Genomic DNA, 281,685 nt, shown 5'->3' with positions numbered 1-281,685 from the left:
TGTGTGTGTGTGTGTGTATTAGTAGTTGGAGGTAAACGATAGCAAACATATGGAGAAAGAGAGAAAGACAATTTGTATTGTTTATTATCTATTTCACTTGCTTTGGCTATGTAAACATATGTTTCCCATGCCAATAAAGCTCCTTAAATTGAAACTGAATTGAAATTGAATTGTGAGAGAGAGGAGGAGTGAGAGGATAGGCAACAGGAAAAACGAGAGACAGATAGTGGTGAAACAGGCTAATAAAACTAGGATGGACTCTAGCATAGTAAATCATCAGTAAAACATTTGAGTTGGGCCACCACACATAAACACACAGCATTGAGGCCAACTCACAGTGGAACATCAGAGTACACACAAAGATAGTGAATTTAGAGATAAACCATCCTAAATTAATTTGAGTGGAACAGAATTTCAATTTGTCTATGGAAAATGCATATTCCTGTTCAAAACTTTGGAAGCAGTGTTTGAAACAAAACCACTCCATATAGGCCTTCTCGAGTGGCGTCAATACAACTTGGGGTTTGATCCCAGACTGTGTCATTAACGGCCGTGACCGGGAGTCCCATAGGGCGACGCACAATCGTCCAGGTTAGGGGAGGGCTTGGCCCGGGGAAGCTTTACTTGGCTCATCACGCTCTAGCAACTCCTCCTGGCTGACTTCGGTCGTCAGCTGAACAGTTTTTCCTCCAACACATTGGTGCAGGTGTTAAGAAGGTTCGGGGGTTTCGATGACTCGACCTTCGCCTCTCCCGAGCCCGTTGGGGAGTTGCAGCGATGAGACAAGATTGTAATCACGAAATTGGGGTAAAAATAAAAAAACATTTTAAAAAACACTCCACATGCACACTAGGTTAGTAGAACATCAGTCTAGTTCATTCACACACTAGGTTAGTAGAACATCAGTCTAGTTCATTCACACACTAGGTTAGTAGAACATCAGTCTAGTTCATTCACACACTAGGTTAGTAGAACATCAGTCTAGTTCATTCACACACTAGGTTAGTAGAACATCAGTCTAGTTCATTCAGTAATGGTAAGTCTAAGGAGGAACAACAGAGTTGACTGTGTTTATTACCGTTACTGAGGTAATATAGTTATCTCTGTAAAGTATCATGGTCTCCCACAGTTAGAAAAGCCTGACCGCAGGGCAGGGAGCAGGGAAAACGTTTATCAAAGCAAGTGAGAAATAGACCAACTATCCGTGGTCAGGGGGTAAGCAGCCGCCACACTGTGAGAGACAGCTAGTGATTAGATTCTACTAGAGATCAGGGAGCGTTGCGGGAACGTTCCCCCGGCCATGTCAAAAATCATTTACTGAGGGAGTGGTGAGGAAACAAACGTCTCTTGTGTAAAAACAGGAACTGTCTTTATGATGTTAACTGCATTTTATTTATTTATTTAAAATGTTGTATTTGATATGGAGAAATACATTTTATTAATAGATCACATATACACTGTGCTGCCTCAGAATGATCCAATTTCCGGGGCCTCTCGGACACTAAATGTAAATACTGAGCGACCCAGAGCAAGAAAAGAGTCGGCTTGTCCCCACGACAACCGTCTGTTTCCGCTCCCCCCATTCCACATATCCAACCCCCCCTCCCTCCACCCCTTCTCTGTGTGTGTGTGTGTGTGGTTGTGGAATGAGAGAGCAGAACCAAGCCCACATAAACAGGGGCAGCAGTGTTTTGACTGCTGTCTGACCCTGGGAGAAGAGGTCAGCCCCACTTCATTCCAGTGATACGCAACTCTGGGGTCAGCGGTCCTTCCTGTCGATGTCACATTAGCCATAGTTCATTTTATACAGAGAAACCCCTGAGGAGAGGACAAGACATAACTGTATCAGAACACTGCTAATACATCACCATCTGTAGTCTGTACTGGAAACACTGAACAAATACAACAGTGACGCTCTGGAGGTGACAGTACAGTATGAAGGCCTGTGTACTGGAACGGGATGGTTACGCATATTATAATGAGCGTGGGCTGTGTGCTGGTGCGTGTGCGTGGGTGGGTGGGTGTGCGTGTGTGAAAGCTGATGTGGAGAGACAGCTGGAACAGAGGCTGTCATGTGTAAAGGCAGTCTTCAGCCTGACGGACTGACACTCTCTCTAACCAGCACAGACTTCCTGTCTGCCTGGGACAGTCTCCTCTCTACCCCCCACAAACCCTGTTTATCCTCAGTTCACCAGCACTGGGTCCTATTCATTAGGCACCAAAGGGAAGAAAACAGGATGAAACAGGGAGGGAATACCTGAACTTGTCCAATAAGAAATGCAAATGTTCATTTTGCGTAAAAAAAATGCTCTCTCCTCCACTGTCACTATGCTAACTACTGCCTGTAGCACCACCATCCATCACATAGCATCACTCTCTCACCCATCATTGTGTAACTAAACATTGTTTCTCCTCAATCCCGATCATATATCATAACACCGTCACACTTATCTACAGTACCTTTCCAGCCCTCTCTCTTTCCCTGTCTCTCTCTTCCCTGTCTCTCTCTTTCCCTGTCTCTCTCTCTTTCCCTGTCTCTCTCTTCCCTGTCTCTCTCTTTCCCTGTCTCTCTCTCTTTCCCTGTCTCTCTCTCCTTCCCTGTCTCTCTCCCCATCCCTGTCTCTCTCTCCATCCCTGTCTCTCTCTCCATCCCTGTCTCTCTCTTTCCCTGTCTCTCTCTCCATCCCTGTCTCTCTCTCCATCCCTGTCTCTCTCTCTTTCCCTGTCTCTCTCTCTTTCACTGTCTCGCTCTCTTTCACTGTCTCGCTCTCTTTCACTGTCTCTCTCTCTCTTTCACTGTCTCTCTCCCTTTCCCTGTCTCTCTCTCCATCCCTGTCTCTCTCTCTTTCACTGTCTCGCTCTCTTTCACTGTCTCTCTCTCTCTTTCACTGTCTCTCTCCCTTTCCCTGTCTCTCTCTCCATCCCTGTCTCTCTCTCCATCCCTGTCTCTCTCTTTCCCTGTCTCCCTCTCCATCCCTGTCTCTCTCTCCATCCCTGTCTCTCTCTCTTTCCCTGTCTCTCTCCATCCCTGTCTCTCTCTCCTTCCCTCTCTCTCTCTCCATCCCTGTCTCTCTCTCCATCCCTGTCTCTCTCTCCATCCCTGTCTCTCTCTTTCCCTGTCTCCCTCTCCATCCCTGTCTCTCTCTCATCCCTGTCTCTCTCTCTTTCCCTGTCTCTCTCCATCCCTGTCTCGCTCTCTTTCACTGTCTCTCTCTCTCTTTCACTGTCTCTCTCCCTTTCCCTGTCTCTCTCTCCATCCCTGTCTCTCTCTCCATCCCTGTCTCTCTCTCCATCCCTGTCTCTCTCTTTCCCTGTCTCTCTCTCCATCCCTGTCTCCCTCTCTTTCCCTGTCTCTCTCTCCATCCCTGTCTCTCTCTCCATCCCTGTCTCTCTCCATCCCTGTCTCTCTCTCCATCCATGTCTCTCTCTCCATCCCTGTCTCTCTCTCCATCCCTGTCTCTCTCTCCATCCATGTCTCTCTCTCTCTTTCCCTGTCTCTCTCCATCCCTGTCTCTCTCCATCCCTGTCTCTCTCCATCCCTGTCTCTCTCTCTTTCACTGTCTCTCTTTCACTGTCTCTCTGTCTTTCCCTGTCTCTCTCTCCATCCCTGTCTCTCTCTCCATCCCTGTCTCTCTCCCCATTCCCTCTCATACTTCATCCAGCAGACACTCTCTGTCATTCCACATCTACATTCATGTCAATTAGGCCATGCCGTAATTCAATCACCCTCCAACACAGTAACATGGACCATGCATGCCTTGTGTAGGCTGTGATGACAGTGTGAGCGACAGCCAGGACTGTGGACTCTGATGTAAGGTAGATTATACAGATATATAACCTCTGACACAACACAAACACATCACACGCAGCGCATGTGCGCACACGCACGCACACACACTCACACACACACACACACAATCTTACCCCCACCCACACTTCCAAACAGCGATGACCCGGATGACCCACAGTGGTGGAAAAAGTACCCAATTTTCATACTTGAGTAAAAGTAAAGAAACCTTAATAGAAAATGACCCAAGTAAAAGTGAAAGTCACTCAGTAAAATACTACTGGAGTAAAAGTCTAAAAGTATTTGGTTTTAAATATACTTAAGTATCAAAAGTAAATGTAATTGCTAAAATGTATATAAGAATAAATCATTTCAAATTCCCTATATTAAACAATCAAGATGGCACCATTATCTTGTTTTTGAAATGTACGGACAGCCAGGGGTACACTACAACACTCAGACATAATTTACGAATTAAGCATTTGTGTTTAGTGAATCCGCAAGATCAGAGGCAGTAGGGATGACCTGGGATTTTCCCTTGATAAGTGCCTGAATTGGACCACTTTCCTGTCCTGCGAGCCATGCCAAATGTAACGACTACTTTTGGGTGTCAGGGAAAATGTATGGAGTAAAAAGCACATTCTTTTCTTTAGAAAAGTAGTGAAGTAAAAGTAAAAGTTGTCAAAAATATAAATAGTAAAGCAAAGTACAAATACCACAAAAAACTCCTTAAGTAGTACTTTAAATGATTTTTACTGAACTACTTTACACCTCTGATGATCCGGATGGGTGTGGGGTTCAGAACAGACAGGGCATCTGTTATTGTGGTCAGATAGTTGATGTACCTCAGCATGGCAACAGACATAATTATCTTTAAACAGGCTACGACACTAACACTCAATCAGTCCTTCCTGTGGCCCTAATGCAATTAGGAAGAAGAAGCCACAGGCCGAGGGGCTTCTGAGAAGACCACTGCTGAGAAGGTCCAAGGCCCAAACTCAATTAGACTGAACCACAGGCTGGTCAGAGAGTAAGTCAGTTAATATAATGAGAGGGATGCCCTGCCCTGGTCTCAGACTGCCTGTCACTCACACTGCTCTGCTCTGCTGATCTCTGGGATTCCGCAGCATATAAAGTACATGAATAGGGTGCATCACCATGACAACAGGTGTGGTGGTGGGACTCTCTGGAAGTAGTTCCACAAACCCACTAATAGAACACCATATTAGAACTGAACACGCCTAACAACGCAGTCATGGGAATATCTTTAAAGTTGTCACGTTATTTATTATTTATGGCCGTGGAGACACATTTCAAGCGCAAACAGCTAGTGTGAGGGAGGGCGCAAAAAAACAAACAAATATTAAATGCATTAAGTCATAACGCTAAAAGGCATTAAATGGGTTTGTCTATTTGTCTTGTTTCTGCAGAGGCAGCATTTTTCTCTCCAGAAGATTAGTAACATTTACAGCTCCTTCCTGAATCCCATTGTAATGTATGGCACAGTAAACAATGTCTTGCTATTCTGCGCGAACGTTGCAAAAATAAATGTACACATACATGTTATTCAATCATTGCACCCACACTGCTCACACGTGTCTGCGTGGCCAGTCTCTAAAATAGAAATGGGTTCTATTTTTTACACTTTAGGGGCTGCAAGTCCTGCCTCTGCCATCTCCTCATTGGTTTTTAGGGGGAGCATATACCCACGGGGGGATTGAAAGATGAACTCAGGTCCACACTCCAGTCGGTTGCGGTAATGCACCTAAAGTTGTTTGCCAACCGGCATATTAAGTCCAAAATAATAATAACAATAAGAAGCCTGAAGGAAGGAGGAGAGATGACAAGACACGAATTCATTTGACCGTTTTATCTGTGGATTAATTGTCAGAGTTGAGGACCTAAAATAACAACCCAATGTTTATATCCCAGGACAAATGAACTAGCAACAGCAAGCTAACTAGCTAAATTGCCATAAACATTTCATGCTTTTTGACCTGTCCCCAAATTAATATATTTGGTTCTGAGTTTGTTTTGATATTTCAACCTGCGTGTCGTGATCGCATCTGGTGTGGGTGGACAAAATCAACGTGTGCAGTCTGGTCAGCATGTAAGGCTACAGGTCAAAATAACCGTCTGCATGTGTATGTGGATGGTGTCGAGCTTCAGTGTGTGTGTGTGTGTGTGTGTGTGTGTGTGTGTGTGTGTGTGTGTGTGTGTGTGTGTGTGTGTGTGTGTGTGTGTGTGTGTGTGTGTGTGTGTGTGTGGGGACTTCTGCTCTCTGTTTCCATTATATATACACATCATCGAAGAAGGGGTCGAGTGAGTGTGCCAACTGCCAAGGCCGAGTTGGAATTTCCATAAAGATTCCATAGCAGTGACTTTCCAGTTCTCTAACATACACTCACCCAGACCAGTACTACCAAGCATACATACTGCTAACTAGGAGAGAGCAGATTGACTTCCTATTTCGGTCATTACTATTTAGTGCCAATTTATCAAAGCATCTATCAGAATGCATTTACAGTAAAGCCACAGCAGCAGAGTCTAAGGAGTGTTATGTGTTTACAGTAAAGATAGAGCAGCAGTATCTAAGGAGTGTCATGTGTTTACAGTAAAGATAGAGCAGCAGTGTCTAAGGAGTGTCATGTGTTTACAGTAAAGATAGAGCAGCAGTGTCTAAGGAGTGTCATGTGTTTACAGTAAAGATAGAGCAGCAGTGTCTAAGGAGTGTCATGTGTTTACAGTAAAGATAGAGCAGCAGTGTCTAAGGAGTGTCATGTGTTTACAGTAAAGATAGAGCAGCAGTGTCTAAGGAGTGTCATGTGTTTACAGTAAAGATAGAGCAGCAGTGTCTAAGGAGTGTCATGTGTTTACAGTAAAGATAGAGCAGCAGTGTCTAAGGAGTGTCATGTGTTTACAGTAAAGATACAGCAGCAGTGTCTAAGGAGTGTCATGTGTTTACAGTAAAGATACAGCAGTAGTGTCTAAGGAGTGTCATGTGTTTACATTAAAGATACAGCAGCAGTGTCTAAGGAGTGTCATGTGTTTACAGTAAAGATAGAGCAGCAGTGTCTAAGGAGTGTCATGTGTTTACAGTAAAGATACAGCAGCAGTGTCTATTTCATTTTCTGGCAACAAATCAACCTGCCTTCCCAACCTGCATCTCTGCCAAGTGATCTCAAAATGATGACTAATCAAGGACATCAATATCAAACAGGACAGGAGCAACTTGAGACCAACAATGATCCAGTATTGTCTCTGTCTTTCGGATATGATCACTGAGAGAGACACGTGGACATGTCCCAAATGCCACCCTATTCCCTGTGTAGTGCACTACTTTTGATCAGGTCCCAAATAGTGCACTACATAGGGCACTGGTTCTCAATCCTGGTCCCAGGGACCCAATGGGGTGCACATTTTTGTTTTTGCCCTAGCACTACACAGCTGATTCAAATCATCAACTCATCAAAAGGCTTTGATGATTTTAATCAGCTGTGTCATGCTAGGACAAAAACAAAAATGTGCACCCCATTGGGTCCCCGGGACCAGGATTGAGAACCAATGACATAGTGAATAGGGTGGTGATTTGGGATACAACCACAGTGAGACCTGTTAGGGAGCATTGAGGCTTGGGAATAACAAGCTAAAGGGGAGCAGTAATATGGTAATATGTTTGCGATGTGAAGGGAAGACGTTCTATGCCACAGAGCCATATGGTGCAAGTAGAACCTATGTGCCATGTCAGCTTTTCTCATCTCATAGACCTGCTACAAAATCAGAACATTTTGACTTATCATCTGTGTGGGTGGAGTAAATCCTACCACAAGATTGTCTGATGTCCCTCCCTCTTCCCAGTGTTAGGGGGGGGGGCAGGTAGCCTAGTGGTTAGAGCGGAACAGTAACCCAAAGGTTGCTAGATTGAATCTCGTTCTACCCCTGAACAAGGCAGTTAACCCATTGTTCCTAGGCCGTCATTGTAAATAAGAATTTGTTCTTAACTGACTTGACTAGTTAAATAAAGATAAATGTAATGTCCCTCCCAAACACACAGCTGTGCCCTCATAGCTTACTCATACTCCTCTTTCCTCGGTCCCTCCCTCCTTTCTTCACAAACACAGGCTAAGCTCTTAGCCAAGGGCCTCTGAGTGGAGATGAGATACACACGCCTGTGTGTGTGCTCCAAGACATGGAGATTAACAACAGAAACACCTAAATCCCCCTGTGCCCTTGGAGTCGGGCAGAGAGAGAGAGAGCGGGCAGAGAGAGAGAGAGAGAGAGAGAGAGAGAGAGGGCAGAGAGAGAGAGAGAGGGCGGGCAGAGAGAGAGAGAGAGAGAGAGAGAGAGAGAGAGAGAGAGAGAGAGAGAGAGAGAGAGGGCGGGCAGAGAGAGAGGGAGAGAGAGAGAGAGAGAGGGCGGGCAGAGAGAGAGAGAGAGAGAGAGAGAGAGAGAGAGAGAGGGCGGGCAGAGAGAGAGAGAGAGAGAGAGAGAGGGCGGGCAGAGAGAGAGAGAGAGAGAGAGAGAGAGAGAGAGAGAGAGAGAGGGCGGGCAGAGAGAGAGGGAGAGAGCGGGAGAGAGCAGGCGGGCGGGCAGAGAGAGAGAGCGGGCAGAGAGAGAGAGAGAGAGAGTGGGCAGAGAGAGAGCGAGAGAGAGAGAGAGAGAGCGGGCGGGCAGAGAGAGAGCGGGCATGGCTGCAGTGGGCGGTCCAGCTGGTCCAGGGTGTTCGTAGGGGCTCCCTAAACAGCAGGACTAATGTTAAAACACAGCAGCCATGTGAAGACCTCTCACATGCTCTTATCTGCCCAGGCTAGACCCAGGCTAGACCCAGGCCACAGGCTCTCTAATCCACAAGGAGTCATTCAGACAAGAGCAAGTGTGCAGACAGCACTCACATCTCACAATTCTCAAACACACACCTCAGGAAATAACGTGTGAAAAGCATTTCCCTTTTCTCAACATAAGAGAAGTGTTGCATTGCCAATCACTCAAACAAAAAGACAAAAACAGTCCCACTTTTCTCCTGTGTCTGCTTAACTTGGCTTTTGCTGCTACTTCTTCTTCTTCTACTTCTGTGGTGGTAAGATTACTAAGATTCATCCTTTTCTGCTATGAAAACATCCCTTAACATTTAATGTCGCACATGCGGCACATACACAAATTTGAGGTATTATGGGATATCAATTGAGACTCTAATCAGCTCCATATGTGCGCGGGGCTAATAGAGCTGCTAAGACTATGAGCTCCTGGAATAAGCTAGTAGACGCCCCGTCAGTTTTGACAGCTGCTGAAATGGCTATGGCCAATAATAACCGAGGCTAATGCTATCGCTAACTACAGACACGCTAGAGCTAGGCTATTGACCTGTGTTCACAGCTACTGCAACACATCAGCCTATCCTACTGTAACCCCCCCCCCCCCCCCCCCTAATCCCCCCAGCCACAAACACTCACCTTAGCTCGATGGCCTCCCCCATCTCAGCACTCAAACTCATCTCAGACTAGTGAAAGCAGAAGAAGAGGCAGAGAGCAGTAGAAGAAGAAGTGGAGAGATGATGATGATGGGCGTTCAAAAATGTGAAAAAGAGAACGCCCTGAGACTCGCAGCGGCAGCAGCAGCAGCGGAGGAAAATTCAACTAACACAACATGCGATGAAAATCTGCTTGGGGATCAGAGAGAGAGAGAGAGGGAGAGAGAGAGAGAGAGAACCACACCTCTTCTTAAGAGATTAACTTGGAGAGAAGGCAACCGACACATTCACACAGACCCCTGTCGCTGTGTGTGTGTAATGTGTACGTGTGTCTCTAACACACACACACTCCTGTCTGAATTGCCTGTGAGAGGGACGGTTCATTTTCAGCCTCTCCAAAACATGTCCGAGAGGATGGGAGGATGAAGAGGACAGACAGGGAGACACAGAGAGGATGAGAATGAGAGAGGATGAGAGAGGAAAGAGTGAGAGGGGGAGGAGCGGAGCGGAGCGTAGAGGTGATTAGGCTAGCGGTGACACAGTTTCATCCGTCCATCTGTGATGGCCAGTGAGGCTGAAGGCTGTAGGCAGGGGTCTGGGATGGGGGTCTTTTCTGTGCCTGCAGCCTGCCTGGTCACACGTTCACCTCTGCCTGGAAGCCATTCATTCACTAAGCACTATACTGCTCCAAAGACAAGGAAGCAACTCTCTCTCTCTCTCTCTCTCTCTCTCTCTCTCTCTCTCAGCTGGAGAAAAGAGAGATGAAGGGAGAGAAAGAGGGAACGAGAGATAGCTAGACCTATAAAAATAGACAGTGCATGAGAGGAGGACAAAGAAAGAGAGATAGCTTCACAAAATGGGAGACAGCCAGAAAGAAAGTGTGTCCATCTGTGTTGTGTCATACAGATAGATTAGCTTGATAATTCACTGTAGGCAAAGCATACAGCGGTGGGCTGAGCTCTCCCATAAGCCTATTAATGGTATAGTTATCGAACACGATGATGTCACAGGCTGGATGGGAACACATACTGCTCAGATTCCTCCTTACGTAACAAAAATGGCTTCCAAAGAATTCAATCAACCAGTGTTTTAACATCACCATCACACCCTAATCATTCCCATGGTAACACTAGCTCTGCTGTTCAGCACTCGCCAGAGCCCTGTTCTTGCTGTTGATTACACATAGAATTAGAATATAGTCATTACAGTGCACACCTAAACGAAACTATGAGTAATCTTCCCCTGTGGATTGCATTTAAATTAGGAATTAGAATACAGGATATTTATGGTTTTCCAACTGTGTTGTTGTTCTGTTTTCCCATGGGATCATGGAGAAGAGAAGAGCAGGCAACTGGCGCAACGCGGGCCAAACGACCTGTAAGTGATAATTTAAAAAATAAAATTATATTATAAAAAATAAAAAAAGAGACATATGTGATCGTGTCTCAATGCAATCAAGGTATATAATGATTCTTATTTTCAAATAAATCTATTTTTGGGCTTAGTTGTGGTCAATTTGCAGTCTAAAAAATATTATCATTATGTTCCGACCCCCCGACCATCCACGTCGACATAAATGGTCTTGCCGCTGAATCTAGTTGTCTACCCCTGGAGTAAAGGTTTTACCCCAACAGAAATAGCCATGCAGCCTGGTATGGTATGGTATGGGGTGGTGTGGTGTGGGGTGGTGTGGGGTGGTGTGGTGTGGTGTGGTATGGTATGGGGTGGTGTGGGGTGGTGTGGTGTGGGGTGGTGTGTTATGGTATGGTATGGCGTGGTATGGTATGGGGTGGTGTGGTATGGTATGGGGTGGTGTGGTGTGGTATGGTATGGGGTGGTGTGGTGTGGTATGGTATGGGGTGGTATGGTATGGGGTGGTGTGGTATGGTATGGGGTGGTATGGTATGGTATGGGGTGGTATGGTATGGTATGGTATGGGGTGGTGTGGTGTGGGCTGGTGTGGTATGGGGTGGTGTGGTGTGGGGTGGTGTGGTATGGTATGGGGTGGTGTGGTGTGGGGTGGGGTGGTGTGGTGTGGGGTGGTGTGGTATGGGGTGGTATGGTATGGTATGGGGTGGTGTGGTGTGGGGTGGGGTGGTGTGGGGTGGGGGTGGTGTGGTATGGGGTGGTATGGTATGGGGTGGTGTGGTGTGGGGTGGGGTGGGGTGGTGTGGTGTGGTGTGGTGTGGGGTGGTGTGGTATGGGGTGGTATGGTATGGGGTGGTGTGGGGTGGTATGGTATGGTATGGGGTGGTGTGGTATGGGGTGGTATGGTATGGGGTGGTGTGGGGTGGTATGGTATGGGGTGGTGTGGTGTGCTGAGCCCTAGGCACTGTTAACATTGATTGCTCGGTGTTGTTAATTGAATTTCTCATGACCCAAATGAGGGCCCACCAGTAGAGCTGGCTTGGTGTGTGTGTGTGTGTGTGTGTGTATGTGTGTGTGTGTGTGTGTGTGTGTACATGTTTTCCTACATTATCAAGACCACAATGTCCTGACAAGCCACCAGAACGTCCTGACAAGGTAGGAATACAACACTAATTTGAAAGGTTTAGGGTTTGGGTTTAAGGTTAGGGTTAGGTTTGAGAGTTAGGTTTAGCGTTAGAGGTCAGATTAGGGTTAAGGTTCGGTTAAGGGTTATGGAAAATAGGATTTTGAATGGAAACACATTTTTACTCCCCAAAAATTCACAAAAACAAAGCTGTGTGTGTGTGTTTACTCTGATGTTTAACTTTTGAGTTGGCCTCAATGCTACGTGTTTATGTGTGGTGGCGCAGCTTGTAAACTCCAATGTTTTACTGATGTACTATGCTCGAGTAAGCACAGGACCTGCGGTGGTAGACATATTCTTTCATGTCCATGAACAGACACACACGCGCAAGCGCTCGCATGCGAACACACACTCACGCAATTCCGATCAAATAGCCCACCTGTACAACACTGGAGGCTGCTAAAGGGAGGACGGCTCATAATAATGTCTGTTTGATGATTTGATACAATTCCACGCAGTCCGCTCCATCCATTATCATGATCCCGTCCTCCCCAATTAAGGTACCACCAACCCCCTGTGCTGTACAAACGCTCTAAACTAAATCATTTGTGCTTGTGAAAAAAACATGACAGACTCGCATGCAAACCCACAATACACATCCCACTCTGCACAAACTTGTTGAATCAACGTTGTGTTAACATAATTTGTCAAAAATAGAGACGTGGAAACTACATGGAAAATGCATTGGATTTTAAATCAATTCATCAACTGTTGTTTTGAGGGTGTCATTTTAACCACAGGATTATGTTATGGTAACCAATTGGTAACCAATTTTTAACATAGTCCAACCTTTCATAAAATATGTTGAATTTGTACCTTTGAAACAATGTCAGATCTCCAACATTATATCCATTGTCAAAACAAATAATAAATAAGCTGGGCAGCACCTCCTACTGGAGAATTGATTTATGTACAGCTCTCCATTTGACCTCCCATGCAGGGTTTTAACCAAGTCCAGTCCTACTTAACTTCCATATTTGTCACTGACTAATAGCAATGCGCTATTGTGAGAATGATAAGCAAAAGATTTCTTACTACAACTAGATTCACTGTTGCTATCAAATGCATTCCAAAGGGTAGATTTAACAGAGCAAATGCATTCCAAAGGGTAGATTTAACAGAGCAAATGCATTCCAAAGGGTAGATTTAACAGAGCAAATGCATTCCAAAGGGTAGATTTAACAGAGCAAATGAAACGGAACCATCTTTTCTACGTCATGTATCAGCAAATCCAACATCGGCCTAAATATTGATGAGTCATCAACAGCTATTGTTTCAATTTAACCCAGGGTTCAACTAAAAATAGACAAAACAGGCCTAGGGTTTCAAGCTTTGACTGATTTCAGATGTAATCTTCAATTGTTAATTAATATGTTGGATTCATGTCTCCATCTCAACCAAAAATGAATGAATCCAACATATCCATTTTTCATTTGTAGACATGGAATTAAAGCCAGACTCAGTGGCACAAAAGAGACATCTCCTCCTCAGTGCTCATCTCTCCATTCTCAAACTCTGGCAGTTATTTTCATTGTATGTACATAGTTGTCATGTTCTCTCTCCTATAGGCATCTCTTTTCCTCTCTTTCCATTTTTCTATCCATGTCAGCGATTCCTCATCTCTTCTCACAACTCTCCCCCTCCTTGTATCATCCTCTTCTTCCTACTCTCGTTCCAAATTTTAGACAAACAGTGGTTGTTATTCTATACACAGTTTATGACAACAATATAGCCCTGTGTTTTCTTTTTCTATTCATCTTTATTGCACACGATTCTTCCAATATTATGGCAAGCCCAAACAGACAGACTATTTCCATGGGTTTGGGATGGAAATTAGAAACCTGCACCAACTGTTCCTGGATGACGTCATTTCCTGAAACATACCACAAGCCGCAGGCATTTCCCAAACCTCAACAGCAAGTGTGTGTGCACACAAAGTACATCCATACTCAAATGCACTCTACTGTTAGGAGTATACGAACAGAGTACACTAAAGATACACTGGGCCACTTTGAAAGTAACTATGTATACAGTTGACTTGTGTTGCTGTCCTACTATGATTCAAACATTATGTGCATGGATGAGCTCCAGTGTAAGTGTGCTTTCAACCAGGCTCATGTCAAGTGTGTGTATCAATTGTCTGGGAATGGTTTGATCCGAAATTCCTGTTTGCCACACTGTATGAGATAGAGCTCAACTTTCCTAACGATTGTCGCAAATCAGATGCCAATCAGCTAAGCCCACAGAAGTAAATAACTTGTGACTCTCCTCCTGTCCAATCATCTTCTGAGCTTCAGGACACAGCCCCACTGTCCGTTCCAGTGCTGGCCAGAGCCAAGTCCAGACACTCATCTGAAAAGCACTGGGATCGATGTGTGGCTCTGTTCAATGCCTATCCCTCTCTCTCCCTCTCTCCCCCCCTTTAAAACCAAAAGCCTGCTCTGTTCCCCACTACAAAGACACATTGTCACCAATCTGGTAAAAAAAACTATGGAGGATAGAGAAATGTGTGAGTATGTGTGTGTACCTCCTTGCGGCATCCCAAAACATTCAGAATGCAGCCTATTTAACGGCACCAACCAACCATGAAGGAAATGCTTCAACCTTCCTTTTTTTTACAGTCTGGTAACTAAACTGTGGCTCTCGACTGTAAATTGCCTGAGAGAGAGAGGATCGATGGCTTTCCTCTCTCCAGGGTGTGTGTGTTTGTGTGTGTGTGTGCATGTATGTGTGTGTAGAGGGAGCAGGCAGACTGAATTGGGTCACATGTCTGGTGGGCTAACAAAGGGGCAGCAGTGAGCCTGAGACCTGATATGCAACACCAGTGCTCTGCGCACACACACACACACACGCACACTCACACACACACACGCACGCACGCACGCCTGCACGCGCACACATGCATGCACACACACACACACACACACACACACGCATGCACACGCACACACGCACACACACACGCGCACACACACACACACACACACACACACACACAATAGCTATTACACGTGGGCCACTCAACCTCTAATTGTGTCCACAAGGCAGGTCATTGCAGACAGCTGTAACACTGTCCATGGTACAGTTTTCAGAGTAATAGCCATGGAGGGGAGCCCTCAGCCTATGTTGAGTTCTCTGTCAGGCCTGTTTTCAGCACCTGAGGATCTGAGCATCTGTCGCCTCTTTCAGTCCCTCTCCTGTACACCTTGCCACTCGATTATCTGTAGCCTCCCTCCTTCCTGCCCTCGTTCTCCTGTGTTTTTCCTAGTCGTGCAGTGTGTGATTCTCTCTCTCGTCTCCTAATTCCTTCAGCCTTCTGGGACTTTACTCCTCTCTGATGAAGTTGGTGCTGCTTACACTTGAGATGAGACGAGAGGGAAAGAAACAGAACGCAAGCACAACCTTGTGCTGAAGAGGAAATGTGCCAGTGTTTACAGCAACAAGACCTATTCCTGAGTAGGATCAGAGCAGAGAGAGAGGAATGAGAGAAACAGAAACAGGGACTGAGAGACAGAGTAATAGGATGCTGAAAACCCTTTCCCTCCCACACACAGCGAAACACACATTTGCAAACGTTTCTAAAAACCTGTTTTTTTTGTCATTATGAGGTATTGTGTGTAGCAGTTATCCCCAAACTGGGGTAGGGGCAATGCCGTCGGGGGTACGCCTCGTTTCACTGCCAAAAATACAATTAAACCATCTAGTGCTCAGCGAAATAACAACACAATGTCAAATACAGGTAGCCTAGTCAAATAATTAACATCCAATCACATTAACCGTTACTCTCGCGGGAAACCTTCACTCTTGCGCAGACATTTAGAAACTAAACGTGACAATTTGAAAAAAAAGAGAAGAGTTTTTTGAGTGAGAACAAAGACGACTTTCGAGTAGTAAGACATGTATAAAAGCAACAGATACCGTTAATAAGAAGGGGCTAGAAGCGTCTTATATGGTGAGCTACCGAGTGACTAGGACAGGCAAGCCCCATACTATTGTGGAGGACTTAATTCTTCCTGCTGCCGTGGATATGGCTGGGACAGTGTCTTCATCAAACAACACTGTTTCACAACACAGCAGTGACACGGCAGGAGAGGTTTTGAAACAATACCTGCTTTCCATACAACCCAGTGAATTCTATGCGTTAAGGCTGGATGAGTCAACAGACGTGGCAGGTCTGGCACAGCTCCTGGTATATGTCTGTTACAGCTGGATGAGTCAACAGACGTGGCAGGTCTGGCACAGCTCCTGGTATATGTCTGTTACAGCTGGATGAGTCAACAGACGTGGCGGGTCTGGCACAGCTCCTGGTATATGTCTGTTACAGCTGGATGAGTCAACAGACGTGGCGGGTCTGGCACAGCTCCTGGTATATGTCTGTTACAGCTGGATGAGTCAACAGACGTGGCGGGCCTGGCACAGCTCCTGGTATATGTCTGTTACAGCTGGATGAGTCAACAGACGTGGCGGGTCTGGCACAGCTCCTGGTATATGTCTGTTACAGCTGGATGAGTCAACAGACGTGGCGGGTGTGGCACAGCTCCTGGTATATGTCTGTTACAGCTGGATGAGTCAACAGACGTGGCGGGTCTGGCACAGCTCCTGGTATATGTCTGTTACAGCTGGATGAGTCAACAGACGTGGCGGGCCTGGCACAGCTCCTGGTATATGTCTGTTACAGCTGGATGAGTCAACAGACGTGGCGGGTCTGGCACAGCTCCTGGTATATGTCTGTTACAGCTGGATGAGTCAACAGACGTGGCGGGTCTGGCACAGCTCCTGGTATATGTCTGTTACAGCTGGATGAGTCAACAGACGTGGCGGGTCTGGCACAGCTCCTGGTATATGTCTGTTACAGCTGGATGAGTCAACAGACGTGGCGGGCCTGGCACAGCTCCTGGTATATGTCTGTTACAGCTGGATGAGTCAACAGACGTGGCGGGCCTGGCACAGCTCCTGGTATATGTCTGTTACAGCTGGATGAGTCAACAGACGTGGCGGGTCTGGCACAGCTCCTGGTATATGTCTGTTACAGCTGGATGAGTCAACAGACGTGGCGGGCCTGGCACAGCTCCTGGTATATGTCTGTTACAGCTGGATGAGTCAACAGACGTGGCGGGCCTGGCACAGCTCCTGGTATATGTCTGTTACAGCTGGATGAGTCAACAGACGTGGCGGGTCTGGCACAGCTCCTGGTATATGTCTGTTACAGCTGGATGAGTCAACAGACATGGCAGGCCTGGCACAGCTCCTGGTATATGTCTATTACAGCTGGATGAGTCAACAGACGTGGCGGGTCTGGCACAGCTCCTGGTATATGTCTGTTACAGCTGGATGAGTCAACAGACGTGGCGGGCCTGGCACAGCTCCTGGTATATGTCTGTTACAGCTGGATGAGTCAACAGACGTGGCGGGTCTGGCACAGCTCCTGGTCTATGTCTGTTACAGCTGGATGAGTCAACAGACGTGGCGGGTCTGGCACAGCTCCTGGTATATGTCTGTTACAGCTGGATGAGTCAACAGACGTGGCGGGCCTGGCACAGCTCCTGGTATATGTCTGTTACAGCTGGATGAGTCAACAGACATGGCGGGCCTGGCACAGCTCTTGGTATATGTCTGTTACATTTATGGGGGGGGTCAATTAAGGAAGACATCCTCTTCTGCAAACCACTGGCAACCAGGACAACCTGAGAGGATATTTTTAAAGTACTGGACAGCTTTGTGACATCAAATGGACTTTGGTGGTCAAAATGTGTTGGTATTTGTACTGATGGTGCAAAAGCCATGACAGGGAGACATAGTGGAGTTGTAACACGCGTGCAAGAAGTTGCTCCCAACTTGGGTTCACTGCAGCATCCACCAAGAGGCTCTTGGGTACACTGCAGCATCCACCGAGAGGCTCTTGGGTACACTGCAGCATCCACCGAGAGGCTCTTGGGTTCACTGCAGCATCCACCGAGAGGCTCTTGGGTTCACTGCAGCATCCACCGAGAGGCTCTTGGGTTCACTGCAGCATCCACCGAGAGGCTCTTGGGTTCACTGCAGCATCCACCGAGAGGCTCTTGGGTACACTGCAGCATCCACCGAGAGGCTCTTGGGTTCACTGCAGCATCCACCGAGAGGCTCTTGGGTACACTGCAGCATCCACCGAGAGGCTCTTGGGTACACTGCAGCATCCACCGAGAGGCTCTTGGGTACACTGCAGCATCCACCGAGAGGCTCTTGGGTACACTGCAGCATCCACCGAGAGGCTCTTGGGTACACTGCAGCATCCACCGAGAGGCTCTTGGGTACACTGCAGCATCCACCGAGAGGCTCTTGGGTACACTGCAGCATCCACCGAGAGGCTCTTGGGTACACTGCAGCATCCACCGAGAGGCTCTTGGGTACACTGCAGCATCCACCGAGAGGCTCTTGGGTACACTGCAGCATCCACCGAGAGGCTCTTGGGTACACTGCAGCATCCACCGAGAGGCTCTTGGGTTCACTGCAGCATCCACCGAGAGGCTCTTGGGTACACTGCAGCATCCACCGAGAGGCTCTTGGGTTCACTGCAGCATCCACCGAGAGGCTCTTGGGTTCACTGCAGCATCCACCGAGAGGCTCTTGGGTACACTGCAGCATCCACCGAGAGGCTCTTGGGTACACTGCAGCATCCACCGAGAGGCTCTTGGGTACACTGCAGCATCCACCGAGAGGCTCTTGGGTACACTGCAGCATCCACCGAGAGGCTCTTGGGTACACTGCAGCATCCACCGAGAGTCTCTTGGGTACACTGCAGCATCCACCGAGAGGCTCTTGGGTTCACTGCAGCATCCACCGAGAGGCTCTTGGGTACACTGCAGCATCCACCGAGAGGCTCTTGGGTTCACTGCAGCATCCACCGAGAGGCTCTTGGGTTCACTGCAGCATCCACCGAGAGGCTCTTGGGTACACTGCAGCATCCAGCGAGAGGCTCTTGGGTTCACTGCAGCATCCAGCTGCCAAGGGAATGCCTGACGGCTTGAAAAACATTTTGGACACTACAGTGAAAATGTTTAACTTTGTTAAAGCAAGGCCCCTTGAACTCTCATCATGCATTTTCTGCATTATGCAAATGACATTTAACGCTTTTACAACATACAGAAGTGCGCTGCTTATCAAGGGGCAAAGTATTGACATGTTTTTTTAATTGAGAGACGAGCTTAAAGTTTTCTTTGCTGACCATAATTTTCACTTGTCTGACCGCTCGCATGATGAAGGGTTTCTCACACGACTGGCCTATCTGGGTGATGTTTTTTCTCACCTGAATGATCTGAATCTAGGATTACAGGGACTCTCCGCAACTATATTCAATGGTTGGGACAAAGCTGAGGCTATGATGAAGAATTTGGCGCTCCTTTCTTTCTCTCTAAAGGACAACACACAGGCCTTTCCATCATTCTATGATTTTTTTGTGTGCAAATGAACTCAAGCTTAAGGACAATGTCAAATGTGATATAGCGAAGCACCTGAGTGAGCTGGGTGCGCAATTATGCAGGTACTTTCCTGAAACAGACGACACAAACAACTGGATACATTATCCCTTTCATGCCCTGCCTCCAGTCCACTTACCGATATCTCAACAAGAGAGCCTCATCAAAATTGCAACAAGTGGTTCTGTGAAAATTGAATTTAATCAGAAGTCACTGCCATATTTCTGGATTGGGCTGCGCTCAGAGTTTCTTGCCTTGGCAAATCACGCTGTTAAGACACTGATGCCCTTTGCAACCACGTACCTATGTGAGAATGGATTCTCGGCCCTCACTAGCATGAACTAAATACAGGCACAGACTGTGTGGAAAATGATTTAAGACTGAGACTCTCTCCAATACAACATTGCAGAGTTATGTGCATCCTTTCAAGCACACCCATCTCATTAACCTGTGCTGAGTTATTCACCATTTTTGTAGAAACAAATAAGGTTTTATATGTAAGATGGTTAAATAAAGAGCAAGATTGTTGATTATTATTATATTATTATTTGTGTCCTGTTCCTATAAGAGCTCTTTGTCACTTCCCACGAGCCGGGTTGTGACAAAAACTCAAACTCATTCTTATGTTTAATAAATGTATCGGATAGTGTGTGTGTGTGGCAGGCTTACAATGTTGGCAAAAAGCAACATTTGAGAGTGCGCTGACCCTGATGCTGGAGAGAGTACACAGCTGGAGGTTACATGTATGGAGGGGTACGGGACTATAAAAAGTTTGGGTACCACTGATGTGTAGATTGATGAAAAACATATATATTTTAGAGTAAGGCTGTAATGTAACAAAATGTGTAAAAATTGAAGGGTTCTGAATACTTTCTGAAGGCACTGTATGTGTGTATATGCATAGCGTCAGTATGCATGTGTGTGTGTGTGTGTGTGTGTGTGTGTGTGTGTGTGTGTGTGTGTGTGTGTGTGTGTGTGTGTGTGTGTGTGTGTGTGTGTGTGTGTGAAATCAAAATGTTATTCGTCACATGCTTCGTAAACAACAAGTTAGTGCAAAAAGTGTCAATGCAGATAGCCTGCAAAATATAGATGAAAACGATTTGGTAAATAGTATGGTTTACAGCTTAACTCATTGAGGTCCTGGATAGCCGGGAGATCGGCCCCAGTGATGTACAGGGCTGTACTCACCACCCATTGTTGAGTCGAGGGCCTTGCAGTTGCCATACCAAGCGGGGATGCAGACAGTCAAGATGCTCTCAATGGTGTAGAATTTTCCAGATCTGAGTGCCCATGCCAAAGCTTTTCAGCCTCCTGAGGGGGAAGAAGCGCTGTTGTGCCCTCACAACTGTGTGAGTGTGTGTGGACCATTGGGGCGGCAGCGTAGCCTAGTGGTTAGAGCGTTTGAACAGTAACCAAAAGGTTGAACGATCGAATCCCCGAGCTGACAAGGTACAAATCTGTCGTTCTGCCCCTGAACAAGGCAGTTAATCCATTGTTCCTAGGCCGTCATTGAAAATAAGAATGTGTTCTTAACTGACTTGCCTAGTTAAATGAAGGTAAAACATTTTTTTTTTAATGTTAATTCCTTAGTGATGTGGACACAGAGAAACTTGAAGCTCTCAACCTGTTCCACTGCAGCCCCATTGATGTGGATGAGGATGTGCTTGTCCCTCCGTTTCCTGTAATCCACGATCATCTTATTTGTCTTGCTGACGTTGAAGGAGAGGTTGTTGTCCTGGCACCACACTGTCAGGTCTCTGACCTCCTACCTATAGGCTGTCTCATCGTCATCAGCTATCAGTCCTACCACTTTCGTGTCGTCATCAAACTTGATGATGGTGTTGGAGTCTTGCGCGACCACGCATTCGTGGGTGAACAGGGAGTACAGAAGGGGACTAAGCACACACCCCTGAGGGGCCCCCGTGTAGAGGGTCAGTGTTGCGGGTGTGTTGTTGCTTATCCACCAGGAGGCAGCCCGTCAGGAAGTCCAGGATCCAGTTGCAGAGGGAGGTGTTCAGTTCCAGGGTCCTGAGCTTGGTGATGAGCTTTGAGGGGACTATGGTGTTGAATGCTGAGCTGTAGTCAATGAACACCATTCTTACATAGGTATTCCTTTTGTCCAGGTGGGTGAGGGCAGTGTGGAGCGCAATAGCGATTGTGTCATCTGTGGATCTGTTGGGGCGGTATGAGAATTGGAGTGGGTCCAGGCTGTCTGGGATGATGGTGTTGATGTGAGCCATGACCAGCCTTTCAAAGCATTTAATGGCTATATATGTGAGTGCTACGGGGCAAGTTGGTATTACAGACCGGGTCAGGGAAAATATCAGTGAAGTAATCCTAGTACTCCTTTCTCTATGATTAGGGTCTCCTCAGAGAACACCGGTCACTTTTAATTAAAGCTTCGACTGCTGGCCGAACATCACATTTACATCCAGGACTGAGCACAGAGAAACAACACCGCAGGGTCAAGCACCGGTCGTGTATTACTGAGGGTGTGTGAATCTAATCCTGAGATATGATAGGCTGAACCGTCCTAGAGGCACATAGTGAGATCACCAGCGATGCATATGAGTTAGTCACCCGATGAACTAACTGCTACACGGTGCTGGGAAATAAGAGTGCATATCAATGCAACAGTGTAGAAATATATGACAAAATTCTATTTCAGCAGAGAGGAAGGTGTGTGGCTTTCAAGCCCCAGGATATTTCCTATGCATCACATTCAGTATGGAAACATCCAGAACATATATTTCAAAACATCCCCTAAAGCAGTTAACCAACCGCAAGAGACTAGCAAGAAGAAAACAAACTGCTACCAAAAGACAGTTCCTACAGTCTCCACTTTCTTCCTCAACGGGTTTCACATATGACATCACTTGATTGACTTCCTGTCCCTCCCTCTCCCTCTCAACCCCCCCTCTCTCATCCACATGCCCCTCTTCAATGGGGAAAGATGGAGAGGCAGTGGTGGCGGGGTGTTTCTAGGTCTGCCTGGGCCATATCATTACCTCATGGGGCTCTGGTTTAAAAACAACACATTCTTACATCGTCCCTCTAAGGCTGTAGTTGGAGTGACAATGTCATGTTTAACTTTGTCTCGCTCTGATTGGGTGTAATGTGAATTACCTCATGGTATTCTAGGAGGCCCCAGTGGTCTGACTGTCTGTCACACCCTGCCCTGCTCTGAGTGACTCACAGTAGGAGAGGAGAGAGTAAGAGTAGAGGCCAAACACAGATGGCCCACTGCAGGGCTGGGCTGGCCCAAATGGCCCCACCATGAAAGCTAGCAGCGTCCCTGGTGTGGAACAGAACAGCGCCACTTTGTCATGTTAATGGAGGGGGACAGCTGCCGGGTGGTGGGGGGCGGAGGTGGGGTATGGGACCAGACAGGAGGGGGACACAAAGGAGGCTGAGTGAGCCCCATACAATCACCCCCACGTGCCAAAAAATACCATAAAGCCAGGTCCCTCTTCGCCTGTGACCCTTGGCCCCAAGTGAACCCACAAATGCGATGCGAGGCAGCCAGGAATGCTTTCACCCTGGACGGGTGGGCAGTCTGTTGTAGTGACCCACTGGGAGATCAGACAGTGGAGTTGGAGAGAGTGGAGTCAGGCTAGCTCTGAGAGATCGATAAGCTTTTAAGTCAGCATGTCTCTGTGACTCTGTCTCCCTCCACTGTCTGTCTACAGGCGGGCGCTCTCACTGGAAGCCGAGAGAAAAGCTTGCAGAATTTTCTAGGGCAACGAGAACAGCGGGGCTCCCGGCAGCAGCAGCCTAAAAACAGGCAGCCAGTCACATCCCCTAGCCAATCCTACATTTAACGGAGAGTGTTCGTGCAGAAAAGCACCACTGGGCACACACTGGTTGAATCCACATTTCTATTAAACTACGTTGAACCAACGTGGAATAGACGTTGAAGTGACGTCTGTGCCCAGCGGGGCCAGACTCGTCAACGAAAAAAAAAGCCCCGTGAAAGTGTTTCGTTCAGAACTGTCACTGCACCCTATAAGAGGAGAGGTAATTGTCTTCAACAACATCGATTGCAGTTTGGTAGGCGGCGTTTTAGACTCGAGCCTTGTTCCCTGAATGACCTTGACGGGCTACAAAAACAGTATTGATCCCAAACGAATGGCCTGATTGGTGCAGATAAACAGAGATTCAAACATTTAGTGGGCTACACCAGGGCTGCCGTGTGTCAATGTCAAGGAACACTTGTAACAGGGCAGAGGAGCATGTGCCAGTCGAAGTACTTATCCAGTGAGAGAGAGAGAAAGAGAGAGATCAGACCAGTTGTTTAGTCTCGTTGCTGTGAAACAAAGCGTCAGAGTGGACAGTGGCCCAGGATCAACAAAAGACACTTTCAGCTCTTCAGGCAGAGAGGAGAAGAGAGGAGATGAGAGAGGAGGAGAGGAAGTGAGCGGAGAGAACGTCAACCTTCTCTTCCTTGCAGAATGGCCAAGGCAGAGAGGAATAACTCAGAGCCCAGGACACTTACAACACCATGTCTGTCCACTCCCAAAACCCAGTGAGAAGACAGGCTAACCACAACAATGAAAATACTCCCTAAACAAGCGTGCCAGAACAAAAGCAGGGATTTTGGGGCAGAGAGGGAGGGAGGGATCACGGGAGGAGTGTGGGTCCACAGTGTGGGCAAAGCATAGATTAGAAGCACGAATAACAGATGGCCGCCGCTTCTACCCTTTTCACTGTAGCGCCGCAAATAATTAACCGAAGTGTCCCCCTTTTCTCTTTTGTCAGCACGCGTCTATCAAATGAGAGCGTGTGTCCGACGCAATGGCTGCCCCACAAAGGCCCGCCCACCCCCCACAGTCAGCGTGAATAGAGAGGCACTTGCAACTTGTCAGGGATTGGAACAATGGGATAGGGGAGGGAGGGTGTGGCATCAGGCCAGCACGCAGCAGCCCACCCTCAAGGCCTCACAGCCAGCCACTGGATTGTAACTACAGCTCCAGGCTTCTACCAGTCCTGGAGGCCTCAGAGGCACACAGCCAATACTAAGCCACAGCCTTTGGTGTGACTGATCAAACATTTGTCTCAAGGGGGATTGCATAGGTGTGTATTTGTATTTATTATGGATCCCCATTAGCTGCTGCCGAGGCTGCAGCTACTCTTCCTGGGGTCCAGCAAAATGAATGCAGTTTATACAATTTTCAAAACATTACAATACACTTACAGATTTCACAACATATTATGTGCCCTCAGACCCCTACTCCAACACTACCACATATCTACAGTGCAAAATCCATGTGTACGTGTGTGTATAGTGCGTATGTTATTGTCTCTCTCTCTGTGTGTGTGTGTGTGTGTGTGTGTGTGTGTGTGTGTGTGTGTGTGTGTGTGTGCCTATGTTTGTGTTGCTTCACAGTCCCCACTGTTTCATAAGGTGTTTTTAAAAAATGTATCTGTCACTCAGGGATAATGAGTATGTGCATAAGTGTGTGTGCATGCACAAGTGTGTGTGCATGCATAAGTGTGTGTGTGTGCGTAACTATGTGTGTGTGTGCGCAAGTGTGTGTGTGTAGTCAGGTTTGTTCAGTCGGAGGAGAAGCAAAGTAAAAACCCTGGAACAGCTGGGTGGGGTCTGGGGGGAACACAATGAAGAGAGAGAAAGGGGTAGGAAGTGAAGAGGGGAGGGAAAGAGATGCAGATTCAGGCAGGCAGCTAGGCCACCTCTCCAAACGCTTGACAGGGGTCTTTTGTGACAGCAGCTGGTTTTGGAGGGGGTCAGACCAGCTGTGTTTTCATTGACCCTCCCTCCCCCTCCACTGCTCCCCAACCAAACACAGCCAGCTGTAGGCTGGGGAGAGGGGCGAACAGGGATTTAAGGAGAGGAGTTTTCCTCAAACCCACGGCATGTGGTCATCTATCCCCGGTTCTTAACACTGAGCCTCATGCAGTCTCCCTTGACAACCCACCTGGCTTACTCCAGGACTAGCACGTGGCTTAGAGGGAGCACTAGAGAATGATGCTGAGGATGAAGACGAGGATGACAGGCCATAGGAAGCAGAAAAGCCAACCAACCATCTGTCGGAGAGCGTGTCTGTCATGTCATGTGATTTCCCCCTATACTGACAACATTTTTGCAGCAATTTCCACCACGTCCCATTAGACGAACATCAACTGAACCAGCCACAGCCAGAGTTTCCCCCAGAAATCTCTTCTAGAATGGACTAACTGGAAAGCACCTGGACACCAGCTCCTCCTCCTCCTAGTGAGGCCCAGAGGACTATATGCCCTACAGGCTCCAGAAACACCACGGACAGCAGAAACAGACAACAACACAGCAGAGAATCTGTTTCATAGTCATACTCTGTACTAATCATAATCATACCTGTCTCTCAGTCCACATCCACTTCAGCTTGAAAACGTGTAGTTATGGAAGAAAAACGAGTGTCTATCTGACTATTCTCACATGATTCTCATAACAGGGAGCAGAAACACAGAAAGGCAGAGAGCGAGAGAGAGAGAGAGAGAGAGAGAGAGAGAGAGGGAGGGAGGGAGGGAGGGAGGGAGGAGGAGAGCGAGAGAGGGAGGAGGAGACAAGTGGGCCAAAGACCTAATTTTTCTGCCAGAGAATAAGCAGGGACGGGGTATGGATGGGGGAGTTGTTACGCAAGGCCTTGGCCCAGTCTCTCAGAGGACGAGTACAATGGTGAATGGGTGCTTAGAGAGACTGCACTGTCTGCAGAGGGATAGAAAGGAGTAACTTACTGTAAGTGTTCAAGGAATGCAAGTAGGGCTGGGTCAGTGAAGTCAGTGTTAGCAAGTAGCATTAGCATTAGCATGACTTTGGTTCAGTATTTTATTTGTATTTATCCTTTATTTAACTAGGCAAGTCAGTTAAGAACAAATTCTTATTTACAATGACGACCTACACCGGCCAAACCCGGACGGCACTGGGCCAATTGTGCGCCGCTCTATGGGACTCCCAATCACGGCCGGATGTGATACAGCCTGGATTCAAACCAGGGACTGTAGTGACGCCTCTTGCACTGAGATGCAGTGCCTTAGACCGCTGCGGCAGTATTTGAACATCCTTATAACACTAGAATAGAAATATAATTAAATATCTTGATAATGTGTAACATTCTGGGGGTGGGAGAAGTCTGATTTAGTGTTGGGCAGTCAGGCATTTAGGCCCATGTTTGGGCATAGTGTAATGCTACCTGAACATACTTGAAGTCTAAATATACGTTAGGCCTATAGTTTCTGGATATATTTTTTTCCAAAAGCACCTTAAACCCCAACCTACCTCAGACAGAATCCCACCTGGCCAATCCCCAACCAACCACCACGATGTACACTACCGGTCAAACGTTTTAGAACACCTACTCATTCGAGGGTTTTTCTTTATTTGTACTATTTTCTACATTGTAGAATAATAGTGAAGACATCAAAACTATGAAATAACACATATGGTGGTGTATGCCAACTCTACCCCCCACTCTATCCATCTACTTCCTCTGAAATGAATAGAGCTTTCTATAATAAAGTAACTCATAAATACCATCATAGCTAAATATCTTTATACGAGCAGCCCTGTATGCCCCCTACTCCTGTTAATCTAAGCTTGGTCGGCTTTCCATGGAACGGCCTGGAGAGTCTTCCAGGAAAGACTGTAGTTTACCGCCAGGCATGCACTCTCCTCTTCACTCTCCTCTTGGATCGGATCGATGTGAGGGAGGGAGGCCATGGCCATCTCCTCTCCCTGGGGGCAGCATGGCTGAATATTAGATAGACAGATTGCATTAGATAAGGGCCCGGGACCCAGATAGAAGCAGGGCCAGGCAGAGTAGCATGACTCAGGGAAGATCACACACCACCATGGAGAGAGAGGAATGGAGGACGCTCAAAAACAACCACAGACACACCTACCCAGTACAGACACAACAGGCGTGTCTGGTCCAACTCCTAGCTGCATGTTAAATTGAGACTGCCCAGAGAAAGAGACAGAGATGGTGACAAAACAGTACGTCGATCAGATCACACATTCCTGTACTTAAAAAAAAATGCACAATGCTTTTGAGAGAGATCGTATTGAGGAATGGGAAAACAACCGACATTGCATACACTCCACGTTCCATTTCCACATGACAGAATGGAAGAGAGTGGCTCTTAAGTGCCTCATAGTATGGCAGCGATGGTGTTATTTTATTAGTGAATAACATTATCAGGCCCACACAGCAAAATGAATCACTCAGCGATGGAAATGAGGTCTCCTACAGAGCCAGAGAGTCATAGTGTATTACTTTAATTTCACCAGTTCAAGGAGGGGCCTCGGGCTCCACTTTACTACTTATATATTTGGAAATGTGAGACTCCCCCCTGGATTGGGATTCCCAAAAAGCAGCAGCTCGTAGTAAATGGAGAAAAAAAACGAAAACAAAAAAGATCAGTGACCATATTCATAAAGCACAAATCTCAGAGTACGACTGCTGATCTAGGATCAGGTCCCCCCCTGTCCATATAGCCTAATCATATTCAAAACTGATCCTAGATCAGCACTCCTACTCCGTAGCGCTCTATGAATATGGGATACAGGGTGTCTAGCCTACTGGCTACAGCCTTGGGTTCTGAGCTGTTCTGTGAGATTCCTCTCTGGCCGATGAAATGTGTGTAGTTATATACCATGAAGATCACATTGTGACTTAAACACCTTGTTATTCATGTAGCTGAATTGTAAATGGGAAGCCAGACGGGAGGAGTACACAAGATCTGTCTGAGGGAGGAGAACACTCTGCTGCAATGAATCACAAGCAGGGATTTTCCTCCGAATCAGTTGGATTCATCAGCTGAACTGGAACAGCAACAATCTCCTGCCAATACTAACCACAGAGTTCAGTAAGGGCAGACACACACAAACGCACACACGCACACACACACACACATATACACAGTGTAGTAGTGGGCTAAAAAAAACGACAAGGAGACATGATAGGCATATCTCCCGACTGCCGGCTACATTCATGCCACCGACACCGTGTGTGTTTGTGCGGGTGCTGCTGCTGGGGGATTGGAACTGTGCTGCGCTGTCTGTCAAACCCTGTTTCTATGGAAATGGACACAGGCAGTGGATGGAAAGAGTACAGCATCTCAAGCATCTCCTCCACCCACCAGATCTCATACAGAGTCATAGAGCGAGACAGAACAGCTAGCCAGCTAACCACACCAAGACGAATGTCCAGTCCAACGACAGCAGCACAGCCACACAGAGACATGGACCAGAGACATGGGCCAGAGACATGGACCAGGCAGACCTGAACAGCTTCCTCTGTGACTGTGGAGAGAAGCATTGTGCGAGGCTGTTGTGAGGATGTCAACAGAACCCATTCTGAAAGGACCAGTGTGGTTGTGGCGGGGATTGAGGGTTCAAAGACATGCAGACTTGGAGGAGGAGCGGGGGGAGGGAGGGTGCCGTTTGGGGTTATGATTTTCCTCTGGGTTTCTTGGAATGCCAAGCCGCGAAGCTGGAGCAATAACAAATTCCCCATGTTGAGCAGTCGGAACTGTAACACACAGGCCCTTCCATGTCAACAACAGCACAGGAACCGGAAACATGAACTGACCGACATACAGTATGCTATTCATATTCACTTAGCTACTTAGCCCCGATTCCAGGCTTCCTGCACGAGCCTTGGGACTGGGAGTACAGTAACACGAGACTGCTATTCACTTGGCTTAGCTGGTGGAAGGCATTGTGAGATTGTGTACTACTACTATAGGCTACAAGCAGGTGGAAGGAGATCGTATGGATAGGGAGGGAGAGCAATAGGGGCTGGCTTTATGAGCGAGACTCCTCCTAGAATAACCTACTAGAATGATGGGTAGACATGTAGTATGTAGAGGAGGAATGGGAAGAATGGGAAAATCTCCCACGGCCCATATGCACTATGTATTAGCTACCTGTCTGTCTCTCGGTCTGTCTCTCTCTCTCTCTCTCACTTTCTTCCCACCATCCCACCTCTCTACAAAATCTATCATGTCCTCTCTGGGCATAGCTCAACTCTTGCTCCTTTCCTTTGTCCCTGTAAGCTTTCGTTACTCAGGATGGGTGCTGAAGATATCAGCAGACACAATCTAATGCTCCCCCAGCATTCTATCCCCTCTCCCCTCTTCAGTTCCCTCACCATGCCCCCTCCATCTCAGCCTTCTGTATCAGTGGTTCCTCAGCCTATGGGCAGAGAGAGTGCACTGGTCTGGTGTGTGAGCAGAGGTCACTTCTCTGCTGCTGCTGCTACTGTTAATTGATCCCCAGTGATGGATGCAATGCAGCCCTGGAGCCCTGGAGCCCTGTCTGACCAGAGCTCTCTCCCTGGCTCTCTCCCTCCCTCTCTCTGTGGACTGGCCTACTGACTGAAACCCTGGATGGCCCCAGTGCTCATCATGCAAGCACGACAAACAATGGCAGATCTGTTTGTCTGTGGGGACAGACTCCCTGTCTTGGAAGGACCACTTCCACCCGTTCGATAATGCTAGATGCCGAGTGATTAGGTCTATGTGAGTGACAGACAGTCACAGGGCAGGGTCAGCCAGAGGGGGGCATTGGGAGGCAGGCAGGCTTTTTAGCTGTAGTCAATGTCCTGAAAAGGCCAACTTCTGGATGGAAACCTGGATAAGAGATGATGTACAGAGATGATGTGTAGCCAGGGTGCATCTCAGACGTAACTTTGATGTTGTAACCTTTTCTCAGGGCATGAGTCATTGTCTCTGACTTTCTACACAGCTGGAGGGATCACTCACATCTGCTTTGGATCTCAATTAGCTGTCTCTTCTAAAGCAGTCTCTTCAATTTCTGCTCTCTGCCTGGCTTGAAAGGTAGAAAACATTGCTTCCAAAGCACTGTTTTCAAAGGCATAATACCCAAAGACAAAGGCATATACTAAACAATATAGAGTTCCTTTCAGACAAGTATCTTCAGTCAAGTATCTTCAGATGAGGAAAATAAGTTTGACTGGTGTCATCCAAACAACTTTTGAGTAGGTGCTGGTGTCGTGATTTTGGAAAACTGCCTCAGATCTGTGGCCTGAACTGTATTGTTCCAAATGGAGAAAGATTGAAACCTCAATGACTAATCATGTCTTGAGCTTGATTGCTAAGGTTATAGCTAGAGTCGTTTTCTCTGGAATATCAAATGAGGAACTGTGATAATGTCCTCTGGTCCTCCCAGGTGAGGGAGGACATGACGGAGCAGGGGTCAATCTTCAGTTCCGTCTCAGATGTGATTAGAGTGACAGGCCCTGATGGAGAATACCATCTCAAAAATGTTTAACCACCAACCATGTTCCAAAATTAGACGCTTGACAGAGCAGAGACGTGCTCTGAGACACACACACGGAGATATGCACACCAAGACACACACACACACAGCCCCCCCCCCCCCCCCCACTCACACAAACACAACCTAGCAGGGACCTACTGTTTCTGTTAACCTCAGAAAAAGTCCTTCCCTGCTGGCTGCTACCATCCCTTCCTCTCCGTTCAGAGTTGCTTGCCTGGATGAGTTGGGATAATTCAGCCTGTGAGGCCATCCAATTCAACCCCAACCCCATCCAAAAAGCACCTAGCCTCACCGACCCTACCCACACCCCCGCTGTCTCCCTTCTCTCCACTCTTGACGGAGCGAGATGAATAGCGTGCTCTGTGCTTGGCAGATTGTGGTTCAGAAAGTCCCGGTAAGCTCCACTTCTCTCCTGTCAGAAGACCGAGAGCTCTACCTCAAACTAAGCCCACCATGCAGCACAGAGTCAGACCTATTCAACTGTGAACCTGTGTATCACACAAGATCACGACCCAAATCATCTTTTGAGGATTGCACTTGTTTGTCACACCGATTTTTTTATTTCACCGATGGCAAAGCATTCATACACACGCCAACCACATCCTACTTGGCCTTGCTAAGAAACAGCAATTCACTTGTTATCTGCAGCCAAAATGTCACTGAAGCGGAAGAATCAAATCAAACTTTGTTTGTCACATGCGCCGAATACAACAAGTGTAGACCTTACCGTGAAATGCTTACTTACAAGCCCTTAACCAACAGAATCACTGATTACCAGGGGAAATTGGCAGACGCAAACAAAATTGTATGATTGCTCTCACGCACCAATCACTTCACTCATACACACACAAACACATACTCACACATTTCTTATATGCCTGTTGGACAGAGTTCATTCGAAAAGTATTCAGACCTCTTGATTTTTTCGACATTTTGTTATGTTACAGCCTTATTCTAAAATGTATAAAAATTATATTCCCCCTCAATCTACACACAATAGCCCATGACAAAGCGAAAACAGGTTTTGACATTTTTGCTAATTTATTAAAAATATAAAGTATTCAGACCCTTTGATATGAGACTCGAAATTGAGCTCAGGTGCATCCTGTTCCATTGATCATCCTTGAGATGTTTCTACAACTTGATTGGAGTCCATCTGTGGTAGATTCAATTGATTATACATGATTTGGAAAGGCACACACCTGTCTATATAAGGTCTCACAGTTGACAGTGCATGTCAGAGCAAAAACCAAGCCGTGAGGTCGAAGGAATTGTCCGTAGTGCTCCGAGACAGGTTTGTGTCGAGGCACAGATCTGGGGAAGTGTACCAAAAATGTCTGCAGCATTGAAAGTCCCCAGGAACACAGTGGCCTCCATCATTCTTAAATGGAAGAAGTTTGGAACCACTAAGTCTCTTCCTAGAGCTGGCCGCCTGGCCAAACTGAGAAATTGGGGGAGAAGGGCCTTGCTCAGGGAGGTGACCAAGAACCCGATGGTCACTCGGACAGAGCTCCAGAGTTCCTCTGAGGAGATGGGAGAACCTTCAAGAAGGACAACCATCTCTGCAGCACTCTACCAATCAGACTTCATGGTAGAGTGGCAAGACGGAAGCCAGTCCTCGGTAAGAGGCATGATATGACAGCCAGCTTGGGTTTTCCAAAAGAAACAAGATTCTCTGGTCTGATGAAACCAAGATTGAACTATTTGGCCTGAATGCCAAGCGTCACTTCTGGAGGAAACCTGGCACCATCCCTATAGTGAAGCATGGTGGTGGCAGCATCATGCTGTGGGAATGTTTTTCAGCGGCAGGGACTGGGAGACTAGTCAAGATCGAGGGAAAGATGAACAGAGCAAGATGCTTGATGAAAGATTGATGAAGAGAAAAAAACAATATAATCCATTTTAGAATAAGATTGCCACGTCACAAAATGTGGAAAAAGTCAAGGGGTCTGAATACTTTCCGAATGCACTGTACGTAGCCATTGAGCGCTCTAATGAAAATGACACAATAGGCTGAATGCAATTAACTAGCAAGAAAACCAATCACTCAACTTAGCATATAGACACAGAAAAGAGAAGAAAGTCCAGATATACGAATGTCTGTGTACAAAATTGTGGGCCACAGCAGATGACAGCAATACAAATCGAGGAAGACAAGAGAATCTTCGGGCTCAAAGCTATGCACATGTTGATGTAATCATTTCCAATGACCTGAGGATTTTTCTGTCGGGCATAGAGAGAAACAGGAGACAAATAGCTTTTTCCCCCCGTTGGCTATTTCCCATCTCTCTCTTTCTCTCCTCCTCTTTCTTCTGTGATTAATTCAGCCACCCAAAATAGATTGCTATAATTAATGCTAGGTTACTAGTAGAGCGTAGACCCTTTCACACAGACTCAGAGTACAAACATGAGAATTGACAAGAGGCTGACAAAAATAGCACATCCCAAAGTCACTTCCTTTAGTAACCTATATATCACTGGGCTGGTTTCAGAGACAAAAAAGGCCCCTCCCATGTTCTCGACTGGAAGTTACAAGGCCAAAACCCTAAACAGTATATTCAAACACTGCCGGTCAGAGCGGGGTGGAAGTTCAGCCCGTTGTTCAGCAGTCACACCCTGATTATCACAAAGGGAGCAACGCCCTCCACTGCTGGCTGCCGCTCAGCTCGCCACTGATTGGATTACCTTTGACCCCCTCCCTTTGTGAGCCCAGCTGGTCTGTCCCTCCGTGTGTCCGTCTGGCTAACAAAAGGGTGCCAACTTGAAATGCTGCAATCTAACTAAAAGGAAGGGGAAACAGTTTGGGGAGATGAGAGGTTGCCAGGCAATCAGTTGCTTATTCAACTGTACATACTCCTCACCCAAATCCTCATCCATTTCTTACTGACTGCATTAAAATGGTCTGATACCAGCCAAGACAATAGACCTAAGTTTAAAGTCATTGTACCACAGTGCTGCACCCAGGTTAGACCCAGCCCAGGCCTAGAGATTCCTGCCCATGCAGCTGTCTAGCTATCCAGGCAGGTGGTCCTGAATCCTGGGCTAAGCCACACTGTCCCCATGTTAATACTCGGAATGTGACACCAAGGAGTGGAAACCATAGCACTCAGAGGCCAACAGACTGACAGACCCCTGAAATAACATGACTCGCTGTGCTCAAGAATGTAAGGTATGCAATCAAGACACGTGTAAAGAATGTTCACGCACTATTGTTTATCGATACATGTTATGCATACCTACATGTCAACTCTAGCATTTAAAGCGTTTTTTACATTTGAAATTACAAATACATAGAGTACTCGAGAGATCATTCCTAGCCTGGCTTTGCACATTTGACAGTGGGAGTTTTTCCACGGGTGGGTGGCATCGATGTAAAACTTGTCTTGAGCTGTCAACACTTTGGCCTCAAGGAGGGGAGGGACCTCTGGCTTTCTCATCCAATGGGGTTTGCGAAGGAGACGAGGAGAGATTAGAGAGGACAACGCAATTGAGATCTACCCCTGTTCTCTGTCTCGGGGCGGAGAAACAGGTCAATACAGCAGATACACACCACCTGTCAATGTATTACAGTCATCGATGCCTTTCAGACGGGCTGCTGAGTCACATATTTTGCCTAATGGTGACAACACGGCCCCAATGTCAGGGCGCATAAGTATGGCCATGATGGGATGACAAGAAACTTGATGCATCCTCATCATCCTCCCCAGCCTCAACAACCATTGGTTTCTAACAAGAGGATGAGTGTATTGTGTGGGGGACATCTGGGGTCAATGTCTGGACGCTGGTCTGGACAAATATCTCAGCCATCCTACCAGAGTATCAGAACCCGCAAGTCATTGTGTCAAAGTATTGCCATAGTATTACCATAGTATTCAGCTTACAAACCAGTCATATATTCTGCATAATGTTAGTGTCGATCCCTCCATACCAGGCCTGGCCTGAGGTCTTTCTTGACCCATTCCTATATGGCCAGAAGGAAGGTCCACAGAACTGATGTGCTTTATATCATTCCATTACAATAGGATACAGTAGGAAAAATACACTTTCTTTCAGCCGCACCTATACTATCCCAGTTGACTGTTTACTTTGCCATATCAAAGGATGCTGACAGCTAGCCTACATGACAGTACAAGGTGGTTCATTGCAGGCATGCGTCGTATAAAAATGCAGGGCGCGTTTTTGAAATGTATTACTGTAGAGATGAATAGGCAAAAACTACTGCCGCACAGAACACGATTGAAGGTGGGTATATGGCTCTGCTACACCGGACACAGATATTTCATAGTTTACCTTTAAATAAAACCCAGATCATGTTTCCACACCACAAGCAGAATACAATGGTATACATCTGACTCAGAACGTAATGATTCGGCAATGCAGAGGGGGGCTTGTAAGGGTGGTCTTGATTGAACCATAGGTTACTGCAGGCACCGCAATTCATTTAATATATTACATGCATATAAATAGCCTATTTCAAAATATTATCTGCAGTTATTTTTCAATAGATCTGAATTGTTTCGTATCTTGTTCATAATAATTGATCCCATTTCTTGGATTTGAAAACGAGACTTCGGAGACATGCACGCGCGGAGATTAATTCATTATTAACCATTAACAATCAACAAAACATCAAGTCCCCATAAATAACGGTATAGGGAATATAGAGTGAACTCACCAATGAGAAGAGTGAATAATTGTGTGAGTCCGTGCCGCCTTTTGTGTAATCCAATCCCAACGAAATATGGAGGAACATGTAATTTCAGAATGTCTTCATGAACATTGGATGAAGCGATGATACCGATGCGGGCAAGTGGTCTTCTTGATGCAAATACTTGTACGAGTCAATCCGTTTATGATAAAATAAAACAAAAAAACAAGACAGAGCAGTAAAGAACGATTTCAATAAATTGTTTGTAATCTTTATGCTTTAGTTGACTGTGCACTTACTGCCGCACAGACTGGGTTCCTCTCCCAACTCCAATCGCTGGCCCTGCCTTCTGAGCGAGCCTATTGGCACAGAAGCCCGGACATGGAAATTTACTCTACCCATTGATGTTTTACAAAAACACCACGGACCCATGTTTCACACTCTATAGCGCCACCGTGTGATTGTATCTTTTTTTTTTTAAGTGACTGCGCTATTGCCACTGAAGTGACAGAACTTTTCTTTCAAGTTGGATTATATTAAACCTAAACTGATGTCGAAGACTACAATAAATGGCCTTTAAATGGACAAATGTGTTCTTGTCAGGCAGAAGATGCCATGATGTCCTGCCTTCAAGATTGTGGATGAGAATCTACTGAATGGCTGTGTTTTAAAAAGCTTCAGAGATAAATTCTGACTGTGAAGATCCTAAAAAGCCTCCAGATTTAGCTTCTATAAGAAATGTTTCATTTTTCCACAAATGACTGTGGTTTCAGTAGACATCAGCATTTAGCAAGACACAGTGAAAAGTGGTGCCTAATAAAATGTGTGTTTTAGGGCCAAAATGTCCATTTTCATGCCGATATAAACTAAAACCAGCTGGTCATTATTAGCACCATTGCAATCCAACTTTCCATTACACAAAACTACAACATCACTGAGCCTTTCCTTTCCCAGTGTATGTGCCAGTCATTACATCTTATTTGATAAATGTCCTTAGAAGCAGAGGTGGAAAAAGTACTACATCGTCATACTCTGAATTCAACCCATTTTAAACAGCTATCCCGTGACAAAACGTCTCCCTTTTAGTCAACTGTTTATTGCAAGGATAGTCACCCACAGAATAATAATTGATTATGTGTTATGGAGGTGGAGTATGGTCCCAAAGTGCATGGAACAGAACATCAACGCACACATTTATGCGGATGCTTTTTACAGACGGCGTCATCTAGCTGGACTATTTTATCATACTGTTTTCGAGGACATTAGGGTTTCCATCAAACAGTCCTTTAAAATACGTAGAACAATGCTCATCAACATGCCATGGAAATACATTTACAAGACTCATAATAATGCAACCAAAAAAAAGGCAGTGAAATAAACCTTGTATAGAAGTTGTTTCCCGGCCTTAAATATTCCCCACATATTTTGGGCTAAAAAACATACCTGTTGAAGACTGCAATCATATCTGAAAGAGCAATCTTTGTAGTGTGTTACAATAACATCCACCTCACTTTCAGTGTAAAAATGGCTTTGAGGGAAAAACACTGCCATTTTCAGAAACAAAGGCAACGTTTGTGGCATTAGCATTAAAAATTACAGTTCGATGGAAACCATTGGACCAGGGCACATCAAAAATACAATCCAACACTCAAAACATGACCTTTTCCCTTAACAGAGAGACAGCTCAAATCAATTATTTGTACATCAAGTTGGACCATACCTTTACACAATTATTATTAACACTAATCTCAAGTGATTCAAATCACACAAATGCTACAGAGTTTCTTTCTGTGTTCTTTCTGCCTCCCACTCCTTACTGCCAGACCACCTCACTGAGTTTCAGTGGCATCAAGTCACTGACAGAGTCAAAGTGCATCACCCGTATAGTGCAGTTACAATATCTTAAATAAACATAGTACACAGCCATGGGAGTTGGACAGTCAGTTCTCCCCACTAGGGTGCAGTCAGAGAGGGTGACCACTAGTAATGACCTTTGACCCTATCTAGGCCTAAATTTAGGCAGCCTTCTCCTTCTCCAGCCTCCGCTGTTGGTAGGAGTTGTAGATGTCCAGGAACATGTCCTTACAGGCGATTTTGGCACCAAGCTTGGAACAGATGAGGAAGGAGCCGGCCATCTTGCGGTGCAGGGAGTAGGTCTCCTCCGGGGGCGGGGTGAGGCGGTGACGCAGCATGACGGGGATCAGGCTCTGGATCCGCTGCGTGGTGCTCTGGGTGCCAAAGTCAAAGGGGTCAGAGTTGGTGAAGGCCTCGCCTAGAATCATCACTGCCTCCACGTGGGCATCCTGGAACGCCTGGGGAGAGAGGGCATTTCAACACAACAACTCAGTAACACTGAATCTATAACACTTTGTTACTTGTTATAACCATGCATGCACCATTATGGATTATAATATTATACACTTTAATAAGTCATGTCCCTTTATTTTTTTTACTAACTCAAAAGTATAGAACAGTACATGACAATGTATATACCCCAGTAGAAATAGAGGAGAGAGGGAACAGAGAGAGAGAGAGAGGGAAGGGATGTCATAAACCACACATCAAAAATGTATGCGCTTCATGATACCATAGTTACCACTGCACAAAACTACCCTCTTACCTTGGCCTCAAACCCTGTGAGGAACTTAAGGTCCTTGGATTTCTCCAGTACAGTCTCCCTATCTCCGATGGAGGCTGCGTGCACCACCTGGACACAGACAGACCAACTTAAGTCAACAAAAAGGTTACAGAGAACAAAATCAAAGCCATGATTAGATTCTACCTTTGGTAAATTCAACTGATTGTATACGATTTGGAAAGGCACACAGCCGTTTATACAAAGGTCCCACAGTTGACAGTGCATGTCAGAGTAAAAACCAAGCCATGAGGTTGAAGTAATTGTCAATAGAGCTCCGAGACAGGATCGTGTCGAGGCACAAGACACACCAAGACTCTTCCTAGAGCTGGCCGCCCAGCCAAACTGAGCAATCGGGGGAGAAGGGCCTTGGTCAGGGAGGTAACCAAAAGCCAGATGGTCACTCTGACAGAGCTCCACAGGGCCTCTGTGGAGATGGGAGAACCTTCCAGAAGGACAACCATCTCTGCAGCACTCCACCAATCAGGCCTTTATGGTAGTGGCCAGACGGAAGCCACTTCTCAGTAAAAGGCACAACATCCTGCTTGGAGTTTGCCAAAGGGCACCTAAAGGACTCTCAGACCATGAGAAACAAGATTCTCTGGTCTAATGAAACCAAAATTTAACCATTTGGCCTGAATGCCAAGCGTCACTTCTGGAGGAAACCTGGCACCATCCCTATGGTGAAGCATGGTGGAGGCAGCATCATGCTGTGGGAATGTTTTTCAGTGGAAGGGACTGAGAGACTAGTCAGCACCGAGGCAAAGATGAACAGAGCAGAGCAGAGCGAGATCCTTGATGAAAACCTACTCCAGGGAGCTCAAGACCTCAGACTGGGGCAAAAGTTCACCTTCCAAAAGGACAACAACCCTAAGCACACAGCCAAGGCAATGCAGGAGTGGCTTTGGGACAAGTCTCAGCCAGCCAGGCAATGAACAGGAGACCTGGCTTTGCTCCCCATCCAACCTGGAGCAGTGGATCTCAGAATGGGAGAAACTCCCCAAATACAGGTTGCAAAGAGTCACCAAGAAGACAGCCAAGAAGAGAGCCCCAAGAAGGACTTGAAGACCTGATCAAGAAGACATCTCTCATACCCAAGAAGAGACCTGTCAAAAGAAGACTGTCATACCCAAGAAGACTGTAGCGCTCCCCATCCAGACCTGACAGAGCTGGAGAGTTACCCAAGAAGACTGGATCTACCCAAGAAGAAGAATACCCAAGAAGACTGGAGAGTCTACCCAAGAAGACAAATACAGAAGTGTGCAAAAGACTGTCATACCCAAGAAGAGAGTCATACCCAAGAAGACTGTAGCGTCATACCCAAGAAGACTGTAGCGTCATACCCAAGAAGACTGTAGAGTCATACCCAAGAAGACTGTAGCGTCATACCCAAGAAGAAGACTACCCAAGAAGACTGGGCTGTGATCACTGCTTCAACAAAGTACTGAGTGAAGGGTCTTTGTGATAAATGTGATATTTCCAGTTTTTATTTTTAATACGTTAGAAAAACATTTCTAAAACCCCGTTTTTGCTTTGTCATTATGGGGTATTGTGTGTAGACTGAGGAGTATTTTTTATTTTAATCTATTTTAGAATAAGCTTGTAATGTAACAACATTTGGAAAAGGTCAAGGGGTCTAAATACTTTCTGAATGCACTGTAATTGTTAGGGCACTCATAGCAAAAAGGTGTCCAGGTAGTCTGTCCCTGTTCCAGTCCATTTTCCTCCGTTTGGTGTTGATGCAGACGACGGAGGTTAATTTACCTGTACGTAATCATCTGTGAAGGCCTCAGGGTAATCCCGGCACGCACCGAAATCCAACAGAATAATCTGGAGACACAGTGGGCAGAGGTTAAACTACATCACATCCCCACCAAAACAACAATCGCCTCCGTACATGTTCATAAACGTGGGAAATATAGTGGTATGTTCTCATGAAAATGAATGTTACATTTTTTGTACATGTATTCTGTTATAAATTCATTATGAAGCTATTTCATACAAAAACTAGCTTGAAGGTCAGAGTCATGGTATTGATGAATGATAAAGCTCGGAAACCCAAATGGCACCCTATTCCCTACATAATCTGTGCACCCTGTGGGCTCTGATCAAAAGTAGCACACTATATAGAGAATAGGGTGCCATATAGGGTCCCCAGCATCTTGTCACAGGATCACTCGCCCTCTCACCTTGTTCTGCTCAGCGTTGTAAAAGAAGTTGGCTCAGTTGGGGTCCGTCTGCATGAAGCGGAACTCAAAGAGCTCTCTCAGACACAGCTGTAGGATGTTGAAGCAGATCTGGGGGGAGACATTTGAGACCACAGGGGTCAGTTTATCACTCTTAGCCTGCATCCCAAATGGCAACCTATTCCACCTTAATAGAGAATAGGGTGACATTTTGGACACATCCCTACATAGTGAGCGATAGTGTCACCACTCAACTCGGGTTACGGCCCTCTACTGGTCAAATGAGCCATGTGCATAGTTTGGCATCAGAAATGTGGTTTTAGAGCATCCTTTTAACCTCTACAGGATCAGTGTCCTCACCGTGGGCCGGTTGAGCTAACGTGCGCTACAGTAGCTATTACAGTGAAAGAATACCATGCTATTGCTGAGGAGAGTGTACAGTTATGAACTTGAAAATGTATTAATAAACCAATTAGGGCACATTTGGGCAGACTTGATACAACATTTTGAACAGAAAAGCAATTGTTCATTGGATCAGTCTAAAACTTTGCACATGCACTGCTGCCATCTAGTGGCCAAAATCTAAATTGTGCCTAAGATGGAATAATACATTGTAGCCTTTCCCTTGCATTTCAAATATAAAAAGAATATTTTTTCTTTGTATTATCTTTTACCAGATCTAATGTGCTATATTCATTTCACATTTCCACAAACTTCAAAATGTTTCCTTTCAAATGAAATCAAGAATATACATATCCTTGCTTCAGGTCCTGAGCTACAGGTTTGGGTAAGTCATTTTTTGGGAAAATTTAAAAAAGGGTCCGATCCTTAATAATCCTCTCAGTTTTCTGTGGTTTTCATTTCATCCCAATGCCACAGGTGCTGAATCATGAGTGAAACATTGTCTGTTTACAAAGTAAGAACCTGGAACCATTTTAAACCACACTCTACAAATCACTAGAGCCATCTAATAAATATACATGATTCCTCTACTGTAGAGACAATGGCATATGTGATTCATTGCTTCAGGATTTTTGGGGAAATGCCTAATTTCTTCAAATCAATGACAACTGAGAAGAGCACATTATACAGCTGGTCTGCAGAGTCATAGTTTAGCAACCTATCTAATGGTTAAGGCAGAGTTTCCCAAACCCAGTCTTCAGGTTCCCAAGGCGTGCCCGTTTTGGTTTTTGCCCTAGCACTACCCAGCTAATTCAAATAATCAACTAATCATCAAGCTTGGATAATATGAATCAGCTGTGTAGTGTTAGGGCAAAAAAACAAAACTTGCACGCTTTGGGAAAGTTGGGTTAAGGGCAGTCATAGCTACAAAAAGTTCTCCGGTCAGTCAACCAGTCACCGAGTTAGACTAAGGGTAGGTAATGATGTGGCCACAACATCACCCCACAGCGCTACCAGGAAAAAGACCATTCACCACATTCACCCATGTTTATTCTCCTGGGTGGAGATCAGAGGTCAGCTCTTACCTGGTTCCTTGTCTCCTGGTCCAGATCTACACAGCTGTCCAGCGGTACCCCTGACACCAGCTCCATGGCCAGAACCCTCTTTCCTGACAGCTCGTCCACCACAAATGGCACGTGGAAAAATGGGTCATCTGCCAAAAGTGACCTGAGGCAGACACAAATCAAATCTGCTCAACAGGACTAAACTGGTACATTACTATGAATCACTATACAACAGGCACACAAAATGGACTACCATCAGATTCACAGTGTATTAGAGAGAGTATCATCTTGATAGTAACTAAACTAAATAAATCTAGAAAATAAAATGAGGGCCAGCATCCCCATCTGAGGAAAGTGGTATTTTAAGTGGTATTTAATTTATAGTCACTGTATAGTAACATTTGGATACACTAAGAGGACTACTATAGGCTATTCAAGTTAATGAGCAGTCCTTCTGAAGAGACTTCATGCTTTATGACAGACTCAGAGGTGTAGGGCTTACTTAAAATGCTTGGCACTCTCCGCCTCTCTCTTGTAGTCACACTCCCATGCCAGCTCTCTTTGAAGGACCTCTAGACTACTGTCTGCAAACAAGCCTGCAAGAAAATAAATGTCAACATCAGTGAGGCAGCCTCCTCATGGCATTCTCCCAAGCACTACAGAGGTGGAGCGTTGAGATCCTTTTTGTCTATAAGTTGAATAAATTCTTATTATCATCATGTTATTACAATAGGTTTAGATCTCTGAACCCTTACCCTCTGGTAGAACAAGACTCATCTTCAGCACAGACATCAGGTTGTTGATGTCACTGTGGATGCTCTCAGCTACTCCTGGGTACTGCAATGGAGAGAGAGAGAGAGAGAGAGAGAAGATCAAAGACTGTCTGAGAATATCAATAATTGAATCTTAGAGCTCCCATGACAAAACAGAGAGAATTTCTTCACCAGAACAATAAACCTTTTTTTTTTACAAGTTAATGTTTAAAAAATTTTTTTTTTTAAACACACCCAACCACTAACTAGGGGTCGGGATGTTAAGGAGATTGTTTTTTTTCATCCAAAGATTTTACAATGACAAATTAAACCTCCTATATTCATGGGTCAGTGACTGATACCATTACTATACTATTGCTACCATTACTATACTATTGCTACCATTACTATACTAAAGCTACCATTACTATACTAAAGCTACCATTACTATAGCTACTGAACCTGGCATTGGAGCCTGGTTCTCTTTGGATGTCAAAGGATATTTATGGGATCCCTCACCTGGATCTTCATGGCGACCTCCCTGCCATCTTGCAGCATCCCGTGATGAACCTGGCCAATTGATGCGGCGGCGAAGGGCTTGTCCTCAAACGACGACAGCTTCTCCCTCCAGCCCGCACCTAGCTCCTCCTCCAGAACTTTCTGCAGTCACATACCCAGCAGAGGGGACATCAGTCTAGAAGTCCAACACAATTCCAATACGACTTGCAAACAGTCAAATATATGGAATGTCTTTCTGTACTATACAATAACTGAAGATCAAGAAGATATGAGTGTACGCATGACGCACATTCATCTGCCAGGCGGGCATGAAGTCCGCGCTCTGTCGGACCCGCTCAAAGATCTTCTGTAGCTGGGGGTTTATGAAGGAGTTATCTACCGGGAAGAACACAAGTGTTAAATTGACCTAGTATACAGTGCATTCAGAAAATATTCAGACCCCTTCCCTTTTTCCACATTTTGTTACATTACAGCCTTATTCTAAAATTGATTAAATATTTATTGGTTTCCTCAATCTACACACAATACTCTAATGACAAAGTGAAAAAAAATTGGGGGGAATTTTAGCAAATGTATTCAAAATAAAAAACAGAAATGCCTTATATACCTAAGTATTCAGACCCTTTGCTATGAGACTTGGAATTGAGATCAGGTGCATCCTGTTTCATTGATCATCCTTGAGATGTTTCTACAACTTGATTGGAGTCCACCTGTGGTAAATTCAATTGACTGGACAGGATTTGGAAAGGCACACACCGGTCTATATAAGGTCCCACAGCTGACAGTGCATGTTAGAGCAAAAACCAAGGCATGAGGTTGAAGGAATTGTCCATAGCGCTCAGAGACAGGATTGTGTCGAGGCACAGATCTGGGGAAGGGTACCAAAAAAAATGTATGCAGCATTGAAGATCCACAAGAACACAGTGGCCTCCATTCTTAAATGGAAGAAGTTTGGAACCACCAAGACCGTTCCTAGAGCTGGCCGCCCTGGCCAAACTGAGCAATCAGGGGAGAAGCGCCTTGGTCAGGGAGTTGACCAATAACCAGATGGTCACTCTGACAGAGCTCCTCTGTGGAGATGGGAAAACATTCCAGAAATACAAACTTCTCTGCAGCATCAATCTGGCCTTTATGGTATAATGGCCAGACGGAAGCCATTTCTCAGTAAAAGGCACATGACAGCCCGCTTGGAGTTGGAGCCAAAAGGCACCCAAAGGGCTCTCAGACCATGAGAAATAAGAATCTCTGGTCTGATTAAACCAAGATTGAACTCTTTGGCCTGAATGTCAAGCGTCACATCTGGAGGAAACCTGGCACCACCCATACGGTGAATCACACTATTTTTTTGTTGTTGTACTGCATATGTGTTTATAGTTTTGTTTAATGTTGTGTTAGTGTATGTAAGTGGTTTTGTCTGAAACTTTGTCCCCCTGCTGCTATTGGACAAGGTCTCTCTTGGAGACCAGGTCTCTCTTTACAGGAAAAACCGGTATAAATAAAGGTCAAATTAAAAAATGGTGGTGGTAGCATCATGCTGTGGGGATGTTTTTCAGCGGCAGGGACTGGGGAGACTAGTCGGGATCGAGGAAAAGCTGAACGGAGCAAAGTACAGAGAGATCCCTGATGAAAACATGCGCACAGGACCTCAGACTGGGGAAAAGGTTCACCTTCCAACAGGACAAAGACCCTAAGCACACAGCCAAGACAACGCAGGAGTGGCTTTGGGGCAAGTCTCGAAATGTCCTTGAGTGGCCCAGCCAGAACCCAGACTTGAAACCAATCAAACATCTCTGTTAGAGACCTGAAAATAGCTGTGCAGCGATGCTCCCTAGTCCAACCTGACAGAGCTTTAGAGGATCTGCAGAGAATGGGAGAAACTCCAAGCTTGTAGTGTCATACCCAAGAAGCATCAAGGCTGTAATCGCAGCCAAAGGTGTTTCAACAATGTACTGAGTAAAGGGTCTGATTACTTATGCAGATGTGATATTTCCATTTCTAATACATTTTCAAACATTTCTAAACCTGTTTTCACATTGTCATTGTGTATAGATTCAGGGAGAGGGAAAAAAATACAATTTTAGAATAAAGTTGCAACTTAACAAAATGTGTAAAAAGTCAGATGGTCTGAATATTTAGATGCAGCATAACCATCGAACAAGTATTCCATTTCATCAAAGTTAACGTGGTGGGTGACAGAGGGGAGGGTAGATCACTATACCTTGTATACTGAGCATCTGTCCTATTTTGAGGGCTGCCCCTCTGACTTTGCACAAGGTGTTCACTATCCTCTCGGCATTGGCCTCAGACAAGAGAGGTGAGTCCAACAGGGCACCCTCTGAGAGAGACATGGTGGAGTTTATTACAGTTAATTACAAAACAAAACAAACTTCAGTCAGTCCAGCCTGGCAGCCAATCGTACAACCTCCAGAGCCAAATATCATGCAGCTTCTTCATCTCAGGGTCTGTTTCAGAGATGCATGGAGAAACCTACCTGCACGCTTGGCGCCCATAGATTGCTTCGCCACCTCTACAATGGCACCTAGTCCCAGCCCGACTGCCAGACCTGCCAAGGAGGCAGACATAAGGAACTACGGTAAGTGTGCCTACCACTATATGCATTCACTTCTGAGACACACCGATCACACAGTAACATGTACCATTTAAGATGAGTCACAGAGAGCTTGGTGTAAGTGATCGTATAGAGGTATACTTGACTCAAGGTCATAGGGACAGGGCTGTGCAATGACGTCATGACTATAATAGTTGATTTAAGAAAGTATAAGAAATATTGATTGATTGTAATATAGCTGCATGCTGGCTGGGACATGTTTCCTTAGACATCGGTTGTATGTCATTCTAGCAATAGAATCCTATAGCTGTACCTAATACAACTTCAATATCTGGGGGTGATTTACATTAATTGCAGTGAAACGCTTACCCCCGAAGTTAACCAGCCTGCTGATTCTCGTGGCAGGGACCTTCCTCTCTCTTGCACGATCACTAAGCTGTAAAAATTAGAATGTTAAAATGGTAACAATCAAATTTGCTAATTTGAGCTAATGCCAAAGGACAACACTGCACTTTAAGACATGTTATATACACACATATATATACACACACACACATACATACCACACACAGTGGGGCAAAAAGTATTTAGTTTGCCACCAATTGTGCAAGTTCTCCCACTTAAAAAGATGAGAGGCCTGTAATTTCCATCATAGGTACATTTAAACTATGACAGACAAAATGAGAAAATCACATTGTATGATTTTTTAATGAATTAATTTGCAAATTATGGTGGAAAATAAGTATTTGGTCACCTACAAACAAGCAAGATTTCTGGCTCTCACAGACCTATAACAACTTCTTTAAGAGGCTCCTCTGTCCTCCACTCGTTACCTGTATTAATGGCACCTGTTTGAACTTGTTATCAGTATAAAAGACACCTGTCCACAACCTCAAACAGTCACACTCCAAACTCCACTATGGCCAAGACCAAAGAGCTGTCAAAGGACACCAAAAACAAAATTGTAGACCTGCACCAGGCTGGGAAGACTGAATCTGCAACAGGTAAGCAGCTTGGTTTGATGAAATCAACTGTGGGAGCAATTATTAGGAAATGGAAGACATACAAGACCACTGATAATCTCCCTCGATCTGGGGCTCCACACAAGATCTCACCCCGTGGGGTCAAAATGATCACAAGAACGGTGAGCAAAAATCCCAGAACCACACAGGGGGACCTAGTGAATGACCTGCAGAGAGCTGGGGCCAAAGTAAGAAAGCCTACCATCAGTAACACTACGCCGCCAGGACTCAAATCCTGCAGTGCCAGACGTGTCCCCCTGCTTAAGCCAGGACATGTCCAGGCCCGTCTGAAGTTTGCTAGAGAGCATTTGGATGATTCAGAAGATTGGTAGAATGTCATATGGTCAGATGAAACCAAAATATAACTTTTCGGTAAAAACTCAACTCGTCGTGTTTGGAGGACAAAGAATGCTGAGTTGCATCCAAAGAACACCATACCTACTGTGAAGCCTCCTTCCATCAGCAAGGGCATAGAAGATGAAATGTGGCTGGGTCTTTCAGCATGACAATGATCCCAAACACACCGCCCGGGCAACGAAGGAGTGGCTTCGTAAGAAGCATTTCAAGGTCCTGGAGTGGCCTAGCCAGTCTCCAGATCTCAACTCCATAGAGAATCTTTGGAGGGAGTCGAAAGTCCGTGTTGCCCAGCAACAGCCCCAAAACATCACTGCTCTAGAGGAGATATGCATGGAGGAATGGGCCAAAATACCAGCAACAGTGTGTGAAAACCTTGTGAATACTTACAGAAAACGTTTGACCTCTGTCATTGCCAACAAAGGGGAAATAACAAACTATTGAGAAACTTATTTTCCACCATAATTTGCAAAGAAATTCATTAAAAATCCTACAATGTGATTTTCTGGAATTTCTCATTTTGTCTGTCATAGTTGAAGTGTACCTATGATGAATTACAGACATCTCTCATCTTTTTAAGTGGGAGAACTTGCACAATTGGTGGCTGAATAAATAAGCACTCCCTAACCCGGACTGCGCTAGGCCAATTGTGCGTCGCCCACGGACCTCCCGGTCGCAGCCGGTTGCAACGGAGCCTGGGGGCCCAGTCTCTGGTGGCACAGCTGGCGCTGCAGTACAGCGCCCTTAACCACTGCGCCACCTGGGAGGCTGGTTCTATAACATTTTGGATTGACTGAGAGAAATTGTTTGTTCAACAATAAAATTAATCCTGTGGAATACAATTGTTCTAATAATTGTGCACGCAGCGTGTGTGTGTGTGTGTATATATATCAAATTGGTTCATCAAAGATTTTTAGATTTACAATATTCATGAGAAGCAAAATACAGTAGGCCTACATATAAAAACAGCCATTGGATACTTCTTTAGACATGGGGAAATGATTTCCTAATATAGCACAGACCAACTTAAACCCCAATGTCCCAATCATGATTTACACCTACAACATAAAAACCCAGTCAGTGGAACAGCCCACACATGAGATCAAAGACAATCAGGAGGTAAGCCTACACCACTGACCTTCTGCTTAACAATAGGCCTGGCAAATGCCTGCTTGGACTCCCTGGCCTTCTTGATGTCCTCTGGGGTGAGTCTGGCCACTACTGAGTCATGGAAAAACCTGCTGTGCCATTGCGTCGAGGCAATGTGCAGGAACCGGGCACTTTGGCCGGGCCAGCCTGCTCCCCTTGAACCCCCAGCTGGGCTGAGAGGCGCTCCGCTGGGCATCTCTGTGGCCTCTAGGCCTGGCGGGAATTCGGAGCCCACCGCCCATTTAGCAGCCTCGTCTGGATCCATTTCCTCCCATCCCTCAGCATCAGGGAACACATCCTCCTTGATGGACTGTTGCTGAATATGGAAAAAGTCACATTCAGTGCCTCATTCAATGTCACTCCAGGCAATATACACCATGCTGCATGCAATTGTATTTGGCAGAGTATTATAACACTTTATGTAGCCTAAAAGCTGTAAAGGACATTGAACTGTGATTATGTCTCAAATGTCCATCTATCTATTTGATGTGTGGAGAAAGGCCCCCCTTCTCTCCCATTTGAACATACCATGGCAGCACCACCCATGACTGTGCCCATCACGCCCTCGACCACCTCCTGGGCAGCTTTGACGCCAGTGCCCAGAGTGGAGTTACAGGCCATTAGCCTCAGCATCTCCCCTTGTGTGTTGGTAAATGCATGGCCAACCTTCCCTGCTCCCCGCAGCACCTGAAACACCTCAGCTAGCATAACTGGAAAGACAAACACATGCACACTTTAAACAATCTAGCTACCAATACATTTAGTCTAAGCTTCGCTTATCATTGAAGATGATTCAGTGAGCATGACATGTAATACAAACACGTGTGACTGAGACCTGCACTCATGAGCTAAGGCTTTAACTGTTGTTCACACTAGCTACTATATTAGGCTTCACACCCAAACACCAGAGCTAATTAATCACTTAGTTGACTTTATCTAGTTAAAATATACAGAGGAATTGTCAGTCACTTACTATAGAAGAAGGGATGCTTCCTATAAACCGTGGAGTAACAGACGGCTGTCCTCTTGCCCGTGAAGTAGATAGACGCTGTTTTGCAACAACTTTCAAACCCGGAAATAGAGCTTTGACTAAATTGACAGACGTGCCTGTGGTCCAACTGCGCCCCGCGAAATATGAGAAGGCGGGCATAATATAATTAGACCAATCATACGGCACGTTTAAATTATTTAACGTATGATTAACGGATGAAAGTATGTCCACTGAACAAATCAGATAAGTGACAGGAGAAGCTACGGTAACCCGATGGCCAATAACTTTTAAAGGGCGTATCATGTTGGAGCAGGACCAAAATGCAAGTGTTTGGAATGTAGTTACAAAATCATGAGGATGGTGCTGATGCTTAGTAGCGTGTATTTGTGTTTGAAAATTTGACCAAGAAATATAAAATAATGTATCTTTCGTCTCGCTGTCTTTCATAAGACATTCAATTCACAAGAGGCTGAATGTATCTCATCAGAAAAAGCATACGAGCGAGCGATACAGCGCCCCTCTGTCTCTGTATGTGTAGCCCATCTATCGGATGCTATGTTGCAGCAGCCAGCCAGCGTCTGCTCAAAAAGAGTACCCTTCGATCACACCGACAGAGGGATTGCGTTTTAGTACAGTACACCAGGATTATATTAATTTCCAATGAAACACTGCGTTTGCCTTGCAGCGTTGCAGAGGCAGTTGCAGTGCGTTTTGTGTGGTGCATACATTGTATTTATCGAACGTAAGCGTCAAACTGTCTGGTAGACGGCTTGGCAGAAATGGTAGCAGAAGGCAAATGCTGAACTTTTGTTTGGACACATATCCAGATGATGCTGCTTACTATTTTGCGGAATGATACTACAGTGGGGCAAAATGTTATGCAGCATTTAACTAAGGTAGAGAAACAACTACATATCACAGTCATAGCAAGTAAAACGATTGTTGTTACTGTTACTTAGAATGTTGTTATAGTGAAGGCATGTACAGTGGGGCAAAAAAGTATTTAGTCAGCCACCAATTGTGCAAGTTCTCCCACTTAAAAAGATGAGAGAGGCCTGTAATTTTCATCATAGGTACACTTCAACTATGACAGAGAAAATGAGAAAAAAAATCCAGAAAATCACATTGTAGGATTTTTAATGAATTTATTTGCAAATGATGTTGGAAAATAAGTATTTGGTCAATAACAAAAGTTTATCTCAATACATTGTTATATACCCTTTGTTGGCAATGACAGAGGTCAAATGTTTTATGTAAGTCTTCACACGGTTTTCACATACTGTTGCTGGTATTTTGGCCCATTCCTCCGTGCAGATCTCCTCTAGAGCAGTGTTGTTTTGGGGCTGTTGCTGGGCAACACAGACTTTCAACTCCCTCCAAAGATTTTCTATGGGGTTGAGATCTGGAGACTGGCTAGGCCACTCCAGGACCTTGAAATGCTTCTTACGAAGCCACTCCTTCGTTGCCCGGGTGGTGTGTTTGGGATCATTGTCATGCTGAAAGACGCAGCCACGTTTCCTCTTCAATGCCCTTGCTGATGGAAGGTTTTCACTCAAAATCTCACGATACATGGCCCCATTCATTCTTTCCTTTACACGGATCAGTCGTCCTGGTCCCTTTGCAGAAAAACAGCCCCAAAGCATGATGTTTCCACCCCCATGCTTCACAGTAGGTATGGTGTTCTTTGGATGCAACTCAGCATTCTTTGTCCTCCAAACACGACGAGTTGAGTTTTTACCAAAAAGTTATATTTTGATTTCATCTGACCACATGACATTCTCCCAATCTTCTTCTGGATCATCCAAATGCTCTCTAGCAAACTTCAGACGGGCCTGGACATGTCCTGGCTTAAGCAGGGGGACATGTCTGGCACTGCAGGATTTGAGTCCCTGGCGGCGTAGTGTGTTACTGATGGTAGGTTTTGTTACTTTGGTCCCAGCTCTCTGCAGGTCATTCACTAGGTCCCCCCGTGTGGTTCTGGGATTTTTGCTCACCATTCTTGTGATCATTTTGACCCCACGGGGTGAGATCTTGCGTGGAGCCCCAGATCGAGGGAGATTATCAGTGGTCTTGTATGTCTTCCATTTCCTAATAATTGCTCCCACAGTTGATTTCTTCAAACCAAGCTGCTTACCTATTGCAGATTCAGTCTTCCCAGCCTGGTGCAGGTCTACAATTTTGTTTTTGGTGTCCTTTGACAGCTCTTTGGTCTTGGCCATAGTGGAGTTTGGAGTGTGACTGTTTGAGGTTGCGGACAGGTGTCTTTTATACTGATAACAAGTTCAAGCAGGTGCCATTAATACAGGTAACGAGTGGAGGACAGAGGAGCCTCTTAAAGAAGAAGTTACAGGTCTGTGAGAGCCAGAAATCTTGCTTGTTTGTAGGTGACCAAATACGTATTTTTCACCATAATTTGCAAATAAATTCATTAAAAATCCTACAATGTGATTTTCTGGATTTTTTTTCTAATTTTGTCTGTCATAGTTGAAGTGTACCTATGATGGAAATTACAGGCCTCTCCCATCTTTTAAGTGGGAGAAATTGCACAATTGGTGACTGACTAAAAACTTTTTTGCCCCACTGTAGTTGCAAATGTATTTTGTGTCGAAATGAGAAAATACCTCTTTATACCTGTATTTGATGTACATACTGGAATGGTATGTTTAGCTGGAATGGAATGTTCTAAATGATATGTATGTTTTACATACATATCTCATATTACTGTATTTAATTATATATATTTTTAATATTGTCACAAATGTATCATTTGTACAGTTCTTTATTAAAAATGTAGTTATGTTACATTTGACTGTGTAAAACCCCAAATCTAGCAGTACTACTTCTCTGAGAATGATGCAGATATTTAGTATGTTGCAACAAAAAAAACATGATTATTTGTCTCTCTGGAATGAAAACATCAAGTGACAAATGCATGCCTGTCATTGAACAAACCCATGCCATGATTAGATAGCTTTGACTGCCTGCTACAAGCCTGACATGCCCCACCCGCTATGCTCCTTTGATGCTTACATTGGGCCATGTTTGTACAATGAAAACACAAAACCACCGATACTTTTGTTTAGAATATGTATGCAAACTCTGTACACGGTGGTGTGGTGACCATAAAGCCATTTGAAAACTGAAAAGTATTAAAGATGCACTATGCAGAAATCACTCCACCATTTCCTGGTTACTAAAATTCTAATAGTTTGCTTAATTTCCATTTGTGACAAAACAAGCAAGTGTAGAGAATCATTGTACCATCTAAACTGCTGTGAAATATATTTATAACCCAAAATATCGTACTTTCGGTTGTTTGAACTAGTGTACAAAACCAAAAGTAAAATAAGCAAAAACAAAATAACGAGAAGCATTAGCGCACATAGAACAGATCTACCTCTTCTTAGACTTGCTTTCAATGAGTGACAGATCTATAACACACATTTCTGAGATTTTGGTCAGGTCACCCCAAAAAGTTACATATTGCAGCTTTAATGAGAATAATTTATTTTGACAGTACTGTCTGCAACTGTAACTAAATGTGGAAGGTCTTGTAGCTTGTATTTTTAATGTACACATGACACGGTAAGATGGTAATTACACAATAATAGCTAGCCATAAGAATACATTTACTACAAATAAGATAAATAAATGGTTTAAAGTTCAGTTAATGGGTGTTTACGTGCATGATTCCCAAGTGTGTGTGTGTGTGTGTGAATGAGATTGTGTGCTCATGCATGGGGCCAAACACTCAGCAGTTCCATCTGGTCATCTGCTGGACTGTATCAGCTGCTCTAAGCTCCTTATACACACAAACATGTGCTACCATTTGCATGCATGGCCATCATGCATTTGAAGAGGCAGTATAAAATCTTGGCACACAAGTTTCTTACAGTTTTTATTATAAATCACTTAAAAGCATTAGTATTTTGTCAAATCTCAAGCAATGATTAAATCCCCAAATACATTTACAGGACTTATAACAATCGTCTACTCTTTGTACACTGACAGTACGTCAACTCGACCACTTTATTGCAAAATACAAATGTCATCCGTCAATGCATTCAGTTTTGTTGAGAGAATGTTCACACATTGTTTAGATCTGTGGAAAACAAAGTTGAATAGGAAAGTTTTTTACCAGTCCTAAATCATATACGATGTAAAGCGAGACCTGCACTTTAAGGACTGTTTGGAGTTCAATGGGCTTTCTAAGAAGCTCAGAGATGCAGAAAATGTTGGGCTACCGATATACATTGGACACATTGAGGGTTCCTTTCTTTTTACTTCATTTGTATATGTAGTAATAATACTGTGAGCGAGACACTATTCTGAGCCTGACTATACTGATGCGGGAGGTAACCACCGCATATTTGGATCCCTCTCCTTGTAGAGTTGCCTTATTATAAATAATAGAAACAGTCCTGACCAAATACTGAACAGAAATCTCTGTCAGGCCTTAGGCCTGTACATGCTTAATGGTAGAATCAGAGGGGACTCTTTAGGTCAGTTTACTTACTGTCCCACTTGTCTTGGGACAAGTGTAGTCGATTATGCCATCACTGACATCGACCCCTCCATTAGTGCATTCACTGTCAGACCACAGACACCATTGCCAGATCAACGTGTTTCTAAAGAAATTAACCAGCAATACTCATAAATGTGTTTGTTTTTTAAAACAGACAACAACAAAAAACCTCTACAACATGAACCAATCGTACAGCTGGGCTCCAAACAGTGCAGAGAGATTCATTGAAACGTTGAACTCAAATTAAATTAACTCTATACAAGCTCTTCAATAACTCACGATATCAAAACAATAGAGGTGTCAATTCAGCTACTCAATACATCAATTGCATATTCCAAAATCCAGCATCAAAAGCAAATGAGAAAACCAAAGAAATGCAACATCAGAAAACAAAAGGTTTCTGAAAAATGGTTTGATAACAAATGAAAAACAATTAGAAAACACCTAACACAAGTGTCAAATGAAAAATAAGTATCAAAACAATCCAGAGCTATGCCATGAATTACTTCTGAAATTCTGAAAACCGAATAAAAACACTGAAACGCAAGAATTATACCAATAAGACACGATGAAATTTAAAACACAATTGACCAAAATCAGTTCTGGGACATTTAGAACAATTTAAGCACAACAAAGCTTAAATTGTTCAACATAGTACAAACTTATGTCTGCTTTCCTGATGTCTGGAGCCAGGGGCTCATCTCCCCTATTCACAAAAGTGGAGACAACTCAGACCCCAATAAGTACAGGGGAATTTGTGTACAGCAACTCGGGAAAGGTTCTGCAGCATTTTGAATTCAAGAATTTCTTCCCAGAAACAAAATATAATTGTAAATGTCAAATTGGCTTTCTCCCCAACCATCACACTACTGACCAAACACTAATCCAGCCCCCCCCCCCCCAGAAAAAAAGGTGTATGACTTAATGAAATGTATGTACACAGAAGTGTTCAATAAAAATAATAAATATTTTCATAACCCAGAGGTGTGAGACAAGGCTGCAGTTTGAGTCCAAACCTTTTTAACATTTATATAAGTGAATTAGACCATTCTCCAGCCCCAGGACGCACTATACTATCTGACAGAGGTAAAATACCTGCTATGTGCTAAGGATTTTGTTCTTCTATCACCAACCAAAGGTCTTCAACAGAACCTTAACATTCTAGAGCAATATTGCCATAATTGGCCCTCATAGTAAATAAAATGTAAAAAACTAAAATGATTTTCCAGAAAGAAAAATGTCAGACACAAATATAAATTCACCCTGAACACCACCATGATTGAACGCACACACAAAAAAATACTCACACCTTGTTCTGACCATATCTGCATCAGGAAACTTTAATATGGCAGTGAATGCACTCAAAGAAAAAGACTGCAGACCATGGTATGCAATAAAAGTGAAATTATTCTAAATCAACATCCCAATTAGAATTTGGACCAAAATATTTGACAGCGTAATCTTACCAATAGGCTCTTTGTGGAAGCAAGGTTGGGACCACTCAAAAAACTGGACTTTAAAATGTGGGACAAACATCCTACATGCAGAATTATGTCAGAAAAATGCTACAATTCCAAAGAAATACCAACCAATGCATGTAGGAGTCATGAAAACTCAGGGAGGAAAATGTGTAGATTCACACATGGCAGGTGATTATTTAGTCTTTGCAGGAATCATGGTCACATGCAGTGGTCATACACATGTAGGCAAACAGGCAGGGGTATCTAAACTAGGACTGAAGGCTATAACTGGATCTCACAAACAATCTAGGACAAGGCTTAGTAGAGTCAAAACAAACAATACCTCACAAAGGTACAAACAGAATGAACTGAACTAAATAAGGAGCTGATGAGACCAGGTGAGTAACTAACAGGTGAAATCAATGAACAAAGATGAAAGACAGGGCTACGTTCAAGAACACAACGAAACAGAACACAAGGTTGACTAAGAAAATACAGAACCTTACAGTAGGGCAAATTTGGCCGCTTTTCCAGTGGTAATGAAAATACACAAAATATCATAAATCTTTTGGCTACATCTAATTTCAAGTCCAAATTCAAGTCTCCAATTTAAAGCACTTCAAACCCAAGAGCTGAGCCCAGAAACGAGCCCTTTGTCAGCTGGTGTTGGACCTCACCAACCAAGCTGACACCAGTAGTGCTCCAAAAGAAAGAATTCCAATAAACTAAATCATGAACCAATCAAGGACTCACTTTACAACATTGGAAAACAATACAAAATCCCAAAGCCGTATAAATTGCTATTTGGCCCTAAACAGAGAATATGAATTGTCTGATTATCTCTACTCTGTCAGAAATACGAAGCAGAGACAGATCCTTACCAAGTACAGGCTGAGTGACCACCAATTGGCAATAGAAACCGGCAGACATAAAAAGACATGGCTACCCAAAGAGGAGTGTGTATGTAGTCACTGCACACCAGGGGAGGTAGAAACAAAGATGTACTTTCTCCTTTACTGTGATAAATATTCCTCACCAAGAGTTTCACTATTTACAGAAATTACTAAATGTATTCCAAATTTTAACTTACTAACTCCAGAGAAAAAAAACTAAAATAGAATAACACCTACATAGTAAACAATAACTTAAGTATTGGTATTACTATTATTCCCAAATAGTAGTGGTATGGGTAGTAGGGGTGATGGTAGTGATAGCAGTTTAGTGACGGTAGTAGTAGTAGTACTGATGTAACGGTGAGGATGACAGTTAGTAACAAGTTAGGCATAGTTTCATTTTCCATGTTTAGTCATTTATATATTTCTACTATTGACTGTTACCACTTTATTGTTGTTATTAACTACCATTTTGTCACGATCGTCGTATGGAGGAGACCAAGGCGCAGCATGGTAAGCGTACATACTTCTTTAATTAAACACTGAACAAAACGAACTGTGAAGCTAATATGGCTAGTGCAGACAGGAAACTAAACAGACTATGAACCCACAACCTACCCAAGGAATATGGCTACCTAAATATGGTCCTGTTACGACTTCTATAAATGGTGCGGTGGAGGAGTCAAACGCAGAGAGCAGGTAATGTCGTAAGTTAATCTATTTATTCCAACGACAGCGGAGACATGGACATGCCAACACTAGGGCGCATGAAACAACCCGTCCAAAATACACAGGACTAAAACTGTCCGGAAAATAATGAGATAACACAAATACACCAACACCAAAATAACAGAGAACAAGCCCGCACAATACCCAGCGGGCCTAGTGCCCTTAAATAGTCTACAAACAACACTAACTCAAAACAGGTGTACCCAATTAAACCCAATAAACAGAAACAAAAGGAAAGGGAATCGATGGCGGCGACGACGACCGCCGAGCGCCGCCCGAACAGGAAGAGGCACCATCTTCGGCGGGATTCGTGACAGGTCCCCAATCAGAGACAACAATAAACAGCTGCCTCTGATCGAGAACCAATCTAGGTAACCACAAACATATAAACACCTAGACTTACAAAGTCCCCATGACATACAAAAACCCCTAGACAATGGAAAACTAAACAAACCACCCTCATCACACCCTGACTTAACCAAAATAATAAAGAAAACAAAGATAACTAAGGTCAGGGTGTGACACATTTTATATTATTATTTGTTATTCATTATTATTTTATTACAATGTATATTGTATACATTGTTGCTTTGGCAATATTGACGCAATGTTTTTCATGCCAATAAAGCAGCTTGAATTTGAATTTGAGAGAGGAAAACAGGCTATGTGCACACTGGCCACAAAATGAGGTGGAAAGTGAACTGCACTTCCTAACCTCCTGCCCAATGTATGACCATATTAGAGACACATTTCCCTCAGATTACACAGACCCACAAAGAATTCCAAAACAAATCCAATTTGATAAACTCCCATATCTATTGGGTGACATACGGCTATACTCGGCCTTGTCTCAGGATGGTAAGTTGGTGGTTGAAGATGTCCCTCTAGTGGTGTGGGGGCTGCGCTTTGGCAAAGTGGTTGGGGTTATATCCTGCCTGTTTGGCCCTGTCCGGGGGTATCATCGGATGGGGCCACAGTGTCTCCTGACGTCTCCTTTCTCAGCCTCCAGTATTTATGCTGCAGTAGTTTATGTGTCGGGGGGCTAGGGTCAGTCTGTTATATCTGGAGTACTTCTCCTGTCTTTTCCGGTGTCCTGTGTGAATTTAATTCTCTCTTTCTCTCTCTCTCTCGGAGGACCTGAGCCCTAGGACCATGCCTCAGGACTACCTGACATGATGACTCCTTGCTGTCCCCAGTCCACCTGGCCGTGCTGCTGCTCCAGTTTCAACTGTTCTGCCTGCGGCTATGGAACCCTGACCTGTTCACCGGACAGCGATGTCTTTGAAAACATCCATACGGTTAGCATCTCAACCATCGACAGGGTGCTGCATAGAAACTAGATGAGTATGAAACAGCTGTACCATTCCAAAGGAATGAGGACAGAGTTAAGGAGCTATGGTACCAGTATGTACAGGTAAAACATATATCTATGTAACTACTTTACAGCAAAAATTGTTAGTGATACATAGTACAGTAAGCATAAACTGCACACATTTCCATTGCTGTGGAAGGAACATGCAATATATGTACATTTTATGTCACTCTTCCTTACCAAAACAAATTCAACTGTGTGTTCTGGGATATAGTGTATAATGGAGTTGGAATCAAGTTAACCATCTCACAACTTTGTATACGTGGATGAGGCTGGCTTCAACCTGACCAGATGCAGAAGGCGGGGTCGGAATATCATCGGTCACAGAGCTACTGTGGATTTGCAAGGCCAACGGGGAGGAAATATCCATCCATGTGTGCTGCTATTCCAGAACATGGTGTCGTAACCCATATCCCCCTTATAGGGCCATACAACACCCAGCATCTACTCAACATTTTAGAGACCCTCTACAGGGCTCTCATCCCTAATGATGAGAGGGGTCTGTTTTGAGAGGATTTGCCAAAGTATGTGGTCATTTGTGATAATGTGAGTTTCCATCGATCAAACATCATAAGGCAATGGTTTGTGACCCACCCGAGGATTCTCATAGAATTCCTCCCACCTTATTCACTATTCCTTAACCTAATTGAGGAGCATGGAGGTGGAAGGTGTACTATCGTCAGCCACACACACAGATGACCCTGCTGGCTGCAATGGATGCAGCATGTGAGGACATCACAGTAGACGCCTGCAGAGGATGGATAAGGCATTCCAAAAGATTCTTTCCACGTTGCATTGGAAGGGAAAATATCCGGTGTGATGTGGATGAGAATATGTGGGCCGACAGACAGGAACGTCTGGAGAGACAGCACAACAGTGCTGCGGGCAAAGTTGTGCCTTAGGGGTGGTTTCCTGTGTTTCTTTCTAATTTAGTTGTTTTTTCCTTTGTGCCCCTTGGGTTGTCCAGCCTCTTTCAATCAATAACCCACATACAGTAATGTGTAAATAGTACTGTTGAAATTGATATATGCCATAGATGTACAGTCTTGTGCATTTACAGTAACTGTCATCCAAACTGTAGCCTAAGTTTACATTTAGGTAATACTGTCAAAGTACACAGTTACATTGACAACATGCCTAAACATTTTGACGACCTTGTTCGTGAACAATGACTCAATGACTTATCATTCTGATGACACTGACATGATCATTGGCATGAATATTTACTTTTGAGAGATGTACTAAGGATTTTTAGTGACTGACTAGCTTTAGAAACATATCTATTGTATATTGCAGTTTGTACAAATTGTTCTGAGAAATGCACTTATTATTTTGCACATGTTAGGGATGATGTGAAAAATGCACCAAAGCGACTGAGAGAAACCGTAATAAATGGAAAGCACAATGTTCAGGGCCATACAATTTGTCCATTGTACAGTATACAGTCTACAATGCACTGTACTACAGTATCCATTCTCAGACTTTCTCCTTCCCACCTTCAACAACCTGTTTGCTCTCTGAACTGGCTTATATTGGTTGTGTCGCATCATCTCTCTCTCTCTCTCTGGTTTTATTGGCATCTTTTTAAGTGGGAGAACTTGCACAATTGGTGGCTGACTAAATACTTTTTTGCCCCACTGTAACTTCCACAAAGCTGTGAACGATCTGAGAGACAAGGCAAGAAGGGCATTCTATGTCATCAAAAGGAACATAAAATTCGACATACCAATTAGGATCTGGATAAAAATACTTGAATCAGTTATAGAATCCATTGCCCTTTATGGTTGTGAGGTCTGGGGTCTGGTCACCAACCAATAATTCACAAAATGGGACAATCACCAAATTGAGACTCTGCAAAAACATCCTCCGTGTACAATGTAGAACACCAAATAATGTACATTTTCAGCTCGGGGGTTTGAGCTTACAACCTTCCGGTTACTAGTCCAACGCTCTAACCACTAGGCTACCCTGCCGCCCCCCTAAAATGAAGTAATTCCCAAACCTTCCATAACAAAGCCATCACCTACAGAGAGATGAACCTGGAGAAGAGTCCCCTAAGCAAGCTGGTCCTGGGGCTCTGTTCACAAACACAAACAGACCCCACAGAGCCCCAGGATAGCAACACAACTAGACCCAACCAAATCATGAAAAAACAAAAAGATAATTACTTGACACATTGGAAAGAATTAACAAAAAAACAGAGCAAACTAGAATGCTATTTGGCCCTAAACGGAGAGTACACAGTGGCAGAATACCTGACCACTGTGACTGACCCAAACTTAAGGAAAGCTTTGTCTATGTACAGACTCAGTGAGCATAGCCCTGCTATTCAGAAGGCCGCCGTAGGTAGACCTGGCTCTCAAGAGAAGACAGGCTGTGTGCACACTGCCCACAAAATGAGGTGGAAACTGAGCTGCACTTCCTAACCTCCTGCCCAATGTATGACCATATTAGAGACACATATTTCCCTCAGATTACACAGATCCACAAAGAATTTGAAAACACATCTGATTTTGATAAACTCTCATATCTACCGGGGTGAAATACCACAGTGTGCCATCACAGCAGCAAGATTTGTGACCTGTTGCCACAAGAAACGACCAACAAGTGAAGAACAAACACCATTGTAAATACAACCCATATTTATGCTTGTTTATTTTCCCTTTTGTACTTTAATCATTTGTACATCGTTGCAACACTGTACATAATATTACATTTGTAATGTTTTTATTGTCTTTTTGAACTTCTGTGAGTGTAATGTTTACTGTTCATTTGATTGTTTATTTCACTTTTGTATATTATGTACTTCACTTGCTTTGGCAATGTTAACATATTGTAATGACCCTTGGTATATAAGTGCAGATATCGATTCTGCCGCGTGAGCATGCTTTTGGGGCACAGTCGATAGCACGCTGGACGTCGGGCTAGAAGGTCGAGGGTTCGAGGCCTGCTCCCTGCCTGTTTCATTACAATATGTTTCCCATGCCCAATAAAGCCCATTGAATTGAACTGAATTGAGAGAGATGCGGAGGAGTGAGACCTAAGAAGGGGGGTGAGTGGGGCCATATATGCCATATATGGGCACACCATCGACTCTGCCTTGCTATTGGCTGTGGGCCTTGTGCAGCTGCCTGTCAACAAGATGGCCTTCCTCTCCACCGATGTTCCGACTCCGATTATTTTGGTTGTTCAGAGAACATACCGTAAAGGTCAGCCTGTGTCAGCTCTGAAAAGGTAGCCAGATGAACGAGGAAGAGTGTGAAACAGGATCAGTATAGATAGGTTGTGTACAATTGAAAAACGGACAGTAGGCTTCGATATTAACATTAGGTTGATATTGGAAAGTACTCTGCAGCCAGATAGCTAGCTAATTTACGTGGACAAGTAAAAGATAACCCGAGTCACCTGCACCCCTATTCTTGCTCAATCTGATTCATCGGTCGGTTGTTGAGAGGAAAACAGGCCTACGACCGTCGGGGGGGGGCTTGTTAGTAACGTTACTGTCATCAGCACTGTTGCAGGTCAAGTGCTTGCGGATCTACAGGTAAGAAGACTGAAACATGAATTACTTCACTTTAGCGAAGCTTAGCTGTATTTAAATTCGGGTCAAAGCTAGTCAACGTCGTTAGCCAGCAACACACAATATGGGTTCCATTGCAATGTTGTTTGGCTAGTCAGCACACAACGTTACATCCCTTAATGCAGTTGACTAACTCGTTTTATTTTCGTCAAAAGACGATCTGTTGGTGCCTATCAGTTAGCCGCGCCTTGGCGAGTGTTTGTAACATCAATGTAACAACGAGATTGTTGTTGGTCTTTTGGGTTATAACGCACTAGCTAACTTAGCCTAGTTAGATAGCCAGCCAACGTTAACCTTTTAACGTTAAGCTAAACTAGCAGCTAAGAAATTAAGTTGGTTAGCTAACGTTACCTAGCTAACATGAGTGTTTAACGTTACCTCTTTGGCCTGCACATCATATAGTTGCTAGTTAGCATAAGTGATTATCAGATAACTAACCTAACGTAAGCACACATTAGTTAGCTAGTTAACCAACTTGGTTTATTAATATGGACCCCGGGGGTGAACTTAGTTAACGTTACTGTAGTTGTAAGAATAGTTCAACCACACAGGCTGGATTTCTGTTTCGTTCTATTCTTGTAAAATTATGACATTTTTGCACATTTCAGCTGACCATTTGATCAGCGTTAGACAACTGAATGAACACCAATGAGCATGCCAATAATTAGTCCTTGGCTAATCATGGTTACCCATCCTGACCACCTGTAAGTTACAACCTAATGGAAATGTGCCTTTCACTTCTGAAGGCGCTTTGTTTATAGCTAGAGTCTATGTCACCTGTACTTCCTCAGTGCAGTAAGGTTTCTCTGTCTATTTAGTTTTTTTCAGCTTCTTGATTTAGCATTGGCTAGGTGACCGTTTTCCAAATACTGTTAAATATCTACTCTGAATTAAGATTCAACAATGTCTGCAGAAACAATGAGGTGTCAGCTATGACACCTTGATATATTTTGGTTATTGAAAAATATATTTTGGTTATTAAACTACAGTATGTGAAGTTGATTTAGAATTGCGTTAACAGAATTTCATCATAGGTCCCTGATCTGTCCTACACATAAATACATGCATCTTTATGGATATTAAGGTGTTGTATCCTAAATAGGCACACAAATGTAGAAATATGCATATTTGGGTATTATTCTACACACTGGCTATTTTAATGAAACCAAATTTGGTTGGACTGGGCCAAATCTGAACCAGTCACTGATGTCTGTTTCCACATTTGCCCTCAGAACAGCCTCAATTCGTCAGGGCATGGACTCTACAAGGTGTCAAGTGTTCCACATGGATGCTGGGCAATGTTTCCCACAGTTGGCTGGATGTTCTTTGAGTGGTGGACCATTTTCAATGCACGCAGGGAACTGTTGAGTTTGAAAAACCCAGCAGCGTTGCAGTTCTTGACACATCTGTGCGCCTGGCACCTACTTCCATAGCCCTTTCAAAGGCACTTAAATATTTTAGTAGTTCAGCACAGTACATTAGTGTACTCTAGTGTGCTTTACTGTGTACTGAACTGAACTCTATTCTACTCTGCTGTACTGAAGTATACTGTACTGAACTTTTTGTGTTGTGCTCTGACTGAAAAACTTGTGAAACATAGTCTGGACCAAATCTGAACCAATCATGGATGTCTATTTGTGCTATAAAAAAAAGGTCGGTCTGGACCGGACCAAAAATGAATAATCTGTGGGCGTTAATCTTTTCTCAAAGACAAAATAAGTAATCAAACTACAAAATGAGCACCTTTGTTGTTGGTGAGCTGGTATCTGTTATTCAACTGAGAACTAGGCCTATACATCTTTATTTTGGTACTTTAGAATCAGAAGTATTGAAATGGAAAGCCTTTGGCATGAAGACGCCAAAAATATTCAATAGTTAAGTTCCAGGGAACATCCATTGATGATCCTGCTTGGTTCAGCCTAAAATCCTCTCAGAATAGCCTGTGTATCAGTTTTGTACTGACAGGGTTTGTATTCCAATGTTTACAGATAAACAACAATTCACCATTTTGGCAACCACTGTCCTGGCCCTTACAACCAACACTATTTGAGTAAGGGGGTGGATGATGAACTCTTTTGGTTGAAGCCAAATGGTGGAAAGAAAAAACAGATGAGCTATAGTTTAAAAGGAGTGCATCGGTATCCATTGCAGTTCTGTTCACTACCAGAGAAGCACAGCTGGCAGACCAAACACTTCTATAGCCAACTTGTCTGCCTGACCTTCTCTTGACGAAGGCACTCTGGGTTCATTTTATCGGGGATGGGTGGAGTCCATTGTTCTTGTAGACGAGCATCATCAGCCTCACCTGCTGCCCGGGCTACTGCTGTATTGTCCCTGCAGGCGCAGCCAAGGCGAGCACCATTTATCACCTCCCTGCATTGTCCACCATTCCCAAAGCCTCTGAGAGGGAGTATAGTGCTAGAGGTGAATGAGGGGCCTGTCTGAATTATCTGAGGACAGCCTGGAATTGGAAGAAGAAAAATGTGTTTTTTTTTTGTTTGAAAGGTCCTTCCCTGTTTACTGTGCCTAAATTGTCTTTTCAATATGACATTTTCTCTGTAATAGGAATGGTGTAGTGCTGAACATTCCTTCAATGCCTGAGACTATTCTAACAGTGGCATTTTAGTGGGCACAATGTTTTCGAATGCTCCAGATAGAAACTCAAGTTTTAGAATTGACATTTTATTCTGTGGCTGTCATGTGGCCAATTGACAACTGTTTTGTTTCTATACATTCCCTGGTTAATCTGGAGCATTGTGTTATGATGTTGAGCCTGCTGAATATCCTCCAACAGAAAGCCTCTGGATTGTTTGAGCGAGGTCATGATGGAGGAATGAATCCTCCTACATTGGTGTGTGTAGTTCAGAGGTCGGACAACTTGGGGAGCCAGTGAGAGACGAGCCTCTGCGCGGCACTCAGCGATTTCTGTACTGCTGCTGGGCATGGACAGGATTTGGTGGATTATGCAAAAAGATTAAAACCAGCCTTAATTTGCAGGAATTGTTTAAAATGAGAAACGAAAACGGCATAATCATTGCAGAGGTTTTATCATCTGTCGGAATGAATTCTTCATGGATACAGGTTGTCGGCAACATCTGGGCCATGTTTTGGCCCGTGGATATCATTCGAATACAATGACGGGACTTCTCGTCTCATGTCCTCATATTTTATGTGGACTTTCTCATAAATTCAGGCTATTCATTACCTGATATTAAGCCAGTATAGATGTCTTTAAACATCTTGTATATGATGGGTCTCCTTGCAGAGTTCAGCTTTGTTTAACACCTGGTATGGAGACAAGTGTAAAATAGCTAGCCTATAGGCTACTAGGCCAGTCATTAGTACTGCATACTTCATGCCATCTATTTCCATCGTAGCATTTTACTATCACCTGGTCATCGGCCACCTTATTTCCTAATTAAAATACAGGGTAAACCGTCAAATAGCCTATTAATTGACAATGAAGACTACAGCATGGATTAAAGCTACTGACTCCAGCCTCTGGATGACTGGTAGTGGACCCCCCCGCCCTCTTCCATCTTTCCATCTTCTGAAGTACTGTTGGCTGGCTGGCTCTGAATAATAGATACTGGTCAATGGAGGGAATCTGACTAGAGCCATTCAATCATCCACTGGCTGTCACTCACTGCCTCTCTCTCACTGCTTCAGGAAGTGCCTGTTTTAGTCACAAAGATGGACTGACGCTCACTGTCCCTGTTACGCCATCCAATATTTTTATCGGTGGGGTGGTGGCCCAGGGATGTACTTCATACAGAGAGTAATCTGCAGGCTCTTAGCTGGAGCTGTGTGATTATAAAGCCCTTAACCAGCCCAGGAGTAGTTCTGGCCTCTGACGCACACACACAAACAGCCTGGGTAGCAGACTAGTCAGACATTCCTATTCAGCTGAAGGTACACATTTCATATTATCATGCTTACAACTGGCGACAAGTATAGATAGGCTAGATATCGGCCTACGTTTTCCTGGTAAGAGTCGCCAAACTATAGTGTTATACTAGTGCTGTCTGTCTCAACTTGTTTGGGATCACAGGATGGAAAGAGTGGGGCTTGTTCAGTCTTTTTACCCCTTTTTCTTCCAAACATAACGGTGGTCATTATGGCCAAACAGTTCTATCTTTGTTTCATCAGATTAGAGGACATTTCTCCAAAAAGTACGATCTTTGTCTCCATGTGCAGTTGCAAACTGTAGTCTGGCTTTTTTATGGGGGTTTTGGCTTCTTCCTTGCTGAGCAGCCTTTCAGGTTATGTTGATATAGGACTCGTTTTACTGTGGATATAGATACTTTTGTACCTGGTTCCTCCAGCATCTTCACAAGGTCCTTTTGCTTTTGTTCTGGGATTGTTTTGCATTTTTCGCAGAAGTACGTTCATCTCTAGGAGACACAACGCGTCTCCTTCCTGAGCAGTATGGCGGCTCATTGAACAAGCATGGGAAGTAGTGTTTAAACCCTTTACAATGAAGATATGTGACGTTATTTGGATTTTTACGAATTATCTTTGAAAGACAGGGTCCTGAAAAGGGGAAGTTTCTTTTGTGCGCCTATGCAAACTCAGCAGAAGAGGCCCATTATCATCAACCATCGTTCGTGTGTTCCAATGGCACATTGTGTTAAATAATCCAATTTTTTTTAATCATTTTTAAGAAGGCAAATTGAGCATTAGAAAACCATTTTGCAATTATGTTAGCACAGCTGAAAACTGTTGTTCTGTTTTAAAGAAGCAATTAAACTGGCCTTTAGACCAGTTGAGTATCTGGAGCATCAGCATTTGTGGGTTCAATTACAGGCTCAAAATGGCCAGAAACAAAGACCTTTCTTCTGAAACTCATCAGTCTATTCTTGTTCTGAGAAATGAAGGCTATTCCATGTGAGAAATTGCTAAGAAACTGAATCTCTTACAACGCTGTGTACTACTCCCTTCACAGAACAGCGCAAACTGCCTTCATTGTCTAATTGCTGCAAAGAAATCACTACTAAAGGACACCATTTAAGAAGAAGAGACTTGCTTGGGCCAAGAAACAGGAGCAATGGACATTAGACCGGTGGAAATGTATCTTTTGGTCTGGAGTCCAAATGGAAGATTTCTGGTTCCAAACGCTGTGTCTTTGTGAGATGTGGTGTGGGTGAATGGATGATCTCTGCATGTGATGGTGTGGCGGTGCTTTACTGGTGAAACTGTTGGTGGTTTATTTCGAATTCGAGGCACACTTAACCAGCATGGCTACCACAGCATTCTGCAGCGATACGCCATCCCATCTGGTTTGCACTTAGTCCCACTATCATTTGTTTTTCAACAGGACAATGACCCAACACACCTCCAGGCGGTGTAAGGGCTATTTTACAAAGGAGAGTGATGGAGTGCAGCATCAGATGACCTGGCCTCCACAATCCCTCGACCTCAACTAAATTGAGATGGTTTAGGATGAGTGAAGAAAAGCAGCCAAGTGCTCAGCATATGTGGGAACTCCTTCAAGACTGTTGGAAAAGCATTCCAGGTGAAGCTGGTTGAGAGAATGCCAAGAGTGTGCAAAGCTGTCATCAAGGCAAAGGGTGGCTATTTGAAGAATCTCAAACGTATATAAGATTTTTGATTTGTTTAACACTTTCTTTGGTCACTACATGGTTCCATATGTGTTATTTCATAGTTTTGATGTCTTTGCTATTATTCTACAATGATGAAAATAGTAAAAATAAAGAAATCTTGTGAGTAGGTGTTCTATATAAACATTCTAAAACCTTTGACCGGTAGTCTGTGTATATAAACATTCTAAAACCTTTGACCGGTAGTCTGTGTATATAAACATTCTAAAACCTTTGACCGGTAGTCTGTGTATATAAACATTCTAAAACCTTTGACCGGTAGTCTGTGTATATAAACATTCTAAAACCTTTGACCGGTAGTCTGTGTATATAAACATTCTAAAACCTTTGACCGGTAGTCTGTGTATATAAACATTCTAAAACCTTTGACCGGTAGTCTGTGTATATAAACATTCTAAAACCTTTGACCGGTAGTCTGTATATAAACAGTACCAGTCAATTTTTATGCGCTTTCAGCACTCGGCGGTCCCGTTCTGTGAGCTTGTGTGGCCTACCACTTCGCGGCTGAGTCGTTGTTGCTCCTAGACGTTTCCACTTCCCAATAACAGCTCTAGCAAGGCAGATATTTTTTTGAAAAGGTGGCATCCTATGACGGTGCCACGTTGAAAGTCACTGAGCTCTTCATGAAGGCCCTGTGTATGTGTAGACACCTCTAACCTCTTCACATTAGTGGATTTGGCCATTTCAGCCACACCCGTTGCTGATATAGATATATATATCATGTGCACTGTGACTTGGTTTCTGAACCGCCTAGATGCTGATTTGCCTATCATTTGCTGTGCTCTTGCTGTAATGAATGGCTAGAAGGTGAAATTTGATCCAGTGAGTCTCACACCTTCCATAGCGGTTGCTTCTGAGTCAGCATGTCTCACAAATATTTTTTTCATTTTTATACGTTATCTTTTGATAGGGACATCATACGGAGACTAGGGTGTATTTTACAGATGAGCCCTACATGCATCAGACACGTAAAATATACGAAATTACAAAATCATATTAACAGACACCATCAGAGGTCTAAATGTCTTGAAACAGTCTTGCGCCACTTGTTCCTCTTAAGCCCCCAGTGCCTCATTTTTGGCATGGTAACATGTAATGGCACGGGCACCCTGCGTAAACGCTTATCCTGCAGGCCGAGGTCCTTTACTCTCTCAACATCAACTCCACTACTCTCCCCTTCTAAAAATAGGTTAGGCATATGCCTTCCTTGCTTTATATTAGGCAGGTCCTCTTTGAAGCGTCAGGATGGGGATCCATTTTCCTCCCTTCATCCCCTCCTTTATATCTCCTTTCATCTGCCCCAGACAACACAAGGCCCCGAAATGGAAGCCTTTAATTAGATTGAAAACCTTCAAGGCGAGAGAATTTATATTACAGTGAGCGTATGTAATGACTAATTGAGTTTAGCTGTTGAGGCTGTCTGAAAGCATGAGTCTTCCTGACTTGTGCACTGTGACCTTTTGTTTCTGAACCGCCAAGAGGCTAGGAGCTGATTTGCCTGTCATTTGCTGTGCTCTTGCTGTATTGAATGGCTAGGAGTTGAAATAACCTTCCATAGTGGTGGCTTCTGAATCAGCATGTCACAATTAGATGAGGTCATTTTAGGGACTTAATACTAATGCAACATGTAGAATGCATGGGAAGAAATTCTCCCTCAAATTACGTTTTTAGAAGATGTGTAAATGAATAAAATTTGATGAAATCTAGCCCCCGGCTAGATGACCTATGATGGTGAACATTGTAATACTGCTCCTGTAATAAAACTGCTCTCTCTCTCCCTTCAGATTGTATGCCCTCTTCCCGTGACGGTGCCTGCTGTCTCGCACAGAGAGAATGAGTAACGTGCACAGCAGATGCCCAGCCTAGACGCCGCCGATATGCTTCCCTCCGGCCCGTGATGGACCGAGACACCTTCTCCCACATCCGACTGTGGTGCCCACGCCCCTTTGGCACCTACTCCCAGAACAAGCCCAGAGGTACAGGGGGCAGTGGGGCAGCCCCCTTCCTCTGCAAGGCTGACACTGCGGGGCGCACGTCGCTGGAGGTCGGGGGAAGCGTGGATGGCCAGGAGGAGGAGGATGCCGGCTCTGAGAACAGTCCCCCAGACGCCGACCCGGCCTCGGCACTGCAGGCTCCCTCCACCCCTCCCGGCGCCACTCAGATGGAGGATGGGAGGGTGCTGCTGGACACCTGGTACGTCATCAAGCCGGGCAACACCAAGGAGAAGATTGCCTTCTTCGTGGCCCACCAGTTCAGTGGGGTGGGTCTGCCTCGACCCAGCGCCATAAAGGTGAAAGGGAACTGGGCCACGGACTGCACTAAGGCAAAGCGCAGGCGGCGCTGCTCCTCCTATGACCCCCCCGCCCGGGCCCAGACCAACATTATCCCCGCCACCCCGCCCCCAGAAGCCTCCACCCCAGAGGCCAACCCGGGAGTGAGCGAGACTGACCTGCTGTCCGTTGCTGAGATGGTGGCCCTGGTAGAGCAGCGTACAGCCATGGCCTTGCAGGGCATGGTGACCCAGGGACAGACTGCCACAGAACACCCCGAACACACGCTCCTGCAGGGCACAGTCTCCGACCCCAGCCCCATGGTTTTCCTGTCAGAGAGCCCTGACCCCCCACGCGGTGTCCTGGAGGAGGAGCAGCAGGAGTCGCGGCGTGTGGCTAAGGCCATAGCCCACTTTGAGTCCCAACATCAGCTCCTGGAGAACACACTGAGGCCCGTGTCGGGCCTGGACTCTCCCAGGGAGAGGGAGCGGAGCGGGGACTCTGGGCCCACCCACGGCCGAGGTGAAGTGAGGATTGCCTTCCGGGTATCCAGCCTAGATCCTGGCTCGCAGTCAGAGCCCGCAGGCCGGCCCCGCTGCATGTTCATGAGCTGTGGGGGAGGAGGGGGCCAGGCGGGGGCCCGGGCCAACGAGAAGATCACCTGTGATCTCTACCAGCTGGTCAGCCCCACGTCACGGGACCCCAGCCTCCTCCTGGCCGGCTCTCCAAAAGCTGACCCCCATGGGGTGAGCCATACAGACCGGCCAGCCTCCAGCAGCCTGGACCCCAGCCAGGAGCTCGGCTCTGGGGAGAAGAAGTCTGTGGCCCGGGAGAGGGTGACTGGCTTCCACGTGGAGGTGGTTGTCACGGGTGCTGTAGACCAATGTGTGTTCTATGGCAAGGACAGCACAGAAAATGTGCAAGAGGAGACTGTGTGTTTCGCCATGCCCAGTGGGGTCAGCCCTGCCGACGGCTCAGAGGACCCCCCTCCAGGCCAGCTGTTCTTCCTGCAGCCCCAGAGAGGGTCTGACGAGGACAGTGGCACCGGCAGCAGCAGTGGAATGTGCTCTTTGGACTGCACCAATAACAACAATCCTGCTGGGGATGCTGCTGACCGGCCGGACTCCCCCCTGGCCGGCGTGGAGGACTGCTCGGACCCCTCCCTGTGCCGTCTCTATCGCCACGTCTCTCACGACTTCCTGGAGATCCGCTTCCAGATCCAGCGGCTGCTGGAGCCTCGTCAGTACATGCTGCTACTGCCCGACCACATCATGGTCAATATCTTCAGCTACCTGCCCACCCGCTCGCTGGCCGCCCTCAAGTGCACCTGCTACGACTTCAAGGTTCTGATTGAGATGTACGGTGTGCCCGCCACCGACTCGCGCTGGAACCAGGACCCGCTGTACCGCGACGACCCCTGCAAGCAGTGTAAGCGGCAGTACGAACGGGGCGACGTGTCTCTCTGCCGCTGGCACCCCAAACCTTACCACCACGACCTGCCTTATGGACGCTCCTATTGGATGTGCTGCCGGCGCACGGACAAGGACACACCAGGCTGCCGTGTGGGGCTGCACGACAACAACTGGGTACTGCAGCCCTGCGAGCTGGTGCAGACCCGCGCTAAGAGGGAGGACGGGAGGTAAAGGGGCCCTCCCCAGCACCCCTCTTACTCCCTCTAGACCCCACTGCCCCCTGGTGCTAAACTAAAGACAAGGGTTGGGGTTCTCTCCTGTGTTGTCAGCTCTCTCTCTGCTCGTTATCACCTTGTTCTGAGTTCTTAGCAGTTGACTATCTCCCTACTCGGATGTTAGTACATGTGAAAACTGGACTCATGATGAGTGGGCCCATGCTGGTGATATGGTGCTGCATGGGGCCTGATGCTCAACGTTTCTGCCTATTGGTCAACTGACAGCCGTGTCCTAGCCATGCTGTCAATGCTAGAGCTGACCCCAACTTTACTGACCAGAGGCCCGGCCACTGAAAGTTTAAAGGTCCAATGCAGCTGTTTTTATCTCAATATCAAATCATTTCTAGGTAACAATGAAGTACCTTACTGTAATTGTGTTCAATTAAACTGGTCAAAATGAAACAAAAATATAATCTTGGTAAAGAGCAATTTCTCAAGCAACAATTTTTGATAGGATTGTATGGGACTGGTCTGCTCGGGAGGGGAAAACTAGCTGTTATTGGCAGAGAGGTTTGGAACTCTTTCTTATTGGTCTATTAACAAATTTACTACCCGTTGTCACCGGGCAGGCCAAAATCCATCCCACCAAAATGGGCTGAAATTTCAGACTGTGTTTTTAAACCGCTCTTGCACTAAAAGGGCATTTTCACAATTGCACAGTATAATTGCAACCGCATAGTGTGAAAATGTATGTAAAACACAGTCAAATCACATTTTTGACTGCACTGGGCCTTTAATGAATGAGACTAACAGTGTGGGGCAAGAGAAGGCAATTTGATGTCACTTTGTATGAGTTTTGACTGCTTGTTATCAATTATTTTAGTTTTTTGGTGTGTGAGCGAATGTTTGCTGTTATTTCCTGTTTTTTTTAGGACTGTTCTCCCTCCACCTCTTATTTTTTTAGCCCCTCCCCACTAACCCCCAGTCCCAACCTGCTAGTCGGCAGAGGGCAGTCTTTGCCAAAGCCGTCGTTTGCGTCAATGCGGGTGAAAAGAAACACGGACCATAGAGCTCTCTACACCAGCTTCCAGCCTTAACCACACTGGTCCTGCTCACAATCCCTAAATCTGCAAAACCTTGACAAATACAGTATAGAGAACTTTGTTCACTTGACCCTTCTGACTGGGTAGGGGAGACCACTGTAGGTTTCAGTTGTACAATGCTAATGGGAATGTGCTTCTCAAATAAACAGAAATGATTAAAACTGGAATTTGACCCTTGACATTTCCTTCTGCATGATGACCTGTGTTGGTGACATGTTTATTTTGATAGAGAAGTTGCTACAGGGTGGAAAATAGTCATCAGGGGCCAGATTGTTGTTCCTATTTTTCTCCATCTCTAGCAAATACAGCTGATTTAATCAAATTGCATTCTAAACTGAAGATCATGATTAGGTGATTATTGGAGTCAGGTGTGTTAGCTGGGGCAAAACTTACACCAATCAGGGGGACTGAAATTGCCCACCCCTGGTGTAGGGGTTATTGAACATGTATTGATTTACTTTTGCTTATTTATTGATTAGAAATGATTTGGAAACCATTTGTCCTCCACATGACTCTAGTTGACGCTTGATATATGCAATGGCCACTAGAGGGGAGAGATGTGTGCTAATGTCCAGGTTTAGCACAGGAGTGTGGATTATTTGTTATACCCAATTTCATAATGATGATATTACAAGAAAGGGGCTACACAGAACTACTTTATTTTTCATGAAAAGATGTGTGTGTGTGTCCATCGAATGACATACTAGATTCTGAATTAAACAAAGTGTGAGAATGACCGAAAGTGCACTTCATCAATGGTCACTAGCCCCCTCATGCATAGTAACCCCAGAGGAAGACTGCCACGGCCATCATAACCAGGGCATTAGCATCAACAACATGCTTCCAGAAGGGCTCCTCACTGATGTCAGGCAGCTCTTTGGATGCCTCGGTAACCTCCTCCTCTGTGAGCTCTGGGACCTGAGCGCCACTGACGCCACAGAACCAGCCAATGAGACGACAGATACCTGATTTGGGTTCTTCAGCATCCACTAACAAAGGAAATAAAACAAGATGATGGGCTTGTTAGACATTGCAGGTGCGTCAAGACAATCTACAAATCCCCTCGCATAATAAATAAACTAATCGTAGATCAGTCAGTCCCAATTCACCCACAACGCATCATGGCTTTGATCTGTACGACTGTAGTGGGAGTTGACACCGAAGTGGAAGTATGTTCTCTCATACCTGGGCTGTCTTCAGACTTGTCTCTGCTTTTCTCCTCTGCCTCCCTGCGTGCTATCCTCCCCTTCACTTCCTGCTTCCAGTCAAGGTCATCCCTCTCTTCCTTGGAGTGGCGGAGGCTGAACACAAGACGGTGGAGCTAGGAGAAGAGCAGTTCTATCAGAAATCACTCACAGAGCATTACATGGGTAGATGCATACTACCATAGGTTTATTCATCTCTGAGTTTATAGTACATTCCCCTTGCATTAATATCTAATGGATGCAGGCATTTGATAAAACAGAATGTTGAGGCACACTGTCTATTCTGCCTACGAGCACTCACATGTATGTCGTCTATGGCCGGTGTACAGTAGCTGACAAGCAGCACCAGGATGGAGGTGCAGAAGAAGAGCAGCACAGCGAAGTAGAGGTAATGGACCCCACACACCAGAGTGGGGCAGTCTGAGGGGAACAGGCAGCTGCCTGAGCCAAACCAAAACTCTGGCACCATACGGCACAGCCCCATAGCTAGGCCCCCCATCAGGCCCCAAAAAGCCCCCTGAAAGAAATAAAAATGTAGTACCAAAGTAAACAGAAGGAAAAGTTAATCCAGTGGTATATGTCTGTATTCACAAAGAGTCTCAGTGTAAGAGTGCTGATGTAGAATCAGTTTGGCATTTCAGATCATAATGAATAAGGTTATATGAACGGGGGGGGGCCTGATCCTAGATCGGCAGTCCTACCTTGAGATGCCTTGTGAATACGGGCCCAGATGTCTCTCTCACATTCATAGGTTACATTGCCAATGCTTTCCCTATGTCTCTCTCAACTATGTCCTCTCACAACAATGTGACTAGAACACAACACACCCTCTGACCTCACCTGCTCATTGACCCTCTTCACAAACACAGCCAGGAAGAAGACTGAGGCGATAGGCGGGGCCAGGTAGCTGGTCACTGATTGGATGTAGTCAAACAGCTGACCGCTCTGGGCCGCCTGGACCACAGGGATCCAGCAGATGCTGACGGCTACGATGACGAGGACCCACACTCTGAGAGGGAGAGACGGAGTCAGTGAGAGGCAGACATTTTATTGGAACATACGTTATATTGACCTACTCCAGCTAATGGTCTGGGAGAGCTGAACTTTTCTACCTAAACCAAGTTTTTCTATGTAAACCAAGTGAAAAAAGGCCCAGACCTGCCAACGACCATGAGCTCGCTCTCTCTGGCCTGCGGTCTGAAGCGGGTCCAAATGTCCATGGTGAACAGGGTGCTGCTGCTGTTGAAGATGGAAGCCAGGGAGCTCATCAGGGCCGCCAGCATGACCGCCAGCATCAGGCCCCTCAGACCTGGGGGAGAGGAGAGGAGACGGGGGAGAGAGACAAATTGTGTGTGTAAAAAAAAAGAAATGTAATACGGTAAAAGTGTCACCCAGATCTGAGCGACTAGTTCAGCAGAGGAAAGAGACTTCTCACCATTGGGCATGACAGAGACCACCAGTTTGGGGTAGGCGATGTTGGAGCAGCCCACCTCCGTCCCACACACCTGCTTACACACCTCTGGCACCACACAACCCACCTCATCTGTCAACAGAGAGAAGACAGGCTGTTACCATGGAGCCCATAATGACAGGAGGAAAAGAGAGGGAACACCACACACACATATTCAGGGTAAAAGAGGTGTAACAAACTGTCTTTTTCAGAGTCCTTTGCTGCGTGCTAGTTTCCCTGTTCATGAAACTCTCCACTCAACTCTGTGTCAATCCTATGATGGCATATTTTTGGGAACTCACTTGGGAAGAGCACGCGGCTGATCATTCCGGGGAACACCATAAGGAACATGGGGAGCAGTTTCAGGTATCCACACATGATGCAGCCCGCCTTTACATGGGTCAGACTGCGTGCCGCCAGGCAGCGCTGCACGATCACCTATACACACAGACATGGGGGAAGATACCAGATCAACTCAACCAACGATTTAATCTTCCCATCTGATCCATGTTGTTTCACATCCATCAAATGTAAGTATCTCTCACCATAGCAACAGAATGAGCAGAGGGGACATCAGCATTATGTCAAATTAGATCCAGTCAGCAATGTGCAGTTTTGAATGGGTCATCTACACTAAATGCACTATGAAATAAACCCACATATGAATTCCATCCACTGTGTTCCTATGAGCTTATTTACCTGGTCGGTGCACCAATACCAGCCACCCACGATGGCGATGCCAAAGAGGACCCCCGGCCAGGGCAGGTCCCCGGTCACGGGGTCCCTGAGCAGCTGGAAGGCGTCGTCTCGGGGGGTGAAGCACTGAGGGGAGATGTTGTAGCGCTGGGGCTCCAAGGACTGGTACGTGGAGGGCAGTGCTAACTTGTACTTCTCCAGCAGAGCATTGTAGCCCCCCACCTCAAAAAAGGCTGAGGACAGGATGAGAAAGGAAGAGGGACACACACACACACACACACACACACAATGTCACATAGGGAGCAGAAGTCAAGAGGAGTGGACTGGGAGGTCTATAGTGGGTCTACAGTGAGGCTGGGTCAAGGAAGTGGTTTCCTAAAGGTGGGGGTGGATGAGAGAGGGAGGTTGGATGAAGGAGTGACTGAGTGGTACACTAACAGATTCACTAGACATGGCAGCTAATTGAACATAACCAGTTGAGTCATGAGTTAGAAACATTTATTAAAGTGTCACTTCACAATGATACAATAGATGACAATACAAAATACACATTTTAAAAGTCACATTGTGGACCACTGAAATAGTGTTTTGAGACACTAAATGCAGTCATAATCAAAACATGGTATAGTATTTCATTTGTAGTGAAATCTGTATTTCATCTGTACATCATTGGTATCAGTTAGTACACGGTGCATTCAGAAAGTATTCAGAACCTTTCCCCTTTTCCACATTTTGTAAAGTTACAGCCTTATTCTAAAATTAATCAAATAAAATATTTTCCTCATCAATCTGCACACAATACCCCATAATGACAAAGCGAAAACATTTTTGCAAATGTATTAAATAAAAAACAGAAATACCTTATTTACATAAGTATTCAGACCCTTTGCTACGAGACTCGAAATTAAGCTCAGGTGCATCCTGTTTCTATTGATCATCCTTGAGATGTGTCTACAACTTGACGAGTCCACCTGTGGTAAATTCAATTGATTGGACATAATTTGGAAAGGCACACACCGGTCTATATAATGTCTCACAGTTGACAGTGCATAAACCAAGCCATGGAATTGTCCGTAGAGTTCCGAGACAGGATTGTGTCGAGGCACAGATCTGGGGAACTGTACTAAAACATTTTTGCAGCATTGAAGGTCCCCAAGAACCTGAGCCAATCCTCAGTAAAAGGCACATGACAGCTCACTGTTTGTCAAAAGGCACCTAAAGGACTCTCAGACCATGAGAAACAAGATTCTCTGGTCTGATAAAGCCAAGATTGAACTCTTTGGCCGGAATGCCAAGCATAATGTCTGGAGTAAACCTGGCACCATCCCTATGGTGAAGCATGGTGGTAACAGCATTATGCTGTGGGGATGTTTTTCAGCAGCAGGGACTGGGAGACTAGTCAGGATCGAGTGAAAGATGAACGAACAAAGTACAAACGGATCCTTGATGAAAACCTGTTCTAGAGCACTCAGGACCTCAGACTGGGGTGGAGGTTCAACTTCCAAAAAGACAACAACCCTAAGCACACAGCCAAGACAACGCAGGAGTGGCTTTGGGACAGGTCTCGGACTGTCTTTGAGTGGCCCAGCCAGAGCCCGGACTTGAACCTGATCGAACATCTCTGGAGAGACCTGAAAATAGCTGTGCAGCGACGCTCCCCATCCAACCTGACAGAGCTCGAGAGGATCTGCAGAAAAGAATGGGAGAAACTCCCCAAAATATAGGTGTGCCAAGCTTGTAGCGTCATACCCAAGAAGACTCACGGCTGTAATCGCTGTCAAATGTGCTTCAACAAAGTACTGAGGAAAGGGTCTGAATACTTATGTAAATGGGGGGGAAACTATTTAATCAATTTTTGAAAAAGGCTGTAACGTTACAAAATGTGGACAAAGTCAAGGGGTCTGATACTTTCAGAATGCTCTGTATATACACATGAATGCATGAACAAAAAGGACATTTAAGCACCGATAAAGAAACTTCTCCATTTCTTGTTACTCCGTCATGTGTTGAGTAACAAGTGGAGTCAACAAGATGGAATGTGTGGCACTCTGGACACAGGACTCTGAACTTACCGAAACCTGTGAGGCTGAAGGCGCCAGCGATGATGACAAACGTCTGGACGGTGTCTGTGTACATCAGAGCAGCTAGGCCCCCTAGCGACACAGATTAATACGTTTGAAAGTTTCAATGTCTAGTACAGGGAAATGCCTTTCTTGACAACTCAAAACACAACAATGCAATGATCAATAACAATGTATTACTAGACAAAAAAAACACAAGAAAGTAGAATAAGGAATATGAAATGCACAATAAAGTAAATAAGTAAGCATACGTTCCAATACCATCTTTACATGTACAGGGATACTGGAGTGAAAGAGGTAGATGTGTATAGAGGTAAGGTGACTAGACAACAATAACCCAGTTAATGAACAAACCACTGAGGTCATCTAGGACAGTGTTTCCCAAACTCGGAGTTGGGAAACACTCCTCTAGGATACACACACACAATACAATGATTATCTATTCACCTCTAGATGACCCTACACCCTCTTTGGGTTGAGGGTAACAGACAAAATACCTGAGGCCCTGTTTTTTCCCTATGGGTCATCTTTTCCAAACATGCCCTCTCTTTAATCGCGGACAGACTATTCTTCTCCTTTCATTCTCCACATGTCCAATTCTCCCTTGGGCGTCCATTCATGTCTATCCTGTATCAATTCACTGTCAAGTATCTTATCTACTTTAAGAGTTATCTGTGCTGCTTTGTATGTTCTTAAATGTAGATATATTTATCTATTTAAACAGTGACCCTTTTCTCTCCTTTCTTATTTCACAGACACTAGTCAATGCTACTATTTCGGTGTCACCCCTATCTTGCTTATTTCCTGGCCCCCTTCTCCTCTCTGCTCTCAAACCTTCAAGGTCTCAGCAGTGCGGGGAGGGCTCCTCTGTCTGTACTTTTTCCTATCTTTTTCCTATCTGTCTGTAGCTCTTTATTAACAAAGTGTCTCACTGTTTGGCTTTATCTGAACTCATGGATTTTTGGAAAAAAACATATCTATGGTGGCAATTTCTAAAGTCCTTACATAGGTTGATTAAGGTTATCTTGATCCTATCAATGATCCAGAATCACCACAGATGTCATATATCCCTGTCCACAAAATCTTCTAGTATTCAAATGAAGCCAAAACTAATGCTACCCATATCATCTGCTTTCTGTACTAATGAAATCTCTCCCTTCTAGAGTCCACTGTGTTTTATCTAACAATAACATGGGTTAACCTTAAAATCAGTCACATCAATCATTTAATATATGTTGCATAGTGTGGAATACATTATTTACAGTAATTTACTATCCCTAAGAACTGCAACTTGTTTCTTTTCACTAATCATTTTAATGCTTATATAATCACTATTTATCTGGGGCGGCAGGGTAGCCTAGTGATTAGAGCGTTTGACTAGTAAACTGAAAGGTTACTAGTCCAAATCCCAGAGCTGACAAGGTACAAATCTGTCGTTCTGCCCCTGAACAGGCAGTTAACCTACTGTTCCTAGGCCGTCATTGAAAATAAGAATTTGTTCTTAACTGACTTGCCTAGTTAAATAAAGGTTCTATCTCAATGTATTTTCCTGCCCTATTTGCTTAAAATATGTCCTGTCCAAACCTCAATGTACTTTAATGTAATGAAAGCATTTAGTGCATAATTTGATCAAACAGATGTTACCTGTGACTGTGTACAGAGCTGTGATGGAGAGGAGGGCTATCACAGCCACATAGATGTTCCAGCCTAGAGCCTGCTGTATGAACACAGCCCCGGAGAACATGTCCACCTGGAGAGAGAGAGATGAGGAGACAGTCAGACTGGTCCACGGGTATGTTTATACCTCAATAAAACATACACGAGTCTTAGCAATACCACAGATACAATCAATATTGAAGAAAATGTCATGATAAAGGACTGTGGGGGACGTTCATAGCATGTTACAAACAGTGCCCCATAGTGCTGTCCTAGACCAGGGCTCTCCAACCTTGTTTCTGGAGAGCCACCCTCCTTTGGGTTTTTGCTCCAACCCCAGTTGTAACTAACCTGATTCAGTTTATCAACCAGCTAATCATTAGAATCAGTTGTGCTAGATTAGGGTTGGAGCAAAAACCTACAGGACGGTAGCTCTCCACGAACAGGGTTGGGGAGCCCTGTCCTAGACTCACAGAGATTTTGGTGAAGATGTAGAGGAACAGAGAAATGACAGAGAGGTACAGACTGATCCTGGTTCCCCCAAACCTCTTCTTCAGGTACTGAGGCATTGTAATTACCTAAGCAACGGGAAATGCAGAAATTTCAGACAAATGGACACAAATCTCTGCAGTATGCCATGTTAGCTGGCATATAATGGTCTTGTGTAACTTACCCCTGCTGTGAGGTAAACGGGGACAAACAGCCAGCCCAATAGGAGCACGATAAACAAGGCCTGGGTAGAGAAAGAGGGCTCCAATTTCAGAGGAATCTCAATTTCCTGATCAGCACATATTACAAAGTATTGTCACTGTGTATTGTGCTCAAAACTCTGTAATAACATGTCATAACTTATTTTAAAGGGGCAAATTATACTTACATTCCACTCAAAACCCCCCACAGCAATTCCACTGGCTGCTCCGGTACCAGCAAGGCCCACAAAGTGACCACTACCAATATTACTGGCAAACAGTGATGCTCCAACCTAGAGAGAGAGAGAGACACACACAGGGGAGAACTGTTCAAGGAGAAACACATCCTCATGATGTGGCATGTGACACTTTGCTTCTGGAAAATCTTATATCTTGAAAACTTGACATGCAACACATATTGGGACTGTGTCAACAGTGGACTAATTAAACAAATACCAAAATAGTTTTTGAGTGGAATTGTCCTTGAACACACATACAGGCTGTAATGTATACAATGGGACTGGGCAAGACAGGAAAGGTGACTGGAAGCTAAAACTAGCAGAAGAAGAGACCCAAAGGGTTAGTTAAAATACAAGAGTTGTCAAAGGGGTTAAAGGTCAAGTTGAACTCACTGGCCACCATGTCATGGTCCGTCCTGCCAAAAAGTAGCCTCCCACAGTTCCACGGTTGGTCCGGAACATAGACTGGAGGACAGGACATTCACTGGATGTAAGCCCTAGGCAGTGGTTTAACTCATGACATACTCTACTCTATTGTACATGTCAACAAGTGGAATATGACCTATACAAATACCCAGTTTGACATAACATCATTATGATAAATTATACATGGAAAGAATCATGTATAACTTACAACTATGTAGGCTACAGACAGATATCCAGATAGGTGTAACTACTAACCCAGACGCCTACGCCAATGACCAGAATGAAGTAGCCGATTATGACCAAGATATCAGCTAGATTATTAATGGTCTTCGTCGCCGGTGTGGTCTCAGACGTGTGGTTCTCCATTTCTCAACAAAACTGAAGAACGGCGTCAACGGGCCTAATAATGTCAAACAAAAGGGTATCAGTCCAAGGATAATGATAATACGAGTGTCTATTAAGTAGAGGGCTCACTCCCTAACGTTCGATAAGAGAAATGCCAGGTGAAGGAGAGTAGAGAATAGTCAGAGTCAATGGTCAGTAAGACCTTTGGTCAACAGGAAAAGAGACTGACTCAAGGAGTTTATTAATGACAGTAATAATTAACGCAGGCCTCTTCACTTATACACATGGTTTAGTTCTAGTAAAAAAAAATTAAAGCTCCATTAGTTCAGTCCAACCTATCGTAAACATGTCGAAAAAACTTGATTTTCTCTTCCATGTGAAAATTATTATATTGGTAACTTAATTCAATTGTTACAGGTGTTAACATTTGGTTTACCGTGACGCAAAATGTGCCTAAAGCAAGAACAAAGACTACATCCGCTGTCATATTGGTCTCTGACCAAAGGATACACAACTACAAAGACCCTGCTGTAAATGTGTTGAGCGAGACTACGAGATGTCTGCATGAGTGACTACGAGACCGTCCATTCTAAATGTGACTTGGGTTAATGATTTCTTCTCTTTTTAGTAACATATACAAAATGACAGAATGACAAACGGACCGATGGACCTGTTGTCGTAGCTCAGAGAGGAACATTGTAAAACAGGAGAATAATCCCAGAAATCTTAAGCAAATATGTCCTTTAATCATTTGATAGAATAACTGTCATCAAATTATCAATTTGTCTTTCAGTTCAAAAACATAAATCAGATTACATGAGTAAGGTGATGTTTTTCTTAAAGGGTATGAGGTATTGGGGGGATCCCTTGTTGTTACATTGTTGTTTACATACCATAATCCAACGTTCACTCCCTAACACATTTGCACTCTTCACACAGCTCTATGGAGCAAAGGGACGTGCTAAACTAAAATCCAAAATAAACTTGCCCGTCTAAAAACCAAAAGGTGTCAGGTATTCTGCAGGATCTGCCTGCTCGTGGTAAGTAAGTAACCCATACATCTGGAAATTAAATCTAATTATGTGGTCTGTAATCTGAACCAAAAAAAAACAGAATTTTCAGAAATGAATTGTATTAAGACCTTAATATTTAAAATTCTAGCATGGATTACACAGTTGTTTGAGTGTGGAGACTTGGGTGCAATAGTGATTACGAAACCACGCTATCGCGTCTGATGATAACACGATCTGATTGGAGGAGTGTTAGGGTGAATAGCGATGAAGAGAAACTGACCAAAAATAACAAGTGACTAAAATCTAGGTCATGTTTATTAGAGAGAAAAAAAGAAAAAAAAATTACAAAACATGTTGCAACGCAAACCAAAAATGAATGTATAGGTCATTGGACAAGTCCAGGTAGGTAGACCTTCCCTGTTTCAGCTCATTTTATTCTGTTTGGTGCCTAATGAACATGGGACCCTGGAATCACTGAATAGTGAAAGACTAAAGTTACACGAAAGTGGGATCCTTTGGTGAATTTCAGGAAGTTTGGGATAAAAAAAAAAAAATGAAAACACCTCATCAAATTTCAATAAACAAATGTAAACCCTGCCAAACATTCACAACATAGGAATTTAACGGCTGCATAGGCCTATAAATTGGCAAAGGCTGAGGATGTGTGTTCAACAGGCAAACAATTTTCAAACCATTTAAATGCATTCAAATCATTTTTGAGAAGGACTTGAGCATTTTTGTGGCATACGGTGGTTACATTCAGACGCGAGTCCCTTCCCCCCCACTGTCTCAAGTGTTAAAAATTAATAACATTTCATTTCATTATTGAAACCCCAAGAATGCTGGTCTTAGCCACAGCTCATTAGTCCTGCTGTGGCTAGTCATCATCAGGATTGCGGTCCTCCCGAGCCAGTCTCAGTCGGGACAGGATGTGTTTCTTGGGGAACTTGAGGGTGGTACAGCCGAACTGGCTGACTCCCCCCGTGTCCCCGGGTAGTTTCTCCCGTCTCTGGACCCAGCTGCGCCAGCCAGGCTTCCAACAGTACACACTGTCATAGAAACGGGAGCCGTTCTCCCCGCCCAGCACGTATATCCTGCGTTTCCACCTGGCCACGCCCCCGGCAGCGATCCGCCTCGGCAGCCCTGGGAAAACCACCGGACTAGGGGCTCGGTCGCTCCCCCCGCTCCTCTCTGCCACCACCGCCCCAGTCACCTCCCGCTCTACCCCTGAGCCCCGGCCCTCCCTGAAGAACAGCACCCGCCCCGTGGCATCCAGAGGTTCCAGATGGGTGTAGTTTCCATCTATAAACTTTGTGGCGTCCCTCATGTAGCCTCCGATGGCACAGACCCCTCCCCGTACTGCCACCCCTCCGGCCAGGCAGGTGGCGCCAGAGTCCAGTCCCACACGGGTCCATGAGTCAGTCAGGGTGTGATAGATTAGCACGCCAGCGTGCACCACAGCCCGGTTCTGCTCCAGCGTGGTGCCGCCCAGAAGGTAAATGCGGCCGCGCAGGGCGGCACAGGCAAAGGAGCGCAGCGGCAGGGGCAGACGGGGCCCAGGGCCCCACTGAAGAGTGGCCAGGTCCAGGATCTCACAGGAGTCCAGCATGGCTCCTCTGTTGCAGCCCCCAGGGCGTAGAGTGACTCCCCACAGCCCAGCAGACCCAGCATGGCCCGGGGCTGCACCATGGGCGACCGCTCCTGCCAGCGATCCAACACAGAGTCATACTCATGGACCTCCGTGGACACCGTGCCCCCCCGCAGGATGCCCCCCGCTACGAACAGCCGCCCCCCGATGGCCGTGCAACCTGGGCACAGCAGAGAGCCCAGGGCAGCCAGCTTCTCCCATTTCCCTGTACGCGGGTCGAAGCAGTCCACAGTGAAGTCCCTCTCGTTCAGCGACTCGTCCTCCCGCGGCTTCAGGTCCACACACACAATCTTCTTCTCGAACATGCCTTCCCGGGGCCTCAGTGGGCCTCCCAGGCCCTCCCCGGCTGCCGCAGAGCCCAGCTCCTGGCTCAGCCGCCGGCTCTCCTCCAGGGACAGCAGGCCGGGGCGGAGGTGGTGGAGCAGGGCCGGCATGTGGCTGTAACGGTCCAGGGGCCGGTGCTCGGCCCAGCGGCGTGCCGCGTCGTACACCTCTGCCTCAGAGTCTACGCCCAGGCGGTCAGATCCCAGCAGGCTGCCCAGGGTGCCTGGGTCCAACAGGAGGAAGTCCTTTTGGCGGGCCACGCGGGGGAAGTGCTGGGCCACCAGCCTCAGAGAGGCCCTCAGGAGCAGCTGGTCGTGGTGGGAGCGGGCCAGAGAGTACATACCCAGGCAGTTGTCCACAGACAGGTGTTCAAACAGGAACCTACGGACACACACTGATGTTTGAGGATGGAAAACCAGACAATAAAAGATGGCCTTTAAAAATGCTATCAAAACTCTGTCAGTTACTGAACTGCACAGGCTTAAGAGTATCAGCAGCATTCTGGACCGGGGAAAAGACAACCTATCTGTGTCAGGCAGCACTGACTATATAGTTACCTAGAGCACAGGTCCTGCAGGGGCATTACTTGAAGCCGATTGGCCGCCACAAACAGGTCTTCGGCCGTGTCCAAGCAGAGTCCCGCCTCCCCAGTATAGACGAACTGGATGACAGTCTCCATGACTGACGGCGTCACCTCCTCCAATCGGATCTCAGTGAGACGGGACTCCACCAACGGGCTAGTGAACATGGCACGGAAATACGGGCTGACGGCTGCCAAGAGGACTCTGAAGAGAGGCAGAAGCACGACGTCATTCACATAAGGGTGAGATAGGGTGTAACTACAATGAACTGCAGGACACTGGAGTACTGAAACGGCAGCAGGCATCTGAGTATGTGTCACATATTCCTTTGTGTGTAGCAACATGCACTGTCTGGATGTCTATAGTACACTAGAATTGAGAGAAGATCATTGACCCTACCTGTGACACATAAACCTCTTCCCCTCCACTAACAGAGTGACATCACACAGCTGCTGAGCATCCAGTAGCTGCTTCAACCCTGACGGAGAGAAGAAGTAAAGAGTGAGGAGATAGAAAGAGACTTATATGATATAGGCAGCACATGAGTGATGCATTCATTTGGATGTTCCCATTCCACCGGACCATGTGTGACGTAGTCTCCTAAAGGAGTGGTGCTGTCGTCGGGAAAGTCCTCTTCTTCGGAGTCGCTGTCCGAGAGGGGCTCCCCGCCCCCACTGTCCCCATCCTGCCAGGGCTGTGGCCGCCAGGTATTCGTTCCTCCACGGACTGCACTCATCTGAAGATAGTCAAGCGTTGACATAATATACATGGGAATATCAGGAATCTTTAACAACAAAAAACATTATTTCTGTCTCAAGGAGCCAGATACACAAGATGGTGGTCAGTTATAATTATGATTTGATGTAGTTCGATCTTAGTAATCTATTTAAGAGTAATTAGCTCTCAAAGGCAACATTCCCAAGTCCTCTTTCTTATTGAGAATATCAACAGGGTACATTCAGGAATAGTGACACAAAATGACAACAATGTTGTTGACTTTACCTTGATTAAAGGGAGACTACCCTACTTGGTGGTCCTGTCCTGGGCTCCGATTGTGTGTATGTCACCAGGGGCCAGACAGTTAGTAGCTTCACCTTTAAGCCCGATTGTCTGTAGTCAGTCAAGAAGGGAAGCTGACAGTTGCCATCCGTGTGTCCCACCCTCCGATCCGCCTGTCCTGGTCTGAATGAGTACGGCCTCCAGTGTGGGGTGCAGCACGGCTCATGGTTCTCAGAACCAGCTGCGGCTAGCTAACGTTAGTTAGCAACTGCTGAATGCAGCCAAAGCACCCCTTTCTGTCTTATCCGGGGAATCAGTAAATCATGGCAAGAAATACAAACAACTCAAACGCATTACAGTTGTTAAAAATATGAAAAACTGGTTGTATTGTCCCAGGACCTGCCTGACTATTGTCGGCCGCACAATTCACTTTTCCCCCTGTCCCAACTGCATTACCGCAATGCAATAGTTCAGCTAGTCTCATTGGCTAGCCTTTGAACCGGTGCACGGATGTGACGTTTTGTTTTGGACTCGTTCGTGCGCCTTATTTGATAACTAAAGCAAATTTAAGCGATATTTTGTTTTCTACTTTCTAAACAATACATTTGCTACAGATTTTGCTCATTTAATTTTCAGGTCCCGTCATTTCATTGGCTATCTCATTTAGTTCCGCCTCTATTTACCAACCTACTTCCGCATTGAAACATGGCGACTTGCATTGGCATGGTTACCCGGCTTTGCACATAGAACGTCTTAAAACCGATTTCAAGACGCTTTACAAGGCAGGGAACGAAAGTATTTACCCCCAGCCGCTCCACACATGAGATGCGAAGTTGTCTGTACGAACATGTCCGCGAGGAAAGTGACAAAGTCATTGCCAATGTGGAGACTCGGAAAGGGGATCTACGGGGAGAAGATGTCAGGGAGATTGTAAGCGTTTCTGTATATCCCATCTCACCACACCATGTTGAATACTGTAGATGCAGCCTAGTTACATGCGCTTTGACCATCAAGTCATTGAAGTGTCTTTGATGTGCAAGAGAGATTGCCTCTGTGCTTTCATATGCTCTGTCTGTCATTTGCCTTGAAGTACATTCATATGAATACAGCCTCCCTGGATGTGGCAGTGTAGGCTACTGCATTTGTATCAATCACATTGCCTGGTCTCTATAGGCCTACGTCAGTGGTGTGTTTCTGATGCAAGTGTGTGTTGCAAGTGTGTGTTTGGCAGCAACTTGAGGTGGTGCTTGAGGAAATCTCACAGCTGGAGGAGCAGAAGAAAGTGATAATCACAGAGTTCGGGCTCTTGTGGTCAGTTGATATATTGACAATGATGCCAATAACTGTGCCTCGAAACATTGTTTTCATGTTATGATGAGATATTATTTTGTGGGCTTATTGTGATCAGCATTTTCCTTCTCTTCACAGGATCAGAATAACAAGAAAGCCCTAGCTAATGTACTGTATGTTCTGTCTTGCCTGCTGTGACCTTATGGTATTTTCACTTAACATCAAGGCTGAATAGAAAGAATACCCTTGTGGAGTAAGTAAACCATTATCTTCTTCAGATTCCTGAGTTCAAGGAGGCTACGAAGGACGATCGGGAGATCCGCCACCGGCTGAGCCAGCTTTACCCCCGAGAACACTATGGCTGAGCCCTGAGGCTGCCCAACACCACACACCCCAATGTGGTGAGAATACACACCTTACTAGACCTTTAACTATAGGGAGACATTTTTGAATACCAACATGCAGGACTATGTGAAATAAAATAATGAAAATGGTCATAAAAAAACAACAAATTGAAACAGCACTATATACATCATAACAACTGTAGCAGTGATGAATAAATGTCTCCCTACTTTGAAAGCAAATCTGTTTTTTTCCTTCTCTCTCAGGGGTTTATACCAATGGTTGTGCCAGACATGCTGAAGGGGGCTGTATTTGTGAGTATCTGACTCTATCCTTCATTTACACTACAGTATGCACGGCAGACATGCATGCATAACAATATTCAAACTGGAAAAAGAGAGTGAAGCATTCAGAGATGTGTGTACCTAGTTTTGAGCCAGTTTTCACAAGTAACATTTCTCCAAACTGACACGTTCTCTCTTTCTTTTTCTCTTTCCTTCTCTGGCTCTCTCTCAATCTTCCTCACTCATACATACATACAGGAGGGTTGTGAAATCCAGCCTCATGCCCACAGGTCTCAGGTGTACACTCTGGACCCCACCTGCTTCCCTGACCTCAACCTGGCTGGCACGGGGGAGATGGGCGTAGCAGGTGAGGCCATGAGTTAGGCTACGATGGGGAGGTTGTGGGGTAAGGTCACCTGTGTGGGTGGGAATGGACATGCCATGGAAAAACCAGAATGACTAGCAGCGATATACTAGTGTGCAGTTGTTGCTGTATCAACAAAGTTTCCTTTTCTCTTCTAGGTTATTTTATGGACCATGCTGTTAACTGGAAGGACCTTCCTGTCATGTGAGGCACTTTCTGTGTATTAGGTTTGATTTGCTGACAACCCAGTGTAACATACAAGTGTATATGTGTTTTTATTAGAGATGAATGGTCCGATTTTTCCATTGTAGGCCTGTGTGCAGTAGCACATGTTACAGGGCTGAGACGGACACCGGCAGAGAGACTTGGGGCCTTTACAGAGTACATCACTTCAACAAGGTAACGGGAAACAAAGCCAAATCTTTTAGAATCAACCAAGGACCAAGTCGTCCACCGTATTTGATCTGTGGTGTTAAAGTACCCTTGTGTCCTCATCCTCTGCTTGTGTCTGTCCAGGTGGAGATGTTTGGTGTGACTGCAGATGAGACTGGGGAGGAGAGCTCTCAGATGCCGGAGGAGTTCCTGTCCCTGCAGAAGGAGATCTCCTCCCTGGAGCTCCACTATAGGTCAGTGCTCATCTCTGGCTCTCTGCATACACTCAATGTTGCTGGATAGATGCATAGCTTATGCTTTGAGTTGCACTGTACAGTGTATTTTGACATTTGTACACACCATAGCCATATATTTACATATACACTACCGTTCAAAAGTTTTGGGTCATTTAGAAATGTCCTTGTTTTTGAAAGAAAAGCATTTTTTTATTTTATTTAAAATGACATCAAATTGATCAGAAATACAGTGTAGACATTGTTAATGTTGTAAATGACTGTTGTAGCTGGAAACGGCAGATTTTTCACATGTCCATTTTCAGAAAGGGACAGTGTGTGTGCCTTGTGCCTCGCAGCCCTGTCCGGGGATGGAGGTGATTTTGAAATACATCGGACCGAACCAGCCCAATCGCATGCCCCGCCCTGTCCCAAAGCCCAGATGACATCATGCACCAACACTCTTACATCAACAGAATAACTGAAGCCTTTCCATCTACAGTTGAAGTCGGAAGTTTACATACACCTTACACAAATACATTTAAACTCAGTTTTTCACAGTTCCTGACATTTAATCCTAGTAAAAATGGCCTGTTTTAGGTCAGTTAGGATCACCATTTTATTTTAAGAATGTGAAATGTCAGAATAATAGCAGAGAGAATGATTTATTTCAGCTTTTATTTATTTCATCACATTTCCAGTGGGTCAGAAGTTGACATACTCTATTAGTATTTGGTAACGTTGCCTTTAAATTGTTTAACTTGGGTCAAACGTTTCAGGTAGCCTTCCACAAGCTTCCCACAATAAGTTGGGTGAATTTTGGCCCATTTCCTCTTAACAGAGCTGGTGTCAGGTTTGTAGGCCTCCTTGCTCGCACACACTTTTTCAGTTCTGTCCACAAATGTTCTATAGGATTGAGGTCAGGGCTTTGTGATGGCCACTCCAATACCTTGACTTTGTTGTCCTTAAACTCTTTTGCCACCACTTTGGAAGAATGCTTAGGGTCATTGTCCATTTGGAAGACCCATTTGCGACCAAGCTTTAACTTCCTGACTGATGTCTTGAGATGTTGCTTCAATATAGCCACATAATTTTCTTTCCTCATGGTGCCATCTATTTTGTGAAGGGCACCAGTCCCTCCTGCAGCAAAGCACCCCCACAATATGATGCTGCCACCCCCGTGCTTCACGTTGGGATGGTGTTATTCGGCTTGCTAGTGTGAGGATTTATGTTTATGCTCTATAACCCGCTACCATATTACGTAAGATTGAATTGTTTGAACAGCAGCTGCTTTGTCTGTGTGTGTGTGTGTGTGTGTGTGTGTGTGTGTCAAGAACTGAGCAACATGGTGTGACTGCTGTATGTTGCAAAACTGTAGATAACAGCTCAACAGCTGCTTTGTCTTTGTGTTTGTGTGTGTGACAAGAACTGAGCAACGTGGTGTGACTGCTGTATGTTGCAAAACTATAGATAGGCGGGTACAGGGAGGGGAGGCTCATCACAAGGTTTAACTGACGTGGATAAATACTGAGTAACACAATGACAAGATAACAGGAACGGAGTAGTTGCAGCAACTAGAGTGTGATACCAGAACAGTAAGAATCTATACATCGATGGAGGGAGGACTCCAAGAAGCATCAAGAGGCGGGGACCAGCCTGAGCGCCTACGATAGGCTGAGCAAGTCTAAACTACGCTCAGCCTCTACTGTATATAGAACAGTATAAGAACAGCTGTATACTTACTTCTAGTTAGTTCTCTGTTAACCCTGCGTGGTGACACATTGAACCCGTATATACGAAAATTGCATTTACCATTTATTGCTTACTTACAGTTTTTTCCAACTGCTTACACACGTTTTCAAAACTGTCTCCTTTTTTTCAAATCTCTACACACAATTTTCAAAACTGCACATGCAAAATGCCTCACATCTCCTTCAAAATGTAACACTGCATTCAAAATGACATAAACACATGTCAGAATGAAGCATTTGCATCAAATGGCAAACACTACTTTCATAATAGTACATTTTTGGATATACCATGTAAACACTGTTGTTTTAAATCTGAAGCTCTTTGGTCTTTCATAGGCGTATATCTACATTTCAATACAATATTCTACAGTGAAAGTAATCTGCTGAGAGAGGTAACAAGTACACTGTAAACACCAATGCAATGTAGAAACAGAAAATATTTATTAGGCCAAACATTACTGTTGTATACAGTAGCATACAACAAAACCATATGTAAACCAAAAGTATATTCTTTAGAATACAGTAAAGAACACAATTGTGTGTGTGGGGTCCCGGGGGAGGGGGGCAGTCACCAGTGCTAAGCTACGCTTCATCTCTTCTCCGGCCTGGGTCTGGCCACAATACTTTGTCCACATCACATGATACTTCCCTCGATGTTTGGCAAGAGAAAACGTATCTCCTAGCATGGCGTATCCAACCTTGGACAGAGGCAACCTCTCTGTCCCCACATGCGTCCTCCATTGCCTGGAGAAGCGGCATGCGGGCATAGGGTTGGCGATCATACACTTTCCAGTGCCAGGCTGAGAAGAATTCCTCTATGGGATTTAGAAAAGGTGAATATGGGGGTAGGTACAAAACTATACAAAATTGTGGATGGATGGCAAACCAGTTTTGGACCAGAACAGCCTGGTGAAAACTAATATTGGCCCATAAAACCACAAATCTAGCAGGCTCCTGATCTGGATCAGGGACAAGCATTGTGTAAATTGCATGCAAAAAAGTGAGCATATTGTACGGACCCAGTGTGGCATTGTGATGGAGGACCCCGTTTTGAGTGATGGCAGCACACATAGTTATATTACCCCCACGCTGTCCAGGGACATTGGTAATTGCCCTCTGTCCTATTACATTTCTTCTGCGGCGCCTGGTTTTGGTGAGGTTGAAGCCAACCTCATCCACATAAATAAATTCATGGCGAATTTCATGGGCATCCAGCTCTAATACTCTCTGTAAAAGACAAAAGGATATACAGATGAGGAAATATGGTATGTCTGAAGTACTGGAAGTAGTGTTGCATACATACCTCTACAAAGTCATGTCGCATATTCTTGACTCTGTCAGAGTTTCTCTCAAATGGCACCTTGTAAAGTTGTTTCATCGTCACTCGGTGCCGTTGGAGGATGCGTTGTATGGTCGGCAGGCTGACAGCATTGATGTTGGTAAATATGGTGTGTGTGTGGGGGGGGGGGGGGGGGGCAGATATGCTCTCTTATCTCTCAAATCTCAATTACATTGTTGGCCAAAACCATATTTATAATTGCAGTCTCTTGTACATCTGTAAACAAGCGTCCTCGTCCTCCATGATGTCTTTGCCTTTCCACTCTGTACAGAATTCAAACACAGTATGTGTTCAGCATAGGAACTGTAAACAATGTACAACAAAATGTAGTACAGCATGATAACCAACCTCATTCATTCAATGCAGTGCAGTAAATGGATGGCTTAGAGTTACAAATGTTTATGCAATACTATGCAGTCATACGTATTTTACAGTACATTACTGTAATGCTAAAATAGTCATTAGATAGTTGCATACCTGTTCTCATTTCTGAAGGTTCGAATTATGGACGCCACTGTAAATCGACTCAAGTTGGGCTTTCAGTCCAGCCTCTCTCATGGTCAAACCGTGGTTGATCACATGATCAACAAGTGTTGCCCTAATCTCATCAGAGATGGCTCTCCTTCCTTCTCTTCTTTGCCCTCGTCCTCTTCTTCCTCTTCCTGTCCCTCCTACACCTCTTGCTCTCTGTCCATTGTTGGCATCCATTGTTCAAAACAGGTAATCTGACCTTTGACCTATTTATAGGCCTATACTACAGTAAAGCAGTGATTGGTTAGTGATCAGTTAAGCTATTAGTGTTTGCACATGTGAGGAGTGTGTGTGTGACCTGGTGAATAAGTGTAGCATTTTGATTGGTTGTGTTTGGAAAAGGAAAGCAAGTCACTTCCTGTTAGATTGTGTTCTACTTGTCCTGATACCAGATTCAATTGATGCAACACTAACACTAGCCTCCCCCTTTTTCCTCCAAACATAACGATGGTCATTATGGCCAAACAGTTCTATTTTCGTTTCATCAGACCAGAGGACATTTCTTTAAAAAGTATGATCTTTGTCCACATGTGCAGCTGCAAACTGTTGTCTGGCTTTTTTTATGACGGTTTTGGAGCAGTGGCTTCTTCCTTGCTTAGCGGCCTTTCAGGTTATGTTGATATAGGACCTGTTTTACTGTGGATATAGATACTTTTGTACCTGTTTCCTCCAGCATCTTCACAAGGTCCTTTGCTGTTGTTTTGGAATTGATTTGCACTTTTCGCACCAAAGTACGTTCATCTCTAGGAGACAGAACACGTCTCCTTCCTGAGCTGTATGACGGCTGCATGGTGTTTATACTTGCGTACTATTGTTTGTACAGATGAACGTGGTACCTTCAGGCATTTGGAAATTGCTCCCAAGGATGAACCAGACTTGTGGATGTCTACAATTTTTTTATTTTCTGAGGTCTTGGCTGATTTCTTTTGATTTTCCCATGATGTCAAGCAAAGAGGCACTGAGTTTGAAGGTGGGCCTTGAAATACATCCAAGGGTCCACCTCCAATTGACTCAGGCTAATTGACATCATTCATCAGAAGCTTCTAAAGCCATGACATAATTTTCTGGAATTTTCCAAGCTGTTTAAAGGCACAGTCAACTTAGTGGATGTAAACTTCTGACCCACTGGAATTGTTATACAGTGAATTATAAGTGAAATAATCTGTTTGTAAACAATTGTTGGAAAAATGACTTGTGTCATGTACAAAGTAGATGTCCTAACCAACTTGCCAAAACTATAGTTTGTTAACAAGACATTTGTGGAGTGGTTGAAAAACGAGTTTTAATGACTCCAACCTAACCTAAGTGTACTTCCGACTTCAACTGTACATCAAGAGAACAACTGAAACCTTTGCATCTACAAGTTGACTTATTCTGTGTAGCTCTGCCTCTGCCATGTAAATATATTAACGTCATACTGTTTGTGAATGTGTGTCACGATGACACTATCATAAACTGCCCTGTTTTGGTCCGCAAAAGATTAAAACTGCATTAAATTAAAAGATCATAATGTTTTCTCACCGCTCGTGTTGATCATTAAAGAATTCCAGACCTGCAACCACACAGTGGGCTACCTTCAGAGAACACAATTCCGCTCTAACAAATCTAGACTCTTATTATATACTCAGAAACAGCATATTACGGAAAATAAGTATTTCAGTGGTGGTTTTATTCATTGGGCCCCTGTTTATGCCCCACATAGGTGCAGTGCTGAGCCTGTGGCTGAACAGATTGCTCTATCAGGGGCTAATCATTCAGGAGCGAGATCACAGGGTCCTTCACACCCACTGCCTCGAAGTACTAGCACACTGGGATTACTGGGTGAAGAGGCTCCAAACAGAGCTGTAATGACTGTGTTCCTATCCTTAATGCTGGGAAATGGATTAGAATAGAATTGGTAATGAAGCCCAGATGTATAACGTGCCCCTCCAATAGCCAGAAAACACCGGCAAAGATGTGGACAAAATACTGTACCCATTAGACTGGGCATTACTTGTCATCAACTCTAAATGTGTAATTAATTGTGCTAGACACTCCTATAATAACACATAATGGAAATGTACACTACTTGTCAAATGACATGTTTTAATCTCCGTTCCCCCTCTTTACATAAAGCATGCATACCTACAGCATGAGGCATGAGATTCAGAGATTGAACAGCCGGGAGTTGGCGTTACCTCCGGTCAGATGTGGTCAACTCAGCTTGGAGCGAGCAAGCCTCTCGTTATCACCGCGTTAGTTGTTACGCGTTGACGGGGCATCACTCTCCCGACCTGTCCTCCTGCATTTACCTGGCCCTTTGAGCCAAGCCTACGCGCCTATCAGCTCTTTAGCGGGTCCTTGCTCGCTCGACTTGAGAATAAGGTCGCGGTATTATTCTTTCAAGGTTATTTCCTTGTCTTTAAGGCCTTTATATTCAGATCCTATGGGAGTTTTTATTTTCACGGCGTTGTTTTGGACCTTAAGTGGAGGTAAGGAAAATCAGGGTTTCATTTGTGAGGCTGCTGATCAATCAATGTATGAGCGTATCCAGTGTTAGATAACGCTTACGTTAGCCGAATTTTAGTTATAGCTTTGCTTGGGACATTAGCCAGAACGTGTGATTGTGGGCTATTGATTGCAGTTAAACGGAATGTTTATGTTATTTAGAGGATGTTTCCATTTTTTATAATATAGCTTATCAATAAAACGGAGGGGATAATGGATTGTGCGACAATTAAACCAAGAGGAGAAAAGTACAAAAAGGTCAATTGGTAGAATATATCTTAGCTTTTAAGATTTAGGATCAAGATAGACTTGTTACATAATTTGTTTAGAGCGCACCTTATCCAGTCCGTCACAAAATCTGTCCGTTAGCTATACATTTTCCCCGGGCATTGTGACTACATATTGAATGCTATTGAATACATGTGTATTGGAAATAGCCTTATGTAAGAATTACATCATAAATTAAGGGTATTTCTACATCAGCCAACCTAAAATGAAATTATGTTGTCGTGCAAGACGCGATGAAAGCAGGGCACGTACGCTCCTGTAACTGTTAAACCTATTAATAATGCGCGCGGTGTTACAACCATGTACTGTTTGAATATACAAACATTGACCCCATCACCATAGTTTGATGTGACCAGTTTTGCATCGGTGTCGGGGCCTTTCAGGGAGTGTTTTGGGAGTAAAGATGTAATGTTGTGAGAATGGGGGGGGGGGGGGGGGCTCTGTACATGTATTATATAACAGTGTTGTATGAAAATATAACTGAGTTTAAGGGTAATGGTCTGTGTATAGTGAAATGTTTAGAGGCGTTACAATCACCAATGTGCATGTGAACATACAGACAGACACCAGTCTCCTTGCCAATTGCCTTGTGAATAAAGAGGGTGAATGGAGGTCTGCCAAGCCAATCAACAGGGGATTGCAGCTTTATAGGACCTGTGTCCCAGTTTAGGAGGAAGCATAACACGCGCTCTCTCCCACGCAACCTGCAGCCCCTGTTGTTCGCGCGTACCTTTGAATTAAGGCCTACCATTGACCTCCATTCTCAATAACCTTAATGAGATATGTCAGGGGATATGACTCAGAGTCGTTTAGCACTTGTGTAAAATTCATTAGATGCCATGTGAGGCTGTTAACTAATAACATGGACATTTCCACTTCCTTGTTGAGGGAGGATTATAAGATCCTGTCCTGTTAGCTGCTTGGCATGTGACTGTCTTAGCCTTAAAAATAGACCCTGCTACTTTTAGGCCGAACAATTCAATTACTTTCCTTTTATTTCCTGGCAGTGTTCAATCACCTCACTATGTGTGTTTTTGATTTGATTTATTAGGATCCGCATTAGCCGACGCCAATGGCGACAGTTAATCATACTGGGGTCCGACACTTAACGAAAAAGACATCACAGACTTACAATACTTTACAATTTACATACATTTAAAAACATGAGCATGTAGTGTGTGTGTGAATATATTAGTTACACGTACATGTCAGTACATACACACAACAAGTAGGTCACATGGGGGAGAGGCGTTGTGCCGGGAGGTGTTGCTTTAATTGTTTGTTGAAAGCAGGTTTGCTGTTCATTTGCGCTATATGAGATGGAAGGGAGCTCCATGCACTCATGGCTCTGTATAATAAAAATCTAATCAAATCAAATGTTTTTTTTTGTCACATGCGCGGAATACAACAGGTAGACCTTACCGTGAAATGCTTACTTACAAGCCCTTAACCAACAATGCAGTTAAGAAAAATAAGAGTTAAGAAAAATTATTTACTCAAACTAAAATTTAAAAATAAGAGACACAATAAAATAACTATAATGAGGCTATATACAATGGGTATCGGTACCAAGTCAATGTGCGGGGTACAGGTTAGTCGAGGTAATTGAGGTAATATGTACATGTAGGTAGGGGTAAAGTGACTATGCATAGATAATAGATAACTGTTTTCTTGAATTTGTTCTGGACCTGGGGACAGTGAAAAGACCCCTGGTGGCTTGTGTGGTGGGGTAAGTGTGTGTGTCAGTGCTGTGTGTAAGTTGACTATGCAAACAATTTGGCATTTCCAACACATGAATGTTTCTTATAAAAAACAAGAAGTGATGCAGTCGGTCTTTCCTCAACTCTTAGACAAGCGAGACTGGCATTCATAGTATTAATATTAGCCCTCTGATTACAATGAAGAGCAAGAAGTGCCGCTCTGTTCTGGACCAGCTTAACTAGGTTTTTCTTTGCAGCACTCGACCATGTGACTGAACAATAATCAAGAAAATATAAAACTAGAGCCTGCAGGACTTGCTTTGTGGGTGTGGTGTCAAAAAAGCAGCACATTTCTTTATTATGGACCGATCTCTCCTCATCTTTACAACCATTTAAACTATATGTTTTTACCATGATCATTTACAATCTAAGGTAATGCCAAGTAATGTAGTCTCCTCAACGTGTTCAAAAGCCACACCATTTATTACCAGATTCAGCTGAGGTCTTGTAATGGGTGTGTTGGTGGGAGGGAAGTCAGGCGCAGGAGAAAGAACTTGGTATAAACGGAGTCGTTTAATAAGTGCTCACAAAACTCTGAAATCCAAAATACACTAAATAATCAAAGTGGGTACAAAACCCGTCGCACACCAAAACATAACTTGCACATAACATACAATCAAACAATCTCCTACAAGGACATGAGGGGAAACAGAGGGTTAAATACACAACATGTAATTGATGGGATTGTGGAACCAGGTGTGAAGGAAGACAAGACAAAACCAATGGAAAATGAAAATGGATCAGTGATGGCTAGAAGGTCGGGGACGTCGACCGCCAAACACCGCCCGAACAAGGGGAGGGACCGACTTCGGCGGAAGTCGTGACGGGTCTAGAATTTAGGGAATGATTTGTACAAAATACAATGCTCTTTGTTTGAGAGATGTTCAGGACCAATTTATTACGGGACACCAGGGGTCAAAGAAGATTACATTTCTTATGGTACGGGACACCCACGTGCGCGCATGCATTTTTTTTATACTACAAAAATGACAGGGCAGCCTACTCTGCTGACACTGACAAACAGATCAATGAAAACGATGTTGTCTGATCCATATAATCACCCTACAAAAAGGGGAGACACAAATACAATATGACGTTCATCTAACCTGGAGGAGGAAATTCTTCCACAAAAACAAACAAAAGTGGCACTAAAACACAGATTGGAGTCTTTTCATTCTCATCTCTTTACAGCGGTAGCCATTTGCTTTCCAAACAGGTTTTCCGCGATTATATTTTTCAATATTGCGATATGCCTGGCTGGGCCTCTCTGCTTTTCACTGATAGTCGCAACTCAACAATCATCTATTTGATATTTGCAGGGCGCACTGCCCATATTGCAGGACCTTCGGACTGTGGGCTATGTGATTTAAAACAATCCATAGCTTTCTTTTAAAGAAGCGAATGATCCTCTGTGGCCAAATGATGTTTTCTGGTGTAGTAGCCTATTTTGAATGATTTTGATTTAATTCTGCATTGCTGATAAGGATATATAATTTTGGCTATCTAATTCAATTTACTTTAGGGGAAGCTTCCCCTAGCCTTATGGACACATTGCCTATGTGTTTTAATGTGGCATAAAATCGACCATTCATGATATTTAACAAAGGCACACCCATCACTTAACAAAGGCACTCCTGTAGGCTACCCACGCACATTCAGCATCCAAACCCCAACAGTGCACTGTGCACCTGCAATTTGATGAATGGAAAGAGACTGTTACAAAACACCTATATATAGTGTAATGAAATTCTGTGATTGTCCTTAGGCCTACACTTGTAGCCTGAATTGATGCATCCACTGTTGTCCACATGCATCTCTGTCTCGGCCACTCATCTCCGCCTTGAAAAATTTGTGTTCTCCTTAAACCCCAACACAATTTGGAGCGAATGCCACCCGGTTTCCAGTCAATTCACAAAGTTTCTCATGCGGCTGACATGTAGTAATGTTAAATAATGGTGTAATAGCCTATATTTTTGGGGGGCATGTTGTATTATTTGTGATAGGCTCACGTTTTACCAGTAGGCATACCCCCACTACCATACCGGACCGTATCGCCTTACTTTTACCCCTGCTGGCCACCCATTCCAAATCTGACTTCAAGCCTCTGTTAATGGTTTCAGTGACTTCATTAGCTGTGGTTGCTGACATGTATATGGTTGAATCATCAGCCTACATTGACACACATGCTTTTTTAAATCCCAGTGGCAGGTCATTGGTCAAAATAGAAAAGAGTTGAGGGCCTACAGTGCTGCCCTGCAGTACACCACACTTTACATGTTTGACATTAGAGAAGTGTCCATTAAAGAAATCCCTTTGAGTTCTATTATATAGATAGCTCTGAATCCACAGTATGGCAGAGGTGGAAAAGCCATAACACATACATTTTTTCAACAACAGGTTATCGTCAATAATACACTATATATACAAAAGTATGTGGACACCCCTTCAAATTAGTGGATTCGGCTATTTCAGCCATGCCTGTTGCTGACAGGTGTTTAAAATCGAGCACACAGCCATGCAATCTCCATAGACAAATATTTTCAGTAGAATGGCCTTACTGAAGAGGTCAGTGATGTTCGATCTGGCGCCGTCATAGGATGCCACCTTTCCAACAATTAAATTAGTCAGATTTATGCCCTGCTAGAGCTACCCCGGTCACAGATTTATGCCCTGCTAGAGCTACCCCGGTTACCTGTAAGTGCTGTTATTGTGAAGTGGGAATTTCTAGGAGCCACAATGGCTCAGGCGTGAAGTGGTAAGCCACACAAGCTCACAGAATGGGACTACAGCGTGCTGAAGAGCGCAGCCCGTAAAAATGGTCTGTCCTTGATTGCAACACTCACTACTGAGTTCCAAAGTGCCCCAATGCATAGAGTTTGGTGGAGGAGGAATAATGGAATATTTCATGGTTAAAGCTAGGCCCCTTAGTTCCAGTGAAGGGAAATCTTAACATACAGCATGCAATGACATTCTAGACGATTCTGCAAATCCAACTTTGTGGCAACAGTTTTGGGAAAGCCCTTTCCTGTTTCAGCATGACAATGCCCCTGTGCACAAAGCAAGGTCCATACAGAAATGCTTTGTCGAGATTGGCGTGGAAGAGCTTGGTTGGCCTGCACAGAGCCCTGATCTCAACGCCATCGAACAACTTTGGGATGAATTGGAACACCGACTGCGAGCCAGGTCTAATTGCCCAACATCAGTGCCCAACCTCACTAATGCTCTTGTGGCTGAATGGAAGCAAGTGCTCGCAGCAATGTTCCAACATCTAGTGGAAAGCCTTCCCAGAAGAGTGGAGGCAGTTATAGCAACAAGGGGGTACCAACACCATATGAATGCCCATGATTTTGTAATGAGCTGTTCGGCGAGCAGGTGTCCACATACTCAAAGGCTTCACTGAAATCTAACATTACGCCTCCCACAAGCTTGGTATTATCAGTTTCTTTCAACCAATCATCAGTCATTTGTGTTAGTGCAGTACATGTTTGGTGCCCTTTCTAAGAATTCTGAAAGGCTGTTGTTAATTTCTTTACAGAGAAATAGCATTCTGTTTGGCCAAACACAATTTCTTCCAACAGTTTGCTAAGAGCTGGCAGCACAACCTGGTCTCAGAGCATTTCATATTATTCTGTATGTAAATCAGTGACACTCCATTTAGTTTGATAAGTTACAAACGTATGCTATGTATTCATTTGTGTATGTCCATCTCCCATTTCGTTTGATATGTTATGAATTACAATTTGTATTATATGTTACGAATTTGCAAAACGTACAATATGTTATGAATGATCAAAACATACAATATGTTATGACTTTGCAAAACATATGATATGTTACGAATTATAGCTAGGTGGCTAACGTTATCTAGCTGGCTAATGTTTGCTAGGTTAGGGTTCAGGTTTGGGTTACGTTTAAGTTTAAGAGTTAGGTTAAAGGCTTAGGGTAAGGGTTAGGGAAAGGGTTAGCTAAAAGGGTTAAGATTAGGGGAAGGATTAGCTAAAATGCTAAGTAGTTGCAAAGTAGCTAAAAAGTATTAGAGTATTTGCTAATTAGCTAAATTGCTAAAGTTGTAGATGATGAGATTTGAACTCAAAACCAACCACCCTACTTAAGTAATTATCTGTTTTATGTAACGTCACATATTATACTAATCTGAGTGTCCCAGATTTACGTTTACTATGTTACGTCTAGTCTAAGAGACCAGGCTGGGCAGCAAACTGATAGGTCTGGTGTTTGAACCAGTAAAGGCCGCTTTACCACTCTTGGGTAATGGAATGAATTTGGCATCCCTCCAGGCCTGAGGACAAACACTTTCCTCAAGGCTCAGATTAAAGATATGACAGATAGGAGCGGCTATAGAGTCAGCTACCATCTTTAGTAGCTTTCCATCTATATAAGTGTTCAATGCCAGGAGGGTTGTCATTATTGAATCATAACAATAATTTTTCCTCCTCTCCCACATTAACTTTACAAAATACAAACTTGCAATGATTTTCTTTCATTATTTGTATTTTTATGAATGAATACGGTGGCTCACAGTTCGCTGTAAGCATTTCCTGCATAAGTTGGCCCACTTTGCCAATTAACTAATCATTCAAATATTATAATTGGCAACATCAAATGGTTTCAGCCAGTTGGATGTGAAGCCAGACTTATTAGCCACTCCTTTTGCCCCAACTCTTTCAACCATACAGTTTTTCAATTCCTCGTCAATCCATGGAGCCTTAACAGTTCTAACAGTCAGTTTCTTAACAGGTTCATCAGTAATTGGAAAGAGCAATTTCATAAATTCATCAAGTGCAGCACCTGGATGCTCCTTATTTATCACATCAGACCAACAAATATGTTTAACATCATCCACATAAGAGTCACAGCAAAATAATATTATTAATATTGGCTTTCCTGGATATAGCCACTATACTGTGATCATTGCATCCAATGGGTACAGATACAGCTTTAGAACAAAGTTCTACAGTATTAGTAAAAATGTGATCGATACATGTGGATGATCTTGTTCATGTAGTGTTTGTAAACACCCTGGTAGGTTGATAAATAACCTGAACCAGATTACACGCACTGGTTACAGTGAGAAGCTTCCTCTTGAGAGGACAGATTAATGAAAACCAGTCAATATTCAGGTCCCCAAGAAAGTAGACCTCTCTGTTTACATCACATACACTCAAGCATTTTACACACATTATTTAGATACTGACTGTTAGCACATGGTGGCCTATAGCAACACCCCAAAATAATAAGCTTTAGATGAAACCACAACACTTAAATAACATTTGACATGAGATATTCTCTAAGCATTGCAGGGATATGGATCTGAATATATATATACAGCAACACCTCCCCCATAAGCATTCCTGTCTCTTCTATAGATGTTATATCTTTATCTTGCTACTGCTGTTTCATCAAAGGAATTATTTTATCGAGTCTCAGAAATGGCTAATGTATGATGTTATCTGATGTTAGCAAGTTATTGATTTTATGAAACTTATTTATTTTTAATGATTAATTTTTTGGAACTTTTTACCCCATTTTCTCCCCAACTGGTAGTTATAGTCTTGTCCTATCGCTGCAACTCCCGTATTGACACGGGAGAGGCGAAGGTCGAGAGCCATGCGTCCCCCGAAACACAACCCTGCCAAGCCGCACTGCTTCTTGACACACTGCTCACTTAACACGGAAGCCAGCCACACCAATGTGTCGGAGGAAACACCGTACAACTGGCGACCGTGTCAGTGGGCATGCGCACGGCCCGCCACAGGAGTCGCTAGAGCGCGATGAGACAAGGACATCCCTGCCGGCCAAACCCTCCCCTAACCCAGACAACGCTGGTCCAATTGTGCGCCGCCTCATGGGTTTCTCAGTCGCGGCTAGCTGAGACACAGAATTGAACCCGGATCTGCAGTGACGCCTCAAGCACTGCGATGCAGTGCCTTAGACCGCTGCGCCTCTTGGGAGGCCTCATGAACCTTATTTCTAAGGCTACATATGTTATCAGAGATAGACACAATGTGTAAAAGAGCAAACAAAGCAAGAGAAAAAAAACTAACATTCAGCAGACACAATATACAATTATTTGGAAAGACTACATTTGTATCTCCCTCTCTACTCTCTCTCTACTCTCACTCTCTCTCTCTCTCTCTCTAGTGGGATGCCTGCATCTATCCTCCTCTCTACAGGTTGGAAAGGTCAGAGACAAAGCGTTTGTGTTATCTCAATGATGTTTATTTTGAGTGTATTATAACACTGCTAACATATTGTGTGTAATTGATATTGACACGGTAACTGATAATTGTCTATGTGTGTGTGTGTGTGTGTGTGTGTGTGTGTGTGTGTGTGTGTGTGCGCTCGTGCCCTCAGGTTGCTGACTGTATTCAGGACTCCCTGAATAGTAATGGCGGTGTGCCACATCCTGGCTGTGACAAACTGAAAACTGGTGACAACTCCTATCTATTTCTCTTATCTGACATAACCTCCTTCAGCTGCACATATGCACTAGACCACACAGTGCACTTATTCAACTATATTCACTATAATTGTAATGCGTCAAAATTGAGATTTAGTTTATCATGGCAATGGAATCATGACACTGATTACTGTACGTGAGGAATACCCTTTATTTCATCTTGCTACATTTGACTATAATGTGGATCAATATTTAATCAATTTAGTCAATCTTCCATTACAAATAGTCATGGCAACACCTGTCACTGAGGCGGACAGGTATGATTATGTCTAGTCTGATAAGATGGACATGGTCAGTGTTGAGCAACCAGTGTTGTGTTCTGTTGTGCAGATGATGCTGTCCACAGGCACCAGGGTCTCCTGAGGGAGCTGCAGGAGCTGGCCCAGGAGGGTAAGTCTGACTACAGTTATTAGCTAATACTTTACTACTGAAGTACCCAGGGACAGACTGGGATCAGAAATTAGTCTGAGTATTTCTAACACACCTGTCAATTTTTTTATTTGAATTATAATTTGGCGCAAAACCCCCAAATTAGAAAGGCCCATTGGCCTTCAAATGGACCAGCCCATTTCTGGAAGTAGCCCTGCCAATGGTGTCATCATCACAGTAATATGGAATATCATAACATACTGACTTATTGAGAGAAACAGTCTAATTGTTGCAATAACTTTGCTATGTTATGTTGGTTTCAGAGTCAGGTAATTATACATTGAAATCAAGATAAAAATCTTCCTAAACATGTTTTGTTGAACTTGCTGTAATATGCTTTAAATTGTACAGTAACTAACCACCTCAATATATTTTATTCTTACAGAGAGGGAAAGAGAGAGAGACTATGGGAGGGAGAAAAAGCGAAATGAGGAGAACCAGGCTGAGGGAGAGAGGGACAGAGAGAGGAGGGAGGAGGAGGAGCAGAATGATGACCAGAAGGACACTGAGAAAGAAGAACTGAGAGAGAAAGAGATGAAGGCAGAAGGGGTAGAGGAGGAGAAGGTGGAGATGAAGGACAGAACGAATGAGGAGATGAGAGAAGAGCCCAGACTGGAGGAGAAAAGGGGGGATGAGGGAGAGAACGCGAAGGAGCTGGAGGAGCTCTTCTCAAAGGAGCTAATGAAGATAGGAGAGGAGGAAAAAGAGGACAGGGAGCTTGAGGAGCTGCTCAAGGAGCTGAAGAAGAAAAGGTATGAGTCTGTGAAGGAGAAAGAGCTCCATAGTGGGTCAGAAGCAGAGGAGGAGAGGAACAAGGATGAGGGGGAGGAGCAGAAAAAGGGAGAGAAAGAGCAGCTAGATATTCTTGAGATTGAAGAGAGGAAACGCAGCAAGGAGAGGAACAACAACGAGGTGGAGCTGCTGGTGGAGAAAGAGAAGGTGGAGCGGGAGCTCAAGGAGCTGTTGGAGGAACAGGACAGCAAGAAGAACGTGGAGAAGGAGAAAGAGAGGGAGGAAAAACAGGAGGAACTAGCGGAGCTCCTCAAAAAGATGAAACGTGTGCAAGAGGAGGAGGAGGAGAGAAAAGAGGAGGAGAAGAGAGAAACTGCCGGGGATGAGGCGAAAGTGGACAATGAGCGTGAGAAGGAGGGAGAGATTCGCAAGGAATTGGAGAAGGTGAAAGCGGGAGAGAGTGAGGAGGTTAAGGATCCTCAGCAGAAGAGAGTGATGGAGAAAGCAAGTGATGAGTCGACACGTCAATTTGAAAAGGAGAGGAACAGGGACGATGACGATGATGAAGAAGCAGATGAGGCAGATGAGGTTGAAAACAATGAGGATTGGGAAGAGGAAGAGGAGGATGAGGATAAAAAGGAGGATGTTGAGCAGGATGAAGGAGAAGTAAGTGGGCGAGAGTCAACAGGATTTAGCACGGCTGAGCTTGTAAAGCTGATACTGTAATTGCTAATTGACTATGTGTGTGTGTGTGTGTGTGTGTGTGTGTGTGTGTGTGTGTGTGTGTGTGTGTGTGTGTGTGTGTGAGTGTGTGTGCACCTAACACACTTTCTGATCTGTTCTGTGTGCCTACAGGAGCTTCTGGAGATTGAGGCAGAGCTGCGAAAAGTGGCTGCAGAGCTTCGGGAGCTTCACAGGGGTCGTTAAGTTCTAAATTACACACACACACACACACACACACGCACACAACACAAGACAGACAGATAACGACCCAGTGCAGCACTCTCTCTCATGCTATCACACACAGAAACACACACAACTAACATACTTAGTAACATACTTAATAATCATAATGCTTTTGATGGGATGTAGTTCTGTAAGTAGTTGCATTTGAGTAAAAACAAACAAGTACACTTCTCCCCATCCCTGCATTCAGAGATTACAAGCTCTTTAGATGTGTCTTTCTGTGTGCTGCCATTATCAAAGATTGTTTAGTAGGCAAGATGTACAACCTTGCACATGTAAAGCTATCGTTAGTCTACATCTCATGATACAAGGTCGTTAAGTGGGAAAGACATCTCCTTTACGGTATGTCTCGTGTATATATTTTGTGCAATAATTAAAAATCTATGTGTGAGATTTGTTATGGTCATTAAGACTGTTAATGTAAGCAATTAACTTACACTGTTATTACACTGTTATTACTGTTATTACAATTAACTTACACTGTTATTTATAATATTGACATATTGATTTCTGTGATTTATTTCCATGTGTATATGAACAAAATGTGAGGATTGTGCTATCTGGCTAATGCACTGTTAATATCAGACTGTTAATTAAGAACTGGGGTGACACTCAGGGACAATCTCCATTGCATACTCCTCGCGTATTCTCTCCTCACCTCCTTCTCAAAACCCATTGGAGGAGGAGGTCAGAGAGGAGAGCGTCTGTCTTTCTCATCCAATGGGTTTTGAGAAGGAGATGAGGACGTGAGGAGTATGCAATTGAGATCTTCCCTCAGAAAGAGATGGCGTGTGACCACGGAAACCTCTTTGGTATTGATGTACAGTGTGTCATAACATAATGTTCTATAATAAGAAGAGCATGATTGTTCCTGAAGTTTATTTTTTTAAATTTTTGCAGTTCGGGTCACCAAGGTGGTCAAGAGTCATAGAAATAGAATGAATGGAAATGTCCGTTCTAGTAATTATATTTCTATGGCCAGGGTGGCACCCCAGCTCTTCTCCCAACTTTGCACTCCTATCTTAACCAGCCAAGGAAGTCTAGCGAGGGGAGTGACATCACTAAGACATCTCTGGTATGTGGTCCTAATAAACAATGACAGTTCTAAAACTTTTTTTTAAGTTGGCAAGATATTGATGTTCACCGTCATCCTTTTTCATAGTTTGGGATCTCCACTGTTACGCAGCCATGTTTGAATAAGAAATATTAGGAAACATGTTAAATCAATATAAGTTGCGTGGTTAATAACATGTGGAGGAATAACAATAACTGCAATACAAGAAGAAGAGGAATATTAAGACAACTTATTCAAACCAATAAAGTTATACAAATGTACATATTAAAGCAAAATATATGATGATGATTCTCTGTAAATGTACTTTATTATGTAATTAAAATGCATCATGAATTGACTTTTAAATGTAAACACTACTTTTTTATCGAACATTGATTTACAATTATAAACTGGGTGGTTCGGGCCCTGAATGCTGATTGGCTGACAGCCGTGGTATATCAGATCGTATGCCACAGGTATGACAAAACGTTTATTTTTACTGCTGAAATTACGTTGGTAACCAGTTTATACTAGCAATAAGGCACCTTTGGGGGGTTGTGGTGTATGGCCAATATACTACGGGCTGTATCCAGGCACTTTGGGTTGCGTCGTGCATAAGAACAGCCCTTAGCCGTTGTATAATGGCCATATACCACACCCCCTCGGGCCTTATTGCTTAATTATGTAACACTGGTAACTGTTGGGACGCATATAAAACTAATATAAAACACATCAACACCATGTAAGGAATCAAACAGGCTACTCACTACATGTTGTGAGATTTACTCAAGAATGTATACCATTTCAACATTTAGAAATATATTTACCAAATGTATTTCATCAGAAAAGGGTTGTGGATTGTAAGTGGGATGTAAAGGACCAATTAGTGGAGGTCAACATTTGTAATTGTACTGGCCCAATCAGAGTCCTGCATCTGTGCCTGCTGTGTCTTAAATGCTAAATGTCAATCAATAAAATCACAGTGTATGATATTTTTCAATCATTGTTACTTCTATAAGAGTAGTGGTTGGTTGTCTTCATTGACTGATCACAGTCTCTTATCTATTCATACAAAATCCTGACACCTACGGTGCCAGTCAAAAGTTTAGACACACCTACTCATTCAAGGGTTTTTCTTTATTCTTACTATTTTCTACATTGTATAATAATAGTGAAAACATCAAAACAATGAAATAACACATATGGAATCATGTAGTAACCAAAAAAGTGTTATATTTTAGATTCTTCAAAGTAGCCACCCTTTGCCTTGATGACAGCTTTGCACACTCTTGGCATTCTCTCAACCAGCTTCACCTGGAATGCTTTTCCAACAGTCTTGAAGGAGTTCTCACATATGCTGAGCACTTGGCTGCTTTTCCTTCACTCATCCCAAACCATCTCAAATGGGTTAAGGTTGAATGATTGTGGAGGCCAGGTCATCTGGTGCAGCACTCCATCACTCTCCTTCTTGGTCAAATAGCCCTTACACAGCCTGGAGGTGTGTGCTGGGTCATTGTCCTGTTGAAAAACAAATTATAGTCCCACTAAGTGAAAACCAGATATGGTGGTGTATCGCTGCAGAATGGTGTGGTAGTCATGCCGGTTAAGTGTGCCTTGAATTCTAAATAAATCACTGACAGTGTCACCAGCAAAGCACCATCACACCTCCTCCTCCGTGCTTCACGGCGGGAACCACACATGCGGAGATAATCCGTTCACCTACTCTCCGTTCACCAAAAATCTCAAATTTGGACTAATCAGACCAACAGACAGATTTACAGCAGTCTTATGTCCATTGCTTGTGTTTCTTGGCCCAAGCAAGTCTCTTCTTATTATTGGTGTCCTTTAGTATTGGTTTCTTTTCAGCAATAAGACCATGAAGGCCTGATTCACGCAGTCTTCTCTGAACAGTTGATGTTGAGATGTGTCTGTTACTTGAACTCTGTGAAGAATTTATTTGGTCTGCAATTTCTGAGGCTGGTAACTCTAATGAACTTATCCTCTGCAGCAGAGGTTATTCTGGGTCTTACTTTTCTGTGGCGGTCCTGGTGAGAGCCAGTCTCATCATAGCGCTTGATGCTTATTGCGACTGCACTTGAAGAAACTTTCAAAGTTCTTGAAAATGTCCGTATTGACTGACCTTCATGTCTTAAAGTAATGATGGACTGTCGTTTTCTCTTTGCTTATTTGTGCTGTTCTTGCCATAATATGGACTTGGTCTTTTACCAAATAGGGGTATCTTCTGTATGCCACCCCTACCTTGTCACAACACAACTGATTGGCTCAAACGCATTAAGAAGGAAAGAAATTCCGCAAATGTACTTTTGACAAGGCACACCTGTTAATTGAAATGCATTCCACCTCATGAAGCTGGTTGAGAGAATGCCAAGAGCGTGCAAAGCTGTCATCAAGGCAAAGGGTGGCTACTTTGAAGAATATCAAATATAAAATATATTTTGATTTGTTAAACACTTTTTTGATTACTACATGATTCCATATCTGTTATTTCATATTTTTGATGTCTTCAATAAAAAAGATAGAAAGAAAGAAAAACCCTTGAATGAGTAGTTGTGTCCAAACTTTTGACTGGTACTGTATGTGTCTGCAAGGAGAGGTAACTTATACCCATATTATAAGATTTATTTAAAGGCAACCGTTGTCAATTAGGTCTCCTACTTCCAGGAGCTTTCTGTACAGTATGTATCAGAGAAGATGAGCCAGGTCAGGGTCAAGGGTCAACGGTGAACCCAGGTCAGAGGTCAGCCTGGGGAGTCGAGGGAGCAGGAGGACATGTTGCCTGGGGTTCTTCCAGTTCCTGGTTGTCCAATACTGACTCAATGTGACTGAGGAGGGAGGAGAAGAATTGAGGCACTCCCTCATAGCCTGGAAGAGAGGGACGGAAAGATATGGTTGATGAGGGAGAGAGCTAGAAAGAGAACATGAAATTGAGTAAGAGTGAAAGAGTAACATGGAAGCAAATATAGCAGAATAAAGTGAATTTGATGACTGTAAGTCATTCTGGGTAAGAGTGTCTGTTAATGACAAATGGAGATGAAGGATGGCCCAGTGACCTGGGAAGATGTTAATGTCGATGATAGTGAGGGTGTGTGTGTCGATGCTGACGATGACGTCTACCCCGAACAGAGCCATGCCCAGCTCTGCCCTCAGCTCTCTTACTAGGGCCACCATGGCCTCACCACTGGGGGGAGGCAGGCTCGACACCTTCTCATCCAGCTGAGATACAACACCACAGGACAGATGATCAGTTCATCTGTTCAGGGTCCCTATTCACAAAGTGTATCAGAGTAGGAGTGCTGTTCTAGGATCAGGTCCCCCTGTCTATGTGATCGTTATGATCAACAACAACAAAAAATCTAATTAAAGATCTTAGCTCAGCACTACTACTTTGAGACACATTATGAATACGGGCCCTGGATAGTACAAGGCCAATTGCACACAGTGGGTCAAGTAGAACAGGGTAAAGGAGATTGAATTCAATTGTACAGGAATCAGTGCCAGTGAATCAAATTGAACAGAGTTGATTGTCAGAGTGGAGGTCGTACTAACTGCAGTGAGGTGGGAGCAGGACTCTGGCTTGGACACCTCGTGGCTGTTGAAGAAGATCGTCTTCCTCTCTGGAGTCACAAGACACGCCATAGACATTAGGAAGAAGTTATATTGCAACAGATGATTAAAAACAGTATAAGCATGAGAATGAGAAATATCGAGAGAGGGAGAAGAAGAGGGAGAAAGAGGTGAGGGTGTGTCCACACTAACCATAGGGTCCAGGGGGGAAGTTCTTCAGCGAGGGCCTCTCCACAGTGAAGTGGTCCTCTCCCACCACAAACACCTTGTGCAGCACGGCACCGTGGTTGACGAAGCTCTGCAGCACACAGGGAGGGCGGGCCTCTGACAGACCAGCCATGCTGAAGATCAGAGACATCTATGGTATGGTGAGAGAACAGGGACACTAAAGTCTGAAGAACTAGAGGGAGAGCCATGGGCCACGAAACACCAATACATTTCTATAGAGAGAGTTCACAGTGTCAACAAAGCAGCAAATCACTGAGCCACACAAAAAGGCAGAACTGGTTTTATTTTATTGTTTATATATGGAATGTACGGGAAAATATGCAAAAAAAGACTCAATAGAAAGACAGGCAGTCTCTTACGTCATGGGAACAGGATCCATGAGCCACCCTGGTTTTACAGACTAAGAGGAAGAGGAATAGTGAGGTGTGAGGAGACACAATACAACACGCGATCTTATGGGACAGTTTCCCAGTCACAGGATCAGCCTAGTCCTAGACTAAAAATCACTTTCAATGGACAATCTTCATTGAACATGCTTCTTATTCCAAGACTAGGCTGAATCTGTATCCCGGGGAATCGGCCGTAAATGTCTTGTAAATTAGACCATAGAAGTTTGCCAAAAACTGAATCACCATAGTGATTCAGTGTGGAGCCTCTGTATATAATAATAAGATTAATTAGGTGTATGTTTATATGTTTGGTTGTAGACAGTCCCTCACTGACTCAGAGGGAAGCTGAGGCCCTTGCTCTCCACGTCCTGCTGGATGACTGACAGGTCACTGGTGCTGATCTCCAGGTAGGGAGGGCTGCTGATTCGCCAGTCTACATGGGGGCGGGATCAGGAAGAGTATAAGGAGAGAGAGCGCTTGGCTTGGTAGATGTCTAGAGGAAGGACGGTGAGGCTACTGTACTGTACCTCTCAGGGAGTTCTGGAGCTGGCTCATAATCCGATAGGAGACAAAGCGATCCAGTAGCTGGCTCATTGCTGGAAGGGGGTCCAGGAGAACAGTATGGGGATGGGTGGACACATAACCCTAAAACAAAAACATATACTTTAGTATGATAAAATATGATGTTGTTTTCACTGTTGAATCTAATTAAATGTGTCATTTTACCATACCTGGAAGTTGTCAAGGAGCTGTTGCGACTGGCTGTCATACTCTGCCTTGACAATGACATCAGAGAGCTTGTGTACAATGACCGCAAAAGGTCCTTGAGACTCCAATGGCTGACAGAGATCTATCTGTATCCGAAGAGAAAGGGAAGTGTGAATTAAATATCCTCTGCCTCAGGCACAACTTGATGTGTAATCATTCAAATGTAATGCTATGACATGCACTTGTGAGGCAAAAGCTATTGTTCCCCTCTGTTTGAGAGGACCTCCAAGCAGGTGACTGCAGGTGGCAGTGACAGAAACGACTGGCATGTCAGACATCTGAAACTGACAAGACAGAGACAGACAGGGAGAGAAGGAGTAGGTGAGTGTGTTGGAAAGAGAGAGAGCAAGAGAGAGAGGGGGGGTAGGGAGAGAGAGAGAGAGAGAGAGAGAGAGAGAGAGAGAGAGAGAGAGAGAGAGAGAGAGAGGGGGGTAGGGTGAGAGAGAAAGAGAGAGGGGGGTGAGGAAGAGAGAGAGCGAGGGGTGGGGGTAGGGTGAGAGCGAGAGCGAGAGAGAGAGAAAGGGAGAGAGAGAGGAGAGAGAGAGAGAGGGAGAGGGAGAGGGAGAGGGGGGGTAAGGTAATAAAAGTGCAAACAAAGGAATGACAGAAGGAACTTAGACAAACAAAGGAATGACAGAAGGAACTTAGACAAACAAAGGAATGACAGAAGGAACTTAGACAAATAAAGGAATGACAGAAGGAACTTAGATAAACAAAGGAATGACAGAAGAAACTTAGACAAACAAAGGAATGACAGAAGGAACTTAGACAAACAAAGGAATGACAGAAGGAACTTAGATAAACAAAGGAATGACAGAAGGAACTTAGACAAACAACGGAATGACAGAAGGAACTTAGATAAACAAAGGAATGACAGAAGAAACTTAGACAAACAAAGGAATGACAGAAGGAACTTAGATAAACAAAGGAATGACAGAAGGAACTTAGACAAACAAAGGAATGACAGAAGGAACTTAGACAAACAAAGGAATGACAGAAGGAACTTAGACAAATAAAGGAATGACAGAAGGAACTTAGACAAACAAAGGAATGACAGAAGGAACTTAGACAAAGGAATACACTTTATTTTATGTGTGAATGTGTGTCTATGTGACACAAATGAACATACAAACAAAACCAGAAATTGTTCAACTGGCATAACTTGTTACCCAACTACACTATAAAGCAATTACCAATGTATTACTCACATGCCTACATATTGTATTTTTACAACCTTATAATGACACTATTCTCATGTCTTCCATCACAAACCTGAGAACATAATGCAATGTAATGGAAAATGGCTTACCTCAACCACCTCAACACTGTGGCTCCTGACCAGCGGGGATTCAATGTTGAGTGAAAATGTTAGGTGACAATTTATGACAGTTACACCGAGGAGAACGCATATGAGTAAGGCTGCAGGAGAAGCTCCATTTTAGCCTACAGTAGTATTATGTTTACAATATCATAAATTCAAAGTTTAAACTTACGCACAAAGCTCAGCAAAAGCAACCAGATTAATTTGTCTCCGTTTCTTATCACTCAGACAGAAACCTACCCTGCGTCTAGACATTTGGGCAGAGGAGCAATGCCACGGCTGGTTGTGCAAAGGGTAGGCAATACTGATGACTTCGGGGCGTGTTTGTGTGTGTGTGAGAGAGAGAGAGAGAGAGAGAGAGAGAGAGAGAGACCTCTTCTTTACGAAATGGGAGTAGGCACAGGTTTTCATATACTGAAGGGCAGTGGTTCAGAAACTTTTAAGGAACTCTGTCAGCCTTCAATTTACTCTTGAAAGTTGTAATAGTATAATCCACAAGGTGCAATTTCTAAATTGGGTAGTGCACCATCAGTTTTCCTCTTGTCATGTCGTGTCAAGTCGTTGCAGATCTTAGAGCTATTTAGTAAGTAGCTCTAAGATCTGTAAGTAATTCCCAGATCAGCTAGCCCCGTGTCAGCTAACATTTTTTAGCCCATATATTTTGCTGTAATGTTTGAGTCACATGAATACACATTACACATGGCAAAATATATAGAATTGCACGAAAGTGTGCTGTATTAAAACTTCAAAGTGTTTACTTCACCCCATGACAAAACATGTAAAATGGCAAGAAATAAGCTTTAAACTTGCAAAGGATTCTCTCCATCAACAAGAGGGGTGTGAACAGTTTGTGTCATGAACAGTGGGGGTGTTCCCCAATGCTGGAAGAGGGACCTGAGTGAAAAAGTTTGGGAACCATTGCTGTAGGGGGCCCTACCATGATTTGTTTAATAAGATACATGTTTCCTCATGATTTATTTTGCCAGTAGGCCTATATCCTTCCACGGACTACTTCCTTATTGCGATCAAATTATAACCAGCCTTACCAGTGTGCTGTTAACAATATTAGCGTGAGCAACAATAGTACAATCGGTGGTCCGCCTTCAAAATAAAAGTCCCCAAATGAACCATGCAAACGGGTACAAATTGTACAATCATGCCACAACTGGACTAGATCATGCTAAACAAAGTTGAAATGTTGTTATAGAAATTCAACAAAAGATAATAATTAGTTAATTTGTTGAAATCTGTTGAAATCGCAATATGGATATATTAGACTTTATACTTGCATTGGGGGCATACTTACATTGCAATGTACAGCCTTACCTAAGGATCTTGGGTCCATGAAATGGGGTGTCAGCCTACTAAATGACACTCACAGAACATAACTATGTAGAGTGTACACAAATATTACTATCATAGCTCTTATTGGATGAATTTAAAGGAAAATCCACCAAAAAACGATATTTTGGTATTTGTTTCATTGGTCTATTGTTGATATAGTCCCAAACTGTTTTCCATGTCAGCAATCAAGTTTTTAAGATATATCACTTTCAGAATTCAGAAATACAGCCGGTATGATGCATTGTGCATCTTATGATTCTGCGTTTTGCATCATATTGACTAGCATAGCTGTTCTGTGAATGTCACGGAGTAGGCTGAGGCCCCATTTCATGGACACAAGATCCATAGGTTAGGCTGTACATTGGAATGGAAGTATGCCCCCAATGCAATTCTGAAGTCTAATATATCCACAGTGCAATTTCAACCAAATGTTACATTTTTGTCAAATTAACTCATTATTATCTTTTGTTGAATCTGTATAGCAACATTCCAACCTTGTTTAGCAATTTAGTCCAATTGTGGCATGATTCTACAATTGTTATCCGTTTGCTTTAGTTTCAATTCGGGACTTTTATTTTGAAGGCAACCCGCCGAGTCCACTATTGTTGCTCACGCTAATGTTGTTCACAACACACATATGCCAACCTTCTCATGATTAATTGAAAAAAGAAAGAGAAAGTAAAACTCCGGGAAGCTCTACAAACGTCTTTATCGTCGTCTGCTCTCTATTGTAGAGTGATCTTCTTTTTTTGTACCACAAAAATAAAAATAAACTATGAATATAGTCCTATAAGGTTATTAGGCTACTGCAGAGAAGGTAACAGGTATCTCGCCGAAAGTTCACTTCTGGTGACCATCATTTGAAGCAAAGCAATGTCCCGTGGTTCGAATGCTGGATTTGACCGACACATCACGATTTTTTCTCCTGAGGGCCGCCTCTATCAAGTCGGTGAGATATTTTGCTTCATTCCTCCGGTTTTGCTTCATGCAGCGGATGACCTAGGCTAGTCTAGCCTCTGTATAGGTATCATTCTGTAGCATCTCAAATGTAAGATATTCGCAATATGTTGCGCTGTATCCGATGTTGAGCATCTCCATAGGCCAAAAGTGTAGTATATTATGATTATAAACATAGAGTGATTGTGTATTTCACATAGAATATGGGGGTGGGACGAATGTTTTAAATGTGCTTTTTTTGTCTGTGGTATTATTTGTTCGTCAATTAAGCGATCTACCAATGTTTGAGACTTTCCCAAGAGCACCTTTAGAAGTATAGTATTCAAAGTCCCCTGTTTACCCCATGCAGCATTTTAAAAGTTAGCCTATATTTAATAAGTATAATCTCATGTTCTCATATGTTGCCCCTCAGAGTATGCCTTCAAAGCCATCGCGCAGGGTGGGTTGACATCACTGGGCGTGCGGGGGACAGACTGTGCTGTGGTGATCACACAGAAGAAAGTGCCGGTAAGATATTCCGCGTCGGTCCTTAGCTACATCTCCATGGTACCAGGAGCTTCTTTCTTGGTTGTCTTTGTCTTCATCCAAATTAGAAAAAAAGAACGCCGATATCTGGCTTGAGAGAAAGAGTCAGTCATGAACAGTGAAGCATGACCGAGTGGTGTCTCGAGGGTTCCTGCTGACAGGACACAAGCCATGGTTTTGTTAAAGCTTGTCCAAGGAAAGCTGGTATTGTGGATCAACCCAATATTCCTAACAACAATGAGGTATCATCTATTATATGTATGTATATATGTGACCCTGTCATTATAATACAGGACAAGCTGCTGGATTCTGCCACTCTGACCAACATGTACCCACTTACCCCACACATTGGATGTGTGATGACAGGACACAATGGTGTGTACAATGGCACAGACGACATCTCACATCACACACACACACACACACACACACACACACACCACACGCACACACACACACACACCACACACACACACACACACACACCACACGCACACACACACACACACACACACACACACACACACCACACGCACACACACACACACACACACACACACACACACACACACACCACACACACACACACACACACACACACACACACACACACCACACGCACACACACACACACACCACACACACACACACACACACACACCACACGCACACACACACACACACACACACACACACACACACGTTTACCCTCTCTTCCTCTCCCCCCTCAGCGGACAGTCGATCCCAGGTCCACAGGGCACGAGTGGAGGCCGCCGAATGGAAGTACAAGTTTGGCTATGACATCACAGCAGACATGTTGTGTCGGAGAATGGCGGACATCTCCCAGGTCTACACACAGAATGCTGAGATGAGACCTCTGGGATGCTGTGAGTGGTGTCGTCCCGTCACCCGGTCTCTCTTTCCTCTTCCTCTCCATTGATTCACCACACTAGAATTCCAAATGGTAGCGCATAGAGTGACTCTTTCCACTTTGTTCTATTAAGGCACACTGGCTGATGGAGAATGATTATGTAGTATTTACAGACACATCCATATATGATTTGGTTTTTACCTTGTGTCAAATTGAGACATTTCTACAAAAAAATATATAGAATTCTAGTGTTCAGCAGTTATCAAACTATATACATTAACTAGGCACTATATCATTTTAGTTCAGTAGTTATCCGTTTTGAGCAGTTTTATAAGTAGTAGTTAATTTTATTATTAACAAATTACAAAAAAATCATATCAAAAGTAAAGTGAATATTACATTTTAAAACGCAGATACTTATACTGAACAAAAATAGAAATGCAACATGCAACAATTCTACTATTTTACTGAGTTACAGTTCATATGAGAACTTGTTCTCAACTTGCCTACCTGGTTAAATAAAGGTGAAATAAATCAATTTTAAAAATGAGGAAATCAGTAAATTTAAATAAATGCATTTGGCCCTAATCTATGGATTTCAGCATGTCAATTGCACACTCCCTCAAAACTTGAGACATCTGTGGCAATGTGTAGTGTGACAAAACTGCACATTTTAGAATGGCCTTTTATTGTCTCCAGCACAAGGTGCACCTATGTAATGAGCATAATATTTAATTTGCTTCTTGATGTGTCACACCTGTCAGGTGGATGGATTATCTTGGTAAAGGAGAAATGCTCACTAACAGGGATGTAAACAAAAGTGTCCACAAAATTTTAGATAAATAAGCTTTTTGTGCATATGGAACATTTCAGGGATCTTTCATTTCAGCTCATGAAACATGGGACCAACACTTTACATGTTGCGTTTATATTTTTGTTCAATAGATCGAATATGTATCCAAATTGAAAGAGTGATTTGGTGCAGTGAACAAAAAATGTGAATTTGTTTGCTGCACTCAGTTAACTGAAAATGTGCTTAGAGTTGTGAAAATGGCATCAAAGTGATTGAAAAAAAACAGTAAGTGCAGTAGGCGAGTCCTCACTCCCACACAGAGGACACAGACCCATAACCATCTCCTCCCCGTATCTCCAGGTATGATCTTTGTGGCCATAGACCCCCAGCTGGGTCCCATGCTGTATAAGTGTGACCCAGCAGGCTACTTCTGTGGCTTTAGGGCCACTAGCGTAGGGGCCAAGCAGACAGAGGCTAACAGCTACCTGGAGAAGAAACTGAAGAAGAGGCCGGAGCTGTCATATGAGATGACTGTGGAGGTAGGCGGATGGATGCCCCTGGATACTCATGGAAACATCTGGCGAAAAGTGAAAACCGGTACAGTATTCAGTCTCTCTCTCTGTTGCTTTCCCTCTCCTATAGTTGGCCATCTCCTGTCTCTCTTCAATTCTGTCCATGGACTTCAAGCCCAGTGAAATTGAAGTGGGTGTGGTGACTAAGGAAAGCTCCAAGTTCAGGTACTATACTATCACAGTAACTGCGTTTCGTCATCACTGTGTTTTTCCATATGCTCATATGGTAATGATCAAGGTTTTAGACGAGGGAACAACAGCCAAGTGATCAATATGCAATTCATCTATCCTTCTCTCTTTCTCTCTCCCCAAGCCTGTTTCTAACATCCACTCTCATCTTCTCGTCTTCCCCCTCACAGGACACTCTCTGAGACAGAGATCGACACCCACCTGGTGGCCATTGCTGAGCGGGAGTAGAGGTGCAGCCATCCACATACAGTAGATCAGGGTGACTAACTAACCTAGTGGTTCAGTAATTGGACATTAATACTACTGCAGTAGATCTACTTCTGTTGCAGAAGGTCCCATCTTAAACAATACTAGGATATTTTTCTACTTTCCAGCTATTTACATCTGCACAGGTTGATTTTCACCTTCATTCTGCATATCTAAGCTCCTAGGACAATACAGCCAGGCTGTAACTAGACTTCGGTTGTTGTTGGAATGGTTTGATCGTGTGGATCGTTTCATCCATCCTATTTATTGTCTGTATCTCATTGAACCTCATTGTTTATGACCACCAAATGGGTTTTAGCTACCTGTGACCAGAGCATTACTCATGTCATCTATCACCTGCTACAGAAACACTGTCTAACAGAATAAAACACATCAAGTAAAACAAAAGAACACTAATATCCCTTTTTTATTCTGATATGCTTAGATGTTTTCTGTAGAATCACAAAAGACACAGTAGTGCTTAACCTTTTGTATTTATTTGATTCGACACATGTAACTGGAGTTCTGGGTCCATGTTCACAACATGTCTTAGAGTAGTGGTCCTAGGAAAGGTCCTAGGAATCCTGTTAAAACGTGTTTTAACACACACACAAAACTCCCAGCTCAGAGTAGGTTTTAGGATGATGTTATTAAGACACTGCTCAGACAATCTCTGAGCCAGGAGTAAAATCTGTTCATAAAAGTTTATCTCAGCTAGTAATCACAACAGTTTGAGGTACCACAAAGGAAAGGTAGTGATGACGCTCATTGATGTTGTTGCATATGATGGGGAATAACCGTTGGTGATGAGGCATCGCCCGCTGTGAACTCTATAGCATGTTTCAGACAACCATCAAATGTTGCAATGGTAAAACGATATATGCCGGATGCGATCACTTTGCCTACTCTTAATTCTTGCCTAATAGCATCCATCTTCTTTTTAAAAAAACACTAATTCTGATGGTTGTAAAAAGTGGAATTTTGATCATATTACCATTATATCAACACACTCGTCACTCCTGTTTAACAACTCCTAATCGCTTTGGCACAGTAGGCATTAAGTCACACTTGCCGATAATGTTGCATAAAACGTTTGAAAGGTCTTCCATTTTCATCGAACACAATCAAAAGTTAACGTAGGCCCCAGATGGCTTCAGTGGCCCAACTTATCGTCATGCCCAATTTAGGCATATTTTTAAACAATGTGATATTGCTCTTCAAGGGGATAACCTGATTTAACTTGATGTAGGTTAATTAAATAATCAAAAGAAAAACTTGATTATTGATTAGCCTAGTGGTTCTAAGTATTTAGGGATATCGTGTGAAATAGTCCTCATGTGAAGTCATTGTCAAAAGTGCAAGAGATACAGTTGTGTTTATCCATAGGTCTAGATTATTTATAGATTGATTACATAGAAATGTCAAAACATTCTAACTACTCCAAAGCAATTGCATGTGGCGCCAGAAGCACTGACTCGCTGCATTTTTCTATTATCAAGAAAAATGCTGGTAACTTTTAACTGGTATCATGAGGTGTCCTAAATATCTGTCGACTAGGTGGGACTCTTATGACGAAAGAGGCTTCATGCATAGCTTATATTTTTACTCATAAGAGTAGGTGTAAAATGTCTCTATTCTCAGCACTTACGACCAATTTTGTACTTGGAGACGCTTTGAGGATTCATGTCCTGATCTAGGATCCATTTGTCCTTTTAAATCATAATGAAAAAGAGAGGGGACCTGATCCCAGATCAACTAACCCTATTCTGGGACACTTTGTGAATATGGGCCCAGACATCAAACAATAATCCATGCACAAATGAGGGACACACACATTCTATTACAATTCTCCCACTGGCCATGACCTCACTTCTCTGTTCCACACGCTTTCCCTGAGGCTACACTTCAGTACTGGGCCAGTAGATGGTGCTATTGAGATTATGATCAGAGTTTCAGCAGGTATCAGTGAAATAGGAATTCAGTTCACATACAGTAGATAACCAGTGGATGGCGATGTTGCTTAACTTGTGATATCCTTCCCCTTGCGGCCTTGCTGCCACTTCAGCACAAGGCATGCACATGTGCCTCGTTGGTACTTCATATAGCCATGTTGATGTTTTTTTTGCCTGTTGATAATGCCATGGTACATTTATGTGTGCTTAATAATTTAGGTTTATTAATGATAGAATATGATTCCCTATGTAGTGCACTGCTTTTGACCAGAGCCCTATAGGACCTGATCAAAAGTAGTGCACCGTATAGAGAGATATGGGTAGCATTTCGACATAGACCCTGTCTGATAAAAATGATTATTCCGTACAATATAGCACTACGACCCAAACATCATCACCAATCTCCCCCACTCTGACAGTGCAAATGCCATCCTCCATTGTAGATGAGTAAACCCCTGGGATAAAGCCAGCCTGAGCCATATTCATTACAGTGAAACATACAGACACAAACAAACGTCGAATCAAAGACACAATTCTAATCCTGTTGTTTTGAATGGGCCTCACCGCCACAACACTGTCACAGCACGTGACACAACACTGGGCGCGTTCGTAAATTCGCTCTAGCTATCTACTCCGGTTTCAGAGCACTCTCGTCTGAGTGTGCCAGAGCGCAGAATGACAGATAATAACAGAATTTGTATAAAATGAAAACAGCCGAACCATCTCTGCTAGGGCGAGTAAAATGGTCAGAGTGGTGAGCTGTTCTCTCATTTGTGTCTTGAAGTAGCTAGCAAGCTAGCCAATGTTATCCAGTTAGCTTGGGTGCTTGACTGCTTTTGTGAGGCCAGAACGCTTGGATCGACCCTACTCCTCAGCCAGAGCGTCTAATGTGCGCTCTAAACGCGCTGAGCAAAACGCGCTGAATTTAGGACAGTCTGACAACAGCTCTGAATTTACGAACGCTAAGAGCACACTCGGAGAGCACTCAGGCACTCCAGATTTAATTTATTAAAACACACTCTGTCAAAACTAAAGGGGAATAGTGCAATGAGTCAGAACGCTTGGATCGACCCTACTCCTCAGCCAGAGCGTCTAGTGTGCGCTCTAAACGCGCTGAGCAAAACGCGCTGAATTTAGGACAGTCTGACAACACTCGGAGAGCACTCAGGCACTCCAGATTTAATTTATTAAAACACACTCTGTCAAAACTAAAGGGGAATAGTGCAATGAGTCAGTCAACCTAGTATCCAGGGTCAATTCCATTTAAATTCAGGCAGTTCGGTAAGTAAACCTCGTTTTTATAGAGCCCATTGGAATTGGAATTTCAGTTTACTTCCCGAATTAAATTAATTTAAATGAAAGTAAGGGCCTGTACAGTCTGAAACAATTGTACCATGCAAACTGGCTGGACTATATTGGATTGTTGTGCTAAAAAAGGACATGGGATGGTCTTTATGACGTTTTATGGGCATTTAAGGCTGCAGGGTGCCACTGTTTATATTAGGCTACTGTAATCCAAAGGGAAAATGCAACAGGTGATGCGGCTGTTGTGTGAAAATAGGTTTTGGATTCATTGGGGAAAAGAATGCATTTAACCCAACCCCTCTGAATCGGAGAGGTGCAGGGGCTGTCTTAATCGACAACCTGGGGAGCAGTGCCTTTCTCAAAGGCAGAACAGCACATTTCTCCACCTTTCCTGTTCGGGGATTCGAACCAGCAACCCTTCTGTTACAACACTCTTAACCACTTGGCCATGTGTTGCACTGTATTTATCTGGGCATGTCCAGGCAGACAGGTAGTAACTGCAGCCAGCTGTAGTACAGTAGATTACATCTACACAGATCATCATGGCTAACTCACCTGAGCACCCTCACATCAAAACCCAGATCATTTACACTACAGTACATCTAAGGCCTTTACTCAGTTTACTATAGTAACAGCACACCAACACACTACAGCCTATGTCTAAAGTAGAGTACATGAATTATACCATTCATTAAAACACTTGTGTGAAACTTTGTACGTGGCAGATTACAGTAAACTTGTAATATTCGCTCGATTATATTCTTACAGAAAAAAAGCAAACTTCATAATACTTTAGTTATAAAATCAAGCTGGAGGATTAGGGACTGTAACTTTTTTTTTTTACATTTTAGTTAATTATCTTATCCAGAGTTATTAGTGTTAAGTGCTTTGCTCTAGAGCACATCTGCAGGTTTTTCACCTAGTCGACTCATGGATTCGAACCAGTGACCTCTCATCTACTGGCCAAACGCTATTAAATTCACCAGTATCTGCAGCAGGTGTGTGCACACTGTGTGTGTGTGTCTGGCAGCAGTGTGTGGTCTCTGTCAACCTAGTGGGTCCAAAACAGGACGCTGCATGTGTGTGTTTGTGTTCACCTTCCCCAAGGTCTGCATAGTGCCGCTCCATCTGTGCCACTCTGGGGATTACAGCCCCATCCGTCTGTCTGCCTCTCAAAGTGCTGATGGACAGACCCCAGATTAGCAGAGCACTGCCTCCACCAGCAGCAGAACGGGTTGGGGGAGTGAGGGACCAGGGAGAGAGAGGAGGGGAGGAGACACAGCGAGATTATCAGAGCAGTGCCAGAGACGGTGGGGGCGGGGGGCAGATTAGAGCAGCACAAGGAGGCATGGAGAGATTAGTACGGCGTAGTGCACAAAAGAGATGAGGGGGTAGGGGGGGCAGATTAGAGCAGCACAAGGAGGCATGGAGAGATTAGTACGGCGTAGTGCACAAAGAGATGAGGGGGTAGAGGGGGGCAGATTAGAGCAGCACAAGGAGGCATGGAGAGATTAGTACGGCGTAGTGCACAAAGAGATGAGGGGGTAGAGGGGGGGCAGATTAGAGCAGCACAAGGAGGCATGGAGAGATTAGTACGGCGTAGTGCACAAAGAGATGAGGGGTAGGGGGGGGGGCAGATTAGAGCAGCACAAGGAGGCATGGAGAGATTAGTACGGCGTAGTGCACAAAGAGATGAGGGGGGTAGAGGGGGGCAGATTAGAGCAGCACAAGGAGGCATGGAGAGATTAGTACGGCGTAGTGCACAAAGAGATGAGGGGGTAGAGGGGGGGGGGGGCAGATTAGAGCAGCACAAGGAGGCATGGAGAGATTAGTACGGCGTAGTGCACAAAGAGATGAGGGGGTAGAGGGGGAGGGCAGATTAGTGCAGCACAAGGAGGCATGGAGAGATTAGTACGGCGTAGTGCACAAAGAGATGAGGGGGTAGAGGGGGGGGCAGATTAGAGCAGCACAAGGAGGCATGGAGAGATTAGTACGGCGTAGTGCACAAAGAGATGAGGGGGTAGAGGGGGGGCAGATTAGAGCAGCACAAGGAGGCATGGAGAGATTAGTACGGCGTAGTGCACAAAGAGATGAGGGGGTAGAGGGGGGGGGCAGATTAGAGCAGCACAAGGAGGCATGGAGAGATTAGTACGGCGTAGTGCACAAAGAGATGAGGGGTAGAGGGGGGCAGATTAGAGCAGCACAAGGAGGCATGGAGAGATTAGTACGGCGTAGTGCACAAAGAGATGAGGGGGTAGAGGGGGGCAGATTAGAGCAGCACAAGGAGGCATGGAGAGATTAGTACGGCGTAGTGCACAAAGAGATGAGGGGGTAGAGGGGGGGGGCAGATTAGAGCAGCACAAGGAGGCATGGAGAGATTAGTACGGCGTAGTGCACAAAGAGATGAGGGGGTAGAGGGGGGCAGATTAGAGCAGCACAAGGAGGCATGGAGAGATTAGTACGGCGTAGTGCACAAAGAGATGAGGGGGTAGAGGGGGGGGGGCAGATTAGAGCAGCACAAGGAGGCATGGAGAGATTAGTACGGCGTAGTGCACAAAGAGATGAGGGGGTAGAGGAGGGGGGCAGATTAGAGCAGCACAAGGAGGCATGGAGAGATTAGTACGGCGTAGTGCACAAAGAGATGAGGGGGTAGAGGGGGGAGGGCAGATTAGAGCAGCACAAGGAGGCATGGAGAGATTAGTACGGCGTAGTGCACAAAGAGATGAGGGGGTAGAGAGGGGGGGCAGATTAGAGCAGCACAAGGAGGCATGGAGAGATTAGTACGGCGTAGTGCACAAAGAGATGAGGGGGTAGAGGGGGGCAGATTAGAGCAGCACAAGGAGGCATGGAGAGATTAGTACGGCGTAGTGCACAAAGAGATGAGGGGGTAGAGGGGGGCAGATTAGAGCAGCACAAGGAGGCATGGAGAGATTAGTACGGCGTAGTGCACAAAGAGATGAGGGGGTAGAGGGGGGGCAGATTAGAGCAGCACAAGGAGGCATGGAGAGATTAGTACGGCGTAGTGCACAAAGAGATGAGTGGGGTAGAGGGGGGCAGATTAGAGCAGCACAAGGAGGCATGGAGAGATTAGTACGGCGTAGTGCACAAAGAGATGAGGGGGTAGAGGGGGGGCAGATTAGAGCAGCACAAGGAGGCATGGAGAGATTAGTACGGCGTAGTGCACAAAGAGATGAGGGGGTAGAGGGGGGCAGATTAGAGCAGCACAAGGAGGCATGGAGAGATTAGTACGGCGTAGTGCACAAAGAGATGAGAGGGGTAGAGGGGGGGCAGATTAGAGCAGCACAAGGAGGCATGGAGAGATTAGTACGGCGTAGTGCACAAAGAGATGAGGGGGTAGAGGGGGGAGGGCAGATTAGAGCAGCACAAGGAGGCATGGAGAAATTAGTACGGCGTAGTGCACAAAGAGATGAGGGGGTAGAGGGGGGGCAGATTAGAGCAGCACAAGGAGGCATGGAGAGATTAGTACGGCGTAGTGCACAAAGAGATGAGGGGGTAGAGGGGGGCAGATTAGAGCAGCACAAGGAGGCATGGAGAGATTAGTACGGCGTAGTGCACAAAGAGATGAGGGGGTAGGGGGGGCAGATTAGAGCAGCACAAGGAGGCATGGAGAGATTAGTACGGCGTAGTGCACAAAGAGATGAGGGGGTAGAGGGGGAGGGCAGATTAGAGCAGCACAAGGAGGCATGGAGAGATTAGTACGGCGTAGTGCACAAAGAGATGAGGGGGTAGAGGGGGGAGGGCAGATTAGAGCAGCACAAGGAGGCATGGAGAGATTAGTACGGCGTAGTGCACAAAGAGATGAGGGGGTAGAGGGGGGCAGATTAGAGCAGCACAAGGAGGCATGGAGAGATTAGTACGGCGTAGTGCACAAAGAGATGAGGGGGTAGAGGGGGCAGATTAGAGCAGCACAAGGAGGCATGGAGAGATTAGTACGGCGTAGTGCACAAAGAGATGAGGGGGTAGAGGGGGGGGCAGATTAGAGCAGCACAAGGAGGCATGGAGAGATTAGTACGGCGTAGTGCACAAAGAGATGAGGGGGTAGAGGGGGGGGCAGATTAGAGCAGCACAAGGAGGCATGGAGAGATTAGTACGGCGTAGTGCACAAAGAGATGAGGGGGTAGAGGGGGCAGATTAGAGCAGCACAAGGAGGCATGGAGAGATTAGTACGGCGTAGTGCACAAAGAGATGAGGGGGTAGAGGGGGGGGGCAGATTAGAGCAGCACAAGGAGGCATGGAGAGATTAGTACGGCGTAGTGCACAAAGAGATGAGGGGGTAGAGGGGGGGGCAGATTAGAGCAGCACAAGGAGGCATGGAGAGATTAGTACGGCGTTGTGCACAAAGAGATGAGGGGGGTAGAGGGGGGGGGGGGGGGGCAAGAGATTAACCTTGTTCAGCCACGAGCAACAGCACAACCTGGCCCCACAACAACTGTGGTCGTGTCCAAACGGCATCCTATTCCCTATATAGTGTACTACTTTTGAACAGGGTCCATAGGGCTCTGGTCAAAAGTAGTTCAATATACAGGTTGCCATTTGGGAAGCATACTGATTCTGGAGTCTACATTATACTGCATATATTACCTAGAGTCAATGATAGTATAGTTCAGAGAGTATTGACATATACACTAAAATGTCACACACTCAAGTATACTGAAATGCTACTGGTAAGGTTATACTGAAATGTAACAGGTTGAGGCTAAAGAGAAATTATCATTCAATGTATTCTGAGATTTTAGGATTCTACTGCATGCTACGATATAGACTGCAGTAAACTTAAACACAACAGTCCAGTTTATGGGAAACATGCTGACACAACAACCCTATTGACACAACAACCCTATTGACACAACAACCCTATTGACACAACAACCCTATTGACACAACAACCCTATTGACACAACAACCCTATTGACACAACAACCCTATTGACACAAAAACCCTATTGACACAACAACCCTATTGACACAACAACCCTATTGACACAACAACCCTATTGACACAACAACCCTATTGACACAACAACCCTATTGGAAGTATGTGTTATAGTCTTGTATTAGACGCCTTAGACTAATCCTACTACAACTACTACTACAACTCCTACAACTACTATCACTATCACTACTACTACTTCTATTACAACTACTACAATCACTACTATTACTACTACTACTACTATCACTACTACTACTACTACTATCACTCCTACTACAACTATTACTACTACTACTACTACTACTACTACCAATCAGGTAGGCTCCCCTCACAACTTCCAATTTAAAAATAGACGTGTGTGTATGCGCGTGTGTGTGTTAGTGCGTGTGTGTGTGTGTGCGCACAAATACACTGTCAACATTGTTATTGCGGGTTTGATTGAATATGGTCATCAGCCGTGCTGGAATATGACGACAGTAACAGAGTTATTGTTCAGGACTCTCACACTGGCCCTCACACTGGCTCCCGGACCATGTGTTCCTCAGGTCTCACTGTTTCAGTAGTAGGCCAGGCCAAAGGGGAGGGAGTGGGTTGGGCACGTGCCAGAGGATTCAGTTGTCTCCACGTCACTGTGTCATTGACTTCACGACTCTAGGCCTCCCCCAACTGACTGCTGTTGTTATAGCACCTAAATACAACATGGCCCTCATCGGTCTAATAGTATTGACAGCCCATTGTTTGTGACTAGTTTTATAACATGAGAATGTGTTTGAGGTGCAAACACCACTGTAGTCTGAATTTGCTCTATCCAATCATATTGTCTCGGCAACTGTTTTTCTCTTTTATAATGGCTTGACTAGTCAGTCATCTCATGCCATTCAAAGTGCCAATTGACCAGTAAGTCGTTACTGAACATTTCTCCATTTGTGATCGGGCATGTGGTAAAAAAGTATCAAAAGGCCTATACAGGACAAGCTTAGTATAGTTGGTAACTATCTTTGTGTATTCTGACAACATTTTCCTATAGTTGAAATTAACCCAAAAAAGGACGGGCAAACTGGTATTGGTCGGGTTATGCTTAATGAAGAGTCTGTAACATAAAGTATTATTTTTGTTGTTCTAGAGCTGTATAAATGGAGAACACTGGTTCTGAATACCGTGTCTGTACTTGTTTGTCTAACCCTGACAGTTGTCTTTATTATCGAAAATCAACAGACACAGACACAATGAGTCTCATGGAATCATTGGAGTCATCATGAATAAACATGTTGACTGGAAGTTCCAAAAGGTCCTCTCTGATATTTTGAAATTTAAGGGAAATACACCCCCCGAAACCCCCCCACCCCGCCTCGCCATCTGTGATTGGTCACCGCGTCCCGTCAGCAGAGATTAAGACATGTTTCCCCACTTCACCTCCCCTGTTCCCCACGCCAGCGTCACATGACCCATTACATCACTGGATTGAGGTCAGCGCTGGATTAGGATGCTGGGAGAGTGGTGGAATTACTGAAAGTGATGGAGAAATGGAGGGAGGGGGGTTCAGAGGGTAGAGAGAGAGAGAGAGGGGCATTAAGAAGAAAGAGAGGCATCGGGAAGAAGGGCAAAGGGGAGAGAAACAAGAGTCCAGAAAATGTACAGTAGAGAGCTTAACGTAAAATGGGGGATTGTACAAAGCAAGCAACTTAAATTCCATTTCCATACTTTTGTTGAAGTGCAGTTTGTGTTGGCATGCAGTTGACCTCTGTTAGAGTTCTAACAATAATTCATTGTCAGCGGATAGATAATGACTGAGATAATGGTGTTCTAATGGCGACATAAGTGAGGAGGAAGGATACGTGACCCACAGGAATGGGGTCACAGTCAAAGGATTTGTTGACTGTTGTGGAGATCACTCCACTGTGTCTTTATTTGTCTATTCTGTACCTCTGTTGACCACTCTCATGTATTCATTGTATAACTTTGTTTTTGTTTATCAAACCATATGGGCAGTCACCTCCGCCTGTTTGTTGCACTGTTCTCTCCCCTCCCTCTCCATTCCACCCTCCATTTCTCAGGAGATTATGTCTGGAGACTTGTTATTGATGGTCGATGATGATAACAGTCAGTGATAGCAGCTTCCTAACACCTCCTCCCAGCAGCCCACTGCACTGACACTAGGAAACACTGTCACCACTGATAAATCCACTATAATCGAGAATTTCAATAAGCATTTCTCTATGGCTGGCCATGCTTTCCACATGCTTTCCGCTTCTCCTTCACCCAAATCCAGACAGCTGATGTTCTGAAAGAGCTGCAAAATCTGGACCCCTACAAATCAGCTGGGCTAGACAATCTGGACCCTCTCTTCCTAAAAATTATCCGCCGCCATTGTTGCAACTCCTATTACTAGTCTGTTCAACCTCTCTTTTGTATCGTCTGAGATTCCTAAAGATTGGAAAGTGACCGTGGTCATCCACCTCTTCAAAGGGGGAGACACTCTAGACCCAAACTGTTACAGCCCTATATCCATCCTGCCCTGCCTTTCTAAAGTTTCCGAAAGCCAAGTGAACAAACAGATCACCGACCATTTCGAATCCCACCGTACCTTCTCCGCTATGCAATCTGGTTTCCGAGCTGGTCACGGTTGCACCTCAGCCACGCTCAAGGTCCTAAAAGATATCATAACCGCCATCGATAAAAGACAGTACTGTGCAGCCGTCTTCATCGACCTGGCCAAGGCTTTCGACTCTGTCAATCACTGTATACTTAACGGCAGACTCAACAGCCTTGGTTTCTCTAATGACTGCCTCGCCTGGTTCACTCACTACTTCTCAGATAGAGTTCAGTGTGTCAAATCTGACGGCCCTTCTTTGGACACAAACGAGCTTCAACGCCATGCAACACTCCTTCCGTGGCCTCCAACTGCTCTTAAATGCTAGTTAAACTAAATGCATGATCTTTAACCTATCGCTGCCCCCACCTGCCCGCCCGACTAGCATCACTGCTCTGGACGGTTCTGACTTAGAATATATGGACAACTATAAATACCTAGGTGTCTGGCTCGACTGTAAACTCTCCTTCCAGACTCACATTAAGCATCTCCAATCCAAAATTAAATCTAGAATCGGCTTCCTATTTCGCAACAAAGCCTCCTTCACTCATGCTGCCAAACATACCCTCATAAAACTGACTATCCTACCGATCCTTGACTTCGACAATGTCATTTACAGAACAGCCTCCAACACACTATTCAGCAAATTGGATGCAGTCTATCACAGCACCATCCGTTTTGTCACCAAAGCCCCATATACCACCCACCACTGCGACCTGTATGCTCTCGTTGGCTGGTCCTCGCTACATATTCGTTGCCAAACCCACTGGCTCCTACCTACCTACCTACCTACCTACCTACCTACCTACCTACCTACCTACCTACCTCATCCCCATATTTGTTTTTGTTTTTCTTCTCTTTTGCACACCAGTATTTCTACTTGCACATCCTCATCTGCACATATCTCTCCAGTGTAAATTGCTAAATTGTAATTACTTTGCCACTATTGGCCTATTTATTGCCTTACCTCCTTACTTCAGTTGCACACACTGTATACAGATTTTTCTATTGTGTTGTTGACTGTACGTTTGTTTATCCCATGTGTAACTGTGTTGTTTTTGTCCCACTGCTTTGCTTTATCTTGGCCAGGTCGCAGTTGTAAATGAGACCTTGTTCTCAACTGGCCTACCTGGTTAAATAAAGGTGAAATATATATGTTTTAATTCACTAGTACATACAGTACCATATCAACACGCATTGGGAGATAACAACAGCCACAGGTTCATACCATCAGTCTATAACAACTCAACACATGTTCATACCAGCAGTCTATAACAACTAGACACAGGTTCATACCATCAGTCTATAACAACTAGACACATGTTCATACCAGCAGTCTATAACAACTAGACACATGTTCATACCAGCAGTCTATAACAACTAGACACATGTTCATACCAGCAGTCTATAACAACTCGACACATGTTCATACCAGCAGTCTATAACAACTAGACACATGTTCATACCAGCAGTCTATAACAACTAGATACATGTTCATACCAGCAGTCTATAACAACTCAACACATGTTCATACCAGCAGTCTATAACAACTCGACACATGTTCATACCAGCAGTCTATAACAACTAGACACATGTTCTTACCAGCAGTCTATAACAACTCGACACATGTTCATACCAGCAGTCTATAACAACTAGACACATGTTCATACCAGCAGTCTATAACAACTAGATACATGTTCATACCAGCAGTCTATAACAACTCAACACATGTTCATACCAGCAGTCTATAACAACTAGACACAGGTTCATAACAGCAGTCTATAACAACTAGACACAGGTTCATACCAGCAGTCTATAACAACTAGACACAGGTTCATACCAGCAGTCTATAACAACTAGACACAGGTTCATACCAGCAGTCTATAACAACTAGATACATGTTCATACCAGCAGTCTATAACAACTCAACACATGTTCATACCAGCAGTCTATAACAACTAGACACAGGTTCATACCAGCAGTCTATAACAACTAGACACAGGTTCATACCAGCAGTCTATAACAACTAGACACAGGTTCATACCAGCAGTCTATAACAACTAGACACAGGTTCATACCAGCAGTCTATAACAACTCAACACATGTTCATACCAGCAGTCTATAACAACTAGACACAGGTTCATACCAGCAGTCTATAACAACTAGACACAGGTTCATACCAGCAGTCTATAACAACTAGATACATGTTCATACCAGCAGTCTATAACAACTAGATACAGGTTCATAACAGCAGTCTATAACAACTAGACACAGGTTCATACCAGCAGTCTATAACAACTAGACACAGGTTCATACCAGCAGTCTATAACAACTAGACACAGGTTCATACCAGCAGTCTATAACAACTAGACACAGGTTCATACCAGCAGTCTATAACAACTAGACACAGGTTCATAACAGCAGTCTATAACAACTAGACACAGGTTCATACCAGCAGTCTATAACAACTAGACACAGGTTCATACCAGCAGTCTATAACAACTAGACACAGGTTCATACCAGCAGTCTATAACAACTAGACACAGGTTCATACCAGCAGTCTATAACAACTAGACACATGTTCATACCAGCAGTCTATAACAACTAGATACATGTTCATAACAGCAGTCTATAACAACTAGACACAGGTTCATACCAGCAGTCTATAACAACTAGATACAGGTGCATACCAGCAGTCTATAACAACTAGACACAGGTTCATACCAGCAGTCTATAACAACTAGATACAGGTTCATAACAGCAGTCTATAACAACTAGACATAGGTTCATAACAGCAGTCTATAACAACTAGACACAGGTTCATAACAGCAGTCTATAACAACTAGACACAGGTTCATAACAGCAGTCTATAACAACTAGACACAGGTTCATACCAGCAGTCTATAACAACTAGATACAGGTTCATACCAGCAGTCTATAACAACTAGACACAGGTTCATACCAGCAGTCTATAACAACTAGACACAGGTTCATAACAGCAGTCTATAACAACTAGACACAGGTTCATACCAGCAGTCTATAACAACTAGACACAGGTTCATAACAGCAGTCTATAACAACTAGACACAGGTTCATACCAGCAGTCTATAACAACTAGACACATGTTCATACCAGCAGTCTATAACAACTAGACACAGGTTCATAACAGCAGTCTATAACAACTAGACACAGGTTCATACCAGCAGTCTATAACAACTAGATACATGTTCATACCAGCAGTCTATAACAACTAGACACAGGTTCATAACAGCAGTCTAAATCTATAACAAAGACAGGTTCATAGCAGAAGTCTAAATCTTTTTTTTTTTTTTTTTCATTATTTTACCAGGTAAGTTGACTGAGAACATGTTCTCATTTGCAGCAACGACCTGGGGAATAGTTACAGGGGAGAGGTGGGGGATTAATGAGCCAATTGTAAACTGGGGACCATTAGGTGACCATGATGGTTTGAGGGCCAAACTGGGAATTTAGCCAGGACACCGGGGTTAACACCCCTACTCTTACGATAAGTGCCATGGGATCTTTAATGACCTCAGAGAGTCAGGACACCCGTTTAACGTCCCATCCGAAAGACAGCACCCTACACAGGGTAGTGTCCCCAATCACTGCCCTGGGGCATTGGGATATTTTTTAGACCAGAGGAAAGAGTGCCTCCTACTGGCCCTCCAACACCACTTCCAGCAGCATCTGGTCTCCCATCCAGGAACTGACCAGGACCAACCCTGCTTAGCTTCAGAAGCAAGCCAGCAGTGGTATGCAGGGTGGTATGCTGCTGGCACAGAAAACACTATAACAAAGACAGTCTCATAACAGCAGTCGAAATCTATAACAAAGACAGGTTCATAGCAGCAGTCTAAATCTATAACAAAGACAGGTTGATAACAGCAGTCTAAATCTATAACAAAGACAGGTTCATAGCAGAAGTCTAAATCTATAACAAAGACACGTTCACAACAGCAGTCTAAATCTATAACAAAGACAGGTTCATAGCAGAAGTCTAAATCTATAACAAAGACAGGTTCATAACAGCAGTCTAAATCTATAACAAAGACAGGTTCATAACAGAAGTCTAAATCTATAACAAAGACAGGTTCATAACAGCAGTCTAAATCTATAACAAAGACACGTTCACAACAGCAGTCTAAATCTATAACAAAGACAGGTTCATAGCAGAAGTCTAAATCTATAACAAAGACAGGTTCACAACAGCAGTCTAAATCTATAACAAAGACACGTTCACAACAGCAGTCTAAATCTATAACAAAGACAGGTTCATAACAGCAGTCTAAATCTATAACAAAGACAGGTTCATAACAGCAGTCTAAATCTATAACAAAGACAGGTTCACAACAGCAGTCTAAATCTATAACAAAGACAGGTTCACAACAGAAGTCTAAATCTATAACAAAGACAGGTTCATAACAAACCACTAACTGCGGTATGGTGTTAGACGTACCATTTAGGTGAGGTAGAAATCCTAAATGGACTATGACTAGTTACTGTAACCCAGTGAATTCCTCTGAGGCAGACTCTCCAGATGAGTCTGTGAGAGACTGGCACAGCAGGGCCTGGCAGGACTGGGACCTGCTACTGGAAGAAGTCACACTCCAAATACTGCCAGCCTTGCCATGAAGACCCAGAAAACACTATACTGTATGAAAACATGATCGGGATGGAAAGTATTTTACTGTAGTTTTCAGATGTTCTGTCTAGTTTCCTTCATGTTTTTTTCGAAGACATTTTTTTGTCCACTCTTGTTCCTATCTGTATGTAGGCCTTGTTCTCGCCCCTCATTTATGTACTACAGGTCAAAGTTTAATTAAAGATCCTTTTTCCCAGGATGCACTGGGCTTCGAGGGCAGCTGTCATGGGTAATGGTGGAACCAATTTGTCATCTGGAGAGAGAATGACAGTAATCCTGCCAACAGAGAGAAAGATGTCAGGAGAATAATGCACATGGAGATGGAGAAGAAAGGCTGGAGAGACAGTGACACCATAGAGAAGAGAGAAAGAGATAGGAGGAGGAAGAGAGAGAGAGAGAGACTGTAATCCTGTCTAATTCACTTAGTGAAGCGCTGAAGGGGCAAGACACTAAGAGGATTGGGACATTCTCTAAATTAGATCAGTAAAAATAACTAAGTGCAAGGAGAGGTGAGAACGAGTGTGGACATGTGGGCACATGGACACAGGACAGGGGAACAGGACAGGACAGAACAGGGGGACATGAAAGGACATGGGAACAGGACGGGAGAGGGGGACTAAGGATGATAATGGACATCTTTACTGACAGACATCAGAGAATGTTGACCTAGTGCTCCTGTATGAGACTTCTCTCCAAGTCAGAGAAGGAACCAGAATCCCCTATTTAGTTCTACTTCAATTGAACCCTAATTCTGAGGCTGACCTACCCCCTTTCCCTCTCTCCTCCAACCCTGACTACGCCCGAATCAGACTTCTCTCATAAAAAAATCTAATCCTGACAATAATCTCAGTCCAAGACATGGACAATAATCTTGGATCCAAACACTGACTATTACTCTCGATAATAACTAGGTGTTAAACTTTAAGCCCCAGTATTGACTTAGTAAAATGATATAACTTGATTGTCAGTTATGTGTTGATCCAGTGATAGGCCTAACCATAATACTGATCATATTACGACACTAAATTCCACTGAGAATACTGTATTTACCCTTAAAAAGAATTATGGAGTGAGTCATTCCTGTTCCGATTCTATTTGACATAAAATCATGACAATAATAATAACAGAACATTTTCATAAAACAAGAATAACAATAACTTTATTTGTATAGCACTACTTAATACAAGTAACAAAGTGCTTCACGTCATAAAACAAAAGTACTAACAAAGAAACAAAAACAAGAGGAAGGAGAAATGAAAAAAAGAAGATGGCTAATTAAAATCGCACTGTACATTGAAACCAAACGTTAAATGCATCTTTATGAAAGTGTATCTTCACAGTGTCAAAAGAGGATGGAATGAACAGTATTCTAATGATAGAATATTCATACTGTAGTTCTATTACTACTAAGATGTTGTCAGCCTTGTCATATCAAACAACCAATATCAGAATTAGACACCATTTAAAGATTGAAATGGACATCCGTAATGTTGATTGGTTGATTGAAGAGAAGTACAGTAAATAGCACATAGAGCTCGACGGGGATAGACATAAGCTATTTGTTAAGGGTGGTAATATTTAGATGTACGTTTACAACCAATAGCATATTAGGAATAGGCTTTATGTCATAGAGAATACAGGCTTTTGGGGACTGTAAATGATCACAGATGGTATTTAAAACAAAGGCAGCCACATTTTCTATCTACAAAATAAACTTTCACTCTCAGCTTCTGTCTTCTTCCTCTTAAGTCTTATTTTGGACTTTATTTTTTATTTATTTGTTATTTCCATGATTTTTATTTCTACTTTGCACATTCTTCCACTGCAAATCTACCATTCCAGTGTTTTACTTGCTATATTGTATTTACCTTACCACCATGGCCATTGTTTTGCCTTTACCTCCCTTATCTCACCTCATTTGCTCACATCGTATATATACTTATTTTTCTACTGAATTATTGACTGTATGTTTGTTTTACTCCATGTGTAACTCTGTTGTTGTATGTGTTGAACTGCTTTGCTTTATCTTGGCCAGGTCGCAATTGTAAATGAGAACTTGTTCTCAACTTGCCTACCTGGTTAAATAAAGGTGAAATAAAAAATATTTTTTTTTATAAAACCACTATTAAAACTTCATTTTGAGATGAACAAATTCAATGGTTTCCTCCTTTCCGTAAATTAATTCTGCACTCATAGAATTGGAATTGACTTTTAATCAGCTTGATTCACAAACAAAACATGTGGTATCCAGTATCCTTTGATTGTCTCCTTTCTGTTCACATAACCTCTCAGTTGTCTCACCCAACAATACACCATCTTCTAGTTCCATCCAACATATCCCAGAGAGCAGTCTAGAACCCAGCCTAGAACCCAGTCTTGAACCAAGAGAACCCAAGCATGCCACCGCATTCTCACAAACAATGATACCCCCACCCAACACTTACGTGACGCTAATTAATCTCTGTGAAACTAGGCTTCTGACAGAACAGAGCATATAATTGGGAAATGCTATTTTAATTTCCCTTCGCTCCCACACACACCTTCTACAGTGCCTTGCGAAAGTATTCGGCCCCCTTGAACTTTGCGACCTTTTGCCACATTTCAGGCTTCAAACAAAGATATAAAACTGTATTTTCTTGTGAAGAATCAACAACAAGTGGGACACAATCATGAAGTGGAACGACATTTATTGGATATTTCAAACTTTTTTAACAAATCAAAAACTGAAAAATTGGGCGTGCAAAATTATTCAGCCCCCTTAAGTTAATACTTTGTAGCGCCACCTTTTGCTGCGATTACAGCTGTAAGTCGCTTGGGGTATGTTTCTATCAGTTTTGCACATCGAGAGACTGACATTTTTTCCCATTCCTCCTTGCAAAACAGCTCAAGCTCAGTGAGGTTGGATGGAGAGCATTTGTGAACAGCAGTTTTCAGTTCTTTCCACAGATTCTCGATTGGATTGAGGTCTGGACTTTGACTTGGCCATTCTAACACCTGGATATGTTTAATTTTGAACCATTCCATTGTAGATGTTGCTTTATGTTTTGGATCATTGTCTTGTTGGAAGACAAATCTCCGTCCCAGTCTCAGGTCTTTTGCAGACTCCATCAGGTTTTCTTCCAGAATGGTCCTTTATTTGGCTCCACCATGTTTGACAGTGGGGATGGTGTGTTCAGGTGATGAGCTGTGTTGCTTTTACGCCAAACATAACGTTTTGCATTGTTGCCAAAAAGTTCAATTTTGGTTTCATCTGACCAGAGCACCTTCTTCCACATGTTTGGTGTGTCTCCCAGGTGGCTTGTGGCAAACTTTAAACAACACTTTTTATGGATATCTTTAATAAATGGCTTTCTTCTTGCCACTCTTCCATAAAGGCCATATTTGTGCAATATACGACTGATTGTTGTCCTATGGACAGAGTGTCCCACCTCAGCTGTAGATCTCTGCAGTTCATCCAGAGTGATCATGGGCATCTTGGCTGCATCTCTGATCAGTCTTCTCCTTGTATAAGCTGAAAGTTTAGAGGGACGGCCAGGTCTTGGTAGATTTGCAGTGGTCTGATACTCCTTCCATTTCAATATTATCGCTTGCACAGTGCTCCTTGGGATGTTTAAAGCTTGGGAAATCTTTTTGTGTCCAAATCCGGCTTTAAACTTCTTCACAACAGTATCTCGGACCTGCCTGGTGTGTTCCTTGTTCTTCATGATGCTCTCTGCGCTTTTAACGGACCTCTGAGACTATCACAGTGCAGGTGCATTTATACGGAGACTTGATTACACACAGGTGGATTGTATTTATCATCATTAGTCATTTAGGTCAACATTGGATCATTCAGAGATCCTCACTGAACTTCTGGAGAGAGTTTGCTGCACTGAAAGTAAAGGGGCTGAATAATTTTGCACGCCCAATTTTTCAGTTTTTGATTTGTTAAAAAAGTTTGAAATATCCAATAAATGTCGTTCCACTTCATGATTGTGTCCCACTTGTTGTTGATTCTTCACAAAAAAATACAGTTTTATATCTTCATGTTTGAAGCCTGAAATGTGGCAAAAGGTCGCAAAGTTCAAGGGGGCCGAATATTTTCGCAAGGCACTGTAGCTCCGTCCAACCTATCCCAGAGAGCAGTCTAAAACCCAGAGCCAGCGAACCCAAGCGTCCTACATGCCATCATGTTCTCACAAACAATGGTCCACCCCAAGTAAACTCTTACGTGACACCAATTCATCTCTGTGAAGCTATGCCTCGGAAAGAACAGAATTGGGAAATGTGATTTCTTTTTCATTTAGTTTTATTCCTCACAAACCACCCACCCCCCTCGTGCAGAATGTCGGGGGGGTTTGTTGGGTTGTTGGGATTAGGAATCGATTACGAAGAAATTGGACTGTAGGGCTGGCTACGTCTCGCAGGGGCGATGGCCTGGCCGCAGGATGATTACAGTATTTACAGAACATCCCGGTGGCCAGCTTGTTTGCCAGGGATTAGAGGCAAAGAAATGAATCATATTTTTAAGTCCTAAGTGTATCTGTGTCTCCCGCTCTGTCCCACTTTGTCTCTGTGCTTTACTAGTCCATATGCTGCTCCCAGGGATTACCATGGGGGAGGTTCTGGTCCTCTCGTCTGTTTCCTCCATCGCTCTACTCCTCTTTCTCATCTCTTATCCATCTCCTTACTTTTCATCTCTCTTTCCTCTCCTGCCTCGTTTCTCATTTCTCATATCCCTTTATCCCTCTCTCTATTCCTCCCTCTCCTATTTTTCTTTATCATCTCTCTGCTCCCTGACTATAGACGCGTAAATTAATAGAGGGGCAGTGTGTACCCTAGCGGTTAAGAGTGTTGGGCCAGTAACCAAAAGGTCACTGGTTCGAATCCCCAAGCTGTTACCGTGGAAAATATTCCGTTCTGCCCTTGGGGATGGCAATTAACTCTCAACAACAACTGCTCCGGTGATGTCGACTACGGCAGCCCCACGCACCTCTCTGATTCAGAGGATGCATTCAGTTGTGCAACTGACTAGATATCTCCTTCCCTAATCTGCACTATCTTTGAGGTATCCTTACCATCTATGTCAGGGGTTCCCAAATTTTTGTCACTCAGGCCCCCCTTCCAGCATTGGGTAACATCCCACACCCTCCTCCTGCGTGCATGCGTCATGTCTATTTCTATGGGAACAAGCACTGTTCATGACACAAACTGTTCACACCCCTCTTGTCGGTGGAGAAGAACATTTGACATGTTTCAAGTTTATTTCCTGCAATTCTACACATTTTGTCATGGAGTGTAGTGAGAATGTTGCCTTTTTAAAAGATATTTTCTGCTATTCTACACATATTGCCATGGCTAATGTGTGTTCATGTGATAGCCGAGTGACACAAACATTACAACAAAATCTATTTGGCTAAAAAGCCTAGCTAAAAAAAACGTTAGCTGACACGGGCTAGTTGATCTGGATATTACTTACAAGTTATAAATAGCTCTAAGGTCTGCAATGACTGACATGACAAAAGGAAAACTGATGGTGCACTACCCAATTTAGAAATTGCACCTTGTGGATTCTATAATTACAACTTTCAAGAGTAAACTGAAGGCTGACTGAGTTCCTTAAAAAATATGATTATATATATATATATATATATATATATATATATATATACAGTACCAGTTTGGACACACCTACTCATTCAAGGGTTTTTCTTAATTTTTTACTATTTTCTAATAGTGAAGACATCAAAACTATGAAATAACACATGGAATCATGTTGTAACCAAAAACGTGTTAAACAAATCCAAATATATTTTATATTTGAGATTTTTCAAAATAGCCACCCTTTGCCTTGATGGCAGCTTTGTACACTCTTGACATTCTGGCCTTAGCAAGTCTCTTCTTGGTGTCCTTTAGTAATGGTTTCTTTGCAGCAATTCGACCAAGGGCTGATTCACGCAGATTCATGCTGATTCACGCAGATTCACGCAGATTCACGCAGATTCACGCAGTCTCCATTGAACAGTTGATGTTGAGATGAATCATTTATTTGGGCTGCAATCTGAGGTGTAGATAACTCTAAGGAATGTATCTTCTACAGCAGAGGGAACTCTGGGTCTTCCATTCCTGTGGCGGTCCTCAAGAGAGCCAGTTTCATCATAGCGCTTGATGGTTTTTGTGACTGCACTTGAAGAAACTTTCAAAGTTCTTGAAAATTTCCGGATTGACTGAACTTCATCTCTTAAAGTAATGATGGACTGTCGTTTCTCTTTGCTTATTTGAGCTGTTCTTGCCACAGTAATGAACATGGTCTTTTACCAGATAGGGCTATCTTCTGTTTATCACCCCTATCTTGTCACAACACAACTGAATGGCTCAAATGCATTAAGAAGGGGAAAAATCCACAAATGAACTTTTAACACCTGTTAATTGAAATGCATTCCAGGTGACTACCTCATGAAGCTGGATGAGAGAATGCCAAGCGTGTGCAAAGCTGTCATCAAGGCAAAGGGTGGCTATTTGTATATATAATCTATGTAACTCTGTGGACATCGTGTTGAAATGCGAAGATCTACCGAGTAAGAATATTATTCACCAAGGAGATTTTCATCTGAACAGAGACGCTGTGCCATTACAGTCCTAAAACAAACTTTGACCCAAATATGTCAATGAGCTCATATTCAGAAATAGTCTTGAGTAAGAGAGCTGATTGAGGATTGGTTTGGTCTTTTAGATAATAATGAATAAGGTTATATGGACAGGAAGGACCCTGATCCTAGATCAGCACTCCTACTATGAGATGCTTTGTGAATACGGTCCCAGATATTTGTTTAACCTGCATTGGTCTTTTTACAACCTATTGTCCAGTGCACTTTTCATAACACAGGTCTAGCTGACCTTACTGACAAAACACATGGACATATATGTCAGTCATCCAAATCCCTACCTCTCTCATGTCTCTGCTTTGGGAGGTTCAACAATTGGCCCCCACAATCTTAGGCCTACTTCTAATTAGTTTCTACTCTGTTCTTTCTCCTCTCAACATCTCCCCTGACAAGGTACAAATCTGTCGTTCTGCCCCTGAACAGGCAGTTAACCCACTGTTCCTAGGCCGTCATTGAAAATAAGAATTTGTTCTTAACTGACTTGCCTAGTAAAATAAAGGTAAAATAAATAAATAAAAACCTTTTGCATGGATCAGAATAGTGTCCCTGGACGTCACATTTCTATCCCATTCTGTGTATGTACGACAGATACTTTACCTCCTGCTCTCTTTGCAGGGATACAACATGATAACACATGTAAGAGTGGGAAAGTGATCTAGAAGAGGCCTGCAATCTTAATAGTTGCTTCATTCTTATTGGTTGGATGATTAACTTCTTATGGCTGCAGGGGCAGTATTGAGTAGCTTGGATGAAAGGTGCCCATAGTAAACGGCCTGCTCCCCAGTCTCAGTTGCTAATATATGTATGTATTAGTAGTATTGTATAGAAAACACTTTGAAGTTTCTAAAACTGTTTGAATGATGTCTGTGAGTATAACAGAACTCATGGCAGGCAAAAACCTGAGAAGAAATCCAAACAGGAAGTGAGAAATCTGAGGTTGGTCGATGTTCAACCCAGGCCCTATTGAATTCACAGTGAGATATGAATGAAGTTGCACTTCATAGGGCTTCCACTAGATGTCAAACGTCTTTAGAAACTTGAATGAGGCTTCTACTGTGTTGTGGGACTGAATAAGAGCTGAATGAGTCAGGTTACTGGCAGAGAGCCATTTCCTAGTCATGCGCATTCCACATGATATCGACCTACGTTCCATTGCTCCTCTACACACAAAGGAATTCTCCGGTTGGAACTTTATTGAAGATTTGTGATAAAAACATCCTAATGATTGATTCTCTACTTAGTTTGAAATGTTTCTTCGACCTGTAATATAACTTTTTGAAGTTTTTGTCCGAAGTAATGCTCGACCTGCACGAGCGTTTGGATATGTATACCTAACGCGCTAACAAAAGTAGCTACTTGGACATAAATAACGGACATTATTGAACAAATCGAGCATTTATTGTGGAACTAGGATTCCTGGGAGTGCATAGATCAAGTGCATTCTGATGAAGATCATCAAAGGTAAGGGAATATTTATAATGTGATTTCCTGTGTCTGTTGACTCCAACATGGCGGCTAATTTTATTATTTTTCTGAGCGCCGTCTCAGATTATTGCATGGTTTGCTTTTTCCGTAAGGTTTTTTTAAAAATCTGACACAGCGGTTGCATTAAGGAGAGGTATATCTATAATTATATATGTATAACTTGTATTATCATCTACATTTATGATGAGTATTTCTGTTGAATCGATGTGGCTATGCAAAATCACTGGTTGTTTTTGGAACTAGTGAACGTAACTCGCCAATGTAAACTCAGTTTCTAAAAATAAAAATATAAACTTCATCAAACAAAACATACATGTATGTGTAACATGAAGTCCTATGAGTGTCATCTGATGAAGATCATCGAAGGTTAGTGAATAGTTTTATCTCTATTTGTGCTTTTTGTGACTCCTATCTTTGGCTGGGAAAATGGCTGTGTTTATTCTGTGGCTTGCTGGTGACCTAACATACTCGTTTGTGGTGCTTTCGCTGTAAACCATATTTGAAATTGGACACTGTGGTGGGATTAACAACAAGATTACATTTAAAACGGTATAAGATACATGTATGTTTGGGGAATTTTAATTATGAGATTTCTGTTGTTTTGAATTTGGCGCCCTGCACATTACTGGCTGTTGTCATATCGATCCCGTTAATGTGATTGCAGCCATAAGAAGTTTTAAGTGCCGCTAAAGTGTACATGTCACGCCCTGACCATAGAGAACTGTTTATTCTCTGTGTTGGTTGAGGTGTGACAGTAACTAGGGTGGGTTATCTAGGTAATTATTGATCTATGTTGGCCTGGTATGGTTCTCAATCAGAGACAGCTGTTTATTGTTGTCTCTGATTGGGGATCATATTTAGGCAGCCATTTTCCCATTGTGCTTAGTGGGATCTTGTCTAGGTATAGTTGCCAGTGAGCATTATATCAGCTTCACGTTTCGTTTGTGCTCTTTATTGTTTTTGTTCTTTGAGTTTTTCTCTTCCTAATTAAAAGGATGGAAACATACCACGCTGCATCTTGGTCCACTCCTTATAATGATCGTGACAGAAGATCCCACCACAAATGGACCAAGCAGCATGGCCAGGAGGAGCAGACATCCTGGACATGGGAGGATATCTTGGATGGTAAGGGATCCTGGACATGGGAGGAGATCCTGGCTGGAAAGGATCGCCTTCCATGGGAGCAGACGGAGGCAGCGAGGGAGGAACAACGACGACACCGGGGTTCGCGGCCACGACGGAAGCCCGAGAGGCAGCCTCAAAACATTTTTGGGGGAGGGTCACATGGGGTGGTTGGTGGAGCCAGGTTTCAGACCAGAGCCAACTCCCCGCACTCGCTTTAAGGGGCGTGTGACCGTTCAGGCACCATGTTATGCGGTGCTACGCACTGTGTCTCTAGTGCGCATTCACTCGGTGCCAGCTCTCCGCACTTTCCGTGTGAAACTGAGCATCCAGCCCGGATGGGTTGTGCCGACTCAGCGCTCCTGGTCTCCAGTACGCCTCCTCGGACCAGGATATCCTGCGGCGGATCTACGCACTGTGTTTCCAGTGCGCCTTCACAGCCCAGTGCATCCTGTGTCAGCGCCCCGCACTTGCCAGACTAAAGTGAGCATCCAGCCAGGACGGGTTGTGCCAGCTCTACGCTCTAGAACTCTAGTGCACCTCCACAGTTCAGTAGGTCCTTTGCCTCCTGCCCGCACTCGCCCTGAGGTGCGTGTCATCAGCCCGGTGCCACCTGTACCGGTCCCACGCATCAGGCCTCCAGTGCGCCTCCACAGTCCAGTACATCCTGAGCCTCCTCCCCGCACTCGCCCTGAGGTGTATGTCATCAGCCCGGTGCCACCTGTACCGGTCCCACGCATCAGGTCTCCAGTGCGCTTCCACAGTCCAGAGCTTCCGGCGACAGTTCCCAGTCCAGAGCTTCCGGTGACAGTTCCCAGTCCAGAGCTTCCGGCGACAGTTCCCAGTCCAGAGCTTCCGGCGACGTTCCAAAGTCTGGAACCTCCTGAGACGGTCCACAGTCCAGAACTTCCTGAGACGGTCCGCATTCCGGAACCTCCTGAGACGGTCCACAGTCCGGAAACTCCTGAGACGGTCCGCGTTCCGGAACCTCCTGAGACGGTTCACGTTCCAGAGCCTCCAGCGATGGTCCACAGTCCGGAACCTCCTGAGACGGTCCACAGTCTGGAGCCTCCAGCGAAGATACCCTGTGAGGGTTCCCGGTCCGGAGTCCCCGGCGACGATCTATGGTCCGGAGTCCCCGGCGACGATCCGCGGTCCGGTTCCTCCGGCGACGATACACGGTCCGGACGATCCCCGCATCAGAGCCACCACGGTCGGAGTCCGCACCTTCGGGGGGGGGGGTACTGTCACGCCCTGACCATAGAGAGCTGTTAATTCTCTGTGTTGGTTGGGGCATGACAGTGCCTAGGGTGGGTTATCTAGGTGATTATTGATCTATGTTGGCCTGATATGGTTCCCAATCAGAGACAGCTGTTTATCGTAGTCTCTGATTGGGGATCAATTTTAGGCAGCCATTTTCCCATTGTGCTTTGTGGGATCTTGTCTAGGTATAGTTGCCAGTGAGCATTATATCAGCGTCACGTTTCGTTTGTGCGCTTTATTGTTTTTGTTCTTTGAGTTTTTCTCTTTCTAATTAAAAGGATGGAAACATACCACGCTGCATCTTGGTCCACTCCTTATAATGATCGTGACAGTACAATGTGGTTGGCATGCTGCTGTTCATTGCACACTAATAGGATTGTGTTCTTACTTTGTTTGGGCGCATTTTTATACACGTGGTTACTATGTGAGCATTTATGTACCCGTTTTAAAAGAGGAACGTTGCATATTTTATTTGTGTGTCAACAGAGTGAATTCCTTTTTTCAGCATGTGAACTGGATGCAATCAGTGTGTAGGGATAATCTTTGATTCCACTGGAGTCTTTGATTAAATGTTATTTTCTTAGCCGAAAGCTATTTTTCTTTTAGACAATGAAGTTATGCTACCCCTAGTAGTAATACTGTATCCATCCATCTTTTAGCCTGTTGTGAAGCTCAATGTATTGGAATATGACCATAAAACACAAAGACCCCACAGACTTTCTTCAGTTGTTTAATGTCTTAAAACTAAATATCTGTCCCATGTAGAGTTGGGGAAACACACAAGAGATATGTCTGATATACTAAAGAGGGTGAGTCATTCGTATCAAGACACAAAGAAAAGCATATATTAGAATGCAAATATTGAAAGTATACAATCAAGAACTATACACAGTATTATATCCTATCACCACTAATTGTATTGGATAAAGCCCTGAGTTTGAAAAACGTTGGTCAGAAAAGACGAGACCAGAAAACTGAAATTAAAAATATATATATTGCTAGTCTTGTAGAAATTAGGAGTGAAGTTGCGTGGTGTGTCTGTGTAACACATTGTTGGTCCCAGACATGATTGCATTTTCAAGTAAAGTTTAATATTTACAAAAAGAACAAAATAAACAGAATAATAGCAATATTCATAAGAGCTGTGGAATTAATAATAATTATATTAATAATGATAATATTAACGTCAAACAAATTACCACAATTGTACTTCAAAGGACGCACAAATTTAAAGAAACATAATATGTTATAGTCTAATACAAAAAAAAGATGAAACGATACATCAACACAAAATGGTACCCCTCGCTCCTTTACAGGTAACAACTGAGAGAAGCTCCGTGCTTTCTGTGCAAGGGTAGCGCAGTCATGGCCAGACCCTTCCCTTTCTACTGTCTTCTCTCCTGCAAATATCTCATTGTAACAGTATATTCGGCAACAGGGTTTGTTAAGTCATTAAGGGAAAATGTTGTATTTAAGTGACGTAATCATCATAGTCGTCCACCCTCCCCCAACAAACACAGAGTTGGATAGAAACGCAAAGGCTACACATTGGTCATCCTTGCAGATCCCAGAATGCCTTGTGCCCAGATGTGATTCATTCCATGATGGGTGCTTAAAGACAAGAGGTCTGTTACTAACCCTATAGCCCTAAACCCTGGCCCTCTTTCTTACCCCCTTTACCCCCCTTCACTCTAACACACTGTCTGCCGAGGGTCCCCTCCCTTCAAAGCTACTGGGGGAAAAGGATACAACAATAGCCTATGGTCTCTACTTGACAGTACCAAAGGTTATCCTTGCTTTACCCATCCCCTCTTGCTTATTGAGAAACACATGCACGTCTGTCTGTGTGTCTGTCTGTGTGTCTGTCTGTGTGTCTGCCTGTGTGTCTGTTTGGCTCCAGGATCTCTGTTCACCAAATATGAAAAGCAGCTTCATAACAAAAATAAACCATAAAACAAATGACAGAGGGAAAAAGAAAACAACATTGTCCCCATTGGAGTCAGTCTTCACCTATGGCTGGAACTCCCTCTGTTTGTTCAATATCAAATTCAAGGCAGAGTCATTTTCTTCATTACAATGTACACAACTTTCAATTGTTCTGAAGTAATGACAAAAATAACCACTGGATCAAATTTGGTCAAAAGTCAAGGCCAGCCCACCCATCTTGGGGATTGAATTCCACTTTTCCTTTCTAGTTTTCAGTTACCATTAAGCACAACAAGACCACTAAAGGAGTGACAGATCTAGTTCAGAAATCAACTTGGGGTTGACTATCAGCTACCTGAACGATGGGATCCATTGCAACCAATATTTGAATCTTCTTTTTTCTATTTTCTACTCTTTTTAAATCAATTGTTCATTCTCTCCATCAAATTTATACCCCATTCATCCTTCAAGTTGCAATCTCTGTTCATTTCGTCCACAAAACCCTGATTATGGAATACAAGAATGGACCTTTGTCAATTATGCAGTTTCATCAAATTATAAATGTTTTAAATTTCATTCTACAGGTATTGCTTTCAATAGTGTGGTATGTAGTCCTTTTTAATAAAATCGGTTTTCAATTTTAGTATCTCAAGTGTCTTTTTACATGTTGATTTGTTTGTCATCAATTCTATATGACTATTTTTATTACTTTAATGTACCATTGATTGTGCATTCTCACATTGATAATGCTGTGTTGATTGTGCATTCTCACATTGATAATGCTGTATTGATTGGATATAATAGATTTGACAATATTGATTGGATATAATAGATTTGACAATATTGATTGGATATAATAGATTTGACAATATTGATTGGATATAATAGATTGATTGGATTGATTGGATATAATAGATTTGATGTGATCAGTGATTTCTTGTCACCTTCCCAACAATCACAAATTCCAACATCAATGCTTCCACATTGCTGTCCATAACACAAGAAATAATGACATATTACTCAGTCAATGAGTTCATGGACTGAAATGATTAGTTGACCATCTATGTGTCCAAGTCTTTAACACTGAATGGAATGGGAGCTTCTCCTGGCTGGTCCCTTCCTTACCTCCTCCCCCCTACAAGACCTGGAACTTCCAGGAGTTCTGGTCTTTGTAGTCCAGGCAGTCAGCTGCGTTGAAGTTGAGTTTCCAGGAGGCAGCTTGGTCCTTGTAGTCCAGGCAGTCGACGGCCCCGAAGCCCAGCGAGGCGGCTGTGTAGCCCTGTGAGGACAGAGAGGGGGACTGGCTTAGGTGCCCACCCATAGAGGTGATGGGGCTGAGGGCACCCCCTGTGGCAGAGAGCTGTGAGTGCATGGGCGACAGGTAGGAGCTGCAGTCCAGGCCAGTGAAGTAAGAGGATGAGCCTGCGTAGCTCTGGGTGTAGGCCGGGGCCTGGGTGTAGGTCATGGGGTAGGCAGAGGAGCGCTGCATGCAGGGCGTGGTGGAGGCTGACAGGGGGTCTGGCAGCGGGGAGATGGAGGCAGGGCTCCAAATGGACACAGTCGCGTTGGCACTGCTGGAGCTGGGGGTGATGGCGGTGCCAAGGGGAAGGGGTGCTGGACTGTAGGACCCGTTGGTGTTGGCACTGGCCTCAGAGTTGGCCTCCCGGGCTGGAGAGGCCTTCTTCTTAGGTGGACGAGGTTTAGACTGGCCCGTGCTCTGCTGTGCCTGCTGGCGGCATTTAGCACGACGGTTCTTGAACCATACCTGTGGAGGAGCACGTGGTGAGTTCTCAGAAAACTCAGCTCCCATTCTGGCCAAACAATCACTGACGTTTTGTAAATTGACAATTGAACCACTTTCATTTTTGCAAGATCATTTAAACAATTCTAGTGGGCATTTATGCATGAGAGTATATAGCATGTTTATTACCTGTACACGAGACTCTGGTAGGTTGATCTTAAGGGCCACTTCTTCTCTCATGAAGATGTCGGGGTAGCGCGTCTTGGAAAACAGTGCCTCCAGGATGTCCAACTGCGCGCGCGTAAACGTGGTCCTTTCCCGACGCTGCTTTCTGGGGATGTCTAAAATACACACACACACACAAATATTATTTTTCCTATATTTCGTTTCATCATATATTTGTTTTTGTGAACCTTTTCCCCCTTGGCGATTGCTTTCAAATGGAACACGAGAAAAAGAGAAAGGAACAAATGAACTGTAAATCACTTGTTTGGTGTTTGGTCAAATTGCCAAGGTAAATAATAGTCTCAATTAAATAAGTCTCATTTAGAATTTAATTCGTGTATATTCGTGTAATATAATTATACTAGTAAATAAATATATGGCTCTGGCCTTCACATGTAATATCGTGGATAATTCAGCCAGAAGTCGTTTCGTTTGTTACATCATTAGATAAACAACAATACAGTTCAAAATCTAGTTGTTTTAAAATTGGTCAAAAATGTATCGTTCCCTTTTATGTAAAAAAAAATGTGCTATTTAATGTTCGAGTGTTTTATGAACATTAATTAAAATATTTAACATTATCCATTGATTCAGATATACATTGTGGCTTTATAAAACATAAACAAATACTAAATAAAATACATTTGATAAAGGGAACGAAATGTATCTTGATAAAACATGTATCTTTTCACAGGAAGTTAGGTCTTAGTGAATTAGACTGGTGATCATAACGCATGGCCCTGGATCAATCATTGAACAAAAAAACACACATTTTCATACAAATAGTTGTTAGGCCTACCACTTACACATCAAGTAAATAGGTCATCTCATTTTAAAGCTATCATTTTACTCCTAGGCCCTTCAAACAAGTTACTATGGACGTTCCCCATGTCTTTAAAAAGATAAACAAACATGGAGTTTTTTGTATGTGCGCAAAAGGCATTTCCATTTGAAACAACGATGACCGTCGAAATTTGGCATCAGCTAAGAATAAAATATGGAGATATATTATGCAAAATTCGCTGTCATACGTCTAACAATAAGAACGAAAACAACATAATGGGGGTTCGTTGTGCACCGATCCTTTTACGCACTCGTTGCGCATGGATAGGTTAGCAGTACCGCTTGGAATTCCGGCTGGATTCTGCCCGTTTTTCCATCATATAAAGTGCAATTGTTGAGACAAACATTTCTAAAACATGAAAAAGTTGAAAATATGACTTACTTGGGTATCCGACGGCAGAGTGTAGTAGATCCATGCCCGGGCCAGACAGAGTTAACCCGTTCACGGCGTAATGAGGCTGCTTAATGTAGGACATCATGCCTGTGCCGGCTTTAAAACGCTCCCTCACCCTCTCTCTCTCTTACACTCAGGCCGGGGGCCGGGTCTTCTGCTATTCTCCAGGGGGTGTCTCTCTCTCTCTCTCTCTCCTTTCTCTCTCTCTCTCTCTCTCTCTCTCTCACTCTCTCTCTCTCTATGTCCCTCCCTCTCTCTTTCTCTCAGACACTTGTTTTTCTTTATATCTTTCAATCGGATTTTTGTTTTGTTTTCCTATTTTGTTGCTGACCCTGTCGCAGTATGTTGCCAACTTTTGAGACTACAGTAGCACCTGTGCCCGCCGGTAGAGTGAAGGTGCAGGGCGCCGGTAGAGTGCAGGTGCAGGGCGCCGGTACTCCTTGTCTGCTGCCTTCACACCTATTGATCAAACTGTTTCAAGGCACAGCTATTCAATTGGTATTGTGGTGCCGGTGTATTTTTTCAATTTCACTTACAAAGTAACCTGAAAGCAATAATTAAACACACTAACCAATGGTATGATCACAGTTTTAAGTGTGATAAACCTTTCAATCCACGTGCGCTTTCGAAGTGCTCATCGGCGTCAAGAAGTGAATGTATGCTTCCTTATTCTTCCCTTGTCAGATCTAGCGTTCCCTCGACTGAGCTCGAGCCTGTTGAAGTCTGTTGAAGCAAAGAGGATCAAGTCGTGCCTCCGGTGAGTGGCGATAAGCTTGGGTGAGAACGCGGAACTGAGCGAACCAAGAAAGAAGTTGGCTAATTAGAGTGAAGTTCTTGCGCGGAGTAGACTCTGACCCCTCCCTCTCTCTTGTCTCTATCTCTCTCTCTCTCTCTCTCTCTCCCTGTCCTGACACACACAGGCTTTGCACTTTGTTGGATTTGATTGTCTTTCTTTTCTCCGCACACCATGCACATTCATCCAGTGATATAAAACAACAGTTTGATATGTGTAGGCTCAGCCTATGTGTAGGCTCAGCCTATGTGTAGGCTCAAGAACAACAGGTGGACACAAATCATATTGAACACTGGCGAGACAAACTGATTTACGCCGTTATTTTTCGAATCTCCTTAAAAGAGGAAACATTGGTATAACAATTTTTAATAAAAACGTACAGTAACTGAATAGCTTACCAATCCACTTAACCAAAACAAATAGAATGTTACACTCATTCATGACAGTTAAATTGTACAGTTAAATAGATGTGCAACTCATCATTTCTGAGTAGCCAATACGTTTTGTGTGTTATGAGAGTCCGTTTTGAATTGTTAAAGACAAAAGGACAAGCTAGCAACTCTGTTCAAGTCATTTTCCTGGAGACGAAGAGGACCTTTAGGAGTTGAACAGCAGTGCTGCACTGTCAGGGAAAGCTTGATAGCCATCAAAGAGTACATCTGTATCGAATCTCTTGTCTTGTTTGGAGAGAGCAGATTTAATACATTTTACACCGCTTTTAAAATACAGAAATAATTGGGCGATGTGGTCTGAGTGAGGAAGGTCAAGGGATAGAAGGGAATGGGGGTGGGGTGGGTGTACAAGCAGGATTAAAACTACACAAAGGCCGCGTTGTTCTCTACTAAAACCCCTACTGATCCCCAACATACTCCCTCTTTTATATTCATCTTTCTGTAGTAATAATAATAACAATAATACTAGTTAGAATTATGATGATAATAATAATAATAATAATAATGGTATGATGTTATTTGTTATAATATTATAATTAACAGGGATAACAGTGCATCTTATTATTGTCTATCAAAATAGTAACATGGTAACAACTGTATGGTCATGATTGTGCGTTAAAGCTATTTTTTATAGTCTCTTGGGGCATTTCATTCCAAATAAGTGGATGAGTTATTACAGACAAACTTTGCAGAAGTCTATTTCAATTGAACTCGTTCGCCCCTGCCCCTCTGCGCTTTTAATTATACATATATGGTTTGATAGATAGTATCGTCTGTTATGGTGTAAAACAATGTTTTGGGCAGCATTAAGATTGGCTAAAGCATGATAATAAAGCGCAATGCCACGTGTTGTTTAGTTGGGACTGAGAACATTGCGTTGCTGTAGGTTACTATGTCCAGTGTTTTTACTCGTTGCAGAAATCTACCTAGGAGATCCAAATGGCCTGTCGAAAGTTTTGCTGGTGCATTTCTTTAAATGCGACGAGTTGTTGTCCATCCTGTGATTGTTGGCCTGTGCCTCATCCTATCCCTGTGGCCAGACAATTTCACAGTGTCCAAAGCCGATTCTCTGCTCTTGTTAATTGAATCGGATTTCTTATAGTTTAAAATCCACACAGACCCATGTACTGTCGAAACTGTATAAGGGGTTTATCTGAATCTGTACAGCCACGGCGGAGATATAAAGAGAGAGAGACTATACCCGCATGTTGAACGTTTTACATCTCAAATAAACGTCTTTACCTGCGACATCTGCCGGTGCGCACAGCGTGAGTATGTGTGTTGTTTTAACCGTCCAATTTTGGAATATTTGTTTCAAGAGGCCACATCACCTGCTCAACTAGGCTATCAGGTATGGTTTTGGTCTTTTCATTTTTAAATAGATAAGCTCGAAAGCTGGCGATCGAAATAGCCTATTATTTGTAAATATGACAAGAAGCGCAACAGTCGATGGTTCAAGACTTCAAAACTACGTGTGAGTACTTTCTGAGAAGCAAAACCAAGAGCGCGTGTCAGAGTAGGCCTGCACGCGCACTTAGACATGCACAGGTTCGTTTGCCTGTCTAGTTCTCGCTCTCTTGCCATTCCTTCAGTACAGTTTTAGTAGGCCTATATGCTTTTATGCGTTGGGAGAAACAAGTAACACTTACAAAACCTTTTAAAATATAGAATTTCACATAAATGATGTTATTTTTTCCCACGCATTTCCCGATTATATATTCTTTAAACATGATCAAACATTAGCCTATCCAAAGACAACCAAATGATATCCATAAATGATTACTTTTGTTTAGGTATATTTCCATGCCCAACATTGAAAATGGCAAACTTTAACAACATATTCATATACACAGAACGCTAAGCTTCCTTTTTTCAGATTTTTTTTTTTTTGGTTTATGGTTTTGTTGCATAAAATGCTAAATTTACCCAATTGATTTATCGAATTTATTCGATAAAACGGAAAGACACACTCTCGTTAATGGTGTTTGTGTTTGACCTACACTAGCCTATTTCTTCATTCTTTTTTGTACTAAAATTGTGTTTAAAACGGAGGACATTCTAAATACCAAACAAATATAGCCTACAAATTGTGCATGACGAACCACTGCATTTTGAGACATTTGGTAGTAGCCTATCATTATTATATTTCTAGTCTTCCAGAAAATTGTAAACCGTTAACAATTTAATTTCTGAAAGTATTGCTGTTCAATAACTTATTATTGCTGTTGTTCTTTTGTGCTGTTAATAACAACCATAATAATAGTTGTGGATGGATGTTTAAATAGGTGTTTGTACTGGGAAGTGCAATTACTATTACTATGGATGCACTAGGACCCAGGGCAGATACAAATTCAGGACACAACCACCACATAAGAGGCTTACCATATCTAATCTACACACACACACACACACACACACACACACACACACACACACACACACACACACACACACACACACACACACACACACACACACACACACACACACACACACCACTTAGAAACATCATATTTTTTAAATGGGCACGCAATTGGTCTCAGAGGCATACATAACAACTGCAGTATTTTGATTTAATGTTCATCGTCTCCAAACTATTTTATTCCCCATTTGACCCCGACTTCTCTCCAGCTTTGTCAGAAGACTGCAGCCATATGTTGCATGATTGCTCTTGTCCAATTTCATTACCAAAGATGCACGCTCTTTCACTGTACAATTTGTCCAAAACATGCACTCTGTTTGCTGTCTGATTACAAAGACAAGGGGTAAAATGCAAACACGTTACTTTCCAAAACACATTACAGTAAACAATGTCTAAATGTGCAACAAAAAAAATGATTTGCACCAGACATGTAGTAATGCACCAGACACGTAGTAATGCACCAGACACGTAGTAATGCACCAGACCCGTAGTAATGCACCAGACACGTAGTAATGCACCAGACACGTAGTAATGCACCAGACCCGTAGTAATGCACCAGACACGTAGTAATGCACCAGACCCGTAGTAATGCACCAGACACGTAGTAATGCACCAGACCCGTAGTAATGCACCAGACACATAGTAATGCACCAGACACGTAGTAATGCACCAGACCCGTAGTAATGCACCAGACACGTAGTAATGCACCAGACCCGTAGTAATGCACCAGACACGTAGTAATGCACCAGACACGTAGTAATGCACCAGACCCGTAGTAATGCACCAGACACGTAGTAATGCACCAGACATGTAGTAATGCACCAGACACGTAGTAATGCACCAGACCCGTAGTAATGCACCAGACCCGTAGTAATGCACCAGACACATAATAATGCACCAGACACGTAGTAATGCACCAGACCCGTAGTAATGCACCAGACACGTAATAATGCACCAGACACGTAGTAATGCACCAGGCATGTAGTAATGCACCAGACACGTAGTAATGCACTAGACACGTAGTAATGCACCAGACACGTAGTAATGCACCAGACACGTAGTAATCAGCCTATATGTGTATTGATGTATTTACTGGGGTCAAACATTAGTTTGTGGAACCAGTCTCCCCTCTTGGTATCTTCTGTTGTAAAACAAGCAGAGAGGCCTGTGGATATTCAGGGACCCACTGAAAAAACTGTCATGAATGTAAGGATGTGATTTATTAGTGAGGGATACTCATGTCTATTTAACATCAAGGCCATGTTAAGACAATGTAACCTTGGTTGGTTGCATACACAATTTGAGTGTACTTATGGGAGTGTGTGATACCTTGGATGGACAGGGCCTATGGTCATGGCTGACAGTGCTATGGCTCTCAGGGAATGTATGTATGTATGTATGTGTGTGTGTGAGAGAGAGAGAGAGAGAGAGAGAGAGAGAGAGAGAGAGAGAGAGAGAGAGAGAGAGGGAGATTGTGTAAGCACAGAAAAGAGGAGATTACCCACTGATCACCAGTTTAAGAGGTCACCGATATAGAGCGTTGGTGATGGGTTGCATCAAGCATGGGCCAAAAAAGACAAACCAAAACACAACAACCCCCTCCTCCAAAACCCCTGAAACCCCACCAGTGTTACTGTGCAGCTGCTAGAGCCCTGACTTCATGGAATTTGTTCGATACACACAGTAGGACACCAACACGCTCACACACGCACAGAGTTCAGCCGATTTATCATAATATGCTTTATCTGAAAAGTAAGTATCTTACCTCGGGATAAAGGGAGGATAGTGGGGCTTGTAGTCAGATTGGCAGAGGAAGGGAGAGGATGGAGGGAGCGAGTCGGCTGGTCCAAAGGGAGGACATGAAGGACCTGTTTGGAACAGATTATGACTGATAAGATACAGGGACCCATACGCCGACACAATGGGGAAGTGTTGTACCCAGGAACCTAGGTCTCTACGGCACTGGGAGATATGATTGACAGATGGACCTGGAAGGACCACCATCGTACATAGATGAAGGGATGGATGGATGAACAGGTAACCCCCGAGGAGGAGGGTAGGGTGTTTGGACCCCACTGGGGGCCTTTTCTATAGTTGGAAGGAAAAAGAATGGTGGGATTCCTGATGAAGGAGTGTAGAGAACGAGAGGAAGTAGAGAGAGAGAGGAAGGGAGGGGCATAGTGGGAGGGGCGTGGGGTAGGACCTGTCCACAGAGACATTATATGGGGCATAGCTAAAGGCTTTTTACAGGTGTGTGTTTGGCCAACAAAGTCGGTTTGAGTGGGTTGAACCCTTTTGCTGTGCTATGTTTTACATTTGGATTCGAATAGGTTTCTGTATGTGTCTTGCGTGATTGTTTTTTTTGTATGTGATTGTCCTTATGTGTAAATCTTGAAAGCACTGGCATTTCCATTGAATTGTAAAGGGTTAATAGTGAAGGGTTAACATCCATGTCAGTGGTTGTCATGATATCAAGGTCAGGCTGTGTTAAGACTTAAATTATCTGATGTAGGGATTACGCTGTGTAACTAAGCCAGGCAGTGACAGTAGTGGGTTTTTGTGCACAGATACACTTGACTGTACGATACATTAGGAACGCCTTCCTAATATTGAGTTGCACCCTTTTTGCCCTCAGAACAGCATCAGTTTGTCAGGGAATGGACTTTACAAGGTGTCGAAATCGTTCCACAGGGATGCTGGCCCATGTTGACTCTGATGCTTCCCTCAGTTGTGTCAAGTTGTCTGGATGTCCTTTGGGTGGTGGACCATTCTAGATACACAATGGAAACTGTTGAGAGTGAAAAACCCAGCAGTGTTGAATCTTTTGTCTTTCTCATTCACCTGAATGGCACATACATGATCCATGTCTCAATTGTCTCTAGGCTTAATTAAAAAATCTTTCTTTAACCTGTTTTCTCCCCTACATCTACATGAAGTGGATTTAACAAGTGACATCAACAAGGGATCATAGCTTTAACCTGGATTCACCTGGTCAGTCTGTGTCATGGAAAGAGCAGGTGTTCTTAATATTTTGTACACTCAGTATTTATCGTCACTTTAAATTTACATTAGTAGTTCCTGCTTTATGTTACATACATTGTTTTATGTTTGTTTTATGTAAATGAGAGTTAATGGATCCTATGATATGGGAGCATAGCACTTTCCATTATGAACCTGAATTAAAGGAGCAATGTGAGATTCAAACAACAAAACAAAAATGGATGTACCGATCCCAGATTGCCCCTTCTAATCACAGGCCATTCAGTCTGGGTACATTTGTTAGGATAGGGTTCCTACCACAGTATATGCGCATGTGGCAGGTTAAATATTTACAAATGTAGTACACCTTGTATAGGGTTTCTTATAGGATGGATGGGGTATGGTATATAAAGTATTAATAGCCTAAGCCCAGACACCTTTGAATTACTATCTCGATAAACTATTGCTTCTTTATGAAAATATTGTGCCTTCTCATTATACAGTACAGGTCTGGTGCTGCTCATCAATATATTTACTATTCTGAATCTGGCCTTTGGTTATGCTTCTAATCAGTCCTGCAAAACTCACTCTGAGAATGTCTGATATGTTGTGTATCAGTACGACACATGCTGGAAAAAGGTCATGAAATAATGCTTTCAAAGTGTTCATGTTTGCATGCATTCATGGCTAGATTATGTTCTCTTTATATTTTTTTGCAAGGGTTTTGTTGTTGATTGTATTATCCATATTCCTGGCTTATTAAAGTTAGTGTTGTAGAGATATTGGACATTGAAGGAGACACACTGAATGCAATATGTCATACAGTGTTGCAGTGTTAATACACAGTCCTCAGCCAGGATTTGTGGCTCAGTCAATGTCTATTGAATCTCAGTGTGTGTGCAACAATACTCACAGTCTGGGTGCTGTCTTAATCAATGACACTACTCTGTGAAACACACACACACACACACTCACGGCGTGTGCTGCTGACTGCGTCTGACGGCGTACGGGGAGATTCCTAATCCTGTGCAGACGGCAGCAGGTGGGGTCTGGGACTCGGTGTGTCAGCAGGGCAGGCATCAGTTTAACTGTGCTAATGGCCAGCGTTTAGAGTAGACACCCTGTCTTGCCCTGGACCACGCTGTCCTGTCTGGGGATTACACAGGTTAACAACTGATATGCTGCTTATTCCTTCAACGTACACCGGGCCTTCACTCCGGCATATAGTCCCTGTTTCAAATGAGCTTTTCGATTATCTTTTGATAAAATCCACTACATTTCAACCTATGCTGCTATGTCACATAGCATGGGTGTACTTATTCGTATCAATACTTTTATCATATATGCATAATCTGTCAAATTACTTTGTGACATCCCCCCTGAATTTCTAATAATTTGCACCAGTTTTTTTCCCCATTTCAAGAAATATGAGCTGCAAAGTTGACCAAGTCTGTCTCCCATTTCATTCCTCCTTGGAGTAGGGGACAATATGTATTTGTATTTGTACTGTACATCTATTTAGAGAGGGCATTATGTGGTGGACAGGGCTAGAGTTAACATACTGTATCTGCAGTAAGACAGGCATCATATAAGAGAAGCATGACATAACGTGTGTGAAGATGGCTGGGGGGTGGTCCAGAGGGGTGCCATGCCCCCGGTCCTTAAATTGGAGAATTTTGCATTTTTCAAACACCTGAAACAGCTTTTTTCCCTGCAATCTAGAGCCATAATCATGATTTTTAATTAGCTATCTGTATCCTCCTGACTCGTGGTAATTTTTTTAAAGAAACAAACTATCTATCGGGGGCCTCCCGGGTGGCGCAGTGGACGCTGTGCCACCAGAGACTCTGGGTTCAAGCCCAGGCTCTGTCGCAGCCGGCCGCGACTGGGAGGTCCATGGGGTGACGCACAATTGGACTAGCATCGTCTGGGTTAGGGAGGGTTTGGCCAGTAGGGATATCCTTGTCTCATCGCGCACTAGCGACTCCTGTGGCGGTTGGGTTGTGTTTCTGAGGGCGCATGGCTTTCAACCTTCGTCTCTCCCGAGCCCGTACGAGTTGAGTTGTAGCGATGAGACAAGATAGTAACTACTAACAATTGGATACCATGTAATTTGGGAGAAAAAAGGGGGTAAAATAAAAATAAAAAACGAACTATGCTTCTATGCTAAAATCTGGGTAAAATATTCAGTACATTTAGTTATTGCTTGCTTTTCTAAGTTCTACCAACTTTGCCAGCTAAGCTAGTTAGACAAGCTAGCGAGTATTTATTGCCTGAAATGGCTTCTTGGTAGCTTGTTATGAGGTTGGGAGATTGGGAACCTATCTGGGCTAGCTAAACCCACCTTGATAAAAATTGCTAGGTGGCTAGCTAGCAGTATTACAGAGAAATATTAACTAAAATAAAGCAAAAAATATATATGTGCACTACCGGTCAAAAGTTTTAGAACACCTAATCTTTCAAGGGTTTTTGTTTATTTGTACTATTTTCTACATTGTAGAATAATAGTGAAGACATCAAAACTATGAAATAACACATATGGAATCATGTAGTAACCAAAAAAGTGTTAAACAAATCAAAATATATTTTATATTTGAGATTATTCAAATAGCCAACCTTTGCCTTGATGGCAGCTTTGCACACTCTTGGCATTCTCTCAACCAGCTTCACCTGGAATGCTATTCCAACAGTCTTGAATGAGTTCCCACATATGATGGATGAGCACTTGTTGGCTGCTTTTCCTTCACCATTTCAATATGGTTGAGGTCGGGGGAGTGTGGAGGCCAGGTAATCTGATGCAGCACTCCATCACTCTCCTTCTTGGTAAAATAGCCCTTACACAGCCTGGAGGTGTGTTGGGTCATTGTCTTGTTGAAAAACAAATTATAGTCCCACTAAGCCAAAACCAGATGGGTTGGCATATCGCTGCAGAATGGTGTGGTAGCCATGCTGATTAAGTGTGCCTTGAAATCTGAATAAATCACAGACAGTGTCACCAAGAAAGCACCCCCACAGCATAACACCTCCTCCTCCACACTTTACGGTGGGAAACACACATGCAGAGATCATCCGTTCACCCACACCACATCTCACAAAGACACAGAGGTTGGAACCAAAAATCTCCAAATTGGACTCCAGACCAAAGGACAAATTTCCACCGGTATAAGGTCCATCGCTTGTGTTTCTTGGCCCAAGCAAGTCTCTCCTTCTTATTGGTGTCCTTTAGTAGTGGTTTCTTTGCAGCAATTCCACCCTGAAGGCCTGATTCACACAGTCTCCTCTGAACAGTTGAACTCATTGAAGCATTTATTTGGGCTGCAATTTTCTGAGGCTGGTAACTGTAATGAACTTATCCTCTGCAGCAGAGGTAACTCTGGGTCTTCAATTCCTGTGGCAGTCCTCATGAGAGCCAGTTCCATCATAGCGCTTGATGGTTTTTGCAACTGCACTTGAAGAAACTTTAAAAGTTCTTGAAATTTTCCCGTATTGACAGACTTTCATGTCTTAAAGTAATGATGGACTGTCATTTCTCTTTGCTAATTTGAGATGTTCTTGCCATAATATGGACTTGGTCTTTTACCAAATAGGGCTATCTTCTGTATAACCCCCCTACCTTGTCACAACACAACTGATTGGCTCAAACGCATTAAGAAGGAAAGAAATTCCAAAAATGAACTTTTAAGAAGGCACACCTGTTAATTTAAAATGGATTCCAGGTGACTGCCTCATGAAGCTGGTTGAGAGAATGCCTAGAGTGTGCAAAGCTGTCATCAAGGCAAAAGGTGGCTATTTGAAGAATATATTTAGATTTGTTTACCACTTCTTTGATTACTACATGACTCCGTATGTGTTATTTCATAGTTTTAATGGCTTCACTATTATTCTACGATGTAGAAAATACACCTATCAGCTTTATTGTTTGTGCTGGGGCACATTGGCAGTGTATGTGTGTATGTGGGTGTGCTGTGTGGGTGTTGAGTGGGGTAAGGGGGGTGTACAGTGGCTTGGGGACCCTCCCCGGCCCATATGGCAGCAGACAGCAGTAGTAATCAAGGAAGTGGAGCAACAGGCCTGAGCCCTTATAATCCCTAGCCACACTCTGACACGTGCCATGCTGACGCATACACCACCTGGCACACAAACACACTTGGATGCATGTGCACGCACAGACACATGCACACACACACACACACACACACACGCACGCACGCACGCACGCAAACATGCACATCATGTACACACATTAATACAGTGCTTTCAGAAAGTATTCAGACCCCTTGACCTTTTCCACATTTTGTTACGTTCCAGCTTTATTCTAAAATGTATTCAATAATTTTTCCACTCATCAATCTACACACAATACCCCATAATGACAAAGCAAAATATATATATATACATAAGAATTCAGACTCTTTACTCAGTACTTTGTTGAAGCACCTTTGGCAGCGATTACAGCCTCGTCTTCTTGGGTATGATGCTACAAGCTTGGCACATCTGTATTTGGGGAGATTCTCACATTATTCTCTGCAGATCCTCTCAAGCCCTGTCAGGTTGGATGGGGAGTGTCGCTGCATGGATATTTTCAGGTCTCTCCAGAGATGTTCGATCAGGTTCAAGTCCAGGCTCTGGCTGGGCCACTCAAGGACATTCAGAGACTTGTACCGAAGCCACTCCTGCATTGTCTTGGCTGTGGGTCGTTGTCCTGTTGGAAGGTAAACCTTTGCCCCAGTCAGAGGTCCTGAGCACTCTGGAGTAGGTTTTCATCAAGGATCTCTCTGTACTTTGCTCCGTTCATCTTTTCCTCGATCCTGACTAGTCTCCCAGTCCCTGCCGCTGAAAAACACCCCCACAGCATGATGATGCCACCACCATGCTTCACCATAGGAATGGTGCCAGGTCTCCTCCAGACGTGACGCTTGGCATTCAGGCCAAAGAGTTCAATCTTGCTTTCATCAGACCAGAGAATCTTGTTTCTCATGGTCTGAGAGTCATTAGGTGCCTTTTCGCAAACTCCAAGTGGGCTGTCATGTGCCTTTTACTGAGGAGTGGCTTCCGTCTGGCCACTCTACCATAAAGGCCTGATTGGTGGAGTGTTGCAGAGATGGTTGTCCTTCTGGAAGGTTCTCCTATCTCCACAGAGGAACTCTCCTCCCTGACCAAGGCCCGTCTTCCCCGATTGCTTAGTTTGGCCGGGCGGCCAGCTCTTGGAAGAGTCTTGGTGGTTCCAAACTTCTTCCATTTAAGAATGATGGAATCACTGTATTCTTGAGGATCTTCAATGCTGCAGACATTTTTTTGATACCCTTCCCCAGATCTGTGGCTCGACCCAATTATTTTTCTCTGAGCTCTACAGACAATTCCTTCAACCTCATGTCCAATCAATTGAATTTACGACAGGTGGACACCAATCAAGTTGTAGAAACATCTCAAGGATGATCAATGGAAAAAGGATGCACCTGAGCTCAATTTCGAGCCTCATAGCACAGGGTCTGAATACTTATATAAATAAGGTATTTCTGTTTTTATTTGTATTTTTAATACATTTGCAAAAATGTCTAAAAACATGTTTTCACTTTGTCATTATGGGGTATTGTGTGTTGATTGCTGAGGATTTGTATTTATTTAATCCATTTTAGAATAAAGCTGTAACGTAACAAAATGTGGAAAAAGTCAAGGGGTCTGAATACTTTACCAAGGCACTGTACGTAAACATACAGATGCACACAAAGAAGAGAAAAGCGCCACACCATTGACATACAAAACATCTAAAAACATATAGTCACAAAATACTATTTTCCTGCATCGTAGTAGACACTCTAATGCAGAGTGATTTACAGGAGCAATTAGGGTTAAGTGCCTTGGTCAAGGAAACATCAAGAGTTTTCCCCCCTTAATGAGTTCAGGGATTCGAACCAGCAACCTTTCCTTTGCTGGCCCAACACTCTAAGCTGCTAGGCTACCTGTCATCCTTCAATGACACAACACTCGTGTTGTTTTCCAACTGCATACTACAATGCTTGCCTTACCTACACAGGTACTAGAGTACACACTGTCACAACAAGCACAACAAGCACAATAAACATTGGCACACACATTACTGCTTGTTTATTGGTAGCAAAAGCATCAGCTACTCTTTCTAGGGTTCACAAAAAAACACAAAACATGACAAGTCACAGAACAATGGTTCGCTGATAGACAAGGAGAGTCACACAAATTTCAAATACAATGATGTACAAACAACACAACTAAAAAATGATGTACGAACCAAGGGAGTCATGCATGCGCCTTGTGAAACGCTGTCACTCACACTTATAGACGTGCAGGAACTTCCACAGCATAGCTGTCTCACTGTATATTGTAAATACACACATCTACCCTCATTTAGAGCACAAATAAATCACATTATTATAGGGCCACATTTGCGTATACATTTACATACCTTTAACACACATTTTCAGTTTACCACAAAAGCACCTTGTTAACCCACCAAACCTGACATTGCCCACACGCGGACACACACTCAGACAGACACACACAAACCTCTTTGCGGTGACGCACAAGGACACACTCTCACAATGGTCCTCTTATTGTTAATTGGCTGTTTAATCCTGTGGAATGTCTCTAATTAGTACACTCTGGCGGGTGAGGATCTGACTCAATCTGCTGCGTTACAATAGACTGGCTGTAATGGGGATCTCAGACCACACTCTCTCAAGCACACGGTCAAACAAACTCCCATGCCCCAACACACACACACGTAGCAGAATCTGTAGACTGTGACAGTCACACACTGTCGCCTCATCACATGCAAAGTCATTGATACTCATGATTTTATTTTCCAATCCGGTTTCCACGACGAGGTCAGTTTGGGGTGTCAGTGACAATAATACTATGCATTTATATTGAAGAGCAAATAGAGCATCTAGGACTCAGTTGATTCCTCGGCATTTGAAGAAAAATCTGAATGACAAACAGATCATCATTAGCTACAGTACACCATTCAATAGAACACACACTCTCTATGTCTCAGTCCCTCAGACATCAGAAGCCATTATCTGGCAACAAGTCATGTTATTGGATGTCTTGCTAACTGTTGGCAAACAGGACTGTAAACCTTGAGCTCACTTAACTGAATCTCCATGGTAGACCTAAGCCCGGTAATAGAGTCACAGGTTGTCTTTGTCGTCACTAGACTAGGCCTCAGTGCATGAGCAATGAACCCGTTACTGTTTGCTAGATTGTGCTGTGTACTCCGCAGCGTCCTTTATAGCTATCCAACTAAGGTCATGTGTTGCTGCGCTTGCAATGGGGTGTGAACAGTAAAAAAACAACTCTATACTATGGCTGGGTTCCATTCAGCCTGGCTCTGATAAAACATTTCCTGATGAGGATAACAGCACCACCAAAGACGATCGAGCGAATGATGCCTTCCAGGGCCAAGTCTGTTCACTGGTTAAAGTGCATGCTGGAAGCAGACACAGTCAGCACTGGGCCTAGTGATAGATGTCATGCTGAGTAGAACGTGTGTAAGTCTGAACAGTGACAAAGAGGTGGCTGTACCAGGAGCTGAAGGACCAGATTAAGAGTGAGGTGAAATATAGATACACAGGTTAAATGATGCAGATGAGTAGTAGAGAGGAATATTGAGAGGAAGGAATGAGACAGAAATTAAGGGAGAAGAGGTCAGACAAGGGGGGGGGGGGACATGTCGGGTGGTGGTGGGGGTTGAAGGAAGACCGGGGAGGGCAGCATCACTGCTGCGGTCCAAATCCCAGCTTAGCGTGTCTAAAACAGGCCCGGGAAATAAGGCTGCGAGGCCCCTAATGCTGAGACCGCTGTCACCCCCAATCACTCACACATTGTTAATCCCCACACCGTGACCCAACACAGACACACACACAGCCGCCCGCCCACAGCCACCACACACCAACACCGGGCGGCCCATTGGCCTTGGCTCCAGGCGGGTGGCCGGTCCCAGCACTGGGTGACACGAGCTGCAGGGTCAACCTTCTGTGCCAGGGGGTTACAAGAGCCAGCTGGGTAGAGTTGGGGTGAGTTTCAGTAGTGTTTAACATAGTAGTGATGCTATAAGATGGAGAATGTATGATGCACAGAGAGAGGGAGTGAAGGCGTTTAAAGAGACCAGGATGCACATAATTTTAAAAAAAAATTCTCCCACAACACAGATATTCTATCGTCCTTGTCACATCGCATGATAAGCATTTGTTTTCTTGTTCATTCTGCAGGAACTATGTAAACAATAGATCTTCTGTGCTCTGAGGATGCATTTGATAGTCAGACTTCGTCATGTTGCTGATGTCGGTCTCTTTTGTGTCTCCCTGTAGGTCCTGTCACTGTGTCTACCAACTCTGCACCCCTGAATAGTCCAGAGAGCCACAAGCCCTCGCAGTGAACCAAGGTGCTCCAGTGAATACGGAGAGAGGGCCTGGATGGGAGGGCTGCAGGAGTTTCTCATGGTCTCACTTAGAAGGAACTGTTACTTAGAATGAATTGTCAAAGCTTCTTTCAGTAGTGTTGATCCTAATTGAACTGTCTGCAAACAAGCAAACAGATAAAGAATCAGATTTAAGTGGATAACACCATTTGGATTTATCGACATGAAGCTGAAACCCAGCGATACTCAGGTTACGTTTCATATACTGTACTGAAAAAAAATATAAACGCAACATTCAACCATTTCAACGATTTTTTACCGAGTTACAGTTCATATAATGAAATCAGTCAATTTAAATAAATACAGATACCCAGTCGGGAATACAGATACCTTTAAAAAAAAAAGTATGGGCGTGGATCAGAAAACTAGTCAGTATATGGTGTGACCACCATTTGGCTCATGCAGTGCGACACATCTCCTTCGTATAGGCAGTGGAACACGCTGTCGTACACGTCAATCCAGAGCATCCCAAACATTCTCAGTGGGTGACATGTCTGGTGAGTATACAAGCCATGGAAAAACTGGGATATTATCAGCAGAAAGGAATTGTCTCCAGATCCTTGCGACGTGGGGCTGTGCATTATCATGCTGAAACATGAGGGGATGGCGGCGGATGAATGGCACGACAATGGGCCTCAGGATCTCGTCACGGTATCTCTGTGCATTCAGGTTGCCATCAATAAAATGCAATTGTGTTCGTTGTCCATAGCTTATGCCTGTCCATACTATAACCCCATCGCCACCATGGGGCACTCTGTTCAAAATGTTGACATCAGCAAACCGCTCGCCCACACACAACGCCATACAAGCTGTCTGCCATCTGTCCGGTACAATTGAAACCGGGATTAATTAGTGAAGAGCACACTTCTCCAGCGTGTCAGTTGCCATCGAAGGTGAGCATTTCCCCACTGAAGTTTATTACAATGCCGCACTGCAGTCACGTTAAGATCCTAGTGAGGATGATGAGCACGCAGATAAGCTTCCCTGAGATGGTTTCTGACAGTTTGTGCAGAAATTATTAATTAAATCATCAGCTGTTCGGGTGGCTGGTCTCAGATAATCCTGCAGGTGAAAGGGGGTACCTAGTCAGTTGTACAACTGCATTGAATGCATTCAACTGAAATGTGTCTTCCACATTTAACCCAACCCCTCTGAATCAGAGAGGTGCGGGGGGCTGCCTTAATTGACATCCAAGTCTTCAGCGCCCTGGGAACAGTGGGTTAACTGCCATGCTCAGGGGCAGAACAACATATTTTTACCTTGTCAGCTCTGGGAATTGATCCATCAACCTTTCGGTTAGTAGCCCAACGCTCTAACTGCTAGGCTACCTGCCGAAGAAGCCAGATGTGGAGGTCCTGGGCTGGAGTGGTTACATGTGGTCTGTGGTTGTGAGGCTGGTTGGACGTACTGACAAATTCTCTAAAACGATGGCTTATGGTAGAGAAATTAACATAAAATGATCTGGCAACAGCTATGTTGGACATTCCTGCAGTCAGCATGCCAATTGCACGTGTTGTGTGATAAAACTGCACCTTTTAGAGTGGCCTTTTATTGTCCCCCAGCACAAGCTGCACCTGTGTAACAACAATGCGGTTTAATCAGCCACACCTGAATTATCTTGGCAAAGGAAAAATGCTCACTAACAGGGATGTAAACAAATTTGTACAATACATTTTTGAGAAATAAGCGTTTTGTGCATTTGGAACGTTTCTGGGATCTTTTATTTCAGCTCATGAAACATGGGACCAAGACTTTAAATTATTTATATTTTTGTTCAGTGTATATAGTGAAAACAAATAACAGCACATCTATACAACTTTCCCTGATGTACTGTGTAGTTCAGTGGTACTATAGCTAAAGTCACATTATAGAGTTAAGGAAACACCAGTATTTTGTTCTGCTAATATACACCCTTAGAGAAAAAGGTGCATCTAGAACCTAAAACAGTTATTTTGCTGTCCCCATAGGAGAACACTTTGAAGATCCCTTTTTGGTTCCAGGTAGAACCATTTCCCCAGAGAGTTGAACATGGTACCCAAAAGAGTTCTACCTAGAACCAGAAAGGGTTCTACCTGGAACAAAAAGGGTTCTCCTATGGACGCAGCCAAAGAACCCTTTCGGAACCCTTTTTTCTACGAGTGTATTGAGAACAAAAATGATATGTGGACAGAGATAAATGAATAGGAATTGATCAAATGTTACTGCTTTAGAATGAGGTTTTATTTAGAATTATAACAAGGGTCCAGTGTTGTAATTCAATAAAAGGAAATGACAAAAAATACAATCTGACTTTGGTTCCAATGTCTGCAGGCTACATTGTGCTTTTGCCATTTACAGTTGACGACCTACATTTATACAGTATTTCTTCCTTTAATAATCGTACCTAGCCTGATTTTATATTGGTCTCTCCTGTCTGTGTGCCTAATGTTGTGTGTTTATGCTGGTGTTAATCTGTATCGTAGCTATGCGTACTGTGTATATTTGAGTGTGCCTCTGCGTATATACAGATTGTCAGGTGTGTGGCAGTAATTGACAAGGACACTGATCCGGTGGCTAGATTAGAAGGTCAGTGTGGGTGGAAACTAGGAATGAGGGACAGCTATTCCTGAACCGGAGAATATATAGAACATGACTTTTCTGTCCTGCTGCCCGACATACTCACCCACAAATTGATGTACACAATAGATATTCACCCTCATTTACTTCAGGACAACAACCCTGTTAGGCATTTCTAATCAGATGCTACTGTTTAATGTTGCAGGCAAAAATAGCAGATTTCTTAAAATGAACAAGTCTGCAAACTACACCTAAAATATTAAAAGTAGCACCTGAGTAGAAATATGTATGTGCAAAGGAATTGAGGGGACATAACCTGAATTAAGGGGACATAGACTAATTTAATTAGGCTACATCCCCCTCAATTCCTAAGAACATATTTTGATTACCATAATAAAACAGATTTCTACTAGTTTCCTGAACATGTTAAGCAACATGGTGGAAAACTTCAGTCATACTTGTTCAGTGGGCAATTCTAAAAGTAAAGAAGACAGATTCGATCTTTATGTTGATTCGTCCTGTCCACCCGTGAGAGATGTGCTATTCTGAGGCACTTGCATGCTTACAGCCTCAATCATGTATTTCCACTTTAACATCAGTACACTTCTAGCAGTTCATTAGGGCAGACTTTCACATATTTTACAATAAAACGGGATAGAGCAAAACCAATATAAATGAGTTTGAATGTTGAAGAGATAGAAAGGGTCTCTGAGGCTGAGCCCAGTTTTTATGCTAGTGTTCATTTATTTATCAATGTGATGACGGAACAAATAAACTGAGCACTTTTTGGACATTCTCTATAAGGATGTTCTCTCTCTGATCTGAAGACTTCACACAAAAACAGTGACACATAGAATGACACTGTGCTCTAGGCCTAACTTACCACAGCTGAGAACAGATATCTGATACAGTGATGTTGATTGTTTCTGTAAGGATTCAGTTGTATATGTCAGATAAAACAGTACAGCTCCAACGGTCTGAATATTGTTGAAGAGATACCTAAAAGAATGTTTAGTATAGGGCTCTACAGATACCCTCCATCCATGGACTTCACGTCATTCAGAGTATGACTTGTCTAGTTGTTCAAATGTGGTACTTTACTCCCCTCTAGTGGTCGTTTTGTATCTCAAAAAAAGTATAAAGAGCACAATCCACGTAAAAAAAAAAACGTTTTCCATTGCCTCAAAACATGGGACAAGACTACCAATTGGATACAACGAAATTCGGGAGATAAAGAGGTAAAAAACTTGATTCACTACTGGACACTTTCTGTGTAACTCCTTTTCACAAGGATTCAATTTTTTGAAATAATCACACACGATAACCTATTTTGTCCAGTATTTGAAACAACATTGGACTGAGATTGCTAATGCATTCAGAAGAACACCAGATTGTGATGGTCATAGCAAACAAACCGTACTCATAATGGTCAAAGTTGTGCTTTTCACAGCTCTGGCGATAACATCAAATATCTATGTTAGTAATTGATTGATAGTCAATGGACTAAACAAAATTGACAGAAGACAGGTCTGTGTGTGTGTAACATCCATTTACCACCTTATATGAGAAATCTGGAAATTACAAACATTGTTTTATTTCAGCATCTTAACATTTCAAATTCAAATTAAGAAATAAAAATGATTTAAGTTAAAAGGGTGACACATCAACCTGAGAAACATTACACAAATGTAGAATCTGGAGCGAAGTGAAGGGGGAGGTCTAAATATCTCTGACCATCCCATTTATAGCTCCCATAACATTAACATAAATGATCACTTTACCAATTACACTATTTTTGGTTTGCAAGAGAGCATTGACCACCAAGCTCCATTACCCTCACAACAAGGCCCCTCAGGAGCGATCACAAAGAATATCACTGGATTCACTATTTGTTTAAAAAAGCCTTAAAATGCTGTCTCCAATTATTTATCACTGAAACCAAATTTGAGAATTCAAAGACAAAGGGAAAACAGTGTCAATCAGGTAAAGGGGAAATGAAATGAGAATGAACCATCAAGGATCCCCTTTGACAGCCAAAATAAGCTTACGTCGATGTTGTTTTCTGTACAAAATGTAATTAGAATCCCCCATCTCCATTTCATTCACAAATATTATTTCCACTATGAAAAATGTGCATAAGCAAAAAAAGAATTAAAATAAAATTGACAACCGGTCCCATGTGGCTCAGTTGATAGAGCATGGTGCTTGCAACACCAGGGTTGTGGGTTCAATTCCCACAGGGGACCAGTCAGGAGAAAGTATGGAAATGTATGCACTACTGTTAGTCACTCTGAATAAGTGCATCTGCTCAATGATGTAAATAACCATGATAGTGATGATCAATATTGTAAGAATAAACCATTGCTCCAGAGATGTTTTTGAATTGTATACAATTAGCTGTGCTGATCAGAATCTACACACTCAAAGGGGGAGGGGGGGTGTGTACTCCCATTCATGCGTTCCCATGAGACACCAGCTCAGTCTTTATTTTACTGGCAGAGTTGGGAAGGAGGAAGGGGACTAGGGCAGTTGTTGTAGCACCCTGCAGAGAATGGGGTACTCCCCACTGCAGACAAAAACCTAACCCCATCCTCCTGTGACCACTACCTGTCTCAGATTCCCTGTCTTCTGTTTTATCTGATCTCTCCACACGGCATCATGACAATGGAACATCTGATTTGATGGTGTGGTGGTGGGAGATCTGACCAGCAACAAGCAGGTACATGCACAAAAGAGTACCCTATAATAGTCTGCTGCCGAGAGTACTAAGAAAACACCACTATACACGTTATTCTTATCATAATCATTGTTTCTCTAATCACTACCAACATAAGAGGAGAGGGCAGGTAGGGGAGGGGGAAGACAGAGAGAAGAGGAGAGGTAAATTAAAGAGGCATTTAAGCGCGCTCCCCACGGATACGACGGGCCAGCTGGATGTCTTTGGGCATGATGGTGACACGCTTGGCATGGATAGCGCACAGGTTGGTGTCCTCAAACAGACCAACCAGGTAAGCCTCGCTGGCCTCCTGCAGACAACAAAGAACAGGTATGAAAAATGGCTCACGACAACACACTTAAAAATGTGTGGACAATAGCAACCTATAAAATGCTATTCTGTGATACACTCAGGCACATGATCCAAGTATTCCTCTTCAGTGTGTGATAAAACAATCAACACAATGCAATTATTTTTCTCCTGCCTCAAACTTGAGTTATGTGGTTTATGACAGCAACTACAATGGTGATGATGTAGCACTGACCTGCAGGGCTCCAATGGCTGCACTCTGGAAACGCAGGTCAGTCTTGAAGTCCTGGGCGATTTCTCTCACCAAGCGCTGGAAGGGCAGCTTGCGGATCAGCAGCTCAGTGGACTTCTGGTAACGACGGATCTCACGCAGGGCCACCGTACCAGGCCTGGAGGGAAACACAGTTAGAAGAATCCCATGACTAACATCACTGTATGGATTCATTACAAAAATCCAGAATCAAACTCTTTAGGCCTAAATCCTATCTTGTATCAGGTGGTGATGGAGTCATAATAAGAGCCAGTACTGTGACTCAGGGACAGGGGGCAGCTCTGGTAAGACCTTATCAGCCTTTCTGTCACTCTCTTTCACCTGTAGCGATGGGGCTTCTTGACCCCACCGGTAGAAGGGGCACTCTTGCGGGCAGCTTTGGTGGCCAGCTGCTTACGTGGGGCTTTGCCTCCAGTAGATTTACGGGCTGTCTGCTTGGTACGGGCCATGGCTCCTACAAATTACCTGAATGAAGGGGAGAACCACATACATAGATGTGAGATATAACAATGACCATAGGTTAAAAATGTTAACTTTTAGTTGTTGCAATTAGACCTGATAATCAAGTCATTGCATTTTTATTAATCCGTTCTCAGCTGATTAAAAACTTAAACTAACTTGAAAAGCACTGTGAAACAAGAGTATTTTTATACAGTAATTGGGTGTTCAACTCATTGTCATTGAACACATTTGGAACAAAAAGTGCGGACAAGCTACAACATGAATCCATCTCCCCAATCAAAGTCGACAGTGAGCCAATCAATCAATCAACGGGGAAAACAACGGCATTGGTTGGTTAGTCAATCTAATTGTGTAAACATATGACTAAGACCAATCAGCGTGTGTTCTGTCACGAAGAGGCGGGATCTACAGCGCCCAGACGTTGTTGGTAGCCCCGCCCACTCAGCTGTGATGATGGCGGCTGCTTGATGCGCAACCGGGATAAAGACCCAAGGCAGAAAAGCAAGGGAGTAGCACTAAAACTTTGATATTTCAAGAAACAGCTGTTTGACAATCTCATTAAACAACTAATACACATTAAAGAAGACATCACAGAGAACTCGTATGTAGGCATAGAAACGGAGTTCGACCGCCAATGCCTGCGTACAACCGAAGCGAACCCGCGCATAATTTGAAACAATTTCTCCGGCTGCACTAGCTGTAGAAAAGGCTGCAATTCTGTGCCGTTTCGACAGTCGGGTTTGTTATTTTTCTCTACGACGAAAATGAAATGGATTTCCAACAAAATAACCAGAATTGAAGCAATTTGAAACTTTTCAAATGTGAAGTTACCGTAAATTAAAAGCAGTCGAGTGTTTGACTTACCTACACCAAAAGAGGTTAAAAAGGATGTGAGAAATGTTTAGCTTGTCTGGCCGTGTCAGTATTTTCTTCCTCGTATCCACAATGGGAACAAACGTACAGCGGGAAAATGGCTGCTATGTCAATCATTTCTCCCATAATGCAACAGTGTATACACACACATTTCTTGTTTTGTAGCACTTCGGCCACATGTTCTTTGGATATTTATTTTGTACTCTGAATCGGTCTCAGAGATTCATAAGCGAACATCGTAGCCTACCTAATATCGATATTTTTATCCAGATATTGTGGAAATGTATTGGCTTTTCAATTTGCCATGCTCAAGAAAATGATGCAATTGTATATCCGTGTACAACCTTAATCACAAGTCTTAGGCAAATGTTAACCTTAAAATGTCGTCACAAAAAGGTCTAGTTTCCGATCAGTGGTGTGAAGTACTACTTTAGTTTCTGTACTTTACCATTTACATTGGACAACTCCTAAAGAAAATGTACTTTTCACACCATACAGTTTCCCTGCCACCCAAAAGTACTCATTACATGTTGAATGTTTAGCATGACAAGAAAATGATCCAATTCACCCATTTACCAAGAGAACGTCCCTGGTCATTCCTGCTGCCTCTGATCAGGCAGACTCACAAAAGAGGTAGTAGGGATGTTCTCTTGTTAAGTGAATTGGACCATTTTCCCGGTCTAGCTAAGCATTTGAAATGTAACGAGTACTTTTAGGTGTCAGGGAAAAGTGATGAAGGTACATTTAGGAATGTAGTCAAACATAGTAAAGTACAGATACCCCCAAAACTGCTTTAAAGTATTTTTACACCACTGCTGTGTTTGTAAAGTATGTCTGTGTTAGTGTGCCCATTTCTATCTGTAAATATGTATATTTAAAACTAAATACTTTTACTCTAGTATTTTACTGGTGACTCACCTGTCATTTTTTATTAAAGGCATTGTTACAAGTAAAACTGGGTACTTCTTCCAATGAATATGACAGTTCTTCAAATGACCAAATATGAAAAACTCACTATTTAAAGTACATAGAGTAAAATACCATTGCCAGCAGCATGCAACTCAGTACTTTGTGTAGGTCAATCACTTTACTAAACCAGTTGTGGAACATCAGTTTATCACCTTTGTGAGAATTCTGGATATTACAAATGTCTGCTTAAAAAAATGAACAGAAAATTAAAATCAAAACCAGTAAGAAAAGGGTATCACAACCTGAGAAAGGAACTAAAATATTACCTGGATAAAACATGGGAGAAATACATAAACATTACGCTACATATAGGCCTTTGCAATGTTGAATCAATGTCATTTATCAATTTCAGAACAAGATGAACTATTTATAAATGCATCCTGTAAACAGTAGAAACACTAGTTGTAAAAAAAACAAATGAAAGGGTACATGTAAAAAAACAATGCAAGTCTATCAATTAGAAAAGCCTGTTATAATAATGTAATAGCATCGTCAATAGGAGAAAATGCTTGCCCAAGATGCTTCATGCATGCACCCTTTGCCGTGCCGATTTGCACACACATTAAAGGTGTGACTCCAATCGGCTTCAAAACAGATACATGATACACAAAGTACCCTAAAAGTCTTCTGCTAAGAGAACTAAGGGGGACAAGACTGCACACTACTTTTATCACATCATTACTGAAACCAAGCTACTTAAAAGGAAAAGTGGGAAGGGAGGGAAAGACAGCCTGAGGACACGTAAATTAGGGAGGCATCTAAGCGCGCTCCCCACGGATACGACGGGCCAGTTGGATGTCTTTGGGCATGATGGTGACACGCTTGGCATGGATGGCGCACAAGTTGGTGTCCTCAAACAAACCAACAAGGTATGCCTCGCTGGCCTCCTGCAGACAAAATACAAGTTCAATTCAGTTGATGATATAAGCTTGGTATGGGACAATGCCTTCTTCAAACATTTGGGGAGAGTACTGCCAGTAGGCCACCATTAAAGGGATACCTCGATATTTTGGTGATGAATCAGATGCACTTGTGGATATCATTTTTGTCTGTCTCCTGTATGAAGGATGTTAGAGGTAGTTTTGCATGCCAATGCTAACTAGCATTAGCGCAATGACAAAGTCTATGGCATCTACGAGCATGCTAGCAGATACCCATAGACTTGCAGTCATTGGGCTTGCTAGTTAGGTTTGTGAGCCAATGCAAACTAACTTTCTTCATACTGGACACAGACATAAATATGCATCCATTTTAGACTCAGCAAAAGTAGAGGGCCTCATGGCCAAATTTCCTTAGTATCCCTAGAAGTGTACAAATTCTGATAAGTCTGGCTTTAGTGTCATTTGGTGGGTGAACAAAAATCATAAACACACTGACCTGCAGAGCGCCAATGGCTGCACTCTGGAAACGCAGGTCAGTCTTGAAGTCCTGAGCAATTTCTCTCACCAAACGCTGGAAGGGCAGCTTACGGATCAGCAGCTCAGTGGACTTCTGGTACCGACGGATCTCACGCAGGGCCACCGTACCAGGCCTGGAGGGAAACAGTAATTAAGTAACACCACTGTGGTCCTTTACTTTATCTACATCAAATTATTAAAGGAGAGAGCATGACACCAGGTGGGTCGAAGCCTGCATGTTCAGGCACTGCATTTTGTCCCGCCTTCACCTGTAACGATGGGGCTTCTTGACCCCACCAGTAGAAGGGGCGCTCTTGCGGGCAGCTTTGGTGGCCAGCTGCTTACGTGGGGCTTTGCCTCCAGTAGATTTACGGGCTGTCTGCTTGGTACGGGCCATGGCTCCTTCAAATCACCTGAATAAAGGGGAAATTGAGACAGGAATGTTAATGGTAGTAACAAAATAGCTAGCTCAAATCCAGCAAAAAAAAAACATGTTAGTCTACTAAACACCACCAATTACACTACCAGCAAAAATATTTGTAATAAGATTACAGATACTTTGAAAAACTAAACCATTACTTGTTTTACATTTAGAAAAAAATGTTTGCAAAAAATATATTAAGAAACCTGTGTTGTCAATGACACTCAATTAAACTTGCTTTTATTCAATGATTAAGTTTGTTCCACCTAAGACCCCTAGAATTACACCCCGAATGCATTGGACATGTATTGTAATGGCTCTTAAGGGCAAATTAATTAAAATATAACTGAAAGTTTTGTTAGACAAGTAAATAGAAATTGTAACGGACTACATTTAGAAAGTAACTTATGACATCCTTAAAAAAAAAATCGTTATTATTTGTATATAACCCTCTGTGATCGTATCCAAGTCTGTGGCACAAGTCCGCAAAGATGTACATTAACTTCAGCGAATTACAGCGTAAAGGCTTCATACAACTACCAATAGGGACTTGTTTAGTGATATAAGGGGTGGGATTTTCTTCCATTTTCGCCAATGAGCAACGTCTTTCACAAAGTAGGTCCCCGCCTCTTACGCATTGAAGACTATGGCTGCTGTAACAGGAACGTATTAACGTGAAGGAAAAATTCGAATGTGTTTAACAAGAAGGTGACAATTAAAACGACATTTAAAACGAAGACATTGTCGCTTTAAACTAAAACACATTGAGGGATTGTTCTAGACATCGTTAGGAATCTATTGAAAAACTTCTGTACTCAGAAAATTACTCAGAACCCGTGCATAACCGTGTCAAATTCGAAAGGAGTGCTTTGGGTCTGTAGTTTCTACAAGCGGATAATAGCTTGCTTTTTCGGTCGTCTGGGTTGTGTTTTTCCCTATGACTGCGGATTTACTTGCAAAAAGATAGTCTAAATAACAAAAAAAGTTAAAATGTACAAATACACAATATTTGTAAAAAAAAAAATATTTCAAACGCAACACTTACCTTTGATACAACAGTTAAAAATATGAAACTCGTCTCGTGTCCTTATTTTATTGCGTTGTTCACACAACAGAATGGAGTCCTATATTGGGTTAAAATGGCAGGTTACCCACAATGCATCTGCTGTGACAAGAGACCAACTTTTTTACACGATTATGAATTGATCAATTATCAATCATCTTAAAAGCGTGATATACTCCATAATGAGATATGATAGTGAAACGTCTGTTTACTGTATTGGCAGATATTGACCATTTAAATGGATGACAATTATTGAAAGTGTTTTATGGACTCAGATGATTCCACGTGAGTGCGCGAGACAAAATGGCTATAACTGCAAAATTAGCAATTACAGGATTTCTGTTACCTGTAGTTCTTCATATAAGAATTCAAACAATTTAGATTATCAGATTTACACTTCTTGGAATGTTTGTGTATTGTGACAAACATTGCTTTAGTATACATTGTATTATATACACGTTTAAATCACAAAAGTATTAAATGACCTAGCAATAATAAAAAAAAAAGTATTATCAATGTATACATTTGGGGCCTACAAATATCTTATTTCCAGGGGTGTTTTTTTTTTTTTTTACACAAGTCCTCCTCAAGGTGGACATAGGGGCTCATCAATTTGTGCTGAACCTCAACAGAGGAAGAACAGACGTCATCGCATCGTCTCCCAGATGATCCAGCATGGCGGCGGTCAAGAGACTGAAACGCGTGGCAGCAGCGCAGCCAGGATTCATGTCTTTTAAATCGTCGGCCGGTTCAGATGACTTGAACAGTGGCCAGAGAAAGCGTGTGAATAAAAATAAGAAAAAGAATTGGAACAAACACAGTGATATTCAAGATGTTGAAGAGTTTTTGGATGACGTGAGACTTCAGGAAAGGGCTACAGGGTGAGCAGCATGTGTTAGCCAATAACTGCTTGCATTCTAGCTAGCTACAGTTGCTATCTAGCTAGGTGTATTACTTACAGTACCAATAAACTATTATTTAGCAGGTATTGCGACATTATCAAACCATTGATTACGCTAGCTAGTTTTGCATGTCAATCAATCCAAGTCCACTTGGGAAAAATGGAAACACCACTTTGCTAGCTAGCAATGCTAATATACACGTTGGGTTGTTTATTCTAACTAGCTATGCTATTTTTTTTAAATATATATTTTTTTACAATTTCCGACATGCATTCCTAGCTATAATCAGTGGTGTAAAGTCACCCAGTAAAATACAACTTGAGTAAAAGTCCGAAAGTATTTGGTTTTAAATATACTTAGTATCAAAAGTAAATGGGATTGCTAAAATGTACTTAAGTATCAAAAGTATAAGTATACATTTCAAATGCCTTAGATTAAGCAAGCCAGACGGCATATTTTTTGTGGGGGACACACCAGTTACAAACGAAGCGTTTGTGTTTAGTGAGTGCCAGATCAGATGCAGCAGGGATGACCAGGGATGTTCTCTTGGTAAGTGTGAATTGGACACGTTTCCTGTCAAAATGTAACGTGTACCTTTGGGTTTCATTGAAAATGGAGTAAAAAGTACATTTATTTTTTCTCTGGGATTATGTGGGACTGTAGCGGCCCACCTCGCCCACAGCCAGTGAAATTGCAGGGCGCCAAATTAAAAACATAAATCCCATAATTAAATTTCCTCAAACATACAAGTATTTTACACCATTTTAAAGAAACTTGTAAATCCAGCTACAGTGTCTGATTTCAAAAAGACTTTACGACGAAGGCACACCAAACGATTGTTAGATCAAGCACCTAGTCACAGAAAGCCATTTTTCCAGCCAAAGAGAGGAGTCACAAAAAGCAGAAAGAGAAAATTAGTCACTAACCTTTGACGATCTTCGTCAGATGACTCATAGAACTTTGTTACACAATACATGTATGTTTTGTTAGATAAAGTTCATATTTATATCCAAAAATCTCAGTTTACATTGGTGTGTTATGTTCAGTAGTTCCAAAACATCCAGTGATTTTGCAGAGAGCCACATCAATTTACAGAAATACTCATAATAAACATTGTTAAAAGAAACAAGTTATGCATGTAATTTTAGATCCACTTCTCCTTAATGCAACCGCTGTGTCAGATTTCGGAAAAAGCACACCATGCAAGAATCTGAGTACAGCGCTCAGGCACAAAAACAAGCCATACAGAGACCCGCCATGTTGGAGTCAACAGAAGTCAGAAATAGCATTATAAATATTAACTTACCTTTGATCTTCATCAGAATGCACTCCCAGGAATCCCAGTTCCACAAATGTTTGTTTTGTTCAATAAAGTCCATCATTTGTCCAAATACCTCCTTTTTGTTCTCGCGTTTAGCCCAGTAATCCAAATTCATACGGCGCAAGCACTAGGTCCAGACAAAAAGTTCAGTTACAGTTCGTAGAAACATGTCAAACGATGTATAGAATCGATCTTTAGGATGTTTTTAACATAAATCTTCAATAATGTTCCAACCGGAGAATTACTTTGTCTTTTGAAATGCAGTGCAACACAGGTGGCACACGCATGATCAGCTCATGCCAGACACCTGGTTGAAACAGCTCTCTTTCTCTCCCCCTTCATAGTAGAAGCCTCAAACAAGGTTCTAAAGACTGTTGACATCTAGTGGAAGTCTTATGAAGTGCAATATGACCCCACAGACACTGTATATTCAATAGGCAATGACTTGAAAAACTACAAACTTCAGATTTCCCACTTCCTGGTTTGATTTTTTTCCTCAGGTTTTTGCCTGCCATATGAGTTCTGTTATACTCACAGACATCATTCAAACAGTTTTAGAAACTTCAGTGTTTTCTATCAAAATCTACTAATTGTGTGCATATCCTAGCTTCTGTGCCCGAGTAGCAGGCAGTTTACTTTGGGCGCGCTTTTCATCCGGAGGTGAAAATAGTGCCCCTACCCTAGAGAAGTTCTTAAGGAATGTAGTAAAGTAAAAGTTGGCAAAAATATAAATAGTAAAGTACAGATACCTGGAAAAACTACTTAAGTAGTACTTTAAAGTATTTTTACTTAAGTAGTTTATACCACAGTCTATAAGCACCCAAACTTGAGCAATACACCTAAACTGAATTGTTTCTTGACCGGTTTACTCATGTATGATTCGGCTGCTTTTATGTACTTAGCTAGCTAACATTTATGCTCTTATTTACAGTTTAACACATGCTGTATACCCACATTTTATTTGCTTCAAAATATGAAGTTATTCATTTACTTTTTTTTTCGACAGAGGACTGATATCTGAGAAGCCAGATGATAGCCTGTTTTTTGTGGACATTGGAGAGCAGAGAAAATATGTCCAGCCAGGTAAATGATACCACTGTTTATAATAAATACATTTTCTGCTTCAGTTTTGTAAATGTTTAGAGTGTCAAATCACTGATGTTAGTGTTTTCTGTGTCGGATGCCAGAAGTCCAAGAGGGAAAGAAGGGGAAGAAGTCAAAGTCGCGGCCCTTGAGGATAGACCTAATCCTGCAGCATGACTCCCTCGTCCCTCCACCTAAAGAGTGAGTTTCTGACCCTGAACATGGCCCTCTCACCCCCGGCATCCTGCCCCTTACCTGGAGATGGGTCAGTCAAGTTGTGCATGGCACAATGTCCAGTGATGAACCCATCCTTGCACTCACAGTATTTCCTCTGGAATGTGAAGACAATCATGGAACTCAGGGAGCTGTTGTGTGAACAGTCTTCTGGGAACTGAGGGCAACATGCTGTGCTGCCTCCCCTCTCCGGGGTCGTATGTACTAGAAATGAAACGGAAACTCAGAGGGACTACCTGAACTTACTTTTGTTTTCTGTTGAGAAAGGTTTTCCTACTGTTTGCACGAACTAATACGACCCAGATATGCCTCCACGTTATAAACTGAAGCCATGCAGCAAGGCTATATTTTGAAAGTACACAAGTGTACTTAGGTTAGTTTATTCCTCATTCTCATAATAAACTGTGATTGTGCACTGAATTCTTCCTTTTCTTGGGGACACTACTTAAAATTCAGTTCCCTCTCTCCCCTAGTATTTTGGCCCACCAGCAACCGAATGCAAAGAAACTCCGCCGCATTGCAGAGAATGCAGAGAAATTGGCGGCCATGGGTGTGTTACCACGGAGACAGAAACGGCTCTTGAACCGCAGACCGGCAATTACAGCGTCAAAATCAAAAACGGCGGCCAACAACTTCCCAGACAGACCCTATTATGATCTGTGGGGAGGTGATGGTAAGTTTGACTATTCAAAAATGCTCAATTATTTCGAAATAAATCCTGGAGTTCTTTTGTCGGTGTTTGTGACCATCTTTTCTACATATTGCAGCCAAAGAGACAGCTGATCCTTACTACCTTGAGCAAACAGGGAAGAAGCGTGTGAAGGTGAGAAGAATACTGCATTGTCACTGCCTGAAAGTTTATAGTTTCTCAGTATTGTATGTGCTGCATAGTGAAGAGGGATACTTAGGCAAATGGGAGCGTTTGTATATTTACTGTCTGACCATGAGGTTTTTAACACTGTCTTGTTCACTCTTAGCGACCAGAGAAGCTCAACTCAAAGCCCTCTGTTCTCCCGGCAGTGGAAGTCATAGCCCCCGGAGGCTCCTACAACCCAGACTTCTTCTCCCATCAGGTAACTTACTACACTTAACAACAGTGATTAAAACGCAAACCTTCAATCCTGGTTCGTTCTGGAAGTCGACCGATTGATTTTTCAATACCGATACCAATTATTGGAGGGCCAAAAAAAGCCGATACGATTAATCAGACGATCAATTTTTAAAATAGATTTATTTGTAATAATGACAATTACAACAATACTGAATGAACACTTATTTTAACTTAATATAATAAATCAATAAAATCAATTTAGCCTCAAATAAATTATGAAACATGTTCAATTTGGTTTAAGTAATGCAAAAACAGTGTTGGAGAAGAAAGTAAAAGTGCAATATGTGCCATGTAAGAAAGCTAACATTTAAGTTCCTTGCTTAGAACATGAGAACATATGAAAGCTGGTGGTTCCTTTTAACATGAGTCTTCAATATTACTATTGGAAGTTCTTATAGACACTTTAGTATTGCCAGGGAAACAGTATAGCTTCCGTCCCTCTCCTCGCCCCTACCTGGGCTCGAACCAGGAACACATCGACAACAGCCACCCTCGAAGCATCGTTACCCATTGCTCCACAAAAGCCGCGGCCCTTGCAGAGCAAGGGGAACAACTACTCCAAGTTTCAGAGCGAGTGACGTTTGAAACGCTATTAGCGCGTTCCTGCTAACTAGCTAGCCATTTCACATCGGTTAAACCAGCCTAATCTCGGGAGTTGATGGGCTTGAAGTCAATAACAGCTCAATGCTTGAAGCACAGCGAAGAGCTGCTGGCAAACACACGAAAGTGCTGTTTGAATGAATGCTTACGAGCCTGCTGCTGCCTACCATCGCTCAGTCAGACTGCTCTATCAAATCATAGACTTAATTATATAACATAACAACACACAGAGATATGAACCTTTGGTCATTAATATGGTAGAATCCGGAAACGATCATTTCGCAAAACGTTTATTCTTTCAGTGAGATACGGAACCGTTCCGTATTTTATCTAACGGATGGCATCCCTAAGTCTAAATATTGCTGTTACATTGTACACCCCAAAAATGTTATGTCATAATTATGTACAATTCTGGCAAATTAATTACGGTCTTTGTTAGGAATAAATGGACTTCAGGCAGCGCGCGAAATTCAAAAATATTTTTTAGAAATATGTAACTTTCGCACATCAAGTCCAATACAGCAAATGAAAGATAAACATCTTGTTAATCTACACATCTTGTCAGATTTCAAAAATGCTTTACAGCTAAAGCACAACACATGACTGTTAGGTCATAGCAAAGTCGAAAAACACAGCCATTTTTCCAGCCAAAGATGGGAGTCACAAAAAGCAGAAATATAGATCAAATGAATCACTAACCTTTGATGATCTTCATCAGATGACACTCATAGGACATCCATGTTACACCATGTTTTGTTCGATAATGTGCATATGTATATCCAAAAATCTCTGTTTACATTGGCGTCTTACGTGCAGCAATGTTTTGATTCCAAAACATCTGGTGATTTTGCTGAAATACTCATAATAAACATTGATAAAAGATGTGTTATTCACAGAGTTAAAGAGACTTCTCCTTAATACAACCGCTGTGTCAGATTTTTTTTTAAACTTAATAAAGCGTAATCTGAGAACAGCGCTCAGAACCCAAAACAGCCAGAGGATTATCCGCCATTTTGGAATCAACAAAGTTAGAAACAATACCATAAATATTCACTTACCTTTGATCTTCATCAGAAGGCACTCCCAGGAATCCCAGTTCGACAATAAATGACTGATTTGTTCCATAAAGTTCCATCATCGATGTCCAAATAGCTACATGTTGCTAACGTGTTTAGCCCAGTAATCCATCTTCATGAGGCGCGATTTCGTCCAGACAAAAACTCAAAGTTCCGTTACAGTCCTTTAGAAACATGTCAAACGATGTATGGAATCAATCTTTAGGATGTTTTTAACATAAAACATCAATAATGTTCCAACCGGAGAATTCCTTTGTCTTCAGAAAAGCACTGGAACGAGAAGTAACTCTGTCGAGAGCGCACATCAAGAGACTAAGGCTCTCTGCCAGACCACTGACTCGAATAGGTCTCCTGAGCCCCTCCTTTATAGTAGAATCCTCAAACCAATTTCTAAAGACTGTGGACATCTAGTGGAAGCCCTAGGAAGTGCAACCTCATCCATATCTCAATGTGTATTCGGTAGGCCAAGCTTTGAAAAACTACAAACCTCAATGTCCCACTTCCTGGTTGGATTCTTTTCAGGTTTTCGCCTGCCATGCCATATGAGTTCTGTTATACTCAGACTGTTATGTTCAAACAGTTTTAGAAAGAGTGCTTTTTTTCGCGAATGCGCTTGTTAAATCATCCCCTGTTTGGCGAAGTAGGCTGTGATTCGATGAGAAATGAACTTCTTATGGATCAGTGGACGCTAGCGTCCCACCTCGACAACTTCCAGGGAAAGTGCAGAGCGCCAAATTCAAATTAAATTACTATAAATATTTAACTTTCATGAAATCACAAGTGCAATACATCAAAATAAAGCTTAACTTGTTGTTAATCCAGCCGCCATGTCAGATTTCAAAAATGCTTTACGGCGAAGGCAAACCATGCGATTATCTGAGGACAGCGCTCAGCACACAAAACATTACAAACAGTTAGCAGCCAAGTAGATTAGTCACGAAAGTCAGAAATAGCAATAAAATGAATCACTTACCTTTGATCTTCGTATGGTTGCACTCACAATACTCCCAGTTACACAAATGTTAGTTTTGTTCGATAGTCACTCTTTATATCCAAAAACCTAAATTTTGTTGGCGTGTTTTGTTCAGTAATCCAATGGCTCAAATGCGGTCACAAGAGACAGACGAAAATTCCAAATAGTATCCGGAAAGTTCGTAGAAACATGTCAAACGATGTTTATAATCAATCCTCGGGTTGTTTTTAGTCTAAATAATCGATAATATTTCAACCAGACAATAGCGTTGTCAATATAAAAGAAAAACAAGAAAGGCGTGCTCTCGGGATTGCGCTCCAAATAAGTTGGGGAAATTCCACTGGCCTCTCATTGAAACTGCTCATTCTCCCTCATTTTTCAGAATAAAGCCTGACACAATGTCTAAAGAATGTTCACAGCTAGGGAATGGAAGCCATAGGGAATGGAATCTGGGTCCTATCCCTTTAAATGGTAGATAGGCTTTCATTGGAAAAACACCCATTTCAAAATAATAGCACTTCCTGGATGGATTTTCCTCAGGTTTTCACCTGCCATTTCAGTTTTGTTATACTCAGACTTTATTTTAACAGTTTTGGAAACTAATGTTTTCTATCCAAATCTACCAATTATATGCATGTCCTTGCTTCTGGTCCTGAGTAGCAGGCTTTGAGCAGGCTTTTCATCTAAAATTCCAAATGCTGCCCCCTATTTTTATTTATTTCACCTTTATTTAACCAGGTAGGCTAGTTGAGAACAAGTTCTCATTTGCAACTGCGACCTGGCCAAGATAAAGCATAGCAGTGTGAACAGACAACACAGAGTTACACATGGAGTAAACCATTAACAAGTCAATAACACAGTAGAAAAAAAATGGGCAGTCTATATACAATGTGTGCAAAAGGCATGAGGAGGTAGGCGAATAATACAATTTTGCAGATTAACACTGGAGTGATAAATGATCAGATGGTCATGTACAGGTAGAGATATTGGTGTGCAAAAGAGCAGAAAAGTAAATAAATAAAAACAGTATAAAAACAGTATGGGACACTATCCCAAAAAGTTGAATAGGTACAGCATTGATTATATGCAACGCAGGACACGCTAGATACACTAGTAATATCATCAACCATGTGTAGTTAACTAGTTATTATGTTAACCTCTTACGTCGACCCGACACGCATGCGTCCCATCTAGCCATCTGGAAATGCAAATGCGCTACGCTAAATGCTGATAGCACTCGTTAAAACTCAAACGTTCATTAAAACACACATGCAGGGTACTGAATTAAAGCTACACTCGTTGTGAATCCAGCCAACAAGTCAGATTTTTTAAATGCTTTTCGGCGAAAGCATGAGAAGCTATTATCTGATAGCATGCAACACCCCGAAATACCCGAAGGGGACGTAAACAAAATAATTAGCATAGCCGGCGCTACACAAAACGCAGAAATAAAATATAAAATATTCATTACCTTTGACGATCTTCTTTGTTGGCACTCCTAGATGTCCCATAAACATCACTATTGGGTCTTTTTTTTCTCGATTAAATCGGTCCATATATACCCTAAATATCGATCTATGAATAGTGTGTGATCCAGGGAAAAACAGCGTTTTAAAACGCAACGTCATTTTTTTTAAATTAAAAAAGTCGGCGATAAACTTTCACAAAACACTTCGAAATACTTTTGTAATCCAACTTTAGGTATTAGTAAACGTTAATAATCTATCAAATTGATCACGGGGCGATGTGTATTCAATAGCTCCACGTCTTGAAATCATGTTCAGAAATTTCTCATCCAAAACATCCTGTCGGAGACTGGAAGGAATGGGCTCTCTCTCACTCGTTTGACCAAGAAACAAAGGCTAGGCAATTGACATCGTATGGAAGCTGTAGGACTTGCAATCTCAGCCCCATGTAATTTGGTTTCCCATAAACAATACATGCAAGTGGCGCATTGATACTTTTTCCAGTTTTCAGTGATCAGTTTTTCTTGCGCTTTTCGATGAAACGCATGCTCTGTTATAGTCACAGCCGTGATTTAACCAGTTTTAGAAACGTCAGAGTGTTTTCTATCCACACATACTAATCATATGCATATACTATATTCCTGGCATGAGTAGCAGGACGCTGAAATGTTGCGCGATTTTTAACAGAATGTTCGAAAAGGCAGGGGGTAGACTTAACAGGTTTAACCTCTTGCCTCTACTTGGGACGCTTGCGTCCCAACTAGAGCTCTGGAAATGCAAATGCGCTACGCTAAATGCTAATAGTATTAGTTAAAACTCAAAAGTTCATTAAAATACACATGCAGGGTATCAAATTAAAGCTACACTCGTTGTGAATCCAGGCAACAAGTCAGATTTTTAAAATGCTTTTCGGCGACAGCATGAGAAGCTATTATCTGATAGCATGCACCAATACACTACAACACAAAAGCACAGCAGGGGACGTAAACAAAATAATTAGCATTTCGGCGTTACACAAACCGCACAATAAAATAGAAAACAGTCATTACCTTTCACCATCTTCTTTGTTGGCACTCCTAGATGTCCCATAAACACTATTGGGTCTTTATTTCGATTAAATCGGGCCATATAAAGCCAAGATATCGTTATATGTAGACTGTGTGATAAACGAAAAAAACTGCGATTTCACAACGTAACGTCATTTTTTAAAATTCAAAAAGTAGACGATAAACTTTCACAAAACACTTCGAAATACGTTTGTAATGCTACTTTAGGTATTAGTAAACGTTAATAAGCGATAAAAATCATCCATAGGCGATGTCGTCTTGGAAAAAATTTCACGAGAGAGCTCTTCCGGAATGATCTGGGCGGAGACCGGAGGTAAGTGGTGCCCCTGTTTCGGTTCAACCAAGAATCAAAGATGATTCAATTCACAAGACTCTAGACAACATGGGGATGCTGTGGGAGTTGAATGCTCGGTCTTATCTAATTCGGCTCACTGTTAACAATTGCTGGAAGTGGCGCAAGGATATTTATTTCCATTTTCTGTGATCAGGTTTTCCTGCGCTTTCCGATGTAACGCACGTTATGTAATAGCCACAGTCGTGATTTAACCAGTTTTAAAAACGTCCGAGGGTTTCCTATCCACACATTCTAACCATATGAACGTACTATATTCCTGGCATGAGTAGCAGGGCGCTGAAATGTTGCGCGATTTTTAACAAAATGTTTAAAAAAGTAGAGGGTAGGAGCAACTAGTTAAGATTGTTTTTTACAAGATAGGTTTAATGCTAGCTAGCAACTTACCTTGACTTACCTCGTGTAACAGGTAGTCAGGCTCCTCGTGGAATGCAATATAAGACAGGTTGTTAGAGCGTTGGACTAGTAACCGGAAGGTTGCAAAAACAAATCCCCGAGCTGACAGGATAAAAAATCTGTCGTTATGCCCCTGAACAGGGCTGTTAACCCACCGTTCCTAGGCCGTCATTGAAAATAAGAATGTGTTCTTAACTGACTTGCCTAGTTAAATAAAGGTGTAAAAAAAAATACAGATTACTGATTGTTATGAAACCTTGAAGTCGGCCATTTCGATTAATCGGTCGACCTCTAGTTCGTTCATCAATGTTTCTGCTCGCTTGGTGTGTGTGTGAGGATCTGTCTTTTCATGTTGAGTAATGCTGTGGTTGATGTATTGAAGTGCTGACCTTTCTCTCAGGCCTTGTTACTAGAGGCCCATGAGGTGGAGGTGAAGCGGGAGAGAGCAGAGCTGAGAATAGAGAGACAGCTGGCTGTCAACCGAGAGGATACCGCCACTGAGGTACAACATCAGTACACCCCTCCCCCCGCCGCTCAACTGTTCGTCGTTTCACAATTCAGACCTGTATGTGGTCTGTCCAGCTCAATTTTGCCTGACCTTCCTCGCTGTTTCTCTGCAGGAGACAGTCTTCCAGGAGCTAGTGGAAGGGCTAGTGGAAGAGGAGGAAGAAGAAGATGAGGAGGAAGAGGATGTTTCTATTCGTGGCGGCTTGCAGCAGGAGAAAAAGACAGAGAAAGAAAGGAGGCGAGAGAGAGCCGACAAGATAAAGGTACGCGAGACTACAAAGTATTTTCCCCACTAACGTGCCCTAGTCTTTCCCCTCCATGTGCTAGCTTAGGATCTGACCGACAGTGTCTCTCTCGCTGTGCAGTCGCAACAGAAGCAGGCAGCAAGGGTGTTCACTGACAAGAAGCAGCAGCTCTTCCAGCTGCGCTCCATCCAGGCGACCCTGAAGAGGGGGGAGCAGCAGACTAGAGAGAGGGTGGCCCAGCGCAAGGCCAACCAGGAGGCAGAGAAGTCCATGCCTCGACGTCTCGGCAGACTCAGGTCAGTACCTCCACAGGGCTGCCACTGTTATCTGCTATCTTGGTTATTTATTACTATTTTATACCTAGAGTGAGATGCAACTGTTCCCCCATTTTGCAAAGCAGATCAAGTAAATTGCATCATAGTATGAACTGTAAGTAGTCCTAGACATTTCTGTAACAATGGGCTCCAGAAGAGCCTATACCCCATTCCAAACCAAATAATTGAGCCTTATTTCTATAGTGCTGCTTTCCCCTAAGTGTGAGTTGTGTCTGTGCTGCTGTTTTGTCTATTGTCTCCATACTGTCTGAACTTGTCCCCCACATATCTCCCCAGGTTCCAGGCTCAGGATCTAGAGGTCCAGCTAAGTGATGAGATTCCTGGATCCCTGCGCACACTCAAGGTTTGACTGACTGTATCCCACTCACATTCTACAATACAATCATACTCGGCTGACCTTTGAACCCATGTCCATGTACACTAACGTTCAAAAGTTTGGGATCACTTAGTCCTTGTTTTTTAAACAAAAGCCCTTTTCTTTTTTTGTCCATTAAAATAACATCAAATTGATCAGAAATACAGTGTAGACATTGTTAATGTTGTAAATTATTATTGTAGCTTGAAACTGATTTTATTTTTTAAATGGAATATCTACATAGGCGTACAGAGGCCCATTATCAGCAACCATCACTCCTGTGTTCCAATGGCACGTTGTGTTAGCTAATCCAAGTTTATCATTTTAAAAGGCTAATAGGTCATTAGAAAATAATTTTGCAATTATGTTAACACAGCTGAAAACTGTTGGCCTGAACAGTTTGCACTGTTCTGTGAAGGGAGTAGTACACAGCGTTGTACGAGATCTTCAGTTTCTTGGCAATTTCTCTCATGGAATAGCCTTAATTTCTCAGAACAAGAATAAACTGATGAGTTTCCGAAGAAAGGTCTTTGTTTCTGGCCATTTTAAGCCTGTATTCGAACCCACAAATGCTGATGCTCCAGATACTCAACTAGTCTGAAGAAGGCCCGTTTTATTGCTTATTTAATCAGAACAACAGTTTTCAGCTGTGCTAACGTCATTGCAAAAGTGTTTTCTAACCAATTGGCTAATCAAAGTTTCTCATTTTAAAAGGCTAACACAACGTGCCATTGGAACAAAGGAGTGATGGTTATTGATAATGGGCCTATGTAGATATTCCATTAAAAAATCAGCCATTTCCAGCTACAACAGTCATTAACAATGTCTAAACTATTTCTGATCAATTTAATGTTATTTTAATGGGCGAAAAATGTGCTTTTGTTTCAAAAACAAGGACATTTCAAAGTGACCGCACACTCGTTCAAAAGTTTATGTGGAACTGAAATGCTGAAAAGTTTCAGGATAGCAACGTAATTCCCTTCAATAACGTCTCACGTTGACCCCTGTTTTGGTGCAAGGTCCTTCATCAGAGCACTCATCTATATGGGTTTACTAACATGTTTCCCTTCACATGTAATTATGTGTCCTGCAGCCAGAGGGCAGTGTCCTCAAGGACCGCTTCAAGAGTATGCAGAAGAGGAACATGATTGAGCCCAGAGAACGAGCCAAGTAAGTTATTCTCCCTTTAAAAACAAACAGCATCTCATGTCAGAAATATATTGAACTGTGATGTCATATACCTAGTGTGTCTGTAACTTTCATAGTGGAACTTTCTAGATTTGTTTGTTTATTTCCAGAGAGTTATACTACAAAGCAGGATCAATGCCTTAGCCAGTTAACTTGCCTAAATATTGTGAAATAACTTTTTAGAAAGCTGAGCTTGAAATGGGAATGATCTGACTCAAACACATGTTTGACTTTCTTAATGAACCAGAAAATCAGTAGTTATTTTTGGTTGTTTATCAACGTTAGCTGGGTAACTGTGTTGTAGTGCACCCCCTCTGTTGGTTCAGTCAGCTTGAGCCTGACTGTGTCCAGTGATGATCCCATCCTCGCGATAACAGTATTTCCTCGGAAATGTGAAGACAATCATGGAACTCGGGGAGCTGTTGTGTAAACAGCCTCTTGGGAACTGAGGGCAACACGCTATGCTGCTTTCCCTCCACATCTCCTTTTGTTTATCTTGTACAAGAGAATATAGTCTTGATTTGTTATGAAGCCGTTGACGTGCTTTAGAATGGACAGTGTTTGATTGTGTGCTCCGCCTCCTCCCACAGGTTCAAGAGGAGACACAAGGTGAAGTATGTTGAAAAGAGGGCCTTCAGGGAGATCACCTAGAGACCAAACCAACCTATGGAACAGTTCAAGACTGACGTCACGAACAACACAGCGGCACCCACCACTGAGTGACAGCCAGCCAGAGAGCTACTGTTTGCCCCATCAATTGTCATCAATCAACTCAGCCCATTTTTTTTGTTATTGATGGATTTGCCACCTTTTTACATCTGTTGAAAAATGTTAAATTCCCCACAACTTGTAACATTTGCCAGGCCTTGATATTTTCACACATCTATATACAACACAAACCAGCCCAACCCAGGTAGTGTTATACAGATTCAGTCAGATTCAGTCTAATGCATTTTGAGGTCAAATGAGTTCATTGGCAGGATATTTAAATAATCTGGATCTGTCAACATCAGTTGAGAACGTTAGACTTCAGAAGGGTGCTCTCCTGTCTCCCTCCCAGTTGGTAATCAAACCAAGATTAATACCCTCGTTAGAAGGGGTGGATGCCTGAGTGAATACGCAAAGCGATTAATGACGTAGTAACGTTTATAACCACGTGTCAAGAGTTGGACTTGTGTGCTTATATCACTTATCTGTTATTGTGTACAAAATCCCTTTATTTGCCATAATCTGACTTGATTTCATTAAAACAAGTTAATTATTGACATTGTTTTTACTGACTGCTATTTAAATGCCTCATTGCATTTGTGGCAACAATATCATTGTTTTGGCCTATTCAATCCCAAAATGTATTGTATTTCATAGTGGGATTTTATTGTACTTTTGTCTACACAATTCTGTCAAAGTGGATGAAATGCAAAAAATAAATAAAAATGAGTTAAATTAAACTGCCTTGATTAGATAAGTATTTGCCCCCTTCAGGCAATACACGTTGGAAACATCTTTGGCAGAGATTACAGCTGTGAGTCTTTTTGGGTGAGTCTCTTAAGAGCTTTCCACACCTGTGTTGTGCAATATTTGACCACTATTTTCAAAATTTTAGCTCCAAATTTTCAACTCTTGGTAAGCAACTATGGTGTAGATTTGTGTTGTAGGTGGTTGACGTGCTGAAAGGTGAATTCATCTCCCAGTGTCTCGTGTGAAGCAGAGTTCCCTCTATGGTTTTTCCTGTGCTTAGCTCCATCCTGTTTCTTTTCATCCTGAAAAACTCCCCAGTCTTTGGCAATGTCAGGTACACCCGTACCATGATGCAGCCACCACCATGTTTGAAAATGAGGCAGTTACTCTGTCGAATTTGCCCCAAACATGAGGCTTTGCATTTAGGCCAAAAAGTGTATTCCTTTGCTCAGTTTTTTGTTGTTGCTGTATTACTTTAGTACCTTGTTATATGCATATTCAGTATATTTGTATTATTTTCACTCTGTCATGTAGGTTATTATTGTGGAGTATCTACAATGTTGATCCATCCTCTGTTCTCCCATGACAGCCATTGAACTCTGGTAGCTCTTTTAATATCACCAATGGCCTCATGGTGACATCCTTAAGCAGTTTCCTTCCTGTCCTGCAGCTCGGTTCAGAAGGACGACTGTGTCTGGATGGTTTAATCCATCCTACACAGCATAATTATTAACTTGACCATGCTTAAAGAGATATTCAATATATTATTTGCTAGGGGAAAAGGTTAGTCATTCAAACATTTTGTCAACCCCTTTTTCACACAGCGAGTCCATTTAATTTACACTACGTGACCAAACGTACCGCTAATCCTCGGGCCAGCCAGCCAGGCACCATCCAGGGCCCACATTACCCTACCCCTACCCACAGTGTAGTTACCCTCAACACACTGATGGCTCTGAGACTGTGCCCACAGTAAACCGTACCTATGTTATGGCCGTTGACAACAATAGGAGTAAAAAGGCACATTTCTATTTCACAATGCAATGGACAATAATGTTCTCGTTTAATCTATTCGGTCAATGCTACCAGCCATCTTGGTGTTCATTTTGGTTCACCATGACCGTCAGTCATTTTGAGTGTTCAGATTTAGGTGTGTTTGAGAGCGATGGTTTTCATGTTTTTCTCCTATTCTCCCTCACCTCACGTGCGAGCCGTTGATGGAGCCAGATTGCCTTAGCATGAGGTAGATGACTGTGGTGCGCCGTGAGTGGAGTCGAGCGGTACACATTATGAACGCTCTCACTGTTCACCTGCATCACTTCATTACAGTGTGTCTCACGGCTCCCCGAGCACATCGGTGTGCTGAGCCAGCAACCATCAGTCTCCTCACCTATAGTCCTATATACCGGTCTTCAAGCTGTCCTTTCTCCTTTCTCCTATCTCAAAGACACATGAATAGTGAAGGTGAGTGGGGAATATCTCATCCCCTCCCCTACCGACTGCACTGATACTGACCATAACACACTCGCTCAGGACATGACTATGTCAAAGACCTTTCTCTTGGGAGGTATTTCTAATCTTCACCTGAACCTCACAGTGGATTCTCCCATGAATGTGAGAGGATGGGTAACAGAGTGATATGAACTGCTTACAAGTCAGATCCCACGTCTGTATTCACCAGGGAGGATAAGGGTCTGGATCCTTGTGACTGCTCTCCATGAGTCCTCCCAGTCCGGTGTCTGTGCTGGTGTCCAGCTGATAATACACAGACACACTAGTATATACACCTTGTAAAGGCCTCGGGCACTCCACTCCCATTGTGATGTCATTTCCTGCTTAGAAAGGGTTATGCATGAAGAGAGAGAGAGAGCGCATCATCTGGTCTAGGTTCAAAGTCACTGCAGAATTAGACTTTTTCCACGTTTCTCCAAATGTCAAATATAGAAACTGCAAGCTGCTTCAAACGTCAAATCTCTTTGTTAAATCTTGTCTCTCTTTAATTCCAACACACGCACACACACACACACACACACACTCGCCTTCAGTCTTGCTCTGCTCTCTCCTTCCCTTGGCTGTGGGTAGAAAGAGAGAGAGAGGGGTCATCTGTATGTTCGCATTTCCACCAGAGACTTAGCAAGTGTTTGTGCATTTGAGGCCACAACAGCGAAGGTGACCATGGCAGTCTTCTACATCCCCCAACACCATGCCAGTGCCAATAAACACAGTTGTCAATGTGAACGCTCTGTGTACACACAAAAGGTGAGATGAGAGGAGAGGTAGAAAAGGGGAAAGGAAGGTAGACCAGTCACGCCAGTAGGTGCGGAAAATGGAGGAAAAGCAAGGCAGGATGAGAGTGATAAAGGAAAATGCTTTGTGTGTCGGTTGTGTTGTAATTGGAGTGGAACACTGAGAGATGAGAGAGAGGAGGGGATAAACAGAGCGAAGGATGGAGGGATGAGCAGAGTGATGATTCCTCTCTCTAATCTTCTGGACACACGCACGAGCCGGGTGCCTGCAGGCAAAGAGCGAGAGAGTAAGAGAAAGAGAGAGAGTGAGAGAGAGAGAGAGAGAAAGAGAAAGGGAGTGAGAGAGAGAGAGAGTGAGCGAGAGAGAGTAAGAGAGGGAGAGAAAGAGAAAGGGAGTGAGAGAGAGAGAGTGAGCGAGAGAGAGAGTGAGCGAGAGAGAGTAAGAGAGAGGGAGTGGGCAGGTGGAGAAGGTGGAGACAGTGTCAAACTGTGAGGGGAAACTAGATGAAGGCAGAGAAGCAGCAGAGGGAGGGAGAAGAAGAAGAGCTATCATTCCTCTAGCACGCTGAGAGAAACCAGTGAGGAGCTTTCCTTATGAGCACCAGCAAAGCAGAAATTCACTCTCGCTCTCTGCCATAGTGAGAGGGGGAGAGCGAGAGAGTAAACGAGAGAGAGAGAGCTACACTACTCCACCGCTGACGGTGTGAACACAACGAGGAGAGAGGAGAGAGGGAGAGGGAGAGAGGCAGAGAAGCACAAGACTAGCCACAGGGAAGGCGAGAGAGACAGGACGGAGGAGAGACAGAGTGGAGGGAGGGAAGAGGAGGATGAGGGAGGAGTGGAGAGAGAAGACAGACGCTGATCTTTGACTGTTGAGGACCGAGTGCGAGTGTGTGAGCGTGAAGGAGTGTGCTTGTGAGACTGGGTGCGATGGATCACTGTTCCTGCACACTGTAAGTCTCAGTGCATGGCAGGGCATTTAGAGTGTGTGAGTTTGGTTTCATTGTATTGGGTGGTGTTTTATCAGACATAGCACAGTGGCTGAGGGATTACGACAGCTGGGGAGAGAGTGTGTCTACGTGTGTTGTGGTAGCGAGCAGGGGCAGCTGTGTGTGTGTGTTTGTCTGTGTGAAAGAAGCAGGGCAGCTGGAGACAGAGATAGGTAGAGAGGCCAGGTACACCTAGAGGGCAGGTTCACAAAGAGAGAGCCCACGTGAGGACAGAACAAGTGAAAACAGGGACACCAACTCTGCCACCAGATACAGAGTTTGTATGTGTGTGTCTGCACAGCGGCATACAGAGAAGCACCGGTCCAGTCATCTCAGGTCAGCGCAGCAGGGGTCCAGGGATGTCCATCAGGCAGCTATGGGGGCCCAGTGAGCTGTAATAGAGGACGCCCTCGGCCCCCAGTCCCACCCAGCAGCAGCGCTCTCTCTTCCCCTCCGGTGGGTAGACGCACGTGGGCCTAGGGCACCTCAAAGCCCAGAGTGAGGGCCAACAGCGGGGTTCCTGTACCCAGAGGAGTAACCACGGCCATCATGGGGGAATGGACCATCCTGGAGCGCCTTCTGGAGGCTGCTGTCCAGCAGCATTCCACCATGATCGGAAGGTAAGCAGCATACTGATATCTAGAGCAGAGGTATTCAAATCTGAGCCTGCAGGTCCAGAGTACTGCCGATTCTGTTCTACCTGATAATTCATTGCGCGCACCTGGTGTCCCAGGTCATTATCAGTCCCTGGTTAGTGGGAAAGAATGAAAATCAGCGTAGAACTGGCTTCAAAGTCCAGATTTTAATTTGCCTGATCTAGAGGTTAAATTACATGACATTCAAAAGGTTTCCATTCCGAAGGCTCAATCGCAAACACAATGGTTATGACATTAAAATTAAAATAAAATAAAATAAAACATTACATTACCATTTTAAATGGGCAGATTGATAGTCAATGTCTCTGGTGTTGGCCGGAAAGGGCACTATCCGCTATTGGTTATGATGGGGATGATGCTAGGTATTGGATAAGGGGCTTATTGCGAGGATATTCTCTTCTGTATGGTCAGTTTGAGGCTCTCAATGGAGCTTCCCCTCTGCGTGTCATCTCTATGTGTTGCAAATATGGTCTGATTGAGTCTGTGGCTTCCTGTCCAAAGTGGCTGATCAGAAGCTGAGAGGCTTTGTTTAAATCCTGTCGACAAAGTGATGGGATGATGATGGGAGGGTGGGAATGGAGGGGGGAGAACGAGGGGGATGAGAGATGCCATTGGTCAGAGGGGCTTCAGCTGTCAGAGTTTAGAACAGCACGAGGATGCAGAGACCTCGTTTGACTTTCGTCCAGTCCATGATGCATATTGATTTCAGAGAGCCTGCTGAGAAACCATGCTGACTGACAGTACAGGAAGAGAACATGGTACACACACACACACACACACACACACACACACACACACACACACACACACACACACACACACACACACACACACACACACACACAATCTCTCTCGCTCCTTTCTCTCTCACACTTTCTCTTACTCTTTGATAGAGTGTGATGTTCTATGTGTGGTAGTCGTCAGAGAGCTTGTTTTCACAGAGCTGCATGCAACAGGAAATGGTGTCTAGTCCTCTGCTATGGTGTCTAGTCCTCTGTGAAGTCACTACAGAAGGCTGTAGGGTTGGTTGTGTCCTCATTATGGGCAGTGTGGTCATTGGTCCTCCCTGACATCTGCATAAAGATAAATGAATGCTCCAAGACTGCAGTAGAAAGTGTTCTCATTTGGCTTGCCTATCCACATCTCCCTAATATTGAGTTGCACCTTCCCCTTTTGCCCTCGGAACAGCCTCAATTCATCAGGGCAGGGTTTCTACAAGGTGTCGAAAGTGTTCCACAGGGATGCTGGTCCATTGTTGACTCCATTGCATCCCACAGTTGTGTCAAGTTGGCTGGATGTCCTTTGGGTGGTGGACCATTCTAGATACACACGGAAAAATGTTGAGCGTGAAAAACCCAGTAGCATTGCAGTTCTTGACACAAACCTCATTCAAAGGCACTTACGTCTTTTGTCTTGCCCCATTCACCCTCTGAATGGAACACATGCACAATCCATGTCTCAAACCTTAAAAAGCCTACTTTAACCTGTCTCCTCCCCCTCATCTAAACTGTTTGAAGTGGACATCAATAAGGGATCATAGCTTTCACCTGGATTCAGCTGGCCAGTCTATGTCATGGAAAGAGCAGGTGTTCCTAATGTTTTGTGCATTCGGTGTACTACTTTTGAACCGAGCCCTATGGACCATAGTCATAAGTAGGATACTATAAAGGGAATAGGGTGTCATTTTGGGATGTACATGTTGTTACTGAGTAAAGACACATCTCATTCATATCTAGATTGGGAGTTAGTATATCATTATATTACATATGTGTTCTGAATTATATCACAAATTAATTGTGAGGGTCTTAGGTCATTGGTTGTCCTAATGTAGTGGAGGCTTAAAAGTGAAACGAGAGAGAGAGAGAGAGAGAGAGAGAGGGAGAGAGAGAGAGAGAGAGACAGAGAAAGAGAGAGAGACAGAGACAGAGACCGAGACAGAGCGAGAGAGAGAGAGAGAGAGAGAGAGTGAGCGAGAGAGAGAGAGAGAGAGAGAGTATCTACTGTAGTCTACTTCATAATACAGTACTGGGCCCAAAAGCTGGTGGTCCATAATTTGTCATACAATATTAGATACTTTGAGTGTATAAATTACATTATCAGCTATTCAGCACATTCATTATAGGGTGACACATTGTTTGAAGGGTACCTACATAAGGACTTCATAACACATTCATAACCCATACATAACACTATCATAATCAGTGTCTATCGCTATGTCTATATGAATGTTCCTCCAGGACTAGCACTATAGAATTAGAGTGTAATATGTGTAGTGCCTGACCCCTGGCTGCCTGACCCCTGGCTTCCCCAGATGTGTGCTTCCATTAGGAAACAGACCAGTCAGCCTGTATCTGGTAGCAGTGCTATGAATGATCACGCCTCCCCTACTCATTCATGATCCACACTGATCATCTGAATTAGTCACCCACGCTAGAAGGAGTGAGAGCAAAGTGTTATTCACACTCTAACAGACAGAGGCAGGCGCCATTGCTTTAGTCTGCAGAGGCCAGTTACAGTCATAGAAATACAATTACTAGAAAGGTAATCCCCTTTTCAAGTAATTGTTCTGATTTCCCCATTCTAGTGTCTGTTCTAGTAGTTATATTTACAGTGCCTTGCGAAAGTATTCGGCCACCTTGAACTTTGCGACCTTTTGCCACATTTCAGGCTTCAAACATAAAGATATAAAACTGTATTTTTTTGTGAAGAATCAAAAACAAGTGGGACACAATCATGAAGTGGAACGACATTTATTGGATATTTCAAACTTTTTTAACAAATCAAAAACTGAAAAATTGGGCGTGCAAAATTATTCAGCCCCCTTAAGTTAATACTTTGTAGCGCCACCTTTTGCTGCGATTACAGCTGTAAGTCGCTTGGGGTATGTCTCTATCAGTTTTGCACATCGAGAGACTGAAATTTTTTCCCATTCCTCCTTGCAAAACAGCTCGAGCTCAGTGAGGTTGGATGGAGAGCATTTGTGAACAGCAGTTTTCAGTTCTTTCCACAGATTCTCGATTGGATTCAGGTCTGGACTTTGACTTGGTCATTCTAACACCTGGATATGTTTATTTTTGAACCATTCCATTGTAGATTTTGCTTTATGTTTTGGATCATTGTCTTGTTGGAAGACAAATCTCCATCCCAGTCTCAGGTCTTTTGCAGACTCCATCAGGTTTTCTTCCAGAATGGTCCTGTATTTGGCTCCATCCATCTTCCCATCAATTTTAACCATCTTCCCTGTCCCTGCTGAAGAAAAGCAGGCCCAAACCATGATGCTGCCACCACCATGTTTGACAGTGGGGATGGTGTGTTCAGGGTGATGAGCTGTGTTGCTTTTACGCTAAACATAACGTTTTGCATCGTTGCCAAAAAGTTCCATTTTGGTTTCATCTGACCAGAGCACCTTCTTCCACATGTTTGGTGTGTCTCCCAGGTGGCTTGTGGCAAACTTTAAACAACACTTTTTATGGATATCTTTAAGAAATGGCTTTCTTCTTGCCACTCTGCCATAAAGGCCATATTTGTGCAATATACGACTGATTGTTGTCCTATGGACAGAGTGTCCCACCTCAGCTGTAGATCTCTGCAGTTCATCCAGAGTGATCATGGGCCTCTTGGCTGCATCTCTGATCAGTCTTCTCCTTGTATGAGCTGAAAGTTTAGAGGGACGGCCAGGTCTTGGTAGATTTGCAGTGGTCTGATACTCCTTCCATTTCAATATTATCGCTTGCACAGTGTTCCTTGGGATGTTTAAAGCTTGGGAAATCTTTTTGTATCCAAATCCGGCTTTAAACTTCTTCACAACAGTATCTCAGACCTGCCTGGTGTGTTCCTTGTTCTTCATGATGCTCTCTGCGCTTTTAACGGACCTCTGAGACTATCACAGTGCAGGTGCATTTATACGGAGACTTGATTACACACAGGTGGATTGTATTTATCATCATTAGTCATTTAGGTCAACATTGGATCATTCAGAGATCCTCACTGAACTTCTGGAGAGAGTTTGCTGCACTGAAAGTAAAGGGCCTGAATAATTTTGCACGCCCAATTTTTCAGTTTTTGATTTGTTAAAAAAGTTTGAAATATCCAATAAATGTCGTTCCACTTCATGATTGTGTCCCACTTGTTGTTGATTCATCACAAAAAAATACAGTTTTATATCTTTATGTTTGAAGCCTGAAATGTGGCAAAAGGTCGCAAAGTTCAAGGGGGCCGAATACTTTCGCAAGGCACTGTATATGGTTACATAACCAGTGTACGGTCTCTCTCTCTCTCCCTCTCTCTCTCTCTCTCTCTCTCTCTCTCTCTCTCTCTCTCTCTCTCTCTCTGACAATTGTATTAAAGCGTAAGATGGTAATAGGAACTTCAGCAAGAGGGCTTATTGGAGTTAGAGTTAAAGCAATTGTCTGTACTGTTCCGTAGCCGACTCATTTGGTCATGTTTGCTTTTCATCCATTGCTACACTCTTAGAAGAAAATTGCTATCTAGAACCTAAAAGAGTTCATCACCTGTCCCCATAGGAGAACCCTTTGAAGAACCCTTTTTGGTTCTAGGACGTACCCTTTTGGTTCCAGGTAGAACCTTTTTGGGTTCCATGTAGAGCCCTTTCCAAAGAGTTCTACTTGAAACCCAAAAGGGTTCGACCTAGAACCAGAAAGGGTTCTCCTATAGGGAAAACTTAAGAACCCTTTGGAACCCTTTTTTCTAATATTCACTATTGTTCAGCCGCCATAAAGAGCGATGGCTCTCCATGACATGACATCTGACCTTGGTATCATCGCTGTTTAGAAACATTGTGGAAACTGGGAATCCCCCTGAGCACAAGTCTCTGATTGATCCTTCTACTGTGGTTTGGGGCTCTTCATTGGTCACTGTCTGAAGATGCGAGGAAATAATGAAGGAAGCATCATGGCTCCCTTATTCCCCCTGGTGATGCCACTGTGCATTCCCTCGGGACGACACGAAAACAAACTGGCTGCTTTTCAACACAAATCACATTAATCGCATTAGTATTAACACACGCAGATGTGTTTGTGTACATTTGCAGGAGAGATGCCACACTCCTTTCCCAATGCAGTGTGTGTGTGTGTGTGTGTGTGTGTGTGTGTGTGTGTGTGTGTGTGTGTGTGTGTGTGTGTGTGTGTGTGTGTGTGTGTGTGTGTGTGTGTGTGTGTGTGTGTGTGTGTGTGTGTGTGCATATGATTTATCATATTATTATAAATACAATTCCTGGCTGAGATCAGATAGTGGCTTCCTTCCATTGATATGCAGGCTGGAGAGGGAGAGAGCATGACTGAACACTGGCCACAACCAACCTCTGATCTCCACACTGATACCCATTGTTGGAAGGAAGATCCTCAAAACAGGCAGAGATCATAATGTCTTGGCTATAACCCAGCTTCATGACTGATGAACACTTTGTACAGTTGGTGGAAAACATTGTAGACAGCAACTGACAAGGGGAGTAGGAGTTGGTAAAACATATTGTTTTGAGTTAGATCAAATTATTATTAGATACAATTTGATGAACTTATTATTTTGAGTTGCGTTAGACTTGGATAAAGGAGTAGGAAATGGAACATGCGGGGAACCCATGCAATGGAACCCATGCGAGGAACCCATGCGAGGAACCCATGCTCCTCTCAGGTTAAACCTGGTGGAAACAATGTGGTTGGACACCAATCAGTATGATATTCTTACCTGATGGATTTGTTGTAGTTACTTATTAATCATAGTAGCGCTAAAACAACCAGACCAAACTATGGCTTCCAGAAACAGGGTCTACCATACTTACTATTGGTAGAGGAGCTAGCCTCAATGGCATGGCATTCTCTGTGTTTTGCCTCAGGGCAATGTCATTGGGTATTAGACATAGCATAATATAGTACACACTGTTTGTGTGCTTTTGCTGCGTGGGCAGCTTTGGGTTAGAAGGGCAGCATATGTGTGTGAGCAAAAGATTGGGGGTCTTTGTTGTGTGTGTGTGTGTGTGTGTGTGTGTGTGTGTGTGTGTGTGTGTGTGTGTGTGTGTGTGTTTGTGTGTGTGTGTGTGTGTGTGTGTGTGTGTACCATGTTCTCTTCCTGTACTGTCAGTCAGCATGGTTTCTCAGCAGGCTCTCTGAAATCAATATGCATCTGTGTCACCGATGAGAAAGGGGAAGAGGACTAGACCCCCTGTGCTCCAAACATGCACAAACACATCTACAGTGTATAGTAGACATGAATCAGTGTATAAACACACAAACACATCTACAGTGTATAGTAGACATGAATCAGTGTATAAACACACAAACACATCTACAGTGTATAGTAGACATGAATCAGTGTATAAACACACAAACACATCTACAGTGTATAGTAGACATGAATCAGTGTATAAACACACAAACACATCTACAGTGTATAGTAGACATGAATCAGTGTATAAACACACAAACACATCTACAGTGTATAGTAGACATGAATCAGTGTATAAACACACAAACACATAGCTTATACTAAAGTACAGGTCATCTAAACACATTTCAGTGCAGTCATTTGAGTTGGATAAACATCATTTTTTGAGTTGGATAAACATACTTTTTTGAGTTGGATAAAGTGATTGTTTAGAGTTGGATAAAGTGATTGTTTAGAGTTGGATAAAGTGATTGTTTAGAGTTGGATAAAGTGATTGTTTAGAGTTGGATGGACATGTTATTTTGGATAAAAATATGATTTTCCCTTTGCTGGAGCATGGCTCCATGTAGCTCCGACTTCTTTTAACCACTGATCGTTCAGTTGAATCAGTGTGAGGGCTTCCACAGGTCTGTGTTCAGCTCCGGTGAGAGTATTGGAGTCAGGGAGCTGTGAGGTAATGGCTATTTAGGGGGGAGAGTACTGAGAGAGCACATCGGTGTGTGTGTGTGTGTGTGTGTGTGTATTAGAGGGCCCATACCTTGCGGAGTCCCCCACAGGTCTATTTATTACCGTCCTCATTTCAGATACATTGGCCCCTAGAGTGTTTGCAGTCTCTTCTTCCCCTTACATCAGGGGTAGGCAACTAGATCGGAGGGAATGGTCGTAGGGCTGGAAAATAATTAGAAAAAGTTTTCCACTTTAAATTGACAACACCTAAGCCCAAAACGAGATTGTATTTGAAAATAACAATCGTTATATCTCTTACATTGAGACACGATCACATACCTCTTTTTATTTTATTTGTAGGAATAATTGGGAACAGACTTCCTAAATTATTATTGTTTTGCTGAATTCCTGGTGATTTTACAGTCTTTAAAAATGTTTTTACCAAAAACTACACTGAACAAAAATATAAACGCAACATGTAACAATTTCAAAAGTTTTATTGAGTTACAGTTCATATGAGGAAATCAGTCAATGGAAATAAATTCACTAGGCCCTAATCTATGGATTTCACATGACTGGGAATACAGATATGCATCAATTGGTCACAGATCAGAAAACCAGTCAGTATCTGGTGTGACCACCATTTGCCTCATGCAGCGCGACACATCTCCTTTGCATAGAGTTGATCAGGCTGTTGATTGGGGCCTGTAGAATGTTGTCCCACTCCTCTTCAATGGCCGTGTAAAGTTGCTGGATTTGGTGGGAACTGGAACATGCTGTCTTACACATTGATCCAGAGCATCCCACACATGCTCAATGGGTGACATGTCTGGTGGGTATACAGGCTAGGGAAGAACTGGGACATTGTCAGCTTCCAGGAATTGTGTACAGATCCTTGCGACATGGGGCCGTGCAATATCATGCTGAAACATGTGGTGATGGCGGGGGATGAATGGCACGATTATGGGCCTCAGGATCTCGTCACGGTATCTATGGGCACTCAAATAGCCATAGATAAAATGCAATTGGAAAGGTTCAGAACGTTTGTGAAACATCACAGCACAGTTGAAAAATATATGGTAAATAAAAATCTAAACTGGATGGTGTTCAGAGATAGATGGGAGGGGTTTAGGGTAGCTGAAGGATGAGACTAAAAACTCAAAAAAGAGAACTATTGTAAAATGTATATAGTATGTATAAATGTAAACTTTATTTAACTAGGCAAGTCAGTTCAAAACCAATTCTTATTTACAATGACGGCCTACCCCGGCCAAATCCGGATAACGCTGGGCCAATTATGCGCCACCCTATGGGACTCCCAATCACGGCTGGTTGTGATACAGCCTAGATTTGAACCAGGGTGTCTGTAGGGATGCCTCAAGCGCTGAGATGCAGTGCCTTAGACCACTGCGGCACTTGGGAAGCAAAAGTGTTGTTGTCCATTAGTTTGGTCCAATTAGGGGAGGAGTGGTAGGGTTAGGGGAACATAATAAAGGAAAATATATATATGCAAAATATATATATACAGTACAGGTCAAAAGTTTGGACACACCTACTCATTCCAGGATTTTTCTTTCTACATTGTAGAATAATAGTGAAGACATCAAAACTATGAAATAACACATGGAATCATGTAGTAACCCAAAAAAAACGTGTTAAAAAAATCTAAACATATCTGAGATTTTTCATAGTAGCCACCATTTGCATTGATGACATTTTTACAAACTCTTGGCATTATCTCAACCAGCTTCATGAAGTAGTCACCTAGAATGCATTTCAATTAACAGGTGTGCCTTGTTAAAAGTTCATATGTGGAATTTCTTTCCTTCTTAATGCGTTTGAGCCAATCAGTTGTGTTGTGACAAGGTAGGGGTGGCATACAGAAGATAGCCCTATTTGGTAAAAGACCAAGTCCATATTGTGGCAAGAATAGCTCAAATAAGCAAAGAGAAATGACAGTCCATCATTACTTTAAGACATGAAGGTCAGTCAATTCTGAATATGTCAAGAACTTTGAAAGTTTCTTCAAGTGCAGTCGCAAAAACCATCAAGCGCTATGGTGAAACTGGCTCTCATGAGAACCGCCACAGGAAAGGAAGACCCATAGTTACCTCTACTGCAGAGGATAAGTTCACTAGAGTTAACTGCACCTCAGATGGCAGCCCAAATAAATGATTCACAGAGTTCAAGTAGCAGACACCTCTCAACATCAACTGTAAAGAGGAGGCTGCGTGAATCAGGCCTTCATGGTTGAATTGCTGCAAAGAAACCACTACTAAAGGACACCAATAAGAAGAAGAGACTTGCTTGGGCCAAGAAACACGATTAGTCCAAATTTGAGATTTGTGATTCCAACCACTGTGTCTTTGTGAGACGCAAAGTAGGTGAACAGATGATCTCTGCATGTGTGTTTCCCACCGTGAAGCATGGAGGAGGAAGTGTGCTGGTGCTTTGCTGGTGACACTGTTGGTGATTTATTTAGAATTCAAGACACACTTAACCAGCATGGCTCCCACAGAATTCTGCAGCGATATGCCATTGGATATGGATTGCGCTTGGGACTATCATTTGTTTTTCAACAGGACAATGACCCAAAACACACCTCACACCTCAACCCAATTGTGAGGGTTTGGGATGAGTCGTACCGCAGAGTGAAGGAAAAGCAGCCAACAAGTGCTCAGCATATGTGGGAACTCGTTCAAGACTGTTGGAAAGGCATTCCTCATGAAGCTAGTTGAGAGAATTCCAAGATGGTGCAAAGCTGTCATCAAGGCAAAGGGTGGCTGCTTTGAAGAATCTAAAATGTGTTTAACACTTTTTTGGTTACTACATAATTCCATATGTGTTATTTCATAGTTTTGATGTCTTCACTATTATTCTACAATGGAGAACACAGTAAAATAAAGAAAAACCCTTGAATGAGTAGGTGTGTCCAAACTTTTGACTAGTACTGTATGTATATGTACATACTTACAAAAAAATATATATGGGATTGGAAATGATGCAGACAATTACATTGATGGAAGCTAAAATCTATCTGCAATATTAAATCTGATTGTGTTCATTGTCCGTAGCTTATGCCTGCCCATACCATAAGCCCACCGCCACCATGCCATCTGCCCTGTACAGTTGAATCCGGGATTCACCCGTGCAGAGCCAACTTCTCCAGCGTGCCAATCCCACCGATCTCTCTTTTCACTCCTTCCTCCCAAAACCCAATCCTCCTCTCACACGTTTCATCTTTTCTTTCTGTTATTCCCGACCTTACAATCCTTTAATGCTAATCTTCCTGTAATCACTGTTAAAGTCATACAGATAAACCCTTGTCTTATGTGTATGAGTGTATGGATGTGTGTTTGGATAAACCATGTCACGGTGAAAAGGTGTAAGATCTCCTATACACAAGTGTTACATTCTGAGTGTTTTTCTCTCAATGGGGGTCTGTCTGACTGGCTGTATCCAGATGTCCTGGTGAAACACCACAACACGGTCACTAAGATTAGAAGAGGTTGAGCCAGACACTTAATGAGTAGTGACAGGAGCAAGATGGCGGACTGAACACATCAATGTAGATCACCTCAAGATAAAAAAGCAATATTCAATATCGGTAAGTTAGACTAAATATTAGCACTTCACAATTTGGTGGGTAATAACCTTCAATCTGGATAACAACACAAAACAAATCTCAAGACTAGAGAAATGTATTGACAAATATTAGCAAAACAAGCAACACCCAAACATGACGGAGAGTAAGACAGGGGAACCTATCTCAACATGACGGAGAGTAAGACAGGGGAACCTATCTCAACATGATGGAGAGTAAGACAGGGGAACCTATCTCAACATGACGGAGAGTAAGACAGGGGAACCTATCTCAAGACAGAAACGTGACTCTTCTACAGACACAGACAATTTAATCTTTTCACCACCGGGAATGGTAAAGCTCGAAACCGATCTGTTAATATCAATAAATGACGAACTGGGTATACTTGAACTAGTCAGTAAGGATATAAAAGAGTTGAAGGCCTCGGGATGAGTGACGAAAAAACTGCGACATTGGAGAAAGACACAAACAAGCTAAAAGGGACAGTCGATAAGATTGCAACCGAAGTTAATGAACTTTAAAAGGAGAACATTGTTCTGAGAGAAGCCTTACTTGACATACAGACTAGATCCATGAGAGATCATTTGGTACTTAGAGGTATCCAAGAGAAAGAAGGAGAAGTTCCTGAATGTGTAGTTAGAGAGTTCCTCCTTACAGCGCTTCAGATCCCACACGAAGCTATTGACAAAATCCAACTGGAACATGTACACCACTTCGAGCAGAGGTATGAACGGCAAATCGTTGCCTAATTTGCTTTATTTGAAGATAAAATAATGGTTAAAAGCCTGGTTAAATGACTTGCTGGCACGAAAATAGGCATGAATGATCAGTTCCCGAAGGAAATTGCAGAACGGCGCAAAGTTCTGTGTCCAATTTTCAAGGAAAGTAGATTGAAAGGGAAACGCTTAGCTCTGCAAACTGTATATTGATAATCAATCGTTCAGAGACACAAAGACTACTCCATGGCTATTCTCCATGGCTATCTTCTTATGTTCATACAAATATTTACACATGTTAAGTTTGCTGAAAATAAACGCAGTTGACAGTGAGAGGACGTTTCTTTTTTTGCTGAGTTTAGCTTTTCTATCTATCTTCAAATATAACTAATTGGAAGACAAAAGCACTAATTCAACAGGGTGGAGATAAAAACACAGCAGACAGAAGGCGCGGTATGTGGGTATGTGTGGATGTATTGAGATGGATGGTGTGGTGTGTTTTTTGGTGTTTGGGTAAAGTGTGGCGTTAAGTGACTGGGAAAAGAAATGGTTGCATATCCCAGAACCAATGTCTGTGAGCAGGAGTTGTGAGAGAGCTTTCAATTTTGTGCAGATGAGGGATATACATTTCATAATGAATTATACATCTTTTTTTGTATTGTCTTATCATGGTGGAACTGCATTTTAAAATAAATTATACATCTAATTTATTTATTGTCCTATCATGTGGAGCTACATTTTTAAAATAAATGTTAATTTATTTATTTATGGTCCTATATTGAGGGAATGGTCCACAACCCTATACCCTAGACACCCACCTGAATGACCCAGATACTAAGGAGAAGTTCCTATTTGTTTTATGGGCCTGATGTAAGCGGCCTGTATGCAACCTAAATGCGGTCAATGCGTCCCCTCATGATTCTGAGCCAGTCTGGCAGGTTGGTCCTGCAAAGCCAGAGCCCCCTGATGGGAGACCATAATATCAAAGGAAATTGTCAAAGATGCTAAAGAGAACCCTGACGACCTTGTACCTGTCCGGTGGGGTGCCCCCACCCAGGCACAAAATCAAAGGTCTGACTGCATGGAGATGTTTGGGAATATGGTAACAACGGGGTACCATGTTGTGAGTGTTTCAGGTGAAGGGGGTATATCTGACCTCCATCATCTAGGACGTGACAATGGTTCATCAGATCTCCCCATTTCTGCCTTTTTTTTGGCTCAGTTTTGCAGGACTTCGCGTACAGCTGCGACTGTATATGCATTCGTAAATCAAGACCTTTCTTGAATTGGGCTCTGGTGTGGTGCAACTGTTGAGAATCTGAGTCTATGGTTGTTGTGGGGGAAAGGGGTTGAGTGTGTGTGTGTGTGTGTGTGTGTGTGTGTGTGTGTGTGTGTGTGTGTGTGTGTGTGTGTGTGTGTGTGTGTGTGTGTGTGTGTGTGTGTGTGTGTGTGTGTGTGTGTGTGTGTGTGTGTGTGTGTGTGTGTGTCCCACAACTGTTGCGAGGGAGTAAAAGATGTTAGGGACAATATAGGATGAATCACAATAATTGTTTGAGTGAGGGTGATGGAAATGCATTTGGCGGTTGATCTGCTTCTGTTCTGTGGGTGGCACTGTGTGCTCTTTTCGAAGGATGGGTCACGGTCTCTCCGGAGCCATGGGATCTGGGGGGTTGGGGGTGGTCTGTTGGGCATTGGGATGACAACCCAACTCGGGATGAGGGGTTTTAGCAGGTGGAATAGTGGGGACCAATTGGAGGTTTACTTAGTAGCAATGCAAATATCATGGCACAGCTATATAGACACTCAATCATCATGTTACTTTTTAATGGTGAGTTTACAAAGATATGATGATAAATAGAATTGAAACTTGTGTCTCATTATGGTAATTGGTGAAATAAGTATAGCCAGTTATAATTGTAATGGCTTAGCAGATAAGAAAAGTAATGAACACGATGGGAGACAGTGAGCTGGTTTCAGCGCCTGGCGCAGCCGGTGTTTAGTTGTAAAGGACCACAGGAGGAGGCAGGCAGAAGGTCATACACAGGAGGTCCAAAAAGGCAACAGTACAGGCAGGGAAAAGGCTAGTAATGTCGTCCGGGAGATCAGGCAAGAGGTTGAAAACAGGAAATCCAACAGGCTAAGGTACAGGCAGGGAATAGGCATCATTAGTGAGGCAGGCAAAACTATCATACACAGGAGGATTAAATTACAAGCAAACCAGCACTCCAAATACAAGTGTGTCACAAAACAAACAATACCTCACAGTGATGGGGTGCAAAGAACTGAACTAAATAGTGTGTGATAATGACATACAGGTGTGTGAACAGGTGATCAGAATTCAGGTGATTAGGATCTGGAGAGTGAGCTGCGTTCAGGGGATCTAGGTTTTTGAGAGTGAGTTGGAAGCAGACGTTACAAAAAGACGATCAGTATTTACCTGGTTAAAAGAAAAGGAATCTAATGTCTATTGTTTACAGAAAACTCATTCAAAAATTGTAGATTAAGTTTGTGGAAAAAGAACTGGGGGGGGTGAAATATATTTCTCCCACGGGCAAAGAAATTCAAAAGGGGTAATGATATTAATTAACATTTGATCCAAATGTGCAAATTGTCCAAACAGATCCTCAAGGCAGATGGATGATTTTAAATATGTTATTGGACCATAAACAGATTTGGCGCATTAATATATACGGTCCAAATAATGATGATCCAAGCTTCTTTGAAAATATACTTAAAAATATATAAACTCTACAAGCAACACTATACTCTCTTATTATGGTGGGAGATTTTAATATGGTTTTACTCTTACATGGTTACGTGCTTCTACATCTGCATTGCTCGCTGTTTGGGATTTTAGGCTGGGTTTCTGTATAGCACTTTGTGACATCGGCTGATGAAAAAATGGCTTTAGAAATAAATGTGATTCTTACGGAATTTCCATGTAGGTGAGGATATTGGAAATGGTATTTCTGACATAACACAGATACAGAAGATCCCCATATTGTACGGGACACTTTTAAATGTGCCTTCAGAAGTCATGCAATCCAGTACTCATCTATAAAACAAACGCAATTTAGGTCAAAAGAGTCCATATTAACAAAGGAAAGTTACAGTTAGATAGCAATAAAAACTGTACCATAGAGACACATAATAAGTTAGAGGAAAAACAAAAAGAAATGGAGAAACTTATTCAAGGAAGATCCAGTGTAATATATTATAAAAATAAAGCAAACTGGATGGAATATGAGAAAAAATGCACCATTTTTTTTCAATCTTCAGCATAGAAATGCTACCAAATATGTTGTATTGAAACTTTTTACAAATGATGGAGTCACTCATGATTCACCGAATGATATTTTGAAAGAGAAAGTAGAGTACTTTAAGAATATGTTTTCGTTTCAGTCTCCTCCATCTTCGCTAACCGAAGCTAATTGTACAGTAGATGTATATATTTACCAACAAATAGATGAGAAGAGGTTGTAGCTGCAGCACTCTACTTTTTACTGTCCCAAACAGCTGGGTAAACAATCAACAGACCATTAGGAATATTAAGAGAGAGAGAGGAGAGAGAGAGAGAGAGAGAGGAGAGAGAGAGAAAGAGAGAGAGAGAGAGGAGAAAGAAAGAGAGAAAGTGAAAGAGGGATGGAGAAAAAGAGTGGAAAAAGAGGGTTAAGAAAGATTATTCAGGCCGAGAGAGGAGAGGTCAGTGAATCTGGCCGTTGAGAGGTTGGGCTGTTAACGAGGGTTCAGTCCATGAGTCAGCACTTATGACTAACAGGGGTTTATAAATGACCGTAAGACTGACCTTAAATGACCGTAAGACTGACCTTAAATGAGCGTAAAACTCAAAGAGAAAGACTAGAATAGACACAGTGTCCCAGACCACTCTTAGACCACTCAATTATTATCTTACAATCTTAACCCATGTCAACACCTCAAACAGTCATGGAGCCATAGATTCAGCCTTCTCAAAGAGCCATACCATGGTTTGTCAAAGATTAAGTAAAGGCCTCGTCGTATAGGCCTCACACCAGCATTGGGCTCAACAACAACAGAACATTGAGCTTTCATTATCTGATGTAGCAAGACGCATATGGAAGGTTGTATCAGTTTGTTAGGAGCCTTTTCCCTTTGTTCTAAGCTTCCAGAGACTCATAATGAGATCCACAGACTGTACAAAGGCACCAGCGCTCTCGCTCTAACTGTGAGAGTTAGACGGATCAAGTGCCTGTGGGTATTGTTTTGCACCTGGTGCAGATCATATCTATCCCATACATCTCTGACACATTGTCTTATACCACCTCTCTCAATGCTTTTCTACAGTGACTTATGGTGCTGGACTCCCCTCTCTCTCTCTCTCTCTCTCTCTCGCTCACTGAACAGAACCTGCATCCTATCATTCTGCTGCAATGTTTGGGCTATAGGCATGATAAGGGCATGGGGAGATATGGCATTGGTGTGTGTGTGTGTGTGTGTGTGTGTGTGTGTGTGTGTGTGTGTGTGTGTGTGTGTGTGTGTGTGTGTGTGTGTGTGTATCTGTGTTTGTCCACTGTGTCCAACATTGTCCCTCAGGGCTGGCAGCAGCAGCTACTGTGTTTGGTTGAGTATAAGTGATAGGAGCGGATGAGAGAGCCAGACAGCTCACTCAAACACACACACAAACACACACACAAACACAAACACACACAAATATATACTTAATCACGCACGCACACACCAGTGAAACACCTTACACAGACCAATAAGCGACATGCGCCATGCTCCCTCTAACACAAATAGACAAACATAAACAGACACTTGTGATACAGATCCTCGTCTGACTCACAAGTTCATACCCCAACACACACACAGACATACAGCCAGATGGCCAAACATACAAACACAAGGGTGAGCAAATTGCAGTGCGGATGCTATATTTACTCTCACACTCTCAGGCAAATGTTTCCACTGCCAAAACTGAGTAAGCCACACATCGTTAGCAGCCAAACATGAATAACCGCATGCTAAATGTGACAACGACTTCACACTCCACCTATCACATTCACTTATCTTTCATTAAGTATTCAACTCACCATGCTGCAGAGAGAGAGTGAGACAGAGAGAGAGTGAGACAGAGAGAGAGAGGGCGAGACAGAGAGAAGCCATTTGACTGGCAATAATATACTGAATTGATCTCCACTCTTTCCAAGCAAATTGTGTTACAAACACTTGGGACGTGTATTGTACATGCACGCGCACGTGCGCACACGCACAACCCCCTCTCTCTCTCTCTCTCTCTCTCTCTCTCTCTCTCTCTCTCTCTCTCTCTCACACACACACACACACACACACACACACACACACACACACACACACACACACACACACACACACACACTAGGACAGAGCAGTGGTTTCATGTGTCTGATCTCCTTAGGCCTCAGATGGGGAATAGAGACAGATCGGAGCATCACACCTTAGTGAAAGCTGAGTCTGATAAATGATACAATCACTGTAGAGCAGTGGCCATCCCAAGTTTACTTAGAGCAGTGGTTCACAACCTTTATGGGTTATTGTACCACCAACTGATTGTTGCTCTGCCCTGAGTACCCCTGAAGTACCCCCTCATGTGCATTTGACCAGTAACCCTGTGGACTCCTGAGTCTTTTCAAGTACCCACTGTGGATAGGCCAAGGTCCTAGTACCCCTGGTTGGGAAGCCCTGCTCTAGAACCAGTGGTTCCCAGTGGTTCTCAATTTTGTCCCGACGGCATTGCGTACCCCAGTTTGGGAATTCCTGCTCTAGAGAATACTGTGGTGGAGGAGATTGGTTTTGCACAGCAACACTAACACAAACATAAATACATATAATCCCCCCACACAAACATTACAACCTATAAACAGGTAAACACACAACCTTCACCCAAAATGTAGATGTTTATCAAACTCAAATGCACAACTAACAATTTGTTATTACTTACATTGATTCACTAACTGTACACATCAATCGTGATGGGAAATGTCTTGTGAATCAGAACGTCTGGGTCCTTGCATACTTCTCAGTACTGCACATGTTTGGAATAGATTTAGAATACTTCTCAGTACTGCACATGTTTAAAATAGATTTAGAATGCTTCTCAGTACTGCACATGTTTGGAATAGATTTAGAATACTTCTCAGTACTGCACATGTTTAAAATAGATTTAGAATGCTTCTCAGTACTGCACATGTTTAGAATAGATTTAGAATACTTCTCAGTACTGAACGAATTGCAAAAATCGCTGAAGTTGGAGACTTTTATCTCCCTCACCAACTTCAAACTTCTGCTATCTGAGCAGCTAACCGATCGCTGCAGCTGTACATAGCCTATCGGTAAATAGCCCACCTATTTTTTACCTACCTCATCCCCATACTGTTTTTATTTATTTACTTGTCTGCTCTTTTGCACACCAATATCTCTACCTGTACATGACCATCTGATCATTTATCACTCCAGTGTTAATCTGCAAAATTGTAATTATTCGCCTACCTCCTCATGCCTTTTGCACACAATGTATATAGACTCCCTTTTTTTTCTACTGTGTTATTGACTTGTTAATTGTTTACTCCATGTGTAACTCTGTGTTGTCTGTTCACACTGCTATGCTTTATCTTGGCCAGGTCGCAGTTGCAAATGAGAACTTGTTCTCAACTAGCCTACCTGGTTAAATAAAGGTGAAATAAATAAAAAATAAATAAAAAACTGCACATGTTTAAAATAGATTTAGAATACTTCTCAGTACTGCACATGTTTAGAATAGATTTAGAATACTTCTCAGTACTGCACATGTTTTGAATAGATTTAGAATACTTCTCAGTTGTCACGCCCTGGTCGAAGTATTTTGTGTTTTTCTTCATGTATTGGGTCAGGCCAGGGTGTCGCATGGGGTTTTTGTATTGTGGTGTGTTTTGTCTCGGGGTTTTGGTGTGTATGCATTGGGATTGTAGCTAGTGGGGTTATCTAGCAAAGTCTATGGCTGTCTGGAGTGGTTCTCAATCAGAGGCAGGTGTTTATCGTTATCTCTGATTGGGAACCATATTTAGGCAGCCATATTCTTTGAGTTTGGTGTGGGTGATTGTCTTTAGTGTCTTTGTTCCTGTCGCTGTGTTAGTTGACAAGTATAGGCTGTTTCGGTTTTTGTTACGTTTTTGTAGTGTTTGTGTTATTTTGTGTTTACGTTTGAATAAACATGGATCGAAATCTACACGCTGCGTTTTGGTCCGACTCTCCTTCACCACACCTAGAAAACCGTTACGTCAGTACTGCACATGTTTAGAATAGATTTAGAATACTTCTCAGTACTGCACATGTTTAGAATAGATTTAGAATACTTCTCAGTACTGCACATGTTTAGAATAGATTTAGAATACTTCTCAGTACTGCACATGTTTAGAATAGATTTAGAATACTTCTCTGTACTGCACATGTTTAGAATAGATTTAGAATACTTCTCAGTACTGCACATGTTTTAGAATAGATTTAGAATACTTCTCAGTACTGCACATGTTTAGAATAGATTTAGAATACTTCTCAGTACTGCACATGTTTAGAATAGATTTAGAATACTTCTCAGTACTGCACATGTTTAGAATAGATTTAGAATACTTCTCAGTACTGCACATGTTTAGAATAGGTCTAGAATACTTCTCAGTACTGCACATGTTTAGAATAGATTTAGAATACTTCTCAGTACTGCACATGTTTAGAATATATTTAGAATACTTCTCAGTACTGCACATGTTTAGAATAGATTTAGAATACTTCTCAGTACTGCACATGTTTAGAATAGATTTAGAATACTTCTCAGTACTGCACATGTTTAGAATAGATTTAGAATACTTCTCGGTACTGCACATGTTTAGAATACATTTAGGAGCGATAGAGGAGTGTGTGTGGCTGGGAGTCCGTGAAGAATGCTTCCAACATGTGTGACTGAGAGTGATTTGGGTTTTGGCCTTGGCAGGGGCCACACTCGCAGGCCCTGGATTGTCCAAAACAGAAGATTAAATGTGGATTACAGCCGTGCTCCCATCCCGATCTCTGACTGCTGCTCTTTTTCTAACTCACACCTCATGACCTTCCCAAACTCGGCTCTGATGGCTGTGTTGCCAGCCCTATTGCACACCTATACTGTTATCAGTTGATTACAGTGGAGTGGAGGTCTCTGTGGCGCTGTGAAGGACTGCTGAGAGGCTGCGAGTGGACTTGGAGCTACTCAAGTGGTAAATAGGGATTAATCACTGCTGTGCTGTGTGTAATTAAATCACCAGCTCAAGTCACTCTAGTGTGTATCCAACGAGAGAGGACACCAGTGTGCCACGGCCCCCAGTCTGTCTCTCAGTACTGATCAGCTGCACTGGGATACTGAGGAGGAGATTGTGGATATTGTGAGTGTGGGGCGAGGACTTGATGAGAAGTGGATGAGGATGAGTGGGTACTGTCTCATGTCAGAGGTCTACGGATGAGATTTACATCCGTATGGCTCTGACTTTAGACCGAGAGACACACAAAAAACACAGACAGGATCATTCTCTTCTCTCCACCAGCACACACATATAGTATTGGCTCTATATCTCTCTCAAACACACCAAACCACACCAAAACCCACACCCAGTGACACTCACACTCTCTCTCACACACACACACACACACACACACACACACACACACACACACACACACACACACACACACACACACACACACACTGAGCACTGAGCACTGTGTACAGACTCTGCCACGGAGAGTGTGTTCCGGTCTTGAGGGCTATCCTGGACCTCCTCCATCTCTGTCACATTCCAGTCAGTGACAGAAGGAGCAGAGGGCCTCCGCTCCCCTGCCAACAGAGTGCCATCCACACACAAGCTTTACAAAGATGATTGTGTCTATACTGTCTGACATTCCTGTGTTCTTCCCGTGCTCCCTAAAGTGGATGGATGATTTTCAGGCTCCATCTCAGGGTGAACTCTATATCACTACTGTCTAAATATATTTGCATCATGTATTTTGCGTGTATGCTTCACTGCGTATGTGTCTGTGTTGGTGGGGATGTTTTATATACAGTATGTATGTGCGTGTGCCAGTATATACAGTATTTATGGTTGCGTGTGACATGCTGTCAAATAACCTGGATTGAAGGTTGCAGCCCCCCCCACTCTCTCTCTCTCTCTCTCTCTCTCTCTCCCCCTCTCTCTCAATTGTTTTAGTTCTCCTCCATGTCGGGAGTCTCATGTTGGGATTAAGCTGTTGTCCTGATGCACAACCAGTGTGTGGACGTGTGTGTGCGCGTGTGTGGACGTGTGTGAGCGGCAGAGGAAATAGGCCCAGGATTCTCTGGGAAGATTCGACATAGTATTAGCTAAACGGCCAAGATTCTGACCCTACCTGAAGCAAGACGTAGCTGTGGGCTATGTGCCAAATGGCCTGCAGTCAAGTCAACCAGGTCCTATTGATGATAAACCTTGGCAGCCTGTCACAAGACAGGCATGAGGAAACCAGGGAGATGCTTTATAGAGAGAGTTAAAGGGATGAGGCCAGGTAAAGCCGCAGCAGAAGCCCAGACAACGGGGGAAAGAGGGAGCCCTTTAAGAGGATTACACAGCAGTATCACATGGGGAACATTGAAATCATGGGGCAAACAAGCCAGCTTTGACTCATCACAGCTTCTTGTGTATGGGTGGCTTCTTCAGCCATCACCTAGTGAAAAGGACTTCTCTAGTGTCTGTTATATTTAAGCAATAAGGCCCGAAGGGGTGTGGTATATGGCCAATATACCACGGCTAAGGGCTGTTCTTAGGCACGACTGTCAGCCAATCAGCATTCAGGGCTCGAACCCCCAGTTTATATATATCGATCGTGTTTGTGGTTATCAATAACAGTCTATCATAGATCAACCATGTCTGCAACAGTCTATACAACAGGTTCTCTCTCCTGGGTGTAGAATGATTTTTTAATCTGGCTTCCATCCATAGATGACAGCAGACAGTTCCAGCCTGCTTTGGTAGCATTGTTATTGCTGGTGTTTCTTCTCAGCTTCCTGGGTAGTCAAGCTGCCTGTAGTCTTCACTACAGCTGGTCCTCAGCTCGAATCAGAGCTCACAAGCACACCATTCCTTGTTCTGCCCATCTGTTGTTGCCATGGTAACTGCCGGAGGAAGGAGGGGAGGGGAGGGAGGGAGGGTAGGGGGGATGTAGGGGGTTTGTGGGTAAAGGCACCAGGGAACCCCACCCCCCCTCCTGACTTACTCCCTTTCCTCGATCAACATATTATCTCCAGGGGTTACAGAAAGAAACACTGTAGAATCGGTCAAACTTAAGTCAAACTTAAGGAAGAGCGACTTTAATGAACGTACAGTATAAAAGGGGCTGATCTTCCTCCACAACAACAACAACAATACAGTAGCATCACTTCAAATGGCATCTCTGTTGGTTGTTTAGCAAGCTGCTCAGTTGTCTGTGTGCGGACGGTTGTGACAACGCTTCCCTCTGAGAAATAACTTATCATTTCACATGTTGATGCACACTGATCACTGTAGATACAAATAGTACTTCAAATAGTACTTCAAATAGTACTTCAAACAAATAAACCTGGCTTTTGTCATTAGCTGTTGAGAGAGAAACCATGATAAATTAAAATAAGCTTTTTGGGTTCTGGGCATAATGTTTTTACATAGTCACTGGGCATTGTATGAAAGCACAGACAGGGTGTTCATTTAACAACCAGATGCAGGCTGTTGAGGGGGAGGACACGATGACAAGGGGCTGGGGGGCAAGGCCAGCAGAGCCATACACAGGCGGTTTTGGACATTTTCACAAGATTCACAAAGGAGATTTTGTTTTAACGTTTAACAAATTCTTCCGACAATGGAAGCAAAAATGCTTCACCAAAATTTACATTTTTTAAATAGAAATGGTCTCTATTTGGAGCTTATTCTGTTGCAATGCCAGGCAGAGATAGGGAGGGAAAGAGGGGGAGGGAGGGAGGGACAGAGAGGGGGGTTAGGGAGGGAGTTGGTAGGGCGCAGGAGCACAGGGAATGGAAAGACAGGGAGAAAAGACAGAACGAGAGCTAGTGAAGGAGGAAGAGGAGAAGGAGCAGGTGGGGGCTGTGGGCATGGATCATCTGAAGCTATTTGATGGCATTAAACAAACTACTAGGCCTAATGCAAGAATCCTCCATTGGCCCTGGAGCAGATTAAGGTTGTGGGTTTGCGTGTGGAAGCCATTATATAATTCATTCTCCCTGATGAGATTTTGTTCCCTCATCCCCCTTTTTTTTACCGCTTTGGCAGTTGTTTTTATTCATCTAAATCTCTGTCCACTACATTTTTGGGTGCCTTTTTTATCCCCGTCTGTAACTAATTCCACAGTAATTTGATGTTTTCCCTCTGTACCTAATCCTTTTTCCCAGCCTTTGACTGATACAGTGCGCTAGCTGGCACAATGCTATAGAACTGCTATAGTGGATACTGTGTCCTAAACTCCTTCATGGAGTCACTACAAGGGCAACAGCATTACTTTTTTAACATTTCTACTGCAATTCCTTCCAGATTACAGGTGGGCGGATTGGGAGCATGTATTTCAGTTTTTTCCTTTACCTTTATTCCAGGCTTACATTTTTTTTTTTTTTTACCTCTGCAGTCTCTGTCTATTATGAGAAATAGGCCTACATGTGAATAGCGGCTGACTTTGGGTCAGATTAAATATGACCTCTGAAACCACAGCTGTGGCATGTGCAGGCCAGTAAAGCTGCTCCGATTGGCAGATTACAAATTCACCCACAGCAGCCAAACCGCATCCAACTATTTGGCAACTAAGGTGAAAATCCCACTTTCTTCTATTGTCGTCATCACTTCATAAAAGTTCTCATTATACAGTTAATGAGTTCCAGGACTAATGGCAGGTGGTTAAATCTGCTCGGAGTAATTATGATGATTTATGACCTTAACGGAAGTTCATTCGAAGTGTGGATCTCTTTGAGAGCTGCACACAAAAGGCTCGCCGTCCTCTAGTGTTAAAAGGCCTGCTGAGTTTGTCTGAAAACTGAATGAGACGAATGCTTTGAGTGAGAGTGTGTGAGTTCAACTGACAGTGAAAGATTACTTCTGAAGCCCACTCACAGAAGGAAACTGTAGCGCTGCACTGTACAAAAACAGCTGCATACACTTGTATACATATGCAGGGCCGGCCCTCCCATTAGGCAAGATTGAATTTTGGGCGACCTTTTGGCAATTAGCTGCCACCCCTGATCGGCTACTACACCACCGGCGCCCCGGACACTAGCTCATAGCCGTTGCTGCAGTTCCCGCCTCCACCCCATTCCCGCTTCTCCCGAAGTTCACTCCCACTATCTTTGATAGCTATAGTGATGTGTGTGTTTATATGGGATTATCCAATTGCGAAACATTAAAAAGGAATCTGTTGGTTTAAATTATTGTATTTTTTTATTTTTTTTAAGTTTGTGTGTGAGGAAGAAGATTAGTGATTAAGGCAGTAGTCTAACCTGTTAACGTTAGCTAGCTACTAGTGGAAATAATAATAAGCTACAGAGATAAAAAAAAAAATGCTACCATGTCTAAGAGACAGAAACAGGAAGCAACTATTTTTTTTAAAAACGATTTTTTAAATTTTTTTATTTTATTTTATTTCACCTTTATTTAACCAGGTAGGCTAGTTGAGAACAAGTTCTCATTTGCAACTGCGACCTGGCCAAGATAAAGCATATCAGTGTGAACAGACAACACAGAGTTACACATGGAGTAAACAATTAACAAGTCAATAACAGAGTAGAAAAAAAAGGAGGGAGTCTATATACAATGTGTGCAAAAGGCATGAGGAGGTAGGCGAATAATTACAATTTTGCAGATTAACACTGGAGTGATAAATGATCAGATGGTCATGTACAGGTAGAGATATTGGTGTGCAAAAGAGCAGAAAAGTAAATAAATAAAACAGTATGGGGATGAGGTAGGTGAAAATGGGTGGGCTATTTACCAATAGACTATGTACAGCTGCAGCGATCGGTTAGCTGCTCAGATAGCTGATGTTTGAAGTTGGTGAGGGAGATAAAAGTCTCCAACTTCAGCGATTTTTGCAATTCGTTCCAGTCACAGGCAGCAGGGTACTGGAACGAAAGGCGGCCGAATGAGGTGTTGGCTTTAGGGATGATCAATGAGATACACCTGCTGGAGCGCGTGCTACGGATGGGTGTTGCCATCGTGACCAGTGAACTGAGATAAGGCGGAGCTTTACCTAGCATGGACTTGTAGATGACCTGGAGCCAGTGGGTCTGGCGACGAATATGTAGCGAGGGCCAGCCGACTAGCGCATACAAGTCGCAGTGGTGGGTGGTATAAGGTGCTTTAGTGACAAAACGGATGGCACTGTGATAGACTGCATCCAGTTTGCTGAGTAGAGTGTTGGAAGCCATTTTGTAGATCACATCGCCGAAGTCGAGGATCGGTAGGATAGTCAGTTTTACTAGGGTAAGCTTGGCGGCTTGAGTGAAGGAGGCTTTGTTGCGGAATAGAAAGCCGACTCTTGATTTGATTTTCGATTGGAGATGTTTGATATGAGTCTGGAAGGAGAGTTTGCAGTCTAGTCAGACACCTAGGTACTTATAGATGTCCACATATTCAAGGTCGGAACCATCCAGGGTGGTGATGCTAGTCGGGCATGCGGGTGCAGGCAGCGATCGGTTGAAAAGCATGCATTTGGTTTTACTAGCGTTTAAGAGCAGTTGGAGGCCACGGAAGGAGTGTTGTATGGCATTGAAGCTCGTTTGGAGGTTAGATAGCACAGTGTCCAATGACGGGCCGAAAGTATATAGAATGGTGTCGTCTGCGTAGAGGTGGATCAGGGAATCGCCCGCAGCAAGAGCAACATCATTGATATATACAGAGAAAAGAGTCGGCCCGAGAATTGAACCCCGTGGCACCCCCATAGAGACTGCCAGAGGACCGGACAGCATGCCCTCCGATTTGACACACTGAACTCTGTCTGCAAAGTAATTGGTGAACCAGGCAAGGCAGTCATCCGAAAAACCGAGGCTACTGAGTCTGCCGATAAGAATATGGTGATTGACAGAGTTGAAGGCCTTGGCAAGGTCGATGAAGACGGCTGCACAGTACTGTCTTTTATCGATGGCGGTTATGATATCGTTTAGTACCTTGAGTATGGCTGAGGTGCACCCGTGACCGGCTAGGAAACCAGATTGCACAGCGGAGAAGGTACGGTGGGATTCGAGATGGTCAGTGACCTGTTTGTTGACTTGGCTTTCGAAGACCTTAGATAGGCAGGGCAGGATGGATATAGGTCTGTAACAGTTTGGGTCCAGGGTGTCTCCCCCTTTGAAGAGGGGGATGACTGCGGCAGCTTTCCAATCCTTGGAGATCTCGGACGATATGAAAGAGAGGTTGAACAGGCTGGTAATAGGGGTTGCGACAATGGCGGCGGATAGTTTCTGAAATAGAGGGTCCAGATTGTCAAGCCCAGCTGATTTGTACGGGTCCAGGTTTTGGAGCTCTTTCAAAACATCTGCTATCTGGATTTGGGTAAAGGAGAACCTGGAGAGGCTTGGGCGAGGAGCTGCGGGAGGGGGCGGAGCTGTTGGCCGAGGTTGGAGAAGCCAGGCGGAAGGCATGGCCAGCCGTTGAGAAATGCTTATTGAAGTTTTCGATAATCATGGATTTATCGGTGGTGACCGTGTTACCTAGCCTCAGTGCAGTGGGCAGCTGGGAGGAGGTGCTCTTGTTCTCCATGGACTTCACAGTGTCCCAGAACTTTTTGGAGTTGGAGCTACAGGATGCAAACTTCTGCCTGAAGAAGCTGGCCTTAGCTTTCCTGACTGACTGCGTGTATTGGTTCCTGACTTCCCTGAACAGTTGCATATCACGGGGACTCTTCGATGCTATTGCAGTCCGCCAGAGGATGTTTTTGTGCTGGTCGAGGGCAGTCAGGTCTGGAGTGAACCAAGGGCTGTATCTGTTCTTGGTTCTGCATTTTTGAACGGAGCATGCTTATCTAAAATGGAGAGGAAGTTGCTTTTAAAGAATGACCAGGCATCCTCAACTGACGGGATGAGGTCAATGTCCTTCCAGGATACCCGGGCCAGGTCGATTAGGAAGGCCTGCTCACAGAAGTGTTTTAGGGAGCGTTTGACAGTGATGAGGGGTGGTCGTTTGACTGCGGCTCCGTAGCGGATACAGGCAATGAGGCAGTGATCGCTGAGATCCTGGTTGAAGACAGCGGAGGTGTATTTGGAGGGCCAGTTGGTCAGGATGACGTCTATGAGGGTGCCCTTGTTTACAGAGTTAGGGTTGTATCTGGTGGGTTCCTTGATGATTTGTGTGAGATTGAGGGCATCTAGCTTAGATTGTAGGACTGCCGGGGTGTTAAGCATATCCCAGTTTAGGTCACCTAACAGAACAAACTCTGAAGCTAGATGGGGGCGATCAATTCACAAATGGTGTCCAGGGCACAGCTGGGAGCTGAGGGGGGTCGGTAGCAGGCGGCAACAGTGAGAGACTTATTTCTGGAGAGAGTAATTTTCAAAATTAGTAGTTCGAACTGTTTGGGTATGGACCTGGAAAGTATGACATTACTTTGCAGGCTATCTCTGCAGTAGACTGCAACTCCTCCCCCTTTGGCAGTTCTATCTTGACGGAAGATGTTATAGTTGGGTATGGAAATCTCTGAATTTTTGGTGGCCTTCCTGAGCCAGGATTCAGACACAGCAAGGACATCAGGGTTAGCAGAGTGTGCTAAAGCAGTGAGTAAAACAAACTTAGGGAGGAGGCTTCTGATGTTGACATGCATGAAACCAAGGCTTTTTCGATCACAGAAGTCAACAAATGAGGGTGCCTGGGGACATGCAGGGCCTGGGTTTACCTCCACATCACCCGCGGAACAGAGAAGGAGTAGTATGAGGGTGCGGCTAAAGGCTATCAAAACTGGTCGCCTAGAGCGTTGGGGACAGAGAATAAGAGGAGCAGGTTTCTGGGCATGGTAGAATATATTCAGGGCATAATGTGCAGACAGGGGTATGGTGGGGTGCGGGTGCAGCGGAGGTAAGCCCAGGCCCCGGGTGATGATGAGAGAGGTTGTATCTCTGGACATGCTGGTTGTAATGGGTGAGGTCACCGCATGTGTGGGAGGTGGGACAAAGGAGTTATCAGGGGTATGAAGAGTGGAACTAGGGGGTCCATTGTGAACTAAAACAATGATAACTAACCTGAACAACAGTATACAAGGCATATTGACATTTGAGAGAGACATACAGCGAGGCATACAGTAATCACAGGTGTTGAATTGGGAAAGCTAGCTAAAACAGTAGGTTAGACAACAACAGCTAATGAATGAGAAAAGTGGCACAATCTCTAAACCAAAGAAATTCCCTGCTGAATTTTTGCAGGCGGGGAGTTTGAACCTTTCACAAGCAGAGGCTCAATTGAACTCAATCAGGGTATTCCTCCAAGACCACCGCTCTGATGCAGCTTTCGCTGGCGCATTAGCAAGCGCAAAAGAGTTGGCAGAGGAGATGGGTAATTGAGCCCTGTTTCCCAGTGAAGCCCATGACTGTTATCCCAGTCATGGGCTTCACTGTTTCCCAGATGAGCCTGTGACTGTACCTCAGCAGAAATTCAAAATATTTCTTTCATCAGATTCTTGATTCTGCTATCCAGTCTGTCAACGAGCGTGTTACGCAGCTCGAAGACAACATCCGCACCATCAAGGACATGGACACTGCAGCACTTATCACTGACTGCGCAACACTGGAGAGGGCCCTTACGTACAGGGATTCCAGGGACATCGGCGCAAAAGAGCTGTGTAATGAGCTCAAAGTCTTGAGCAGGAGACTGGACAGTGAGGCAAAACCACTTGACGCACTGGAGTACATATCCAGATACCAAATGACCTACTGGTATCCCAATGCATTTGTTGCCTCCCCGTGACAGTGGCAAGTGGAGAGCGCACATTCTCCAAGCTCAAACTCATCAAAAACTACCTGCGCTCTGCTATGAATCAAGAGAGACTCAATGGACTCTCCACCATATCAATTGAGCACAAGCAGTGCAAGCTTTTGCTACCAGGAAGGCCAGGCGAGTCAGCTTGTCTTCGAATGAGAGGTAAATGTTGATCATACACTCACAATAATTCTATCACAGAGTAATTTGTACGATTACTCAATTATCTATCTCCTGTTTACTTTGTTTTTTTAAATGATTTAAATAGACTACATCTCTCTCTCTTTCTCTGTCTCTCTCGGATGATTTGATTTCATGACCATGGACAGCTACCGAGAGAAAACATTGCTGATTGCAAGGAAGCACCACAGCAGAGGAAAGAGGCCACTCTAGGCAGGGCACGGAAAAAATAGATGCTGAAACTGATGCTGGACAATCAATTCCGATATGTAAATAAACAAAATTCGTTAAGGCTGGGTCATTGATATTAGGCCAGCCATGCATTTCTGAAAGAACTTGTTTCCAAAGCTCAAATGATGTATCATTCTTTGTACAGTTTTACAGGAATATTAAAATAAGTTAAATAGGTTGAATAAAAGTGTTATTTTTATTCTAATTGTAACAATTGTGGTGTCTGCCATGTGTGATAACAGGTGTCATATTATTAGTAAGAAACTGCTACCTACTATAAGCAGCTGATGCTTACGGGGATATATTGATTCCTCTCTATGACATTCTGAAGCTGAGCTGTGGCCTATAATATTCGAGGAGATTTAAAAAAAAAAAATTGAAGCTATTAATTTAGCTTTCCGCTTTCTGAAGATACAGTTGAAGTCGGAAGTTTACATACACCTTAGCCAAATACATTTAAACTCAGTTTTTCACCATTTCTGACATTTAATCCTAGTAAAAATTCCCTGTCGTAGGTCAGGTAGGATCACCACTTTATTTTAAGAATGTGAAATGGCAGTAGAGAGAATAATAGTAGAGAGAATTATTCATTTCAGCTTTAATTTCTTTCATCACATTCCCAGTGGGTCAGAAGTTTACATACACTCAATTAGTATTTGGTAGCATTGCCTTTAAATTGGTTAGGTCGGGGTGTGACTAGGGTGGGTAATCTAGGTTGTTTTATTTCTTTGTTGGCCTGGTATGGTTCCCAATCAGAGGCAGCTGTTTATCGTTGTCTCTGATTGGGGATCATATTTAGGCAGCCATTTTCCCACTGTGTTTAATGGGATCTTGTTTATGTGTAGTTGCCTGTGAGCACTCTGTAGCTTCACGTATTGTTTATTCTTTATTGTTTTTTTGTGCGGTTCACTTATAATAAAAAATGTCGAACCGATTTCACGCTGCGCTTTGGTCCAAATGTTCTTACGACGATTATGACAGGGTCAAACGTTTCGGGTAGCCATCCACAAGCTTCCCACAATAAGTTGGGTGAATTTTGGTCCATTCCTCCTGACAGAGCTGGTGTAACTAAGTCAAGTTTGTAGGCCTCCTTGCTCGCACACGCTTTTTAAGTTCTGCCCACACATTTTCTACAGGAATGAGGTCAGGGCTTTGTGATGAGCACTCCAATACCTTGACTTTGTTGTCCTTAAGCCATTTTGCCACAACTTTGGAAGTATGCTTGGGGTCAATGTCCATTTGGAAGACCCATTTGCGACCAAGCTTTAACTTCCTGACTGATATCTTGAGATGTTGCTTCAATATACCCACATACATTTCTGTCCTCATGCCATCTATTTTATGAAGTGCACCAGTCCCTCCTGAGGCAACGCACCCCCACAACATGATGCTGCCACCACTGTGCTTCACGGTTGGGATGATGTTCTTCAGCTTGCAAGCCTCCCCCTTTTTCCTCCAAACATAACGATGGTCATTATGGCCAAACTATTTTTGTTTCATCAGACCAGAGGACATTGTCCCCATGTGCAGTTGCAAACTGTAGTCTGGCTTTTTTATGGCGGTTTTGGAGCAGTGGCTTTTTCCTTGCTGAGCAGCGTTTCAGGTTATGTCAGTATAGGACTCGTTTTTACTGTGGATATAGATACTTTTGTACCTGTTTCCTGCAGCATCTTCACAAGGTCCTTTGCTGTTGTTCTGGGATTGATTTACACTTTTTGCACCAAAGTACGTTAGTCTATATGAGACAGAAGGCATCAGCAGTTGAAGCTTACATTTTTCTGCCTCGGTAGAGCATCTGTCTGGGTGGGAATGTCACTTTTGAAAATGCCATGTTTAGATTCATAAGGATGGCTAAGATTACATTTTTTTGCAAGCAAGACGCTCTGGTTTGACGTTGGAGAAATATGACCTATGACTTGGGCTGCTGTTATGTTCTGTTCCTCCGACTTTTAGCTGAGATAAAAATGTGATTATTTTTATTTTTGTCTCGCCTAGGGCGGCAGAACGTCCAGGGCCGGCCCTGTACATATGTATGCCCCCTCACAGGCTATAATAGTTATTCTCAGAATGAATATTCTCAACATGTCACAACACCACTGAAAAAACACAGTGAATTGCTTCACACCCAGTAATCTCCCCTCTCTCTCTGTCACACACGCAGAAATAGCACGCAAGCAGCAAACAAGGTGCACAATGTCACCGGTTGCTAAGGGGATAGATGAAAAATGGGAAGACAGAGACGGTGTGTTACAAAATTAATTAGAGCAAGATCCATTTTAGCAGGGACTGAGATGAGGGTTATCATGTTAAATGAGCCTGATGCTAAACTTAGGCCATGAAGCAGAGAGATGTGTCATGTCGCTGTTTTAAATGGCTGTTGCGCTGGAGATGAAATGACTGGAAGAAGTATGGGAAAAAATAATTGTTCTTTCTCTAATATAGATATTGTGCTCAGCAGATGAATGTGCTCTAGATTAATTCCTTTTTTCTACCTTATCTAAAGGAACAGTGACATCATGTCCAATCACTGCTCATTGTTCCCAGAACTCCACATCTCTTATCCAAGTTATATCTCTCTCTCTCTTGATCCTGCCCCGTCCGTATCTTCTTCAATCTCTTTAATCCAAAATTGTTTATTGGTCTTCCACCATCCTTTCTCTCTTCACCACACCTTCCAGTTGATAATTGTATCTAATATTTATTTTGTCTTCTCTCTCTCTGACAGGATTCTTCTGACCGTGGTGGTGATCTTTCGGATCCTGATCGTGGCCATCGTTGGCGAGACGGTGTACGAGGACGAGCAGACCATGTTCATCTGCAACACCCTGCAGCCGGGCTGCAACCAGGCCTGCTACGACAAGGCCTTCCCCATCTCCCACATCCGCTACTGGGTCTTCCAGATCATTCTGGTGTGTACGCCCAGCCTGTGCTTCATCACCTACTCTGTGCACCAGTCGGCCAAGCAGCGTGACAGACGCTACTCCTTCCTCTACCCGCTGCTGGAGCGTTCGGATTACGGGCAAAGCGGCACCAGGAAGCTTCGCAACATCAACGGCATCCTGGTGCACCACGGCGACGGTGGCGGGAAGGACGAGCATGACTGCATGGAGGTGAAGGAGATCCCCAATGTGCCGCGGGGGCTCACGCATGGCAAGAAGTCCAAGCAGCGCCAGCAGGAGGGCATCTCGCGCTTCTACATTATCCAGGTGGTGTTCCGTAACGCACTGGAGATCGGCTTTCTGGTGGGACAGTACTTCCTATATGGCTTCAGCGTGCCGGGCATCTTCGAGTGCGACCGTTACCCCTGCTTGAAGGAGGTGGAGTGCTACGTGTCACGGCCCACCGAGAAAACGGTCTTCCTGGTCTTCATGTTCGCTGTGAGTGGCATCTGCGTGCTGCTCAACCTGGCAGAGCTCAACCACCTGGGCTGGAAGAAAATCAAGGCAGCCATCCGGGGCGTGCAGGCCCGCCGGAAGTCCATCTGCGAGATCCGCAAGAAGGACATGTCTCACCTGTCACAGCCCCCCAACATGGGCAGGACCCAGTCCAGCGAGTCCGCCTACGTCTGATGGAGACAAGGCTAAATGCTGGGTAAGTGAGGGGGCAGGGTAGGGAACGAGTGGGACGACCACTCCATTCCGCTCTCTCTTTTTAGTTTTAATGGAAAGAGGAGGAGGAGGAGGGGAAGCTGCCACGGAATATTTGGTGCATTTTTGTATTACTTTATTACCAGCTGCACCTGTTCTTGTCATACATTGTCATGTGAATGATGTTTTGATAGGGACGTTCCCAATGGGAACGGGAGCCTTTAAGGAGAGGCTTCTGGCTGTTGTAGGGTTTTCAGGCCAGGGACGGTGAAGGGGACCGAGGGGTTGACTATGTCATGGTGCTGTTCTGGTTTATTTCATCCATGATGAAGAGAGCAGGAGGGGTCGTTAACAGAGAAAGAGAGGAAGAGCTGTCGCAACGATGATCGACTCTCCACAAGCAGCGTACAGGGAGTCAACTTTCTAGCCTCTCTTTCCTGCTGTGGAGAGAGAATGATGTTCCTCTCAAGCTAGTCTCCAGAGATTACGATGACAGAGAGAGACAGTGTTCGGGAGTCCTGGAGCTGGTGCCAGAAGAAGCTGCTGTTTACGTTTTGTCTCCTGGCAAACAATTATTAACACAAACACCATGAAGGAATACTGAAAACATTTCTTCTCCACTTCTCCGCTGCTGGCACCTGCACCGTTGAGACTGAGGGTGGATGACAGTAATGTCTTCTTGTCCTCTTCTCCTATGTGTAATCTTTAGAGAGGAACCCAAGGAGGCCACGCATAAACGACACCTCCACAGTCACAAACCGTTCCCCTCCACACAAAAACACCCCTGCGCCGAGCTTCTCTCTCCAGCATTCCAATGTATTGCGTGTGTTTGTGACTGACTGAAAGAAAGAGAAAAATTAAGTGAAAGAGAGAAATAGGAGAGTAGAAGAGGAACCTTCTCCTTGCACTCTCGACGGAGAGGAACCAGATCATTTTATTACTAATTTAAATGTTTACGATATCATTATTATGAGTTGATTTATTCCTTTCGTGATGAAGTTGGTACCAGCCTTTGGATTTACTTCTTGTTTGAAAATTCCTGCATATTATTTCATCTTTTAGTTGAGAGAGTATATCAAAATAGATGTATTTATCTTTATGGAGGGAGGGAGGGAGGGGGAGGGAGGGAGGGAGGGAGGGAGGGAGGGGCAAAAAAACATGGTTGGGATCATGGGGGTACTTAAAATGTATAAATAGCCTTGTCTTTTTTTGTTTCTGATCGATGGAACTGAATTTGTGTCTGAGAGGAGGATTGCAAGAGCTATTTGAAAAAGGCAGGTTTACAAAGCAGTGTTTCTAGAATGAACCAAGTGTTATCATGGATTGTACTCTTGACAGAGAACATGCTAATCTACTGGTTTGTGCTGCATCTCTCTCATCTGTGGTGATCAGCATGCATGCCTTTAAGAGAAGAGAAAAGATTGAGGAAAATACAAAAGGAAAATAAGTATTGCAGCATGATTCCTGAAGACAGGCGGGAGAACGGCAGACAGAAAGGAACTCTCGTTGGGAAAAGCTCTGTAGCACCAGCAATAAAAACCCAACACACTCGCTCAACACCACTGAAGACAGGGTTCAGCTTTTCTGCAACAGTGGTACGCTCTAAAAGGGATCCCACATTTACAGCACAATGACCTTTGACCCTGCAGTGAGGCCAGACACGGGAGGTGGAGGGGGGGGGGGTGTCCTTGTTGTGGATGTATTGAGGGAGGGGTGTGCACACTGAGCAGTAGTAGTGTCCATGGCGATGACATTATAAGAAGGCCAAACATGGCCAGCGAGGTGCATCACCATACTGTACAATGTGCCTCGTGTGTGTGTGTGTGTGTGTTCCTTGGTTTATGTCCTGTCCAGAGAGAAAGTCCCCACCAGCATGGTTCTGCTTGAGTGAAAATGTTTGGGCCAGAACATTCTCCTGGTGTTCCACCCCAGGATCATTTAGGAACCATGTAATGGTGGTCACCCCAAGCACTGCCCAGGGACACACAGCCTGGAGTGTGTAATGTACAGGCTCTACTAAACACTCTGTAAGGAGCAGGAGAGAGAAGAGGGAGAGGGGGGTTGCTGGAGACATTGACATCAACAGCATGTGTTCTTTTGGCACGTACGTCTGGTACACTGTAAAACAGAGTAGGCAGCTCAGGTTGGAGATGTTTGGGTCTACAGTGACACCGGCTGGGCCCGGGCCAAAACAACTTCGCAAGCCAAGCCGAGAAAACAGACATGGGAGAGGAAATATGGCTGGAACCTGGAAAGCCACCAAGCCTCTAGTTGCACATTTGTTTGAAAAGAACAGGAAACAGAACGACAGAAAGCCATGACAAAGTCCTTGCTAGTCATTCAATGACAGAGGATTACAACCGCAGAGAGACACTTTATGGAGATAGAAACCGTTCAGAACTGTCCCCATGTAAGATGGCCGACAAAATGCGGCTCTACGAAGTCAGCCTCTCTAGAGTTGTATCTCTATGTATGAGTCCAGCTATCCTCTCTATCCTCACTGAGCACACTGCTGATGTGGTTGTATAGTCTTACTGAGGTGTGACTGGTGAAGTAGCCAGAGAAGGCCCTTTATTCGTCCAGTCTTGTCTGTGATTAACCCACTGATACTAGTAGATCATCTCTAGTATAGAATTAGTCCCCTTCTTCAGAGTTCGTTGAATGGCCGTGGGATTGGATGAGGAGGAGCCTTGTTCTTAGAAGACTGCTGAGAGGGCGTAATAATAGAGGTTAAGGCCGGGCTTTCTCTAAATGATCCTGGGCGCTTCTCTTTAAGAAAACGGTTTGGGAAGGTTGGTCTGAAGTGTAGTATAGTAGTGTACATGTACAGTCCTCATGTGTCTCTCTCCTGCTCTCCTGTCTGGTCTCATTGAGGGTTATATAACAGGGTTGGGATAAGGACACTTCCCAAAGTGAACACACAGGGTTCTAGAGGTCTAATGCTCTCTCTAGTCTATATGTGAAAATTATGCAATTTTCTTTTCTTAATTTGTTTCCTTTCTGGCTTGTGGATTCATTTTGTTGTCTTTTGCTCTTTTTTTTGTACAGTGACGTAATTGAAAGACGTATCGAAAAAGTTGTTTTTTTTCCTATGTAAAGAACAAAACATTTTAAATGTACAAACTGGGGGGGTGTTGAAATGTGATGACATGTATTGTATCCCTTGCCAAAGTGATATACAAATTACATGGGGTTTAAAATGTATTCTTTTTTAAGGCACAATGGCTAGAATAAGCATGTTTCTACCTGTTTTTAAAAACTTTTTTTTTAGTTGTCGTCCAAGCTTTGGAGATAAAACGTGTAATTAAGTCTTGATGTCAAGAATCTCTCATTCTAACTCTTTTACAAGTCAGTACCAAGCCAAGCAGTCATTTAGGATTCAGCCCTGCTGTTTTTTACCACCATTTTGAGCTACTTTACCTGCTATAAAAAGATTCAGATTTTTAAAACAACAACACTTATGATGTGGATACTCTGAACTATACTTGTGTGTACTTGTAAGCCACACTTTTCAGGGTAAATAAACACTACATTGACAAAACAGAGGAAACAACATTCCACAGTAATGCAAATGAATTACGACTGAATTAATGAAGTCTGATGAAAGAAACAGTGAAGCCCTAAGACACAGTAACATTATGGGGACTGCGTAGCCCTCTGCTTCAGGTCAACACATTGAGGGCTACTGCACATCATACAAACAGTCTCAGGAATGATGCACTTCTAAATGATTAACAATCTTTTAAAACAAGGTTTTTATTCATATTTCTACAATTAATACAACAAAACTTTTCTAAACGCTATCAGACAACATCTGCATCCTTTCTTACACAGGAAACCCACCAGGAAACACCATATAGATAATAAGGCACATCAAGTATTGTCAATCAGTACACAAATGAGAAAGCTAATGTATTACTACATACACATTCTCAAGACTAGTTTGATGACAAGAAAATCCCTTTAATCTGCAGAGTTACGGCAAAACAGACCCATAACCCTACTTCTGTGGCCACTTCCTTGTATCCAAGCCTAAACCAGCCCTTTTGCCTGAAACGTTGGTGCCATCAACCCTCATCATGGGTTGCATTGAATCAGTGACAATACCTGCTGTACCATCACTCTAGCACACATCTACCACCAGCGCCACCTGTCCTAACCTCACATGTAGGGCTGCATTCAAACCAGTGGCATGGGGGGTGTGGAGAGGTAACAGACTCAGGTTTACGTCATCAGGTCTGGCACCGCCCACTCTTGAGACAAAGGGACCCGTCCAAACATTTTAACGAGACCGGCTGTGTTGAAAGTTTTTATAAACAAGGGCTTTATAGTTTCAGCACAGTCTCCTTCATCCCCCCTTCACCATAGAAACAAAAACACAACATACCGCTATCCCAATATTTATCTCCCTAACAGAACGTGGTGACCATGTTTGTTGTTCAAGGACCTAATCAAACCTTTAGCCTTGTTGTGCCAATGGGTGATACGCAGTGCCGTCAACTTCACTAGCCTGAAAATGATGCAGCACCCCCCCCCCTTCCCAGCTTGGGCCAGTTGGGTCAGTTAGTAATAAGAATTCAAACTAGACTATACTGATAGTAACAAAAGCTATAGCGCCACCACGTGGTGTCGATATGAATGTTCTTGGTTGCAGTGCATTTGGAAAGTATTCAGACCTCTTGACTTTTTCCACATTTTGTTACGATACAGCCTTATTCTAAAATGTATTGATTGGACATAATTTGGAAAGGCACACAACTGTCTATATAAGGTCCCACAGTTGACAGTGTATGTCAGAGCAAAAACCAAGCCATGAGGTTGAAGGAATTGTCCGTAGAGCTTGGAGACAGGATTGTGTCAGGGCACAGATCTGGGGAAGGGTACCAAAAACTGCTACCAAAAAAGCATTGAAGGTCTCCAAGAACACAGTGGCCTCATTATTCTTAAATGGAAGAAGTTTGGAACCACCAAGACTCTTCCAAGAGCTGGCCGCCCGGCCAAACTAAGCAATCGGGGAAGACGGGCCTTGGTCAGGGAGGTGACCAAGAACCCGATGGTCACTCTGACAGAGCTCCAAAGTTCCTCTGTGGAGATGGGAGAACCTTTGAGAAGGACAACTATCTCTGCAGCACTCCACCAATCAGGCCTTTATGGTAGAGTGGCCAGACGGAAGCCACTCCTCAGTAAAAGGCACATCACAGCCCACTTGGAGACAAAAAGCACCTAAAGAATCTCAGACCCTGAGAAACAAGATTCTCTGGTCTGATGAAATCAAGATTGTACTCTTTGGCCAGAATACCAAGTGTAACATCTGGAGAAAACCTGGCACAATCCCTATAGTGAAGCATGGTGGTGGCAGCATCATGCAATGGGAATGTTTTTCAGCGGCAGGGACAGGGAGACTAGTCAGCATCGAGGGAAATATGAATGGAGCATGAAAACCTGCTCCAGAGTGCTCAGGACCTCAGACTGGGGCGAAGGTTAATCTTCCAACAGGACAATGACCCTAAGCACACAGCCAAGACAACGCAGGAACAGCTTTGGGACAAGTCTCTGAATGTCCTTGAGTGGCCCAGCCAGAGCCCGGACTTGAACCCGATCGAACATCTCTGGAGAGACCTGAAAATAGCTGTGCAGCAACGCTCCCCATCCAAGAGGATCTGCAGAGAAGAATGGAAGAAACTCCCCAAATGCACGTGTGCCAAGCTTGTAGCGTCATACCCAGGAACACTTGATGCTGTGATCGCTGCCAAAGGTGCTTCAACAAAGTACTGATTAAACGGTCTAAATACTTATGTAAATGTGATCGTTTTTGCTTTGTCATTACGGGGTATTGTGTGTAGATTAATGACAGAAAATGACTATTTAATACATTTTAGAATAAGGCTGTACGGTAACAAAATGTGGAAAAAGTCAAGGGGTCTGAATACTTTCCGAAGGCACTGAGTCGTGACAGTGTTTGCAACATGTTTACCAGATTTTGTTACAATATCTGTGACTGATTTATATGCGTTTATGTGCCAGACCACGCCCGCGTGAATGGTTATTGGTCAAGAGCGGAGATTAATGACAGATGTTGTTTTAGGTACTAGTCTGGAAAATATTGCGTTGAGAGATCTTTGTCCATAGATGCCACATATCAAGTTTCATGCAGATTGGTAATTCGATGCCTGAGGAGTAGAGTTGTAAGTCTTTTTCACAATATTGTAAATGGCGGAAAATCCCTCATAGCAGACCTTATTTGTTTCTTGTGAGGAGAGGGGCCTACTGTATGTACAGAATTGCATGACATTTGGTCAAATGGAGTGAGAGGTGTGACCTTTTAAAGTTTTAATTTTCAATAACTTGTTATAACGCCACCGTCTGGCCAAACAGTGTCATTTTGTAAATGGCGGATCTCTATTGCAAGATGCATCAATCACCCGAGTTCCGTCAAAATTAGGCCAGTGCTGTCTGAGATATCGCATGTGACGAACGTATTAACGGACGGATATAGAACCACAGTCCCCTCCCCGATTTTATTCGTGGAGGTCTATTGTGTCAAAACATGCTTTAAAAATGCACCCTAGCATGAAAAGTCTGTATTCTCATTGGCCACAATAAGCAAGGAAATCACTACTTCATGCAAGACAGACTTGCATCGGGATTAGTAGAACGTGTCATAAAAATTTGAACATGAATTGGTATTGATGATACTTGTTTACATGCCTTTAGTATCCCCCTCTCCACTCTGAGAGTCTGAGCCATGATGAAGCCAGCTCTGTCTTGTCATGTGAAGGACATGACACCCACTGAGTCTAAGGCTTCGACGTGCTCTAAGTGCACTCGATGCACGGTGCTGATGTAGTCGACACAAACAGCCACACCGAGCTGGATTAGGAATATTTCGTTTATGGGGGCAATTTCAAACCCTTTAATCTCTCATGATATCAATAGTAACTAGGCAATTTCATTAAACCGAGTGCTACTTGATCTAGTGAGGACGGGGCTAAGGCTGTGAGGTTTTTCAGAAGAGAAGCTTTAGTGAGGGGAAAACAACTACCTGTCCCCTCACCTGACACAGTGGCCCCTTTGAGTCATAAAGTAGCATACAAATTAGAGTAAACCAGTTACATAAAGCTTATGATTCTTGATCCACACCACCACTGCACTGTCAAATTAAATAAGGCTACCTTATAGGAGTGGTTGCTACGGTAACATCATGAAAAATCATATCAAGAACATGTTAGGGTACGAGAGTTGAGGACGAGGTAATGTCTATATTTGGCTCGGTTGCAACCACAGGGTACTAAAATGACTGAACGTCAGGTACATGTTTTCTTAAGGAGCAGAAAGGGAAATGTATTAGCTGTATAATAACATGTGATTGTTTCATCGTAGCTCTGCAATATCTCCAATACCGAAGTGGACATAAAAAAAAATGCTAAAAAAGAAAAAAACACTTGTTTGTGATTTTTAACGGAAAATCTGTTGTTTTGACTGCAGATTTTATTTTATATCCAACTGACCTTATTTGAAGGTTTCTTGACCATTGTGTCTGACTTGTGTACTGTATGTAAATACTGAATAAAACCTTGAATGTTACACATGCCGAATTTGACCTTGTGGTGATTGACAGTGTGCAGCCCTATCTGAATGGATGTAGGTGTCAAAATATCCCAAAAATTCTGCATGTGTTTGTGTGCATGAGAGACAGAAACCAAGAGAGAGTTGGGATATCGAAATGTCATTGTCCACGTGAATGGATTTGAAAAACAAAAGCAGTATATTATATTATGACACATCAAAATGTGCTGCTGCTGAAATGATAAAACTGACCACAAATAATAACAATTCCAATTAGTTGCTTAATGGCATCAGTGATAATAGCAAGGGAAAGGGAAGAGGGAATGCTGTGTGTGTGTGTGTGTGTGTGTGTGTGTGTGTGTGTGTGTGTGTATGTGTGTGTGTGTGTGTGTGTGTGCGTGCGTGCACGTGCGTGCCAAGGTTATTACAGTAAACTAAAACTGAAACTAAAACTAAAAAATAGTAATGAAAAAACGATTTAGTTAACTAAATTCATTTAAATTACTAACAAACACGTTTGGAAAAACTAAAACTATACTGAAACTATTATCTTTGATTCCAAAATTAACTAAAATAAAAAGCATATTATGTTCCGTTTTAGTCTTTTTCCCTAAACTTTCAATGTAGGTTTTCAATGTGGTTTTCAATGTAGGTTTTCAATGTGGTTTTCAATGTAGGTTTTCAATGGGGTTTTCAATGTAGGTTTTCAATGGGGTTTTCAAGCTTTTTGCAGGTTTTCAAGCTACTGAATCTGGTGGGTAAATGCTGCCAGGAGATGGCGATGTTTCAAATAGACCAAGTTTGTGCATCACTACTACTAGTTATGACCAGATATTATGGAGGAATTAAGATGAAGCAAAAAGGCAGTTTCCCATTGAAAAAAAGTGTCTGTGTAAGTAAGTTACGCTTCTCCTGTGAGCATGCTTTCTCGGGTAGCATAGCGACCAGCAAGCAGAGACGACTGCTTCAGCCACTTTGAGAACTAAAACAAAGTTGTTTTTCTCCCAATCTATTTATTGGAAAGAATGTCAATTTGGGCTCCGAATGATTAGAACACATTCAGCTTTTCATAAAATTCCCCAAAAATCTACTACAGTTACTGTGTGTGTGGACAATCTGTAATATTCGGTTGAATCCTTTGGCTCTCGCATTGGCACCAGTGCGATAGCAGCTGGCTCTGGACAACTTAAATAAAAAATAGAAAAAACGAATAGAAAAAAACAACAAATAGAAAAACACAAAACTATAATAACCTTGGTGTGAGCGTGCGTGTGCGTTTGTGTGTATGTGTTCATTCCTCTTTCATTTCTGTTGCACTAAACAGCAGCACTGTCAACAGAGAAAGTGTTTGCAATGTGTGTGTGTGTGTCTCTGATATCCCAATTCGCTGTGCTGAATTGGGATTGAGGACTGGTTGCCACGGCAATAAGCCTGGCAGTAATATCTCTAAACCCAGCAAGGATTAATCTGTACACAGATGGCCGGGGGACATCGTCTCTTCCTGACCACTGTGGCAGCCAGCGTCATCACCATCAGCAATATGGCCTTCGTCCTCATCATCATTGTCACCAAGGCTAGTATCATCATAAACATCAACATCAATCTCGTCATCTTCATCATCATCATAATCATCATCATCACTGCCATCAAGACTAGTATCATCATAAACGTCTCAAAGGAAGGAGGAGGAGGAGGAGGAGAGGTATAAAGGAAGAGGGTTAGAGCGTGGCAGAGTTGGGAACAGGCTGGATGTTCTGCCTGGGTGCTTCTGCCTTGTCTTTAGGGGGAGCAGCTGAGGAGCAGGGACAGGTGGGCCACAAGACAGGGGAGGAGGAGGGAGGAAGGGGAGGGGACAGGACCAAATAGAGGGCATTCAGAGAGAGAGAGAGAGAGAGAGAGAGAGAGAGAGAGGTGGGGAGAATGAAAAGCGATAAGTGGAACTTCATTGAAGGTGATGAGCCAAGAAGAGAGGAAAAGATCAAGGTAGAAGCAATGAGATTGTCATTAAGAGACAGAGGAGAGGAGGCAGAGAGGGACAGAAAGAGAGAGAGAGAGAAACATAGAGAGAGAGACAAAGAAAGTGCAAGCGAGAGGCTTAGACAGAGAGACAGAGGCAGTCGCTGTGGGGTGGCTGACAGGAAGTGAAGCGTGTCCTAACAGGAAGCAGCAGATCTTAGCTGCACACACCAATGAAACACTAGCCTTCCTTGGCAGCCTCGCACACTCTCACACACGCTGACGGGTTGGCAAGGCTGCCGTGGCACGACACGGGCGATGTCTGGTCCTCTACTCAGCGCTGCACGCCACCATGCCTGTCGACATGGCAGAGATACGTCAGGCTGACAAGCAGTGAATGCCGGGGACAGATCACTTAGAGCAAGGCTGGGATACTATAGGCTACGCATCTAGAAGTTAACACGAGGATAGAAAAATGCCTAAACACCTAGTAGTTGTAAGCATCTCACAATTAGTCACATTACTAAAAAGATTGTCCATAACTTAACATGAAGTTATGATTACATATATCAGGTTCCATGGTTCCATGTTGTCCTAATATCTTGTATTCTTCTGATGTGACCCTAAAACCGAACCAACTCTAACCCATTGTAAACAAGACAGTCCTTACATAACCAGAGGAAGAGGGAGAGACAATATAGGCCTATATTATCTCCCAAAAGAACACGGGACTCTCTCTGTCGTAAGAACTCTGAGAGCTGTACAGTCCTTATGTAATTCTCAGTCAGCTCAGATCCTCTGATTTTAAGGCTGGCCCCTCAGTTAGGGAACCACTTTTGCTAGCTTCCTAAGTCTTTAGGGCCATAGGGAATACTATGGCAGACCATGGTGATAGTCCTTGTAAGACAAAAGATCAGACAATGTTTGATGAGTGATGATCCTGTCTTATTGCTGTGTGTAACACTGGAAATATTGATCAGTGAAAACGGGTAGTCAGCGGTTTCTGATTTGATCTTTGGTCTTGATGTTGATCATCCTTAGCCACTGAAGAGGTTCAGTTGTCTTCCATTGAAAATAAGCCTCAACCATAAAGTTACTGCAAACAATTTTAATATTGTGGATTTACAAGTTTGCATAACAGCTCACAAGAGAGATACAATATTCACCAAAATCCTACTGTAGATTAATAGCGTCCACCGACTACTCAAGCAGGCCTGATATAGCGCTCCATGATTGAACATGAGTGCAGTTACATTTTCCACAGATTTTGTATCAATCCATGTCATCATTTGAAATGTAGCTACTAAATCTGCATCTATGCATTACCAGCAGCATAGAGTAATTTCCTCCACTCATAAATTATTAAACAAATCCTTATTTTTTTGTATATCAGCTCCAATTCGATGTATTACTCAACATAATTCCAAGTGCTGCGTTTGCTCAACTTTTATTTGTTAATGCACCTACCTCTAAGACTACTCATGCGAAGCAAAACATTCTGCCATTTTCACCTTAAAATAGCTTTTTCCATTTTCCATGGCTGAATACGCAATGATAATATTCATTACCATAATCTTTACTTAATATATTGTCTGTCTACTGGCTTTGTTAGGTTCATGTAAAACTCTGTGAGGATTTCACAAGAGTGTTTTCATTTTTCAACAGAGATATTAAATGGATTAAGCATATGTTCGCTTTCTACATTGTTCTTGAACGTGCAGTCAATTTCAATGACAGTATCTATCTCTCACACGCAAGCACACACACCAAAACGCATAAGGCTTAATACAGTGGCTGTTTCTGAGGACATGAGAGAAATACTGAAACTGTAGCAAGTCAAGCTTAAAGTGGTTTTGGCCGAGAGCTGCTTCAGATAACATCATTACGAAATCAACAGGAAGGTCAGTTACATCAGAAACAGAGCATCGGAGGGCAGTGCTTACTTAAAACACAGATGTGCTTCTTGATGTACTCAAAGATGGCCCTCAGACAATTTTTTGTTTTTATGTACTCTTGCCTTTCCGGGTTCGATACTAGCCCCATTATGGAAAATGAAAATAGTCTTTGTTTTCCTCTCTAATAGAAAGATAATGATCCTAACCCCAGTCTATTTCCAGTCTATTCAAGTCCTGCTCTGTGTCTGGGGGGGACCCATATCTCAGCGGAGGAGGAGGGGCTGGCTACTAGGCTACTCCCTAGTCCAATCCCTGGTGTTTTAATGACATCAACCTACCACTCTAATTAGGAATTGCTAGGAAATATGTGTAAAGCTAATTACATTTCAACCAAGACCCTTCAACATGAGAGAGTACCCCCCTGACAGCAGATATGGAGGAGAGGAGGACAGAGAGAGATGGGAGGACGGGGGAAGGAGGGAAGGAGGGAGGACATTATGGAGTGTGTCAGAGTGAATTAATGAGTAGTCGAGGAGGGAGGGGAGACAATAAGATGGAGAGAGATAAAATAAGAGGAGTGAAGAAGAGACGAGAAAACAGAGAGAGAAGAGATAGAGAGTGGAGAAAGGCAGGGAGCACCAGAGGTCTTGGTAGACTTTCATAACTATGGATAAGAGAGTGAGTGACGGGTGATCTGTGTCTGTCAGTCTGTCCCCTCACCACTATGGCCCCTCAGAAAGGCCCCTCAGAAAGGCCAGCCAGTCTGCAGCCAGGGGCACTGAGTAACTTCCTGTCTCCTGTTAGTGTGTCTGCATCCCAAACGGCACCCTATTGCCTTTATAGTGGACTACGCTACATGGGAACAGGGTGCCATTTGGGCTGCATCCTGTGACTTCATTGATAGTAATATCTGGGTGGATGACAGTAGCAGGATGTCATGATGACCTAACGAGGCTGTGGCTAATCGCCTGGCCTTTCCGCTACCTTACTGTAATTAGACGGTCATTACAGTTTTTCCCAATTGCTAAAACACAATTTTGCAAACTAGGCAGGTTTTATCAAAATACTTAACACAATTCACAAAGCCACACACCCAAACTGCAAAATACCTCATATATCCTGCAAAATGAAGCACTGCAATCAAAACTACATATAACAGTATTAAAATCAAACGTTTGCACGAAATGGCACAAACTTCATTCATATTACCAGATTTTTGTCTAACCAACTACACACTGTTGGGCATAATGAAAAGCACTCTCATCTTTAGTATGCTTTGCCATAATACTAAAATAGTTCAAATTGTAGAAAATTCTTCAGATGCACCGAAATATCTACAGATACACACACATGCTGTTGAAACATTATATATTTTATTTTTCACCAAACAAGTCAGTGCAATATATGCACAGCAGATATATTTACATTGGACTGAACAAAAAATATGCTCACAAAAAAACAGTAAACTGAAAAAGAAAATTGCTGAAAAAAAATGTGCAGAAAAAATATATAGAAAAAAAGAGGCAAGAAAAATGATTAGGCAGCATCTTGCCGCACAGCTGGGTCTGGCCACAACGCCTCATCCACATCACAGGCAATATATTTCCTTGCCAGACATCGACGGAAGAAGCGCCTTGAGTGCCTTATCCATCCCTGAATCGCACCCACATCCATCTCATCACATGTGCATAAAGGGCTACCGGTCATATACCTTCCACCACCGTGCCGAAAATAACTCTTCTATGGGGTTCAGAAATGGTGAGTATGGTGGGAGGTATTGCACGAGAAATGGTGGGTGGTCAGCAAACCAGTTTTGGACTGGGGGCTGCACGATGAAAGCTCACGTTATCCCACACTACAACGTACCGGGTTCTTTGATGGTCTGCATCATTCATACACCCTGGTGGTATGAGAATGTTGTGGAGTCTGTCCAGAAATGTGAGAATATGGGCTGTGTTGTATGGTCCAAGGTTGGCATGACGGTGGAGGACACCAAGCGTATTGGAGATGGCAGCGCACATTGTGATGTTCCCACCACGTTGGCCAGGAACATCTATAATGGCTCTGTGTCCAATGACGTTTCACCCCATTCTTCTGGTCTTTGCTAGGTTGAACCCAGCCTCATCTATAAAGATGAACTCATGTGGGATTGCATGAGCATCCATTTCCAGTACTCCCTGAAAACAAAGAACAAAAGCAGTCAATATGGTGTTATCCAGTACACTGGGAAACAATGTTGTGTGTAGTGTACTGCAGTCAATATGGTGTTACCCAGTACACTGGGAAACAATGTTGCGTGTAGTGTACTGCAGTCAATATGGTGTTATCCAGTACACTGGGAAACAATGTTGCGTGTAGTGTACTGCAGTCAATATGGTGTTACCCAGTACACTGGGAAACAATGTTGCGTGTAGTGTACTGCAGTCAATATGGTGTTACCCAGTACACTGGGAAACAATGTTGCGTGTAGTGTACTGCAGTCAATATGGTGTTACCCAGTACACTGGGAAACAATGTTGCGTGTAGTGTACTGCAGTCAATATGGTGTTACCCAGTACACTGGGAAACAATGTTGCGTGTAGTGTACTGCAGTCAATATGGTGTTACCCAGTACACTGGGAAACAATGTTGCGTGTAGTGTACTGCAGTCAATATGGTGTTATCCAGTACACTGGGAAACAATGTTGCGTGTAGTGTACTGCAGTCAATATGGTGTTACCCAGTACACTGGGAAACAATGTTGCGTGTAGTGTACTGCAGTCAATATGGTGTTACCCAGTACACTGGGAAACAATGTTGCGTGTAGTGTACTGCAGTCAATATGGTGTTACCCAGTACACTGGGAAACAATGTTGCGTGTAGTGTACTGCAGTCAATATGGTGTTATCCAGTACACTGGGAAACAATGTTGCGTGTAGTGTACTGCAGTCAATATGGTGTTATCCAGTACACTGGGAAACAATGTTGCGTGTAGTGTACTGCAGTCAATATGGTGTTACCCAGTACACTGGGAAACAATGTTGCGTGTAGTGTACTGCAGTCAATATGGTGTTACCCAGTACACTGGGTAATGGCAGTGTTTTGAAATGGCAAACATGTGCCTTTATGTCAGATTGTTGTGTCTTATGCAGAGAACCGTGTGAAGTGCATTTCAAAAGTGCCATTTTGAATTGCAAAATGGCTTTGGAGACTTGAGAAGAGGTTTGCTCTCTGTGTGTCAGTTTAAATAATTGTGCTGTGCATGTCATTTTAGTGTGTTAGCAATTGGAAAAAACTGTAATCAGCTTATCATCTGAGAGAACACAGGGGCACCCAATAACAAGGGACGGGAGAATGAGAGGTCAGACTGGATGCTTATACAACAAATCCATAATCCATAATATGACACTTACTCTCACATAACAGGTCAATGGCATATTGTGATATATAGGCATAGCAGATTTGTTATCGGCTAGAAGACAGCATATATGATTGATGTTGACTCATTGCATACTCTGATAGAATATGAATATGTCATAAAGTATTTATTAGCCAATGTCATTTGTAATGCTTCCTAAATATGTGTATCAAAACAAATGTTATTTGTCACATGCTTGGTAAACAACAGGTGTAGACTAACATTCCCAACAATGAAGAGAGGAAGACAATACAGCAATAATAAAAAAGTAAAACACAAAAGTAATAATAAATACACAGTGAGTAACGATAACTTGGCTATATACACTTTGGGAGTGTGTGTGTGTGTGTGTGTGTGTGTGTGTGTGTGTGTGTGTGTGTGTGTGAGTGAGAGAGAGAGAGAGAGAGAGAGAGAGAGAGAGAGAGAGAGAGAGAGAGAGAGAGAGAGAGAGAGAGAGAGAGAGAGAGAGTGTCCATTAGAGTGGTTTCACACAGCTAATTTCACACTAGAAGCAGCATGGTGCATTATAGATCCTGCTGACTAGCAGAGCACCGAGATAGAGGGGGATGGGGGATTGAGGAGAAAAAGGGAAAAGAAAAATATATCCCAGTGATGCTGAATTTATACATTAAAGCCAAAGGCTTTCTGGCAGAAAAAGTAGGGAAAGGGGGATTGAGAGATGAAAAAGAAAGAGGAATGTGACTTAGGGATGCTAAGGTTAGAGAGAAAGAGAGAGAGAGAGAGAGAGAGAGAGAGAGAGAGAGAGAGAGAGAGAGAGAGAGAGAGAGAGAAAGGTATATGGGAAATGGGGGAACAAAAATGGTGGAATGGATTGAGAGCGTTTTGGAATGAATAAAGGGCAGAGGGAGAGAGTGTGAGAGTGTGAGAGAGAGAAAGCAAGGGAATAAGAGAGAGAAAGCAAGGGAATAAGAGAGAGAAAGCAAGGGAATAAGAGAGGAAAAGCAAGGGAATAAGAGAGGAAAAGCAAGGGAATAAGAGAGAGAAAGCAAGGGAATAAGAGAGGAAAAGCAAGGGAATAAGAGAGAGAAAGCAAGGGAATAAGAGAGAGAAAGCAAGGGAATAAGAGAGAGAAAGCAAGGGAATAAGAGAGGAAAAGCAAGGGAATAAGAGAGAGAAAGCAAGGGAATAAGAGAGAGAAAGCAAGGGAATAAGAGAGGAAAAGCAAGGGAATAAGAGAGAGAAAGCAAGGGAATAAGAGAGGAAAAGCAAGGGAATAAGAGAGAGAAAGCAAGGGAATAAGAGAGGAAAAGCAAGGGAATAAGAGAGGAAAAGCAAGGGAATATGAGAGAGAAAGCAAGGGAATAAGAGAGGAAAAGCAAGGGAATAAGAGAGAGAAAGCAAGGGAATATGAGAGAGAAAGCAAGGGAATATGAGAGAGAAAGCAAGGGAATAAGAGAGAGAAAGCAAGGGAATAGCAGTAATGTAAACAATAACTTATGCAAATTAACCAATTCATTTGAGAGGAATTTGGTTTCTTTGTTTTAGCAAAGTCAAATAAACTGAACTGAAAGCACGTAACCACACCCACCAAACCACCTCAAACCACTTAGACTCTGATCCCCTTTAGTATCAACTGGAACAACGCTTTATCAGTGTCAGAAGTCATTTAACCTTTTACACACACAATGGGCATGACGGAGGCTTAAACGTGCAGACCCATAAACCGTAGCATCACACAATAACCTATATCCATATCACAGCACCAAGTAGCCTTTAATCTCCAATGCATTATTCATCCAGCGATGTAATGCTACTTTCAAACAGAGGTCCCTAGGGGAATCCCTGACATCTCGTCTCTCTCAGAGACGGCCTGGATGACCAGAGAAGAGTTATGGGCTTGAGGAACTTGTATCTACGGAGTTAGTGTCGCTGCAACTCTAACCTTTCTCTCATTACAGTTGAAAGTTACTCAGCCACACACACTCAGCTCTCAGGGCCGCACATCAGAAGAATTCAGATGGTGGATGTTTAGGTAATGTGTGTGCGTGCAGATCTGCAGTTTCATTCCCTTTCACAAATTAAACCATGAAGTGTTCTTATGGAGACTTCATATATAGTGGATTCTACAGTATTTTGCGATTTTCGTCAACACAGCTAGGCCATTGTGAGCGGCAGACAGCTGTGGAGATAATGAAGTAATTTAATTGAGTTAAACAGTAGACTGGCTCAGCATCTTGCAGTCATTAGCATGCCTCACTGTGGTAATTACAGCTGTCAGCTCTAATCGCGACAGTAGCGTGGTTCAGCGAGACGCCAAGCTGAGGTAATGCCGCCATTATCCAGATCCTGGGGACTGAGCGCTCCATATGAGATACCGTCACATCTTATTTGTATGGAATTGACACACTTAATTGCACAAGGCAACGGTAGGACTAGATTTGTGTGCGTATGTGCATGCGTGTCTGTGCATGTATGTGCGTGTGAGTGAAAACTACTGCCAATTTTCACGTCTTTAATTGAATTTCAATTCACTCTTTGAATTGACTGAATTAAAAACAAAATAAATCCCAACTCTGCTATAGACAACAAAACCAACTGGATCAGAGGGGGTTCCAACTGGATAAGAGGGTTTCCAAATGGATCAGGGGGGTTCCAACTGGAAAAGAGGGGGTTCCAACTGGATCAGAGGGGGTTCCAACTGGATCAGAGGGGTTTCCAACTGGATAAGAGGGGGTTCCAACTGGATCAGAGGGGGTTCCAACTGGATAAGAGGGTTTCCAACTGGATCAGGGGGTTCCAACTGGATCAGGGGGTTCCAACTGGATAAGGGGGGTTCTAACTGTGTCAGAGGGGGTTCCAACTGGATAAGAAGATTTTACAACTGGATAAGAAGGGGTTAGAACTGGACCAGAGGGGATACAACTGGATCAGAGGGGTTCTAGCTGGATAAGAGGGGGTTGCAACTGTATAAGAGGGGTTCTAACTGGATAAGGGGGTCTAACTGTGTCAGAGGGGTTCCAACTGGATAAAAGGGGTTCCAACTGGACCAGAGGGGATCCAACTGGATCAGAGGGGGTTCCAACTGGATAAGAGGATTCTAACTGGACAAGAGGGGTTCCAACTGGATAAGAGGGGTTCCAACTGGATCATGGGGGTTCCAACTGGATAAGGGGGGTTCTAACTGTGTCAGAGGGGGTTCCAACTGGATAAGAAGATTTTATAACTGGATAAGAAGGGGTTACAACTGGACCAGAGGGGGATACAACTGGATCAGAGGGGGTTCTAGCTGGATCAGAGGGGGTTACACCTGGATCAGAGGGGGTTCTAATGGGATCAGAGTGGGTTCCAACTGGATAAGGGGGTCTAACTGTGTCACAGGGGGTTCCAACTGGATATAAAGTAGTTCCAACTGGACCAGAGGGGGATCCAACTGGATAAGAGGGGATTCTAACTGGATAAGAGGGGGTTCCAACTGGATAAGAGGGATCTCCAACTGGATCAGAAGGGCCTCCAACTGGATACGAGGGGGTTCTAAATGGATCAGAGGGGGTTCCTACTGGACCAGAGGGGGATCCAACTGGATCATAGGGGTTCCAACTGGATCAGAGGGGGTTCCAACTGGATCAGAGGGGGTTCTAGCTGGATCAGAGGGGGTTCCAACTGGATAGGAGGGAGCTCCAACTTGATCAGAAGGGCCTCCAACTGGATCAGAGGGGGTTCCAACTGGATAAGGGGGGTTCCAACTGGATCAGGGGGTTTCAACTGGATCAGAGGGGGTTTCAACTGGATAAGAGGGGATTCCAACTGGATCAGGGGGGGTTCCAACTGGATCAGAGAGGGTTCCAACTGGATCAGAGGGGTTACAACTAGATCAGAGGGGTTCTAACTGGATAAAAGGAGGTTCCAACTGGATTCCGTGCTTTTACACCTGCATTGTTTGCTGTTTGGGGTTTTAGGCTGGGTTTCTGTACAGCACTTTGAGATATCAGCTGATGTACGAAGGGCTATATAAATAAATTTGATTTGATTTGATTTGATAAGAGGGGGTTCCATCTGGATCAGAGGGGGTTACACCTGGATCAGAGGGGTTTCTAATGGGATCAGAGTGGGTTCCAACTGGATAAGGGGGGTCTAACTGTGTCAGAGGGGGTTCCAACTGGATATAAAGGAGTTCCAACTGGACCAGAGGGGGATCCAACTGGATCAGAGGGCGTTCCAACTGGATGAGAGGGGATTCTAACTGGATAAGAGGGGGTTCCAACTGGATAAAGGGGGTTCCAACTGGATCAGGGGGTTCCAACTGGATCAGAGGGGGTTTCCAATGGATAAGAGGGGATTCCAACTGGATCAGAGGGGGTTCCAACTGGATAAGAGGGGTTTCCAACTGGATCAGAGGGGGTTCCAACTGGATAGGAGGGGGCTCTCACTGGATCAGAGGGGGTTCCAACTGGATACAAATGGGTTCTAACTGGATAAGAGGAGGTTCCAACTGGATCAGAGGGGGTTCCAACTTGATCAGAGGGGGTTCCAACTTGATCAGAGGGGGTTCCAACTGGGTCAGAGAGAGTTATAGCTGGATATGACGGGGTTCCAACTGTATAAGATTGGGTTCCAACTGGATAAGGGGGGTCTAACTGTGTCAGATGGGGTTCCAACTGGATAAGAAGATGTTATAACTGGATAAGAAGGGGTTACAACTGGACCAGAGGGGCATCCAACTGGATCAGAGGGGGTTCCAACTGGATCAGAGGGGGTTCTAGCTGGATAAGGGGGGTCTAACTGTGTCAGAGGTGGTTCCAACTGGATAAAAGGGGTTCCAACTGGACCAGAGGGGGATCCAACTGGATCAGAGGGGGTTCCAACTGGACCAGAGGGGGATCCAACTGGATCAGAGGGGGTTCCAACTGGATAAGAGGGGGTTCCAACTGGATTAGAGGGGGTTCCAACTGGATCAGAGGGGTTCCAGCTGGATAAGAGGGGGTTCCAACTGTATAAGAGGGGTTCTAACTGGATAAGGGGGTCTAACTGTGTCAGAGGGGTTCCAACTGGATAAAAGGGGTTCCAACTGGACCAGAGGGGGATCCAACTGGATCAGAGGGGTTCCAACTGGACCAGAGGGGGATCCAACTGGATAAGAGGGGGTTCCAACTGGATAAGAGGGATTCTAACTGGATAAGAGGGGGTTCCAACTGGATAAGAGGGGGTTCCAACTGGATCAGGGGGGGTTCCAACTGGATCAGAGGGGGGTTTCCAATGGATAAGAGGGGATTCCAACTGGATCAGAGGGGGTTCCAACTGGATAAGAGGGGTTTCCAACTGGATCAGAGGGGGTTCCAACTGGATAGGAGGGGGCTCTAACTGGATCAGAGGGGGTTCCAACTGGATACAAATGGGTTCTAACTGGATAAGAGGAGGTTCCAACTGGATCAGAGGGGGTTCTAACAGGATCAGAGGGGGTTCCAACTTGATCAGAGGGGGTTCCAAATGGATCAGAGAGAGTTCTAGCTGGATATGATGGGGTTCCAACTGGATCAGAGGGGGTTCCAACTGGATCAGAGGGGGTTCTAGCTGGATACGAGGGGTTCCAACTGTATAAGAGGGGGTTCTAACTGGATAAGGGGGTCTAACTGTGTCAGAGGGGGTTCCAACTGGATAAAAGGGGTTCCAACTGGATCAGAGGGGTTCCAACTGGATAAGAGGGGTTCCAACTGGATCAGACGGGGTTCTAGCTGGATAAGAGGGGGTTCCAACTGTATAAGAGGGGTTCTAACTGGATAAGGGGGTCTAACTGGACAGGAGGGGGATCCAACTGGATCAGAGGGGGTTCCAACTGGACCAGAGGGGGATCTAACTGGATCAGAGGGGGTTACACCTGGATCAGAGGGGTTCTAGCTGGATAAGGGGGTCTAACTGTGTCAGAGGTGGTTCCAACTGGATAAAAGGGGTTCCAACTGGACCAGAGGGGGATCCAACTGGATCAGAGGGGGTTCCAACTGGACCAGAGGGGGATCCAACTGGATCAGAGGGGGTTCCAACTGGATAAGAGGGGTTCCAACTGGATTAGAGGGGGTTCCAACTGGATCAGAGGGGGTTCCAGCTGGATAAGAGGGGGTTCCAACTGTATAAGAGGGGGTTCTAACTGGATAAGGGGGTCTAACTGTGTCAGAGGGGGTTCCAACTGGATAAAAGGGGTTCCAACTGGACCAGAGGGGGATCCAACTGGATCAGAGGGGGTTCCAACTGGACCAGAGGGGGATCCAACTGGATAAGAGGGGGTTCCAACTGGATAAGAGGGGATTCTAACTGGATAAGAGGGGTTCCAACTGGATAAGAGGGGTTCCAACTGGATCAGGGGGTTCCAACTGGATCAGAGGGGGTTTCCAATGGATAAGAGGGGATTCCAACTGGATCAGAGGGGTTCCAACTGGATAAGAGGGGTTTCCAACTGGATCAGAGGGGTTCCAACTGGATAGGAGGGGCTCTAACTGGATCAGAGGGGTTCCAACTGGATACAAATGGGTTCTAACTGGATAAGAGGAGGTTCCAACTGGATCAGAGGGGTTCTAACAGGATCAGAGGGGGTTCCAACTTGATCAGAGGGGTTCCAAATGGATCAGAGAGAGTTCTAGCTGGATATGACGGGGTTCCAACTGGATCAGAGGGGTTCCAACTGGATCAGAGGGGTTCTAGCTGGATACGAGGGGGTTCCAACTGTATAAGAGGGGTTCTAACTGGATAAGGGGGTCTAACTGTGTCAGAGGGGGTTCCAACTGGATAAAAGGGGTTCCAACTGGACCAGAGGGGGATCCAACTGGATCAGAGGGGGTTCCAACTGGATAAGAGGGGTTCCAACTGGATTAGAGGGGGTTCCAACTGGATCAGACGGGGTTCTAGCTGGATAAGAGGGGGTTCCAACTGTATAAGAGGGGTTCTAACTGGATAAGGGGGGTCTAACTGGACAGGAGGGGGATCCAACTGGATCAGAGGGGTTCCAACTGGACCAGAGGGGGATCTAACTGGATCAGAGGGGGTTACACCTGGATCAGAGGGCGTTCCAACTGGATAAGAGGGGATTCTAACTGGATAAGAGGGGGTTCCAACTGGATAAGAGGGGGTTCCAACTGGATCAGGGGGGGTTACAACTGGATCAGAGGGGGTTCTAACGGGATCAGAGGGGTTCCAACTTGGTCAGAGGGGGTTCCAACTGGGTCAGAGAGAGTTCTAGCTGGATATGACGGGGTTCCAACTGTATAAGATTGGATTCCAACTGGATAAGGGGGTCTAACTGTGGCAGATGGGGTTCCAACTGGATAAGAAGATGTTATAACTGGATAAGAAGGGGTTACAACTGGACCAGAGGGGCATCCAACTGGATCAGAGGTGGTTCCAAATGGATCAGAGGGGGTTCCAACTGGATAAGAGGGGTTCCAACTGGATCTGAGGGGGTTCCAACAGGATCAGAGGGGTTCTAGCTGGATAAGAGGGGGTTCCAACTGTATAAGAGGGGTTCTAACTGGATAAGGGGGTCTAACTGTGTCAGAGGGGTTCCAACTGGATAAAAGGGGTTCCAACTGGACCAGAGGGGAATCCAACTGGATCAGAGGGGGTTCCAACTGGACCAGAGGGGGATCCAACTGGATCAGAGGGGGTTCCAACTGGATCAGAGGGGGTTCCGACTGGATAGGAGGGAGCTCCAACTTGATCAGAAGGGCCTCCAACTGGATCAGAGGGGGTTCCAACTGGATAGGAGGGGGTTCTAACTGGATAAGAGGGGGTTCCAATTGGATAAGGGGGGTTTCAACTGGATCAGGGGGTTTCAACTGGATCAGAGGGGGTTTCAACTGGATAAGAGGGGATTCCAACTGGATCAGGGGTGGTTCCAACTGGATCAGAGAGGGTTCCAACTGGATCAGAGGGGTTACAACTAGATCAGGGTGTGTTACAACTGGATAGGAGGGGTCTCTAACTGGATCAGAAGGGGTTCTAACTGGATAAGAGGAGGTTCCAACTGGATAAGAGGGGGTTCCATCTGGATCAGAGGGGGTTACACCTGGATCAGAGGGGGTTCTAATGGGATCAGAGTGGGTTCCAACTGGATAAGGGGGTCTAACTGTGTCAGAGGGGGTTCCAACTGGATATAAAGGAGTTCCAACTGGACCAGAGGGGGATCCAACTGGATCAGAGGGCGTTCCAACTGGATAAGAGGGGATTCTAACTGGATAAGAGGGGGTTCCAACTGGATAAGAGGGGGTTCCAACTGGATCAGGGGGGGTTCCAACTGGATCAGAGTGGGTTCCATCTGACTCAGAGGGGGTTACAACTGGATCAGAGGGGGTTCTAACGGGATCAGAGGGGGTTCCAACTGGGTAAGAGGGGGTTCCAACTGAATTAGAGGGGGTTCCATCTGGATCAGAAGGGGGTTACAACTGGATCAGAGGGGGTTCTAACTGGATAAGAGGGGGTTCTAACTGGATAAGAGGGGGTTCCATCTGGATCAGAGGGGGTTACAACTGGATCAGAGGGGGTTCTAACTGGATAAGATGGGTTCTAACTGGATAAGAGGGGGTTCCAACTGGATCAGAGGGGGTTCTAACAGCAGACATGCTGGGAGGGACTTTGGAGACACAGCCAACCAGATAATTGCTAATTAGTTTGGGACTTTAAAAGGTGAAGCTAACCTCGGCAGTGTCATCACCTGCGGGTTTACGCTAACTATTATTCAACCAAAATGGGCTAGAATTAGCAGTAAAAGTGGCAATGGACACACATTGAAAATACAGTCTAAACCAATGAAAGAAAAAAACACTAACAGTCGGCACAGGATCTAAATCTGAAGAGCTTCTCCTGGTATCCTTGCCAACACATGTTGCAGTGACTATCCACACACATCCACATCATGTGCTATTTATGCATCAACAGCATCAATAACATCCAATACACTGAGAAACAACCAGACATTGTTTGTGTGTGTGAGTGTGAGTGTGTGCACTGTATCACGTATCACTGTATCCTATCCCCCTATGTGGCCAGTCGGGACACTCTGTCCTCCAATGGAAGAAGGTAACTGGATGCACTTGACTGAACTACTATTGCGGCGCGCATGCTGTCAATCTTTCAAGCTGTGATTTAGATTTACAGCCTCCCTGTGACCTTATGGGTGGTTTAAAAACAGCACACCTCACAGGCCGCCATTATGAAGCCATAGACTTCCTTCCCAGGCAGGCAGGGGCACAATCCACCACTCATACCCATTCTGCTTCCCCTTTCCTGGAGCTGGAGAGAGAGGCACAACAGGCTACAGCCTTTTCCAGCCCGCTTTACACTAATTGGATCAGTGGATCCTTTTGAGGTCTTTGAGTAGGCATTCAGAGAATGGCACTCTCATGTTTCCAATAATGATTTCTGTGACATTTGTTCTACAAACTCTATCAAACACTGTATGACACAATTTTGCGTTGGACATTTGGTGCAGAATTTTCTTGGACAATGAAGAAATAACAAGTATGCACTTGAGGTGTGAGTGAATAACACATAAACAGCTGTCATCTTTGAAATCCCACAGTCCAAATTTTAAAAAGGAAAGTATAAAAAACCTACAAATGCATTCATAAACAAAAACACAGAATAAACACTATATAAAATACATTGAAGACATGATCCAGTACTTTGGAGACTAGTAAGTAACCTGAATGTGTCAATGTGTAGTTCATACATGCATAATCTATGAGGAGAATTACTGTCTAACCTCAATTAGCCATGAAATCTATTTTTCTGTGTATCAAGATGCAATGCTGACTGAGTGTAGGACACACTACATACACCGGGGGGGGGGGTTCTGTTCTGCACCTTGGTGTCCCAGCTCTATATCAATTGCATATTAGGGGAAGAATGGGGGGAAAAAGCAGTGGAACTGGTTTCAAAGTCCAGATTTGAATTTGCACCGTCTCTCTATAGTCTGTAGACATGTCCAGACACTCACAGAGACGAGGCTACTCCCTGAATATACTCTCTATACCACCTCCTCCTGGGCCGTCTGCTACAGTAGTTCCATTCCAACAACCCACCCATCTATTCATCAATTCACTGATTAGAAATCCATTCACACGTTATCCTCCATGATGGGCATTAGATCACATGCAGCTGACACTGCCTTGTCCCTCAATGAACTTGATGCTTTTCTAACAGGCTTCTGGGTAACACTTTACTTTATAGGGGGGGGGGGGGGGGTACACATTACACATTTATGAAACCAGTCATAACACCATTATGAGTGTTGCTGTATCATTCATGACCACCTTCACGACTCATTATTCAACAACATTCATAAGGGGTTTTGAATATGAAGGTTGTTGTGAATGATACTACGACAGTCATGAAGGGGTCGTGGTTTCATAAAGGTGTTATGAATGCTTTAAGTACACCCACCATAGTGAACTGCTACCGTTACCCTCCCTCTCTCTAATCAACATTAGGACTGGAGTAAAGTCACCAGCGAGGCTGATCTTATTTGCTAGTTGCCAGTGACAACAAGGGAGAGCCGTCTGTTGGTCCGGAGCTGCCCCAGTGGACCCTGGGAGAAGAGAGGAGGAGAGATGAAGGGGATGTTAGTGTTTCTTCCATGTATCGAGCCGTCCCCTCATCTGTCAGGCGTGTTCTCCATTGGGAGAATGGGATTGTGGAATAAATGCATTGGAATGAGACAGGGGAGATGTTGCCTCCGTTTTACATTCTTACTTAGGCTATTATATCACTCTCTTTCAGTTACTGTAACTTTCAAATTCTTTAAGTTGCCTGTATTCCCCAGGCATACTTTCTAAAATCATTCACTCAACACACCACCTACAGTCCTGCACCACCAAATGATTAACCGATCCACCAATTTCCAGATCCTAAAATGAATCTAGAGGGACTGACCTTCTCTCAGACTGTTAATAATAGCTTACCTTACTGTCATTCTTCAAGTCATTTTGGCTGTGGTCTAGGTAGGAGACATTGAGAGGAAAGGGCAGAGACTAAACAGATTCACACAATGTCTATTGCTATTGCCAAAGAGAATGATTCAACAACAACAATATCTGTGGTGATGGAGTATCAGGCCTCATTTATTATGGAAAGGCCTAAATCACGACATACCTTGGTGTCAAATTACAATAGCTTCTTGAACGCAAGGGTTGTACAACGTACAATTTGGTGAAATCACCTGTTGAACTTTTTGTGAGACTTTCTTCGCACATAGCACGTAGCTATGACCCCAGTGAAATTGTCTTCTCACCTCTGCCTGCTCAAATGTTGTTTTATAGTGTCACAGACAAATTTGTGAGGGACCTCTAAAAAGGTCCCACCTGTCACATTTTTCAAGATGATCAATAAAATAGATGTGATGTCTAATCATATACTTTTGGGGATCAAGTGATATGATTGCTCCTCCACACTAGAGCAGGGTGGGCCGTTGAGAGTTGAAAAGTAACTAGCTAATCAAATCAACAATATTTTTTTTGAAGTGCAAAACTCTACACATATACGTGAGGCCCTCCAGGAACAGGAACAGGAACTGATCTATGAAGTCCATATCCAAATAATGTGACATCACACACGGATGAGAGTGGAACTAAAGCACTCCTCTCACCACTCTTAGGTTTATGGTTACAGCATATCAACATGCCTAGTAGATTTCCTCTCCTTTGCATTGTGCATTTGTCTCTCTTCTTTCTCACTGCCCATGTCCTTTGTATCTGCCTGTCAGTTGATGCGGCGAAGCTGTAGTCAGGTGACCCTCTTGGTCGCCACATCGCATTACACGAGTTATATCCCTGTGGCTCCGCCCTCACTACAAGCCAGGCTCCTCCTCTTCCTGAGCCAGCGTTTCCATGACATCGAGACTCTCCTCAGCTGGAGCTCCTGGTTCAAGAACCGAGGTCTACGTCAGCAGAATTTGTATGTGTAACAGGAAAACACGCCGATTATTCTAGATACATGCATTTCTATCAGCACGCCATTATCCCAAATCGTTCCCTATCCCTCCCTCTTGCCCATTACCCTTCAATGCACGATCTGTAAGGCGTTGGTGAGCAAAATGGTGGACGCTCCAACGCTGCTTTTTCTATCCAGACCCTTTAGATCTGCATGCAATGAAGGGTTAGGGCTAAGGCGAATGTGTAGGGAGCGAAGTGGAACTGGCTGTCCCAACTCCATAAACATTTCTCTCAGCCCAACCCCTGTCTCCTTCCCCTCACAGTTTCTATGGTTACACCCAGCAGAACTATGGGGACAACGTTGCAGCTGCTTATTACATCCTTAGCCTCAAGGGAGGATTCAGGTAACTGTTATGCCATTTTGGGCTGCCCATAACTGCCTGTGCATGCCCACTTTTTGACCTGTTGGTGAGTATTAGTGTGCTTTGTGTTTTTTGTTGTTGTGCATTTGGATGTTTTTTTGTTGTTGTTCTATTTGCTGATCACTGTGTTGTTCACTTGTTGTTAGTGATGACTAGTCTGTTGTCCCTCCAGGTTTGCAGGACAGTCAGAGTGGTTCCGATCAGACAGAAGAGGGAAGTTCAGCTGGGATTTCATGAACCGCCGGGACAGTGCCATAGAGGAAATGGATGTCAGCAACACACTCATTAACTACACAGGCCTAGAAAACCTGGGTACATACCACTTTATTCATGTCTGGGGGGTGGGGATTTGTATTTATTTCACAATGCAGGCACAATAAGAAAGTTACCCATCATAAATATTAATGGATAACTTTGCATTTTGGTTCATATGTATTTTTACTTATGTACAGTCGTGGCCAAAAGTTTTGAGAATGACACAAATATTAATTTTCACAAAGTCTGCTGCCTCAGTTTGTATGATGGCAATTTGCATATACTCCAGAATGTTGTATATGCAGATGAATTGCAATTAATTGCAAAGTCCCTCTTTGCCATGCAAAACATGGCCACTGCATTTCAGGCCTGCCACAAAAGGACCAGCTGACATCATGTCAGTGATTCTCTTGTTAACACAGGTGTGAGTGTTGACGAGGACAAGGCTGGAGATCACTCTGTCATGCTGATTGAGTTCGAATAACAGATTGGAAGCTTCAAAAGGAGGGTGGTACTTGGAATCATTGTTCTTCCCCTGTCAACCATGGTTGCCTGCAAGACAAAAAGGGCTTCACAGGCAAGGATATTGCTGCCAGTAAGATTGCACCTAAATCAACCATTTATCGGATCATCAAGAACTTCAAGGAGAGTGGTTCAATTGTTGTGAAGAAGGCTTCAGGGCGCCCAAGAAAGTCTCCTAAAGTTGGTTCAGCTGTGGGATCGGGGCACAACCAGTACAGAGCTTGTTCAGGAATGGCAGCAGGCAGGTGTGAGTGCATCTGCACGCACAGTGAGGCGAAGACTTTTGGAGGATGGCCTGTTGTCAAGAAGGGCAGCAAAGAAGCCACTTCTCTCCAGGAAAAACATCAGGGACAGACTGATATTCTGCAAAAGGTACAGGGATTGGACTGCTGAGAACTGGGGTAAAGTCATTTTCTCTGATGAATCCCCTTCACGATTGTTTGGGGCACCCAGGAAAAAAAGCTTGTCCGGAGAAGACAAGGTGAGCGCTACCATCAGTCCTGTGTCATGCCAACAGTAAAGCATCCTGAGACCATTCATGTGTGGGGTTGTTTCTCAGCCAAGGGAGTGGGCTCACTCTCAATTTTGTCTAAGGACACAGCCATGAATAAAGAATGGTACCAACACATTTTTAGAGAGCAACTTCCCAACCATCCAGGAACAGTTTGGTGACGAACAATGCCTTTTCCAGCATGATGGAGCACCTTATGGCCAATCCTCAAGAGGCGGGTGGACAAACAAAAACCCATAAATTCTGACAAACTCCAAGCATTGATTATGCAAGAATGTGTTGCCATCAGTCAGGATGTGGCCCAGAAGTTAATTGACAGCATGCCAGGGCGGATTGCAGAGGTCTTGAAAAAGAAGGGTCAACACTGCAAACTCTTTGCATCAACTTCATATAATTGTCAATAAAAGCCTTTGACACTTATGAAATGCTTGTAATTATACTTCAGTATTCCATAGTAACATCTGACAAAAATATCTAAAGACACTGAGGCAGAAAACTTTGTGGAAATTAATATTTGTGTCATTCTCAAAACTTTTGGCCACCACTGTACCCTATGCCTGTCACGGCTGTGGTAAGAACGGGACCAAGGCGCAGCGGATGTTGAGTTCCACATATTTAATACAAAGAGAAACTTAAACAAAACAAAATATATCAATAAACGAACAACTAAAAGTGACTACGTGGTGCACAAACACAAAACAATATCCCACAAACACAGGTGGGAAAAATAGCTACTTAAATATGATCCCCAATTAGAGACAATGATTACCAGCTGCCTCTAATTGGGAATCATACAAAACACCAACATAGAAGATATAAACTAGAACACAACATAGAAATGATAAACTAGAATACCCCCTAGTCACGCCCTGACCTACTACACCATAGAGAAACAAGGGCTCTCTATGGTCAGGGCGTGACAATGCCAGTGGTATTCAATCTGTTGGAACCAAAAATCTCAAATTTGGACTCATCAGACCAAAGGACAGATTTCCACCGGTCTAATGTCCATTGCTCAAGTTTCTTGGCCCAAGAAAGTCTCTTCTTATCATTGGTGTCCTTTAGTGGTGGTTTCTTTGCAGCAATTTGACCATGAAAGCCTGATTCACGCATTCACTCCTCTGTGAAGCATTTGGGATGCAATTTCTGAGGCTGGTAACTCCAATGAATTTATCCTCTGCAGCAGAGGTAACTCTGGGTCTTCCTTTCATGTGGCGATCCTCATTAGAGACAGTTTTGTCATAGCGCTGATGGTTTTTGCGACTGCACTTGAAGAAACGTTCAACGTTTTAGAAATGTGCTGTATTGACTGAACTTCATGTCTTAAAGTATTGATGGACTGTATATATGATGATGGTACAGATTATTATTATACATTGTATTGGCGACACAATTAAATATTAAATGAAATGCATTTATTTGTAAAGTATGCTTCGTGTTGTACATCTGGATCAATACAGACATTTATGGAGCAGACACAGAAAACCAAATGGACAGATGTTATGGTTAGCATTTTAAAACGTGTGTGAATCTTATTAACTATAAGTGAGGGATGTAAATCCTATAATCCTTTGAGACTGAAGAGTGGAGAGGAGACCTTAAAGGTGAAGTTGAATATTAGGAATAACCATTCAAGAGGTAAACAGAGAGATTAACATATTTTATAGATTGAGGTAATTATGTATTAACTACATGATATACTGTTGCAATCATACTGTAACAAAAAAATTGCTGCTATGAGTTCATGCTTAAACTACTTCTGCGGGTACATATAACCATATTGAGTCATCTCAGTGATATTATTTGCTTATTTTTGCTAAATGATGACAATGTAACCGATTGTGTTTTACTTGCACGATACAAAACGGCTCGGCTAATATATAAATCCAACTGCAATCTGCAAAAGTAGGCCAACGCGTGCGCATGTGCTTGTTTATTGTTGGAATATTTCTTATGCGGAAGTTAGCAACACGGAATTAATTCGCGACGGACAACAACAATCATATCGCAACTGTACGAATCAACTTGCATATTTAGCAAGTTAAATTAAACATACGGGAGCAACACACACAATAGCATACACATCTGTGTAGGATTAGTCTAGACGGATAAATGTCTGATGTACCAGGTATACCTTTTTTCGTCTTGGACTGGCCTTTGTTCGAAAATTAAGTGCAGCCAGCCAGCTAGCTAATGTAGCTAGCTACATTGCTAGCTAGCTGCCTAGGTAAAGCTAGCTAATTAAAGCGTTCAGCATTGTTAGCTCCTAGTAAATAGTAACATGACATGGATTTGTTTCGTATTTTTCCAGAAGCTTCTAACAGAGAAGAGGTCGAGGAGAACACCCCTGAACCAGAGGCAAGAAATACTACATCTGTGGTTAGGAATTGTCAGTGTGTGTGCATGCCTTGCCATATGGATGGATACCTGGCTGGCTAACGTTAGCCAATAACTAGCTAGTAGCTAGTTGTCACGACTAGTTTGTCAGGCACACGGTTAGTAGAGAACCTGTCATGACTTGTCACCAATCGTAGACTGTGTATTCTGCATCCATTGACATGTTGACACACTGACACTGTATTGGCATGCAATACAATGCACAGCTTCTTATGATGTGCATAAAACCAAACAAGGATTATATTGTAATGTTCTTGATCAAACGAATGTTTCCATGTTTACACTGAGTTTCCTCTTGATTTCTGCTAGGAGCAGTCAGACGATAGCAGTGACGACGGCGAGGCATCAGGGGACACAGAGAGTAAGTGTCAAAAACCTCAAGGTTTTGCTGTCAACACCAAAGTCTCATATTTTCATCAGAATAATTATTTGTTTATTCTCGTACAGTGGATTTCCTGCGCAATCTCTTCTCTAAAACCTTGGGCATATCTGGAGAGAAGGTTTTGGATGAGCTGACTCTTGAGGGGGTGGCCAGTTACATACAGAGTGGCAAATGTGAGTCTATTATTAATCTCTAACCCAGCGTGTACACATTTCATGTATGGGTTGATGACTATGTAGCCCAGCAAGCATTGCATCTGTCAGCATCTAGGCCTAGTATAAATGTGCCATTAGTCAACACAAGAAAATAGACTGTATTAGGAATAACATCATCTGTCTAGCCTGAGGCCATATAATTTGCTTGCTGAAAAACATACCAATATTTAAGTATGTTACTACAACTACAACTGACTATGTGATACTGCTTCATTGGTTAACAAATGGTACAATCCAGGAAGTTAAAGGATTCTCTATGCTCCTCTCTCCTCTACAGGCAAAAACATAATCTGTATGGTGGGTGCAGGGATCTCTACATGTGAGTAACTCCCCCTCTTGCATAACTGTGGGCTGAGCATAACATAATTAGTCTAGACCTGTTTTGTTGGACAAATAAGACACTTAGCCTAAATACAAATAGATTTCCCTCTAAATTGTGTGTATAATGTATCCACCACTTTTGTGATGATGACACTGCCCCTCTGTCCCCCTCAGCGGCTGGGATCCCTGACTTCCGCTCCCCAGACACGGGGCTCTATGCTAACCTGCAGAAGTATAACTTGCCATACCCTGAGGCTATCTTCCAGATAGACTACTTTAAGGTCTGAAACGTTCTGTCGGATTCTTTTGGCTTAAGAAAGTAATTAGCTTGCTACACTAAAGATCTGCGCAGATTATTTTGTTATTTGCTGCTATCACCACTCAAGATGTACCTCTTTCTATATCAGAAACACCCTGAGCCCTTCTTTGCCCTGGCCAGGGAGCTGTACCCAGGACAATTCAAGGTAGGATCTAGCTTATTTTCTGGCCTTTCAGTTTCTTAACTTTATTTCCTGAATTGTGCATTGTGCCTGTTTATTTTTAGGTATCACTAATAGCAGTGTTGTTGTATGTTAAGCCCACAGTATGTCACTACTTCATCAAGTTGCTGAAGGACAAAGGGCTACTCAAACGCTGCTACTCACAGGTTCGGTATTCTTTCATATCCTTTGTTCTGTGTCTGAGTTAGTCACCTACAGCCTGTATTGAAGTGTTTTTGAAGTGTCATCAACCCCTCCATTTCTGCCTGTGCAGAATATTGACACCCTGGAACGTGTAGCAGGAGTGGAGGGAGAGGACCTGATTGAAGCCCACGGCACCTTCTACACCTCACACTGTGTCAGCTTTATGTGCCGCAAAGAGTACGACTTGGACTGGATGAAAGGTTAGTGTATGTGGTACGGTAATATCTAACTGGGGTGGTTTAACAAAACGCTGTTATACCACCTAGGCAGACACTCATTTACATGGATATGCTAATTAAGTTGTCATTTAAAAGGAGCGTTGGTGCTATTCAAACAATTGTTGAATTCTAATCTTGTTTACCTCTGACCTGCAGAGAAAATCTTCTCGGATGACATCCCCAAATGTGACAAGTGCAGCAATCTGGTTAAACCAGGTGAGTGACTGCCTTGTCATTTCCTTATACTTCTTATCCCTCCTTACTTGAATATGCTCTCTCCCTTTTCAGTTCCTTATAGTTCAAAGTTCATACCTGTTTATTACACTTTCTTTGTAAAATACTGGATTTCTCCTTGTTCTCCATTTTCAGACATTGTTTTCTTTGGTGAGAATCTACCGAAGAGGTTCTTCACCTCAATGGCCATGGTGAGTGTGGTCTGGGTGTTGACTTGATAGACTACTTAGAGTTTGTGCCTCTGTCTTTTCTATGAATGTGCATATTAGGGTGGGTACACCCATAATGAAGTGATGAACCATAATGAAAGGCACAGTACTGGTTCCTGTTACCGTCGTCTCCTGTTTCAATTCTCCTCCAGGACTTTCCTCGCTGTGATCTGCTGATTATAATGGGGACCTCACTGCAGGTTCAGCCCTTTGCTGCTCTGGTTGGCAGGTGAGTCTTTCTGTCTGACTCTTCACAGAACCATGATTATAATGTTATCTGATAGACTACTATATTGGTATAGTGTTGCGTTTCAACATGTGTCCTCTTCAACCATGTACTCAAGCATCAACAAGCTCATAAATGGTGTGTGATGGAATACATGTTTGTGTTTGCAGGGTTTCAAACAGCTGCCCCAGACTGCTCATTAACCTGGAGAAAGCAGGCGGTGTAAGTCCTCTGTCCCTCTGGATTTGCATTAGACTTTCCTTCCTCTATCCACCTCTGTATGTTAACGTGTATATCTTTCTGTCTGCGTCTCCCTGTAGGCAGATCCTCTATTAGGGATTATAAGCATTGGCGGAGGGATGGACTTTGACTCAGCGAAAGCATACAGGCGAGAAGCTATCACTTTCACTTGAACTACAGTGATAATGATGATGGTGGAGATGGTGTTGGAGGTTTTGCTGATGAATATTCATTGGTTATGATTTGTCTCTCTCAGGGATGTGGCTCATATTAGTACATGTGATGATGGATGCTTGGCACTTGCTGAGCTACTGGGATGGAAGGTAAATATACTGTACATGCTTAGTAAATACCCATATTCTATTGACCCATTCGTGATAAGAATGAGACAGAGATTGTTGACTTCGATGAAAGTTCTTGAAACCTTAATTAAAGTAGTCTTTTTTTTTTCTCTCTCTCTTTTTCGCTCACCATTCTCACACTCCCACTCTCCCTCCCTCCATTATCTCTCTTACTCCAAGGCGGAGCTGGAAGAGATGGTGAAACGGGAGCATGAGAAGATTAACAGCAAAGCCGAAGAGGAACAGACCAATCAGAGCTCTGGAGCTGCAGGGAAGGCGGAGTCAGGGAAGGCGGAGTCAGGGAAGGCGGAGTCAGGGAAGGCGGAGTCAGGGAAGGCGGAGTCAGGGAAGGCGGAGGTAGAATAACTAATGAGACCGGCCGGCCGGCTCCAAACCATCACTTGGCTTCAGTCTGGAAGCAGAGTTCCATACATTAACCAGGACTGTGCTCTCCTGTCTGTTTTGGATTTTCTCCCTTTAGTTTGCACTTTACTAACTTCTCTCTCCTCTCCAACCTCTGTTTGACATAAACCCACCTCCTGACTCCTACTGTGTGTATTGGTCTGTCTTTTGACAGTTCCCACAGATGGAGTTTATAGCAATACACACTAAAATGAGCATACATTTCCTTCTGAGGGAGAGAACTACAGGCACTGAGCTGTCAGCATGCCAACTAGCTCTGTTGAGTCATATAGTTGATGATTTTAGACTGAAATGACAAAGTATAGAGGGCATGGCAGGGTAACAAAGATGATGAATATCTGATGCATCCACTGATGCAGTGACACAACTACTGTAAATAAAATGGGGGAAACGTATGATATAGCATTTTATGACTTACTATTTATAATCAATTATAATTATGGATTTGTTTTTCATGACATTGCTTTTTGTGCTCCTTGTTTCTATCAATTGTTTCAATATAATTATTTTTAACAATATGTTTTAATCTATTAAGCGTACCTGTGACATTTGGTTTCTCTACTTCCTGTAGCTGTTGGTGTAGGACGGTTTCTATTTCAGCACAAATGATGCAGCAGGAAGTTACCACAGTGGTGTGAGATGATGTCGCAGTACATCTCTGGTGTTGACCAAATGCAACTCCATGCTTTCTAAAAGATTGCTTGTGATACAACAAGTAAAAACACAAAATAAAGTGTCAGTCACCCGCTGAATTTGGTATTTTTCATACACATACAGTACATTTAAGCATTGATCTCAAACCCAGCTGGTGCAACTGATGTTGATTGGTACAATTGATGTTGTCTGTGACAGGGTGCATGCGTTGTTTATTTCTATGTAGTGTGTTGTAGCCATTAGTTGAACAGAAAATACTGTTGCACACTTATACTTAGAATCCCATCTTTTATTCACCATCTCACCCTCCATACTCACACCACTTCCCTGACTCTTAAATGGCAGTGTCTGTGAATGCATTTTTGTCTGTGTTTTCACCTCTATAAAGTGCAACACACAGATTTGTCTGTGAGTAAAAGAGAGAGAGATCAGTATTATTCAGGTCTTGAGGAAAAAAGGCTAAGCAGACTCATTTCTTTCTATGTTAAATGTGTTAGCAAGGTTAACCACATGAGGGGGGTGGGAGATGGAGGAGGAGAGAATGAGAAAACAAAAATAAGTTGAGAACTTGTGAGCAAGTGAAAGTGCAACATCAAATGTCAAGGTGTGTAGTCGAGTGTGGTAGAGGCAGGTAAAGCATCGACACAATACATACTTCTGACGGAACAGCAAAATACTATCTCGCTAAGGTACGAAGTATGCATTAGGATTTTTTTTACCCTGTACGAAGTATGCATTAGGATTTTTTTTACCCTGTCATTTTTCATCAATAAGATAAATTGTTGAGCAACGTAGTTAGAATGTGAAAGGACAATCTGTTGGCACAAGGTTACAACATGAAGAGATCTGTGGAGTTTCTGTCAGGCTGAAGGGAAGCCACAAAGTCACAGCTACTTTGAAAACAGCCAAATAGGGCCTATTAACAGTAAGTAACCCTTTTTCATGTCAAAATAATGTATTTTGGGTGAACTATCCCTTTAAATGTGTGTTGAAGAAGGATGTTATCACTCTTCTATTCCAGAATAACTTTTTCAAATGGTCATTTTTTTCTCATGTTCTTAAAAAAAAAATCTTTAATGTTGATATATTGGATTTAATCTTAATCTATTTGCGGTTGGCATACACTAAACATTTTGTACACTATGTTTCTGTGGTGTCCTCTAGTCTGGGATGATGAGGGGATTGGAAGATCAGGATGAGAAGGATGACTCTCACAGGTGAGGATCTTTTCTCCACCCCATGGATCGTTATTAGGGACCTACTCGGGGTATAGGTTTATACAAGCTCTGGCGGTTTCCAGGACACTGATTAAACGTCGTCCTGGATTGAAAGGCATTTTAAATCTTGTTTTTTAGTCCTGAACTAGGCTGGTAAACCGCCCCGGTATGCTGTAACAGTATATTATGGTGTCTGTAATTACCCCCTGTTGTGCCATTATCTCTAGAGGTGTGAGTGGCACGGTGAGGACAGAGAATGAGGTTACTGACGGAGTTTCAAGGAGGCCCCTGACTCTGCTGGACAGGTTGCGACTGTGTCAGGACGCCTGGGCCCCTGGGGGCCCCTGGGATAGAGACGGTGCCCATGCTGCCCTCTGGGGCCGGCCTGCTGGGGTGAGTTCCCCCCCCACTACCCTCAACCATGAGGTCAGATAGTAGATAGTGGCATGGACCTACACAGTATGTGTCCGTCCCAAATGGCATCCTATACCATATATAGTGCACTACTTTTGACCAGGGCCCAAATGGCTCTGCCATTTGGGACGGGGACACACTGTGTAGGTCCATGCCACTATCTACTATCTGACCTCATGGTTGACCTCTTTGTATTCAGGCCCGTAGGCCTACTCTCCAGGTCACCTTGGTACATTAGGTTAGCATGTGGACAGGCTGCGATATTACAGATGAAATGGAAGCAGGCACTTACAGCATGTCGAGTTGCACTTGTAGTTCTCCTTACTTTGCATAAAAGCAAATGAATGCAGAAGTGCTGCATGTGTGAGAGAGTAAGAGAGGAGAGACACAGATGGACTGAAAGAAAGAGGAGCAGACTGAGTAGTGGCGTCGAAGTTGATCGTTGCAGAAAGTATTTTCGGTTTGCTAAAGAACCCCAGCTATTTTAAGGACCCTTTCTTAACAAGACCAGCCTCTGAGACAAGTGAGTACGGTGAGACAATGGTGATCCAGTATCTGGATACAGCATCCTATTACACTGTAAAAACGACTGTATGTCAGGGTTTAGGTTGAATTGGTGGGATAAGAAAAGCACTTTAGCAATGTTTTTTCCCCCAACACATTATCCATGTGGATAGGCAGTAGCACTGTAAGAAAGAGCAACACTTACATGTTATTCTTGACTTTTTCAAAATGCTGTTGTGTTACAGCCTGAATTTAAAATTTAAATTTAAACTGGCCTTCACACAATACCCCATAGTGTCATAGTGGAATTATATTTTTTTACATTTTTACATAAGCGCTGAAATGTCTTGAGTCAATATGTATTCAACCCCTTTGATATGGCCTAAATAAGTTTAGGAGTAAACATTTTCTTTACAAGTCACTTAATAAGTTGCATGAACTCACTGTGTGTGCAATAATAGTGTTTAACATGCTTTTTGAATGACTACCTCATCTCTGTACCCCACACACACAATTACATGTAATGTCAAACATAGATTCAACCACAAAGACTAGGGAGGTGCCCTCGCAAAGAAGGGCACCTATTGGTAGATGGGTAAAAAAATAAAAAAGCAGACGTTGAATATCCCTTTGAGAATGGTGAAGTTATTAATTAAACTTTGGATGGTGTATCAATACACCTAGTCACTACAAAGATACAGGTTACTTCCTAACTCACTTGCCGTAGAGGAAGGAAACGGCTCAGGGATTTCACCACGAGGCCAATGGTGACTTTAAAACAGTTACCGAGTTTAATGGCTGTGATAGGAGAAAACTGAGGATGGAAAAACAACATTGCAGTTACTCCACAAAAGTAACCTAAATGACAGTGAAAAGTATTCAAAAACATGCATCCTGTTCGCTACAAAGCACTAAAGTAATACTGCAAAACATGTGACAAAGCAATTCACTTTGTCCTGAATAAAAAGTGTTATGTTTGGGGCAAATCCAACACAACATATTACTGAGTAGCACTCTCCATATTTCCAAGCATGGTGATGGCTGCATCATGTTATGGGTATGCTTGTAATCGTTACGGTCTGAGGAGTTTTTCAGGATAAAAAAAAGAAACGGAATGGAGCTAAGCACGGGCAAAATACTAGAGGAAAACCTGGTTCAGTCTACTTTCCATCAGACACTGGGAGATGAATTCACCTTTCAGCAGGATAATAACCTAAAACACAAGGCCAAATCTATACTGGAGTTGCTTACCAAGAAGACATCAATTGTTCCTGAGTGGACGAGTTTTAATTTTTTTTTATCTTTATTTAACCAGGCAAGTCAGTTAAGAACACATTCTTATTTTCAATGACGGCCTGGGAACAGTGGGTTAACTGCCTGTTCAGGGGCAGAACGACAGATTTGTACCTTGTCAGCTCGGGGGTTTGAACTCGCAACCTTCCGGTTACTAGTCCAACGCTCTAACCACTAGGCTAACCACTAGGCTACGCTGCCGCCCCAGTTTTGATTGAAGTCTATTAGAAAATCTACGGCAAGGCTTAAAAATGGTTGTCTAGCAATAATCAACAATCAATTTGACAGAGCTTGAAGAATTTTGAAAATAATAATGGGCAAATGTTGCACAATCCCAGTGTGGAAAGCTCTTAGAGGCTTACCCAGAAAGACTCACAGTTGTTATCGCTGCCAAAGGTGCTTCTACAAAGTATTGACTCGGGGGTGTGAATACTTATGTAAATGTAATACTTTAATATTTCATTTTCAATAAATGTGCAAAAATATTTTTTTTGCATGTTTTCACTTTGTCATTATTAGGTATTGTGTATATATGGGTGAGAATCTATTTAAGCAATAAGGCACGAGGGGTGTGGTATATGGCCAATATACCACGGCTAAGTGCCTGGACACAGCCATTAGCCGTGGTATATTGGCCATATACCACAATCTCCCGAGGTGCCTTATTGCTATTATAAACTGGTTACCAATGTAATTGGAGCTGTAAAAATAAGTGTTTTGTCATACCTGTGGCATACAGTCTGATATACCATGGCTGTCAGCCAATCAACATTCAGGGCTCGAACCACCCAGTTTATAAATATCTATAGTCCATGTTGAATTCAGGCTGTAACACAACAGTGTCGAATAAGTCAAGGGGTATGAATACTTTGTGAAGGCACTATCTAGTCATTGCAAATGATGATGTGAACAAAGTTAATTTCTCTTCCACAGGTTTAGTTGACGATATGCGTCGATATTTAAAGAACTTGATATTAAATATAGCTTGCCTTGCATCAAACTGCTGATACCTATAGTTTGTTTTTGACTTGACTCAAAGTGAACATACCAATGTGTCTTTCGCTATCACAGTCAGTCATCTATTCCTGAACACACTGTTCGTCAAACCCACTTCCTGCAGTGTGTCTGTAGGTCTATTGCGTGTGTGTGTGTGCGCATGCTCACTTATTTCGCTGTGAGTTTTTGGTGCGTACATGTATTTGAATATGTGTGTGTTATTTGTGCTTGCACATTCTCTGCCACTTAGTTAGCGTTGGTGTGAGGTTAGCCTGGCTTGCTCACTTCTCTAGGCCTTGAATGACTGTTCCACAGAAAAATCCATCTTGTCCTTTTCTGTGAAGCTGCTCTGCACAGTCAAAGTTTCCTAACACCCAGACACAGTGTAATGAGGCTTCTCGTCACCTCTCTCTCTCCTTTCACAGAGCTTCCTGGTGTTGAGGGACTCTGCCTCCCAGCCCGGCCTGCTGTGTGTGGCCACTGGAGGAGAGAGTGGACATGTCACAGACAACCCCATACATCGCACTGGTGCAGGTAGGCAAGACAGACACGCATGCATTTTGTATTGACCAGAACCTCAACTTTCATATACTTCCCTGTTTAAAAAAAAAAGTTTATCTCAAATTTGTTGTACGCCTTATAATAAACTCTCTGTTCTTCTTTCTCAGCTTATCAGCTATCTCAGTCATTTTTAGGCTTCTCTGATCTGGCCCAGTTAGTGGTGTTCTACTCTATGAGCAGGTGAGTTACAACAACCTGCGCTATACTGTATACTAACTACAGTATTTATCAGTTATGCATCTGATGTATTTCATTAATCTCTCTGTCTCTCTCTCTCTCTCCCAGGGACGTGTTGCCAGTGTGTCTGTTCATCCCTCCGTGGCTCTACAGTCTAACAGATCAGCGACAGTCCAACAGTCTGTCCCAGCTGGGTCCCAGTAAGTCTGAATTCACCCTCTCCATCTCTCCTCTTCCTCACCCACGCTCTCATCCACTTATCATCTTCCTTTCACTCCTTCTGCACAACTATCTCCTTGTCATCCATCCTAGTCACTTCATATCAAACGTCTTGTCCTCTATGTGCTCCTCCTTTTACTCCTCTTGACGACTACCACCTCCTCTTCTCTCATTCTAATGTTTGATCTATTTTCCTCCCTCTCTTTTTGTGTGCCTGTTTATATATAGAATCCTGGCTGTGTCCCACCTCTGACCTCCAGCCTGATCACATGACTCAGAGGGCTCCTGGTACTGCCATGTGCACCATACAGGTAATCAGTTGCATTCATAGCTTCACAACATGTCTATAAAGGTTGGGACCTATTCACTGTCTTGTATTCCGCTTTAACATGACATGTAGTTGGAGACCCACTCTAGCGGATGTGTTGCCATGGTTTGACATGTGGTTCACACAGAAAAGCGGATGTCTGCTTTGGGTTCTCCTAGTGCTTTGTAATGTTACCCAGTCAATTGTCACTCTCAGCATCATAGATGAGATGCAGTGTACCGCAGTTCAGACTGACGTCACAGGGCCTTTTGCTCTTCATTCAAAGAGGTGTATCTTACATTTGAATACTGTATGTCCTTTTTCAAATCTATATACCGTGGGGAGAACAAGTATTTGACACATCTCCGATTTTGCAGGTTTTCCTACTTACAATGCATGTAGAGGTCTGTAATTTATTTTAATCATAGGTACACTCCAACTGTGAGAGATGTAATCTAAAACAAAAATCCAGAAAATCACATTATATTATTTTTAAGTAATTCATTTGCATGACATAAGTATTTGGTACATCAGAAAAGCAGAACTTAATATTTGGTACAGAAACCTTTGTTTGCAATTACAGAGATCATGCGTTTCCTGTAGTTCTTGACCAGGTTTGCACACACTGCATCAGGGATTTTGACCTTCTCCAGATCCTTCAGGTTTCGGGGCTGTCGCTGGGCAATGCGGACTTTCAGCTCCCTCCAAAGATGTTCTATTGGGTTCAGGTTTGGAGACTGGCTAGGTCACTCCAGGACCTTGAGATGCTTCTTACGGAGCCACTCCTTAGTTGCCATGGCTGTGTGTTTCGGGTTGTTGTCATGCTGGAAGACTCAGCCACGACCCATCTTCAATGCTCTTACTGAGGGAAGGAGGTTGTTGGCCAAGATCCCGCGATACATGGCCCCATCCAGCCTCCCCTCAATACGGTGCAGTCATCCTGTCCCCTTTGCAGAAAAGCATCCCCGAAGAATGATGTTTCCATCTCCATGCTTCACAGTTGGGATGGTGTTCTTGGGGTTGTACTCATCCTTCTTCTTCCTCCAAACACGGCGAGTGGAGTTTAGACCAAAAAGCTCTATTTTTGTCTCATCAGACCACATGTCCTTCTCCCATTCCTCCTCTGGATCATCCAGATGGTCATTGGCAAACTTCAGACAGGCCTGGACATGCGCTGGCTTCAGCAGGGGGACCTTGCGTGCGCTGCAGGATTTTAATCCATGACGGCGTAGTGTGTTACTAATGGTTTTCTTTGAGACTGTGGTCCCAGCTCTCTTCAGGTCAGTTCTGGGCTGATCTCTCACCTTCCTCATGATCATTGATGCCCCACGAGGTGAGATCTTGCATGGAGCCCCAGACCGAGGGTGATTGACCATCATCTTGAACTTCTTCCATTTTCTAATAATTGCGCCAACAGTTGTTGCCTTCTCACCAAGCTGGTTGCCTATTGTCCTGTAGCCCATCCCAGCCTTGTGCAGGTCTACAATTGTATCCCTGATGTCCTTACACAGCTCTCTGGTCTTGGCCATTGTGGAGAGGTTGGAGTCTGTTTGATTGAGTGTGTGGACAGGTGTCTTTTATACAGGTAACGAGTTCATACAGGTGCAGTTAATACAGGTAATGAGTGGAGAACAGGAGGGCTTCTTAACGATAAACTAACTGGTCTGTGAGAGCCGGAATTGTTACTGGTTGGTAGGTGATCAAATACTTATATCATGCAATAAAATGCAAATTAATTACTTAAAAATCATACAATGTGATTTTCTGGATTTTTGTTTTAGATTCCATCTCTCACAGTTGAAGTGTACCTATGATAACAATGACAGACCTCTACATGCTTTGTAAGTAGGAAAACCTGCAAAATCGGCAGTGTATCAAATAATTGTTCTCCCCACTGTAGGTTTTAAAGGCCCAGGGCAGTCGAAATTACGTTTTTATTGTGTTTTGATATCATATTGTACAACAGAAGAAGCTAACACTGTAATTATACCAGTAGCTAGGTTTCCTTCCAATTAGTGAATAAATCAAATCAAATTTATTTATATAGCCCTTCGTACATCAGCTGATATCTCAAAGTGCTGTACAGAAACCCAGCCTAAAACCCCAAACAGCAAGCAATACAGGTGTAGAAGCACGGTGGCTAGGAAAAACTCCCTAGAAAGGCCAAAACCTAGGAAGAAACCTAGAGAGGAACCAGGCTATGTGGGGTGGCCAGTCCTCTTCTGGCTGTGCCGGGTGGAGATTATAACAGAACATGGCCAAGATGTTCAAATGTTCATAAATGACCAGCATGGTCGTATAATAATAAGGCAGAACAGTTGAAACTGGAGCAGCAGCACGGTCAGGTGGACTGGGGACAGCAAGGAGTCATCATGTCAGGTAGTCCTGGGGCATGGTCCTAGGGCTCAGGTCCTCCGAGAAAGAGAAAGAAAGAGAGAATTAGAGAGAGCATATGTGGGGTGGCCAGTCCTCTTCTGGCTGTGCCGGGTGGAGATTATAACAGAACTTGGCAAGATGTTCAAATGTTCATAAATGACCAGCATGATCGAATAATAATAAGGCAGAACAGTTGAAACTGGAGCAGCAGCACGGCCAGGTGGACTGGGGACAGCAAGGAGTCATCATGTCAGGTAGTCCTGGGGCATGGTCCTAGGGCTCAGGTCCTCCGAGAGAGAGAAAGAAAGAGAGAAAGAGAGAATTAGAGAGAGCACACTTAAATTCACACAGGACACCGAATAGGACAGGAGAAGTACTCCAGATATAACAAACTGACCCTAGCCCCCCGACACATAAACTACTGCAGCATAAATACTGGAGGCTGAGACAGGAGGGGTCAGGAGACACTGTGGCCCCATCCGAGGACACCCCCGTACAGGGCCAAACAGGAAGGATATAACCCCACCCACTTTGCCAAAGCACAGCCCCCACACCATTAGAGGGATATCTTCAACCACCAACTTACCATCCTGAGACAAGGATGAGTATAGCCCACAAAGATCTCCGCCATGGCACAACCCAAGGGGGGGCGCCAACCCAGACAGGATGACCACATCAGTGAATCAACCCACTCAGGTGACGCACCCCTTCCAGGGACGGCATGAGAGAGCCCCAGTAAGCCAGTGACTCAGCCCCTGTAATAGGGTTAGAGGCAGAGAATCCCAGTGGAAAGAGGGGAATCGGCCAGGCAGAGACAGCAAGGGCGGTTCGTTGCTCCAGAGCCTTTCCGTTCACCCTCCCACTCCTGGGCCAGACTACACTCAATCATATGACCCACTGAAGAGATGAGTCTTCAGTAAAGACTTAAAGGTTGAGACCGAGTTTGCGTCTCTGACATGGGTAGGCAGACCGTTCCATAAAAATGGAGCTCTATAGGAGAAAGCCCTGCCTCCAGCTGTTTGCTTAGAAATTCTAGGGACAATTAGGAGGCCTGCGTCTTGTGACCGTAGCGTACGTGTAGGTATGTACGGCAGGACCAAATCAGAGAGATAGGTAGGAGCAAGCCCATGTAATGCTTTGTAGGTTAGCAGTAAAACCTTGAAATCAGCCCTGGTGGGAATATATTCTAGAATCTGCATGAAGAAAATATGCACATTTTCCCACCAGTGCTGTTTTTCCACCAAACTGACTTGTTGTGGATAGAAATCAGTGCGTGATGACATAGTGCACACAAAATGTACATTTTCGCTTATGTTTTCAAGTACAGAACAAAAATTGAAAGTTCAATGTGCTTCCATCGCATTTTCAAGTCTACTGATAGTTTTGTCACAAAAAGTAGTCTTGGCACATGTGTTCTAGCCAACAGCTCACAGATACAGTGAGGATAGACTACTTTACATGATGTGATTATTATGGATAAGAGCAAGAATAATTGTATTTATCAAATGGCAGTCAAGTATCGATCACCATGTCACCAGAATAAGACCCTTGATATTTATTGGAAAGGAGCATTGACATCACAATGCACTTTCACCACCCTGTGTAGTTTATCATAACTTATTATTATTATTTTTTCTACCCCCTTTTTCTCCCCAATTTCGTGATATCCAATTGCGATCAAATGACTATCTTGTCTCATCGCTGCAACTTCCCAACGGGCTCGGAAGAGGCGAAGGTCGAGTCATGCGTCCTAACCGCTCTTCTTAACTCCCGCCCGCTTAATCCGGAAGCCAGCTGCACCAATGTGTGGAGCAGGCGCCAGGCCCGCCACAAGGAGTCGCTAGAAGGCAATGAGCCAAGTAAAGCCTCCCCCCGGCCAAACCGATCCTGGGTCTGTGGTGATACCTCAAGCACTGGGATAGTGCCTTAGACCACTGGGATAGTGCCTTAGACCACTGGGATAGTGCCTTAGACCACTGGGATAGTGCCTTAGACCACTGGGATAGTGTGCCTTAGACCACTGGGATAGTGCCTTAGACCACTGGGATAGTGCCTTAGACCACTGGGATAGTGCCTTAGACCACTGGGATAGTGCCTTAGACCACTGGGATAGTGCCTTAGACCACTGGGATAGTGCCTTAGACCACTGGGATAGTGCCTTAGACCACTGGGATAGTGTGCCTTAGACCACTGGGATAGTGCCTTAGACCACTGGGATAGTGCCTTAGACCACTGGGATAGTGCCTTAGACCACTGGGATAGTGCCTTAGACCACTGGGATAGTGCCTTAGACCACTGGGATAGTGCCTTAGACCACTGGGATAGTGCCTTAGACCACTGGGATAGTGCCTTAGACCACTGGGATAGTGTGCCTTAGACCACTGGGATAGTGCCTTAGACCACTGGGATAGTGTGCCTTAGACCACTGGGATAGTGCCTTAGACCACTGGGATAGTGCCTTAGACCACTGGGATAGTGCCTTAGACCACTGGGATAGTGTGCCTTAGACCACTGGGATAGTGCCTTAGACCACTGGGATAGTGCCTTAGACCACTGGGATAGTGCCTTAGACCACTGGGATAGTGCCTTAGACCACTGGGATAGTGCCTTAGACCACTGGGATAGTGCCTTAGACCACTGGGATAGTGTGCCTTAGACCACTGGGATAGTGCCTTAGACCACTGGGATAGTGCCTTAGACCACTGGGATAGTGCCTTAGACCACTGGGATAGTGCCTTAGACCACTGGGATAGTGTGCCTTAGACCACTGGGATAGTGCCTTAGACCACTGGGATAGTGCCTTAGACCACTGGGATAGTGTGCCTTAGACCACTGGGATAGTGCCTTAGACCACTGGGATAGTGCCTTAGACCACTGGGATAGTGCCTTAGACCACTGGGATAGTGTGCCTTAGACCACTGGGATAGTGCCTTAGACCACTGGGATAGTGCCTTAGACCACTGGGATAGTGTGCCTTAGACCACTGGGATAGTGCCTTAGACCACTGGGATAGTGCCTTAGACCACTGGGATAGTGCCTTAGACCACTGGGATAGTGCCTTAGACCACTGGGATAGTGCCTTAGACCACTGGGATAGTGCCTTAGACCACTGGGATAGTGCCTTAGACCACTGGGATAGTGCCTTAGACCACTGGGATAGTGTGCCTTAGACCACTGGGATAATGCCTTAGACCACTGGGATAATGCCTTAGACCACTGGGATAGTGCCTTAGACCACTGGGATAGTGCCTTAGACCACTGGGATAGTGCCTTAGACCACTGGGATAGTGCCTTAGACCACTGGGATAGTGCCTTAGACCACTGGGATAGTGCCTTAGACCACTGGGATAGTGCCTTAGACCACTGGGATAGTGTGCCTTAGACCACTGGGATAGTGCCTTAGACCACTGGGATAGTGCCTTAGACCACTGGGATAGTGCCTTAGACCACTGGGATAGTGCCTTAGACCACTGGGATAGTGCCTTAGACCACTGGGATAGTGTGCCTTAGACCACTGGGATAGTGCCTTAGACCACTGGGATAGTGCCTTAGACCACTGGGATAGTGCCTTAGACCACTGGGATAGTGTGCCTTAGACCACTGGGATAGTGCCTTAGACCACTGGGATAGTGCCTTAGACCACTGGGATAGTGTGCCTTAGACCACTGGGATAGTGCCTTAGACCACTGGGATAGTGCCTTAGACCACTGGGATAGTGCCTTAGACCACTGGGATAGTGCCTTAGACCACTGGGATAGTGCCTTAGACCACTGGGATAGTGCCTTAGACCACTGGGATAGTGTGCCTTAGACCACTGGGATAATGCCTTAGACCACTGGGATAATGCCTTAGACCACTGGGATAGTGCCTTAGACCACTGGGATAGTGCCTTAGACCACTGGGATAGTGTGCCTTAGACCACTGGGATAGTGCCTTAGACCACTGGGATAGTGCCTTAGACCACTGGGATAGTGCCTTAGACCACTGGGATAGTGCCTTAGACCACTGGGATAGTGCCTTAGACCACTGGGATAGTGCCTTAGACCACTGGGATAGTGCCTTAGACCACTGGGATAGTGCCTTAGACCACTGGGATAGTGTGCCTTAGACCACTGGGATAGTGCCTTAGACCACTGGGATAGTGCCTTAGACCACTGGGATAGTACCTTAGACCACTGGGATAATGCCTTAGACCACTGGGATAGTGCCTTAGACCACTGGGATAGTGCCTTAGACCACTGCTCGGGAGGCTCATCATAATATTTTTAATGCGTAGCCTAACAAACTGCATGGTTTCCCCAGTCATAGTAGGAGGACCCCATACCATATCATTGTGTGATTTTACTTCAATATTATGGTTATTATATCTATATTTGCGCATAAAGGCATTTTCACCGCAATTTCTCAAATAATTAATTTTACAGACACAAAAAGATCCCACCATGTCGAACAAACAAATGATCTGTCTGCATTTAAAAAAATTATACCGAAACTTCCTGTTTCCATCAAAGTTGTCATTACTTTTTTTTTATACGGTATGACTTTACTCACATAAAAACTGTGGAAGGAAACGTGGTTAGTGTTATTTCCTGATAGTTGCTGGCTCCCATATACAGGATGCATGGGTGGAGTTTTGGCTTGCCAGGTGACCACACCAGGCGGAATAAGGTGTAATACACCAATGACAAAGGGAGTACCACACCTCTCTGTCAATAACCCCCTCCTCTGCTTTGGTGCCCTTCCCCTCCCCACTCAGACCTCTCCCAGACAGACCTAGCAAAATTATTGATTGAGAAAGATTGTTTTGCTAAAAAAATATTTTTTGTTTCTTTTTGACCATTTTAATGCAAAACCAATATAGTAAGGTATTTATTTGTTCCCCAGAAATGATTTGATATTGAGATAAAAATGGCCTTTAATACTGAAACCATAAACCATTGTATTGTATCAAATTCAAATCATTCTCCAATGATCATTTTTCATTTTCGGAAAGATCCTCATCTGGTTCATGCCTTTTAAATACACAGTCAAGCTCCCTCTCAAATGTGTCTTCTGTTCAATAGCTGACAGCAGCCAATGGTGCTCTGTGCATCATCAACCCACTCTATCTGCATGAGCATGGCGATGACTGGCTGACCCATCAACCAACCAGCCCACAGCGAGTTAATCGGCCAGCGAATTATAGGCGTGAGAGACGACTGAGTACAACAAGACCTTGGTCAGGGTCGGGCCTTCTTACTAAGAGAGCTATCTCAATGGAGCAGGAGTCCTACAGCTCCAGGTCTGATAATCCAGGTAAAGTGATTTTGCTGTTAAAGGCCCAGTGTGGTTAAAAACATGATTTACCTATGATTTATATGTATTTCCACACTATGAGGTTGGAATAATAAAATTGTGAAAATGATGTAAGAGCTGAAATGATTTGAAATTGAGATAAACAAAAATGGCTGCATTGGACCTTGTTTTATTATCCTTGTCCATCCTGTCTGTGGGAAAATGTCACCGCATGAATCATCCTTCTCACTGTAGGAGCTAATGAGAAATCATAGAGCCATTATGCCAAAACCAAAATCAACCAACGACTAACTGACATGTTTGGTCTTGTCTCCTTATCTCCATGGTCTCCTGTAGTCCAGGCTACCCCGTCTCCCCCCACCCCAACAGGAGGGGTGGTTCTGAGGAGGCCCAGTAGGGATGCTTCCATTGAGTCACTCGACAGAACCTGGACCCAGGACCGCACTACCAGGCCCCCTTCAGACCCCAAGCCCCTGTTCAGCCCTGCCCCTCAGTCCCCTCACAGGGTGTCCTGGGTTGAGGACAGGGTATGGCTCTCCAAACCGCCACCCCCCTCCCTCCTCCGCCCCCCCTCCCTGGAGATGGACTCGCTGTCAATCAGCAGCATGGAGGAGGAGCCGGAGTCGGTCACCACCCCTTCCCACTCCCCCCACCCCTCGCATCGTTTGGCCGACAAGGTGAAACACCGCCTCTCGGCTGTGGGCCTGGCCATTGGTGGGCTGGGGTGTCCACAGAAGAGGATGACTAAGCGGGTGCAGGAGCTCAGCAAGCGGAGGGGCGGTTTGTTTGCCGAGGCAGTGATGGGATTCGTTGAGATGACCCTGGGGGCGGGGTTTATCCCTGGAATGACAGGTGCGGACCTGCTTCAGGAGGTGCGTACGGCTCTCACTGCCCTGAGAGAGACACTGCTGGACTGTCCTGAGATACACATCCTCATAGACAGTATGGTGGACACACCCGATGGGGAGCTGGGTGAGTCCATCCATTAACAAATTAGTGTTCGAAAACAGAATATCACTACTATTATACAAAAAAACGGTTCAGCTTTAGTTCAGGATGCACTACAAAGCCAAAACGGACAAATACTCCAACTACATAATTTTCCAGAATTGGTTTCTAACACCTCAGTCTCTCCTTATCCTCCATTATCTCTGTCCTCTATCTACATTAGATGCCATACTGGAGCTCTCCCTACACAAGGTGGCCCTAAAGCCTGTGAGCGCCCACCTGTACACCTGCCTCCAGAGCTGTTGGGACCATGACGGTAGCCTGCGGAAGCTGAGGGAAAACCAGCGGCTCCTGGAAGGCCGGGGGGTGGAGGAGCTGGAAGGGACACCTGGGGCGGGGGTCCCTGACCCTGTCACCTTGGAGAAGATCCAGCAGAGGTGGTCAGCCATGCACCAGTCTTACTCCCCCAGCAGGAAGGTCCATATCCTGCTCAAGGTCTGCAAGACCATCTACCACAGCATGACGGCCAATGCCAACCCAGGTGGGTGGTGCAGGGTAGACCTGCTCAGCCTCAGTATGTGTATGAATAGAGTTGGTTAGGGTATTTCTCTCTATTAAGGATAATGTTTGGAGTTCTTTGACCTTTGACTCCCTCATCCCCTCTGTCTCAGGAGTGGTGTATGGGGCTGATGACTTCCTGCCGTGTCTGACCTGGGTGCTTCTGCGTAGTGATGTGGTCACTCTGCAGCTGGACACTAACTACATGATGGAGCTACTGGACCCCACACAGCTGCAGGGAGAGGGTACGAATTATACAGACGTATCATGCAGACCCACAGAACCATATACAGTACCAGTCAAAGGTTTGGACAAACCTACTCATTCAAGGGATTTTTATTTTTACAATTTTCTACATTCTACATTTGACTATTTTTCGAATAATAATGAAGACATCACAACTTTGAAATAACGCATATGGAATCATGTAGTAACCGAAAAAGTGTTAAAACAAATAAACATTTATTTTAGATTTGAAATTATTCAAAGTAGCCACCAGCAAAGCACCATCACACCTCCTCCCTGCTTCACGGTGGAAACTATCCGTTCACCTACTCTGCGTCTCGCAAAGACACGGCGGTTGGAACCAAAAATCTCAAATTTGGACTCATCAGACCAAAGGACAGATTTCCACCGGTCTAATGTCCATTGCTTGTGATTCTTGGCCCAAGCAAGTCTCTTCTTCTTAGGTCCTTTAGTAGTGGTTTCTTTGCAGCAATTCGACCATGAAGGCCTGATGCAAGCAGTCTCCTCTGAACAGTTGATGTTGAGATGTGTCTGTTACTTGAACCCTGTGAAGCGTTTATTTGGGCTGCAATTTCTGAGGCTGGTAACTATAATGAACTTGTCCTCTGCAGCAGAGGTAACTCTGGGTCTTCCTTTCATGTGGCGGTCCTCATGAGAGCCAGTTTCATCATAGCGCTTTTACGACTGCACTTGAAGAAACTTTAAAAGTTCTTGAAATGTTCCGCATTGACTGACCTTTATGTTTTAAAGTAATGATGGACTGTCGTTTCTCTTTGCTTATTTGGTCTTTTACCAAATAGGGCTATCTTCTGTATACCACCCCTACCTTGTCACAACACAACTGATTGGCTCAAAAGCATTGAGAAAATAAATTCCACAAATTAACTTTTAAGAAGGCACACCTGTTAATTGAAATGCTTTCCAGGTGACTACCTCATGAAGCTGGTTGAGAGAATGCCAAAAGAGTGTGCAAAGCTGTCAAGGCAAAGGTGGCTACTTTTGAAGAGTCTCACATGTAAAATACATTTTGATTGTTTAACACTTTTTTGGTTACTACATTATTCCACATGTGTTATTTCATAGTTTTGATGTATTCACTATTATTCTACAATGTAGAAAATAGTAAAAAATAAAGAAAAACTCTTGAATGAGTAGGTGTGTCCAAACTTTTGACTGGTACTGTATGTGTACATGGACACATACACCTTATAGTAACCCCCTTTCTGTCTCTTATTCTCTCTTTCTCTACCTTTTGTCTCTTGTCTCTCTATTCTGCAGGAGGTTACTACCTGACGTCCCTGTATGCTTCTCTTTTCTACATCAGCAGCTTCCGCCCTCGTCTCGCCACGCGCCAGCTCAGCACCGAGGCCCAGCAATCGCTGAGCCAATGGCATCGCAGGCGCACCCTGCACTGCAACCAGTCACGACGCAGCACGAATCGGAGGACCATCCGGAGACCTGGGCACAGTGAGAAGGGCAGGGAAAACTCCAGTTACGCAGAGACGGAAACTGACACAGGAAGTGTAACTGACGCCCCACCGGCGCCCTCTAGTGTTGTGGCCAAGGCACTGCACATCATCTCAGAGGTGGTGGTAGCGGTGAGGGAGGAAGAGGGCAGAAGATCAGAGGGCCAAGGATCCCCAGCTGCACAACTCCAGGCCTCGCCTCAGAAGGAGAAACCGATTACAGTAGAAGAGTTGGACGGACATCCAGCAGGGAGGGAGGGGTCAGACCATGGAGGTGTGTTGTAGAGGGTTTAGAGAGTGAGGAAGGGCAGGCTAGTCTACATAGGGTCCATGAGGAACTCTGTGCCAAGTCAGTGGAGCTAGATGACCAGACAGACATACAGATAGGTCAGCAGAGGTCAGAGTGGACTGGGCTGCCAGTGGGAGACTGATGACCCAGTCTGTCTAGAACCCTGGGCTTTGCCTGCAAACATATTGTAATGTAAACTTGTTGAGCAAAACATTTATTTTACAATTCCTGGTTTCAGTTGCATTGAAATACACCCAATAATGGTCTGACTAGGCTGAATTTGGGTAATTTGAAATATGTGCTTTAAAATGTTTGTAGAAGATATTTCCCACGAGTGTTGCAAATTGTGACGTTTGTAATATTTTCATTGTAATTCCTTCGAGAAATTACTCTGTGGGGACAATTAAATGGTCCATTTGGTGCAAATGATGGAGGCTAGGCCATCAGCAGGCTGGCTGTATGGTTAGAACACTTGATGTATTTTACATGTTGACCACTAGGTTGCAGTACCACACCTTTTCTGTCTGTTTCGTCTTGGTTGCAGTAGTAGTCAAGCATGATAACAGTGGAGCTCGTAAGCATAAGGATGTTGAGAAGGGGAGAGAAATGTGTTGAGATGCCTGAAATAACAGCTATAACGAAATGACTGTTGATCTGTATTATGTTGTGTGTAATATATACTCTGATTTTAACTTGTCATTATATTATTTGAATCTACATTATATGACCATGCATTAGAATGCTGTATGGCGGCAAACGGCAAAGACAGCATTATAGACATCTGCACAGTAGAATACTTTGATGCTAAAGAGTGAACAGTGGAGCAGACAGGTCCTTATTTATACAAGCACATGTATTACAGACACATGCTACCACTAACATAGACAAAGACACACAAACAAGCGCGCACACACGGGCCTACTGTAATATATACATACTCATATGCAAATGAACGCACGCACACGTGCCCTCCCATACATTCATACATATGGAAGCGCCTCATTCAGAATTTTAAATTTGAAACCCAATCAAATTTGCCTAATGAGACATCTGGCATTCTGCCTGCATTTCGATCTTTTAACCAGGTCTAAGAAACATCTGGGCTCTTCATCAGCGCAGTCAAACCTGATGGGAGCGAGACTACATCTACTACACACACCTCTTACATATATGATCACGTGATATATTATGCATACATAGGACTACATTACACATTCAGTCCAGCCATAAATTAGATATATGGCGGTGGCGAGCGCACAGATGGCAGACGCCTGAGGCATTTAAAGCTAGGATTCGCTAGCTAGCTGCAGCTAAACATAGGAGCCGTCCTGCTGCAGAGAAAGAGAGAGAAAAAGATGGTCACGCAAAATGCATGCACATCCAAGCACAAGGCAACGCCATGACAATATACAGACACACACATACTGAAAAACATGAATATTCACACTAACAGTATATCACAATCACCTGTTCGTCACGCTAAATGTATACCAGTATCAGTGTGCCTGGTGTGTTTCCCCTCCCCCTTGATTGACAGACATCTAACGAGCAGCTGCTCTAATGGGCCTGGCAGCTTCACCTAATAGTGATAAATAGATGAGAGGCATTTGTGAATCAGGACCAAACACTTTTCAATCAATTATTCACAACATTACTCCAATTTATGCATCATCAGGCTGCTACACATTCCGGTTGTTCCCAGGCTGGAAACAGTGTTTGAACTCGGTGGTAAATGACAGTAGGCGCTGAAAACTCTGGTTTTCCTCTCTCCCGCTGACAGATAAAATGGTTCCTTTTTTTCATCGCGTCCTGCATGAGTTTTAATGAAGGCTTATGAAAGTGAATGGAGCGTCATCGTACGTTCCTGACCTGTCTGCTCTGACTATGGTCGTTCCATATGGTACATCACGTCACCGAGCTGCTCAGTCTGTCACTGTCTCTCTGGCCTCCACTCTTATTTTGTTTGTCCCTTTGTCCTATTCTGCTCTTTCATTCGTTGCCACAAACCGCTTCCCCTTGTTGAGGCATTGTAGTTGGACACTTTTCCTCTAGCTTTCTCTTTCTCCTCCTCCCTGTGCGATGCTCTCTCCTCCTCCCTGTGTGCTGCTCTCTCCTCCTCCCTGTGCGCTGTTCTCTCCTCCTCCCTGTGCCGCTGCTCTCTCCTCCTCCCTGTGCGCTGCTCTCTCCTCCTCCCTGTGCGCTGTACTCTCCTCCTCCCTGTGCGCTGTTCTCTCCTCCTCCCTGTGCGCTGCTCTCTCCTCCTCCCTGTGCGCTGTTCTCTCCTCCTCCCTGTGCGCTGCTCTCTCCTCCTCCCTGTGCGCTGTTCTCTCCTCCTCCCTGTGCGCTGTTCTCTCCTCCTCCCTGTGCGCTGCTCTCTCCTCCTCCCTGTGCGCTGCTCTCTCCTCCTCCCTGTGCGCTGTTCTCTCCTCCTCCCTGTGCGCTGTTCTCTCCTCCTCCCTGTGCACTGTTCTCTCCTCCTCCCTGTGCGCTGTTCTCTCCTCCTCCCTGTGCGCTGCTCTCTCCTCCTCCCTGTGCGCTGCTCTCTCCTCCTCCCTGTGCACTTCTTTCTCCTCCTCCCTGTGCGCTGCTCTCTCCTCCTCCCTGTGCTCTGTTCTCTCCTCCTCCCTGTGCGCTGTTCTCTCCTCCCTGTGCGCTGCTCTCTCCTCCTCCCTGTGCGCTGTTCTCTCCTCCCTCTGCGCTGCTCTCTCCTCCTCCCTGTGCGCTGCTTTCTCCTCCTCCCTGTGTGCTGTTCTCTCCTCCTCCCTGTGCGCTGCTCTCTCCTCCTCCCTGTGTGCTGCTCTCTCCTCCTCCCTGTGCGCTGTTCTCTCCTCCCTGTGCGCTGCTCTCTCCTCCTCCCTGTGCGCTGCTTTCTCCTCCTCCCTGTGCGCTGTTCTCTCCTCCTCCCTGTGCGCTGCTCTCTCCTCCTCCCTGTGTGCTGCTCTCTCCTCCTCCCTGTGCGCTGTTCTCTCCTCCTCCCTGTGCGCTGTTCTCTCCTCCCTGTGCGCTGCTCTCTCTCCACCTCCCTGTGCGCTGTTCTCTCCTCCTCCCTGTGCGCTGTTCTCTCCTCCACCCTGTGTGCTGCTCTCTCCTCCTCCCTGTGCGCTGCTCTCTCCTCCTCCCTGTGCGCTGCTCTCTCCTCCTCCCTGTGCACTTCTTTCTCCTCCTCCCTGTGCGCTGCTCTCTCCTCCTCCCTGTGCTCTGTTCTCTCCTCCTCCCTGTGCGCTGTTCTCTCCTCCCTGTGCGCTGCTCTCTCCTCCTCCCTGTGCGCTGTTCTCTCCTCCCTCTGCGCTGCTCTCTCCTCCTCCCTGTGCGCTGCTCTCTCCTCCTCCCTGTGCGCTGTTCTCTCCTCCTCCCTGTGCGCTGCTCTCTCCTCCTCCCTGTGTGCTGCTCTCTCCTCCTCCCTGTGCGCTGTTCTCTCCTCCCTGTGCGCTGCTCTCTCCTCCTCCCTGTGCGCTGCTTTCTCCTCCTCCCTGTGCGCTGTTCTCTCCTCCTCCCTGTGCGCTGCTCTCTCCTCCTCCCTGTGCGCTGTTCTCTCCTCCTCCCTGTGCGCTGCTCTCTCCTCCTCCCTGTGCGCTGTTCTCTCCTCCTCCCTGTGCGCTGTTCTCTCCTCCTCCCTGTGCGCTGCTCTCTCCTCCTCCCTGTGCGCTGCTCTCTCCTCCTCCCTGTGCGCTGTTCTCTCCTCCTCCCTGTGCGCTGTTCTCTCCTCCTCCCTGTGCACTGTTCTCTCCTCCTCCCTGTGCGCTGTTCTCTCCTCCTCCCTGTGCGCTGCTCTCTCCTCCTCCCTGTGCGCTGCTCTCTCCTCCTCCCTGTGCACTTCTTTCTCCTCCTCCCTGTGCGCTGCTCTCTCCTCCTCCCTGTGCTCTGTTCTCTCCTCCTCCCTGTGCGCTGTTCTCTCCTCCCTGTGCGCTGCTCTCTCCTCCTCCCTGTGCGCTGTTCTCTCCTCCCTCTGCGCTGCTCTCTCCTCCTCCCTGTGCGCTGCTTTCTCCTCCTCCCTGTGCGCTGTTCTCTCCTCCTCCCTGTGCGCTGCTCTCTCTCCTCCTCCCTGTGTGCTGCTCTCTCCTCC

General features: G+C 43.8%; 15 protein-coding genes, 1 long non-coding RNA gene and 2 pseudogenes across 25 annotated transcripts in view; 10 read left to right on the top strand and 8 right to left on the bottom strand.

Annotated features, from left to right (window-relative positions):
• LOC115136957 (numb-like protein) overlaps window positions 1–35,544 on the bottom strand; it is a 62,672-nt gene extending 27,128 nt beyond the window's left edge. Inside the window, exon 1 of one of the 2 annotated variants that reach the window (XM_029672890.2) lies at window positions 35,231–35,544. Coding sequence is in view for 1 of the 2 variants with exons in the window: in XM_029672889.2 (XP_029528749.2) it covers window positions 9,238–9,278 (41 nt within the window). In the remaining variant the exon portion in view is untranslated. Of the gene's footprint in view, window positions 1–9,237; window positions 9,424–35,230 lie in introns of those variants that run through there. The other variant, XM_029672889.2, reaches the window with a different exon arrangement.
• A 735-nt stretch (window positions 35,545–36,279) lies between these two features.
• On the bottom strand, window positions 36,280–48,925 carry LOC115136958 (atypical kinase COQ8B, mitochondrial-like). The gene is made up of 15 exons (XM_029672892.2): window positions 48,829–48,925; window positions 48,384–48,565; window positions 47,845–48,171; window positions 45,700–45,766; window positions 45,253–45,324; window positions 44,980–45,096; window positions 43,051–43,136; window positions 42,762–42,902; window positions 42,246–42,327; window positions 41,993–42,086; window positions 41,512–41,653; window positions 40,028–40,135; window positions 39,603–39,668; window positions 37,824–37,910; window positions 36,280–37,515 (listed from the first exon to the last, which is right to left on the bottom strand). Exons 2-12 carry the CDS (start codon window positions 48,561–48,563, stop codon window positions 40,061–40,063), a joined length of 1,383 nt encoding a protein of 460 aa, XP_029528752.2. The 5' UTR covers window positions 48,564–48,565; window positions 48,829–48,925; the 3' UTR covers window positions 36,280–37,515; window positions 37,824–37,910; window positions 39,603–39,668; window positions 40,028–40,060.
• Window positions 48,926–60,947: 12,022 nt separating this feature from the next.
• LOC115136953 (F-box only protein 46-like) lies at window positions 60,948–72,193 on the top strand. 2 transcript variants are annotated; one of them, XM_065024566.1, is made up of 3 exons: window positions 60,948–61,369; window positions 66,723–66,920; window positions 68,811–72,193. In XM_065024566.1, the coding sequence occupies exon 3, from the start codon at window positions 68,924–68,926 to the stop codon at window positions 70,937–70,939; it is 2,016 nt and encodes a 671-aa protein (XP_064880638.1). In that variant the 5' UTR covers window positions 60,948–61,369; window positions 66,723–66,920; window positions 68,811–68,923; the 3' UTR covers window positions 70,940–72,193. The 2 variants fall into 2 exon arrangements, with proteins under 2 accessions (XP_064880638.1, XP_029528742.1); XM_029672882.2 differs by lacking the exon at window positions 66,723–66,920.
• A 476-nt stretch (window positions 72,194–72,669) lies between these two features.
• On the bottom strand, window positions 72,670–80,997 carry LOC115136954 (sodium/glucose cotransporter 2). Its single transcript, XM_029672884.2, has 15 exons — window positions 80,724–80,997; window positions 80,436–80,507; window positions 79,992–80,096; window positions 79,788–79,847; window positions 79,588–79,692; window positions 79,103–79,208; window positions 77,450–77,530; window positions 75,381–75,610; window positions 74,984–75,119; window positions 74,667–74,774; window positions 74,390–74,540; window positions 74,072–74,240; window positions 73,533–73,748; window positions 73,212–73,347; window positions 72,670–73,015 (listed from the first exon to the last, which is right to left on the bottom strand). The coding sequence occupies exons 1-15, from the start codon at window positions 80,832–80,834 to the stop codon at window positions 72,798–72,800; spliced, it is 2,004 nt and encodes a 667-aa protein (XP_029528744.1). The 5' UTR covers window positions 80,835–80,997; the 3' UTR covers window positions 72,670–72,797.
• A 542-nt stretch (window positions 80,998–81,539) lies between these two features.
• LOC115136955 (kelch-like protein 12) lies at window positions 81,540–85,889 on the bottom strand (annotated as a pseudogene).
• A 25-nt stretch (window positions 85,890–85,914) lies between these two features.
• On the top strand, window positions 85,915–90,325 carry LOC115136956 (serine--tRNA ligase, mitochondrial-like). Of its 3 annotated transcripts, none has more exons than XM_029672888.2 (8): window positions 85,915–86,308; window positions 86,947–87,069; window positions 87,277–87,324; window positions 87,553–87,661; window positions 87,817–87,862; window positions 87,970–88,057; window positions 88,175–88,284; window positions 88,623–90,325. In XM_029672888.2, exons 3-8 carry the CDS (start codon window positions 87,289–87,291, stop codon window positions 88,642–88,644), a joined length of 411 nt encoding a protein of 136 aa, XP_029528748.1. In that variant the 5' UTR covers window positions 85,915–86,308; window positions 86,947–87,069; window positions 87,277–87,288; the 3' UTR covers window positions 88,645–90,325. The 3 variants fall into 3 exon arrangements, with proteins under 3 accessions (XP_029528748.1, XP_029528747.1, XP_064880647.1); XM_029672887.2 differs by having other exon boundaries at window positions 88,590–90,325; XM_065024575.1 differs by having other exon boundaries at window positions 85,915–87,069; window positions 88,590–90,325.
• A 3,690-nt stretch (window positions 90,326–94,015) lies between these two features.
• LOC115136952 (golgin subfamily A member 6-like protein 24) lies at window positions 94,016–106,436 on the top strand. The gene is made up of 6 exons (XM_029672881.2): window positions 94,016–94,355; window positions 102,579–102,619; window positions 102,792–102,867; window positions 103,228–103,287; window positions 103,712–104,724; window positions 104,914–106,436. Exons 1-6 carry the CDS (start codon window positions 94,310–94,312, stop codon window positions 104,983–104,985), a joined length of 1,308 nt encoding a protein of 435 aa, XP_029528741.1. The 5' UTR covers window positions 94,016–94,309; the 3' UTR covers window positions 104,986–106,436.
• A 1,862-nt stretch (window positions 106,437–108,298) lies between these two features.
• On the bottom strand, window positions 108,299–112,651 carry LOC115137805 (inositol-tetrakisphosphate 1-kinase-like). Its single transcript, XM_065024578.1, has 10 exons — window positions 112,542–112,651; window positions 112,358–112,382; window positions 111,012–111,134; window positions 110,808–110,925; window positions 110,615–110,713; window positions 110,251–110,291; window positions 109,856–110,021; window positions 109,646–109,713; window positions 109,150–109,312; window positions 108,299–108,961 (listed from the first exon to the last, which is right to left on the bottom strand). The coding sequence occupies exons 1-10, from the start codon at window positions 112,622–112,624 to the stop codon at window positions 108,831–108,833; spliced, it is 1,017 nt and encodes a 338-aa protein (XP_064880650.1). The 5' UTR covers window positions 112,625–112,651; the 3' UTR covers window positions 108,299–108,830.
• A 1,717-nt stretch (window positions 112,652–114,368) lies between these two features.
• Window positions 114,369–118,277, top strand: LOC115136951 (proteasome subunit alpha type-6-like). The gene is made up of 7 exons (XM_065024574.1): window positions 114,369–114,662; window positions 115,083–115,177; window positions 115,489–115,570; window positions 115,927–116,082; window positions 117,220–117,398; window positions 117,502–117,596; window positions 117,791–118,277. The coding sequence occupies exons 1-7, from the start codon at window positions 114,587–114,589 to the stop codon at window positions 117,846–117,848; spliced, it is 741 nt and encodes a 246-aa protein (XP_064880646.1). The 5' UTR covers window positions 114,369–114,586; the 3' UTR covers window positions 117,849–118,277.
• A 26,280-nt stretch (window positions 118,278–144,557) lies between these two features.
• On the bottom strand, window positions 144,558–149,826 carry LOC115136950 (homeobox protein otx5-like). 2 transcript variants are annotated; one of them, XM_029672880.2, is made up of 4 exons: window positions 149,544–149,826; window positions 148,961–149,443; window positions 147,700–147,851; window positions 144,558–147,534 (listed from the first exon to the last, which is right to left on the bottom strand). In XM_029672880.2, exons 2-4 carry the CDS (start codon window positions 149,055–149,057, stop codon window positions 146,905–146,907), a joined length of 879 nt encoding a protein of 292 aa, XP_029528740.1. In that variant the 5' UTR covers window positions 149,058–149,443; window positions 149,544–149,826; the 3' UTR covers window positions 144,558–146,904. The 2 variants fall into 2 exon arrangements, with proteins under 2 accessions (XP_029528740.1, XP_064880645.1); XM_065024573.1 differs by having other exon boundaries at window positions 148,961–149,826.
• A 4,339-nt stretch (window positions 149,827–154,165) lies between these two features.
• Window positions 154,166–166,828, top strand: LOC135573983 (uncharacterized). The gene is made up of 2 exons (XR_010465080.1): window positions 154,166–154,676; window positions 163,964–166,828. It is a non-coding gene; the product is annotated as an uncharacterized LOC135573983 (long non-coding RNA).
• Window positions 166,829–168,157: 1,329 nt separating this feature from the next.
• On the bottom strand, window positions 168,158–171,357 carry LOC115136949 (histone H3.3A). Of its 2 annotated transcripts, none has more exons than XM_029672878.2 (4): window positions 171,252–171,357; window positions 170,247–170,390; window positions 169,890–170,043; window positions 168,158–169,655 (listed from the first exon to the last, which is right to left on the bottom strand). In XM_029672878.2, exons 2-4 carry the CDS (start codon window positions 170,372–170,374, stop codon window positions 169,527–169,529), a joined length of 411 nt encoding a protein of 136 aa, XP_029528738.1. In that variant the 5' UTR covers window positions 170,375–170,390; window positions 171,252–171,357; the 3' UTR covers window positions 168,158–169,526. The 2 variants fall into 2 exon arrangements, with proteins under 2 accessions (XP_029528738.1, XP_029528739.1); XM_029672879.2 differs by having other exon boundaries at window positions 171,256–171,355.
• An 804-nt stretch (window positions 171,358–172,161) lies between these two features.
• LOC115136948 (histone H3.3A) lies at window positions 172,162–175,199 on the bottom strand. The gene is made up of 4 exons (XM_029672876.2): window positions 175,093–175,199; window positions 173,896–174,039; window positions 173,607–173,760; window positions 172,162–173,116 (listed from the first exon to the last, which is right to left on the bottom strand). Exons 2-4 carry the CDS (start codon window positions 174,021–174,023, stop codon window positions 172,988–172,990), a joined length of 411 nt encoding a protein of 136 aa, XP_029528736.1. The 5' UTR covers window positions 174,024–174,039; window positions 175,093–175,199; the 3' UTR covers window positions 172,162–172,987.
• Window positions 175,200–175,294: 95 nt separating this feature from the next.
• On the top strand, window positions 175,295–189,769 carry LOC115136947 (ribosome biogenesis protein NOP53-like). The gene is made up of 13 exons (XM_029672875.2): window positions 175,295–175,395; window positions 175,691–175,991; window positions 178,340–178,416; window positions 178,521–178,617; window positions 179,124–179,323; window positions 179,418–179,473; window positions 179,628–179,723; window positions 186,092–186,193; window positions 186,312–186,461; window positions 186,564–186,739; window positions 187,055–187,121; window positions 188,227–188,303; window positions 188,912–189,769. Exons 2-13 carry the CDS (start codon window positions 175,786–175,788, stop codon window positions 188,970–188,972), a joined length of 1,365 nt encoding a protein of 454 aa, XP_029528735.1. The 5' UTR covers window positions 175,295–175,395; window positions 175,691–175,785; the 3' UTR covers window positions 188,973–189,769.
• Window positions 189,770–192,281: 2,512 nt separating this feature from the next.
• LOC115137636 (gap junction delta-2 protein-like) lies at window positions 192,282–226,886 on the top strand. Its single transcript, XM_029673960.2, has 2 exons — window positions 192,282–193,634; window positions 224,955–226,886. The coding sequence occupies exons 1-2, from the start codon at window positions 193,564–193,566 to the stop codon at window positions 225,796–225,798; spliced, it is 915 nt and encodes a 304-aa protein (XP_029529820.1). The 5' UTR covers window positions 192,282–193,563; the 3' UTR covers window positions 225,799–226,886.
• Window positions 226,887–252,337: 25,451 nt separating this feature from the next.
• Window positions 252,338–254,295, top strand: LOC135573881 (distal membrane-arm assembly complex protein 2-like). Its single transcript, XM_065024078.1, has 5 exons — window positions 252,338–252,525; window positions 252,827–252,907; window positions 253,098–253,237; window positions 253,740–253,947; window positions 254,262–254,295. Exons 1-5 carry the CDS (start codon window positions 252,338–252,340, stop codon window positions 254,293–254,295), a joined length of 651 nt encoding a protein of 216 aa, XP_064880150.1.
• Window positions 254,296–256,154: 1,859 nt separating this feature from the next.
• sirt2 (sirtuin 2 (silent mating type information regulation 2, homolog) 2 (S. cerevisiae)) lies at window positions 256,155–260,854 on the top strand. 4 transcript variants are annotated; one of them, XM_065024570.1, is made up of 17 exons: window positions 256,155–256,341; window positions 256,528–256,571; window positions 256,920–256,971; window positions 257,058–257,165; window positions 257,485–257,526; window positions 257,703–257,809; window positions 257,936–257,992; window positions 258,106–258,174; window positions 258,282–258,411; window positions 258,586–258,645; window positions 258,799–258,854; window positions 259,025–259,101; window positions 259,269–259,320; window positions 259,419–259,486; window positions 259,595–259,661; window positions 259,860–260,036; window positions 260,674–260,854. In XM_065024570.1, the coding sequence occupies exons 1-17, from the start codon at window positions 256,326–256,328 to the stop codon at window positions 260,683–260,685; spliced, it is 1,194 nt and encodes a 397-aa protein (XP_064880642.1). In that variant the 5' UTR covers window positions 256,155–256,325; the 3' UTR covers window positions 260,686–260,854. The 4 variants fall into 4 exon arrangements, with proteins under 4 accessions (XP_064880642.1, XP_064880643.1, XP_064880641.1 ...); XM_065024571.1 differs by having other exon boundaries at window positions 256,525–256,571; window positions 259,860–259,985; window positions 260,031–260,854; XM_065024569.1 differs by having other exon boundaries at window positions 256,525–256,571.
• Window positions 260,855–260,955: 101 nt separating this feature from the next.
• LOC115136945 (ras and Rab interactor 3-like) lies at window positions 260,956–278,314 on the top strand (annotated as a pseudogene).
• The last annotated feature ends 3,371 nt before the right edge of the window (window positions 278,315–281,685 follow it).

The sequence above is a fragment of the Oncorhynchus nerka genome, linkage group LG11 (genome assembly GCF_034236695.1).
Source record: "Oncorhynchus nerka isolate Pitt River linkage group LG11, Oner_Uvic_2.0, whole genome shotgun sequence".
Classification (NCBI taxonomy): domain Eukaryota; kingdom Metazoa; phylum Chordata; class Actinopteri; order Salmoniformes; family Salmonidae; genus Oncorhynchus; species Oncorhynchus nerka.
Note: the sequence above shows the minus strand (reverse complement) of the source record. Positions and strands in the feature narration are given on the sequence as shown.

Bases quoted from the DNA above. Each gene is read 5' to 3' on its own strand.
- LOC115136958 (XM_029672892.2), bottom strand. From the start codon at position 48,563: ATGCTAGCTGAGGTGTTTCAGGTGCTGCGGGGAGCAGGGAAGGTTGGC. The intron at 45,767-47,844 runs GTCAGTGGTGTA...TAATTTTTACAG, and splicing joins GGCCTATTGTTAAGCAGAAG to CTTAGTGATCGTGCAAGAGA. The intron at 45,325-45,699 runs GTAAGCGTTTCA...CCTCCTTGGCAG, and splicing joins CAGGCTGGTTAACTTCGGGG to GTCTGGCAGTCGGGCTGGGA.
- LOC115136953 (XM_029672882.2), top strand. From the start codon at position 68,924: ATGGACCGAGACACCTTCTCCCACATCCGACTGTGGTGCCCACGCCCC.
- LOC115136954 (XM_029672884.2), bottom strand. From the start codon at position 80,834: ATGGAGAACCACACGTCTGAGACCACACCGGCGACGAAGACCATTAAT. The intron at 77,531-79,102 runs GTAACATCTGTT...CTGTGTCGCTAG, and splicing joins AGCTCTGTACACAGTCACAG to GGGGCCTAGCTGCTCTGATG. The intron at 74,241-74,389 runs GTCTGGGCCTTT...TCTCCCTCTCAG, and splicing joins GAGCTCATGGTCGTTGGCAG to AGTGTGGGTCCTCGTCATCG.
- LOC115136956 (XM_029672887.2), top strand. From the start codon at position 87,289: ATGGTTGTGCCAGACATGCTGAAGGGGGCTGTATTT. The intron at 87,325-87,552 runs GTGAGTATCTGA...ACATACATACAG, and splicing joins TGCTGAAGGGGGCTGTATTT to GAGGGTTGTGAAATCCAGCC. The intron at 87,662-87,816 runs GTGAGGCCATGA...TTTCTCTTCTAG, and splicing joins GGGGGAGATGGGCGTAGCAG to GTTATTTTATGGACCATGCT.
- LOC115136952 (XM_029672881.2), top strand. From the start codon at position 94,310: ATGGGAGTTTTTATTTTCACGGCGTTGTTTTGGACCTTAAGTGGAG. The intron at 94,356-102,578 runs GTAAGGAAAATC...CTCTCTCTCTAG, and splicing joins GTTTTGGACCTTAAGTGGAG to TGGGATGCCTGCATCTATCC. The intron at 102,620-102,791 runs GTCAGAGACAAA...TCGTGCCCTCAG, and splicing joins CCTCTCTACAGGTTGGAAAG to GTTGCTGACTGTATTCAGGA.
- LOC115137805 (XM_065024578.1), bottom strand. From the start codon at position 112,624: ATGTCTAGACGCAGGGTAGGTTTCTGTCTGAGTGATAAGAAACGGAGA. The intron at 110,714-110,807 runs GTACAGTACAGT...GCCCCCATGTAG, and splicing joins GCTCCAGAACTCCCTGAGAG to ACTGGCGAATCAGCAGCCCT. The intron at 109,313-109,645 runs GTTAGTACGACC...GTTGTATCTCAG, and splicing joins CCTGCTCCCACCTCACTGCA to CTGGATGAGAAGGTGTCGAG.
- LOC115136951 (XM_065024574.1), top strand. From the start codon at position 114,587: ATGTCCCGTGGTTCGAATGCTGGATTTGACCGACACATCACGATTTTT. The intron at 114,663-115,082 runs GTGAGATATTTT...GTTGCCCCTCAG, and splicing joins GGGCCGCCTCTATCAAGTCG to AGTATGCCTTCAAAGCCATC. The intron at 116,083-117,219 runs GTGAGTGGTGTC...CCGTATCTCCAG, and splicing joins GATGAGACCTCTGGGATGCT to GTATGATCTTTGTGGCCATA.
- LOC115136950 (XM_065024573.1), bottom strand. From the start codon at position 149,057: ATGATGTCCTACATTAAGCAGCCTCATTACGCCGTGAACGGGTTAACT. The intron at 147,852-148,960 runs GTAAGTCATATT...TGTGTATTTTAG, and splicing joins CTCTGCCGTCGGATACCCAA to ACATCCCCAGAAAGCAGCGT. The intron at 147,535-147,699 runs GTAATAAACATG...GCTCCTCCACAG, and splicing joins TACCAGAGTCTCGTGTACAG to GTATGGTTCAAGAACCGTCG.
- LOC115136949 (XM_029672878.2), bottom strand. From the start codon at position 170,374: ATGGCCCGTACCAAGCAGACAGCCCGTAAATCTACTGGAGGCAAAGCC. The intron at 170,044-170,246 runs GTGAAAGAGAGT...GTTTCCCTCCAG, and splicing joins AAGAAGCCCCATCGCTACAG to GCCTGGTACGGTGGCCCTGC. The intron at 169,656-169,889 runs GTCAGTGCTACA...TGTTGTCTGCAG, and splicing joins CAGCCATTGGAGCCCTGCAG to GAGGCCAGCGAGGCTTACCT.
- LOC115136948 (XM_029672876.2), bottom strand. From the start codon at position 174,023: ATGGCCCGTACCAAGCAGACAGCCCGTAAATCTACTGGAGGCAAAGCC. The intron at 173,761-173,895 runs GTGAAGGCGGGA...GTTTCCCTCCAG, and splicing joins AAGAAGCCCCATCGTTACAG to GCCTGGTACGGTGGCCCTGC. The intron at 173,117-173,606 runs GTCAGTGTGTTT...TTTTGTCTGCAG, and splicing joins CAGCCATTGGCGCTCTGCAG to GAGGCCAGCGAGGCATACCT.
- LOC115136947 (XM_029672875.2), top strand. From the start codon at position 175,786: ATGGCGGCGGTCAAGAGACTGAAACGCGTGGCAGCAGCGCAGCCAGGA. The intron at 186,194-186,311 runs GTACAACATCAG...GTTTCTCTGCAG, and splicing joins GAGAGGATACCGCCACTGAG to GAGACAGTCTTCCAGGAGCT. The intron at 187,122-188,226 runs GTTTGACTGACT...TGTGTCCTGCAG, and splicing joins GATCCCTGCGCACACTCAAG to CCAGAGGGCAGTGTCCTCAA.
- LOC115137636 (XM_029673960.2), top strand. From the start codon at position 193,564: ATGGGGGAATGGACCATCCTGGAGCGCCTTCTGGAGGCTGCTGTCCAG. The intron at 193,635-224,954 runs GTAAGCAGCATA...TCTCTCTGACAG, and splicing joins CATTCCACCATGATCGGAAG to GATTCTTCTGACCGTGGTGG.
- LOC135573881 (XM_065024078.1), top strand. From the start codon at position 252,338: ATGCGGCGAAGCTGTAGTCAGGTGACCCTCTTGGTCGCCACATCGCAT. The intron at 252,908-253,097 runs GTAACTGTTATG...TTGTCCCTCCAG, and splicing joins AGCCTCAAGGGAGGATTCAG to GTTTGCAGGACAGTCAGAGT. The intron at 253,238-253,739 runs GTACATACCACT...GTTGCCTGCAAG, and splicing joins CACAGGCCTAGAAAACCTGG to ACAAAAAGGGCTTCACAGGC.
- sirt2 (XM_065024569.1), top strand. The intron at 256,572-256,919 runs GCAAGAAATACT...GATTTCTGCTAG, and splicing joins AGAACACCCCTGAACCAGAG to GAGCAGTCAGACGATAGCAG. The intron at 257,993-258,105 runs GTAGGATCTAGC...TTGTATGTTAAG, and splicing joins TGTACCCAGGACAATTCAAG to CCCACAGTATGTCACTACTT.